The sequence below is a fragment of the Maniola jurtina genome, chromosome 9 (genome assembly GCF_905333055.1).
Source record: "Maniola jurtina chromosome 9, ilManJurt1.1, whole genome shotgun sequence".
Lineage (NCBI taxonomy): Eukaryota > Metazoa > Arthropoda > Insecta > Lepidoptera > Nymphalidae > Maniola > Maniola jurtina.
The window spans coordinates 9886431-10136468 of record NC_060037.1 but is presented as its reverse complement, the minus strand read 5'-3'; the positions used below and the strand labels follow the sequence as shown (position 1 = coordinate 10136468).

The 250038-nt window shown below is 35.6% G+C and overlaps 5 protein-coding genes and 2 long non-coding RNA genes across 16 annotated transcripts; 2 read left to right on the top strand and 5 right to left on the bottom strand.

The window, feature by feature from the left end:
• Nucleotides 1-8762: 8762 nt before the first annotated feature.
• On the top strand, nt 8763-214403 carry LOC123868025 (collagen alpha-1(XVIII) chain-like). Of its 10 annotated transcripts, XM_045910354.1 has the most exons (31): nt 8763-9063; nt 100053-100088; nt 139377-139456; nt 141152-141699; nt 179612-179683; nt 180523-180573; nt 187821-187905; nt 189946-189992; nt 191585-191695; nt 194823-194837; nt 195925-196080; nt 196998-197195; nt 197827-197856; nt 199562-199729; nt 200798-200915; nt 201151-201237; nt 201315-201352; nt 201764-201976; nt 202512-202646; nt 202761-202769; nt 202847-202945; nt 203363-203621; nt 203837-203920; nt 204604-204704; nt 205157-205249; nt 205563-205700; nt 206803-206933; nt 208867-209046; nt 209363-209506; nt 212907-212977; nt 213898-214403. In XM_045910354.1, exons 1-30 carry the CDS (start codon nt 9050-9052, stop codon nt 212974-212976), a joined length of 3510 nt encoding a protein of 1169 aa, XP_045766310.1. In that variant the 5' UTR covers nt 8763-9049; the 3' UTR covers nt 212977; nt 213898-214403. The 10 variants fall into 10 exon arrangements, with proteins under 10 accessions (XP_045766310.1, XP_045766314.1, XP_045766316.1 ...); XM_045910358.1 differs by lacking the exon at nt 100053-100088; XM_045910360.1 differs by lacking the exon at nt 180523-180573.
• On the bottom strand, nt 15811-30623 carry LOC123868031. Its single transcript, XR_006796565.1, has 3 exons — nt 30278-30623; nt 29931-29936; nt 15811-15822 (listed from the first exon to the last, which is right to left on the bottom strand). It is a non-coding gene; the product is annotated as an uncharacterized LOC123868031 (long non-coding RNA).
• Nucleotides 191366-213146, bottom strand: LOC123868029. The gene is made up of 3 exons (XR_006796559.1): nt 213008-213146; nt 195074-195079; nt 191366-191382 (listed from the first exon to the last, which is right to left on the bottom strand). It is a non-coding gene; the product is annotated as an uncharacterized LOC123868029 (long non-coding RNA).
• A 4395-nt stretch (nt 214404-218798) lies between the features above and the next one.
• On the bottom strand, nt 218799-221463 carry LOC123868027 (cytochrome P450 6B7-like). Its single transcript, XM_045910364.1, has 2 exons — nt 219975-221463; nt 218799-219253 (listed from the first exon to the last, which is right to left on the bottom strand). The coding sequence occupies exons 1-2, from the start codon at nt 221326-221328 to the stop codon at nt 219066-219068; spliced, it is 1542 nt and encodes a 513-aa protein (XP_045766320.1). The 5' UTR covers nt 221329-221463; the 3' UTR covers nt 218799-219065.
• A 1749-nt stretch (nt 221464-223212) lies between these two features.
• LOC123868028 (cytochrome P450 6B7-like) lies at nt 223213-225162 on the bottom strand. The gene is made up of 2 exons (XM_045910365.1): nt 223738-225162; nt 223213-223497 (listed from the first exon to the last, which is right to left on the bottom strand). Exons 1-2 carry the CDS (start codon nt 225089-225091, stop codon nt 223319-223321), a joined length of 1533 nt encoding a protein of 510 aa, XP_045766321.1. The 5' UTR covers nt 225092-225162; the 3' UTR covers nt 223213-223318.
• Nucleotides 225163-236271: 11109 nt separating this feature from the next.
• On the top strand, nt 236272-241338 carry LOC123867936 (multiple C2 and transmembrane domain-containing protein-like). The gene is made up of 14 exons (XM_045910257.1): nt 236272-236786; nt 236886-237045; nt 237158-237303; nt 237480-237623; nt 237713-237902; nt 238212-238390; nt 238609-238810; nt 238882-239027; nt 239227-239378; nt 239454-239512; nt 239613-239722; nt 239819-239928; nt 240035-240132; nt 240620-241338. The coding sequence occupies exons 1-14, from the start codon at nt 236347-236349 to the stop codon at nt 240668-240670; spliced, it is 2187 nt and encodes a 728-aa protein (XP_045766213.1). The 5' UTR covers nt 236272-236346; the 3' UTR covers nt 240671-241338.
• Nucleotides 241339-241434: 96 nt separating this feature from the next.
• LOC123867939 (cysteine sulfinic acid decarboxylase) lies at nt 241435-246887 on the bottom strand. Its single transcript, XM_045910262.1, has 4 exons — nt 246529-246887; nt 244395-244688; nt 242707-243074; nt 241435-242225 (listed from the first exon to the last, which is right to left on the bottom strand). The coding sequence occupies exons 1-4, from the start codon at nt 246787-246789 to the stop codon at nt 241622-241624; spliced, it is 1527 nt and encodes a 508-aa protein (XP_045766218.1). The 5' UTR covers nt 246790-246887; the 3' UTR covers nt 241435-241621.
• Nucleotides 246888-250038: the final 3151 nt, after the last annotated feature.

Here is a 250038-nt window from a genome sequence, read left to right as displayed (position 1 = left end):
AACGGCTACAAGGGAAATATTTAAAGCCAACGGCCACATACCTCCGTGTTATCATAGTTTATTTCGCACGGTTTCCAAACTGTGCAAGCTCTGACCAGCAATTTTTGACCTCCTTAGCCCCGTGTGGTTGCGTTCAGGACATACAAAACGGAGCCTAATAGGGCATGCTTGGTGCCAAGTTATGTTGGACACTACTTGGCTTGTAGGGTAAGGAAGTACATCTTTACGATCCTTGAGGCGACCGCAGCGTCCGTAAACATATTTCATGCTCGATTTTACGTCCTCCCATACAATATAGTTTGGTTAATAATTTAATTTCAATCTCGTCTCAAGGGTTTTACATAGTATTATTACGATTAAACTTATTTAGTGTTTAAACTATCGTGAGTTATATCCTTTATAATAATAATAATGTACAGGGTGTTTGATAATTAGTATATAATGACGACACGTACCCATGCTTCTTTGATCTGGTAAACACAATGCTGAAGTAAAATGACGAAATAAAATTATAAAAATTTCCATACAAAATTTTATATTTTTTTTATGACCAAGTTTTCATGGCCCTAATGTGCCCTAACTCACTGAGATCGTTGGCCTCGGCCTATCTAAAGATGGCCAACGATCTCAGTGAGTTAGGGCACGTTAGGGTCATGAAAATCAGTCAGTGGATCTCCACAGGCTTACGTGGTTAGTCAGAGTATGCCCGACTAGTTTCAAACCCCGAATGGGTTCGAAAGCATAGAAAACTTAAGTAAGTAATACACAAACAAACGCGGTTTGCGTTATTGTTTTAAACTATAGAAATGTAATTTCGTTGGTATATAGCAATGATGTTGCAACATTGTTTTCTGGCACGTATAAACTGTCTTTGTTAAAATTTAACTAGCATCAAGATTGTCAAAATGTCATGTCGTTGGGTTTGGGTCTATAGCGCCTTAAATATTCCGCGTACCAACATTACACAACACATTCTTCAAAAGCTATCAAAACCAATCTACTATGTTTGTTGCAAGTTGTACCAATATTGCGATAGTGTTTATTAAACTATTGTTTTGGTTAAGCAACGTAGGCAGCACTGATTACATATGTGATATGAGGACACACAAAACACACTTATCAAATCAATAAACAATTGACGAATTCGTTAATGACGAAGTTACGTGGAAGTAACTGAGCATTCAGTTTCTCACAAGATGGTGAAGTGAATTATATTTAGACTAGATGATCCCGTAGGAACTCTTTGCTTTTTCGGGATAAAAAGTTGCCTATGTCAATTTCCAGGACGCAAACTACCTCTGTACCATTTCATATAAATCGGATAAACGGATGAGTCTTGGAGAATCCCGTGGGAACTCTTTGATTTTCCGGGATAAAAGTAAGAATTCATTATAACTATAGAAAGACTCCTCGACAAGCTAGCTTTTCATTTTTCTTTAAAAATGTTAAAACTCTGATAACGTTCTCGTTCGTCCTGGAATTTAGACTTTGTGTATATCCAGACTCTTATACTGCAGCAACCACGTTAATTTAACGCAACTAAATTCCGAAGTTAATTCGAAATAATAAACCACCTCGTAAAACACCAAGTTGTTTTATGCGGCCCTAGAATTTTATACCATATTTATAACCTCCAGAATAATTTCCTCCCTACATTTATGTTCGCAAGAAAAGTTTACGAACACGCTCCCATAACGTTGATTGCCGAGAGCGATCCTCTGAGAACTCCTAACTTCTACGGGATCATGGTAAGGATTACAACAAAGTAATAAATTAGGAATATGGTGAGTTTTAGCACTAAGGCTTGACACAGTATAAAATGTTATAGTTTAATATCTTTGTACAGTACACAACTTCCCAAGTTCAATGGTGAACGCTGAGGTTTTTTATGCTGGAGGTCCCAGTATTGGCTCCTAACAAGTGCAGTTTGAGAATTACTAATGCGAGTATGTATCTGGTCCGGTCCAAAAGGAGACTTTGATCGGAAAAGACGTGCCGCCAAGTGATATAACGTTCCGGCACGTTGTGGCAAAGAAACCAATTAGGAGTATGACTTTTTAAAACTAGGCTAGGTGCACCAACCACATTATCGCCTATTGAACTGACTTGAATAGACCTTTCTAAAAATGAGGGATAGTCATGTATTCAATTCATAATTAGGTACATGACCAATAAGATAATTATATTATAGTATAGATACCTAATAACATAAGCCATAAATTCAAAATAAATCTCACCGCATTTCTATACAATATCATATTATTATTTAAATAACATGAAATTCACTCTTTTCATTTTTTGCTCGTTATCTTATCCCGTGCTAGGAAAAGCACATCTTTCAACATTTTTCATATTTTTTAACATAAAATTTCATATTCCTATACAATTTAAAAGCTTGATACATTTTGTATTTAAAATAAGGCATTAAATGTTATTTTTACGCAAAAACCTCATGCGCTCCGTGGTCTCGTGCAAACAAATTTTGCTAATTTTCCCATGTAGCGTGCTGTAATTGCATGTAGTTTTATTATGCGAAAAGTTACGCTGCAGATCTCGTGGCTGGAAACTCCGTTAAGTATTTCCCTAAGGCTTATTGAAAAAACCGGCCAAGTACGAGTCAGACTCGCGCACCGAGGGTTCCGTACTCGGGTATTTTTTCCGACAGTTTGCTCGATAAATCAAAAACTATTATGCACAAAAATAAATAAAAATCAGTTTTAGAATGTACTAGTAAAGCCCTTTCATATGATACCCCACTTGGTATAGTTAGCTTACTTTAAAAATTGAAACATATTTTAATTTTTTTTAATGATGTGACCACTAATTCACTGTTTTCAGATTTATTCCTTTACTTGTGCTATTAAGACCTACCTACCTGCCAAATTTCATGATTCTAGGTCAACGGGAAGTACCCTATAGGTTTCTTGACAGACACGACGAACGGACGGACAACAAAGTGATCCCATAAGGGTTCCGTTTTTCCTTTTGAGGTACGGAACCCATCAACTTGAAAATATAAAATCACCAGCATATCGCCGCTATTTACCGCTATTTAGTTATACTAAACATCAAACAAACTAGCAAACGTAATTACAGACGCCGCCACAAAAGACGTCCGTAACGCGAATTCGTATAAACAAACCGCACACGGCGCGCTCGCTGTGACACGTTCCAACGCAGTCGCTGCAATCTAAATTGTAATTACGAAGCTGCTGATGAAAAGGCAAATTAAATCCTTTTGTGTGCCGTATTTTCCTGAGACTAATTTGCGTATATTATTAAACTAGCTGACGCCCGCGACTTCGTCCGCGTTGATTTAGGTTTTCCGAAATCCCGAGGGAACTCTTTGGTTTTCCGGGATAAAAGTAGCCTATGTGCTAATCCAGGATATTATCTATCTCCATTCCGAATTCCAGCCAAATCCGTCCAGTAGTTTTTGCGTGAAGGAGTAACAAACATACACACACACACACACACACACACACACACACACACACACACACACACACACACACACACATACAAACTTTCGCCTTTATAATATTAGTGTGACTAGAAGCCGCACTGTTGGTGGAGCAGTAAACGGAGAGATCTGGGAACGCGTCGTACTTAATAAAAAAAAAAAAAAGATAAGTAAAAGAACTGACTTGGAAGTACAAACCTTAACTTTTGACAAGCGTAAATTAAAAATTTATAACACCCCCGACAAGTGAAGGTTACAGGAACTAGAAAAGAGCTAATAACATTCAAACGGCTGAACCGATTTTCTTGGATTATAACTAAGAACACTCTCGATCAAGCCACCTTTCAAAAAAAAACTAAATTAAAATCGGTTCATTAGATTAGGAGCTACGATGCCATAGACAGATACACAGTTACACACGTCAAACTTATAACACCCCTCTTTTTGGATCTAGGGTTAAAAAATGACGCCTTAAGGTGGAAGCGACGGGCCTGCCAGCGAAATACAAATTTAATTTAGTTTTTCGCTATTTGTAAACTAATACGACAACGTAGGCTTATGGTATTTTAATTGCGACAATGGCAGTATCATCCTCACAGGTTTATATAAAAATCTTTACTTGAAAGGGTCCAGTGTGCCTAGTGGGAGATTTTTAACCTATTCGATCGCGTAAAAGTTAACTGCGTTTTGTATGGAATTGAAACAGCGCCATCTTCTGTCACTAGATGGCGCTGTTTCAATTCCATACAAAACGCAGTTAACTTTTACGCGATCGAATAGGTTAAAAATCTCCCACTAGGCACACAGTTTAAGAAATTAATTCTAGTATCGACTAATCTGTGAGAATAGTCGTTAATTCGTTGGTCATTAATTTCACAAGTCTCATTTCACAATAGATCATTTAGTAACAGTATCATTTACAAAATAGCACCGAAATTCAGAAGGGGCTGACATTTTGTCACCTAAAGGACGTTCGTTTGCTGTGCCACTAGCCGCCAATTACAAGTCTGATTGCTGTGGCTAGGTTAAAACTGACTTCGGATATCGTACGGGTTCATGTGAATATTCGCATGCAAGGTCTTTTGTGATCGTCCTATGATTTCCCCAAACTCTGTTGCGATAGTCTGACAATGTATTTGGGTATATTGATATCACATGAACGGCCTGCGCAGACAATATTATAATGAGTGATGAAAACTGCATTGAAATTCACTCAGAAGTTAAGCAGTTATAAGCGGATTATAGATATACATGTACATACAAACAAGAGTTGTGATAAGTTCCCATGTATTTCGTTTGAAAATAAATATAAGTAACTATACCAGAATTAAATGTATGGAGCGGTTCAATCCGAACATAACTCAAAATTTAAAAACCCCCGACACAAAAACCTCCATAAGAAAACTAGAAAAGAGCTGATAACTTTCAAACGGCTGAACCGATTTTCTTGTATTATAGCTAAGAACACTCTCGATCAAGCCACCTTTCAAACAAAAAAAAACTAAATTTAAATCGGTTCATTAGTTTAGGAGCTACGATACCACAGACAGATACACAGATACACACGTCAAACTTATAACACCCCTCTTTTCGGGTCGGGGGTTAACAAATTTTTGTTCGGTGACCGTATGAACCGCTTATTGCGTAGTCCTACATATAGGACGTTATTGTTGACCGATTCTATGTCATTTATGAAAACGCAACAACTTCTAATTGCGTCAGAGATCAAAACAGCCTGGGCGGGGCATAATCACGAGTGCAGTCACAAAAGACGTTACGGACGCAAATTCGCATAAACGAAGCCCATTTGGCGAGCTCGCCCGTGACGCGTTTCAACGTGGCCGCAGCAATCAAAGTTGTAATTAGCAGCTAGTGAAACAGCAAATTAAACGTCCTTTCATGTGACAAATTTACGTGAGACTCGTTCCGAGGCGGGGGTGCTATTTGGTAACTGGACCCAATTGGGCGACGAAACTAATTACAGTCTAACTGATCTAGAATTTTAACGAGTGGAATGAGTGGAATTTTAAAGGCGACATGGGAATTACGAAATAGGGCATAATTTCGTTTAGCCAGATTTCTTTTATACACCGCATTAAGGAGTACCTTCAAGCGAAGTGAGCTGAGAAGTGGACATGGGCAGAGTGATACTGAAACTCGTCCGAGGTGGGGGGCTATTTGGTAACTGGATCCAATTGGACGATGAAACTAATTACAGTCTAAGGGATCTAGAATTTTAACAAGTGGAATGAGTGGAATTTTAAAGGTGACATGGGAATTACGAAATAGAGCATAATTTCGTTTAGTCTGAGTTCTGTTATATTCTAGTGAAGTAAGTTGGAAAATTGACATAGGCAAAGTGATACTAGACTCATTCCGAAGTGAGGTTGGTTGGTAACTGGACCCAATTGGGCGATGAAACTAATTACAGTCTAACTGATCTAGAATTTTAACGTGTGGAATGAGTGAAATATTAAAGGCAATATTGGAAGAAATTTTGAGAATAATTATTATTATTTCGTGTGTACATAAATGCGGTCATGTGGCAATATCGTTCCTGGAACACCAAAATTCGGAAATTAGAAACCAATTTCGTATATCGCTTTGTTTCGTGTTGACGAGTATCGGTTTTATGTTTTGCAGGCTGTAATTAAAGCAGATAATTAAGCAATCATTTGTGAAACGAGCGGCGGTTATTCTGTGGTACATTGGGACAAACAGTTAATACGATTCGGTTGATGGTGACACGGGGAACAAATTACTTTCGTATAAATTAGCATTGGCTTGTTTACTCTATCGTCATTATTATCAACCAATAGGTACACACACAGCTGGACATTAAATCTCTTGTAAGGTCTCTTGTAGGGACTTACTTCCACACGCCACGGTCTTGCACCACCTGAATCCAGTAGCTCTCTGAGACTGATGTGATGTTATTTGCCAACTTAGTTGGGGGGGATAATATGTCGTAATATATCGAGCACTTTAATAATCAGGGGACATGCTGAAGAAACCCGGAGAATTCACTCAAATTTTACGAAACGCCTGATGCTGCTGAAGACATGTGCATTTTCAAAAATGAAAAAGGCGTCTCTTGTTGCTCAAGCGATTCTTGCATTTGCTACCCGACTGCCGCGTATGAACTCCTTTTGCTACTACACACAGGTATGAGCTAGTATTTCACAAAGAAACCCGTTAAGTGAATACGATTTTATCGACGCTCTTACACAGTAGCTATTTATAGAAAAAAAATCAAACATTATGCATCGGTGGCCTTTATAGCGTCTGGCTTACTGACCCACGGGTCGCTCCGAGTCCTACTCCACATTCAAGTAACTATTGCATACATTCTATGCTGTACAAACACGACTCGCTAAGACAAAGTTTACTCTTCTATTTCAATAAACTCGCACTATAAAGCGGAATTCACATTACGAAATTAGTGGCACGAAATGAGTTTCACGATATTAATTTCACAATAATTGCACGTGTAAACGTCTAATTTCGTAATGCATACATTAGGGCGAAAAAGTGAAAAGTGTTGGATTAAAATCATAGCACACCTGAAAATTATAATCCTGCTGATTAAAGCAATCCCTCAATCATGATTAGATTGGTAATCTAAAACTAAGTTCTGAAGTGCGCATTTTTTTGACGTTTGAGTTTTGTTACACCGAAAAAATTCCCTGTCAAGCCGAAAGAAGGTTCGCTTCTTTCAACTGGCTTATTGACCTACGGGTCCCTCCGAGTTCTACTCCGTATTCACGTATTGCATACATTCTATGCTATACAAACACGACTCATTAACTCTTCGCTTTCAATAAACTTCTCTGTAATGTAACAGAAACTTTATTGTACAATATTTTATTGACATAATAAAACTATAGATGTACGGATGGCCTCAGAATTTGAGTGGCAATTCCGCAAAACTATTGCATCAAAAACCTGTCCAAATATGACCTGTTTCACACCTAATGCATGTGCATAAACGTGCCTCGCGAATATGATCATCAAGGTACTAAATGAATTACGACCATTGACTGTAGGTACATGTCTCAAATCGCTTCGCACAACGACCTGAGCCATTACCAAACAGTCGAAAAAGTGGAATTTCTTGGATTGAAATCAAAGCAAACCTGCAAATTATGATCCTGTAACTCAATCATAATTAAATTGATTGGTAATTGTGCAGTGCGGCGCCGTATTTTTACTAAGCTCTGAAGTATGCATGTTTCTGACGTTCCCTTTTAGTTACACCGAAAAAAAAATCCTGCCGTGCTCGAAGTAGGTTCACATCTAAAATCAACCATCACTTCGGTGGCCTTTATAGCGTCTGGCTTACTGACCCGCAGGTCGCTCCAAGCCACCCCGTATTCACGTAATGCATACATTCTATGCTGTGACTGTCCAAACATGACTCGCTACGAAGATGTTTACTCGTCTCCTTCATGCCTTCAATAGACTCTTCCTTTGAGGTAACAGACATATGATTGTAAGTAACCATTGATATGTAATACCTACATAATAACAAGTTTTTAAGTTTTAAATCAACACTTGTGTGGCGTAAAGTATTAGAAAAAAAGTGCTATAAAATTAAAAATGAAAGCTTTAAAATATCTTGAGTACCTATCTCATTTTACTTTTAGATAAGATTGATAAATAATCTGATAAAGAAAATGATAATAATACAAGAATTAATGGTTATTTTTCGAGTTAGAATTATAGTATTGAAGGATCTAAATTTCATATCTTTAAGTTTAGTGTATCAATGTTTCCAATACAACAATTCAAAGCACAAGTCACCTCGCCACAAAGCGCCTTCAATGGAGCACATTTCAAAATCCCCTCAAATAAAACAAAAGGCAGCCGAAAGAGGAGATAAACTTTTTCAATATCCCCTCATAACAATGGCCTTACTTTTTTATTCCTATCCAATCCTTAGCCGCACCCGCTATAACAAAGATATACAGGCTGATTAAAAAATGTACCCGTAATATATGGGCCGCATTCAAAAATGGAATTGGGCGAAAATAAAACCACAATGCACTTTTCATTTCCTCGGTCCGTACACGCACGCATTTACGCACACTAAACGACAGTACGAAAATACTCTGTGTGTATCGTCCCATATTCTAGCTCATCTCGCTGGGTTCACTATGCCGACTCCAGGGGAAATTGCGTCCTAATCGTGCCCAGTGAAAGTCGCTTTTCCGATATGGTTACAGGGCGTTGGAAGGGCGTCGCGTAAGCTACGGGCCACGTGCACCTCCACAACTTGCGCTTAGTTCTTCACGAACAGTGTGGGAGGTTAGTACGCTACATGAATAATATGTTCCGTCAATGTCATGCGCTTTAGCGCTCGCGAAAAAGCGTTTTCGCTGACGGCCTGCGGGTGTGTGCCGACCACGTGATTTTGACAGACGAAAAGCCGGTCTTTTCCATTTGTTGTGAAGCGCTGTGAGAGTGATTCTTCCCCGATAAGGCTATAAACGACGATGTTTTGAGCGATGTCCGAGTCCGTGTGAGATCAAAGGAGCTTGCATCAAGGGTGTCAATTAAATATTACTAGGGCAATCTACGTTCAAGATGGAGTGTGCTCGGTGAGTACGAAATGTTTATTAAATAATGGGCTAAAGCTTTTAGATTTTATTGGCTGTTTATAGCGTTTATTAGACGATTTATCGTTTGTTGAAATGTTGCGCCTTATATGTAGTGTTGATGAAACAATATTATGTGAGTGTAAGTCATAAATCCTTTCAAAGATGTTTTGAAACGATATTAGGCACTCTTCACTGTAACATCCACAAATTGAAATCGGCAATCGACTTTCTTCTAAGGACTCTACATTGTATGAAAATTTTATTCGCAAGTCTGCGGATTCCTTAATGTTTCTTCTATGTATTTATTTAAGTTGAAGTTTTCAGGTAAGTATCACAAGGTAACCAAAAATATTAACCCTATGCACGCCCTATACTACTCTACATACCTATAGATAACTATACCTAGATATATTTAACGTTACATTGTTTGCTTTACGTATATATCATTTACAATATCCATATTATGTACATAAATAGATTAGCGTTGAATATTTTAGCTATTTGCAAATGAAAAATTTTCACGTATGTACATATTTATTTTAGTAAAAATCAGTTGTTTAAGTAATATTTACTCAACAAAACTAAAATCGATTTCGGCAAACTTTTGAACATTCGATAAGGGGTATTACACAACTATAATAGTATAGATAAGTTATCAATATGTGATACAAAGAGTGTAATGAGCCATTCCGCATTGTTTATGTATAGATAGTGCACAGTGCGCATGCTCGGTTACATGTCAACAAACTCAAGACATAGGTTGCTATCGTTGCTATGCATTGATATTAATTATTACCAAGGTGCTACTGAACTTAGCCGGTTCGATTTTAGTTTTGCTCTAACTCCAAACTAAAGGCTCTAAAACATTGACCCAATGCATTCGGCCAGTACCTACCGAATATACTTTGATGTTTGTGATGATTTCATTGACGAGGACGACATCAACTACTGGATCTCTGTTCATAATTATTACGAATTTCGCTTATGTGACCTGATGTAGCTGAATATTAGGTACTTACTCTATTTTTTTGCAAAGCAAACGCGAAACGTGAAGTTATGATAGAGTCATGATTCACATAATTTTCAGTTATTGATTGAAGGATAGTTTACTTTTGAGTTGGTCGCGGTAAACGTCCAGTTTAACCCGCCTTTTGTCTTGATACACTTTCTGTCTAAAGAATATATATTAGCAATAAAGATGTTTACTTAAATAAATGAATATAATAAACTGACTGACATATCATTGTAAATACAGTATGCGACAGGTTGAAATGGCAATTGGGGTTTTAGAGGGGGGGGGGGGGGGGCTCCACCAGGCTGTCCGGGTGTGCGGGGTGTCCCCACCCGGATTGCTATCTCGACCTGTCGCATACAAAACGTGACGTAATAGAGTTAAGCTTCTGGGTCTAGAAATTTGATATTTTGCATGTAGATTTCTTTAACTGAGTAGATCCCCACAAAGAAAGGATTTTCAGAAATGCTCCTGTGACGACATCCTTGGCGTTATAGTGGTGAGCACTGTGGTCGGTCTTTAAGTGAGAGAACCCATGTTCGATTTCCGGCAATTGAGAATTTGAGAATTTGAATTCCGGATTTCAGAATTTATAATTTCTAAATTTTCACTGGTCTGGTCTGGTGGGCTATGGCCCTGGCTTGTAACGAAAACTGTGCCACCAAGCGATTAAGCGTTTCAGTACGATACCATTTAAAAATCGGAGATATAATAATATGGGGCATAAGTTTAATAAAAACGCTTACACCCCTTCCAAGTTTCCACCTCCACCTTAGACTGCACCATCACTTATTATCAGGTGAAATTGCAGTCACGGCTAACGTATAGGTACTTAATGGAATAAAAAAATGCAACCCGAGTGAAGCCTGGGCGGTTCCGCTAGCTAGTTCTATTTTGTTAATAAGGTGTTGTAACTTTCGGCACCTATCCTATTACCAACTGCCTACATATCCCGCCTTCTTAAAGTAAAATACAACAATCATAAATCTACGTCTCAACTCTCACATCATAAAGGGAGGTTACTTTTCATAATAAAGAGATAGCAATGAATACAAATAGCTTTATTGTAATGCTAAGTGCTGGTACTGGATTCGCCTATTGATTTTATAGCTACCGAGAACAGTGCCTATGATGTAATAATAATTGAGTGATGAGTAAGTGTATGCAAATTCTTTGTAAATTATGTTTATTTTATCTAGTATTAAGTATTTGTTCCGCGAATTTTTCGTACTTATAACAATTTTCTATTTTGTTCACTGAACCTGAGTTTACATTACGAATTTAGTGACACGTTTTCACGTGTAAACGCCTAATTTCGTGAGTATTGAAATTAGTTGCGTGACATCAATCTCAACATGCATGAAAGTTATTTCGTAATGTAAATTCCGCTTTACAATTCCGAAGAAGGCTGTGTCCACAGCTGGACAAAGATCTCTTGTAGGGGTTTACAATCTTGTACCGCTCGTGCCCAGCAGATAATGTACAAATACTTTTTCTTATTCGCTATAACTATGGAATATAGAAATTCAAAAATATATTATGATTTAATTACCTATTTTACGCATTCTTATACGAATAATAATTCTAAACTTAAATATATATAAATAGGTAATACCTAATAAGACATGCACAAAGGATTTTTATGTCTACTGAAAAGATTGGCCCTAAAATGTGGGGATTTTTTTTAATAATGCTGAGGAAGTATTAAAATTTTAGATAGACCGTATCCTAATAATAGATAATAAAATCAATCAACTATGGTGTTGAAAATTAATAACTATGAATATAACATTAACTTCAAATTTTGTAGTAAAATGAGTTAACTATAAAATTCTAATTTAACGGCTATTTTACATCAAATAATTAGATGCAACTTGATAAAGGTAAAGATAGCATCGAATCGCTTTTATCTTTCGACCACCCGGAAAATCTCAACGTACAAGATTCCATAGAGTAGGTAATTCATACAAACAGCAGTCCGACTTTATACGTGACTCACAAACCACCAACATTGCCACAGTGTAATTAATACAACCGGTATAATAGTCAGCGCTAAAAATTCCCTCTAGTCTTAATACATACTTCTATACTAATATATTATAATACTACAAATGCGAAAGTGTGTCTGTCTGGCTGGCTGTTAGCTTTTCTCTACCCATCCGTATAATCGATTTTGGCGTTTGGTGAAGGGAAAGCTTGCAATTAGTGAGGGTGGGCATACCTACACTGCACTATTTTTATCTCGTAAAATTTAAGTTCCCAATAGAATAATGTTCTCCCACAGTATTTCGGCCACAGTGGCCAATCTTCCTAGAAATTAGCCAACTTGGCAGGAGAGACGGAAATACGACACGACCGGAGAAAGATCAGGAGCAGGACCGACGGCATTACGTGCTCTCCGAAGCACGGAGGTTACACACCGCCAATTTTCTAACTCCGAGCTTGTAACGAGAATTTATTACCAGAAAAACCAAATATCTATTTTGCCAGAGCCTCCTCATTCGCAGTGGAACATACTAATCACTAGAGTCTAGACCAATTTAGAGCACCATTAGTATACAAAAAGGTAGTAGTGATCACTATTCTACTAACCGATATGAAAATATTTATATACATTATACATAGGTAATACCCATTATACATAGGTAATACCGTTTTGTGGAGCAATGACATGCTATAATGATATTATATAAGTCAATAAACTATGTGACTGCCGCATTATTGTAAGCAAATAAGATTCACTTTTGTCAGTGCAAAGTCAAGATCCGCGAGATAAAAAAAAACAGCGTCCTTAATTTTACAACAAACATGCGCACTCTTAATAATTATCTTAATAATAAATAAATAAATACGATAAATCATGGCTCCAATTATTATAATTATTTATTAATTGTTAGTCGTGGGTAAAACCAAATGGCGCTATAAAAAGTGAACTAGAGTATTGTTTATTTTTAACCCCCGACCTAAAAAGAGGGGTGTTATAAGTTTGACGTGTGTATCTGTGTATCTGTGTATCTGTGTATCTGTGTATCTGTCTGTGGCATCGTAGCGCCTAAACGAATGAACCGATTTTAATTTAGTTTTTTTTGTTTGAAAGGTGGCTTGATCGAGAGTGTTCTTAGCTATCATCCAAGAAAATCGGTTCAGCCGTTTGAAAGTTATCAGCTTTTTTCTAGTTACTGTAACCTTCACTTGTCGGGGGTGTTATAAATTTTTAATTTACACTTGTATTATTTCCATCCACACGGTGTTTAACTGACAAACAAAAGCTGTCAGCTTTGCTTATATATGTCTAAGTTTATTGGAGATACGTCCAACGTTTTAAGACTGACGTGAATGGTGATACGCCCCAGCCGCAGACCAAATTTTATAACTAACCAAAAAGTACTAAAATGCGTGAAACGCAAAACTCTGTAATAAGAAGTTTCAATTAATACCTAAATGATTAGTAGTACGACTTATGTTTATGTTAATGCATGCTGTGACTGCCCATAAGTGGAGTTGCATAAGAGCCCTAGAATTTAAGGAACAAAATGTATTTTATCTAAATGTGTAACTCTGTGGGCGGTACCATATTAAATAAATAAATAAATAAATAAGTAGACCGTTGGGTGTGGGATCGGCCATTATACCAAAATAATCGAAAGATATACGTATTGGTTTTCGAAAAAAAATTGAATATTATGATTTTATTTAACGTCAAGTACACTGAAAATGCAAATCAAAAATTTTTTTATGTGCTTAGTTTTATTTTAGTATGAAATATTTTACGGCTAAATACATCAATAAGCATTTTGTTTATAATAAGCAATTTACATATTTGATACCAGTATGAACTATGAACAACTTCCTAGTAACAAGTAGAAGGAATATCTGCAACAGTTTTTGAATTTACGACGAACTGTTCTATCTTTCTAGGTCTCTAATTAGTGAAATAGTGAGATTCTGGCTATTTTCGACGAAGCTCCTGTCACAAGTATAATTGCCAGAATCGGAAGCAAAAATTCTTGCCAATTAAAAAATAACAAGAACACGAACGTGTTAGAAACAAGGCTTTCGTTTGACACTACCTACTTGCGTAAAATGAAAGCCTGGATAACAAGCCTTTATCTAGCGTCAAAAAATATTAAAAAAATATTGTTATGTATAGCCATAATGTGGGCTCAAATAGAAGCTAAAAATATCACAAAAGAATTTCCTAATTTTACTTTTTTTATGTTACTAAAACACGGAAGGGTGGGAATTTAGCTTTTTAAGCAACAGAAAAAGAATTTTAAATAACACATATAACGGTAATCCCGTGCGGACGATTACGTGAAATATTTATCAAACGACTTAGATTATGCTTGAGCACGCAAACCAAAACTATTTTTTTACAATAATTCAGACATTTTTTTAAACTATGTATTTTATATATTTATTTTTATAAAAGGTAAGTCAGTCATTGCTTTCCCTAATTATTATTATACAAAATGCGTTGCAATTTTCTAGGTGCAAGCGTTTAAAGCGTCTGTTTAGCAATTTGTCATTCATTCAATTTCCCACGAGCAATTAATACCTAGTTTAATAAGTTTAATAATAAGTTTAATTATTCTATTACAGAAAATGGAGCTTTCTATTGAAAAATAATCATGATTTCTTTTGAGTATCTCTGCATTATGAAAGTCAATGGTCGATGGTCGAAGGTTCGAATTTTCAGGATTACTCGGTAACGAAACACACTCAGATCCTATTTCTTTTTGTTGTTCTACATACTGATATTATCATGTTGTTACAGGCTTTTCCCAGACAAATAATAAATTATGTAAAGGGATAAAGAGTGAAGCTACAACTGCATGCAAACGAGTCGTTATTTATAAAACTTTTGTTTAGCATTTTGTCATCTGTTCTATTTCACACGGTGAAATTGCTGTGGCTTAAATTAGAACTCCTGGAAAAACGGAGCGTTTCCATTTGAGCAATTTAATTAGGTTACATTTAGGTTATGAAATATTTCTCTTCTCAAAAATAATTATACTTATTACCTACTTATTTTAGGTTGACAAATAGGTATATTTAAATAATGTTATTAATCATTTGAGCCACACTTTGATAAACATTTTTTTTTAAAGAATATTAGCCATTTTAATCATGACTAACATTCCCCTTTCCCCTCCAACTAAGCGTAAAGCTTGTGCTAGGAGTGGGTACGACAATAATGCTACGGCTGGGGTTACATTACAACATTAGTGCAAAGGTTCTCTTTATTATGTAGACAAGGAATAACACATCAATTTTTTGTTATTCTCACGGGAACAAAGCCGTGGGCGGTCGCTAGTGTACATACTTAATTATCGATGCAAATTAATCATTAATTCGCTTTCATTTGTCTGTTTATGTTATGAAGTCAAGGTGGGTTGATGAACTCGGAAGAATTATTACTCAGAGTTATTTATAATCCATCACTCTCGAGTCTTGAATTCTTTCGTAAAACTTTAAATAAATACTAGAAAGGAAGTTGTATGTAATTAATTTAATTTATAATCATTATTTTTATTAATTGGAACCGAAATATATTTTAAGTCCAAGAATTCTTAAATAAAATTGATAGCGTCTCAAAAGTGAATAGACATTTACTAGGCGGGACGTGCTCTTCTAGATCAGGTTGCTTCGTCAAACCGCAAGCGTACATAAAATTAAAACAAATATAACTGAAGTGTTATATGAAGTGTTATTAATATCTTAGTGACATTTTCATGAAAATGTCACTAAGATATTAATAAAAGTGAAAATGATGTGCCATTTCACTTAGCAGGAAAAACGCGCGTGTGTGTGTGAAAAATAAAAAAGTTTTGAGAAAATATTTTTCCAACCTCTTACCTACTTAATTGAAAAGGCATGCAATATTATGATTATTTTTAATCCACAAGCGGGAGTGATTGAAAAGTGGTGTTCTTCGGAAATAGGATAAAACAAAAGTGTGTCTATTTTTAATATCCCTACAACTTGAGACGATCCATGTCTGTTTGGACACCTGCTATTAATTTTACATACCATTCTGATGATCTTTAAATGTTTACGAAAGGTCAGAGCACTGTATTGTTGATAATGATGAGACATATCAGCTGTAAGGAACGTGGCATCTACCTATCTTTACAAATATTATAAACAGGAAAGATTTGCTTATTTGTGTGTAATCGATAAACTCTATTACTATTAAACCAATTTTAATAACTCTTATTAGAAAGCTAAGTTTACTTTATCTAAAGTAAAAAAAAACCGGTCAAGTGCGAGTCAGACTCGCGCACTGAGGGTTCCGTACTCGGGTATTTTTTCCAACATTTTGCACGATAAATCAATATGCATAAAAATAAATAAAAATCTGATTCAGAATGTACAGGTAAAGCCCTTTCATAATATGATACCCGACTTGGTATAGTTATCTTACTTTGAAAATTGAAACTTTTTTAATTTTTTAAAATGATGTGACCACAAATTCGCGGTTTTCAGATTTATTCCTGTACTTGTGCTATAAGACCTACCTACCTGCCAAATTTCATGATTCTAGGTCAACGGGAAGTACCCTATATAGGTTTCTTGACAGACACGACGGACGGACAGACGGACGGACGGACGGACGGACAGACAGACACACAGACAACAAAGTGAAATAAGGGTTCCGTTTTTCCTTTTGAGGTACGGAACCCTAAAAATACTCGCGAATATTCGCAAAACCTGCCTAATCTATATCATAAGATAATTCTTCGACACGTCATTTTGAGGTTGGCGTTCAAGGTCAATGTTAGGTTAGTGTATCTCCACTTTTTATCGGAATGCTGAGATTGAAGGTTTCGTTGAGAACCCTAAACTGATTAAGCTGATAAAAAAACGATGGCACACGGCAAAATGGAATCTAATTTTAATGAGTTAAGGTATATTATTATCTGAAGCACGTATGTGTAATGATGTTGTTACTCGACGAGGGTTAATTAGTTTTAGTTTTTACTTATTATGTTAACGTTAATAATTTTGATAATATAATATTATATAAACAAAAAATAATAGGTGTTTTAATGATACCTATAGTATAGTGATGGCTTATTACTTCGATTATGCTGATTAAGTTGATCACGTAAGGATCTACGAGTAAGCCAGACGGACTGCATTTGGAGTAAAAGCCTACTGAAAAAATTGCAGTTTGGGTGCATTTTTATTTCAGTCGACACAAATCTGTATATACACTAAAGGCCGATTCACACCAAGCACGTACACGTGACCACGCGCGTAGTGACGCGCGTGAATCCATAGACATGACAGCACGCATTACGTCTACGCGAACGTTCACGTCACGCAAGCGGTATGTCATATCTCATACAGTTCCATACATTACAACGTCATGGTACGCGCTACGTCTACGCTTACGTGCTGCATACGCGTTTGGTGTGTCCCAGCTTTAAGGCCTCATTCATTCGCACGAGAGCTTTTTTAACGTCCGGTAAAAAAGCGTTCAAAACAGAACAAATGCATTCCCAAGTATCTTTTCTCACGTCAACGCTTTTTTAACGCTCTGTTTGTATTGTCAGCGTAACGCCGGGTTTTAACGCAACGTTTTTTAAACGCGCGCTCGTGCGAATAAGGGCTTTTCCCGCAAGAAGTGCAATCTTGCAATGGCATTTAAGATTTCCAAAATTTACGTTACTTATTATTTTCAAATGGTGACTCTCACGCCTCCTGCTTGACTTGCAGTACAGGTCGTCTTTGCATTACCTTATAGGGCAAACCTACATCTTTTATTATTATTATTTTAGTATTATTTACATAAACAAAACTCTCGGATTACTATGGATCAAGGTGATAGAATTAACCTTAACAGATAAATAGTATATCTATGGTCTACATCTATGCTCTAATCGATACAACAGTTACACATTACATTAGGCGTTCCGGGTTCGATTCCCGTCGAAACGTGTCACGCGTACACTAACGATACATTTTAAATGCAAGACACAGGAAGACCGTTAAGCTATTACCATATACGTGTAGGTACTACATTCGACATAAATCTTAGTCATTTCCTGAAAATAGTGACAAGAAAGTATCAAAATGGTGCCAAGTAGGAACACATTATAATAATTAAATTATTAAGTACAATAAATGAAGAAAAAATTAAATAAATCAATGGTTAAAAATCAAAATTTTCATCTAAAGATACATAATAATAATAATTGTATTACGTTATAAAAGATTAAATAATATTAGAGACTAGATTAGATTAAAGATAATTTAATGGATAATTAAAGGTAGGGTAAGAGAATAAGCAAGAAGATACGAGTATTATATAGGAGATACAATAGAATAAGAGGAGAAGCACGGGGTTCAGTAGTGGGCCGGCGATGGGTTGAGATGATGATAATAAAGAGGATAATATGATTAAAACAGTAAGAAAGATTCAGATCGAGCAGAATCTACGCTGTTGAAACGTCCTGTAAAAATAAATTAAAAGGTGTAAAAATATGTAAAACATCTAAAAGAGAAGCGCCCTACTTGAATTGAAGGCTTTAACGGCGATTTCTCCATACAAACGCAGTGTGGTTTTCATTTGAAAAACTCGATGTAATTTTGTAGACACATCGAAAACTAATATCTATGGCCGTGGTTTGCCAGACTTCCGTAAAAATAAGTACATAATTTTAAAGTTAGGTATACGGGTTTGAAAAATTGTAGGTAAATTCTTGAATATTTTAATGGAAATTCGGAAAACCACAGTAACTAACTAAACTAGTTCATAGAACGTATCTACAAAATTTCATTGAGTTTCATTGATTAGTATACAAATGAGAGCCAAATTACGTTCGTTTGGAGCCCACTACAAATAACTCTCTTAAATATCTGGACATCTTCTACGTCATTAACTGTCTGTCAGTGTAATTTCTTCCACCGCCAAGCACGTGATCAATTTTAAGAAGCCGAAGAAAAAATCGTTTGTCAATCCCGCTTCTTTATGTAACAGTAATTTCCCTTCAAGAAAATTCCGGGGAACGAATAATATCAAAGGCTGGTGCTTCTTTTATGTCGCTGTTAAAATGTCGGAACTTGGCCTAGACGATGATTTATTACATTGTGCTTTCGATATTCTAATAAAAACATTCTTATGATGTAATTCTTATGGAGCTCTTGTAGAGGATAGGCATTATTGCTACTTTTCAATAATTTGTTGAAATTATTATTTTTCTTCACAGGATTTCACAGGTGATTTTTACGAATTATAATTATATTTTACGATTATAATTGTCATACTTACAATTTTTTATGATTAAGATGGTTTTTCACGGAAAATGAACTTTCGCACTTATGACCATAAGAGTGAAAATTCGCTGTCCTTGTTAACTTAACTAGATGTTTTATTTTTCTAACACGTAGCGATGCGAGTGTTCTTGCTCGCGCGCTCTTTAGTGTCTTAGTTCAGTTCAATGACCGTGAATGCGGAAAATTTCAACAATAAAGCGGGATTTAATGTAATCAAACTTTGTGGGATTTTGTTTCGGGATTTTTAAACAGGCTAGGTAAGTTAATAAGATAGCAAGTAGGTATATGAAAAGGTTTTCACGTGACACTTTGCATGTGATTTTTCACATGTTACCTGTGAAATGGTCATCTCTAGTTTCTTGTATCAGAAATCACAGAAGCCGCTACATTTTGTCATGGGGATTAGATACGATGAAATAAGTTATGAAGATTATAATATGAGCATTTGTATGAGGCAACAATCAACAAAAGAATCGATGAAATATGCTCATACATTTTATTGCACTTTCCTAATCAATAGATGGGTAAAATAGATTGTTGAAAAGATGTAAACGAAATACGAGGAATGTGGAAATTAAAAATAAATAAATCTTATAAGATGTTAATCAGGGTCAGGGCCATAAGAATTATTTATCATCGTCATCGTCCCCGACAAGCGATAGACGTCCACTACACAAACTTTTTTAGTTTTTGAATGTAGTAACAGTGACTATCTTACTCACAATGCAGTTTTCATCAGATCGTGGCATCGCACTAAATATAATCTTGCGTCACTGCGAAGATGATACATTTCACGCTATTAAGAGATTAGTCATAGACAATGTTATGAGTGGACAACTGGGGACGTTTAATTTTATAGTGCATTAGACACTTTAGAAAATGGAAAAGTAGGTTAATGTTGTACAACAAATCTTAGTGTTTAATGTTTATTTTGCTAAATTATATACACATTATTACTAAAGTGATGCTCCGTTTATTAGTCTAGATACCCGTGACTTCATCCGCGTGGGGTTTTTTAATCTCTTTGTTTTTCCAAGATAAAAAGTAGCTTATTATCCGTACCCAAGATGTGTATGATCTTTGTAACATGTCAAAATCTGTAAACAGACCAGCCGCGAAAAGCTAGGAGACAGACAGACAGACAGATAGTCATATTTTGCGTTTATAATATTATTGTGAATTACTTAAGTAATATTAGAATATTGCACATTGGTGTACATCACCTAATTTCTTTGTAAGTTTTGAAGGCCATGGTAATAATCTCAATAGTTATATACGTCTTGCTGAAATTGGTTTAAATCTTAAGTTTGGGTTTCAAATATTTCGTAGGAAACCTTTGTTTTCTTGGGTTAAAAAGTGTCGTGTCCGTTTCATATTATTACATCTGTCTCTAAGATCTTATTTATATCTGTCCCAAATTTTGATAAAATGGATTGAGAGGTTTAGGCGAAAAGAAGTAACAAATAAACCAACAAGCACATCGACACAGTTTCGGATTTATGATATTTCAAACACCAGCGGAAACTTAAGGCGGAATTTATAATACGAAATCAGTTTCACGATATTAATTTAATTAGAGCCTCAATAGCTCAACCGGTAAAGGAGTGGACTGAAAACCGAAAGGTCGACGGTTCAAACCCCGCCCGTTGCACTATTGTCGTACCTACTCCTAGCACAAGCCTGACGCTTAGTTGGAGAGGAAAAGGGAATATTAGTCATTTAACATGGCTAATATTCTTATTTAAAAAAAAAAAAAAAAAAAATTATCAATCGCTCGTGTAAACGTCTAATTTCGTAATGCATGCATTAATTTCGTAATGCACACACACACGTGTAATTAATAATGAAATTAATGTCGTGAAACTAATTTCGTGCCACTAATTTCGTAATGTAAATTCCGCGTTCACGAGTCATTGCAATATTTGTAGGCAGGTGTTAATATTAAGCGTGAACCCGTGAACTAAGTGTGCTTAACATTATTGTATGAAGTAATAATTGTATGTATATTGCATTAACATAAATTAATTATTATTGATGGTGCGAAACAAGCTTGTAATCTCTGTTGGACTGTTGTTGGTTTAATGCGATAGCTTTTCAGATTCTTTCACATACGACTCGACTAAGAATTAGGTAAAATCAAGTACAATTTCAAATCTTAAGTTTTATATTACGTGGTCTCGGAAACTCCAAAAAATCGAAAAGCCACCCACCCGTTCACTGAGTAATCTTGCCCAGCTCTATCGACAATGGTCTGTTGCTACTTGGCCACACATTTCCATAAATAGTTATTATAACCTAGATGATGCCCGCGACTCCATCCATCTTGATTAAGGTTTTTAAAATCCCATAGGAATCCATAAAATCGCCTATGTCCGTGGCCAGAATGCAAGTTGTCTCTTCACCTAATTTAATCAAAATGAGTTAGTCAGATAGGCCATGAAAAGCTAAGAGAAAACAGACACATTTTCAAATTTATAATGTTGCGTGCTGGCTAATTGGTAAATTAAAGACCATGGCACTTGGGTACAGGTATAATGCTAAACTCTACAGATGAATCAACTATGAACTACAAAAAATGATAGCGTAGGTGTCCTTTTGCTATTACAGATCGAGAGAGAAGAGCTTACAAAAATCAATCAATCAGCCTGTTTGCGTCCACTGCTGGACATAAGCCTTCCCAAGAGCGCGCCACCACACACGATCTTCCGCCTTCCGCATCCACCCACTTCCCGCTATCCTCTTAATGTCATCAGTCCAGCGGGTCGGAGGTCGTCTTACACTGCGCTTGCTGATACGCGGTCTCTACTCCAGAACACGTCTGCCCCAGCGGCCATCATTTCTGCGGCAGACGTGGCCTGTCCACTGCCCCTTCAGCTGGCTAATTCGTTGAGCTATGTCCGTCACTGTTCTCCTACGGACACAAAATTAACGAATCGTAATTTTCAGTTCATTCAATGGGCAATTTTATGTTGTGTGTTGGTAACACCGTATGGAATAGTATGGAAGTATGGCTATGGATAGTGGCCTCAAAAAGTCATCAGCCAACCCATTGTTACAATATGAACTAGACGACGTAAAGAATTCAAATATCCTCGCGTGAGGCGTCCCACCGAGATGAGTCAGGTGGTTTGCCATGGACGTGACCTGAATGCGGCGCCTTTAGCATTCAAGGAGCAACCTATAAAAACCAGTTTTTAGTAGAGGACCGTAATGAATTTTACTTTTATATGACCCACTTTGAATATAGTCCCGTTTAAGTTATTTTACGGTTTGTTTAAGGGTGAACTACAATCTTTCGAGCCACGAGGATACTTAGCTTGATGAACACAACATCGTTGTTTTTAACCCCCGACCCAAAAAGAGGGGTGTTATAAGTTTGACGTGTGTATCTGTGTGTCTGTGTATCTGTGTATCTGTCTGTGGCACCGTAGCGCCTAAACTAATGAACCGATTTTAATTTAGTTTTTTTTTTTGAAAGGTGGCTTAATCGAGAGTGTTCTTAGCTATAATCCAAGAAAATCGGTTCAGCCGTTTGAAAGTTATCAGCTCTTTTCTAATTACTGTAACCTTCACTTGTCGGGGGTGTTATAAATTTTTAATTTACACTTGTTATTGTATAGTAGTGTATTGTAGATTTATAGACCAAATAGGTATATTATGCTCACTATTTGTGCCCATCGTAAAAGAAAGTAAAGAATGTTACACCTGCAATGACGCTAACAGAAAAATACTTAAATGGTACAACGCAATACCATGTTTTCTAGTGTACCATTTAGATAAGTATTTCACTAAACTACTATCGTTAACGTATTGCTTTCGATAAAAACAGAAGTAAAAGACTACGATTTAGATAAAGCGAAAAATATTTTCAATCGTTAGTTCGCCGTTAGTTGTTAATTTCGTATCTTTATTTCTACGCCTAATGGTTGTTCTGCGTTGCTTAAGATAAATAATTACTTTCTCTACACAAATTTTAATGGAATTCTTAATAAATTTTAAGCTGTAATTTCATTTAATTGGAAATAGGAATCGTTTGTTTTGACTGAAATTAATAAAGCTTTGTGACACCTAATTAAAGAAATTCTAATTACTTAATTATGAGTTTCGATTATTTCGGATTTTGTTGACTTTGATCATTTTCTCAAAAACTTGTTTGATATTTCGTTGTAATTTTTAATTCAAACCTTATGTTTGACTTATTCTAATTAAAGTCATTGGAATACAGAAAATATTTAATTAAATACACAACAGTAGATATTATTAAATTAAAATGACGTCTTGTTAATATGTGACTCTGAAAATAGAATTTAATCTGTTATTAAAATATTATTGCAATTAAAGAAGAGAAATTTATATATAAGTATAGAAATAATTTATTTTGGGGCGTAATTGATATTCTAAGTATGACCAAGTCACATTTACATTTACATTGAAAACACATTTCACTTCAAGCTGCATGGACAGGAATATAATTATCAAGAATAAAAAATTAAAAAAAATTGGAATAAAAGCTGAATTTAATAACGCATTAAAAATTCACACAACATCTAGAGTAACAATAGTTTCCACAATCTGTGCATTGTCCCAGGATCAAAAGAACTTGGCGCACAACATCCACATACAAAACATACAAAATGCTATATTGCAGGCAATTCGCTTCTACGTGACCTGTGTGCATAGTGGGAGCAAGCTCATTAGTTCCCACGGAAAAATGTTTGGTCCAGGACCATTCAGACAACATGTGTCATATTCAACCATAATGTATTTATTTGTACATAGGCAGAATCATTACTATACAAGGAATCAAAAGCTTAATTTGCTATAATCCGCCAAACCAAAGAAATCTGTATGGTGCAACATGCAGCATGCGACATGCACTGCCCGCCCTCCTACTGATAAACATGCAGGAAAAGCCAAGCAAGCCACACGCACCACGCAGCACCACACAAATCCCAACACCACTCGAATTATTACTTTCTACATCCATGCAAGGTTGAATATGACATTAATTCGTCTATGAATTTCAGTGTAAGAGCTCCGTTTTTTTCCCTTATCATGCTCCTAGTATTTTAACCACGTTTTGTCTTTTGTTAATTTGAGGAACTGACAAACAAAACGGTGTAGTTACACTTCGGATCAATATACTTCCTTTTGTTTTCTTTAATCCAGACGTATTTGGCCTGGCTATTTTCAAATTTGTATTTAGTACAAATCTGAACTGATTTCCAAGCAAAATGGCCTAAAATTGTACTGGAATTTAGTCTAAAGTTTATCATTTAGATCACTGAATAAAAATTTGCACATATTTTTTGAACAAAACAACCTAAAATTGTGCTAATATTGAGTCCAAAGTTCGTAATTTTGATCAAAAACAGTGTTTACTACTATAGTTACTGACAGAACAGAACAGAAGTTACTATTTTGACATTTAATGATAATTAATGTGTTATTGATAATTAATAGGGACAAGGCATGGAGGAAAGATTCAAAATCTAGAGGTCAGTCACGCATCCCGAGTTTGCTAATAACCGCATGAAATGTTTATTTGAAAAATAGCGCACAAGTCTTCTCGGGAAAATACTTGGTTATACAAATATTTTACGAATACAGGTGGTAGACGTTTACAAAATTCATTAATAATACAGTACCTACACAACTGCTTAGACATATTGGATTTTGTCGGTTCGCAGAATATTATATGAAAATAAATACAAGCTAGGTGGAAATAAATGCGAAAATAATAATATGTCTGTCGCCGCGGAGGCTTGGCGGGCTTTTATTTCATCACTCCATTAAACTACTTTTATTATAAATCTATTAAGTTAAGGTTAAACCGTATAGTTTTTAATCAAATCATGCAATTTTGGTGTTAATTTTAATAAAAAAATGATGCACGTTGATTACTATTTATTTTTATGTAAAATAATGTTTTTGTATGCTCAGAAGTAAGTAAGTACTCGTTATGTTTCCTATTTATTTTTGTGTAATGATTTTGCTGTTCAAATTGCTGGAGAATCTATGTTAAATAGTTAAGATAATTTTAGAAGCTTATTTTCATTATAATTTTAACCTTAGTTTATTTAAATAGTTTGTTACTATCCAAACTCTGGATAGCAACAAGAATTTCCGAGCGCGTACGACGCCGGCAGCCAATAGAAGTTGTTGATATGCAAAGCGAAACAGTAGAACCAATGGGAGCCAAGTATTGCTGTCGCTATGATGTAAAAGTGGGGGCGCTGCCGGCTTGGACTTGTTCGGAATTACGAGAATTTATTATTAATTTTTCAACACGCGCTAGAGAAAGGTTGTAGGGGTAAACTCTGCCCAATTTTAGTGCTAAAATAGAAGGCTAGGTTGGCTAGGTCTTATTATTAGCTTTAAAATAATATTTACAGAGTGGTTTCGAGTTGTGGTTAATATTAGTGAATTCTTATAATCGTTTAAGCTAAATTCACAAGTGATGTTTCGTTTGAATAATCGTTATGGTAGTGAAATGTTTGTGAAAAGTAAATAACGCACAGAATTGCAATAGCAATTGCAATTCATGCCGAAATATTGTAAAACGAGTCTTTTCCTTAAATAACCAATTAATAACGTAATAAAGTGATTGTGATAAAGTGATAAATAACGCAAGGGATTTCAGTTATTTGTATTCATGGCATAATATTGTAAATCGAATATTTGAAAAGAGCGACCGCCGAGTTTCTTGCTGGTTCTTCTCAGTTTAAGGAAAGGCATTCCGAACCAGTGGTAGATGCATTTGACGATTCAAAAATACCTCTTAAAAGTTTAGTTGAATAAAAATAATTCTGCTCTATTCTATTCTAAATCTACCTACAGTTTAGTAATAAAATAAATTCAATTAGAACGTGTTTGTTTGCAAAATCCCCTTATAGATTAGACCCAGAGTTTAAAGTGGGTAGGTAGTGAAGTTATTGCAGGAATTGGTAATTCCTGACAATTATTATAAATCAAGATCTAAAATTAAATGTTTCGTTTTCTTGATTAGTTAATTAAAATATTACAAACAACAATCTTAGTTCATTGTTTGGTTTTCTTGAGCAAGTACCTCCAGTACCTTCCAATACCTTCAGTATTAAAATTATTTTACTATCTACATCAGTGTTGTTTTAAAAATAATTTATGGTGAAATTTAATCGTAACAAAATGCTTTGATTCTACCTACGGTGTTAAATAAGTTGACTACCTACCTACCTTTTCAATCCAGTGTTTCTTTCAATTAATTTAGTTCTTTCTTTTAGTTTCTTTAGTTGTTCCGTTAAGCTTTGTGGGTAGAGATTTCATAACAACAATTTATGAGTAAAATTGATGGTAACGTAAAGTTAAATTAGTTAGTAGATATTCAGATCAGGTTTTGTTTAGCTTTTGCTCCTGGCTTCTATTGTGGATAGTGATAGCAGAACCGGTGACCCAAGTGAGATCAACGGTTCTGCTCTTTTAAAAAATTAATAACGAGACCGCTTTTCCGATATCAGAAGTGGGATCGCTCCAGCGATCCCTTTCTGCCGCTCAGTATGTTACAGATCCTGGCCTTAACGGTGTGAATCCAGAGGTACTGCTTGGTGGTGCACATGGCCGGAGTTCGCCTGCGCCTGTTATGCAGAGTACGAATAGCCCAGCTGTCCTGCTACCGCAGCCGCTCCAGACAAGCCACAACTAGGTGACAAAGTGAAGATAACCGATGTCTTACGACTCGGACGGTAACGTGGGAGTACGTGAGTGTGTGATTATATTCCTACAGCTAACAAAATTTTCACCACTGTGACTACGAGTCTTTGCTCAAGTCGTGCTAAGATTTGGATAGACAACCGGCTATTTACTACGTTCGAGCCTAATTACCGTAAACTCACAACATACTTAGGTTTAGAGAGTAGTGTGTTAGTAGTTATTTTACAGATTTAGCACAAACACGTTCGTAGCTCATAATGACATTGCATCACTGAGCAAAAATTGGTAATATTGATGCCGTCCAGCCAGGCATCGAAACAGTAAGTGATGAACACTAATTGTTATCTTCTCTACTTGACTACTCACACTAAACTCTCTAGTAAATCAGATGTTTTAAACCAGCTCCCAAATTTTAAATTTTTATAAAATAATTCAAAATTTTTATTTTTGACAATCATCAGAATAAATTTTTCTATGCAATTTAATAAAATAAATTTAAACAAAAAAAAAGTCTGGGACACGATACCTATAAAACTTTTACTGGACACATCAAAGATGCTTTAAATATTAATTTGAATGATTAGTGGGAACGCCAATAAATTGACAAAAGTAATGAATTTTTAATATTTTATTTTTAATTATTATTCAAAACCTGGTACCTTCTTTGGAAGCGTGCATTTATCATGAAGTCCTGATTATCATGAGTACTCTTACTTTAATTTGAGTTGCAAACGTTTCTGATGTAAAACCGATTTGTGTAACAATTTCGTCTCTATTACGCGTCTCTTCCTTTCATTGGAGATCAGAGCAAATCAAATCAAATCAAATCAAATTTCTTTATTGCGAATTTGGGTAAACAGTGGAGATGTTACAAAGACAAAAAGGTACAGCCAAATTCTGCTTATATGCATGCAATATGTTATCTTAAATTAAATTACATAAATTTACATTAAATAAAAACAATTTAGCAACCAAATTAACCATCAATATTCTACAACGTTTAACTCAATTCCTGTCAGCTTCTTCCTCCAGTCGCGAGGAAATCGACTTATCTCTATCAACATCTCTATTGGCTCTTATATCTCTACTTCCTTCCTAGAACTTCTCCTTTCAGCAAAGGTTGCCTGGTAGAGATTGCTCCAAGCAATAAGGCCGCCTTTGCACACAATTGTTTTTTTCTGTTTTCTTCTTACTGTGTTGTTATCCTTATATGTGTTTTTGTGTGCAATAAAGAGTTTCTATCTATCTATCTATCTCTATCGGCTCTAGCATCTCTATCAGCTCTAGCATCTCTACCGGCTCTTGTATCTCTATCGACTCTAGCATCTCTATCGGCTCTAGCATCTCTATCGGCTCTAGCATCTTTATCGGCTCTAACATCTCTATCGACTCAGAACCTCTATCAACTCTTGAATCTCTAATGACTCTAGAGTCTCTATCGACTTAAGTATCTCTATAAACTCTAGAAACTAGCATCTCTATAAGTTATCTCATCCAATTTTTACTTAGAAAGTCATAATTTATTTTAAACAACCTTTCATACTCGTATAACGGGTTGGTATTATTTAATACCAATAGTTATCTTTCTTCTGATCACTGCTGAAATATCGTGATAATTTAATAGATGATTTCGTCTAACTTAGTTCCAAAAGATTGAAGCTCTCATATCCTTTCGATCGATGCCTCATTTGATAGCCTAGCCAGATATTTTCTATTCTTTATTGCTCTCCCTTTTAACTTATTTAAGAAGAGATTATTCCACCCTTATACCAGCGTTTACAATACCAAATTCAAAAAGGTAAGCTATTGGATTTTACATTCGTGCCAGAAGCGCAAGTCTTAGCTTTGACTGACCCAAAGACAACAATGGTTATCAGCACGTGATTACGGATGCTAAACATCAGCTGTACCTTTGGTTTAGCACTTTTTGTTCTTGGGCGTAAGTTCACGGTAATAGGTAATTGGTAACTGACTGTAAAGCGCTGAAGGAGTCCAAGCAAGTTCCACTACGCTGGGCGTATCTTCAAAACTTCGAGTATACAATTACAGGATGGGCGAGCGTACCAACATGCTAAATTTTTAAGCACAAATTTAGAGCAATGATTACAGTTAACGTCAATATTAAGCAGCAGAAATGTCTTATTTATTCTCTTGTCATGAATATCTCCGTGCTATCCTAAAGTGTAAAAAAAAAAAGAGAAAAGAAAAGAAAATTAATTCAATCGTGGGCACTTGGCACTAGAAGGCTTCTAACTGACCTTCAAATCGTCGGAACTGTGTACCTAGTACCGGGACCCCTGAAACTCGTCAAGTTGTGTAACTTATCGGTAAATAGTCTGCCAAAGGTTTGATAGAGCGGGCAAAAAAATTTATAATTTAAAACAATTGGACTATATTAGTACCAAAATAGCTGTTGTTACTAAACAACTGCAAAAACCAGGCTTCGCTTGGTTTCAGATTTAGTTTATTAATTATTCTTGCTTAATAATAACCACAGAAACAAGGCCTCGCTTGGCCTCGGGTTTAATGAGTTTTGTAAAGTTTTACAGAGTTTTCTCATGTGCTGTACCCAATCAAGATTTAATCGATTGTCATGGGCGGCTAACCAAGGGCAACCCTCCAGGCGGCCGTGTCGCCTCAAGATGATCAGCAGCAACTGGCTTCGCAACCCTCAGCTGTGTCATCAATCGTTGTGCTGGGTAGATGACCTACGCGATGACCAAAGCAAGCTTGGATTTTATGCCCGGTGACTGTATAATTTACTGTCTTTCTCAAACTCTTTTTCTTACTCATATCACATGGCAAATTTAAAATAATAAGTAATAATAAAATAAAATAAGTTATGATGATATTGACATTCCATTTTGATGTTGACTTAGACTTTGACCTTGACTGAAAAATAAAACAAAAATGTTTAAAAAAAAAAAACATAAAGAGGTACGTTGACGTGTGGAGCCGATCAACGACCAATCTATTTAAAATAACTATTGACGTGTGGAGCCGATCAATGGTTAATCCTATCCGAAAAGAAATATGGTCCCCTGTGATACACGGCGCTCAGGACCGCTCAGAGGCACAGCATCGACCTTTCCAACTTCCTATCCATTCTTCCTTCTTTTAGAGCCTTCTTCGTGGACCTGTCCCCCTCACATCCTGCCCCTTAACACTTCATATAACTGTATTCATATCAATTATGAGCAGTGTTTTGAGTGTTAAAAAAAAAATCACTGTTGTCATGTGGAATGAGCAGCTACGCATTATGAAATAATTTATTTACTTAACTGTTGTCATGTGGAATGAGCGGTTACACATTATTACATAATTTATTTACTTAGCTGTTGTCATGTGGAATGAGCAGTTACATTTTATGAAATAATTTATTAACTTAACTGTTGTCATGTGGAATGACCAGTTTAGACATTACATAAAAATAATTTATTAACTCAACAAATGCCATGTGCTATGTGTAAGATTATTTATTTCACTGTTGTCATATGAGTATGAACAGTTAAACACAACTTAATTTACTTTGATCTATTTTCGCGTAGAGCGAGCAATGTTAATATGATGCAATAATAACTTCTTTCAAAAATATGAATTAAGTTTCTTAGGGTTTCCCTTGGTCTAAGGGAATCCTACATTGCAAAAATCTTGCTTCTAAATAAATAATAAATGAGAATTTATAGGTATAGGTTAACTGTGGAAGTGCCTAGCCTCAAAGCTAATTTCTTTGCCTACAGAACTGAACCTCAAAAGTAAAGCGCTGCAGAGCACGCATCGCGCGCAGAATGGCCGTGTCGCCGCGGAGGCTTGGCGGGCTTTTATTTCATCACTCCATTAAACTACTTTTATTATAAATCTATTAAGTTAAGGTTAAACCGTATAGTTTTTAATCAAATCATGCAATTTTGGTGTTAATTTTAATAAAAAAATGATGCACGTTGATTACTATTTATTTTTATGTAAAATAATGTTTTTGTATGCTCAGAAGTAAGTAAGTACTCGTTATGTTTCCTATTTATTTTTGTGTAATGATTTTGCTGTTCAAATTGCTGGAGAATCTATGTTAAATAGTTAAGATAATTTTAGAAGCTTATTTTCATTATAATTTTAACCTTAGTTTATTTAAATAGTTTGTTACTATCCAAACTCTGGATAGCAACAAGAATTTCCGAGCGCGTACGACGCCGGCAGCCAATAGAAGTTGTTGATATGCAAAGCGAAACAGTAGAACCAATGGGAGCCAAGTATTGCTGTCGCTATGATGTAAAAGTGGGGGCGCTGCCGGCTTGGACTTGTTCGGAATTACGAGAATTTATTATTAATTTTTCAACACGCGCTAGAGAAAGGTTGTAGGGGTAAACTCTGCCCAATTTTAGTGCTAAAATAGAAGGCTAGGTTGGCTAGGTCTTATTATTAGCTTTAAAATAATATTTACAGAGTAGTTTCGAGTTGTGGTTAATATTAGTGAATTCTTATAATCGTTTAAGCTAAATTCACAAGTGATGTTTCGTTTGAATAATCGTTATGGTAGTGAAATGTTTGTGAAAAGTAAATAACGCACAGAATTGCAATAGCAATTGCAATTCATGCCGAAATATTGTAAAACGAGTCTTTTCCTTAAATAACCAATTAATAACGTAATAAAGTGATTGTGATAAAGTGATAAATAACGCAAGGGATTTCAGTTATTTGTATTCATGGCATAATATTGTAAATCGAATATTTGAAAAGAGCGACCGCCGAGTTTCTTGCTGGTTCTTCTCGGTTTAAGGAAAGGCATTCCGAACCAGTGGTAGATGCATTTGACGATTCAAAAATACCTCTTAAAAGTTTAGTTGAATAAAAATAATTCTGCTCTATTCTATTCTAAATCTACCTACAGTTTAGTAATAAAATAAATTCAATTAGAACGTGTTTGTTTGCAAAATCCCCTTATAGATTAGACCCAGAGTTTAAAGTGGGTAGGTAGTGAAGTTATTGCAGGAATTGGTAATTCCTGACAATTATTATAAATCAAGATCTAAAATTAAATGTTTCGTTTTCTTGATTAGTTAATTAAAATATTACAAACAACAATCTTAGTTCATTGTTTGGTTTTCTTGAGCAAGTACCTCCAGTACCTTCCAATACCTTCAGTATTAAAATTATTTTACTATCTACATCAGTGTTGTTTTAAAAATAATTTATGGTGAAATTTAATCGTAACAAAATGCTTTGATTCTACCTACGGTGTTAAATAAGTTGACTACCTACCTACCTTTTCAATCCAGTGTTTCTTTCAATTAATTTAGTTCTTTCTTTTAGTTTCTTTAGTTGTTCCGTTAAGCTTTGTGGGTAGAGATTTCATAACAACAATTTATGAGTAAAATTGATGGTAACGTAAAGTTAAATTAGTTAGTAGATATTCAGATCAGGTTTTGTTTAGCTTTTGCTCCTGGCTTCTATTGTGGATAGTGATAGCAGAACCGGTGACCCAAGTGAGATCAACGGTTCTGCTCTTTTAAAAAATTAATAACGAGACCGCTTTTCCGATATGTCTGTTGTTTTTACAGCTCCACCACTGAATCAATCTACCCAAAAGTACAAAGGTATCTTACTCACTGAAGATGGACGTAGAAATTAGAACTCTTTTAACCCCCGACCCAAAAAGAGGGGTGATAAAAGTTTGACGTGTGTATCTGTGTATCTGTCTGTGGCATCGTAATCTGTTAGTGCCTAAACTAATGAACCGATTTTATTTTAGTAGTTTTTTTTTGTATGGAAGGTGGCTTGATCGAGAGTGTTCTTAGCTATAATCCAAGAAAATCGGTTCAGCCGTTTAAAAGTTATCAGCTCTTTTCTAGTTACTGTAACCTTCACTTGTCGGGGATGTTATAAATTTTTTACACTTGTTATGTAAGAAAAGGTAGGAGTTCCCTCAGAATTTAAAAAAAAAATCCTCTCGGAAATACTGCGGACTAAAAGCTAGTTTACAGTTACACATACGAGTAGGTACCTGTTTTGGTTTCAACACCTAATCAAAATCATTAAGCTTCAAGCAAGATTTTCAAGTGATTTATTTATGAGTTTGACTCATGTACTTACCTATTACCAAACATCCATTTACATTTCGAAGTTAGTGCCATGTTAAAACGCATACTGCACGATTCACACCAATGTTTGAATTGCCAAGTATGTGCAGGGTGCAGGTATACTTAATTATTACTTGGACAGGATGTATCTAGGTCGAGAATGTATAATCCTAGTTATTACCTTGGCATCACTGGCTTAGTAGGTGCTAGTAGGAACGGGTATGTGTCAGAAACCTAGTTAGATACTTGAACTAGTTAGTAAATGTAACGTGAGTGATATCTCTGCATGGTATAAAATAAAGTCACTTCCCGCCGTCTGTCCATATGTACGCTTAGATCTTTTAAACTACGCAAATGATTTTAATGTGGTTTTCATTAATAGATAGAGTAATTCAAGAGGAAGGTTTATACGTATAGTTTAACATTGTTTTGTGTTAATTTGTTGAAATATTATGACGATAATTGTTCAAAATAACCCACACTGACTGACTAGTTTCAAACCCGTTCGGGGTCCTCTGCTGGTTATCTCTAAAATAGTTCATCTTGGAACAATTTTGTGCAATGCACAGTTTAAATCTTCTGAGACGATTCTCAAATGATTTAAAAACTATAATACAATTTTTTATATTAATAATTTTATTGTTTCTTTTGAAAGCAGGCCAATAATAAATAATTACCGGAAAACCCGGATTCGCACGGACAGTTTATTACAATTTTCGGATCTCTAATTTTTTTGAAAATAAAATGCTACCTATCTTACCCAGCAACAATGTACTGTACCTACTTGTGTACTTTTTACTGGTCAAAGACTTTTCAAAATTGGTTCAGTAGTTCCCGAGATTAACCCCTACAAACATTCTTAGAAACTTTACCTCTTTATACAATTTAGTAAGTGGAGATAGACGTAGATAAATATATTTTGAATGATTTAATGCCCACCTTGTTACATAAAAATTAATAATATAACTAACATAGACTATAACATATTATTCTATTTTGATTAGATTGAATTTCAGTGAATATTATAATTAATATTAAAATGTATTAATATGAATTTAACAACTTTGAAGAGTACAAAGACCGCTTATTTCTCAGAAGTGGCATAAAGCTGCCAAACGTTTAAAAATCTTTCAAGAGCACTTTCAAAGGACTTTACATTTAAGTTCATTTAACTCCAAAATAATACAGCTTAAAATTTTATGAAAAGTGTGAATTAAAATTTATAACACCCCCGACAAGTGAAGGTTACAGTAACTAGAAAAGAGCTGATAACTTTCAAACGGCTGAACCGATTTTTTTGGATTATAGATAGCTAAGAACACTTCAAACAAAAAAAAAACTAAATGAAAATCGGTTCATTAGTTTAGGAGCTACGATGCCACAAACAGATACACAGTACTATCTGATACACACGTCAAACTTATAACACCCCTCTTTTTGGGTCAGGGGTTAAAATAACTTTGATTATTCTAAACTTGCTCAATACAGAACACATCTTGTAGTAGTAGCTTACATGATTGCTAGCATTTAAAGGATTAAATAGCATTCAAATGTATATATTACTAGTTGTTGCCCGCGACTACGCCGCGTACCGCGGCAATGATTGGTTGGTGACTCAAAATCTTTAACACGAACTTAGATATTCGTCTCTGTGATTTGTATGCGATTACGTAACAGAGGGAGCCCTATATTAACTTCTCTCCGTGGATAAAGTAGATATAGTTGTCTATTCTAGGCGTCTTATTAGTGCGTGCAATGTGAAACAGGGCGTACGGTACCCCGCCCGCGTAGACAAACGGGCAAAGTGCGTGATGTTATTAATGGCCACATTTTCTCATATAATGTGTTAATAGGGCATTACATAAGAACACATTTTGAGCGCTGCGTGCCCTAATTGTACAGTGTAATAATCATTAATTATAACGCATAAATGAGGTATCTAATAACAGACAGACAGGCTCTTCTCAGACTTGGGTGCGTTTGGAACCCTCGTAGCTTTAGTTTTAAGTTACTTAATTAATTATCACCACTATATCGTACAAATTTAACAATTTCGACCATCAAAAGGAGTACAATGGTACCTACTTTGGATAAATGATTTTGACTTTGACTTTGACTTTTTGACGTATTTGTAATTCTGAGCTACTAATAGAGTAGACAAAGTAGTCTGTGCAAGACCGTGCTGAGCCATTGTTTCATCCGGACCCAAAAAGTATTATTGCACTGATGCTGAGATCTATAAAGCGGATTTTACATTACGAAATAAGACCTTTGCACGTGCAATTGATTGATTAAAGTCGTGAAACTAATTTCGTGCCACTAATTTCGTAATGTAAATTCCGCTTAAAGCGTACTTAAGTACCTACCTACTACCTTGACTTGGCTCATGCTTTGCTTAGACTTAAGTTTTAATTAAAACAAGACAGATTTATGTCAACAATATAGCGCTGTTTCATTTTAAATAACTGTGCCTTAAATCTGAAGAAAGTAAAAGTACACTCTACATATTTTTATATTATTATTAATAGATCTCAATACCTATTGTGCTTGGGCTCCTAATTGCCTTACTCTGAGCTAATTTGTATGACATTATTTTTCCCAATCAACTCATACAGGGACAAAATCCTAGGACATGTTAACAAAGCAAGCATCTGCATTACTGAACTTGTTTGGCTGTATCAAAATAATCTAGCTAATTGGCCTTAAACGTACGTTGCATGTCTCGTTAGTGGCGTAATGAATAATCAAATTCTCGTTAGAGACAATAATGAACGTTGGCCCGAGCTTGAAAGCTCTGTGGGTTTATTTATCATATTATCTCAAATATACGCACCGCGCGTAGGAGTTTACCTTTAACGTATAACTTTAGGCGTACTGAAAATAATTACACTAGACGGGTGTTTGTTAATAGTGTGAATACATAATGCACTTTGAATATTATTAAATTAGCGGATTTATCGTGAGAACGGGTAAAGGGTAATTATAGTAGTATTATTAACAAGAGATTTGGCAACATTGGCTTATAAGGTGATGAAGGGTGACACAATTTGTAAAATGGCATTGATGGATGGCTATAATAGAGTATAATAGAATAGATTTTTATTCAAATAAACTTTTACAAGTGCTTCTGAATCGTCAAATAATTTTACCACTGGTTCGGCATGCCGTTCCTACCGAGAAGAACCAGCAAGAAACTCGGCGGTTGCTCTTGTCAATTGAGAGAGCGCCAGCAAGGGGCCAGACCTTCATAGTCGCTGATTGTTTCTCCCGGTGTTGGGGACAATACACAGAGAATCTTTCAGGTTTTTTATAAAATAAAGAAGGTCTGGCCCTCGCGGGCTCTTAGCCCATATCATTCTCCCTACAAAATTATATATCGAAGAGATTCATGCTTAGTGCAGTCTAGAAAACAGGAAAAGACTATCATTGTAGGTTCTAACAATATTAGTACTCTTTCTAATACCTTATCCGTACTGTTTTGTTGGGATTTTGTGGCATCTACTCAGATTGGTCCCAGTCCTTATAAAGCATGATGAAGTACCCCAGACCCCTAAAAAGCAAGCTACGGTGCTACCAAAGACGAAGGCGAAAAACGATGCTATCGTTATTCGCTTGCAAGTTAAATCAGTTAAGTTAATGTTAATTATACGTATTTATTTCTTTCTGATAAATATAAGTTATAGTAATTACAATAATCACTGTCTCGTTTGCTGCAATGCAATCTTATCTGTACTTACTGTCTCCCTTATCGTCTATAGAGAACACACGCGATGTGTTAAGGAAGATTCACACGACAAAAACAATAATAAGATTTCGTGTAACTTAAAAACTTAACATGGAATGAAACGGTTCTCTAGGAAATAAGTTTCAGTCGAATGCACGTCAGTAATTATTATCATTAACAGGGCTCTCTCCGTCACTCGTTTCATACAATCGTAGTTCCAATTTCATTTGAATATTAAGCAACCAAAGTCCATGAAATTTTGCAGACATATTCTAGAAACTAATATCTGTGTCTGTGGTGTTTTAGATTTTTATAAAAATATGTAGTTTTAAAATTACAGGGGCTCAAAGATTTGTATGAAATTTTTTAAAACCGCGTAACTTTGAAACCGAATATTTTAACAGAAATCTGGAAAACCACAGACATAGATATTAGTTTCTAGAATATGTCTGCAAAATTTCATGGACTTTGGCTGCTTAATATCCAAATGAAATTGGAACTACGTTTGTATGAAACGAGTGACGGAGAGAGCCCTCTTAAAGCGGCAATGAAAGTCATCATGCTCAAGTGCATGGGTCTCCCTTCAGAATGAAATGGGAGGTGATCACCATCCTCACACATAATGAGGCACCAACTGGAGAGAGAGATATATAATATGTATAACTAGAGGATGCCCGCAACTTTGTCCGCGTGGATTTAGATTTTTAAGGATCCCGTGGGAACTGTTTGATTTTCCGGGATAAAATGCCTTTGTCAATTACAGGGATGCAAGCTACCTCGGTGCCAAATATACAAATCGGTTAAGCGGATGGGTTTTTAGGAATCCCGTGGGAACTCTTTGATTTTCCGGGATAAAAGTAGCCTATGTCCGTCCCTGGGATATAAGCTAACCCTGTACCTTTCGTCAGAATCGGTTAAACTTTTGGGCCGTGAAAAGGTAGCAGACAGACAGACAGACAGGCAGACTGACACTTTTTTGCATTTATAATATTAGTATGGATTAGTATGGATAAAGGTTTCTCATTCCTTTATCTATCCCACTGCTACTCGACCGTGTGCGCTATTTCGCTAGGGCACTCGATAGTGTAAACATCGTCAAAGAAGCGTGTATACATAGCCTAATGAAAGGTCGCGATGTAAGCGTATGATGTAAACTTCGTACAATTTTAATGACCGTAAAGTTCATCGACTTTCCAGTTTATTGCCGGTCGTTTTGCAGATGGATTTTTTTATGGGATCTAATTTAGAAGTTTGCTATTTTAGCGGTGGACGGAAAGTTTCTCGTTTGATGGAAAACCGCGTCCGTATCGAAAAGTTTCGAAAAGATTTATTAAATTTCGTAGAAATTGCTAAAAAGGCCTAGGTAATAAAGTTATAGATCGTTCAATCAAACAAATTACATTTTTCTTTGATATTAAGATCAGTTGAGATGATATTATTTATGGATCGTATCTATAAAATTTTAACGTATAGTTGTGTCATAGTTATCAACAACAAAGATCTAATAGATCATGCCACATTCAAAATCTCTCATCATATTATTCCTACCTACTTTTATTTTTAATTGAACCTACTTCTATTTTTATAGTTTTAGTTTACTTTATTGTTTGAATTTCTCTTTTGATGTACTATATAGCATATTTCATTCATTCCTCTTTCAATATTCCATTCAAAAGCAGTTCAAAGCTTTGAATAACATATCTCACAAAATAATTAGAAATGAATGATTTCAGAATTGACACTCCCACGTTCACAGTGAAGTTCAAAACGAGTTGAATGATACTCGATAATTATAATATACAAATGGGAATTCCACCCACGCGTTTTGTACTTTCATTAAGGGCCATAGCAGATACGATGCTATTAGCATCAGCGATCGGCGATTTGGTTGCTTTTTGGGAGCTCAATGCTGCATTCCGCACACATACAATCTTTAGTTACTGTAGTATACTCTAGCTACCCGCGACTTCGTTTTAGTGGTTTTAGGTTTCAAAAACCCGTAGGAACCTTTTAATTTTCCGGAATAAAAGTAAAATATGACACTCTCTAGGTCTTTAACTAAAAATCACTTCAATTCGTTGCTTTGCTTTGGCGTAATTGAATGATAAAGCAACAAATCAACAAACAAACACACGTTTGCATTTATGATATACTAGCTGATGCCCGCGACTTCGTTCGCGTGAATGTAGTTTTTTAAAAATCCCGTGGGAACTCTTTGATTTTCCGGGATAAAAAGTAGCCTATGTGCTAATCCAGGATATTATCTATCTCCATTCTAAATTTCAGCCATAGCCGTCCAGTAGTTTTTGCGTGAAGGAGTAACAAATACACACACACACACACACACACACACACACACACACACACACACACACACACACACACACTCATACAAACTTTTGCCTTTATAATATTAGTGTGATGAGTAGGAAGTGATTTCCATAAAGGGATCGAACGCAGGAAGTCGTCAAAACGCAATGTAGCATTGAGACAATCGCTACAACACTCAATTTCAATACAGCAATCGAAAAGACGTAAACGCGATGATGCTCGATGCAGTCGCAAGATAGCCGATCGTTGATGCTAAAAGTACCGTGTCTGCTATGGCCCTAAAGATATTCGATTATTGAATTATTACTCTATTAATCTTCCTAAACCAATTTCTCGTTTGTAGCACGTGGGTTGTTTAAGCATTTCATTGATAAATTGGTAAAGATTATCGTGCAATGAATGGTTTAGTACGCTCGGACATAAAGATGAAACATGACGATATTTTAAAGAAAAATGAAGTTAAGAAATGTTCACGACACGGGTAACATTTTCTTTTCTCCTTTCAACAAAATTTTTATGGTTTAAAGAAATTCTGATCATGGATATTCGAGAATTCTTTACTTGTCACAATGAATAATTCAAAGGTAAAAAGATTCAACGGGGGAATAGAATCAGTAAGGAGTAGAGTAAATAGAATAGCAAATGTAGATTTTATCTAACCACTTTTTAAAGTTCGGCTTGATTATAAAGAACTCCCTTCCCGTCAAGTTTTTGTGTTTTTCTTTAAATCTCTGACACTAATCTTCAAAATCCATGTAGAAAATAGATGCTTAGAAATGCCGCCATATTATATGAGCTTTCATGTAGTATACTATCTTCAGTCGACTCGGCTTCACACGGGTAGCTTATTACAATTTTCATAGGGATCTTTAATTTATTTGAAAATAGCGTATGTCACTCATGAATAATGTAGTTTTACTTACATACATACAAAAAACTTACATACCTCTTAATAATATTAAATATGTTTATATAGATTTGTTTACTAAACAGTCAACAAATTTATTACTTCTAATCTATACTAAACAGTGTTTAGTCATAAAATAACATTGTTCTGTTAATAACTTCGAAATTGAATATTATAGTGTAAACAAGAGTGTTTTAAAATTACACTTTAACCCAATATTTAGACATGTATGATAAAATATTGCTTGTTTAGCTAAACCACGTGTTTGTTAACACAACTTTCCGCTGAATCAATATATTTTATAACTTAATAAACTTATTATAAAGCTGGTCGTTTTTTTATGCATGCATTTGCAATACTTGCATGCTATATGCATATCCTGACAAAATAAAAGATTTCAAGCAAAATAGTGCTCCTATTTCTTAATTCTCCATAAACGTTTACAAACAAAATTAACTTAGATGTAGGGTATCATTTTTAGGAATCAAAAGCTCTGTAGGTAATTATTTTAATTTCAATCAAGTACCTTTTCAATATTTTTGACTAAAGCACAATGCATTATAATATCTCACGTTATAAAATACTTTTACTATTATCATTCACGTCAAAACAGTGAGTTGTCCATTCCAATAAGGATTCTAGCATATTATGGGTGTCGTAAAGACTTGTCAAAAGGTAATAGAGAGTGACAGTTAGAAATGCTACAAACGAGAAATAACGTTCCACATCACTATTGGATGTTAGTGGATCGATTACACAATCTATTTTCGAATAAAGATATAGTTGAAAACTAAAACCCGACTCCGATCGTCTTAATAAACGCTGAAATATAATAGTAAAATTTGTTTTTTCGTATAAAATGTAGCCTATATCACCCGGACCTCTACAACGAATCAATTGGCACCTTTCATCAAAATCGGCCCAGTAGTTTAGGCGCTACGGTGGAACACACAGAATCTGGATACAAACATACATACATACATACCGACATACATACATGCATACATACATAGATACATAGACTGCTAAAATCATAAGCCTTCCTTTAGGCTTTGCCGCAGTCGGGTAAAAAGATACTCATGCAAGTAAACATACACTGTTTAAAGAATTGCATAATAGGTAAGTGTTATTTAATTTTAATTCTTCTTTCTCTCTTCTCTAAATACTTAGTACAATAAAAACCTCATTCAAATCGGTCATCGGAAAATCTACATACATACATCAGACAGGTCGAATTGTTAACTTCTTTTTTGACTATGTCTGTATGTGATTTATATACCTACTTTGATTGCGACCATCATAATTTTGTTTTTTTTTTTCTTAGTAAAAGTATAATATTGAATATACATTCATATAATATTTAGATACAGTCTTTGTGTTACAAAAATTTTCATGGCCATGTGCGTAATATTTAAGACTGGTTGTCTACTGTCAAACCCGCCTGTACAAAGTTGGGCAAGCTAGTAAAAAACAAATAAAGGAAATAACCTATAGGTATTTTTTTAAACTACATCTATTGTAACGAAGCGTTACATGTTATACCTACCATATTTATAGTAGGTATTTTTTATCTATTTATTACTAGAGGATGCTCGCGGCTTCGCCCGCCTGGATTTCGGTGTTTTAAATCCCGCAAGAACTCTTTGATTTTCCGGGATAAAAAGTAGCCTATGTCCTTCCCCGGGATGTAGCCCATGTCTGAACCAAATTTCATCAAAATCGGTTCAGCGGTTGGGCCGTGAAAACGTAGCAGACAGACAGACAAACAGACAGATAGACAGACAGACAGACACACTTTCGCATTTATAATATTAGTATGGATGGATTATAAATCACTATACGGTACCTACATTAATACCTAACTATTAACTTCCATACACCCAAGGTAGTTGTCATCCCATCACCAAGCAGCATCCCATAGATCCCATAGATCCATCCCATGATAAGCGGGAATGGTTGATGCTAGTTAATTATCCAGGTAATGTGTGCTCGTAAGCATTAACGTTTTGAGGTAAAACGATAATCTGAGGTGATTATGGCCTTATCGAGCTCGTATCAAATATCGGGTTAAAGAGTACTGTATGCGTCGCGCCAGTTAGCATTTGGGTTACCAACTAGTTGCGGGTTACGTATTGGTTTTCATAGAGTTAACAGTACATTATCAACAAATTACTTGAATAGTGGACTACTACAACATAACAACGACTTGTGGTTTATACGTACATCATTTTCAATAGGTAATTAAGGCAGACCTACATATAGGTAACATATCACACTATAATATTATAAAGGCGAAAGTTTGTATGTGTGTGCGTGTGTGTGTGTCTGTGTGTGTGTTTGTTACCCCTTCACGCAAAAACCACTAGAGGGATTTGGCTGAAATTTGGAATGGAGATAGATAATATCCTGGATTAGCACATAGGCTCCTTTTTATCCCGGAAAATCAAAGAGTTCCCACGGGATTTCGAAAAACCCAAATCCACGCGAGCGAAGTCGCGGGCATCGGCTAGTATTATATAGGTAGGTCTCATAGCACAAGTAAAGGTAGAAATCCGAAAACCGCGAATTTGTGGTTATATCACAAAAAAAATTAAAATATGTGTTAAAACTTAAAATTCAAAGTAAGGTAACTATGCCAAGTGAGGTTTCATATGAAAAGGCTTTACTTGTAAATTCTGAAACAGATTTTTATTTATTTTTATGCTTAACAGTTTTTGATTTATCGTGCAAAATGTCGGAAAAATGCCTGAGTACGGACCCTCGGCGCGCGAGTCTGACTCTCATTTGGCCGGTTTTTAAATGTCAGATTAATTTAATGTAATGTAATGAATGAAATTGTGGACTATGTAAACCTTGTACTTAATGAACTTGTTGAATCAGTGTACGCAAAGTAAAACTTATAACAAAGCGCCTCTCTAATGAGTATGCAGAGTTGGTAAATCCATCGCTAATTACATAAAACTTAACAGAGGAAAAATGTTACTGCCCGTTTACATGGAGACGGTAATTAGGTGCCAGTGAGAAAAGCATTGTTATCTTTGAATTATCGTTACCTTGAATTTTTTTGGTGTGAAGTGTGAAATAGTTAAGAATGTTTTCGGATTCCATAGTAAAACAAAGAAACCTTATAGTTTCGTCCAGTCTGTCTGTCCGTTCGGTTCGTGTGTCTTATTTTAAGACTATTTTAGAAATTATACGACTTCTAAAGCTGAAATTTAGTGTAGTCAAAGAAACCTATAACCACTGCGCAGAGGCATATTTAAATTTGAAAAAAAAATCAGGATGAAACAACATGAAAGCGTGAGTTGGAAAAATGAAAACCGGTCAAGTACGCGTCGAATTCGTACACGAAGGGTTCAGTACCATCGCACAAGATTCAATTATTTTTATTTAGATCACGTGATTTAGTAAATTAATATTTTTGTGACCATATTTTTTTTGTGATGTAACCACAAATGCACGGTTTTCGGATTTTTTCTTTTACTTGGGCCATAAGATCTCCCTACCTGCCAAATTTCATGATTCTAGGTCCTAGGAAGTAACCTATAAACTTTCTTGACAGACATGACAGACAGACAACAAAGTGGCCCTATAAGGGTTCCTGTTTTCCTTTTGAGATACGGAACCCTAATAATTGCAGTAACGATAATCCCCGGTGAGTCCAGGACTGTTTCAAGGAATGGAAACTAAACTACTTAATTGAGCTATTGGATGGAGTGCTTTGGAATCGATATCTCGACTACGTAGTGAGATAACGAGCGCTTGCCGTTACAATACCTCGCATAGTGCAATAATACGGCATGTACGGTGTCTAGTCGCCTACTAGATGGACCATCTCAACTAGCCGACGATAGTGCCTAATGTACTAGCAAGGGGTGCAAAAACGGTGGAAAGGGGTGTAGATTTCATCGATTTCAATCATAGGCAGAATGCTACAAGCAGGCCCACCTAATTATTTTAAACCCCGAACGGAGCAGATACCTATAGGTTTGCCATACTATTAGACTAGAGGATGCCTGTGACTTCGCCCGCGTGAATTTCGGGTTTTTTTTAAATCCCGTAGGAACTTTTTGATTTTCCGGTATAAAAAATAGCCTATGTCCTTCTCCGGAATGTATCCCAAGTCTGTACCAAACATTAAAATCGGTTCAGTGGTTGGGTCGTGAAAACGTAGCAGACAGACAGACAGACAGACACACTTTCGCATTTATAATATTAGTAATAAGACATAGGTACTTTTCTACTGTTTTAATGCACCAAAGAAATACTTTATTAGTATTAGTTATTAGTATCTTTCAACTTTTTTGATTTTCGGGAAAAATGAGTCATTTTAATCCTTATTTTACGAACGACCTACGGCGATGTATGTCCAAACGTATATTAAGAACTATTCTGTACAAAAATGACAAGTTTTTTTTTCACAATTTCAGGGTCGCTCCTCGGTTGGTGGTACTATTAAGTAGTTAGCTAAATGGTTTAAAACAATGAATAGGTGTATAGCAACCGCTTTTTGGGCAAAGAACTAAGCTTGTTAACTAATTATGTAGAATGTAGATACTATAATTATTATCGACATAATATATTATATTATGTATGTTTGTAATGTAACTAATTGTACCATGAAAGTTATCCTAAACATTTACCGCAGAGCAAAATTTGTGATAAGCTTGTTAATTAAATATAAACAAGGTAAAGTTTTCGTAACCACAGCACAGATCCTCGCGTTTTGCTAAAGCTTACGTACAAATACAGGCTAAATATAATTTTACGAAATATTTGCAATAGTAGAGTCGATGTAACTTGTACTTAATTAGTTTATACCTACTTGTTATAATCGAATAACAAGAATAATCTATCTACCACAGAAAATGATATCATTTTTATACTCCGTTGGTTGAACTGGTATTTTCTTTTCTATTTTTGTAGAATAAAAATAAATGTTGGTTTAAAAGTTGAAAATTGTTTAATTTTCGAATCCTTTATTATTTTTCCTCAAGATACTAAAATTATTTCAAAGAACACAAGAACAAAGTGTCTTTCAATGAAAACTAACTGTAAACTAAGATAAGTTAATGGACCGATTCTTAGATATAAGTACTTTTATTAGTTTAGGTTAATATAATATTGCTTATTAGCGCTATTCGTAGGCTAGATTGTAATGTTAGTAAAGTACTGTCCTCAGCACTTTATGATATTAAAAAAAAAAAAAAGATACTAAAATTGATAACTTTTTAACCGACTTCCAAAAAAGGAGGAGGTTCTCAATTCGTCGGGATCTTTTTTTTTTTTTTTTATGTATGTTCCCCGATTACTCAAAGACCCCTGGACCGATTTGGAAATTATTTTTTTTTTAATTAATAGAAATAATCAGCTGTTTTTTGATCGAATTTACTAAAAAGTTAAACTACTTATTGCAAAAAATAAACAATATTTTATGTATCAAAAAATAAAATATGTATAAAAACCACGTTAAAAACTGCTTCAATTTACATTCTCTAATAAAAAGACTTCAAAGATGTCGGGATTGTATAAAGAAACAAAACTGGCTTCAACTCAAAGCTGTTCAGCTTATCCAAACATGATCGCTAATTGAATTTCTAGTCGTTGCAATTGCTTGTTTACATCTAGCTAATTAAGAACGTTTACTGGACTCATAAATTAATTAAAATTGATGGATGAACTTTTGTGTGCGGTTGAATTAACGGGTTAGAATAGTTGAGAGTGATACGATAAATCTAGCATTTTTTGAAGACTACGCGCGTCTATTTACGAAAATTGGTTGGGCACATTTTTGCAGATATCCTATCAACGAGTTTGTTGTTGAGTTTTCTTATGAAAATTTTTAGTCAGTTAATTTTTTTAGTTATTATTCGAACTGAGTAAATGCTGACATAACTAATTTTCTTATGAAAATTTTTAAACTAGCGGCACGCTATGATGGCCGGTTTGACGTTTGTCCGCTCATGAAGTTCCGTATTAATTGATAACGACTTTGAAGGAAATAATTGTATTACTTTATTGACGATAGTGATGTGCAGAGATTCATAAATTTTATCGAATGTAGTTTTAGGTTTAGGACTCAAAATTTATTTATTAAATTGATTTCTTAAATGTATACAAGTGTAGAAAAATCAGTTTGCACCATTTAAGGGGTGAATGTACTTGTGAATATGAACAATTTTCACTATGTGGACAAACCTCTGAAATCGCAAAAAAATATCAATAAATTTTTAAAAATGGAATCTAATACGATCGTCACATAGGATCGCTGGCTAGCACAACTACTACCTCCGGCAAACTCGCGTCAATGCTCAATGCAAAACAAAGCAGTTTCGAATTGACGTTGCTTCGAAAAGTATAAACTGTCAGTGCAATGCGATTGTGATATAGTTTTGACCTGGCTTTGGATTTCAAATATTGATACTGCATTACTGTTGACCCTTGCTCGTTAATTTGGACTCTGTTCAAGCCCTTTGTTGTGGATTTCGTCGATATGACCGAACGTACGCAGAGAACTGTTCTAAATAGTCAGACACGTGAGTTCGTAATACGCCTTCGTAACTATTTCGATCGTGAAGCTCAAAATGGAGGGCCAATTTTACCTATAACGTCAGTGGTTGAACGCGTAGCTGATGCGCTTAATATTGGACAACGAACTGTTAGACGGATAACTAAAAAAAAATATGGCGAGACTGGCACAGAAGAAAATAAACTTCACACACCAAAAAAGAGAAAACGAGCAAAACCAGTCGTAGGCATCGATAGCTTTGATGCCGATGCTATCCGAAGACATGTTTACGGCTACTATTTACAGAAGGAGTATCCAACAAGAAAAAAGTTGGTGCATTCACTGAAGGAAGCTGGATTATTCTTCGGTGGGGAAAGTTCTTTAACGAAGATTTTGAAGACCATTGGATTTCGATACAAAAAATGTAACAAACGCAAAATATTGATGGAAAGATTTGATATAGCGATGGCAAGGTATACTTTTTTACGGCAAGTGAAAGAAATCAAAAATTGGCAAAATGTTGTGTTCTTGGATGAAACATGGCTTAATGCTAACCATACTGTAGGCCGCTCTTGGAACGATGACACAGCAGCATCTACTTCCAAAGTTCCTGTAGGAAAAGGATCGCGACTTATAATTTGTCACGCCGGAACCATCAACGGGTTTGTCGAAGGTTCTCTCATGGCTTTTGCGTCAAAAACCACTGGAGACTATCATGAAGACATGAATGGAGAAAAGTTTACTGAATGGTTTACCTCAATGTTGTGTAGCCTCCCTGAACCATCTATTATAATTATGGACAACGCCCCATACCACTCGATGCAAATTGACAAGCCACCTGCCCAATCCCAAAAGAAAGCTGATATCGTCGCATGGCTTCGTAAAAATGGCGTAGATGCAAACATGAATATGTTAAAAGCGGAATTAGTACGTCTTTTAAAAGAAAACAAACCAACCAAGATCCGATACGTCATTGACGAAATAGCATTAGAACATGGGCACAGAGTTATACGGTTACCGCCTTACCATTGTGAGTATAATGCGATTGAGTTGGTGTGGGCTCAAATTAAGGGATATGCTGCAAGACACAATACAGAACCCCCATTTACCACAAAAAAAATGCTAAAATTATTAGAAGAAGCTTGTGAACATGTGACTAAAGGAGACTGGGAAAAGGTTGTGAATAGAACTGTTAAATTAATAAGGGAAGATTATGAAAGAGATGTGAAAATAGATAATATTATAGAAAACGAACATATAATTATTAATGTATGTGATGATAGCAGTGACGACAGTGAAAATAGTAGTATGGACGAATCTGATTAATTATGGCCTTTTGTGGCACCTTTTTTGGTATCTTTTGTATTCATATGTTTCTTGTGTGCATATAAAGTATGTATATTCATTTTCGTTCAAATATTCAGTTCGTTCAAATAAATTAAATAAACATATACATTTTTGTTTTATTAAACCTATTTAATCAGGTACAAAAACAAAACGTAATTGTTTTTTGTTCGAGAATAAATTGACATTCCACATCACTATTGTAATGTGTCAAACCGGCCATCATAGCGTGCCGCTAGTGTAGTCAGTTAAATTTTCTAGTTATTATTCGAACTGAGTAAATGCTGACATAACTAATTTTCTTATGAAAATTTTTAGTCAGTTAATTTTTTTAGTTATTATTCGAACTGAGTAAATGCTGACATAACTAATTTTCTTATGAAAATTTTTAGTCAGTTAAATTTTCTAGTTATTATTCGAACTGAGTAAATGCTGACATAACTAAGTCCACAATTGACGGTTATCAAAAAGAGGGTTGTTATAAGTTTGACGTGTATACCTGTGTATCTGTGTATCTGTTTGTGGCATCGTAGCTCCTAAACTAATGAACCGATTTTAATTTAGTTTTTTTTTTGTTTGGAAGGTGGTTTGATCGAGAGTGTTCTTAGCTATAATCCAAGAAAATCGGTTCAGCCGTTTGAAAGTTATTAGCTCTTTTCTAGTTACTATTATAACCTTCACTTGCCGGGGGTGTTATAAATTTTTAATTTACACTTGTACTACTAGGCGCTTGGTAAATCCTAGGTTTCGCTTGCAAATTCGAACGGATGAACGGATTTGGCTAAAATTCGGAATAGAGATAGTTAGATTATACCCTGGATTAACACATGGACTACTTTTTATCCCGGAAAATTAAAGAGTTTCCACGGAATTTTTAAAAACCTATATCCACACAAACAAAGTCGCGGGCATCAGCTAGTAAGTAATGAAGTATAAAAATCTGTTACTTACGTATTAACCTGATATCGTATTCTGGCAGTTCCATCCCGCATTTGTTCAATTGTATCAATCTACTTAATACTTAGTCTCTAAGTTAAGTTATTTACATAAGTTTTTCTTGTCATAAATGTTACGACACGATTACTTTATTTTCGATTTTTGGCAATTGTTTAGTTCTGTTTTCTAAAATTTTAGTTTTTGGTGTAGGTAGGTATAGTTGTTCTAAGGCGACACGTCCATTATCTTGTTGTCTGAATCTGTATACACTTTGTTTTGAAGAGTGGCTAGTTTTTTTTTTTTCATGGCTTGTAATTACTTGATTGTATACGTGTCATTATCTGTAATGTGTGTTTAATAGACAAAATAAAATACACTAGCGTTTGCCTGTGACTGCGTCCGCTTGATATAATTCCCGCCCGAGTGCAAATACTTTATGCAACGATAAACTGTTATTCTTTGAACGGGCCGATGTAAGATAAAATAAGTATGGATCGGCATAATGGCTAGCTTTTCCAAGTTTTATAGATTCCCTCATTAAAAGTTCAGATAAGGTAGGTACTTTCTGAGAAATTAATACTCAGATAACTCGCTTTTGCAACTTATGTCAATAATAATCTCGTGTAGATAAAATTAATATTGGTGTAGGTAGAAATATTAGCGATTCAGGTTAGCACCTCAGTTTGAAATTACTTTTAAAGACAATGACAAATCGTCTGCCCGTCTGTCATCGCACTATCGGCGAAATTAAATTCCCTTGAAGCCTTAAGTGCCTCTCCATGACTTTTCACGAAACCAGCGAGTGGTTCGCGGGGCGGCATGCGGGGCGGCGCGCGATATACAAGTACTTCGTATTTGACTTTTTTTTAAATATACTAACTACTTCTAGTCTTTCTAACTACTACTAGACTAAAAATCAGAGCTAGTAAGTGATGCAGCCTATGATCGTCCGCGCTTGCCTAGAATATACGCATATTAAAAGTGGAAGGGAAAACTGATGCCGGAAGAGCTTTCCATATCCTAGCCGTTCGGATTAGAAACGAGGACGCAAATCGCTTTGAGAAATTTCAACCACGTACGGATGCAGACCTTGACGATGCCTTGTTAAAAGTCGTTTTTGAATACTACCAATGTTCCCGTAAGGCGTGCTGGCTGTCAATGTATAGACAAACTTTAACTTTAAAACAAAGCAATTAGGTCCATTTTACTTTGAGGTTAAAGTGTTTCGAAGGTCGAATTCTATCAACAATGGTGAGATGTATAAAATCTACTAGCTTTGTTTCAGTCGCTCGCCGCGCCACTCTACGCTTATAGCGAACTTGTGGATGGGCTAAATGCCGATCACGTTTCTTATTGCTAAATTGCTACACTTGATATTTACATAAACATAATTAATTTCTAGAGCTGTCTTAAATGCCGTTTAATGTTTCGTAGCTTAGAATACGTAATTGGTAGGTAAGTAATTGACTTTTGAAATAAATATCATGTATACCTACTTCTACTATCACAACGTAATGATATATTTATTTATTTAAAAAAAAAGAATATTAGCCATTTTAATCATTACTAACATTCCCCTTTCCCCTCCAACTAAGCGTAAAGCTTGTGCTAGGAGTGGGTACGGCAATAGTGCAACGGGTGGGGATTGAACCGCCAACCTTTCGGATTTCAGACCCCTCCTATAACCGCTGAGCTGTTGAGGCTTGATATTTATTTCATTAGTATCTAAGAATTTAAAAAGAAGAATCAATTATCTAAAATACATAAAGTACACTTCTTGTAAGAAAAAATCGATGGTAGTCGCCGATTTATAAATATGATATTATTGTTGCTTTGCCAAATTTCATGATTCCAGGTCAACGGGAAGTACCCTCTAGGTTTCTTAGACAGAAGACAATGAAGTGATCCTACAAGGGTTCCTTTTAAGGTACAGAACCCTAAAAATCCGAAAATTATTATTGTTAATTTATATTTATATAAAAAAAACGCAAACGTAAGTTTGTTTTTTGTTGTTGTTGTTAATGTTAAGTTGGAGATAATGTTATTATGAGCACGAAAATAATTACACTTATTAACTAAGGCACCCTCATTGCGCGTGTCCACCTCGCACTTGGCAATTTTTAACCCCCGACCCAAAAAGAGGGGTGTTATAAGTTTGACGTGTGTATCTGTGTGTCTGTTTATCTGTGTATCTGTGTATCTGTGTATCTGTGTATCCGTGTATCTGTGTATCTGTCTGTGGCATCGTAGCGCCTAAACGAATGAACCGATTTTAATTTAGTTTTTTTTTGTTTGAAAGGTGGCTTGATCGAGAGTGTTCTTAGCTATAATCTAAAAAAATCGGTTCAGCCGTTTAAGAGTTATCAGCTCTTTTCTAGTTTTTTTGTAGAAAAGAAGGTTAGATAACCGTTAGGTTCATAATATTATGTCAATAGACAAATGTCAAGCTGTCAAGATGGACGTTGCTTAGATACATAATTATTTATTTGAAAATGATGTTTTGGAAAACTCAAATACTTTGGATCGTCGGGGGTGTTATAAATTTTTAATTTACACTTGTTTAATGTAAATTATTGCACCTATCATATCATGCGATCACTATTTATTAGAACGTCGCGTTGGCGTTGTTATTTCAAGCTATATTATCTTGATCAATTAAGTTTCAAAAGCCCATAAATCCACAAAATTCCACAGATCGTTATCTAGTAATAAGTTAATTATTATAATAATAAATAAAGCTTACCCATAAATTGTAGAGCGACAGCTAATTCGGTCGATTGAACCTAAAGTTTCCTGCAGTATGTCACGATTATAGTCTCTAATAGCTCGTTCACACAGGCTGCGTAAGCGTAGACGTAGCGCGTACCATTGCGTTGTAATGTATGGAACTGTATGAAACATGGCACACCGCTTGCGTAAAGCGTGGCCGTTTGCGTAACCCGGTGTGTTAGGGGTTTACGCGCGTCACTACGCACGTGTCACGTGTACGTGCTTGGTGTGAATCGGCATAAATCAGCCGCTCTATATCATCTGTTATCGAAATGTCACTGGGTCATCATCTGCAACCCGTCGCTGGTCCTCTGCTGGGTACGGGTCTCTTCTCAGAATGAAAAAGGCCACCTTTCAAACAACAAAAAAAAAACTAAATTAAAATCGCTTCATTCGTTTAGGAGCTACGATGCCACAGACAGATACACATATACACAGATACACACGTCAAACTTATAACACCCCTCTTTTTGGATCGGGGGTTAAAAAGTATTCGTAATAATTAGTTGTTTCAAGAATAAAAATTCTTCTATTCCTATCAAATCCTTATAAAATACTTGTTTAAAGCCAATTAATATCATTAAATTTTTTCACCAAATCTCTTACGCACAACAGCTCATTTACAGTTTCTTTTGTGTGTTCTGTATAATGTAGGTATATGTTTGTGGGTGGAATAAATAATTATAAAAAAAAATGACATAATATAATATTCATAAGAATAAGAATAAGAATAAGAAGTGTTTATTTGCTAGAATATTATAACGAGCATAGTGCTTGGTTATTTACTAAACCAAAGTTTCCTGCAGTATGTCACGATTATTATCGCCGCTAAATAATTAGCTGAGTCCATAAATCAGCCTATCTGTGTCATCAGCTGTTATCGAAGGGTCACTGGGTATTGGTCAGTTACTACTAATAACTCATTCCTTACCTAAGTATTGTTTGTATTGTACGGTCGACTTTCATTCTCGTCATAATATTACACAGTTGTCCCACTAACTGCATCGCTCAACTTTTTTCTTTTTAAAACGAAAATTAGCCAAGTTCATCTTTATGACTAATATTCCCCTTTCCCCTCCAACTAAGCGTAAAGCTGGCAACATAGTAAATAGTGCAACGGGTGGAGTTTGAACCGGCGACCTTCAAACAGTTCCCTCCTTTATCCGTTGAGCTATTGAGGCTCTAAATGATTTTAAATTTATTTTTTATTTATTTATTTAAACAGCTTTATTGCACAAAAAATACAAAGATAATAAATGATACAATTTTAGAAATGCAAAGGGCGACCTTATCACTAAAGTGATCTCTCCCAGGTAACCCGTATGTTCGAAACTACAGAACTATAAGACGAGGAGTCGTCGTGCAGCTATATATTATACAATAATTAGGTATACATAAACATACACTCTAATAGGTACATACTATACAATAAATATATAAATATATATATATATATATATATATATATGTATATATAAATATATATAAAACATTAAATCTGTGTAATATAATTAAATAAATAGTACATAGTTAAATAAATAGCGTCGTGTACATAATATACTATGACAGAAACTAAAGATTTATAGTGATAGATAGTGTTTCTTGACACGATTTTTAAAGATTGCCAGTGATTTGGATCGTCTTATTTATTTATTAAATATTAAAATCCATCGTATCTACCTACTTGCTTGCCATATTTTCACAATTGGATTGTATCCTTAGAATTAGTATGTCAACTGTATAGCATAATTTTGTATTTATCTAGAAAGACTGTATAAACTTTCCATTTTAGCCGGAATACTTATTTATTTTCATTTTATTCAGTAGTTATATTATACTTTCCACAAAAACAGAGAGACGGGTCCGCCGCTGCTGCGTCCATGGCTTTATTTACATAAAAGTGCCGAAGCACACATTAAACTTTTAGCGTCAGAGATCAGCGACTATGTATTATTCCAATCTATGCCATCGACGCTGCATTGCATTTTGGCATCTAATTGCATAGGTACTATCGCGGTATGAAAATAGTCATTTTTAAGAGGGCTCTCTCCGTCACTCGTTTCATACAATCGTAGTTCCAATTTCATTTGAATATTAAGCAACCAAAATCCATGAAATTTTGCAGACATATTCTAGAAACTAATATCTGTGTCTGTGGTGTTTTAGATTTTTCTAAAAATATGTAGTTTTAAAATTACGGGGGCTCAAAGATTTGTATGAAAATTTTTAAGACCGCGTAACTTTGAAACCGAATATTTTAACAGAAATCTGGAAAACCACAGACATCGATATTAGTTTCTAGAATATGTCTGCAAAATGTCATGGACTTTGGTTGCTTAATATTCAAATGAAATTGGAACTACGATTGTATGAAACGAGTGACGGAGAGAGCCCTCTTAACCGACTTCAAAAAGGAGGAGGTTCTCAATTCATCGAAATCTTTTTTTTAATACTGTTTCGATAATGCATTTTAAAAACTTCTAGCGTCTTAGGGACTTGATATAGCGAGCGTCCCGGGTGCGTAGACAATGTGCTGTGAAATCAAAGTGTATGGCGCTTTGATTGGAATGGAACATAACAAGCACCCGCCGCGTTCTACTAGTTTCTTTTTTTATAGTGTTATGCATCTTGTATACCCAGCATCCCGTCTCCGAGCGTCCGGTTTGCTCGCAATATCAAGTTTTGGAATTAAGGCGACAAATACGTTCAAATAAGTACCTATGTGTATAATATACAAATACATGCCTTCAAATACTAACAATTATAGCTTCAAAAGAGTTCAGAGAGAGTTCATCTTTGGGATTCTAAATGGCGATCAAGTTGCGAATCGCCGACGCTAATTGTGGAATGTGTGTGGTGGCACAAAGTAGAATAATTAATTACAACTTTAAAGGCAAAAGAACGGTTGCATCCTATTCATGTAAATTAGGTCTAGAGAAGCTATTTTTAAATAGAGACCTTGTTGCTTTTATCCATGCTTTTTTCCATTAAATACTGCCGCAGTACCTTTTGATGTCTTTATCTACTTTACAAGATTGTCTTCTATTGTACACCTTTTTCTATGACGCTATAAGTAATAACTGAGAGGAACCTTAAGTAAGAAAAACTTAATGATTTTGTGTAAGGTACTCTTTTTATTGTAATTACTCGTAAAAGATAAGTCTTTATTTAGAATTTTACATTTAAACTTGTCTATTATTCACACTAAAATTATAAAGGCGAAAGTTTGTGTGTGTGTGTGTATGTGTGCTGTGTATGTTTGTAACTCTTTCACGCAAAAACTACTGGACGGATTTGGCTGAAATTTGGAATGAAGATAGATAATATCCAGGATTAGCACATAGGCTACTTTTTATCCCGGAAATCAAAGAGTTCCCACGGGATTTCGGAAAACCTAAATCCACGCGGATATCGGATAGATCTAGATACCCATCACTACCCATGTTATAAATGTAAATAATAAAATTAAATAACACTTCTAGCTAAAGATTTTATTAATTGTCTTGATTTCTAACGCTTCCCTCTGGCACTTCTATGTTTTACAGTCTGGGTCTTTCTCTTCCAGATGTAGCTTCTACTGCTTCAGGTCATCTTTTCTTCTAAGGATGATCCATCCCTTCTTCTCTTTCCCTCTCTTAGTTTGGCTTAGTTTTTTTTATGTTTCCAACTTACTTCCATTTAAGTTTTTTATTAAGTAACTCATAGATAACTAATATAAAAATTTTCAACAATTTTGACTCTCTATGTCTTCTGTGCGCCTGGTAGAAAGGTAAATCCCGTCTGCGTCTCCTGGTGTGACGCCATGTCCATCAGTGCTCAGATAATGCATTGCGGTCCACCTCACGTTTTTTGAGACAGTAAAAAATGAAAGTCATATTATAGTGACATATTATACATTATAAATCTTGTGTAAGTAAAAAATTTATAACACCCCCGACAAGTGAAGGTTATAGTAACTAGAAAAGAGCTGATAACTTTCAAACGGCTGAACCAATTTTCTTGAATTTTACCTAAGAACACTCCCGATCAAGCCACCTTTCAAACAAAAAAAAAACTAAATTAAAATCGGTTCATTAGTTTAGGAGCTACAATGCTACAGACAGATACACAGATACACACGTCAAACTTGTAACACTCCTCTTTTTGGGTCAGGGGTAAAAACACCGCGATAAAAGATAACATCATTGATTAAGTTACAGCTGCTGCAGCTTGCGGGTATGAGAAAAAGTTAAAGAAATAATTACAAAATAATTAATTTAGAAAGAATGCTACCGGGATGCACTGGAGGGAACAAATAAAAATCAAAAATACCGGCAAGTGTGAGTTGGACTTGCACATGAAGGGTTCTGTACCATCTTACGAGATGATAATACTTTTTTTTAATTAAGATGGCGGCCATTTAGAATTTTTATAATTTGTACACACAGAAACACACAATCTTGAAATTTTCATTTTTAGCTCTCTACCTATTAAGGTTCATCAGATACATTCCGCTGACAGACAGACAGATGGACGGACAGCGGAGGCTTAGTAATAGGGCCCCGTTAGCACTCTTCGGGTACGGAACCCTAAGAATTATGACACTCAGTGCTGTGCTGTTAAATAACTCAACGTGAGGTGTGAATGTCAATACAATTTATTTCCAGTTTATTTCCAGCTTAGATGAATGATAATATCTCTATGATTTCCAGTTTCTGAAAGGCTTATCAAATCAACGAATCTAAAATAGCTGTCAAAGCTAACAAGCAGTCAATTCTTCGCACATTACACAAGAGTTTTTTATTAAGTTACTTAAGAGTTAATTTTTTCTTAATTAGCTCATGAATGTGATTAAATATTCTTGAACAAAAATTGATTACATTAATTGTAATTGTTGTTAAAAGGAGGCAGAAAAGGCGACAAACTTAATTTTGGTCAGCTAAGATCATTAAGTAAAGCTAAGCCACAGTTAGCTCGCGTAATTTAGCTCTCTACTTAGTTTGCGGGTTGAAATGAATGAAGTATGGGAAGATATCGAAGCTACGTGAGCTAAATTAAGCTAAGTTACGACTAGTTTAGCTCGCAATGGCTTGCGCTTTAAGTACGGAAACGGGAACATAAATAAATCAAAGAAAGAATAAAAGAAGCTGATTTGAAACTCAAGGATCTTCAAGCTTTTATCATAGTTTTATACAACTTAAGGTAGGTACCTACTTTCTTTTTTTCGGTAACAAATTTACAGCGTTTTCTTGATTCCTAATCTGATAAATAAATTAAACAACTATCTACACTATCAACATTCCCACTTTGCATAATAACTTGACTGAATAGGTTTTCCATTGAATAGTAAATTTGACACGGCCAACGAATTGCCCATAAACCAACTTTAACAGTCTCCGTACAGTCTATATCATTAAACGGACCACCCATTATGCAATTTCGAGGAAAAACACTTCCCAAAGACTGAGAAATTAATAGTTTTTAGGCTTCTGTACCTCAAAAGGAAAAAAGGAACCATTATAGAATCACTTCGTTGTCTGTCTGTCGCGTCTGTCAATACGCGTTAAGGGAATCAAAATCTTTAGAGTACTTTCTTTTGACCTAGAATCATGAAAGGCAGGTAGCAATGTCTTATGTCTTATATTTTAAGTAAAGGAATCCTAATTTTAGGATTTCCTCGACAAACGGAATAAATACCTCTGTAACTCTCGATTAGAGAAGCATAACTTGCACCGCTTATCGCGATAAATATAATTGATATAAAAAAAATTATATGCAATCTCAAAAACATTGGTTTTGTTTTTGCTGAACGTTATTATTGTCAGTAAGACGCACAGCAATTTTATATACCACTAGCTGATGCCCGCAGCTTCGCCCGCGTGGATTGGTCAGATCCCCTGCAGCATCAGGATTGAGGAGTTGGACTCCAAATTTTTTATGAAACAATGTCGCAAAGTTCCTCTATCGATTAAAAAAGAAATGACGCAAATCGGTTCAGAAATCTCGGAGATTTCGGTGTACATAGGTAGAAAAACACAACTCCCTTTTTAAAAGTCGGTTAAAAAAGTAGCCTATTTTACGCCCTGGTCAATCCTCTACTTGCCTGTGAAAGTCCCGTCAAAATCGGTTCAGCCGTTCCAAAGATTAGTCTTTTCAAACAGACAGACAGACAGACAGACAGACAGACAAAAATTTTAAAAACGTGTGATTCAGTTATGGTATCGTTCAAATAACCATATGAGCTTAATATGAGGTAGTTATTTCGAAATTACAGACAGACACTCCAATTTTATTTATTAGTATAGATTTGCACGAATAAAAGCACGAAAGTAAATAAAACAACAAAATGAGGAGCGATCCGTTCCGTATATTATTAGGGTGTGTCCACATTCTATCCGCTCGATCGGAGAGTCAATTGCTCTGAGCTATTTGTGTAACCCTTTGAAAGATATACTGCATCTTTGTTTAATAGAATTAAAATGCGATACATTGTATCGTGGTATGTTGTTTCCGGCTCCGGCGCAGCGGTTCTAATTTTACTTCTTCATCATAACGTCCATGGTTCGATTCTGAATTGAATTTAACGAATTGTTCCAAAAATATTTTGCAGGGTTAAACAAAAGTATAGTGCTTCTTTAATGCAATAATAGGTCATAGGATTGCTTCATTTTCTTAATAGCTCATGTTAGCTTAAAAAAAATCAACTTTCATGAGTCATACTTTTTTTTGGCTGCAATAAGCTAAGATGAAGTTAAGATGGTAGTGCATTAACCTGGAAGGTTTGTGCAGTTTTGTAATACGTGCATATTTTCTAGCAGCATTAGGTATAATTATGCTGGAATAGGAAACCGCCGAGTTTCTTGCTGGTTCTTCTCGCTAGGAAAGGCATTCCGAACCAGTGGTAGATGCTTTTGACGATTCAAATGTACTTGTAAATGTCTAATTAACTAAAAATATTTTTAATTTGAATTTGAATGCTTAGTAGCGGCATGGGAAGTACGTCGGTAGACTGTAGAGTGATAAGAAGAGAACCACTACCTGCACAGTCTCTCACCAAACCTGAGCTAGAAATTTCAAATTCTTGACCCTGCTGGAAATCATACTCCTCGGGATCGGGTAAGATCTCCAACTTATACGAGGAAGACCAACAAAAACTGCGCAGGAAAGATCATAAAACTAAAAAAAACTTAATTCTTCTTCCACATACCTTTCGATATCAAGACAAAAGGTACAAAATTAGTACCAACATGCACCGGCTACAAATCACATTATTTAGTCCAGTTCCATTAGCAATATAATGGCATTTGTATGGGATTGACATCACGTGACTCATGGAAAATTGGTTCACAACCGTTGTCGTTTCTATTCTATCATTCGACAATCTCCAAACATTTCGCTGACAAGTTGCTGATAGAGAATCGTCAATGCTTTGTTAAAGCTGAAATAGTTGAAGTTTGCATGTTATCTAAAGTCAATTACACGGCTTAGATCTGTTTTTAACCCCCGACCCAAAAAGAGGGGTGTTATAAGTTTGACGTGTGTATCTGTGTGTCTGTGTATCTGTGTATCTGTGTATCTGTGTATCAGCTGTCTGTGGCATCGTAGCGCCTAAACGAATGAACCGATTTGAATTTACTTTTTTTTGTTTGAAAGGTGGCTTGATCGAGAGTGTTCTTAGCTATAATCCAAAAAAATTGGTTCAGCCGTTTAAAAGTTATCAGCTATTTTCTAGTTTTCTTGTAGAAAAAAAGGTTAGATAACCCTTAGGTTCATAATATTCAAGTGTCAATTGACAAATGTCAAGCTGTCAAGATGGACGTTGCCTAGATATACATAATTATTTATTTGAAAATGATTTGTCGGGGGTGTTGAAAATTTTTAATTTACACTTGTTAAATGATTTTGATTGGTTTGATTTGTATAAAGTACCGACGCAAAATTCCTATTATGTCCTCCATGTCCATGATAACCTAATGGGTCGATTGCAATAAAAAATGCGGCTTTTATTCATATAATATGTGTGCACATTATTAAAATTTAGAGCCTCGATAGCTCAACGGTTGAGGAGCGGACTTAATTCCGAAAGGTCAGCGGTTCAAACCTCAAACGCTTAGTTGGAGGGGAAAGGGGAATGTTAGTCATGATTAAAAATGAATAAAAAAAAAACAATTATACTCCTTCTGATCTCTTATGTTTGTGATTATAATGTTGAAGAGTGGATGATTGTTTGAAATCTGCATAAGTGTAGAATATACATTAGTGAGTGTGCGTCTATCTTTACGTCGTTACTGAATCCTGATCTATTTCGGAGCAATAGCTCAAAGCTATTTTGGGTTGATTGAGCTTTAGTAGACAGCTTATATCCGGGATGTTTGAGAGTAGAGCATTTGTTTTGGGCATTATTTACATACTAGAGAATGCCTGCGCGACTTCTGTGATTTTACTGTGATTCAGCGCTCTTAATCACACTTCACACTATCACACTAATATTATAAAGGCGAAAGTTTGTATGTGTGTGTGTGTGTGTGTGTGTGTGTGTGTATGTTTGTTACTCCTTCACGCAAAAACTACTGGACGGATTTGGCTGAAATTTGGAATGGAGATAGATAATATCCTGGATTAGCACATAGGCTACTTTTTATCCCGGAAAATCAAAGAGTTCCCACGGGATTTCGAAAAACCTAAATCCGCGCGGGCGAAGTCGCGGGCATCGGCTAGTACTCTCTAAAACCCAAACATTATATTAATAGATACAATTCAGTATATTATGCAGAGATGCAATTAAGTTAACCTTTGCAAAATACGTGTTACTGTAAATTATTTGTCGGAATGTGTGGGAGTAAAACACAAACCATTCGCCCGGATGTAACAAATGTTTTGAAATCGATGCCTATTTTAGATTTTCTCACGCAATACGAATATTTGAATCGACACTAATGACTTCATTTTGCCCTTAACTGTTGGTTATTATAATCATATTATAATAGAATATTATTATAACGAAAGTCTGATTGACCTTAATGAACCTATCATCATTACTATGTTTGGCTTTGGCATAATCTTCTAAGTATTATTATTGATTTGGAATAGCGTTGGTTAGCAAACAATACCGTTCAAGTCAAAAGGCGGTTCCTACATTTAAACGTCATTGGACGCAGTTTTTATACGCATTTCGATATATCCATGAGATTCAAGCATTTCCACTAATTAGAATAGCAGCCTCAGCAATGTGGAATACGACGCAGAACCAAAATTTATGGTTAAGCTATTAAGTACATAATGGACTTTTCACAAAATGTTCTCTCTCATAATGTCCTTTTTGTCATTTCTCAGGACGTATTTTCATCAAAATATTCTTTTCTTGTAAAGTTTTTCTCAAAATGCTCTTTCTCATAATGGTCTTTTCTCAAAATGTCCTTTCTCAATATGTCCTTTTCTCAAAAGCTCCTATAATCCCCACGGCTTCGAAATTCAGAACCTAGCAGCATCAGGCGTAAGGAATTGGGTCTTGGAATTCGATAAACTGTTTCTCGGTCTGAAAACAGAATTTTAGACAGTTTAATAAAAAAAAAAACAAACTTATAAACTCAACAAGTTGACACAACATGAAGAGTTAATATTTATTTATTATTTACAAGTTGAACATTCCTTTCACGGAAAGAAAACACACACATAATTTTTATCTTTTTTATTGAATCTTGCGAGTCGTGAGGAATCTCAATATGTACACCATTGATACACAAATCACCCAAGATACCGATGCGAAAAAAGCTCATCCATATATTTATAAATGCAAAAGTGTGTTGATCGGTCTGTTACGTTTTCACGGCCCATCTTTTTAACCGATTTTGACGAAATTTCGTACTTCTGGCACTCCGCACTCCACTCCACTTTGCATTCCGGAGATAGGCATAGGCTAATTTTTATCCTGGAAAATCAAGAGTATCCAGAGGGTTTTCAAAAATCTAAATGAACATGGACGAAGTCGTAGGCACTGTCTAATATAAAAACATACCCATGCTATTTATGAAACCAAATTATCTCTCAAAAATATTGGCTATAAAAAATTATGATCATTAAGAATTTGAAAAAAAAAATACTATCACGCGAAAGTAGAAAATTGCAATAAGACACATCTTCAAAAATTCTTGAATTTATGTTAATAAGACACGGTGGAAGCGATGTATCTTTCGGAATTGTTAGTCATTGAAGGTACTTATCTACAATTAAATGCAGCACGGACCATAATTACACAAGAAAAAGCGGTCATAGCTTCAACTTCGATATAAATTGTAAAACAATCGGGCAAAAGGTGAGACGGGAGATTAAAATTCTTTTCCAAGCAATTGTACCGTAAAGGAGCACCGCAAAAAGTTGGATGGAAGCCAACAGGTTTCCTCAGACGCAAGACAAATGGCTGGCTCGAATTTATTTATCGAGGGCAGTACTGATTTCCTAGTTTTAAATCGGAATCGACTTCAGCTGGTACGGTTGATGAAAAGAAAACGGAGAAATTGGACGGTTTCCTTTCTGAAAAATTCGTATTTCGTAAATTGGCACCTCAACTTAAATAACTTTAGGTACCTACCCCAATTTTTCAAAGTTCAATTGGAGTCACGACGTATTTGGGTCCACTAACCACTTTTTTTTGGGTCATTAAACTTGTTACGATCAGTAAACTTAAAATAGTATATATATCTATTAAGTAATAGATTACATACGTATCATTTAAACCTACTTGAAATGATCACAGCAAGCGTAAAAGAAAAGGTGAAGATAACAAAAGAATTATGCAATAATAATAATTATTGCTAAAATAAATGCATGTATACATACAAAATATATATTATGTACACACACAAAATGATAAAAATTTCGACTAGTTAGTCTAGTAGGGTTTGTTAGTCAAATTATTATTAGGTAAGAATACATTTTTGACAACGAACCTTATTCATGAGTTTGTTGTGGACATAGGTTTTTGTAGAGATTTCCATACGCCATTGGTACCTATCGTGCGTATCGTATCCAAGAGATACTCCTGGGGTCCTTTGATCATTTATGACATCTTTATTAATCCCCGACCCAAAAAGAAGGGTATTATAAGTTTGACGTTTGTGTCTGTATATCTGTCAGTGGCATCGTAGCTCCTAAACTAATGAGCCGATTTTAATTTAGTTTTTTTTTTGTTTGAAAGTCGGCTTGATCGAGAGTGTTCTTAGAATCCAAGAAAATCGGTACAGCCGTTTGAAAGTTATCAGCTCTTTTCTAGTTACTATAACCTTCAATTGTCGGGGGTGTTATAAATTTTTAATTTACACTTGTTCATAACATGCGTTATTTATTCGTTACAATTCAAACACTAAATAGGTTAATTAGAAAGAGCAAATTATTAAATTCAATCTTGGTAATATAAATTATAAGAAAGCTTGACTAGGTTAATTAGAAAGAGCAAATATTCAATTTAATCTTTGATATCATATATTACGACAAAGCTTGACTATAAACATTATTATTGTTCCTCATTTGTAGGTACTAGTAAAGTAATGCATCTTATCATTATAATATATCAGTAATGAATTGAAAACAATAATTGTTTTGTATAACTCATATACAATTGTTGAGGTTTCCGTGGACATATTATAATTATTGCATTGGTTTATCTTAGGTCGAGTTAAACTATTAAATCAACAATATTTATTGTAACTAGCAAACGTATCTGAGACTCTACTTTTAGAAAAACACTTGGTTTGATGTCAAATGAAAGAGGAAAAATTGAAAAAAAATCTGAGTTCATAAATAGGTATAAATGTACTACAACATTAAAATATACCAAGCGATAGAAAAACAATTTTACTAAGACGATCGTTTATTAAGACGATCGCAGTCAGGTTTTAGTTTTCAACTTTACCTTGTTAATTTAACAAAATACCGAGTACGGAACCCTCAGTGCGCGCGTCTGACTCGCACTTGACCGGTTTTTTGACTTATGCTCGGTTAGAACTTCACTGACGCTATGTCGGTTACTCTAGTTCTTCCACGGTCTTCTCATATCTGATTACTTCTACACTATATAATTTACACAAACGCTTCATATTTCTAACGCAACTTTATTAACAGGGCTCTCTCCGTCACTCGTTTTATACAATCGTAGTTCCAATTTCATTTGAATACTAAGCAACCAAAGTCCATGAAATTTTGCAGACATATTCTAGAAACTAATATCTGTGTCTGTGGTGTTTTAGATTTTTCTAAAAATATGTAGTTTTAAAATTACAGGGGCTCAAAGATTTGTATGAAAATTTTTAAGACGCGTAACTTTGAAACCGAATATTTTAACAGAAATCTGGAAAACCACAGACATAGATATTAGTTTCTAGAATATGTCTGCAAAATTTCATGGGCTTTGGTAGCTTAATATTCACATGAAATTTGAACTACGATTGTATGAAACGAGTGACGGAGAGAGCCCTCTTAAACATTCTTCAGTTACTTAATACGTCCTTGCAACAAGTTCTTTTCATGTTTCCATTGTTCTATTAAAGCAGACACAAAGGCTTTGTTTGAGGCATCTGCGCAGTTGAGATAGTTGAGGTTTTGCTCACCTCAATTTACTTGAAGAGTTTATAAGGTGCTTATTTTAAAGGTAGTTTATGTATGCAAGTAGTTAGAACAATATGGATTGAACGAAAAGTAATGGGCTTGAAACCAGGCACATAGTTTGGTAACCTTTTTTAGGGTTCCGTACATCAAAAAGAAAAACGGAACTCTTATAGGATCACTTTGTTGTCTGTCTGTCCGTCTGTCCGTCGTGTCTGTCAAGAAACCTATAGGGTACTTCCGGTTGACCTAGAATCATGAAATTCGGTAGGTAGGTAGGTCTTATAGCACAAGTACAGGAATAAATCTGAAAAAATCGTGCAAAATGTTGGAAAAAATACCCGAGTACGGAACCCTCAGTGCGCGAGTCTGACTCGCACTTGGCCGGTTTTTTTTTTAAATATAGACTATAGCGCTTGGCAGACTTGCTGGCAAGTGATGATGCAGCCTCTCGGAATGAGAAGAGTTTTAGGTCATAGTACACTACGCTGGTGATGCGGATTTTTAAAAACATTATGGGGAAATCAGAAACATAAGTACAGGTTGTTTATCTATAATGTTTTTCAGCGTTAAAAGAAAGTGATAAGTAAGTATATTTCCTATTTTCTCCTATTTTCAAAAAAAAAAATAGACACCTAGGTATTTGCGGCCGTAATTAAAGTTCCCTTACCCTCATTTACTGGAACAGTGTGTGTTAATCATTGTAGGTAAAGGCAGTTAATGTGGTAGCAGATCTAGACTGCAGCAATTTATTAATTCCACCATCATTTAAATTCCAGCGAATTAAGTATTCATTATCCTTAATATCAACTCTATAAAAGTTTCTCCTAATGTTAACACTTACGTAAATATATTTACTAGATGTTAAATATACACACACGTGTTCGAGTGGATTTAGGTTTTTAATCCTGGGAAATTCGACTTTTCGGAATATTTGCCTACAGCCGTATCTAAGGCCCTTCCAACGTTTCCATCCGTTTCCATCCTCCAAAATCAATGTTTCCATCATTCTTCACTTGACGTCTCAAACGACGTTATCATAATATCGTAAAATCCCGGTATAATGAATTCACTCCTTACACTTAATTTACATGAAGTGTTAGCAAAACGGCTTCCTTGAACGAGGTTTTCATATTCCACTTTACGTTCCAAGATAATACTCGTTATAAATGCAGTAAGAGCAACACGTATCCTTACTTACCGTAGATTTTATCTGCGCTGATGTTGAAGACTAATTGACTTCACCAGTAATTTACCAGCATGTAAGTGTATCTGCTCTCACTCGTAAAGACCTTACTTTATATGATCACTAGCGACCCGCCCCGGCTTCGCACGGGTGAATTACTTTTATTCTATGGAAAAGTGGTTATAATGGCTAAAATATAAATGTTTGGTTTATACTATTGCGGACTTTTTTGTAGGCATTATTGAGTTCTACAACTTTTCTATAGAAGTCAACCATACATTTCTAACCATGTAGGCAGCGTTCGCGAGAATCGTTAACGTACGGCAGTTTTTTCGACGCCTTACTCCACAATTTTCACTACCACGAAAAATCCTATCTATTTTCCGGGATAAAATATAGCCTATACGGATTCGGAAGAATCCCTCTAAGTAATGGTAAAAGAAATTTTGAAATCGGTCTAGTAGTTTTTGAGCCTATTCAATACAAACATACAAAAATACAAAAATACAAAGGTTTCCTCTTTATAATATTAGTACAGATTTCTATACTAATATTTAACTTATACTATAGTAAGTTCTTAACAAGACACTTTCACTCGTAAAAGGGTGTGTGCCCTATTTGTGACAACACATATCAATCGATTGCGATTGATAAGCAACGTTGACCCAAGTCGGTAACTGGATGGGTGACCGACTTTGACCTTATCATTTTCTCCGTGCCTCAGAGAGCACGTTAAGCTGTCGGCCCCAGTCACTAACATTTGACAATAACTGTAAAATCTAAGTCGAAATCTTGTAATAGGTACTCTTTTATTTATTTATTTATTTATTTTGACCACTTAAAACTATCATTACAGGCTAACCTAATGCGATAGCTAAGTTAACTTAAATTATTTATATCTACTTATTATTACATACTTTTACTATGTACAACTAACTGACTTAAATTTAAATAACCTACTTTATTTAAAACTTAACAAAAACGTTGTGGCCCTTATGAACTCGCCCAGTGAGCAGCTGAACAGGTAATTGTATGGAAACCCACTGCATTACTATCCCAAGAAAACTCTTACCATTATGTGATTAATGAAAACGGGTCACGATCTTCAGCAATGAGGAATACAATGAAGAGAGAGACAAATATACTCAATGTCTTTTACAGACAACCGATTATAACAATAGCTGGGGGAAGGACACGGAAAAACTAACACATAAGTTTATGGGCCAGCTGTTGCATATGAGCCGGTTAAAGTAAGGTTACCGTTAAAGTTAAAATCAGCAGTAATAAAAGCAACTTTGAGTTTTCTGAATAGCGATAACGGTTTCCACTCCTAAACTGAAAATTACTATTTACTTAGAAATCTCAATAACAACAGTACTTATTTTTATGGAAATGGTTTTAGAATGTTCATATTTTAATATTTCAGGTACCTAAGGATCTCATTTCTTAGCATTAGGTATCTGTGTACCAAACGAAAACAAAATTAATGAAGTTTTTAATATTGTACTTAAGGTTTTACGAACTTTCCCAAGATTGAGGGCTTCGTTATTCGAAAGACATTTTCTTAACAATATGAAATGTCTCTTTAATAGATCAGTACCCTCAGTGCGAGATTTTACTTCTCACCAATTTTGATAGTATTCGACAGTCGAAACAAAATAACGTCAAAGTAAAATGGACTTAATGTTCCTCGATTTAAAGTCAAAAATTCAGTACCATTGATTTTAATTTCGCAACGTTTTCGCTTGGAGCGTTGGCTGTAAATATATGTACAAACTTGAGCATTAAAACAAGGCAATTAAGGGCCATTTTACTTTAACGCTAAAGTGTTTGAACTCTCAAATACTATCAACGTTGGTGAGAAACTTATACTGAAGGCACTGCTGCTAACACTCAATTTACATGAAGTATTTTACAAACCAGGATCCTTTCACGAGATTTTAATATTCTGCTTTTTTTTTCTTTATTATAACAACTTCCTCGAAGTATCGAGGTAATTAAATTACCTACAACTTAACTTGTTATGAATATTTTTTTCGATGAAGCAATTTTACGCTTGCGCGTACATTTTATCCGACTACGGCAAAAAAATGACCGGACGGACTTACAATTGGGAGGTTACTTCAAAAACAGTGGGGGTTTCCAAAAATTTTAAATCCAGAAGAACAATTTTACTATAAGTACCTATCCATCGCTATCAGCTATCGGCAGTTCACGGGTAGTAGTCAGGTTTTAGTGCTGTTTGACTTTTTAACCCCCGACCCAAACAGAGGGGTGTTATAAGTTTGACGTGTGTATCTGTGTATCTGTCTGTGGCATCGTAGCTCCTAAACGAATGAACCGAATTTAATTTAGTTTTTTTTGTTTGTAGGTGGCTTGATCGAGAGTGTTCTTAGCTATAATCTAAGAAAATCGGTTCAGCCGTTTGAAAGTTAGCTCTTTTCTAGTTATTGTAACCTTCACTGGTCGGGGGTGTTATAAATTTTTAATTTACACTTGTCTTATAAAGATCTTAAATAGCAATAGCCAAAATCATAAAGTGAAATTGTCAAAAATTTTAGATAGAGCAACATAAGGTCAGTTCACAGTATGGAACGATTTAGAATTACTGGAAAATAAGTAAAATCCTTCCAGGAATAGGTTTTTTCAAGTCAACGACTGTCAGTTCAGACATAGGACAAGGCCATAAAACTCAATAAGTTTCTAAACATATTTTTTTACCGCTTTTACCCACTGGAATTAGCGAGATGTCCTTTTATTGGAAGAGCTAACTTCAAAATATACACGTTTAAATAAAAAATTTATAACCCCCGACAAGTGAAATTTACAGTAACTAGAAAAGAGCTGATAACTTTCAAACGGCTGAACCGATTTTCTTGGATTATAGCTAAGAACACTCACGATCAAGCCACGTTTCAAACAAAAAAAAAAAACTAAATTAAAATCGGTTCATAAGTTTAGGAGCTACGATGCCACAGACAGATACACAGATACACACGTCAAACTAAATAGAGCCTCAATAGCTCAACCGGTAAAGGAGTGGACCGAAAACCAAAAGGTCTACGGTTCAAACACCGCCCGTTGCACTATTGTCGTACCTACTCCTAGCACAAGGCTGACCCTTAGTTGGAGAGGAAAGGGGAATATTAGTCATTTAACATGGCTAATATTCCCATAAAAAAATAAAAAAACTTATAACTCCCCTCTTTTTGGATCGGGGATTAAAAACAGGGATGTCTTCGAGGTAAAGGAATAAATATTGTTATTAGATAATGTTTTTTTTTTCACGTGTTTGTACCAAATGCATATTTTGCCTATAATATTGGCATTCAAAGTTTGTATCATTATCAGTAGTTTCCCGTAAACTTATCGGTGTTCGGCATTAGAAATTGTTCAATTATTTTATTGCATTTGGACGTTATTAGGCCAACTCTGTCTACGTGATGTCACAACATGGTCAGCATTATTTATTGAAACCCTTGGCACCAGTACAATTTGGCCCGTAAATAATAAACATTACAACGATTACGCAGCTCTACGAAAGGCGGGCGGAATTTATAAACATTCCCGCGGTTTGATAATCTCATTAAACAGTTTACTGGTGTTTTAACTGCCCGTTAAGAATTCACAACGAGCCTCTATTCGTCCTTAAATAAGTATAAAAACGGAGGTTTATTTACAACGAAGTTTACGACTGTCCCTCTCTGTTTTATATTTCAGACATTAATTACAAGTTTTAATATTCGAATTTAATACGCCTATGAATTACAATTACAACATTTTGAACACATAAAGTAGGTAATCAGGCCAGCATATATCACTAGAGTTAGTCACCCCAGAAATAGAAATATGAAGATTTCTATTAACTTTTACAATTAGTGCTTTGGAATCGTAAAGTGAATCTAAGTACTGGCTCTAATAATCTCACTGATACAGGATGTTCTTCCTCTAGAGAAGAACCAGAAATATACTCAGCGATTACTGTTTTCAAAGATTTGAAACGATATAATATAATGATATATAGGATGATTCGATTTTTTATTTCAAATAACAATCTAAATATCGACAAATCTCTATAAATAAATGACACAGTATGACTTCACCGTGATTTTAGGTTTTTAAAAATCCCGTGATCATTCTTTGATTTACCGGGATGAAAAATAGACAAACAAATGGACAAACCTTCGCATTTGTAATATTAGTAAGAATTATGGTATTAAACCACGTAATAAGGCGAAAACACATGCACCTATTAAGATACACCAATTTCATAGACGTGAATAATTTCAAAACCATTGCATAATTTCAGTCGTACAAACGCGGATGTATCTATTCCACTTTTAATTAAAAATGAGACCGGACTCGTCGAATCAGCAAAGAGCAATTAGTTCATGCATTTCCGCTGTAATATTTTTTAAGTTTTATAAAGTAAAAGTGGACTAATTTAAAATTGAGTTGTTAAAACTTTAAAAAAAAACTATAGGGTATACTTAGTATAAAGTAAATTGATAGGTGAAGTTTTGTAAGCTGAACATAAGAAATGGCATAGAATACGACATACCCGTGCTATTTTAGGTCATATTTAGAAAAATTGTAGTATTTTCAGCTAAGTGTCAAAAAAAGTTTTTTTGCGCGTTAAAAAGATAATCATTAGACAGAGCTCGGGCTTACATTAACTTTTTATCAAGTTCAAAATTGACTCAATCAGTAGTCAAACCATAGATTTAACCAGGTTTCAGTATATCAGCTTGGATAACAATTACATCATATTCTATCCATATTTACTATTCAGATCTATTTCTAGTATTAGTAATCTTTAGTGCTTTCTCGATGTGCAGTATATCGACCCGAGGCGTTGTTTGAATTATTTATTGCAATCGTTGAGCCATTTTATCGGCAGCCATTGTATTATCTTGACACGTACAATGACATTAGTTCCAGTCTAAAATACCCATATACCTTTAACGCCTCCTTAGCTATATCAGACATATTGCCCGCCATGAAAATATCAGAGGTATCAGAGAATGACACAACATTGTTAAATTTAGCTCATATTACATGGTGTGTAAAACTCGTATTCACTGATGACTAAGACAGAAGATATAAAGCATATACGAGAGTAAAAGAGATATTGCTTTACAAATATAACCCAAGAGTCGTAGTTTTAAGTCTGTTCATCGTGCTGGAGGACGCCCCATGCTACCCTTATTCAAACGTTTATTTGTTATTGTTGTGTTGTAAGAAACAAGCAAACAAGATATAAAAGCAATTGATAGTACTTAGTACATTTATATTCCCCAAAGCGTAAACCATAGCATTTTTCCGAAAACGCCGGCAATTTTAGTATCACAAAGATCCCTGAGTAAACTGGTCCTTATTTTCCCTGAAAAAAGTAAACAATAGATAGTTACATTTATTCCGCGGTTTATAGCAAAATGGCGGTTAAAAGCGAAAACGTCAGGCCCAAAGTGCCCCAAACGCGCCAATAACCCGCACCTCGCAATAGATAAAATTTTACAACATCGTCTCCTCGTTCCCGATTGCCTTTTTTTTAATTCACGCTCTTTTTTCATGTCGTACCAATTTCCTCTACGGTTTTAACTGAGCCTGTAGGTATTTCCAGTTGTCATAATGGACTAGCATTTTTAAATTTTCAAATATACTTCTTAAAATAAATTAAACTTTTATTTTCTAATTAAGAAATATTTGAATTTGTATTCCTAACTGATGCTTTATGTAATCACCATCATGATCAATATTGATATTACTTTTGAGCACGGGACTCTATTCTTGATGAGTGAGAAGGGTTTGGCCATAATCTACCACGCTGGCTGAGTGCGGATTGGTAGACTTCACAAACTTTTGAGAAAATTTTAGAAAACTCTCAGGCATGCAGGTTTCCTCACGATGGTTTCCTTCACCAGCAAGTAATATTTAACTGAACCGCTAACCCCCGAAAAGCAGGCTCATGTCAAAGCACTATGCTATCACTGTACTAGGCTTTATTGAAAGCTTGATGTTATACTAAAATTTTAAGAGGGCTCTCTCCGTCACTCGTTTCATACAATCGTAGTTCCAATTTCATTTGAATATTAAGCAACCAAAGTCCATGAAATTTTGCAGACATATTCTAGAAACTAATATCTATGTCTGTGGTTTTCCAGATTTCTGTTAAAATATTCGGTTTCAAAGTTACGCGGTCTTAAAAAATTTTCATACAAATCTTTGAGCCCCTGTAATTTTAAAACTACATATTTTTAGAAAAATCTAAAACACCACAGACACAGATATTAGTTTCTAGAATATGTCTGCAAAATTTCATGGACTTTGGTTGCTTAATATTCAAATGAAATTGGAACTACGATTGTATGAAACGAGTGACGGAGAGAGCCCTGTTAAGAGCATAAGTATCAGTAAAAAAAAAAATTTGGTTTTTTTTTTCCATAGTACTCGTAAATAGGTACATTAGTAATCTCACACGAGAGTTAATACTTTAAAAGAACTATAGGTTAATATCACTAACTGAGTGTATTTACTTTAGATAAAAACTTATAGTAAAACTCCTACAAGAAGGAGCGAATGGGAATTTCACGGAAACAAAATTGCAAGTAAAACGTAGCTTCCATACAGTTTTAAGATCATCTCAGCGATTTCCTTACATCACCGTTTATAGCACAACAAACATTGGTTACCTAGCACGCCGTTACGCTGAACGAGATACCCCGAATTCCGGGCGGCGTGCAACTTTATATGGATATTTATGACCATGCCTTTACGACCCAGTTCATGTACTCACCTTGTATGGAGGAAATTTTCGGACCAAATTTTCGTACCAAACTCGTACATTCTTTATGAAATTCTTAATATAGCACGTGATTTTGTATTTTGTAGGGTCACGCGAGGCAGTTTGGTTTATAAAAATTCTTTACTTTAGTATTTATGGAAGTACCTACGGAAGAAATAATTATTATAGATTTTTTTGGGGTAATTTTGACCCGATGCTAGGTAGCGCTAGGTTAAAATGTAATTAAATAATCCAATCTACTAATATTATAAATGCGAAGCTGTGTCTGATATACTTATATTATCTAGAGCACTTTAACAAATAAAAAAGTTTAATAATGTGGCAAGTTTTCCAAGATGATGTTGTACCTGTATATTTTAGTTCTTGTTTTATCATACTTACCTTTGTGAGCCTGAAAAACCGTCACTGAACGTAACTAGGTACACCATTTCTTTAGAGCTTTACCAAAAGCTGGCAACGGAATATACAGCGACACGAGTAGCAAATTAAAATCTAGCTTAGTACCCTGGTTTCAAGTTGTAAAAGTCTTGCCACACAAATATTTTTGACTGTAACGAATTCTAGGCGTGGTACGAGTATATCTTAGGCACCATCATTACTAGTCAGTAGGTCTGATTGCAGCGTTGCGCTAATCTTTAAATTAAAAAAAAATTGTGATCGTTACTTAATATGAGAAGATTTTGTATTTTTTACTTCACATCACACTTCACATCACATCACACTAATATTATAAAGGAGAAAGTTTGTATGTGTGTGTGTGTGTGTGTGTGTGTGTGTGTGTATGTTTGTTACTCCTTCACGCAAAAACTACTGGACGGATTGGGCTGAAATTTTGAATGGAGATAGATTATACCCTGGATTAGCACATAGGCTATTTTTATCCCGGAAAATCAAAGAGTTCCCACGGGAATTTTAAAAAACCTACATCCACGTGAACGAAGTCGCGGGTATCAGCTAGTAATGGTATAATTAAGTATCTATGTACATAACGAGTCACGAGATAAGAGAAAAACATTAGTTTTTTTGTAATGTATGATTTTTTGCGAATTCTATGTAATCTGATTCTAGTTACTGTAACCTTCACTTGTTGGGGCTGTTATAAATTTTTAATTTACACTTGTAAAAGAGGTACAAAGCAACAATACACTTGAGCAGAATATCAGTATGAATTACATTAAAATCTTATATGGCACCTAAGGGGCCTGATTGATGTAGGGCTATAAATAAAACATTATCATACTTGTCTGGCGAAAGTACGAGTATGTCCATATTCTCATTCCTTTAGTACACTTTTGATGCATATGCGGTGAGACCATAATGACTGGGAAAGCCTGTTAGGACCTTGTTTGGTAAAATGAATTCGTAAGCCGCGCCTGAAGCAGTTTCAATGTCGTCTCTCTGCTTAGAGGCTATATTTATTGGGACATAAAAGCCCGCATACGCTTGCTATTTAGCGTACATAATAATCAACTTAAAAAACCTTTGATGTTCGTGTAGGAATATTAAGAGCTAAAAGTACACCCATATTTTCTGATGTTCTACGCCTGATCTTTCTTTTTCAAATGACTATTTGAGTCTTCGTGATTGGTTCATCATCATCATCATTATAATCATCAGCCTGTGGAGGTCCACTGTTGGACATAGGCTTTCCCTAAGGAGCGCCACCACACCCGGTAGTGTAAAAAACAAGTGTAAAATAAGTAAAGAAAAGGAAACTTTCAATTAATTAACAATCTAGAATAGGTAAGTAGGTACCTTCAATGAGTATTTGTTACCTATACATAAAAGATTTCGGAATAAACAGAAATACCTTTTATTAAAGACTGAGTAAAATCGAAAGTGTATGGATCCATAAAATCAAATTGCCTTTCCTTCGAAATTCTATTATAAAACCTTTTATTCGCCTCGTTTACCTTTATTCATTCTTGGTTGGATAAAGTTGATCAAATTATTTTCTTTGTTCTAGATCTATTGAAAAGCCCCGATAGAACATTGGGCTAGATGATCCATGCTATTCTCGAAACCGTTGTTTTCGTGATAAAAGTTATTAAAATATCATCATCACCCATCAGTCGTTGGCCCTTTACACTTAGAAATAGCTTGCTACTTTTGAATGAAGGAGAGAGGGAAAACAACGGGATTTTTAAAAACCTATAAATATCTACTAAAAGTAACAAGTGTAAATTAAAAATTTATAAAACCCCCGACAAGTCAAGGTTACAGTAACTAGAAAAGAGCTGATAACTTTCAAACAGCAGAACCGATTTTTTTTGATTATAGCTAAGAATACTCTCGATCAAGCCACCTTTTAAAACAAAAAAAAAACTAAATTAAAATCGGCTCATTAGTTTAGGAGCTACGATGCCACAGACAGATACACAGATACACAGATACACAGACACACAGATACACACGTCAAGCTTATAACACCCCTCTTTTTGGGTCGGGGGTTAAAAATACAATGCTTCACTTACGTAATAACGCTGTAATTAAAATAGCAGGAAATTACGTGAAGAGATTTCGTTTAACATTTTAACAGCGGCGATCAAACGGTATTAAGAGCTTAAAGTAATTTTCGATAATTTAATTAACTTTTACGCACTTTACGTTGTCATTCAATTAGCTACTAATTTTATGGATCGCCATTAAAGCTTTATTGAATATTTTCGCGTCAATACGAAAATCTTTTATACGTAGAGATACATTCATTGGAAGTTATTCCTGAAAAGCGTCTCTCGTTATTATAGTAACACTAGCTTATGCCTGTGACTTCATATGCGTGAACTATACAAATTTCAAACCCCTATTTTACCGCCTTACGTGTTGAATTTTTAACCCCCGACCCAAAAAGAGGGTTGTTATAAGTTTGACGTGTGTATCTGTGTATCTGTGTATCTGTCTGTGGCATCGTAGCGCCTAAACGAATTAACCGATTTTAATTTAGTTTTTTTTGTTTGAAAGGTGGCTTGATCGAGAGTGTTCTTAACTATAATCCAAGAAAATCGGTTCAGCCGTTTGAAAATTATCAGCTTTTTTCTAGTTACTGTAACCTTCACTTGTCGGGGGTGTTATAAATTTTTAATTTACACTTGTGAAAAATCCTTTCGTAATGGATGCCTACGTCATAATAATCTGCATGTCAAATCCGTCCAGTGTTTTGAGCTGTGCGTTGAAAGATCAGTCAGTCAGTCAGGTTTTTCTTGTTTGTATTTAGATATTATCGAGTCATTCAGATTTTTTTTATGCGTAGGTAGGTACATTTTATTGCAACTCCTGAAAAGCTTCTCTCATAAATCCCCGGTTAATGATCTGTTGTTGTTGTTGTTGTGAGTACTTTATATTTCTGATTGGAGTAAATCCTAGTTAATTATCTCATTATTGAAATGAATCATAAAATTATAAAGTATCACATCCATACATACGTATTATTCGTATTAATATTTTGTATCCAAAAGTGATCTGCAAGCTTTTCACGGCCCATCAAGCGGCCCATCACATCACACTAATATTATAAAGGCGAAAGTTTGTATGTGTGTGTGTGTGTGTGTGTATGTTTGTTACTCCTTTACGCAAAAACTATTGGACGGATGGGCTGAAATTTAGAAAGGAAATAGATTATGCCCTGGATTAGCACATAGGCTACTTTTTATCCCAGAAAATCAATGAGTTCCCACGGGATTTTTAAAAAACCTACATCCACGCGAACGAAGTCGCGGGCATCAGCTAGTCTGAAATATTTTTTCACCAATTTTGATACAGGGATAATTTGCCTCTTAGGGATGGTCTTAGGCTTATTTCTTGTTCCCACTGTATTGCAAGTGTAAATTAAAAATTTCTAACACCCTCGACAAGTGAAGGTTACAGAAAAGAGCTGATAACTCTCAAACGGCTAAACCGATTTTTTTGGATTATGGCTAAGAACACTCTCGATTAAGCCACCTTTCAAACAAAAAAAAAACTAAATTGAAATCGGTTCATTAGTTTAGGAGCTACGATGCCACAGACAGATACATAGATACACACGTCAAACTTATAACACCCCTCTTTTTGGGTCGCAGGCATCATGACGACCTCCCTGGCGTAGTGATAAGCGCTGTAGTCTTATTAGTAGGAGGTACCGTGTTCAGTTCCCGGCAGGGGTTCAAACTTTTATAATCTCTACATTTCTGGTCTGGTCTGGTGAGAGACTTCGGCCGTAACTAGTTATCACCCTACCGCCAAAGCCGTGCCACCAAGCAATTTAGCAAGATGCCGTGTAGAAACCAAAGGGATATGGGTTTAATGAAAACTGCAATACCCCTTCCAAGATAGCTCACTTCCATCTTAGAATGCATCATCACTTACCACCAGGTGAGATTGCAGTCAAGGGCTAACTTGTATCTGAAAAAAAAAGCATCTAGTGGTCACCGTGGTCACTAGTTGACTGACTACGGAATGAGGTGACAATTAAGTTGCTATGGAGCTGGTAGTTTAAACTAGCAACTCATCTAAAATTGTATCGTGACTTTCATTCAAAACAAGCAAGACGAGTACATTACATAACGGCGTGTGATAAAAAAATAACCTAGATATCATGGCGCCAAGGACTCGGTTCGCTGTACTGATTACACGAACGCTCACATCTTGTTTTTTTCACCATTATCATCACCATTCACCATCACATCATCATCACCACCATCATTCACCATCACAGGTTGATCATAGGTTGATCATTGTCACCATGATCAACCTATTGCCGGCCCACTACTGAGTACAGGTCTCCTCTCAGAATGATGATGCTCACATGGTAACATATTATGTACCTATTGCAGTACCTTCAAATGAGTTAGATCAGTCTCCAACTTTACTGTTCTGTCGAAAACTAGTGAAAGTGAAAAAAGTAGAACAAAAATCAGCTCCAATTTACCAAATGGGTGTAGACGAGGTTAGGAGAAGCCAATAACAGTAAAAAGTTCGAAAGCTACCGAATTCCACCGGAACGGAAATATCAACAATTGGCGCGACAACGTGAATAAAATTTTTGTTATCTGTAAACACAAACGCGGATGGCGTTAAATGTCTAACGCAATTTGAACTTGCACCACCTCAAGTGGTTTCGGACCACCTACATACGGACCACGTTTGAAACGTGCTTTACAAAAATATCCTTTACCTTTTTTTTTTTTTTTCTTTAATCTGGCTTTACTCTGATTAGCCAATGTCAAGTTTGTGATATTTTCTAGTTATTGAATTTATACAAGTATGGACTCCGTCTGCGCCGGCGCCCGCCGACATACGCGCGGCGCCCCCTTAGAGCGCTTCCCAGTCAGTTCCACCACCAAAAAACACCAACTAACACAAAAACCAGCCACTCTTAACAAAAAAAACTCTCCAAACAAGCACAGCACGCGCGCCAGCAAACGCCATCGCAGACGAAGTCCTATCCTTTACCTTCATCTTCAAGGCAATGGTGAAAAGGGTTAGTGCGCTCCAAACTTGGATTTTTTTTTCAACATCATTGGACTCCTGCCAGAAAGAAACAGCATTACAAAAACAAAATCAGTTTAACTGTCCTTATGTAAGTAAGCTTATTGCTAAAATGTATATTTCTTTTACAATTATTAGGTATAACAATGCATAAATGTACATTAATATTCTTTCTTTTTTTTCTAGATTTTTTTTTGTAATTACAAAATACTCATAATAATTAATCTCTCACAGTAAAATTGAGGTGGGCCAGCTGATAACAGAACCTACCTCATAGGCAAAAATGGTTTACCAGATTACCATTTTACCAGATATTTGCAATGGAAAACCAATGCACATTGCAATTTAAACGTGGTCCGTGTATAAGCAGCGTTAACAAGCGCGCAGTAAACGGAACAAATATTTGTATAGACGCCCGTTCTCGATCGAACACCCAGCCGCAAGCTCGGTCGGAATAAACCGCATTTTTCACTCTACAACAGACCGTATTGCATTCACAATAGATACCATAATCTCTTGTATAAATGTAATGCTATTTATGCATACGATAGAGTCTGGAAGAAAGTGGCGGTGAGTGTTAACTTTGTCGCTTCCAGTCAAGGAGATTTGATCTGTGACAATATCTTTGTGCGAAGTGTTTCTTATTCTATCTCAAAGGTCTATGGGGAAGACTATAATGTATTGAAATGAAGTGAATGATTGTTTGTATACGTTGGTAATACATGACGACTTTACTTACTTAGAGTGGAAACCAGACAAATTCATAAGAGACACATCTTGTTTGAACTCTTTCTCTCTCTCGTCTGGCTTTACAAAGATTAGCCAATGTCAAGTTTGCAGTTACTTACAAGTCAGTGAAACTATACAAGTATGGACTTCGTCTGTGCCGGCGATCGTCGACACACGCGCGGCACCCCGTTCGAGCGCTTCCCAGTCAATTCCACCACCAAAAAGACGACTTTTAACAAAAAAAAAAAAAACACTCCAAAAAGGCTGAGCAGCCAGCAAACGCCAGCATAGACGAAGTCTCCGTTTAAACTCTAAACGTAAAATCCAAGCGAAGACAAAAGACATTATTACATACGAGTAGGTATGTCTCTTGTAGCGACTTCTACATGCCAAGGTCTTGCATCGCTTGAATTCAGCAGCTCCCTTCGATTCGTCGTAGTGACCCGTCCAGTTCAGCTTCGCAACTCGTCTATGCTAAGTCGGCTACTCTGGTTCTCCTATGGGTCTCCTCGATTCTGATTTGATCACGTAGAGAATTGGAGTTTCTCTACGTAGCTCTCTCCATCGCCCACTGAGTGACTCTGAACTTTCTTGTATGCGCTTTGTATGGATCTTGTTATAAGCAGCATTGGCATATTTATATTTATTTCGTCTGCTGTGTATTTTTAACCCCCGACCCAAAAATAGGGGTGTTATAAGTTTGACGTGTGTATCTGTGTATCTGTGTGTCTGTGTATCTGTGTATCTGTGTATCTGTGTATCTGTCTGTGGCATCGTAGCGCCTAAACGAATGAACCGATTTTAATTTACTTTTTTTTGTTTGAAAGGTGGCTTGATCGAGAGTGTTCTTAGCTATAATCCAAGAAAATCGGCTTAGACGTTTGAAAGTTATCAGCTCTTTTCTATTTACTGTAACCTTCAATTGTCGGGAGTTCATAATATTCAAGTGTCAATTGACAAATGTCAAGCTGTCAAGATGGACGTTGCCTAGATATACATAATTATTTATTTGAAAATGATTTGTCGGGGGTGTTGAAAATTTTTGATTTACACTTGTAAAATAAACAGAACTATAAATAAAAAAGTATGGTTCAAAAGTTAACGTGCATATCTTTATTAACCAATATTTTATACATCGGAAATCCGATTCGATCCGAAAATATAACCTGCTGCATCAGATGAGATATCACTCATCAAAATTGAATGGATATTATAATTGTTGCAGGGAAACGCGAAATCGGCAATGGACATCGTTGAATTTTATACCTGCTGATTTTTTTTCGAAAATCTGTTTTTCGTGAACACGAAAAACCAGCCAAGTGCGAGTCAGACTCTTGCACCGAGGGTTCCGTACTTGGGCATTTTTCCGACATTTTGCACTATAAATCGATAACTAATGAATACCTACCTACCAAATTTCATGGTTATAGCACAGAGGAAAAACGAGAGGTTATAGGTCAACGGGAAGTAACCTGTAGGTTTTATTGACAGACATGACAGACGGGCAGACAGACAGACAGATAAACAGATAGACAGACAACAAAGTGATCCTATAAGGGTTCCGTTTTTCCTTTTGAGTTACGGAACCCAAAAAATCAATGTCGCCGGATAGTAATAAACTTATTGTTTCCCCCAAAATGCAATACCTAATGCTACGGGCTAGATTAAGTAGATGGATAAAACGTTAATCAATATTTAAATTAGCTACCACAATCCAAATCGCTGGTTATTATTATATTATTGTTTTAACATTAACAGCGATAACTTTCGGTTGTTATTATTGAAGGTATTAATGTTAACATTATTTCGACACATATTCAACAGGATTACACTAACCTATGGTGGCAAACAAACCATTGCAAACATTTGCACTGTACAGTACAATACAAAGCTCATTGAGATTGAAATGAGCTATTTATTGCTACACGGAATAGCCTTTACGGGGTTTAGTGTTTTAGGCCATTTTCAGATACAGCGTGTAAACGCTACTTGCTCCATTTTGTCTGGTGGGAGGCTTCGGTCACGGCTAGTTACCACTCTACCGGCAACCGTACCTCCAAGCGATTTAACCATCCAGTACGATGCCGTGTATACGCCTTCCAGGTTAACCGGCTTCCATCTTAGTACATCATCATCACTTACCGGGTAGTTACATTTTTTTTTAATATTTTTATAAAATTAAACTTTTACAAGTGCTTTTGAATCGTCAAAATAATCTACCTCTGGTTCGGAATGCCATTCCTACCGAGAAGAACCAGCAAGAAACTCAGCGGTTGCTCTTTTCAAGTATTCAATTTACAATAATATGCCAAACCATTCCATCGCGGGTAGTGGTCGGGCTTTAGATCTGTTTAACTTTATCTTGTTATCTAGTGTTTTGGTCTAAAAGTGCAGTGTAAAAGGTTCACTTTTCATTAAGTTTAAAAGTAAATAAATAAAAACAAAAAATAGTGGTCATTCAGGACTGCCGTGTCTATTTTCTTCTTCCTTCCTGGATTTCTTTTCACACTTAGACGTAGTCGTTCGTTGTACGTGGGAACCGTAACGTTAGGGCAGTTTTTGTAGAATGCCGAATTTTTTTCAAAACCGCTCGTACCCGAACGCTGCGTACGAATGCAGCTTAAACTGATTTTCCGCATTTGAGCCCGTAACATCCGCAGCAAGCGCGAAATATTTTTACTGCTGTTACGTAATGTTTTCTGTAAGGGTGAAAATGCGAAAACGAAATCGTCTTTACGGTTTTGTTAGTTAGGTACGCAAGCAATTCGTTTTTAGGACCAATTCTCCGCTTGCAAGATAAAAATATCAATCTCCTGTTGTGTTTGATTTTCGAAACTAATACTCACAGAATTCAGAGTAAATATAAAAGTGAGAGTGTCTGACCAGCGCGGCGATGAATTGATGATGATGGAAGTGATAAAGTAATGTGAACTGATCACCTTACAATTATTATCTGTGGAGCTACGATGCCACGGACAGACACACAGATACACAGACACACGTCAAATTCAAATTCAAATTCAAATTCAAAATGTTTTTATTCAATTAGACTTTTACAAGTTCTTTCGAATCGTCAAAAGCATCTACCACTGGTTCGGAATGCCTTTCCTACCGAGAAGAACCAGCAAGAAACTCGGCGGTTGCTCTTTTCAATGATTTGATATACAATATTATGCCATGTATACAAGCAATTGAAGTCCTGCGCATTGCTGGAGCGAATCGAAGTTCAAATCCACGCTTTTTTATCATTTACATAATCTTCGATAGTATAATATGCTTTTCTCAGGAGCATATTTTTAATAGATTTTTTGAACCTGTGTAAAGGCAAGTCCAAAATTGACTGAGGAATTTTGATATAGAAGATTATACCCATTCCCACAAATGACTTTTGGACCTTCCTGAGACGGAGCGTAGGAGTCGCAAGCCTGTTACGGTGTCTAGTCAGCCTGTTGTGTAGATCGCCAACCTTCTTGTAACTAAGAATATTTTGTCTTACAAAAATTATGTTGTTGTAAATATATTGAGAGGCTACGGTAAGGATACCTATTTCCTTAAATTTTTCTCGAAGTGAATCGCGTGGTTTTAAGTTATAAATTGCGCGTATTGCCCTTTTTTGTAATACAAAAATTCTCCCAATATCTGCCGCTCTACCCCATATTAAGATTCCATAAGACATAATACTATGAAAATAAGCAAAATATACTATCTTTGCGGTCAAACTTAAAACACCCCTCTTTTTGGGTCGGGGGTTAAAAATACCGGATAGACTTAAAAACAAAGGGTGATCTCTACAGTAATCTCTTACAGGCATGTCACTATTGTCACTCTAACGTTTTTAAACTTTTATATATAACCGTGTCTCTTTGTTCATTAATTAAGACGTAAATACACAGTAACCAAGTATACCTATCACACTAATATTATAAAGGCGAAAGTTTGTATGTGTGTGTGTATTTGTCTATGTTTGTTACTCCTTCACGCAAAAACTACTAGACGGATTTGGCTGGAATTTGGAATGGAGATAGATAATATCCTGGATTAGCACATAGGCTACTTTTTATCCCGGAAAATCAAAGATTTCCCACGGGATTTATAAAAACCTAAATCCACGCGGGCGAAATCGCGGGCATCGGCTAGTACACTATACAGTTCTTATTTTATACACTCAACACCACCTTAGCCGTATTGTTGTTTAATCCCATCCATAAATACATGCCCTTACTCGAAAAGGATAACTTGAACACCAGTAGTTCCGGCAACCATATAAATGAGGTGTCACTGTTTACCCCACCAGTCTGTACAGGAAATTAAGTGCGTATTAAATGTAACCGCAGCTACCGCTTTAACTTGGTCACATTACATGGTATAACCTACCTAGTCGTACCTACCTCGAAAACAAAAGCTATTATTTATCCAGCAATGCTATTCTCTAAATGCAAGCTCCACAGCCTTGTTTTCAACGCTGACGATGGAATGAGACTTACACTAATATCCATTCTCCAAACTTTGTATTATTACACATTAATGCGTCTGTTTATTGGTCTGCCCTGTATTACTTATTTATATTACTAATGTGATAGTGTAATACCTAACTTAATTTATTACTTATTTATATATTAACTGCGAGTTATGTATGAATATGAAATTGTGTATGTATATTTTTGAACGCTCGTTTGTTTTACTTATCCCAAAACAAATAAACAGCCTGAACTGATCTTAATAAAATTTGATAAAGCTCAATATTTTGTTCGCGGTTTCTTTCTAGATTTGTCCTTTGCCTCTAAAAAATACTAAATTAAACAAATTAGATTCTGTTCTATGAATCAAACATTCGACGGTGAATTCGACGGCGAATATAGTTTTAAAGAATAGCCCTACAAAATTCAAACTACGCTTATCGTGATATGTGCATCATTTAAATATTTGTATTTTGTATTAAATTCATATCATCATATTAAATTCCAACTGGAATTACCATAAAAACAATAACTAATAATTTTACTATTCACATTTATAGTTTAGTAACTAAATGCCAATTAAAATAATTGCATTGCATGCTTATGAATAAAATGAAAGCCAATACAAAATTGTTTACATCATTAAGTACGCATATTATAAAATGCAAAAGTGATTTTGTTTATTGGTTTGGCGGTTTGTTTTTAGTTTTTTTTGCATCGCTGAAGCTGACCAGCCGGGCGATTCAGAACACTCGATTCGGTAAGTTATCGTTCGATAAGATGTAATTCTCAATGAAAAATACATCTTATCGAAGGATAACTTACCGAATCGAATGTTCTGAATCGCCCGGCTGGAGAGTGACGTCCGTATGGATTTAGGTTTTTCAAAATCCCGTACCTACTAACTCTTTGATTTTCTGGGGAAAAAAGTAGCCTAATTCACTCCCCAGGTCTTTAACTACATATATACCTACATACAAAAACATGCCAATCAATTGCTCAATTCCGACCTGATTGAAAGGAAGACCAAAAAACCAATACACCAACAAACACTCTTTTGCATTTAATATGTATTGGTAGAGAAAGTTTTTCAAAAATTGAACTAAGTAAGGCTTTTCACTTATCTTGAATTCCAGGCGTTATTGATTATTATTTTATAACATAGCTTCATAACTATTCGTTTGCCCAATTTTTTATAATATGATCTAATACAAACGACTGAGTAGTTACTTCGTATGTAACCTGTACAACCTGTATTCGACGTGTAATTGAAACCTCAAGCGATTCACTGTTAACTGAATTAATAAGCAGCACAAGGCAAGGGGAGCGCAATTCCTTTGTGAGTTACCATACCTACCGTACCTCTACCACACAAAGGCAGATATGGAGAATTAATAATGCATTATAGGAAACTGACTTTGGTAAACTGCAATCTCTAGGTACTCTGTCGGTTTGATGAAATACGGCAGATTAATACTTAGCTAGTACTGAGAACTGATGTAATGTTATGCTAAAGTAGAACGCACACTTATCCGAGCCGAACACGTCGAACGAAACGGATTTTAGAATTATGTACTTACTAGAGGATGCCCGCGACTTGGTCCGCGTGGATTTACGTTTTTAAAGACCCCGTGGGAATTGTTTGATTTTCTGGGATATAATGCCTATGTCAATTACAGGGACGCAAGCTACCTCGATACCAAATTTCATACAAATCGGTTAAGCGGTTGGGTTTTTAGGAATCCCGTGGGAACTCTTTGATTTTCCGGGATAAAAAGTAGCCTATGTCCGTCCCCGGGATATAAGCTAACCCTGTACCAAATAGTAAGTATGGATATGAAATCTGACGATACCTCGCACACTTCCCCGCGTCGAATCGGCCGAATCGGATGAGATTTCGTATACAGAATTCTAAAATTCGTTTCGTTCAACTCTTTCGACGCGTTCGGTTTGGATAAGACCTGTGCGTTCACCTTTTAACGCCTACCTAAGTTCATAAAATGTAAGTTATCTAAAGGTCGCTGCATACGTAACGTGTTTTTTACGTCCCGGACGGGACGGGAGGATTTCTTGAACTACTATTGGACAACTGAAACGTCTTGCCCCGTCCGTTTTCTAGTTATCCAATAGTAGTTCGAGAAATCCTCCCGTCCCGTCCGGGACGTGAAAAAACACATTAGGTACGTATGCAGCGACCTTAAGAAACAGAAATATTCTCTTTGATTTCAACGTTAAGGCGATTACGCACTGCATCCGATCCGAATCCATGAAAATACGTTCCGAAGTAGTCCTAAAACACTTAACCAAATAAATAAAAGCTATTTTACTGAAGCAATAAATTTCAAATTGGAACATTCAGAGAAATCGGAGTTAACATAACAAAACTTTTAACAATTGACAAAGTTTACTTAACAAATATAAACGGTTCAAAATCACAAAAGTCGGTCAAGCGTATCTAATGGCCGAATAAATCATAATAACGCCATATTTACATAGTTACCATTCGGGCCTACGCGTTTTTCCTACATTTTGAGGCATTAATCGACAATTGTTTGGATTAAGCACGTCTGCATTATCAACTCTCTTTGAAAAGAGCAACCGCCGAGTTTCTTGCTGGTTCTTCTCGGTAGGAAGGGCATTCCGAACCAGTGGTAGATGCTCTTGACTATTCAAAAGTACTTGTAAAAGTCTAATAGAGTAAAATATTTTGAATTTTGAACTAGTAGCTGATGCCCGCGATTTCGTCCGCGTGGATTTAGGTTTTTCAAAACCCCGTGGGAACTCTTTGATTTTCCGGGATAAAACGTAGCCTGTGTGCTAATCCAGGATATTATCTATCTCTATTCCCAGCCAAATCCGTCAAGTAGTAGGTATTTGCGTGAAGAAGTAACAAACATACACTAACATATACACACGTACATACAAACTTTCGCCTTTATAAAACTAGCGACAGTTTTTTGGAGTAAGCACATCTGCATTATCAATTATTAGCTGATGCCTGCGACTTCGTCCGCGTGGATTTAGGTTTTTCAAAATTCCGTGGGAACTCTTTGATTTTCCGAGATAAAAAATAGCCTATGTGCTAATCCAGGGTATATTATTTATCTCCATTCCGTTTCGTCGCGCCCAAGCATAAAATGTTTGAAAAGCACTTGGTCCGGCACATTTACAGAGTATCCAACGCAATTTCTATGTTCGATAAATTCAAATTACAGTGGCGCGCGAGCTGTCAACGCGAGCGCACGGTTTCGTGAACCATTATTATCAGTCGTATTTTATAGAGCGAAATCGTTTCACTGTCTACCTACATTGTATATTTATATTATGGTGATTAACTATGATACAGACTCAAAGACTTGGTGATACGTGTAGTGACATGTCTGAGGAAGAAATAATAATGAGTGAGCAACAAGTTGTGGCGGTGCCTTTACAGGGTGAGAGCGAGCAACGAAGTTTGGAAAAGAGAGGTCGTGAAGAAGATTCAGCGGAGGATGAAGAAGGGTTTATTACAGTACAGCGAGCGTCGAAGCGACATGCTAGGGGTAACTCGAATAGTTGTGGAGATAGTATGGAATTTACCGTCTGCGTTACATCGAAAGAATTGTTACCGAAACAGTTCGGTATGGCTAAGTTATTGAGATCAGAAAATATTAAGGGTATTAGTAGAATTGTGTACAAAAATCCTTATAAAGCTATAATTTCCTTTGAAAATCGAGAGTGTGGCAGCGAGTTGATGCAGTGTGAAAAACTAATAAGCTTGGGATGGAGAGTCCAACCTGCTGATGAGATGGTTTTATCTTATGGGATTGTTAGACAGGTAGATCTAGAAGAAACAGATGAAGAAATATTGAAAAATATAAATTCTGAATTTGAAATAGTATCAGTGAGAAGACTTAAAAGATTAGCGAATACGGGTGTATGGGTAAATTCCGAAACGATACGCCTAGCATTTAAGAGCCCAACTCTACCTGCATATGTATTCGGTTTTGGCTGTAGATTTAAGGTGGATAGATATACATTTCCTGTGACTCAATGTAGTAGGTGCTGGCAATTCGGGCATATTTTTCGGTCTTGCCCTATGAAGAAGATTACCTGCCCAAAATGTGGGAGTAATCACGAGAATTGTGAGATAGTCAATTTTAAGTGCGTGAACTGCAAAGGCAAGCACATGGCAATGTATAAAGAATGTCCAGCTTATCTGAAGGAAAAAGAAGTTAGAGAGATTATGACCGAGAAGAACTGTACTTATCGAAGTGCTTTAAAAATATTTTCGGAGAAGATGGAATCTCAACATATTTATTCTGAATCGGAGGATGAAAATGACGACATGCAGAAGCAAAACAAGACGCAGACGCAAAATTATAGGTCTTACAGAGATGTCGTAGTGCAAGCTGAGGTTCATACAAATATGTCTACAGGAGAAGACGAGGATCTAAGAAATAACCAGCATTCTGAGCCTGAGATAAGAAGAGTAAAACCGAGACAAGACAAACAAAAGACAACAAAGAGGAAAGAAGAACAGTCACATCAGCAACAGTCGAGTGCGTTTGAACAGTCATTCCGGAGAAACGCAGAACAGAGGGAAGAAGAACAGACAGAAGGACACGAGAAGAAGGGATATGAAAAAAGTTTTGGTAAACGTTTAATGGACATTTTTAAAAGTATTTCAAACGTTTTTAAGTCGACAAATAGTTGGGAAATTAAATTAGAGTTAATAGGCAATGTGTTAGTTAAAGAAATTTGGCAATTCATAGTTAATTTTGTACAAAGTGGCGCTGTCTGTAAAAAAGTAATATCTTCGATATTTAATGGCTAGATATTCTCAAGGTCAAAAAGATTTTGTACTAAATTTGTTGCAGTGGAATGCGCAAAGCATTAGAAATAAGCGTACCGAGTTTGAGTTGTTGCTATCGCAAGAAAAAATTCATATTGCCTTAGTCTGTGAGACTTGGTTGGAATCAGAGTCTCATTTTAATATTAGTGGATATAATATATTTAGAAAGGATAGGGAGGATTCATATGGAGGTATTGCTTTTATTATTCACAAGTCAATCAAAACTCAGGAATGCCCTTTAAACATTAATAATGCCGGTATAGAAACAAAATGCATAAAGTTATTAAATTGTCAGGATATTAAGAATCTAATTTTAGTTTATTGTCCTTCATCGATCAACACATCACCATCTGATTGGGAAGATATTTTTTCTTTTTTTCCTAATAATTGTATAATAGCAGGGGATTTTAATGCACACCATACGAATTGGTCTTATAAAACTGATACAAGGGGCAGAAATATCTATGATGCAGCATTAGAGGCTGGCTATATATCTCTTAATAATGGTGATCACACTAGAATTAAATATGTTAATAATAATGTTCAAAAAACATCCCCTGACATAACATTTGTATCAAGTGATATTGCATTAGGCTTTGAATGGAAAGTTTTAAATGAAAGTTTGGGAAGCGATCATCTTTTTATTAAAATTAAGTTTAAGTATAAGGATATAGTCATTATGACACAAAAACGGAACTTTAAACAAGCTGATTGGGATTCGTATACAAAATATTTAGAATATCATTTCACTTCCAGCAATACACACTCTGATATTCAGTTATTATATGACAACTTTATCAATCAGTTAAATAATGCAGCTAATAGGTTCATTCCTATGGTAAAAACTTGCGAGAATCCAAAGCAAGGCTTCCAGCCTAAGGCATACTGGAACCAAGATTTGTCAAAATTGGTAGCTAAGCGTAGATTGGCTCTGAAGCAGTTTCGTAAAAATCCAACACCTGATAATTTGACAAATCTTGAAGAAAAAATAATGAGTGCTAAAATTGCGATTAAAAAAGAAAAAACAGCAGATTGGCAAAATTATTGTGATAGTGTTAATGAAAAAACAACAATCTCTGACATGTGGCAGCGTCTACGTTGGACAAAAGGTTTCCGATCACCAAGGTGCTACGTATCCCAGGATCAAAAAGTTGAGCTTTTATGTAGTCTCGCCCCTGATTATGTAGTTACAAAAGCGCCCGAATATTTTTCTTCAAATGTATCGTTAGAAAGTCCATTTTCTTTGCAAGAGCTATATAATTGCATAAAGGCAAAAGATACAGCACCTGGTAATGATGGAATCACGTATTCTATGATATATCACTTGCCAATGGCTGGAAAGCTCTATCTGCTAGATTTGTACAACTGTATAGTAAACACAGGCAATATACCGATACAATGGCGTGATATTCTGGTGGTTCCAATACCAAAACCAAATTCGAATAATACAACTGGTAATAATAATAAAAAGCTTAGACCTATATCTTTGATATCATGTATTTGCAAGATTTTACATTCGATGATCACTAGACGGATTGAATGGTATATGGAAAAAAATAATCTGTTTTCTCCATTTACCTTAGGGTTTAGAAGAGGACATTCATGTCACGATTGTCTAGCAAAATTAATAACTCATATTCAAATAGGTTTTTCTAAAAACCTTCAAACAGTAGCTTGCTTTTTGGATATTGATGGAGCCTATAATAACGTATTGATAGAAAAACTGACTGTGACTTTAGACGAATTTGGCTTTGGTAAAAAACTATGTCAATATATATGGAATTATTTGAGTGAAAGGCACCTCAAAATTCAGGATAGTGTAGATAAGAGGACCTATTTTTCCCGATCTGCGTATAAAGGTTTAGCTCAAGGTGACCCAATGTCACCGATACTATTTAATATTGTAACAGCTAAAATTTTTCATAGAGTAGTTAATGTTTCATTATGTCAATATGCGGATGACTTTGTTTTATTTAGTACAAATAAAGACATATTTGAAAGTGTTAGCAAGTTACAGGGAGCATTAATTATATTTAATGAGTTGTTAAATGATATGGGATTGGAGCTATCTGTTAAAAAATCAAAATTTTGTATATTTAGTAGGGGTCATAGAAGACAACGAGTAGAATTAAAAGTGGACACTTTTTCTTTAGAGTTGGTAGAAGTTTATAAATATTTAGGTTTATGGTTAGACAAATCCTTACGTTGGGGTAAGCACATCAGCGAGACGGTCATAAAAGTGCAAAAATGTTTTAATTTGCTTAATGTTTTGGCTGGATCATCCTGGGGCGTTCACACTAAACATTTGCGTCAAATTTATTTAGCTTTGATACGAAGTCGTATAGATTATGGATCCTTCATATATGACAATGCCGCAAAATGTCATTTAATTAAATTAGATAGGTTACAAAATCAGGCTTTGAGAATAACAGGGGGCTTTATAAAGACTACTCCAATTCACGTTATGGAGAGTGAGCTGTGTATTCCACCGTTAAAGCAACGGAGGAGGTATTTAGCCATTAAATATTGTTTAAAAGCGTTATCGTGGAAAGACAACGACACTATCAAAGAAATTCAAGTTCTTAGTGGTCTCTGTAGAAGTAATCATTATTGGACGAATAAAAAAGTTCCTTTGCTTGTGTCCGTATATGATGAAGTAAAACTAGAACCTATTTCTTCTTCAGTATGTCTTGAAATGTTTACATTAAGGACTTGGGTTACTAATATTAATGTTCACGATATTGTTAAATGTAATTTAGAAAGTGTCAGCAAGTCCAAAAAGTCATATGAAGTAAATAATTTAAAATATGATGTTATTAAAGAGCTTAGGGACAAGTATGCGGGTTGGTTGGTTATTTATACTGATGGATCAAAAACTGACGAGGGCCGAGGTGCTAGTTTTTTTGTTGCTACAAAAAGGGATAGTAACTTGTTGGGTAATGATTGTTTACGGATAGATGGAGAGATCTGTATTATGACGGTTGAGCTCATTGCAATCTCGGAGGCACTGTCGTATGTAAAGACAACTAATCAAAAAAAGGTTCTCATTTGTACCGATAGCAAAAGCGCACTAGAGCATATAGCTCGATCCGCCTCTGGTATCAGAGGTGTTTCGGTAGCTTATGCAGTGCTATCTTCTATAGATGAGTTGAGTAATTTGGGCGTGGATTTGAGGTTGCAATGGGTTCCATCGCATATTGGACTGTCAGGTAATGAGGAGGCTGACTCTTTGGCAAAATGTGGATGTAAAGAAGGTAGATTAATTAAAGTTGAGGGCGACTATTCTGAATCATTACCAAAATATAGAAAATTATGTTACAGAGATTGGAAAGAATACTTCGACAAAATGTCATTAGAAAAAGGAATATGGTATCGAACGTTGCAGAGTGAGCCTCCTCATATACCTTGGAGCAGCTGTACACAAATGAAAAGGAAATATGTAGTGTTGGCCCACAGGCTTAGATCAGGGCACATTCCAGGCAACAAATTCGGATTTCTTATGGGAAAAACATCTTCTCCAAATTGTGACTCCTGTGGAGTCATAGATGATGTATATCATTGGTTGGTGGAATGTGTCCGATTCCAATCAGGAAGAGACCGTCTGGTAGAATTATTAAACTTGAAGAGTTTGCAAGTTGGTGTCTTTAATAGCTTATTAGCTAATCCAAATTCTGACGGAGCTTGCAATCTCTTTAGATGGTTTATGATAGGATAGGTTTGTAGGATAAGATGGAATTGTATATATAGATAGAATTGTAGGATAAGATAGGGTACAATTAGGCTGACATGCATAAATGTAAAAGCCTATAAATAAAGGATTAAAAAAAAAAAAAAAAAAAAAAAAAAAAAAATTCAAATTAGTAGCTTTTAAAGTAAATTATTATGTTCACTGAATAAATAAAATAATGACGCTAGTTGCACAACCACGCTACTTACAACACGAAATAATATATGTCATTATTATAAGGTATATCTAACCTAACCAGCCTCACTGGCGTAGTGCTAAGGCTGTTCCACACCAGAGCAACATAGTGCGACGTAGTCAGCTCTTATACAGTAACTATAGAAAACTCATTAATTAAGTAAAGTGTTTTACAGTAACAAATGACGCCATCACGGTCAGAGAGCGAAACAACGTAAGTAACAAATGGATTCTAATCAAAACGCCCTCATGTTCATTCAAACGCAATCGCGTATATAGACCGTAATTGACGCGTGTCGATTGAATAGACGGGTACATAAACATTGTAACGCGTCTTAAGGCTGTCATACACAACATGGCATAGTATGCAAATGTAATTTAAACATTATTGAATTTAAAAAATGCAAATAAAAAAATGCTTATTATAATAAATGAATAATTAGAATACAATATAAGTCGCACAAATGTCTAATGCCTGATTCCCACGGTGCGTGATGCTGCGGAATTATCACCACACGGCCACGCACTGCGAGAAATGTTCGGACGACAACTACGCATCTACGCTACCACGGACGATATTCTTTCCACGGTGTGTTGGTACGGGCTGGTCCGCATCCGTCTGCAATATCACGCACCGTGGGAAGCCGATATTTTATCTCACTTAATATACTGTACTTAATATTATCGGATGTTTGACGTAAGGAAATTGGGACAAAGGAAATTCAAGTCAAGTATTTCCACTTTGGTGATCATTAACTATTTCGTACACTTTTCGTTCTAGTCGTTTTTTTTCGTTTTTTTTTTAACTATGAAGAAACCTGATGGTAATTTTAAATACCTATTAAACGAGTTCTGACTCGTTGGGTATGCCAAAAGTTATTTTTAACCCCCGACCCAAAAAGAGGGGTGTTATAAGTTTGACTAGTGTGTCTGTCTTTGGCATCGTAGCTCCTAAACTGATGAACCGAGTTTAATTTAGTTTTTTTTTGTTTGAAAGGTGGCTTAATCGAGAGTGTTTCTTAGCTATAATCCAAGAAAATCGGTTCAGCCGTTTGAAAGTTATCAGCTCTTTTCTTGTTACTGTGACCTTCACTTGTCGGGGGTGTTATAAATTTTTTAATTTACACTTGTCTAAAAGGTAAAACATATTTTTGTTAATGTTTAAGTTCCTAAATAAACTGGTTGTAATAATGCATATAATATAGACTGACAGACGTACTGAAGTAAGCAATAAAAGAAACTTGATTTACAATAAAAACGGCAGTTCACTTTACGTGCCTTGGAAATCATGAAATTCTTGTACTGGTTACTTACTTTATTATCACTAAAATTTGATAATCAGTTGGGTGCAGATGGCAGTTGTTCGATAAAAACTGGTAAACTGTCAATTATGGGTTACAATAATGAGCAGACCCTTGTTAAATATTGGGGGAATACGACGAGATACGATAAGAGTATATTCAGATCCACAACCACATCACGCACAAACGCATAAATGTTAGGCATACAGTGGTACTACTAAATATGTATATATGTATAAATCTATATATTTTTTTAAATATTAGTCATTTTAATCATGACTAACATTCCCCTTACCCCTCCAACTAAGCGTTAAGCTTGTGCTAGGAGTGGGTATGACAATAGTGCAACGGGTGGGGTTCGAACCGCCGACCTTTCGGATTTCAGTCCGCTCCTATAACCGTTGAGCTATTGAGGCTATTGGGCAGAAGTTGCTTGAGAATAGTTTTGCTGCAGCAGCCTGAAGTGGCGCTGTTGCGATTAGAACGGTCGTAATGCGTACTTGTTATAATATATTGCGGCGATATCATTGGTGTTGTATACTTTTTTAGCAATCACACAACGGAACCAAATTTTTTTTTGTGGTCTACATCACCGATATTAAGCTCTGCAAAGGTGTAACAATATGAATGAATGGATCTACCTACACGTAATCCGAATACTTTGTCACAATAGTATTTCGCCACTGTTGTATGTATTGTTATGATTGTGGCATGTCTGGAAGAACCCTAAAGTTCTACATCCTACGTCCCACCTACATTGTATATTAATGGAAGAAAATGTAGCAGATCGATGCACGATCGATTTTTATCACCGTATTTATTACACTTTACAATTCAACTGTCAATTTGATAATATTTTAAATTGTAATATACGTTGGATATTTTGTAAAATTGTTAAACATGTATGTTTTCTCTTTTAGACCTGTTTACATTTCATTATAGTAAGTATCGATTTTATAGCTTCTTCCATTTCATATTTTTATGACAATATCGATAAGTATACTGTGTTTATAAATTAGATATTTTGAAGTCGATAAAAGAAGTTTTATTCCAATGACTTTAATGGTTTGGTAATAAAGTGGGTTCCAGTCCGCATTTTTAAAATCAAGATATCGATCTATAGCATTGACAATGGTCTCAACTAGGTCTCAATGATAATAAAAGTCAAAGTTATATCGTAACAAAATAAAAAGCTGTACTTAATATACCTACCTACCTATCTACTATGTTTGAATTATTCTAAGTCTTTTAATTCGAACTAATAAGTATCTTTGTAATTTTTTTTCCTCGATCTTAATTTCAAATATGTAATAACTATTTAGGTACCTGGGTATTTTGGTAGAGTGCCTCAAAAACATAAATCTTTGAGTACCACTGCACAAATAGGATGGTTTGATGAGCTTGTGCTATAAGACCTATCTACCTGCCAAATTTCATGATTCTAGGTCAACAGGAAATACCCTGTAGGTCTTCTTGACAGACACGACGGACGGACGGACAGACAGACAGACAGACAGACAGATAGACAGAAATACAGACAACAAAGTGACCCTATAAGGGTTCCGTTTTTCCTTTTGAGGTGCGGAACCCTAAAAATGTTGTCAACAGAAAGTCTAGAACATATTTTCCACTACAGAAGTGAAGCAATGTTTTATATACAAATAGACAAGCCGATGAGCGGTGTAATCTTATCTGGGATGCGATTCCGACCCTATTTCCATACTTTCATTTCCTCCATGAAAATAGCATCTAGCGTGAAAGTGACGTATGATTCAGTGGGTCTCCTTCGTAATATATTATAGACCAATTTATTTTATTGAGTTTGTAAAGTGTTATAAATTTTTACACTTGTACACTTAGCCATTAGGTATCATATTAATTAATCAAGTAAGTTTTCCACTTTATAACGGTAGAAGGGAAAGAAACTAAACATTCACATGTTTAGTTTCTTTGACATGTTCCTTTTTTCCCCATTCATTGATACAATAACAAATTTCTAGAAATTTCACCTGCCTGAAGCCAGGGTAGATTAGCTATTTTAAGGAGAGATTAAATAAATAAAATATAAAACAGCTATTTTAGCTTCGAACTAAACCAGTCAAACAAAACCATTCATCAGTAGCATTAAATATAAAATTTAACTTAACTTATTCTGTGATTTCTATTTACCTACATAAACAAGTGTAAATTAAAAATTTATAACACCCCCGACAAGTGAAGGTTACAGTAACTAGAAAAGAGCTGATAACTTTCAAACGGCTGAACCGATTTTCTTGGATTATAGCTAAGAACACTCTCGATCAAGCCATCTTTCAAACCAAAAAAAAAACTAAATTAAAATCGGTGCATTAGTTGAGGAGCTACGATGCCACAGACAGATACACAGATACACATGTCATACTTATAACAACCCTCTTTCTGGGTCGGGGGTTAAAAATAAACGCAATCAAATAATATAAAAGTTATCTCGGTATTACTAAATTAGTACATTTACATCCCAGCTTTAAAACGTAATAGTCAGGCTATTAAATGCACTCATAGATAAACATAATGGCTTTTTAATACAGAAAACTAATTTCACATTTTATTCAATGCCATACGCACATGCATCCCTTTAATAGATCCCACATTAAATGAAGATTGAAAGTTCATAAGATCTGAATGGTAAAAGATAAACAGGGAACGTTAAATAATGACTTCTTCATTACTATCGGAAATAACGCTATTAAACTGCAGTCACTTGTTGATGTTAGGATCCCAGCACACGGTACTGCATCCTATCTTTTTTAAGACAGTCGCAGTTTTCAAAAAAATGTTGCCAAATAGATAAATTCAAGTTAGATCCACTTCTAATAAATAAGTAACACGTATCTTATATTAATGACTTCTATATTGTTAAATTTATGACCAATTTTACGGTATTTAGGATGACGATAATTAGGATAAAGAGGAAACGAAAAAACTACTGTTACTCATAAAAAGTACCATTTTTGAATTTTAGACAGTAGTCCAAAAATAGCATCGTTAATTATTTTTATTCAACTCATTGTTAGGGTTCCGTACCTCAAAAGGAAAAACGGAACCCTTATAGGATCACTTTGTTGTCAGTCTGTCTGTCTGTCTGTCCGTCCATCCGTCCGTCCGTCGTGTCTGTCAAGAAAACCTATACGGTACTTCCCCCGTATACCTATTCCACCTATATTCATGAAATTTGGCAGGTAGCTAGGTCTTATAGCACAAGTAAAGGAATAAATCTGAAAACCGTGAATTTGTGGTTACATCACAGAAAAAAAAAACTTTTAATTTTCAAAGTAAGATAACTATACCTACTAAGTGGGGAATCATATGAAATAGCTTTACTTGTAGGTAAATTCTAAAACAGATTTTTATTTATTTTAAGCATTTATCGTGCAAAATGTCGTAAAAATTCCCGAGTACGGAACCCTTGATGCGCGAATTTGACTCGCACTTGGCCGGTTTTTCAATAACAGAAAACTGTCTTAGTTTCTATAAATTAAGATTAACTAAGACAATCGTTTGTACAGTCAGGACCTTACAGACAATTATACCGGTAGTCGAAGGTTAGCAGCAGAGTCATCAATCAGCCGTTATCAACGGGTGGGTCCATTCAAAGGGTCACGACGAAGCATTGATTTAAAACATTCTCAGGAGCTGAATGAAATTATTTGTACATTATAGAGGGTTCCGCGTAAAATTTATTGCATTGCTAAGGGGCTCCTTCCGCGTAATAATTGCATTACTGAACAACAAACCATTATTTTCCTCCAAGAATTTGCGTGGATATTACGGAACTCTGATGCAATCAATGCGACAGTTGCATTGATAGATTCATAAGTTGGTTGAATTTCGTGCACTGTTTTACAATTAAATTTGGCGATAATAATTGTGGCTAATTATAAATTATTATTATTAACTACCTTATGCTCGCGATTTCGTCCGCGTGGATTATACAAATTTCAAACCCCTATTTTAACCCTAAAATTCAGCCCCTAAGGGGCTGAATTTTAAAAGAATCATTTCTTAGCGGATATTTACGTCATAAAATCTATCTACATGCCAAATTTCAGCCCGATCCGTTTAGTAGAGCTGTGCGTTGATAGATCAGTCAGTCAGTCAGTTTTTCCTTTTACATATTAAGATCAGCTACTATAATATTATTTGTATTCAATACTCTTAGAAATGAATAACTTTTTGTGAACGAACCTTAATTTTTATGAATGAAAATATTATGTTAGCTGCTAAAATCTAAATCTGGGCTTAGGTTTTTAAAAATCTCTTGGGAACTCTAATTTTCTGGAATAAAAAGTAGCGTACTTCCGTCTCTAAGATACAAGATATCTCTATAGTGGTTTTTAACTCCCGACCCAAAAAGAGAGGTGTTATAAGTTTGACGTGTGTACCTGTGTATCTGTCTGTGGCATCGTAGCTCTTAAACTAATGAACCGATTTTAATTTAGTTTTTTTGTTTGAAAGGTGACTTGATCGAGAGTGTTCTTAGCTATAATCCTAGAAAATCGGTTCAGCCGTTTGAAAGTTATCAGCTCTTTTCTAGTTACTGTAACCTTCACTTGTCGGGGGTGTTATAAATTTTAAATTTACACTTGTGAGACTTGAATTTAGAAAACACGACGTCCTGTTTATATTATGAAATATTAAACTTTTGGTTGTGTTAAATGATGGAGAGACGGCGTTGTGGTAGACGTGTTTATTTGGTGCAGGCTTATTATCGACTCTTCTTATATGGACTAACATTAATTATAATAAAATCTTATAAGCCAATACTTACAGATATTTCTTAATCTAACCTAAATAATTTTGTATCGCTTTTTGTTCAAATTCAACGCGTAAGCAACCTACATATTACATATACAGCGTGTATCGTATATTGCTTTATGATTCTTTTAGAAAGGTTATTCAATATAACAGCGAGAAAAACTTTCCTTGACAGGCACGGCTAGTTCACAGACAAAAGTCCCTTATCATCGTTCAGGTACTCGATACCGTGGGTGGTCTACACTTTCCTCAATTTCACCATGAGTTTCTCTATCGACGTGATTGATCTACTGTTATTTCGATTCGTTACATAAATAGAATTTAGCTATAACATGGTCTTATGTCTGAATCATGTTTGGGTGTTTCGTTCAAGACGATTAAACTTTTTTTTTAATACCGAGTCAGAGTTATTCTTGACATCTGGGTTAACGTTAATCTATACTTTTGTATAATGAATCAGAGCCTCTATCCCGCTAGATTTAAAAAACCGGCTAAGTGCGAGTCCGGCTCGCGCACCGAGGGTTTGGTACTCGGGTATTTTTCCGCATTTTACACGATAAATCAAAAACTATTATGCTTAAAAATAAATACAATCTTTTTTAGAATATGCAAGTAAAGCCCTTTCATATGATAACCAACTTGATAATAGTTATCTTACTTTGAAAATTGAAACACATTTTAATTATTTTTTAATGATGTAACTACAAATTTCCGGTTTTCAGATTTATTCCTTTACTTGTGCTATAAGACCTACCTACTTGTCAAATTTCATGATTCTAGGTCAACGGAAAGTACCCTATAGATTTTCTTAACAGACACGACGCGGACGGACGGATGGACGGACAGACAGACAGACAACAAAGTGATCCTATAAGGATTCCGGTTTCCCTTTTGAGGAACGGAACCCTAATAAAAACGGTCTAGTGCGAGTCGGATACGCATACGAAGAGTTCCGCACCTTGGTACAAGAAATCTCAATCCAGTATGCAAATTAATGGTGGACAGCGCCATCATGTGATTTATCAGTTTATCAAACTAATTATTTCGGGAACACAAATCTTAAATTTTTTTGTGATGGAACCACAAATTCATGATTTTTAGGATTCCGTACCTCGAAAGGAAAAACCTCATACCTCATAATTATTAAGCATAGTCGTACAATTTTTCACCTGCCATCTTACACCTTATTTTACTCTTGGTACAATATATTTTACCAGGAGCTTGCTATGAGCAGCTTGTATTTAGCTACTTAGGTTTGTTTATAAAGGCAGATAGATCTTTGCTAACAGTCACTCAAAGTATTCTGTATCTTCGTAAATGGAAGTAAAACAATGCAAGTTGCCGCTTTGGAAATGTTAGCTATGCTACATATTTCTACTGTTACACCAATAACCTGAAACATGGATAAACTTGTCACTAAGTGCGGACTATCAACCATTTATCTTACGGTGACAACGACCAGTGTCACCAGCTGAGAGAGCGTTACAATACCCACGGCTTCATTCACTCCAAATCCGGATTCTCAGAGAATTATAACCTTTATTCTAAAAGAAATAAAGTTTACCCCACAAAAAACCACACGCAAACCGTTGTTGTGGGTTATAAATCTTGGAATATCTCAAGTGGTATACAGTAACCGTGTTGGTAAATTCGTTGTATGGTCACAAATATAAATCTTTTTCTCATAAAGGTGTTATGGACATGTGATAAAATAAATATGAGCGTGTTCTCTATAATACAGTAATAGAGTAGTGATTTATATAAAGCCAGTGGACATCCTCAAATCTGTACAGACCTTGTTGAATGAATTGAATTTGATTCCTTTACTAAATTGAGTCGGATATCAACAAAGCTTTTGACAGAGGTATACAGCGAAGTAGTGTACCTACACCCCTCTTTTTGGGTAGGGGGTTATAAAAGTACACCTTTTTTAACCCCTGATCCAAGGGTGTAAGGGTGTTATAAGTTTGACGTATGTATCTGTCTGTGGTATTGTAGCTCCTAAACTAATGAACCGATTTTAATTTAGTTTTTTGTTTGAAAGGTGGCTTGATCGAGAGTGTACTTAGCTATAATCCAAAAAAATCGGTTCAGCCGTTTGAAAGTTATCAGCTCTTTTCTAGTTACTGTAACCTTCACTTGTCGGTGGAGTTATAAATTTTTAATTGACATTTGTTTTCATGTTTACAATACGTTACTGTTCCTTAGATACTTATTATCTAGTGAGAAACTAAAAAGTCAACGAAAATAAATCTTTATTGACTATTCAAAAAGAATCTGGACTACTTTTGACTTTATTTGTTGATTTCTGTACCTAATCATATTTATTTTCTTTTTCAGATTACATTCCTTCTTACCACGTCGATTGACTTTTGAGTGAGTATTAAACACAGTAATTCTTAAGTTAGTTATGAAGTGATAAGAATAATATTTTTATATACTTCAGATACATTCTAAAATGCAGCAAAATCTTTACTATGCTTTGCTACGCCACCTGCATCTGAGCATACGCTTAGACTAAGGTTGAAATGTATAGAGCGCACTTTGACTTTGCTTAAGACTTAAGTTTCAGTTAAAACGAGACAGATTTATGCAAGCGGTATAGCGCTGTCTCGTTTTAACAATGTCTTAATTCTGAGCAAAGGCAATGTGCGCTCTATAGATTTTAGCCTCAATGTTGTAAATTCAGTTACAACATGGTTACAACATCACTATATATAACTTTTGCTTTGTATATCATACAGTTGTACAAGAACAGTAAAAGTAGATACTTTTCCATCTTCTGTAACTCGATTCATCGCTCACGCGACGTCGTTGGTGACAAATTTTGCTCCAAGATTGTTCATCGGACTCAATTTGCGGTGAAATTAACGGGAAACTCCATTCAGAAAGTTGTTGAGTTCGGCAACGACCTTAGGCTTTATTCATACTAGCGTTATGATGGAACAGAAATAGTTACTTGCCTACACGGTAATTTAAAAAAAAATCTTTTTAAAAAGTATTTTTTCCGGCTCCTTGTAGCTCGTTACAATTTTCATAGGAATCTCTATTTTTTTTTAAATATTGCCTATGTTGATTGTTGCGGTTGATTGCTTCGTTGTTTCCGTGACCCAGTCACCGAGCGACGCGCAGGAGCGCTATTGGGTTTTGTGGGTATTCCGGTCGCCTCTCGACCGGCCAGTCTCACGTGCCCTCCCTCAGCTGGCTGGCCGGCTGGGGCTGGCTGGCTGGCTTCCGGGGGAGAAATACGTAAATGCATTTCCCAGCGATAAAACAAAGGCTCTCACAGCTTATGCGTGCGTTTTGCCAGTGTGCCCCAACCCTAAGATAATGGATTTAACGCCCACGACGTCCTATCTGTAAGACAAAAGATCCATTGTTTCTTAAGTGAAAATTTGTTTGCATCTGCGCAAAACTGACAACTTCCATGTGATTTTAGTGAACACTACGCCGTCGCGTCGCCCGTAAGACGTTTGTGCACAAGCCTTAAATAAACTTCTGTATACTTAATCTCCATTCTAATGACTTCATCTTGCATGCAGAGATTAAACTCCAGATAGGCATTTGTGTTTTAAAAAGTGAAGACTTTTTTTCGCATGTATCTAGTCACGTTTTCAAGGTCTACCACGTCACATACTTAGTCCTTCGCTTTTCCCATTCAGCCTTTTTTAGGGTTTCGTACACGGGGACCCTATGATTAAACCTCCACTGTCCATCCGCCCATCTGTCAATTGGCGGCTATTTATCTCGAAACCGAAATGTTCTATTGCTGCTATTAGATATATCTAATAAAAACTTCAACATGAAAATTAAAAAATTGAAAAGTATGTACGTATTTTTTCTCATTAGATGTAACGGAACCCTTCGTTTGCAAGTCCGACTCACATTTGACCGATTTTTTTCTATTAGCGCCACCTTCCTCGGTCTTCGGTCTTGCAGGTTGGAGTTAATTCCCACAGCTGCACTTAATACACCTGGTGCATGCGGCCTCTAACGAATATAATTACATAATATAAGTAATAAGTATGCCTTATAACTTACTTGATAGTCCCAAAGATTTCTGTCTAGTACGCATGTCGAAGTGACGTCAAAGTTCGAAGATTCGACAGACTTAATTTGCGAGGAAATCACCGGGAAAATCTATTCAGAAAGTTCTAGAGTTCAGGAATTCCTAACATAATGGACTGAACTTGCTTGACACGTTTTGCTTCTAAGATATTAATTTGATAAGTTCTATCGTTGGGTAAAATCTGTCTATGCATGATAACCACGTCTATCTATTTAAAAGTACCTACCTACTAATCTCGAAAACAATGGAATGTTTCTAAGCTATCATTAATAGATAGTATTTTTCAGGAAAGGTTCTTGTTTTTTATGCATACAGAACCTTGTACTGACTGACTGACTGACTGATCTATCAATGCACAGTCTAAACAACTGGATTTAGAAACTTTGAGATAAGATAAGTCCCATCATAACGAAGGCACTCACTAATAAAGGATTTTTAATTCCATCTAGAAACGTAACCCCCTTTCTAGATGGAATTTCTAAAAATCGAATAGGGGATGAAAGTTTCTTTGAAAAAGTCCGTCATTTTTCAAGCTACGAGTACCTAGCTGTTATCTACGAAAATTTGTATTTCGGCTTTTGACTACAAAATGAGGAAATGTACGCGTTTCAGGATTTTTAGAAATTCCACCCACTCACTGATTTTCAAAAATTCCACTCAAACGAAGTCGTGGTGTGTCAGCAAGTTTTATAATATAGTACGTATGTGAATAAGCTATTCATAGCTATGCGTTTCTCTTATTTCTTATTTTAACTCTTTACTAGTAAGTACACTACTAATATGACGCTCAAGAGCCAATAACAAACTACTTCCGCTCTATGATTAACGCCACGTGTTTCCTTTATAAATTACTACATGTAAATAGTAGGTCATTTCTGTAAATACAATTTAGGTTAAGTAAATATATTTACTACTAGAGGATGCCCGCAACTTCGTCCGCGTGGATTTAGGTTTTTAAAGATCCCGTGGGAACTGTTTGATTTTCCGGGATAAAAAGTAGCCTGAGATGCCAGCATCAAACATGAAAATTGGTTAGATGCATGTGCCACGCTAGCACACAAACATTCGCACTAATATTATAAAGGCGAAAGTTTGTGTGCATGTATTTGTGTAGGTATGTATGTATGTTTGTTACTGTTTCACGCAAAAACTACTGAACGGATTTCGCTTAAATTCGGAACAGAGATAGATTATACTCTGGATTAACACGGCTACTTTTTATCCCGGAAAATCATAGAGTTCCTACGGGATTTCGAAAAACATAAAGCCTATAAAACCTATAAAAATACAGATAAAATGACAATTTTTAAGTTGATTTATTAAATCATAAGTAAATATATTGGAACGCAATATTTTAAAACACATAGGTAATAGATACAGTACAAAAATAGAGAATACTCCGAACTACGAACGCTAATTTAACCGCTCCATTAGCATTAGATCTCATCTTGAACTGCAGGAAGCGCTGTCTAATTTATTACTATTGCATTGATAAAACTCAAGCCGGTCACTTCGATGCACTGGTGACCTGAAAATTGCACTTAGTACTCTATTATTAGGTACATTAACATACACACTTTATTTTTTTTCTATTTATTGTTAAATGTATATACATACATATTAATGCTTTTGTTTTTTAAATCTTACTGATAGGAAAAAGAGAAATACAAGAAAGGATGTATATTTATAAATTATGCCACACGTCAGTATTCAGTGGGTATATCTAAGGTATAGGTCAGAAGGTAAGAATAGATTAACTTTGTCATGTGTGGCATAACCCGAAAAAGGTCCCAGCTCAGCGTAATGCTGCATACCTTGTAAAAACTAAAACCATAAGTGCTGAAAAAAAGGAAAATCAAAGAGTTTTTACGGGATGTCAAAAGTCCAAATAAAAAAATTCGTGGGCAAATTTATATTATTACTACAAACTCAATTTACTCCACAATCTATTTGTGCTGTACAGAATGCAATTTATTTTCTCTTTATATTCACACAATACAAACCAATTTTGCTAACATTGGTACCTTGCAAGCGAAAAGACATTCTGAATATAACATTAGGTCAAAGCGTACATTAATCTAAGCGTCATCGTCGACAAGGATGATTTGACATGAGGTATAGCTACTTTAACAGGGCTCTCTCCGTCACTTGCTCCTTACAATCGTAGTTCCAATTTCATTTGAATATTAAGCAACCAAAGTCCATGAAATTTTGCAGACATATTCTAGAAACTAATATCTGTGTCTGTGGTGTTTTATATTTTTCTAAAAATATGTAGTTTTAAAATTATAGGGGCTCAAAGATTTGTATGTAAATTTTTAAGACCGCGTAACTTTGAAACCGAATATTTTAACAGAAATCTGGAAAACCACAGACATAGATATTAGTTTCTAGAATATTTCTGCAAAATTTCATGGACTTTGGTTGCTTAATTTTCAAATGAAATTGGAACTACGTTTGTATGAAGCGAGTGACGGAGAGACCCGTCTTTTTCATTGCAGGATAAATTTTCAAGAATAAATCTCTGTCAGATGGGAATATATTGCACGAATACGCAAAGATACTTGAAGCACATCCTGTAGAAAAAGTAAATGATATAGAGTTAAAAGCTTACAGACTAAGTTGCAATGAAGATACAATCAGAAAACTTGTTTCTCTATCTTATTTTATTAGTAAACTAGAGGATGCCCGCGACTTCATCCGAGTGGATTTAGGTTTTTGAAGATTCCGTGGGAACTGTTTGGTTTTCCGGGATAAAAAGTTGTCTATACTCGTATCAATAACATGGACGCAAGCTACCTCGGTACCAAATTTCATACAAATCAGTTGAGCGGATGGGTCTTTAGAAATCCCGTGGGAACTCTTTGATTTTCCGGGATAAAAAGTAGCCTATGTCCGTCCCCGGAATATATCCCGTTATTGGTATCCCGTATTTGGTACGGAGTTAGCTTACCTTTTGTCATAATCGGTCAAACTGTTGGCCGTGCAAAGGTAGCAGTCAAACAGACAGACAGACATACAGACACACTTTCGCATTTTTAACATTAGTATGGTTAAGATTCAAGTGTAAGTATGTGTGTGATTTCGAAATAACTGCCTTATCAAACTTATAAATGGTTATTTTCAGGCGACATCAAATGCCAAGTAAACGTTCTAAATTCTTCTTTTGATGACCTCCCTGGCGCAGTGGTGATCGCTGTGATCTTATTAGTGGTAGGTCCCAAGTTCGATTCCTGGTAGGGGTAATTAAGGAATTTTTCATTTTCTAAATAATTGTCTCTTTACCTCCGACCCAAAAAGAGGGGCGTTATAAGTTTGACGTGTGTGTATCTGTGTATCTGTCTGTAGCATCATAGCTCCTAAACGAATGAACCGATTTTAATTTAGTTTTTTTTGTTTGAAAGGTGGCTTGATCGAGAGTATTCTTAGCTATAATTGAAGAAAATCGGTTCAGCCGTTTGAAAGTTATCAGCTCTTTTCTAGTTTTCTTATAGAGGTTCTTGTGTCGGGGTTTTTTTTTATTTTGAGTTATGCTGTTGATGATGATCAAAGAAATAAATCGTATTCGGTGTCCTCATCGAGTCCAAGATCTCAGTTTTCATAAATGGCTAGAAAAAGGATATTACTCCCACCAGGATAATATAAGAAACGAATGGCCTATAAATAAGAGCAATTTCTCTACATTTAATGTCGAATAAAAGGTTCTACTGCAAATTGTACGAGACTTGGTATTAAGCCGCTTAAAGGTACGGGCCGGCAATAATATCAGTGTACCTTAGGTAATGCTTATATAGAACATACAAGTGTAAATTAAAAATTTTCAACACCCCCGACAAATCATTTTCAAATAAATAATTATGTATATCTAGACAACGTCCATCTTGACAGCTTGACATTTGTATATTGAAACTTGAATATTATGAACCTAAGGGTTATCTAACCTTCTTTTTTACAAGAAAACTAGAAAATAGCTGATAACTTTTAAACGGCTGAACCAATTTTTTTGGATTATAGCTAAGAACACTCTCGATCAAGCCACCTTTCAAACAAAAAAAAGTAAATTAAAATCGGTTCATTCGTTTAGGCGCTACGATGCCACAGACAGATACACAGATACACAGATACACAGATACACAGATACACAGACACACAGATACACAGACACACAGATACACACGTCAAACTTATAACACCCCTCTTTTTGGGTCGGGGGTTAAAAATAACCAGACTTAAGTATCTTATTGTTGCGAGTATTTTTACTCAAGACAGTTTTCTATGATCTTTCTTTAATAAGTCACGGAGGAATTTTTTTAACCTATTATCTGGAGGCCATCGGTAAAACTTTCGTTTCCAACCAAGGATTTGCGGTCATATGCGACGCGGTCGTGACATTGACCATCCGAAAAGCAACTAACCCTAAAACACCGTGTCTGCTAATAATGATGCTAAAAAAATTAGGGTCATAGCAGACATGCTATTCCATGATAAATCCATGGCATCTACGACAGGCATAGCCTGCCCACTGCCAGTACAGCTCGCTAATAGTTTGGGCTATATCAGTGACCTTGGTTATCTTGCGGAACTCCTAATTTCGGATTGGATGGACTCAGTGGATTGGATTATCCACATAAAAGTCAACGTTCTGTGTTCTGTGATACAATATCAATCTAATATAACTATCAGCCTTAATTATTGCTGGACAGTTCATATCTTACAAGTTAGTACCTACAGTATTAAAATCTCTTAAACGTATTCAAAGTAGTTTACGTCTTTTACACTCGCTCTGAAGAATAATGTCTCTGTTAAGTTAACTTCACAGAAACTAATCATGTCTGAATTTCTCCAAGGCAGCTTTAGTCTCAGAAGCATTTATCTAAATGAGCAGGGGCATACATCATGTCGAGCGTGAGACTATAGAATTAAATCAAAGAGAGCTTATGAAGGGGGCATGCTAATTAGATGAGTTCAAAAGCTTAGGCATGCGAGATGAAAGCTCGCCCTGAATAGCTATGCGTGTTACGTCTCCTCGCGTAATTTTCTATAGAAATTCGGAATAGGGTCTCTTCTTGAAGCCTATTCAAAAAGGGCAAAATATACTGATTCCCGTAGAGAAAGCATGTAGGTTTTACTTATTTTGTATTTGGGAAAGAAATAATAAAGTAATAGCCGAGAAAACTGGTAAGTACTATGAGATTTAATACCTCCACGATATTTTTAACTGAAATTGCCTGCTTTTAGGTATAAATTGCATATAAATATTTCACGGTATTAGAAATAGTTAACGTATTTTTTCGCTAAGAGTATTTGTTAAGTTCGCGTGAACTAATCATGTATGAGTTTTAGTTTCAAAAGCATTTATATATAAATGATCAGAGACATACAGAACTGTCAAGCGTGAGACTATAGAATTAAATCAAAGAGAGCTTATGAAGGGGGCATGCTAATTAGATGAGTTCAAAAGCTTAGGCATGCGAGATGAAAGCTCGTCCTGAATAGCAATGCGTGTTACGTCTCCTCGCGTAATTTTCTATAGAAATTCGGAATAGGGTCTCTTCTTGAAGCCTATTCAAAAAGGGCAAAATATACTGATTCCCGTAGAGAAAGCATGTAGGTTTTACTTATTTTGTATTTGGGAAAGAAATAATAAAGAAATAGCCGAGAAAACTGGTAAGTACTATGAGATATAATACCTCCACGATATTTTTAACTGAAATTGGCTGCTTTTGGGTATGAATTGCATTTAAATATTTCTCTGTATTAGAAATAGGTAACGTATTTTTTCGCTCAAGAGTATTTGTAAGTTCGCATGAACTAATCATGTGTGAGCTTCAGAGAGTCTCAGAAGCATTTATATAAATGATCAGAGGCATACAGAACTGTCAAGCGTGAGACTATAGAATTAAATCAAAGAGAGCTTATGAAGGCGGCATGCTAATTAGATGAGTTCAAAAGGCATGCGAGATAAAAGGTCGTCTTGAATAGCTTGTGTATTACGTCTCTTCGCGTAATTTTCTATAGAAATGCTTCTACTTGAAGCCAATTCAAAAACTACAAAATATACCAACTGGTTCTTAACTTAACAAGTGTAAATTAAAAATTTAAAACACCCCCGACAAGTGAAGGTTACAGTAACTAGAAAAGAGCTGATAACTTTCAAACGACTGAACCGATTTTCTTGGATTATAACATCTAAGAACACTCTCGATCAAGCCACCTTTCAAACAAAAAAACTAAATTAAAATCGTTTCATTAGTTTAGGAGCTACAATGCCACAGACAGATACACACGTCAAGCTTATAACACCCCTCTTTTTGGGTCGGGGGTTAAAATATATAACATTTAACGATGACGATAGTGATTCGATAAACGAAACAATGTTGTCAAGATGGGTCTTCGAACTCGTGCTAAGCCTAGAGAACATTAAAAATGTATTAGCACACGAGAAACTGTATGATTAATATTTCTGTATGTGTTCAGAGCGCAGGTAATTATTAACATAATTATTCTCACATGCTCGCGTTATTCCAAAAACAATAGAGGCATGTGTCTGACAGTCCATTAAGCAGCTGCTATCAAACCCCGCCCGATACCGGTTTATTAATGACCCACGGTCGAAAATATATAGTGCATCATTTTGCACCTCTGTTTTCATAACGACTCATTAAACTTTAATTACCTATGTCAATAATCATTTGGGATTATTTTGGGATTTACAATAAAACATTATATTTAAAGTTTAACATTAACGTTGTCTACAGATTTGCTCATTCATCAACATTGTATTTGGTTGTCGATCGCCACTGTAGATCGTTTTTGTCGATCGATAAATCAACGAGCATGCGATAGTAACAATTTGATCAAATCTGTAGGCCATGAATTACTGTGAAGTTAGTTGTAAAGTCGCGTAAACAAATATTTAACAAGTGTAAATTAAAAATTTATAACACCCCCGACAAGTGAAGGTTACAGTAACTAGAAAAGAGCTGATAACTTTCAAACAGCTGAACCTATTTTCTTGGATTATAGCTAAGAACACTCTCGATCAAGCCACCTTTCAAACAAAAATAACTAAATTAAAATCGGTTCATTAGTTTAGGAGCTACGATGCCACAGACAGATACACAGATACATCGATTAGATTGGGTCGGGGGTTAAAAAACAAATCTTCCATACGCAACTTCCAATTTCAGAGAGACCAAAAATTTTGTAGCGACCTAACTTTGAACCTAAAGTCACTTGAAACTGAAATACGTAACCTTCCCCTTTACACATTCAGCACAGATAAAACTTTATAACGGACGTTATTCATGTACACAAAACAAATATTTTAGCAATAAACTAGAGGCAAACTAAAACAGTCAATGCTTGGGTTACCCATTCAACCGGTTACAATATTCTATTTGCAATATATCCCGAGCACATTTCAGTACAAAATACGATTTCAATACCGTTTGAATTGAGGATTTCTCTTCAACAAAACCCACAGTGAATCTCTTGGGGTGCAAAGAAAATTTTTATATTACGCTCTTGGATTGTAGGTATCCGAAATAGCTGGATTGAAATAGTAATGCGTTGTTGAATGTACTGTATGCCTTTTAGTGGAATTGACTTATTCTTGAATTATTGAATTATTTTCGTATTCAATTTTTTTGAAGCCTTGTTTTGTATATCTAGTATCTGCGTATTTTTAGAAGCTTTAGAGTTTCAATTCAGTCGAAATTATTAAAAAATAGAGCCTCAATAGCTCAACCGGTAAAGAAGTGGACTGAAAACCGAAAGGTCGATGGTTCAAACCCCGCCCGTTGCACTATAACATTGTCGTACCTACTCCTAGCACAAGCCTGACGCTTAGTTGGAGAGGAAAGGGGAATATTAGTCATTTAACATGGCTAATATTCTTAAAAAAAAAATTGGTAACTCAATATTCGGCTACATCTAATTGCTTGATTGTATTGAAATTTTGCAGACACTCGTGGTTTGTAATTTGGATGACAATAAATAACATTAATTGGTACTATTGATCTGATGATAGAGGTGGATGGTGGATATTGTAGCCATAGATTTTATTGAACAACTAGCTGATGCCCGCGACTTCGTTCGCGTGGATGTAGTTTTTTTTAATATCCCGTGGGAACTCTTTGATTATCCGTGATAAAAAGTAGCCTATGTGCTAATCCGGGGTATAATCTATCTCAATACTAAATTTCAGCCCAATCCGTCCAGTAGTTTTTACGTGAAGGGGTAACAAACATACACACACACACACACACTCACATAAACACATACACACAAACTTTCGCCTTTATAATATTAGTGTGATAATTTCACCAAATCTATGTTGTACTATTTTTAAACGTAAATAATCACAGCACAAATTATAATTATCTAGCCACTAGCGCCAGGCTATTCATTCGTAGAAATTTTTCTTCCATCTTCCAATATTCAAACTCTCTGATGGCGTTATATACAAAGCGTGGTCCACGTTTTTTAGGCTGGAAAAACTATGGAATTCATTAAAAGCTTCAATCCTCGCGATCCAAGTCATAACAAAAGTTAGTACCAATAAAATTAGTAAGTGTAGAACCCGGATCATTAATAAACCGCTATCGGGTCGCATGTGATAGCACCTGCTTAATCGACTGTCATACACACGACTGTATTGTTTATGGAATAGGTACTCTACATTTATGCGAAGATAATATTATGTTAGGATATAATCACTCTTGCGTTTAAAATACTCTCTATAATACATAATTATTATGTAATGTAATGTACACCGCAATCGTCATTAGCCGCTTTGCGTCCACAGCTTGATTTTTTAAGCTATTTCCTAGCTGTCACTAGGGCACATGGTCCTACGCCTTCTACATCCACTCGCTTGCCAGTTTCCATCACCTTCTTAAAAGGGGTTGATATAAACCCACACACACATCACACTCCAATCAAACGTAGTTTCGATTTCATTTAAATACCGGCCAATCATACTCAATGAAATGTAGACACATTCTTAAAATTAATATCTATGTCTGTGATTTACCTGATTTCTATTAAAATATTCATTTCCCAAGTTACACGGCCTCAAAAATTTACCTACAAATCTTTAAACCCGTGTCCATGCTCAAGTCAATATTAAACAATATATTTTTAACTAGAGGATGCCAGCGGCTTCGCCCGCGTGGATTTCGGTTTTTTAAAATCCCGTTGGAACTCTTTGATTTTCCGGGATAAAAAGTAGCCTATATCCTTCCCCGGGATGTATCCCATGTCTGTACCAAATTTCATTCAAATCGGTTCAGCGGTTGGGCCGTGAAAACGTAGCAGACAGACAGACAGACAGACAGACAGACAGACAGACAGACAGACACACTTTCGCATTTATAATATTAGTATGGATTAAAAAGAGACGCAAAAGTGCGCGTCGTACATTTGTTACCGTTGTCTTGAATTTATTTTGTTCTGTCATAATATTTATAATTACGCAATAGAGAATCTCTATTACTAAGTAAACTAAACTTTATCTGATAAAGTTCAGTTTACTGTCCAATGTTTTATAAAAAACACGTCGCGTCGGTGCATCTCCCGCAATGTGCCTTAGGCCTAATAGCATTAAGAGTGTAATTAAAACAACATCCACTACCTACTATAAATCTTTGAGCTATTAAGAGTGTCTTCATACTTGACAATTCTAACAAGCAATGATAATAATGGCTTAAGTTGTCCTCATGATGTACGACGTCTCAGACAACTGACTTAAGAGGGGTCTCTCCGTCACTCGCTTCATACAAACGTAGTTCCAATTTCATTTGAATATTAAGCAACCAAAGTCCATGAAATTTTGCAGACATATTCTAGAAACTAATATCTATGTCTGTGGTTTTCCAGATTTCTGTTAAAATATTCGGTTTCAAAGTTACGCGGTCTTAAAAATGTACATATAAATCTTTGAGCCCCTGTAATTTTAAAACTACATATTTTTAGAAAAATCTAAAACACCACAGACACAGATATTAGTTTTTAGAATATGTCTGCAAAATTTCATAGACTTTGGTGGCTTAATATTCAAATGAAATTGGAACTACGATTGTATGAAGCGAGTGACGGAGAGAGCCCTGTTAAGTGTTGAAACTGATATTAGTCATATAACTTTATTTATTCCTCGCAAGACGTAATTCTTAACTGATTTGAAATGTTTTCTACTGTAACTGAGCTGGATAGTATCCTATTAGTGTCATTGTATAGATTGTATGATCTATTTAGCGACTGCATATACTAGTCAATTGAGCTTAAATTGCAATCGTAGATTGCTGCGATTTTTTAACCCCCAACCCAAAAAGAGGGGTGTTATAAGTTTGACGTGTGTATCTGTGTATCTGTGTATCTGTCTGTGGCATCGTAGCTCCTAAACTAATGAACCGATTTGAATTTAGTTTTTTTTTGTTTGAAAGGTGGTTTGATCGGAAGTGTTCTGAGCTATAATCCAAGAAAATCGGTTCAGCCGTTTGAAAGTTATCAGCTTTTTTCTAGTTACTGTAACCTACACTTGTCGGGGGTGCTATAAATTTTTAATTTACACTTGTCTATCGAAATGCCATCAACGATAATGAAAGATGGTAACCGGTTGGCGCTATACCTTCCAGTTCCATCCGCACCGCCAGGATCATTTGAATAGGTGACGTACAAATTGCATTTCCGGCCATTAGCCAGTTCTTGATAAGAATAGCCAAAAATTTTAAACCTGAATTCTTTTATGAAGTTGCGGGTATCAGGTGGCAGTCACTCCTTACAAAATAAGTTTAAAACAAGTGTAAATTAAAAATTTATAACACCCCCGACAAGTGAAGGTTACAGTAACTAGAAAAGAGTTGATAAGTTTCAAACGGCTGAACCGATTTTCTTGGATTATAGCTAAGAACATTCTCGATCAAGCCACCTTTCAAACAAAAAATAACTAAATTAAAATCGGTTCATTAGTTTAGGAGCTACCATGCCACAGACAAATACACAGATACACACTCAAACTTATAACACCTCTCTTTTTGAAAGAGGTCCAGCAACATGCCAGTTGATAATATATAAATATTGTTTTGGATACCTACCCTTTCATTAACGTCCGCAGGAATTACATCCTAATAATAATTATACTCTGGTGCTAAACGAGCAACGTATTAGTCGGTAACAATAACAATAAGCATCTTTTCACACAATCATTGCCATGAAACAACGCTTTTTCGCAACTTTTCATCGACAAAACATTGCAATAGCCGCGAGAAAAATGTGTCGCACTGAATGTGCTTGGACTACAGGAATACCAAGAACGTGTTAGAGCGAAGAGAGTTTCGTAATAGAAATTACGAAACACACATAAAACGGCACATCCGTAAGTTTTAAGCTTGTTATCATCAAATTCACAAAATCTGTGATTCATTAACCTATTAAATGAACATGGAAACTAAAAACATTAACATAAATCCAACTAAATAATAATTTGACAAAATAAAACCATTCCATCAAAAATGATAGCGTGATCTCATATCATACCTTATTTATGCCCGGTTTAGTAATTTAGTAAGATCTTTCAAACGCTAAATTGTAACGGACGGCATTATTTGCAATTCTCGCCACTTCCAGGACACCTACTGAAGCCAGAAGTACTTTGGTCAGATTTTTTTATTTTTAAAAAAGAATATTAGCCATGTTAAATGACTAATATTCCCCTTTCCTCTCCAACTAAGCGTCAGGCTTGTGCTAGGAGTAGGTACGACAATAGTGCAACGGGCGTCGTTTGAACCGTCGACCTTTCGGTTTTCAGTCCACTCCTTTACCGGTTGAGCTATTGAGGCTCTGATGAGATTAGGGTTCGACCTATATTGAGCGACAAATATTTTTACAGCTTTTGTGTAATTTCATCTTGCTCCAACTTACCAAAAAGTATAAGAACAAAACAAGACACCGTAATAAGCTTGTATTTGATGACGGTCATGTCCGACAGAAAGCAATTTTTAACCCCCGACCCAAAAAGAGGGGTGTTATAAATTTGACGTGTGTATCTGTGTACCTGTCTGTGGCATCGTAGAGCCTAAACTAATGAACCGATTTTAATTTAGTTTTTTTTTTGTTCGAAAGGTGGTTTGATCGAGAGTGTAATCCAAGATTATAATCCAAGAAAATCGGTTCAGCCGATTGAAAGTTATCAGCTCTTTTCTAGTTACTGTAACCTTCACTTGTCGGGGGTGTTATAAATGTTTTATTTACACTTGTAAGGTCTAAGTTTGAATGCACTTGCTTAACTGTCATTTGACTAAATTACTCACTAAATTCAACTACTTTCCTGGAATCAAGACACTGTTAACATTATTTCAATAAATATCCCGCGCTGGACTGGATCACTATACTAAAATGTTACTGTGGTAATGTGAACGAGGCTTAGCTAAGACAGTGTTCACATCAGTCTAAATTAAGAACCGTCTATTGCCCTTTGATCTTAGAAAAGGAAATAAAAATCCTCAGAGAGTAGAAACGTTATTACCGCTTAATCATAAATCTAAATGTGCTCGCGCTAATCATTCTCGTACTACGCAGCTGGTATTAATTTGTCCGAACATTCAGAGTTCACACTGCGCGCTGCACTCGCATAAAGGAGCCTCTTGACTGGACTTTTTCTTTTTAATTTTACGAGAAGTCTTAGTTTCATGCCCCTTTTGCTTCGGGTGCGTTGATTTGAGATGTAATTGGAACTGATAGGGGGTTATGCGAGCGTCAAGTATAGAATTACTGAAGACGTTTACGTATTTGAAATATGTTACTCTAGGAGATTGTTGAACTTTTTGAGCTTTTGCAATTAGATAGGTATGGTTTGTTGCGTTATTTAATTATTATTAGATGACATCATCCCGCTTGACAAATTAAGACACAAAACTAGCTCGCATCCTGGAGAGAAGCTTAGAATACTTTTTTCTAATCCGAACTCCTAGGATATGGAACGCCCTTCTGGCATTAGTTTTCCCTTCCACTTTTAATAACCTTCAAGTCAAGAGTGAATGGGCAACTTCTAAACAAGCGCCCTCGATCATAGGGTGCATCATCACTTGCTAGCAGGTCTGATTGCAGCCAAGCACTAGTCTTTAAATTTGAAAAAAAATGTATGGTTTATACAACCGATAATCGTTGGGGTCCCAACTGAGATAGTAACCTTGTATTGATAAACATAGCCTTGGCAGACCTCTCAGTAGGTGTACAGGCGATATCAAACAAGTTGCAGGGAGCCACTGGATTCAGGCGGCACTAGACCATGGTATGTGAAAGACCCTACAAAAGACCTGGACATAGGTCTCTTGTGGGGTCTTTCACATCAGCAGTGGACAATGGACATCTATCAGTTGACAATGATAATGATGTTAATGTTCAACTAGGCCTTAGTAGTAACAGTAAAGTAACAAAATTAACACAAAGAAGCATTTAGGTCAATATTTCCAGCGCGAACAAACTTCATTAACGCCTCATTGTAAACTTTATCCAGGAGTTGACGAACCGTGAATTGTTCTGATAACGGTAATTAAATAGTAGGGGACAAGGTAAACAATTGTACACCTGTGTCTATTGTGCCCCATTTTGATGCTATTGTTCTATCACATGACGTACAGATAGCTGTACGCGACAGGTCAAGATGGCAAGCGGGGTGGGGACGCCCCGAACACCCGCACATCCCCCGCGCTAACCCGGTGTGGGTTAATGCAACAGCTTTTCTTTACTGAAATCTATAAAAAACTGGATTTAAGGCCGCGCAAGACCGTGGCACATTGAAATTTCTAAAAGAGACCTATATCCAGCAGTGTACTTCTATCAATTGACGATTATGATGATGCGATCAGGTCTAAAAGTACTGCTATCCCTATCATAAAGCTCCCTACAGACAAGGACAGCACTAGATTTAGATTTTTGAATTTAGAATTATCTTTGTAAAAAGATTGAAGATGAAATTACGGTAGCAACAGTTAAATGGAGGCGTTAACGTTGATAGTGAATCTGTTCAATTATATTATTATTACCGATTCACGCCTAAGCAATTACTGAGATCAAAGGGTTTACCTAACTCCTGACAGCTACCTCAATTTAACTACACAGTTAGATACTAATTTCAAGGCAATTAAACATGATCATCACATTAACACTAACTTTAATAGCTACTCATGGGCCACTAGGCTAGTAATTTTTAGGGTTCCGGACCCAAAAGGTCAATACGGAGCCCTATTAATGTCACTCTGCAGTCTGTCTGTCTGTCTGCGTGTCACAGGTCTCTAGCTCGTAGACAAAATGAGCTCCAAACCTGAAGTATTGGTATTTGGTACTGTAAGCATAAATTTTAGGTACTGTAGGTACTACTAAACGAGTTTTATTTACTCCAATAAATAATTACAGTTAAGGCAAAGCTGGGGTCAGAATTATTACCTTCGTCCGGAGTACCTTCCCGAAGAGGACATTAGTAGGTGCCAAAGAGGAAGTGGTCGCCAGGCCGCAAAATTCCTTTAAAATGGATAACATTATGGCCCCGGTAAGGAAGTGCAACCACATTTTATGTATTCGAGGTACGCTAGGTTTACACTAGTTTTGCATAAGTGTTTATTCCAAGTTAGTACCTACTTATTTGATTGACTTGAATTTTTTAACCCCCGACCCTAGAAGAGGGGTGTTATTAGTTTGACGTGTGTATCTGTGAACCGAATTTAATTTAGTTTTTTTTTTTGTTTGAAAGGTGGTGGAGTGTTCTTAGCTATAATCCAAGAAAATCGGTTCAGCCGTTTGAAAGTTATCAGCTCTTTTCTAGTTACTGTAACCTTTACTTGTCGGGGGTATTATAAATTTTTAATTTACACTTGTCATTGATTAGAATAATTTGGACACTTAGTGATAAAATATTTCAAAAGTATATGTATTTATGTATCTATATACTTTATTGCACCACAAAACCCAAATGACAGGTTACAAAAAAGAAAAATTAAAATGCAGGTACGGAAAGTATGTACTTATTTGATTTAAAATACTTAAACAATACAATTCTTTTAGCTAATGTTTCTTTTAAATCAAAATTGCATCAGGATTAAGGAGTTTTTAACATCAAATTCAATGACTAAACATGCTAGGTACCCATAATTTCAATTCAAAATCGGCAGCTCCTCAGCTGTGGTCTAGGAGTACTACAGTACCTCTACCTACTAAAACAGCATTAGTTTTAGGACTTGGGATCAAAATTCATGCGCAACGACCTTTAGAAGTGCCTAATTCAAAATAAAAATTCGTTTATTTCAAACCTAGCTTATATTACTTAAAGCTTGTTTTTTTTTAATTTTGTTTACTTAATTTCTTAATAAACAAAATTTAAAAAAAAATCAAAGACTTTCCGTTAAAATCTACGAGTTGCGCTCTACGTTCTAGAATAGAATAGAATAGAAATAGATTTTTATTCAAGTAGACTTTTATAAGAGCTTTTGAATCGTCAAAATAATTTACCACTGGTTCGCAATGCCATTCATACCAATAAGAACCAGCAAGAAACTCGGCGGTTGTTCAACTATTCAATTTACAATAATATGCCATAGAAGTTGTTAAAAATCCATCACATAATTTGAAACTAATGATTGTGTGAAACTGCATGCAAGTAGGTACAACTGTTAATTGAATAGAATAGAATATAAGCCGAGTGTAAAGTCTCCTTAGCGTTCCTAATAGCTATCTTTGCTCTTTGCCCCTTTTGTCAATTATTAATAACAGAAGATTGTTCTAGTCTGGAGATTTTTCAATGAGTCATTTAGCTGAGACTTTAGAGCTTATGAGAGAAACGTAATATCTTCAGCTGCTCAGTACTTAAGGTTTATTAAGGTTTTAACTTTTAACATGAAATGAAGAAATGAATCTCGACACTGGACTCTAGTTTGAAAATTGCAATTTCTCAATATGAAAATAAAATTTAAAAAACTGACTTCAATAATCGAAATAAAATTTATCTGATCCATACTTTAAAATTATAAATGCGAAAGCGTGTCTGTCTGTCTGTCTGTCTGCTACCTTTTCACGACCCAACAGTTTAACCGATTTTGACGAAATTTGGTACAGAGTTAGCTTATTTCCCGGGGATGGGCATAGGCTACTTTTAATCCCGTTAAATCAGAGTTCCCACGGGATTCCTAAATACCCATCCGCTTAACCGATTTGCATGAAATTTGGAACCGAGGTAGTTTGCGTCCCTGCAATTGACATAGGCAACTTTTTATCCCGGAAAATCAAATAGTTCCCATGGGATCTTTAAAAACCGAAATCCACGCAGATGAAGTCGCGGGCATCCTCTAGTTTAAAAATAAAAGCCTAAGAATAGACTGCATTGTCAGTAACCACCAGGCACCAGGTAAGATTACAGCTAAGAGCTAACTTGTCTCCGTTTGGTAGATTAGTGACTTAAAAAAAAAATTTAATCCCCGACCCAAAAAGAGGGGTGTTATAAGTTTGACGTGTGTCTGTGTATCTGTCTGTGGCATCGCAGCTCCTAAACGAATGAACCGATTTTAATTTAGTTTTTTTTGTTTGAAAGGTGGCTTGATCGAGTGTGTTCTTAGCTATAATCCAAGAAAATTGGTTCAGCCGTTTGAATGTTATCAGGCTCTTTTCTAGTTACTGTAACCTTCACTTGTCGGGGGTGTTATAAATTTTTAATTTACACTTGTCAACAACTTTCAATGTACGAGTAGGTAGCATTTTTTATTTTAAATGAAAGGTGCATTCGACGTTTAGTAATTGTTCGTTTGTTTGTAATCTGATGAATATACGATGAATCCCATGCGTCTCTAACATTTATCGTGACAAAGTTTCTACTCCGTGAGTGGTAAGGGTCAGGTTGGGCCAAACATTGGCCTTTGATCTGTACTGTGCGAAAGCTGTGGCAATTAATTACGAGCAAAATATTAAGATTAGCATTACATAAGACTGTACCTACCTTCGGTTTGGTCTGTGGAGAACCGATTTATCGAGTTAATACCGGTATCTAATCAACTATTTTTAACCCCCGACCCAAAAAGAGGGGTGTTATAAGTTTGACGTGTGTATCTGTGTATCTTTGTGTCTGTGTATCTGTGTATCTGTGTATCTGTGTATCTGTCTGTGGCATCGTAGCGCCTAAACTAATGAACCGATTTTAATTTAGTTTTTTTTGTTTGAAAGGTAATTGATCGAGAGTGTTCTTAGCTATAATCCAAGAAAATCGGTTCAGCCGTTTGAAAATTATCAGCTCTTTTCTAGTTACTGTAACCTTCACTTGTCGGGGGTGTTATAAATTTTTAATTTACACTTGTAAATCTTGATGATATATCAAATACTTGGAATACCATATTTTACTCTAGGAATATTTACTATTTTCACATTTTACAGTTTCAGTATTATGTTTAACCTAGAAACAAGTAAAAAGAGGAAATAAAATTATGTCCTAGAAATCAGAACATATCAATTATCATCTGTTTTATTAGGAATCATGTTTTGAAGTTCAGTCTCAGTTCCATAGTTAGTATTTTAGTATACTAACTATTTTTGGACTCTACCAGAAACGAAAGAGATGTTTTAGGGATTGTGATGATTTGTTAATCGCTAACTATACAAACAATAAAAAGAAGATTGTTTATTACAAATATTATGTTTCTAATAAATATTAGTACAAAAACCACGTATCGTTAAGCACAATTTAGAGTTAGGGGCTTCAGGCTCCAGCGCAATGGACCAACGCCATGAAATGCCGAGAAGCAGGAGGATAAGAAAGGCGGAGTACCATGTTTGCGCTATCGAAAATGCATATTGGATAGGTATGTATCAGTAAACGCATATCGGGACAGATGAAGGCTACAATCATGTGAAAATCAGCAATCCAAAGTCAAAATTTCGATCGCATTTCCATTTGAAGATTTGCAGATGAAGATAACAATCAAGGACAAAATCAGCAATCCAAATATCGCCAAAACTTGGATCACATACCCATTTCCAGATTCGGGTCATCATTGTAAACCAATGCTGTCACCAGACCACACAATCCTAATAGATAGTAAAGACATCGATAGACCATAAATCAGACTTAAACTGCAGGTCGACAAATCAAGTCGTAATCTCGTCCGCCCCAATAGACTGGATTCCCTATTCTGTAATCGGTATTCGTGTCACGACTAATAGGTTCGTACGATAACCGGGATCGCTTGCATAGTACATGATGATAAAATTATATTGTTATCACTTGTTGTTACTTTGTAGATTGCTTGTGAAGTTCTAACGGAGCTAGTGCTGTTTATAGCCAAGTGTTCTGGGAAAAGAAGAAAATATTTACAAGTAGCTTCAACCATTTATTACTATCATGTTTAAGTACTTATGATTACTTAGGTACGAAGCAAGAGTGAATAGGTTTCTTCTAGGTAAATGCCACACCACGCCACATCATCACTTTCCATCAGGTGTGATTGTGGTAAGCGCTTGCCTATAATGAATAAAAAAAGCAGTATTTATTTTGCGAAATTCTTTTAAAAAGAAACTGAAAGCGGTTCTAAGGATAGTTAGGATAGATTCTACTTGCGAAAGTTTTACTTCTAAAGTCCCGCCCGGATCAGTCCAGTTTTAACCATGGGTCCAATTGAGTAATATATTGAAAATTTCACATACACAAATATTAATAACTACCGTGATAATTATGTACCTACTTACCCGTAGTTTTATAGATTATTATGTTATAAAACCACCAAATAAGTCTAAAATCATCTTCGAGAGAACCTTCGTAACGTACCTAATAAAAATACGTTAGACTTTTGAAATCGATGTGCAGATAATGATCAACTAGAATTCGAATACTATCGAAAAACTTCTCTGAAGATCCCAAAAGAATCACAAAATGAGACTTGTAAAATTAATGGAGGAGCTCGCAAGCACCATACATCTATGATTAGAATTCCCCTTAAATTCCAAGCGTTTGATATCCCCATCAAAATCGCATAAATACGTCGTTTCACGTGCTAAAGCCTAATTTTGGACTACTTCTACTTAAATACGCGCCTGAGAGTGGTATTTAAAGTATGTTATTTTAATTTTATAGCATTGTTTTGTAAATGTTAAGAACCTATTATTACCATTGTAAAATTTTAAAATTCTTCTGATTTTCGGAAAGGGTTATGAGGTTATATTATTAGTTTTCTAACTATAAATTTTGGAATTCTACATGTGAGAATATATTAAACAAGAATTTAAAAGATTTTCAACAAAACTTGATTGTGATTTGCACTGCATCATGTCTAGTTAATTGAAAGAATCTGAAATACGAGTAGGAGATCCACCCCAGTAATATTATTATAAAGGTTATTAAAGTTTCTTTGTTTGTAATCGATAAACTCTGAAACTACTGACGCGTTTTAATCATTCTTTCACCATTAGAAAGCAAAATTATTCTATACTATATGCTATGCTATATGCTATGTATATGCTATGTATTATGCATAGTACGCGACAGGTCGAGATGGCAATCGGGGTATTAAGCGGGGGAACGCCGCGGGTAGGCGCGGGGGTTGTTACGGGGGTAGGTAATGATTTGCGTACTATATTAGGTCGATACCTATATCAAATTTCACCTAAGCGAAGCCAGGCGGATCAGCTAGTTTTTAATAACATAATTATTATGTAATTGTGCTACTTTATCCCCGTGCAAAACGAAACGATAAAATTTTACTGGAACTCGTGTCAAATGTTTCATTATTCACATTCACTGTTGCATTGCAAAACACAGTCACCAACTAACGTAACAACCACAAGCAATGCAAATTATTTATTAGTTCGTCTACCCTAACTAACACCAATTAGCGGTTTTCGAGAGGAAACCCGTGCTCTGTAGTACGCTGGCGATGGGTTGATAGAGATTATGATGGTGATGATGACGGGATTGTTCGTGCGTGTTCGTACGAATTCGCTCGACTCAAATTCGTACGAAAACGCATCCAAAGTGTGGTTAGCCGTATCATCGCACTTTATCACTACAAAATTAACAGTGCATTATATTGGAACTCGTGTCAAACGTTTTTGTATCGGTTATGCTAGCGCTGTTGCATTGCAAAACACAGTCACCAACTAACGTAACAACCACAAGCAATGCAAATTATTTATTAGTTCGTCTACCCTAACTAAACACCAATTAGCGCTACTTTCTTAGCGCGAAACGTGCCAACTGCCGTGTTCTCGTGTCAAACAACGATCAATCTCAAACTTTTCCTTATCTTGTAGCTAAATAGCTCCACAGCTGAGTCACTGGCTTCAGCTTATTTTACTTTATTTCTCTATAGCAGTGATAAGGAGCCTTGATAGCCTAATGGTTAAGACGTTCGCCTTCTGTTCAGGAGGTTGGAAGTCAATCCCAAACACGCACCTCTTTTACGGAGCTACTATATGCATTTTAAGCAATTAAAAATCATTTGCTTTACTAATGCCGAAGGAAAACTGAGTGCCTGAAAGTTTTTTTTAAAATGTTTTTTTTAAAATAATATTAACGCCATTAATATTACCGTGGCCATGCTAATCATGACTAATACCCCCCTTTCCCCTCCAATTAAGCGTAAAGCTTGTGCCAGGAGTGGGTACGACAAAAGTGCAACGGGTGGGCTTTGAACCATCGACCTTTCAGAATTCAGTCCGCTCCTCAAGCGTTGAGCTATCGAGGTTCTCGTATTTATACAAGATAAGTGTAAGTGTGTGTATATACGATTTAAGATTCACAAAAAGAGGCAAACAAATTAAGTTGAGTTTGACCTTCTTCAGTTGTTTGAGAATGAATCAGAAACAATGACTAAACATGTTTTGAGAACTCAAAAATATTTGGGTTAATCTGAACTAAAAATTTTCTCCAAGTCTATTTAACTCGTTTATGTCAAATAGCTAATCTCAGAAATGAGTGTTATCAGCTAATCTGGTTAAACTCGATAACCATAATGGATTGCCGCGATTTACATATTGATTGACAGTGGGCATACTGCAACTTTCGTAAGAGTATTTTGTGATGTTCTACTTCGATAAACAATATCACATGCCAAGTGAGATGGATAAACATTGATAGCGGCTTTTACACAGGTGACTCTTCAGATTTTGCTCAGTAGGTACACTACCAACTAATATTCTATGTGTTAAGAGCCTTTAGTTGTACTTTAGTTGAAAATTAAATAACTCAAAATTTAAAAAACCACCGACAAAAAAACCTCTATAAGAAAACTAGAAAAGAGCTGATAACTTTCAAACGGTTGAACCGATTTTCTTCGATTATAGCTAAGAAACACTCTCGATCAAGTCACTTTTCAAACAAAAAAACTAAATTAAAATCGGTTCATTCGTTTAGGAGCTACGATGCCACAGACAGATACACAGACACACTGATACACGTGTCAAACTTATAACACCCCTCTTTTTGGGTCGGGGGTTAAAAATACAACTGACCTGCCATATCAAACTTTTTCAGAACATTATAGCTAGTGTAACTCAGGATGATGTAAGGGTTCTAACGATACCCCATCAGGTATTAAAAAGTTATGGTGGTATAAAGAAACTAACATACTTACAGGCTACATACATACTTACATGAACCCTGAAATCAATGTACACTGCTTTTTTGTCTTATAACAAGACATGACACCTTACCAGATACACACTTCAAACTTATAACAGCCCTCTTTTTGGGTCTGACAGATCTAAATATACGATAATTAATAACAAGCGTAAATTAAAAATTTATAACACCCCCAACGAGTGAAGGTTACAGTAAATAGAAAAGAGCTGATAACTTTCAAACGGTTGATCCGATTTTCTTAGATTATAGCTAAGAACACTCTCGAACAAGCCACCTTTCAAACAAAAACAAACAAAATTAAAATCGGTTCATTAGTTTAGGAGCTACGATGCCACAGACAGATACACATGTCAAACTTATAACACCCCTCTTTTTGGGTCGGGGGTTAAAAAGAAAATGGTCGTGTTGATTTGACATACTAAACTTTAACTAACCTTTAGAAAAATATTGTTAATCCGCTAATTTATTACTGAAATTATTCGTCACATCATTATGAATGTGCTGGGCTTAAGCTCTCGGCAATATATCTTGTAACTACATATATTCCAGTAAGTATAGTCAGTTATTCGCTTCTATATTGTGTTACATAGGCTCACGCTGAATTATTATGCTAATGCTGAGATTGAGATAAACGGCTCGTTATACCGTTTAAATTCTGTTATGCTTTGCTTTCTGTGTTATGATAGAGCCACCGAACTACGGGTAAGTTTCTATTATAATTATTGGAAAAACAAAGTACCTATAGGTAAAGTGATACTATTATAGTCAAAGTCAAAGTCAAAATCATTTATTCAAAGTAGGTACAATAGGTATAGGTAGGGTATATCGATGGCATAGTGTCTTAGGACCTACTGATTCTGATGGCAACAAAATTTTAGACTGAGATCGATAGAACGTAGTTTGACTTTGCTCAGACAGCTTTTTAGGGTTCCGTACCTCAAAAGGAAAAACGGAACCCTTATAGGATCACTTTGTTGTCTTTCTGTCTGTCTGTCCGTCGTCGTGTCGGTCAAGAAAACCTATAGGGTACTTCCCGTTAACCTAGAATCATTAAATTTGGCAGGTAGGTAGGTTTTATAGCCCAAGTACAGGAATAAATCTGAAAAGCGCGAATTTGTGGTTACATCATTAAAAAAAAATAAAATGTGTTTCAATTTTCAAAGTAAGATAACTATACCAAGTGGAGTATCATATGAAAGGGCTTTATATGTACATTCTAAAACAGATTCTTAAGCCTATAGTGTTAAAAGTAGAGTAGCTTTGTAAAAGTTTGAATTTAAATTTCATTTGCCCTCCTGCTTTAGCAATTAAAAAAAATGCGGATTTAACATTATTCTCAAAACTTTGTTTAGAGGAAGGATCAACCAATGACTTTACATGCCGAAATCAACATAATGTATGGTTTAGTTAGAAGGTATTTTATTTCTTAATTTTGGTGTACCTAAGCTGTTGCAATTAAAAATGCACTTTAGAGGTTGTAGGAAGTTTTTAAATGAGTTTGCCGAGTAAGCTAGTACTTATACTAATAAAAGTAAATTTAAAGTTATGGTATACTATCACTGAGTTAGCAAATCACGCCGGAGCTGTGGTCGCAGTCAAAGGTTAACTTGTTATCAAATTAAACAAGTGTAAATTAAAAACTTATAACACCCCCGACAAGTGCAGATTACAGTAACTAGAAAAGAGCTAACTTTCAAACGGCTGAACCGATTTTCTTGGATTATAGCTAAAAACACTCTCGATCAAGCCACCTTTCAAACAAAAAAAACTAAATTAAAATCGGTTCATTAGTTTAGGAGCTACGATGCCACAGACAGATACACAGATACACCGATGCACAGATACACACGCCAAACTTATAACACCCCTCATTTTGGGTCGGGGGTTACAAAGATGTGTATCTAGTACCTACTAAAATGACACATTGTATTAAAGAAATGATTATGCTTGTACATATTTTAATTTCAATTAATTATGTATTACATTTTACAAGTTTCCATGTTTGTATTGCAGCAATTATACTCTGAGATTTGTACCAGATACCGTATTTGGTGCGTTCAGTAAAGCTCGGGATATTTTAATAACATATTATGATTTATCTCGCGATTTATTTCACGATCTAATTTATGATTGTCGTGCAACGATAGTTTCATAATGCCTTATACGTGGAAGCAATAAATAAGCTTATTATTCCCTGATAATGCTTTTGTACAGCTTTAATGTAGACATTCGAATAAAATTAGCCTAAAGCTTTTGAGCAAAGGCTATTTCAAAACCATATATGAATACCATTATCTTAATGACAGAGTTACAAAGTATAAATCAGTCAGAATAGTATTTCAGACAGAGAAGCCCGCGAGAGCTAGAAGTTCGTCATTTTATTAACCCCCGACCCAAAAAGAGGGGTGTTATAAGTTTGACGTGTGTATCTGTGTATCTGTTATTATCCCACAGGCATCGTAGCTCCTAAACTAATGAACCGATTTTGTTCGAGTGTTCTTAGCTATAATCCAAGAAAATCGGTTCAGCCGTTTGAAAGTTATCAGCTCTTTTCTAGTTACTGTAACTTTCACTTTTCGGGGGTGTTATACACTTTTAATTTACACTTATAAAAGCTGAAACTTTCTCTGCATATAAGTAAACTTTAACAATTTAAGGGCGTCTAGCAGGTGCTTGCCACAACAGTGTCTGGCAATGCATGACGTAATTTCTAATACTATTCTGATGAAAATATAAAAAAAAATTGGACTTTATCCTATGACTTACACTTTTTCACTTGCCTACAATTTCAGTTTTCTATATTTCTGTCCTTTTCTTGCCAACTATAAAATATTTAAAACTACATTAGGTAAGTAGGTTTTGGAGCTCTGTGCGTTTTAAACAATTGTAATAATATATAACTACGTATATCGTGATGAAACCTGCATGTCTGAGAGTTCGTCATAATGTTTTCAAAGGTGTGTGAAGTCTGCCAATCCGCACTTGACAAGCCTGATGGTGGACTAAGTCTAAAAAAAATCTAAACCCTTCTCATTCTGACAGGAGACCCGTACTCAGTAGTGGGCTGGCAATGAGCTGAGATGACATAGATACAATTTAATCTTGCAATTGGAAATTAACTATCGCAATTAACTTTCGTTTCATCATTGAAATACAGGGAAGGTTTTACTCGGACTTAAAACTCAATTAGTATTCCATACAATGTTTTAGACAGCCTTGTTTTGTAAGCGATACACGACGATACGATTATTATTATCGGTGCAAGTGAAATGGTGCATTGTGTAATATAAACAATGACCCTGCTGCGGCACTTTTGATCATTTTTTAGGGTTCTGTACCTCAAAAGGAAAAACGGAACCCTTATTGGATCACTGTGTTGTCTGTCTCGCGAACCCTCGGTTCGCGAATCTGACTCGCACTTGGCCGGTTTTTTCTTTTAGCCTTTCAAACCCTCAGGGTTCCTGTCCTCTTAAACAAAACAGAGATGGATTGTAATAGTTTATTCATGTGACGAGTAACGATATTGTAATAATTTTATCACGTCATCTTTTAATTGATTGTCTACATGCCTCCAATTTAGTGGGCAAAATTCATGAAGTTTGATTGCATATATTGAAACAGGAATCAAACTTCATTGTGTCTAGCGAGCTCCGAATACTAGGTACTCGTACCACTCTTTTTCACTTCTGTTGTGTGGTCCGAACTCATTATGACAATTTGTATGCAACTGCGACGTGTATAACATATGAGGCCATATTCTGGAAACAATGATGCATTTAGATATTTTGTTGTTCGTGTACCGCTTGACGAGTGTCCCCTTGTTTTATTATTGACTAGCTTGTCCATGCCGGTTTTGTTCGTGTAGAATTTCTGAAAATCGTTTCATGGGATCTACGGTAAAAAACCTAAATCAAACTCTCAAGTTACAAAACCCCGTGGTTTGAACTGAAATCAAACAGTTTTTCCTTTATATACCTGATGATGCGATGCATTGATATTATTTAAAAATTCCACAGAAAGTCTTAGATTTTTCGCGATAAAATATGGTGATATCCATCTCCAAGATACACGCTATCTCTGTACCTACCTAACTTTATCAAAATCAGTTAAACGGATGGGTCGTGAAAATGTAACAGACAGACACATTTTTAATATTATAATTAGTATAATCAGAAGGTATGGATATAGAGTACAGGAGTACAGTATATACTATTAAAATATTTTCATGTCTCACCGCATCATTTAGGGTGCCGTCTAGCATGATGACCCTACTATGTGTTTTATAGTGTGGTTAGAAGTAAATGTAGGGACTAGGCGCCAGATATGACCAACGATAATATTTTATGAAAAATCTACTACAGCAGTGGACGTCCACGGGCTGATGATCTGGCTGTTACTGACAGTAGGTTTATGGAAAACTAGCCTTTCCCATACAATTCCGTCCGCAAAAATACGCTTGAATCTTACGTCATCGTCATTGACTAAGTCAAGAGACTTGCAATTAATTTCTCTTGACTTTTTGAGCGCGTTTTTTATCTTCGAAGGGCCCATCCATATACATCGATGTTTTCCATAAAAATGTCACAAAAATTTGAAATACCGAAAAGCCCTTGAATAGTTTATTTTCAATTGAAAAACATTCCGAATTGAATTCCGATTGCGTATTTTTTGTTCGAAAAGCGCAATTAAAACGTGCAGCCTTCATTGACCTGGATTAAGCATAAATTAAACATGAATATCAAGACCGCATGTAAAATGCCATTGGGTAGCTTAATGTTTTAATATTTCAATCCGGATGTATTCCGTAATGATAGTGCTGGACGTTGCGTTGGTCGGGCATTTCGCTTGATTTGCATGAAAATAGCTTGAATTGTAAGCTAACGGCGGCTCAGATGACCAAAGCGGCCGTGATACTGTCAGTGATATGAAATTGCCGTTTTTCTGGTAAAAATGAAATCAAGGGTGCACTATGAGTTATAGTAGTTATATTATTAACTAGTCCATAAGCTAACAAAAAATTGATGATTTCTCTCACGGCTCACCCCATAATAACTCAGTAGGGTATTTGAAGGGTTCAGACCTTGGTTCAGACATGATTTTTAGCAATCCAAAGTTATATTATTTTAAGCACTAGTTTGCACTTACTTATTCGAAATAACACATCGATTTTACGACGGATCATTTTGACAAAAAATAAACCAGAAATATCAGAAGAACTCGGAAGGAAATCGAGTGCATGGATCTTTGCTTGGCACCATTCCACGCGGGCATGATTTGTATAGTAATTAGATAAGGCAAGCATTAAGTTTTATTGTAATATTTTCGATGGAAATCTGATATCGAGCATAATATGTGCTAGATAGTCTAGGGTAAAAGTTGTGTAAAATGCACGATCTGGTTTTTGTACGTTTCTCCTCATTCATCATACGCTTCTATGAAATCTCTTTAGTTACTCGCTTAGTAAGGTCCAACCGCATCTATTCAATAAACTCTTGTGCGCAAGAATACTTATTTAAAAATATCTTATTTAAAACCATGGCCTTAAACGGTGCCAAGTGTTGCAAATCAAACCCTACGGACTACATATACGTGAAATAATTTGATAGAGTAGACATACTCGTACAATATGGAGTGCTATTCAGAGACAAGATTAGGTCAAGAACTGTCCGAACAATCCTTTATAACTATTCATTAATAAATACATTTGAGCCTATGAGTAACGATATAGTGGGTTGCCAAGAAATCTGATGAATGTTTAATGTAGTAATGATAATCTGGTTGCATTCAAGGTGTTTGCTAGATTTGGTTTTAACAATACAATTAAAAAACAGCACATTAGGTTATTATGGACAACAGGTTGATTTTAATTCTACACAATCTATATTACTAATAAATAAAATTGGAGTGTCTGTCTGTAATTTCGAAATAACTACCGCATATTAAGGTCATATGGTTATTTGAACGATACTATAACTGAATCACACGTTTTTAAAATTTTTGTCTGTCTGTCTGTCTGTCTGTCCTTCTGTCTGTCTGTCTGTCTGTTTGAAAAGGCTAATCTTGAGAACGGCTGAACCGCTTTTGACGGGATTTTCACAGACAAGTAGAGAATTGACCAGGGAGTAACATAGGCTACTTTTTTAACCGACTTTCAAAAAGGGAGTTGTGTTTTTCTACCTATGTACACCAAAATCTCCGAGATTTCTGAACCGATTTGCGTCATTTCTTTTTTAATCGATAGAGGAACTTTGAGACATTGTTTCATAAAAAATTTGGAACCCAACTCCTCAATCTTGATGCTGCAGGGGATCTGACCAATCCACGCGGGCGAAGCTGCGGGCATCAGCTAGTAAGTTAATATTGTAAGTGCAAAAGCGTGTCTGTTTGTCTATTTGTAAGGCACCTTTTCATTTCTCAACCGCTGGACTGATGTTGATAGAAATTTGGCTACAGCCGCACCCAATTCAACTCCTCTTTATGGGATTCCTAAAACATTTCTATGCTGTTTTAAACCTACTTACTTAAAGGTTAAAAGAATTAAGGTCATACAGCAACGTAACGGTTGGAAACCTAATAATATCATAAATAACTTAATACAAAGGTACGCTGTTGAAAAGTTAACTTTCACCTTCTCACATTAATTTTTGTTAACGTATGATATATACTATTATGTAATGTGAGAGGCGAAATAAGTTATCCTAAACACTCAGCCAATAAATTTTAGTAAGCCTTTTTTTGCTGCGGAAAATGTATACGCATCCCACACAGATACACAAAATATTTATCCAGTGGCGGTCTTAGGGGGTGGCGAACGGGGCAATCGCCCGGGGCCTCGCTCTTACAGGGGCCTCGCGCGACAACCCAAGCAAATTATAAAAAATATACATTTTTTAACTATATTTTTTATTTAAAACTTTAGATTCTGATCTTTAATTACTTATTAAGATTAAAACATAACGGTAAATTAAAATAAAGTTAGTTAACTAATTCATCGCTCGGGGAATCCCCGTGTTTTATTTCGTTCGTCAGTTCTTGTCACCTTAGAATTATTTTGCTTGTAGTATGAGTTACAAAATTGTTACCTAATGGTAAGTTTTGGGGGTTCAAACTCCCAGACAAAGAAAGTGTAAAATAGACTAGGTAGTTCTCGAATGCCTTCAGGCTCAAAATGTCGAATTCCTAAAATGTTGAATTTGCAAAATGTTGAATTTCGGAGTTGCTAATAAATGTTAGATCCCAAAATGTTGGATTCGCAAAATGTTTAATTTCAATTCCCAAAATGTTGGATCTTAAAAGTAAGCTTTTAATTCGCATATGCTTAAACGTAATTCACAAAAAAAAATTCAAAAGAAAAATAAAACCGACTTCAAAAACCACAAACACTAAAAAGTAAAAAATAACTTTTGTTTAGCTACACGTGTAATGTACCTAGGTATGAAGTCGAGCGAGCATATTAAAACAAAATTAGAAATACAAGAAAAAGCTCGCCCGACTTCATACTTAGGTACATTACACGTGTAGCTAAACAAAAGTAATTTTTTACTTTTTAGTGTTTGTGGTTTTTGAAGTCGGTTTTATTTTTCTTTTGAAAATTTTTTATTTCACAGTTTTTAGTGGCCCCCCTGTACTATAATATGCTATGCCCAGTTAAAACCCTAATGTTTACTAAGCTATTACACTGATCGCGAGCAATTTGCTCCTATCCATTGAGGAGTTCTGTTGTCCATCTCCGAAGATATTCATCGAATCTTCACCAAATTTATATGAGACCACCTGCACAGTATACCCTTTCAAACAAAAAAAAATAATTCCAAATTGGTCCAGGGGTCTTTGAGTAATTAGGGAATATACATAAAAACAAAAAAAAAAAAAGATTCCGACGAATTGAGAACCTCCTCCTTTTTTGGAAGTCGGTTAAAAAAAACCGGGCAAGTGCGAGTCGGACGCGCGCACCGAGGGTTCCGTACTCGGGTATTTTTTCTGACATTTTGCACGATAAATCAAATACTTCAACATTCACACAACACATTCACACAACAAATTCAACATTATAAGAATTCAACATTAGCATTTTTGGAATTCAACATTTTGGACTTGAAGGCTCGAATTTACCAATCTCTTATGTAAATATATCGAAAATTTTGCGCTCGCTTCGCTCGCGCTTTTATGTTGTATTAATTGAACCTCGAAACTTCGTTCCCATCGATTCGGGTTTTAAAAACGCCGTGGGAACTCTGATTTTTCGGGATAAAGCATCTGTGCGCAAGCTATCTCTGAATAATACCAAATTTTAGCTAAGAAAATGGGCCCTGAAAAGGACTTTGGCTAATATTAATATGGTTTTTTTCGTAAATATATCAAAAATTTCGCGCTCGCTTCGCTCGCGCTTGTATTGTATAAGTTGATACCCAAACTTAAACCACATGGATTTAAGTTTTTGAAAATCCCCCTGGGAACTCTTTGTTTTTCCGGGATAAAAAACCTTGAGAAACGTAGAATGAGGTGCTTTGAAACATAAAATTTTGTTACGGCTGAGCTCGTTTATATTTCTCTTATTTATCTGTATTAAACAAAAAAATTGCGCTCGGTACCAGATCTTTCAATTTTACTGAATCCTATTTGACCGGCCCCGGCTTCGCACTGGGAGCCTATCTATTCCATAGACAAAATATGGGTATGAATGTGGTATACTTGTGTTATATTATGGAACAGGTAGGCTCCACGTGCGAAGCCGGGGCGGGTCAACTAGTTATGACTAAGAGTCTACTTTCTACTAAGCTTATTATACTGATCGCGATCGTTTTGCTGATATCCGTTGAGGAGTTCCAGCCTCTGTTACCGAAACTGTTCATCAGATCTTCACCAAACTTACATGGTACCAAGTACCAACCTCACAGTACACCTTTGTAAAAATAGAAAAATGTGAAAATCGGTTTAAAGACGGAGTTATGGAGTAAAATCGATAAAAAGTTTGATCCCGTATCTCGAAGAATCCCTAATTTTTAGGGTTCCGTACCTCAAAAGGGAAAACGGAACCCTTATAGGATCACTTCGTTGTCTGTCTATCTATCGGTCGTGTCTGTCGAGAAACCTATAGGCTATTTCCCTTTGACATAGAATCATGAAATTTGGCAGGTGCTAGCACAAGTACGAGTACAGGAATAAATCTGAAAACCGCGAATTTGTGGTCACACCATTTAAAAAAAAATTAAAATATGTTTTAATTTTCAAAGTAAGATTTACGAAATGAGTTCGCGTGATCGTGATGCCGGTAGAAAAATTGAGTCAGGTAGTTCAAAAAGGAAACGAGCTATCAAAAGAAAGCAGGTATAAGGAAATCTACGTGGATCTTTACCCTTTGGTCTTATCATTCGTTAGATTATTGTGCTTTAATTAAAGATTTTAGTCTTAGGAAAAGCCGCTTATATCAATTTTAAAATTTATTATCTCTATATTTGTTAATTTCTTCTCTTGAAATCTTTCAATGTAAAATATTTTAAAACTCTATTTATTTGTATAACTTTAGCATTTCTCTTTAAACATGAAAAATACCTAAACTAAACAACCAGACCTACTTTCGCATCACTAAGGACAAACTAGGGCCTCGCAAGACCTGCTGCCCGGAGCCTCGCAATGGGTAAGACCGCCTCTGTATTTATCTTTCTGTTTGAATCATTTGATTAATTATATATACCTAATTAGCTGCTTTAAGGAATAGCATATGCTGAACTAATATAAGTGAAATATCTTATGCACTCTAGCATAAGATTTTTGCAGTGGATTGAATTTGCCATTAGAGAATGCACTGTATCAAAGCAATCCTATCCGTGAATGTATTAAATGATCAGAGCAACCACCGCTTGCAACCACAAAGCAAATCGACACTAAAATGTGAAGCACCAGGTTTTGCATCGACAAAGCATTGCAAAAGCTATGAGGAATCGTTATCAATAGACATAATATTATAACGTAGCGTTGACTTTGGCTGCAAAGTCTCGTTTAATTTATGATATCGGCAAAAAATTGCTAGGCTATCCTTGGCTAAAAGGTTCATAATTATTTTAGTCCACGGACGTCCACTGCTGACTATACCTAAGCCTTTACCATAGAGCGACACCACGTCAGGCGGTGCTCAGTTTTCCTCATACAGCCACATTCCACCACCTCTTTATATCGTTGGTCCATATTAATGGAGGGCGTCCCACCCTGCCTTATTTGGTCGTGCCCTTCACACTAAAACTTTTTGGTTCCAATACCCATCACTTCTACAGCAAGTATGGCTAAAGATACGCAGTATCTTTGATCAAACATACACAGCAGTTTTTAACCTAAAACGATCTATCTTTTCAATTATGTACTAGAAAACACAATTGCAGTTCAACAACCACTTGGTCAATAAATTAATTAGGATCGTCTCTGATCTGGATAATTGATACTGTCTAGGTTTATTGTCTGTGTCTGATCTCAGTTAACTGGCCAAGTAATTGGAATTTGCATCTGAAAAGGTCATTAACACTGGATTGAGGAAACGGTATGTTAAACAGGGGATTTGTGTAATGGTATTGACCGTGGGCAATATAATTAGTAACACTTGAGTGGATAAACAAATCTGTTCTAGGGACAGGTACATATTATGAAGCTTCATATCAATGTAAGAGATTGAAGTAGCTTTCATATCAGCATTACATTCCCAAAGCCTCAATAACTCAACGGTCGAGGAGCCGACTGAATTCCGAAAGGTCGGGCGGTTCAAACCCCACCCGTTGCACTATTGTCGTACCTACTCGTAACACAGCTTTGCGCTTAGTTGGAGGGGAAAGGGGATAATTAGTCATGATTAGCATAGCTAATAATCATTTTTTTTTAAAGATCCAAAAGAGTATTTTTACATTTATGCATATACATATAATGCTTGCCCCACAACTTCATCGCGACAAGCTAGAGGGCAAAAGACTACTTGGCTAATCACATAACCGCTTCTTCTTTATCTCCTTAGAATTTGAAACGCCGTAAACTGAAAAAATAAAAAACCGGCCATGTGCGAGTCAGACTCGCGCACCGAGGGTTCCGTACTCGGGTATTTTTCCCAACATTTTGCACGATAAATCAAAAATTATTATACATTATAAAAATGTTTTAGAATGAACAAGTAAAGCTCTTTCATATGATACCCCATTTGGTATAGTTATCTTACTTTGGAAATTTAAACGCTTTTGAATTTTTTTTAATGATGTAACGCCAAATCAATCGTGGTAATTATGTATCCGTTATTGTAGACAATATAAAATGTCTTTAAACCACGAAATAAGTTTAAAATCATTAGGTAATGTAATAATATTATGTATTATGTAACATATTCCTTCCTCAATGTATGTGAGTAGGTAGCTACAAGCTACCAGAAGATTCTCCAACAAAACAGGCCGCTGTCAAACCTACTTCAACACTTGTTCAGATGAATTTGTACTTACAACTTTTGTTTCCTTTCCCCGATTAATTCTAAATGATTCTGAGTTTAATCAAAACTTTTATACAATGCCAGACTAACTTATCAGGTGCTCACTAAAATAATATATTACGGTATATGCCTAAGTCAAAAATAAATTATTTCTTAGGAATTATCAAATGGAAATTCTTCCAAAATACGTGAAATCTACGTCCTTTGTTAGTTTTTAGTGTAATAACCATTTCAAGTTATCAATTAAACTAAAAAAGCACGACAAATCCTTGTAACGTCACATTCCAGTATTTCATAGAAGCTCGCATACTAAGCGCGTGTTTTGATGTTTGATAAAAAGATACTGATTTGACTAGTTGTCAATCACCGGATTACAGCAAATTAACCAGAATCGGTGACAACCGGTTAAGACGATCGGGCAACTTTTTGGGGGACCCAAGGTTCGATTGCGAGCACGCACCTCTAACTTTTCGAAGTTATATAAACAGTTGAATATCACTTGCTTTAACGGTAAAGAAAAACATCGTGAGGAAAGCTGCATCCCTGAGGGTTCTCCATATTATTCAGCAGTACGCCGACTATGGGTTGATCATGATGATGATAATGATATTAAACTATTGGAGTAAACAAATTACTAATGAAAAAAAATAACGTCTGTTGGTTACTTAACGGGTCGTATATCACGATACGAACCCTTTTTAACGAAACGTTAACGAAGATGGATTACATAATACATTTCTCCATACACACGGTGAATGCCATTCACAAGATGCTTCCAAAACACACAGACTGTAACCGGAGATCCTCCTATGTAATATACCGCTGTCAAACCCCCTTCAATGTTTGCTTTGATGGATTCGTACTCAAAAGTTTAGTTTTGCCTCTACAATAATTGAAATGTAGAGATATCTCTTTCACAAATATATAGAGATGTTAGATACAGATATCTCTATCTTAAATTAAAATTTATAACACTCCCGACAAGTGAAGGTTACAGTAACTAGAAAAAAATCTGATAACTTTCAAACGGCTGAATCGATTTTTTTTGGATTATAGCTAAGAACACTCTCGATCAAGCCACCTTTCAAAGAAAAAAAACTAAAATTAAAATCTGTTCATTAGTTTAGGAGCTACGATGCCACAGGCAGATACACACGTCAAACTTATAACACCCCTCTTTTTGGATCGGGGGTTATTAACCACAGTAAAATTCTTACTGTAACTGTTCAAGTCAATAGTTGGCCTCAAAAAGTCATGATCAGCCACTGTACATTATTCTCAAACGACACAAGGAACTGTCAAACCTTCTTCAGCATCATACAGTGATGGATTAGTACGTACGACTTTTGTTCCCTCCCCTCGATTAATTCCGCCCTTGTCTAGGGATGTTCCCTTTAATTAATTGTCAGACTGAACGATGTCACTTCCGCATTATTGAATGGCGAAGTCGAATGTAAAAAGGAAAAACGCCCAAACAACTTTGAAATTATGAATCGTATGCTGAAAAATCTCTTAGCAACTCAATATCATCATCAACTCATTGCCGGTCCACTACTAAGTACGGGTCTGCTCTCGGAATAAGACAGGCTTACGCGCCAAGCCAAGTGCGTATTGGCAGATTTCAAACACCTTTGAGTGCATAGTGGAGAACTGTCAGACATCCAGGTTTCTTCACGATAAATTTTAGGGTTCCGTACCTCAAAAGGAAAAACGGAACCCTTATAGGATCACTTTGTTGTCTGTCTGTCTGTCCGTCGTGTCTGTCAAGAAACCTATAGGGTACTTCCCGTTGACCTAGAATCATGAAATTTCGCAGGTAGGTAGGTCTTATAGTACAAATACAGGAATAAATCTGAAAAGCGCAAATTTGTGGTTATAATATGTAAAAAAAAAATAGAATGGGTTTTAATTTTCAAAGTAAGATAACTATACCAAGTGGGGTATTATATGAAAGGGCTTTACCTGTAGGTACATTCTAAAACTAAATTTTTTATTTTTATGCGTAATAGTTTTTGATTTATCGTGCAAAATGTTGGAAAAAATACCCGAGTACGGAACCCTCAGTGCGCGAGTCTGGCACCCATTTTGAAATTTTTATTATTAGTTGTTATAACAGCAATATATAATAGACATTCTGTGAAAATTTCAATTCTCTACCTATTACGGTTCACGAGATATACCCCAATGACAGACAGACAAACGGACGGACAGACAGCGGAGTCTAATAGAGTCCCGTTGGCACCGTTCGTGTACGGAACCCTAAGAAGTCTGCGCTGGTAATAAGGCACTAATTCTAACACTACATAAAAACCATAATCGTTATGCGACAAGTGATTTTCCAGCAAATTGGTCTACAAACATTAAGCCTAGTCATGAAAGCAAAGGTCGGGGGCGCTGAACTGCTATTATATGAAAGGAAATTAAGCAATAGCAACGTAATAGCCATGAATGAAGCCTTAATTTGAACGAAAATAAGCGTGAAATGAAATATTATATAATACCAGTTTTACCTTCGGCTAACTAGCTTCGTAATGATCAAATGATTGATTTATGAGTGTTTTAAATTGGGTTATGGCAATATTCGTACTTTCATTTTATTTTCTGTTTACTAGCTTTTGCCTGTGACTTCGCCCACGTAGGTATCTATAGGTCATTAGAAATATGTTTTTCGGGATAGCAGGATAAACCAACATACACATCATACAATTTCCTGATGAATTATAAATTAGTTGAGTATGGATAATTTTATCGTAAGTGATTATACCTACCTATAGGTATATAAAACTCACTGTTGTCGGAATGTGCCTGATTAGGCCCATGAATTTTGAATTTTGACAGGTTTCAAAACCAGTCGGGCCCTATTCTAACAAAAAAGTTTTAGTTGCCTTATACCTACATGTTTATAGTATGGAATAGTGTTTATTTATTTATTCACATAAAAGCTAGCCTTGTGTAAAGATGATAGCAGGCTTGATTTCTACGACGGAACGCCGGCCACCGCCTGAATCGTTTGACGGCACGGCTTTTGCTGGTAAAGTGGTAGGTACAAAGTGGTGAAACCGAAGCCTTCTACCAGACGCAAAGTACAAATTTGGACCCAAGATATCCCCTTATAAGACCACTGCACCAAAGAGTCTTCCATGTGTTCATTTTTTTTTAAATTTCAGTGATTAGTTTTTTTTTTTCATTGAAAACATTACAATAAAACTTAAAGCTAGCCTTATCTAATTACTATACAAATCATGCCCGCGTAGAATGATGCCAAGAATACTGGCTGCATTTCCGCGCTGGATAGCTAACTGTAAATTGAATGTATGTACTATATTCTTTCCTTCAGGTCCAATTTGTGCTTTATTCAAATTTTATTAGTGCGAATTTTCAGTTAAATTTCTGCCTAGAATAAAGGGGTGGCTCTTTCAAAATCAATGCATTTCTGGATGTCAAATATTTTTTCCTCGGCCAGTATTTTATTGAATCATAAGTCTATAGTCCACCAGGATTCATTCACCTATCAATTAAAGCTCACTTCATCCCGCTGTTCCTGGATATAATCTGAATTGCAAATCGACACTTCTTTCAACTCGCTTCACGAAATAAATGGACTTGATTGAGATTCATCATTTCAATTGGCCAGTTTCATGGTAACTCTTTTACCTTCAAAATTTCTACTTACTGGCTCGCTCCGTCTTTGCAGATGAGATACCTAATGACTGCCCATTAGTAATCACTATCCATATTATAAATACGAAATTGTATTATTGTTTGTTGATTTGTCGATCTGTTTGTTGGTAACTCCCGACCCAAAAAGAGGGGTGTTATAAGTTTGACGTGTGTATCTGTGTATCTGTCTGTGGCGTCGTAGCTCCTAAACTAATGAACCGATTTTAATTTAGTTTTTTTGTTTGAAAGGTGACTTGATCGAGAGTATTCTTAGCTATAATCCAAGAAAATTTGTTCAGCCGTTTGAAAGTTGTCAGCTCTTTTCTAGTTACTGTAACCTTCACTTGTCGGGGATGTTATAAATTTTAATTTTACGCCTGTTTCTTTTTAAATTATGATTATTTTCATGGATTTAAAGACTTGGAAAGCAGCAAAAACTAATATTCTGTGTCCAGATTAGTACCTATTTATTATGTAATTTTCATAGCGCCATCTCATGTGGTGCAATAGCAAGCGCTATCTTCGTCATATTCGTCAACCGATTGAGGTCTACAGGTCTTCAGAACCCGTAGCAGCTAAGCAACTCTTGCGTTTGCGTTCATGAGAAGTCCAACTTTATACGTACGAGAATTTCAAATCTAAATGTATAAAAGGAAAAGGTGACTGACTGACTGATTGATCTATTAACGCGCACCTCAAACTTCTAGATGGATCAGGCTAAAAGGCACAGAGATAGCTATTATGACGTAGATATCCGCTAAGAAAGGATTTTTGAAAATTCAACCCCTAAGGTGGTAAAATAGGGGTTTGAATGTAATCCACGCTGACGAAGATAAGTTTTTTTATAAAATTGGTTTTGTCTTGTTTCAGGTACATATGGCTAGCACTTGTAATAAGTTTGACGACGTGTACAGCCAATGACGGCCTTTTTGGATCAAAATATCCGAATGGTAAGTTTATTTATGCGACTGTTTTGCAAGGCTATGCTAGCAATCGCCTGGGTTTTATTAGTGGTGTATTGATTTTGTTATACCTATTTTAATATTGACCTCTGGACTGATGACCTTAAGAAGGTAGCAGGAAGGGGGTGAATGAGGAAGGCGAAGGATCGTGTGTGATGGCGCGCTCTTGGGAAGGCGTATGTCCAGCAGTGGACGCAAACAGGCTGATTGATTGATGGATTGATAATATTGACAATTATTATAATTACATACTAACTTAACATAAGTACATCATTAAGTTAGTAAAGTAAAAAAAATCCATGGCCATTCGGTCTTCGAAATTTGTACTGTAACGGGTTATTGCCTCTCGCGCACTCGTTGGCAATAAAAATGTACCTCGTAAAACGAAAGGGTTGCGACAAATTTTAAGTCTGTAAAAATGAACGGCGAAATTTCCTGGTGAAAATTGCGAAAACTGTATGGAAAAATTATTTCGCCACTCTTGCAATAAAGCTTTAAGTTGCCTATTTGGGTATATATTCAGTAACTGAAGTTTGAGTTTTTAACCCCCGACCCAAAAAGAGGGGTGTTATAAGTTTGACGTGTGTATCTGTGTATCTGTCTGTGGCATCGAAGCTCCTAAACTAATGAACCGATTTTAATTTAAATTTTTTTGTTTGAAAGGTGGCTTGATCTTTTATTAGCTATAATCCAAGAAAATCGGTTCAACCGTTTGAAAGTTATCAACTCTTTTCTAGTTACTGTAACCTTCACTTGTCGTGGGTGTTATAAATTTTTAATTTACAGTTGTACATGAGAAAGACAATCCCGCAGTCATTCAGTTTCCTTCCTAAACAGCTGTATTTAATTAAACATGTTCGGTTTCTTCAGTTCTTAGCGAAACATAAAAACTTTATCTCTAACAGCGTATTTACTCGTACAATAAATCTTTTGAAGTATACAACGAATCACAATAAAACAAACTTGCAGCGTAACCTAGTTTAAACGATAAATTTCCCTGAACTAGTTAAGAAATTAACACTTACCACAAACAATGCCTAAAGGTATGAACATACAGAAAATACAATTGCGACGGCAACATGTGACTGAAAAAATGACAGAGCGAAGTGAATTGTCCGAGTCTTCTCGGATAGATTTGGATTTGTTCATCCATCCTTTAGTTTGTCAGAGCCTTTTAAGTCCTAAATCATCATCATCATCATCATCATCGCCGGCTCACTACTGAGCGAGGGTCTCCTCTCAGAATGAGAACACCATTGTCCAGGACGCTGGTGGGATTGGCAGACGTCACATACCGTTAAGAACGTTATGGATAACTCTCATGGAGATCGAACCCTTGACCTCGCGAATAGGAGCCGCCGTTTAACACTAAGCTATGAGGGCTTCCACTCAAGCTCTTACTTCAAATACTATATTATATGTATGGATAGATACTATGGCTAGAGGTTCGGGCGAACCACTAATTATACAAAAAAACTTTATAAAGGCAATCACACTGCCGTATCGTTCTGTATTTTTCTCCTTGTATTACAAATCTTACACGCATACGCGCGCGTTTTATGTGGCATTCCAATATACATTTACCATCGTGCATTGCTGCTTAGCGCTTTGTTTCCAAGCCTTAAAACTAAAAGAAGAGCTGCAAAGTGCCCATAAAATAAAGATACGTTTATCGCTTTCCAGATATCCCGGAATACGACTTGCTGCACGCGATCGGAGTTCCTTTCAGCAATCCAAAGACCCAGTACTTCGACGAAGGCCTCGACGGGTTCCCGGCGTATGGACTTAAGCCTGGCTCCGATATTAAATCACCCTACAGGCTGTTCATGCCCGAGAAACTGTATGCGGAATTTTCAATAACCGCCACTGTGAGGCCGGCGAACAAAGATGGCGGGTTTCTCTTCTCTGTAGTCAATCCATTAGAAACTGTGGTCCAATTGGGCGTTCAATTAATACCTTCTGGCCCCGGACTGACCAACATCTCTCTTCTATACACCGATGCGAATATATACGCCCTAAGTCAAACTATTGCATCCTTTGTCGTCCCGTCATTTTCTAAGAAATGGAGTCGATTTGCGTTAAAGGTCACAAGTGATAATGTGACTTTGTTTCTGAATTGTCATGAGTTCGATACATTAACAGTGAAGAGGAACCCGCAAGAATTGGTCTTTGACTCGGCATCGACGTTGTATGTGGGCCAAGCTGGACCACTGATTCGAGGTGCTTTTCATGTAAGTACTATATTATTTTTACAATTCTGCCGTTCTTTTTTTAAAAAAGTGGCCAACTGTAAAAAGTATTTTTGAGTTATCGCCAAAACTTGGGATTTTTCAATTTGCTTGATATTTCTAAAGAAGAATGCAGGTTTTAATTTGATCTTTCGTAGCATATTTTTTTAAATGTCAGTTTTCCTAAATTCCGGCGTTTTAAAAAAAACTTTTGTTTCAAATCAAACAAATCACCAACCTTCTTTTTGCAGTAGCCACTTTATAATTGTTTTTCTTGGAATTTAAGACTATCTGTTTTTTTTTTTTTTATTTAACTATTGGTTTTTAGTTTCCTATCTGTTTATAAATGAACATTGTTGTAAACTTTTAATTAGTATGTAAATGTATAAACCGCCTTGCCACTTCACTAGAAAACAGTTAATAGAATTGCAAATTCTCGCGCTTTACTTAAAACTAACTGCACTCGAATTGCAGAGTAGAAATTAAAACTACATTTATGTATAGTGAAAATAATATCAGCTACTTTTATATGAATGTTTAAAAGTATTTGATAACGCACATACTATATCAAATAACAAAATGCCAGTGATAGTTAAATTTTTACTATCGTTCAAATTACATTGTGGCAATGCGGCTTAATTAATCTAAACAAAATATTTACCTACGCTCACAAACCGTTTTGACAATTTATCGATCGTTAACTGGAAAGCTTTTTATTATTTGGTACGTTTACTAAATTATCGCTAAAACTTGGATGTCCTATCAGTAATCGTTATAATTTTTCAATCGGAAACGTTTAATAAACCTATTCACCAGTTTCCTGAAAAACTCCTAGAAATATTGCAATATACTCTATACCGCAATATAAGTTGTTTAACGAAAACTGTAATACTTATCTTAAGTGGCGAGAAAATTCTGACAAAAACTATAGTTGTACTTCCGAAAAGTTTCTAAAATGAGGACGAAGATTTACCTATTCGTATGTTTCACATGAAAAATGGCTTATTTTGTGCCTTTGTGTATATCTCCACAAGTGTCGGCTAATGTTTTTTTGTTGACGTTAATTTGTACAACGATTCGAGTTAACGGCAGAAAAAAGTTTCAGAGAAAACTGCAAAAGGCACTAATTTCTGTCCTGTCCTATAACGTTCAGTCCATTTAGCTTCTGTAAGTAGGCAGTAATCGTTATAAAAAGACATTGTGTCAACACGACTTAATTTACACGGCTATTTAACACAAACGTAACTTAAACAAGTATTAAGATTTTATAAAACAAATCGTCTGGCAGTGGATGATAAGAAATGGAATTATATAAACATTCAAAAACCGGCCAAGTGCGAGTCAGACTCGCGCACTGAGGGTTCCGTACTCGGGTATTTTTTACAACATTTTGAACGATAATTCAAAAACTAAAAAATAAATATACTGAAATTTCAACGGTCTACTTATAGATTCTATTCATTCATATGACTACAGTTCAATATTCATCAAGGTTTTCATCAAATTTATTTAGTTTTGAATTTCATTAGTTTTAGTAGATACTTTTTTTAACTAAGATAGTCTCTTAACCGCTTTGCTACCGCGTAGAACACGGTTAATAGGTTTACAACAAACTGTACCGCAATCTAATCTAACCGCACCCAGATTGCATAGAGGGAATTAAAACCACGCACGTGCATGCAGACGAATCTTTTTTTAAAAACCAAAAATACCAATAAATTCATTGATAAATACAATTCGTCACTATGCAACATACAACCAAGAAAGTTTTGTTTATTCCCGAAACAAAACAAAATGAGAAAACCATATTTTTATGGGCTTACTAGATGATGATATAGGTTTTTTTTTAAAGATTCAATTCAGGGTATAAGCTATCTCCATTCCAAATTTTAGCCAAATCCTTCCTTCAAGTTTTTGCGTGAAAGAGTAACAAATACACAAACACACCCGCCCCTTGATCCGCCCCTTGAATAACCCTATGTTGAAATCAGCCGAACAGAGTAGATTCAACGTTTGCATGTGCGTGGAAAAAAAGATTTGGCACAACGGGCGACCGAGGTGCATCAGGCACCTAAGTGGTGAGGATGGAATTGTTTAGGGTAACGTGCGGTGCAGATGTAGAATAAGAAGCGTTCAATCAAGTCAAACAACTCATCTGATCACTTAAACCTACCTCAGAAATGCCTGTTCCCATTTGGTTACAGTTCGCCTCGCCTCGCCTGTAAGACTTGCATTGATTGGTTCATTTGTAAACGACTAAGTATTTTAATCAATCCAAGTAACACACAATAATAAAAGCCAAGGATATCTTTCATTGGCTTTAGCTGAGGTTTTATATTTTTTAATTCCTGATAAAATCGCAACGCCAGTCTTCTCAAACAATCGTGATAAGTATTAATCATTTTACTACTACTTTTCTATCTACTTTTGGCATAACACTATCCTATAATTAACGAAGTGTCGAAAGACAACAACCGTAATAATTTATTTTTACGATTGATCAAAGCAACACCGACGCGGAGTAATTTCAATATTGAAATTCACTTCCACAAATCAAAGGTCCGATTTATTGATCGTAAAAGAGTATCGTCAATTAAATAGATTGACGGTTTAATTCATTATTACAAATCTTTAATTTTTATGAAGGCTATAAAGAACATTGTCACAGAAGGAATAAAATCTTTGGTTTAAGTTACCAAATAGGCTCGGAGACGGTGGCAAAGATCTTAAGATTCTAATCTTTTGAGTATTGTTCTAATTACTATACTTAACTACTGTTCCGGGATGCTAAACCAAAAATAAAATCATTTTTATCTAATTTATAATAACAGGTAGTTATAAAAGTAGTAATATTCTTTTACGCGGGAGACAGTGTGAAAAAGATAGTTTTAAACTTATGTATTTACTTAAATATTGATCTTTTTTCTTCTTTGTTTACTAATAGGTACTTGGAAAAATTTCAATTGTAGGACTTATAATACATAAATAAACCTACCTATTTAAAACAATATTTGACTTCGTCTGTGTTGGTGTTAGCTGGCGGGCGTGCTCTGCCTTTTTGGTGTGTTTTTTTTTTTTTTTGTTAAAATTGACTGGAAAGCGCTCTAAGAGGGTGCCGTGCGTATGTCGGCGAGCACCGGCACAGACGGGGTCCATACTTGTATAGTTTAATTAACTTGTTACAAATTACTACAAACTTGACATTGGCTAATCTTTGTAAAGCCAGACGAGAGAGAGAAAAAAAAGAAACAATATTTTACAAAAGCATATTTATGTACAACGGAATTAGTATTATCATATCAATTAACATCAGAATAAAATGTATCAATCTTAAAGAAACAGTAGATACAGGATTTAAAAATGAGGAACTCTCTTAGACTATATCATTCACTTATCGATCGGATATCCATTACAAGTTGAGAACTTTTCTATTAGGACCGAGTTGGAACTAGGAAAGTAACTTTTTCGTTTGCACCAACTACTTTATGTAATTACCCGACATCTAGGTGTTTGTGACAAGAGTTCGTTAGTTGTTTCCAAACTGTCGTCGATCACTTTTTCACTTAACTTATAGAAAAAGTGTTGCTTGCAAAAAATATTCTAGGACGAATAAAGAGACTAAAGTTAGATAGAGACCTACTTGCTTCAATATCTTGAAATTAATAGTACTTATGATAGTACAGTTTAAGGTGACTACAAACGCTGGCAATAGGTTATTATTAAATTAAATTATTGGAACCTAGGGACTGAATTTATAATTTGCAATACACTTATCTTCTCACACAGTAAGTTTTGTACAAAAAACTATTGTTTATTTAGAGCTTCGGACAAAGCAAACGGGATGTTTATACAATTTATTTTATTTTAGGGTGAAGACAATTATTCATGCATATTTTAAACTACAATGTACATTATACTAGTGAACAAAAATACTCTGTCAAAATTATGAATTAAGTGTAGACGATACAAGTATAAATTAAAAATTTATAACACCCCCGACAAGTGAAGGTTACAGTAACTAGAAAAAAGCTCATAACTTCCAAACGGCTGAACCGATTTTCTTGGATTATAGCTAAGAACCCTCCCAATCAAGCCACCTTTCAAATAAAAAGAAACTAAATTAAAATCGGTTCATTAGTTTAGGAGCCACGATGCTACAGACAGATACACAGATACACGTCAAACTTGTAACACCCCTCTTTTTGGATCGGGGGTTAAAAAGTAGAAATGTTTATTTTTTGTCTTCTATTTAGGAAAAAGATGACGTCTTTACTAAGTCACGAGTGTATGAATATATTATTATGACCACTAAGCACAATTTATGTAATGACAAGCTTAATCTCTAAAACGGAAGCTATAGTATTTTCACAGTGTACATTGTAGCAAACAATGGACCTTACGAGGTTAAGTGCATGTAAAATGTGGTGCTACTGAAGTAAACTTCAAGCAGTACTTCAAAGCGAAACATCCCCTGGGGTCCCTAATTACGTATTTGCACAACAACCAAGCAACACGGCCTTTAAACTGTTTTGTGTAATAAACTACGAGATAACGACACCATCAATCACGGTGGTTAGAACAGAAATAATCCTTCGCTTTATTCCTTGTGTGCAAGCTTGTAACGCAATGGGTTTGGCTACGGTAGCCCGGGGTTTGGCTTTGGCACAGATGGGATTTAAAAAATACAGTGGGAATCCTCTGGGATAAAAAGAAGCCTATGCCCCTTTCCAGGTCTTTAACTATACCCATGCAAAAAAAATACGTCGATCCGTTGCTCAGTTGCGACGTGATTTAAAACCTACAAACAAACACACTTTCGCATTTATGATATGGATAGTGATCAGATTATATTACATTAAATTACATATAGATTTTAAGCAATTAAAACAACGATGTATCTAGATTTATTCACTCGTTCAGGAAAAGTTCTAGTTCAAGCAAAGAATATAAATTTTAAAAGTGTGAACAGTCTACCTTTAACAGGCATATAAAATTTATCTGTTTACGTTACTTTATGTTACGCTACAATTTTGAATAATTTTTGTTAAGAATTTAAATAACGATGTAGAGATCTTCAAAACGTTTTATTCACAAGCTCTTAGACTATAACAAAAACGAAGTAACAATCCATATGAACTGAATATTCACTGGTTCAGCGTCAAGCGAAGCATATTAATTTAAAAGCGTCGCTTTTAAAATCTTCCCACTGTGTTAAATCTAGGACAGAGAGAGAAAAATTTTACTTTGTAAGTTTCTGAATGGAAATTTTTCTCCAGTTCTCTAGCTGGTAAAAGATTATCCCATAATATTAGCAATCTAGGACTTAAAGAATGAGCTCTATATAACTTAATAATACTTACTCTAAGATAATGTGATTTTTCTTTTTACACCTTTAGGCCGCGATTATACCTTTCAGTTGCACTCACGTAAGTAGCACTCTATGAGCACATTTTTAACTCCTGAACCAAAAAGAGGGGTGTTATAAGTTTGACGTGTGTATCTGTGTATCTATGTATCTGTCTGTGCAAGAAAAGAGGTGGTAACTTTCAAACAGCTGAACCGATTTTCTTCTCGATCAAGCCAGCCACCTTTTAAAAAAAACTAAATTAAAATCGATCCATTCGTTTAGGAGCTACGATTCCACAGGCAGATACACACATCAAACTTATAACACCCCTCTTTTTGTGTCGGGGGGGTTTAAAAAAATAATGCTTTTTTGTCGAATTACTTTATCGGCTGATACTTAGGTAAATTGTACAGTCAGCAACAAAGCTAGGTTAGCACCCGTCCATAGAGTCGCTTGTACTGGCGGGTGCGAACCTAACTTTGTTGCTGACTGTACCTACTACTAATAAGATTTCAGTTTTACCTCGTTAAAGCTAAGTTACACGAAATTGAGTGGTATCGAACTTATCCGATGCAAATTGGGAGTGTCCCCATAAACTTGAAGATGTGATGATGCAACGCGATCTTGTTGAAGTTCGCGAACTTTACCTCAACTTGGACAGCTAGTGAGAACTCAACTTGGATAGCTAGTGAGAAGTGAGAACTAAGAAAAACAAACTAAGCGCTTCGTTACAAAGTTAAGACGTGATTACTTTATAGAGATTCAGATTTGAGACGTTCGATGAAGTATTAATTTTGTAATGAATACTCGTATTACCTTCCTTTAAAATAAAAGTAGGTACATTTACCTAGGTAGGTAGAGTTTGGGAGGCTTCGGCCGTGGCCAGTTACCTTACCGGCAAAGCCGAGCCGCCAAGCGATTAAGCGTTCCGGTACGATGCCGTGTAGAAACCAAAGGGTTTAAAAGCGTGAATCCGTAGACATAACTGCACGCATTACGTTCACGCCACGCAAGGGGTATGCCATGTCTCATACAATTCCATACATTACAACGCAAGACGCTTACGCGACGCTGGACGCATGCGCGACCTGTGTGGCCGGCACTTTAATAAAACTGCCATACCCCTTCCCCCAGGTTAACCTGCTTCCATCTTAGACTGCATCATCACTTACCACCAGGTGAGATTGCAGTCAAGGGCTATAACTTGTAGGTATCTGAACTTAAATAAATTGATTTCAATTTAGAAAACGTAGGCCTCATATTTTTGTCTCTCGCGCTATGCCAGATTAAAACCTCTAGAAAATAAAATTGCCAGTGGATACTAAACCTACAGGTAATTCAAAAAAAATCGTAAGTGCAACTCGCTTTTAACCGGTTCTCCTGTTCTCATACAAACAACGCAATCTTTAACTAGATGAGATTACAACGCCCAGCGATAATGTCTGTATTTTCACTGCAGCTAACTTCCTCTACAATTTGCACCTGAGGCTATACGCGGTAAAGTCTAGATTATAATTTTGACTTCTGTTTTTTTTTATAAACCTGCATCTTGTGGGAGAGGTAGCTTTAACAGGGCTCTCTCCGTCACTCGTTTCATACAATCGTAGTTCCAATTTCATTTGAATATTAAGCAACCAAAGTCCATGAAATTTCGCAGACATATTCTAGAAACTAATATCTGTGTCTGTGGTGTTTAAGATTTTTCTAAAAATATGTAGTTTTAAAATTACAGGGGCTCAAAGATTTGTATGAAAATTTTTAAGACCGCGTAACTTTGAAACCGAATATTTTAACAGAAATCTGGAAAACCACAGACATAGATATTAGTTTCTAGAATATGCCTGCAAAATTTCATGGACTTTGGTTGCTTATCTATACTAATAAATAAAATTGGAGTGTCTGTCTGTAATTTCGAAATAACTACCTCATATTAAGCTCAAATGGTTATTTGAACGATACCAACACTGAATCACACGTTTTTAAAATTTTTGTCTGTCTGTCTGTCTGTCTGTCTGTCTGTCTGTCTGTTTGAAAAGGCTAATCTTCGGAACGGCTGGACCGATTTTGACGGGGTTTTCACAGACAAGTAGAGGATTGATCAGGGAGTAAAATAGGCTACTTTTTTAACCGACTTTCAAAAAGGGAGTTGTGTTTTTCTTCCTATGTACACCGAAATCTCCGAGATTTCTGAACCGATTTGCGTAATTTTTTTTTTAATCGATAGAGAAACTTTGTGACAACTTTCCCACGGGATTTCAGACCCTAAATCCACGCGGGCGAAGCTGCGGGCATCAGCTAGTATTCAAATGAAATTGGAACTACGATTGTATGAAACGAGTGACGAAGAGAGCCCTCTTAAGGCATCCACTAGGCCATCAAACGATTTATTAAAAAGTAGATATGTCTGCGACTCTGTTTGAGTGGATTTCGTTTTTAACAATCCCGTGGGAACACTTTGTTTTTCGGGTCAAAATGCCTAAGTTAGTCTCCGGGATGCAGGCTATTTCTGTATACCAAATTTCATAAAAAAACGGTTAAATGCATGATATAAATTGGTTTGTAATAAGTAAAGCACTACATAAATTGTTCAATTACAAAAGCATACATTTATTGCATCACTCAGACATACTCACTATCAATACGTAACTTATTTTCTGTTACAAAATTGAATGTTATTCTAAAATAATCTCTATTGCAAGTTACTAAGGTATTTGCTTAACTTAGTCAATGTTAAAATTGATTGGGTTGTTGGAGAGTGATGAGAGGCGTGTTGTAAACTCTTCAGAATGAATAGTAGGGTTGGTGTTACACTTCGTTTTATTATGTACTTAACTCCCACACTTCAATGTTATTTTCTATTATGCACAGCCTACCTTTGACGACTAACGCTGACAGAGCGATGAATTGAAAAAATATTGTTATATTATCTATTATAACTAGAATATAGAATATTATTATAAAAAAAATAAACTGACTAGTTTGTATATCAATATGCAGCTTGCCCTTGTTCCACCGCCGATGATTAGCAAGACGTGAATTTGACTGAAAAAATAGAAACGAATTGGCGAGCAGCGAGAAACGAGTGACTATTTGAGATCGTTTTGACGCTGGCCTATGAGCGAGTGTACGAGTGCAATGGGCGATTATTCGCGCCGGCTGCCGAGGTTTTGACTTGCAAGAGAGCGTCGCTGAGCGGGTATTTTTCTCTGATAGAGTTCTCGCCAACAGTATGAACAGTCAAGGATCAACTGTCAATATATTTATCTTTTTATTGACACGGAATGTATGTTTGAGCGAGAAAATAGTCGATAGCTTGTCGCTTCCTCGTCGGCAGTCCGACAAGTGCCAGGATCTACTCATGATTCACAACTGAATAAGTTAGCCATAAGACCAACAAAGCAGCTAGGTAACGAATAAACAATGTCACTTATCACCTCAACTTTATAAGGAAGCTCAAACTTAGTTTGTTTTTCCTACTTCCACTAGAAACTGGCTATCTTAGTAGCTCAGTTAAACTTTTGCGAACTTCAATAACCAGGTCGCCTTTTGCATAGCACATCTTTCAGTTTATGTTTCACTAGGGCTACCAATCTCTTCAACCTAAGTGACTTTGTTTTCGCATGGTTTACTTTTATTATCCAAAACTAATATATTTTTATGGAGAAATTGTCATTTAAGAATAAACGGATATTAGTAATTTAGTTTTAAATAATTCTGCTAAAATAATAATTAAAAAAAAAACAAACTTCATAAAATAAATTGTAATATTTTGTATAAAGTTATTTTTTGTTCGTAAACTTTGACAACCCTAAAGCTGCATCCTAAGTTGCATTGGATAAGTTATAGGTAAATAGATATAGGTCCCGTAACTTTACTTCGGATAACATAATATTATGCATGATTTAATGATATTAACTTGCAGTTTGTAAACTTACAGCCAAGTCCCACAGATGGGTAAATCCACCTTTATCCAGGAAAGAAGGATTTGTACTTTCAACTTTCGAAATTTCTTTACTTACACGTAGATTTATTTACCCCCGACCCAAAAAGAGGGGTATTATAAGTGTTTTTACGTGTGTATCTGTGTACTGTCTGTGGCATCGTAGCTCCTAAACGAATGAACCGATTTTAATTTAGTTTGTTTTTGTTTTAAAGGTGGCTTGATCGTGATTCGTGAGTGTTCGTGAATCGAAGAAAATCGGTTCAGCCGTTTGAAATTTATCAGCTCTTTTCTAGTTTCTTATAGAGGTTTTTGTGTCGGGGATTTTTTATATTTTAAGTTATCATGCAAGAGTTTTGTTTACAAATATGTAAAAAAAGGTTGATACTCTAAAGGCAGTCGTGATGAGCTATAATTTTTCAGTAGGTATTTTTAACAGTTTCAAAAGATATGGTAGGTAGGAACGGACCGTAGGTTTGTGGAGAGAGAATGAACAAAAGTAAAGGAAAGATTAACACATCGAAGTTTTTGAAAGAGATAATAATAGACTACAGGCCCATGTTTAAAAATGGGTGGGTCATATGAACCACCAGGTGACGTATACAGGACGATATAAGAGCATAAAATAATAAGTTTCAGCACTATGCCGTCACTTGTAAGCTGTCCAACAGAGTGCTGGTGAGAATTGAAAAGTGCAGGTAGAGTGAGTACATTTTGGTCATATATTTTTGTACGGCATTTTTACCATCGATAGATCCATGAAAAATAATAAGAAAGCGCGCAGTGCCGTAAAAAAATGGTGCGCCACAAAGTCAGTAAATGTTTTGATTTTCTGACAATTTCCGGGGTAAATTTGGTCATTTAATTCTGTACGGCACTAGTTTCATACTGTTTCAATACAGCCTCTAATCCATTATTCCGCAACGCCGTACAAAAATCATGCGACAAGGGGAAAAAATTGAGGGTAGCAACCCCCTCTCTTTCCGTGGTCCGGGGGGTGATTTGAAACAACATAAAATTAATTTATTTTGAAAGTGTTTTATGCATAGATAATATTTTTTTACATGCCGTACATTTTCGTTGGTCCAAAGGTTTGTAGGGGATGTGGATATTATATACACACCCGTTCACTTCAGTTAGACGGCATAGTGATTTTATCATATTATCAATTGTTCTCTTCAAAAATATGTTAATGCCGTACAGTATCAGATGGTCATAAAGTACTACACCCTTAAAATGGTAGCGTCATTTTCATCAGCCTAAAAGATATGGTCTGCATTAAAATGTACGGCATAATTTTTTCCTAATTTATTTATCTTAATACTATTTAAAACAAGGGAAAAGCGTAGAAAATTGCTATATTTTATTAATCTATGAATATTTAAACTTTTGCAATAATTTGAAAAATTTCAGTTTTTGTATTTATCTATAAATTTTTTTAGAACAGTTTCTTTTGAACGGCAATACTATATAACAATAGTATTTTACACTATCATGTTAAAAAAAAAGTTGCCGTACAGAGTCAAATGATTTTACAGCTTTAAAAATTAAGTATACCATGAAATTAAGATAATTATTGATACACATTCAAATGAACACTAATTTTTTTACGGCATTATTTTTAATAGTACTTTTGAGTGCTAGATAATGTTTTGGAACCAAAGCCGTACTTTCTCAAATCACCCCCCGGACCACGGAAAGAGAGGGGGTTGCTACCCTCAATTTTTTCCCCTTGTCGCATGATTTTTGTACGGCGTTGCGGAATAATGGATTAGAGGCTGTATTGAAACAGTATGAAACTAGTGCCGTACAGAATTAAATGACCAAATTTACCCCGGAAATTGTCAGAAAATCAAAACATTTACTGACTTTGTGGCGCACCATTTTTTTACGGCACTGCGCGCTTTCTTATTATTTTTCATGGATCTATCGATGGTAAAAATGCCGTACAAAAATATATGACCAAAATGTACTCACTCTACCTGCACTTTTCAATTCTCACCAGCACTCTGTTGGACAGCTTACAAGTGACGGCATAGTGCTGAAACTTATTATTTTATGCTCTTATATCGTCCTGTATACGTCACCTGGTGGTTCATATGACCCACCCATTTTTAAACATGGGCCTGTAGTCTATAATCGACAGTTTCGGTTTCGTGGAGCATCGCCTTTGTAACTCATACCTACTCTTTTTAAAGTTCTTACTGACTACTGTCAGTCTCGATGACAGAGACAATGCTCTACAAAATCAAAACGGCCGATTATCTCTTTCTAATGATGTTTAATCTTGCTTGTCCGTTACTGTCATGTATCTTTCTGATAAGAACCCCGACCACAAACAATAAAACTTGAAAAATTCAGCTAGAAGCAAAAAATGTCGATTTCTGCAATTTTCAGTATACAAAACTTGTAGAACTTGACTGTTAGCTCAATGCTAGTGACTTGCTAAGGCTACGTGCTGCAATATTTATTGCATAGTAGAGACTTAGCGTTCGCTTCAGGTCGAGGCTACTGAAGCTTTTATTTAAAAAAAAAATACATTTTTAAACAACGCAAGTACTACAGTACAAGTGGCGTAATGGTAGAGGCAATGGACTGAACACATACCATTAATGTACACACCATCAAGTTTTCAAGGAAATTTCCACTCCTGTGGTTGCATTACATACTCTAAATGTTGCTTCAGGCATTTTTAAACGAGCTCGTTCTACATTCTGTTCCTTTTGAATGCATATTTGACTACGAAAATGGATCAATGGTATCTTTTTGAAAAACTTTTTGAATTAATAAAGAAACCGGCCAAGTGCGAGTTAGACTCGCGCACTGAGGTACTCGGGTATTTTTTCCGAAATTTCGCACGATAAATAAAAAATTATTACGCATAAATGTAAATAAAAATCTCTTTTAGAGGGACAGACAGACAGACAACAAAGTGATCCTGTAAGGGTTCTGTTTTTCCTTTTAAAGTATGGAACCCTAAAACGAATAGTAGGTGTATCATTTTACTATGCGGATAGTTACATTTTTTTGTTTATGATATTAGATAGATTTTTTATACATTAAAAGCAGTGTTTAGTTAAATTACAAAATATTATTATACATTTTCGAGAAATCCGAATGGAATTTCCAATAATTTAGAACGTAATTCTCCTAAATATGTTATTTATGTAACTCCAAGTTCGGAATTGGCAAAGTTTTGATCGAAATTGCTGTGTTGATCAAGTCTTAACAATTTAATCAGTTGTGATGAATAAACAAGGAAGTGCCAAAAAGTCAAGACTTATTGACTTTATAGACTAAGAGCCAGCAAGGGCCAGACCTTCGTTATTTTATAATAGCTGAAAGTGTTTGGCGTATTGTCGTCAACACAGGGAAGAATGATCAGCGACTACGAAGTTTGGATCATAGTGCCTTTGGGAGATATCAGGTAACAAAGGTGTAAAAAATCTTACGTCAAAGTACAAAGTGTAATTTTTTATTTACCTTTTCTTTTAGTTACCTGTTATCTCCCAAAGCCACCATGATCCAAACTTCATAGACGCTGATCGTTCTTCCCTATGCTATGCTGGGGAGAAAAAGGAGAGAAACTTTCAGCTTTTATAAAATAATGAAGGTCTGGCCCCTTCTGGCTCTCTCTCTGTTGACTTCACATTTCAAAAGAAACTTCTCGTCAAAGGAAATTCTAATCCTACGAAATACGAATTGAAGTTAATTATGTAGGAAACATTTATTATTCGTATAATTAGCTCAATCACGTGCCATCGAATGTAATGTGTGTTTATCGATATTATCACACGATAGATACGCGTTCCTGAAATGTTATCGTCAATACCTCAACAATGTGAACTTAGCGTAAGCTGCAATCACCTCTGATTCACTGACACTCTCTTGCTATTGGCTAAAATGCATTGTTGCAACAAAAACTCAGTAAATTCAGCCAATCAAAACAATTGAGATTGTACCTATGATTGTTGCGGCCTTTCCGTAATCGATAAGCCGGATGAGGCTTACCGATGTAGTTTGGCAAGTACCTAGGTACAGTATCAGGATTGCTATTACTTCTAGTAGTCACTCTCTGGCACACTCCTCCCAATATTAGCTAATATGCACCGTTTTATAGCAAGAATACCTACCACAAAAACACGATTCATGGTCTTCATAGTCTTACACCTCGCTATTGATGTATGACCTCCCACGCGTGTGCTTATTTAAGACCATGTGGAAGTAAGAAGTACTAATGGGAGACATCTCACCCACGTTAACTCCATACCTTTTTGACTTCTAAGGAGGCGTCAATTCAATTTACGATGTAGAGAGATTGGCAGCTTTTGTTTTATTCCAGACGCCCTCTTACGTCCGAAATAAATCTTTTTAACAGTTTTTTTGTAACTCATTATAAAAATATACCGTTTTGTATGACAAAATAACCTACCTAATACCTATCTAATTTCCGTCGTATTTTTTATATCTTCATGGATCTTAATTATTAGGCATAAATTTTGTAATCTAATAAAACGGTTAGTCACGTTTCATTTTTATTGTGACGTAGATAATAATTAGGGACGAAAATTACGTGGGGGAAACTTCTTGTTTTCGTTTAATTTTCGGATAGATGCTTTATGTTGTTGGCAGAATTTTTATCCTTGTATATTTGCCAAATTTGAGGTTTGGGTATCATCTCAGTCTAGATCGGCCGGTTGTGCCGCGAGCACGTGGTTCCGTAGATAATAATTAGAATTACTTATACGTACTTTTGCGAAAGTCACCGCGTCGTCTAGTGACGTACTCATACCTAATCTGTGACGCCGCGCTGTACCGATGTAAACAAACGCACGTGGCCGTACCGTTATAGATACTTACCGGTTATTTAAGGAATTTAAAAATATTTAATTAAAGTTAATATAATATATAATAATAATACTTATTTAGTGAATGATAATCACATTATTATACTGATTTTACATCATTAAGTATTGATCCCATTTAGAAATAAATATTGTTTGTTGACAAGATTTCCAATACTATTTATAGCGATAAAAGTGACTAATTCCAATTTTTCCTATTGATATTCTATTAGTATCACTGTTTAACTATATTATTTTTATTTTATAAAAGGCAGTTACATTTAAGTTGACACACAATCACTAGCGCGGTGTGCGGTTCCACCTTACGTTATGAAAACTTGGAATATTTTTTGAAGTAGTTTTTAATTAATTAAGTAACTACCTACCGTATTTTATCAGTTGTTCTCTGTAAAATAAATGTATTTATGATACTGTGACGTACTTCGTCACAGTATCATAAATACATTAGTATTTTCTACCAAAAAAATAACATTTTCGGTGTCTAATCAACAATATTTTTGGCGGCAAAAATGAGAGATTAACTGACTGGATATAATATACATAAAACTCAATCCCTTGAGTCTAGAAACTTGATATATTCCATGTATGCTCTTCTAAGTATAACGGGACCCGCACTATAAAGAATTTTCGGAACCACCCGAGCGAAGCCAGCGCAGGTCCACTAGTATTTTTATAATTACTACCTCATTACGTATTCTTCGCGCCACCTTTCAAAAGTAAACTAAAATTCTTATTTAAAATATAAAATTGGAGTATCGTTCTGACCAAAAGCTTTGCTGATACTGTGTCAGTGGTCCGTTACATTTTTATGACTATCCAAAGTCTCAAAGCATTGTTACATAACTGACAGTTGCTGGTTTCTTCTGACATAATATTTTGCGCTGGAAAGAACTGCAGACTTAGCATAGGTTAGTTTGTATGACTCGACAACGCTACTAAATTTCGAGTGTGGAAATACTCCCTTTACAACCTCTCGCACTGCCAAGGGTCACTGGTAGAGATCTCTTTTAAGTGCTTCCCTGTTCACTTTTTCTTTATTTTTCTCTTTATTGTTATAACTTTCTAGCACAAATTAAAAAAAATCAGCGAAGAGCAATTGAGCCTAGGCCAATTGGCCTATAGGTTTCGAGTAATCAATTTCGCCTACAAGTACATCTATATAATAAGCCCCCCAAATGAGAGCTTTGTAAAATAAAACCCACAATATTTAGGATCTTTAATCATCCGTATTTTAACCTGATGTAAAATAATCGTAATGTAAAAATCATAGTATAAAATATAATAGGTTTAAATGCTAGAAATCTATTAACGTTTTCGAATTGTACAAACTCGTGCTAAGGGTACTGAATAGTGCTTGGCAAGCGCGGGCAATTGCGACCTATCTTATGAATTTATTATTCGACCAAAAGAGATGAAAAAGGTCAAATACTGGCACACTATGTTTGAGCGATTATATTGTAAAGTAGGTCAGCTAGAACAGCTTTTTTTATTATTTTACTAGCTGATGACCGTAACTTTGTCCGCGTAGATTTAGATTTCATATAAATCTACTACTACTTCATATAATTAATATTTTTGTTTGAGGCACCAAAACTAGTATTATTCTCTTTAGAGTTCCGTAAATAACCATTGAATAAGTCGTTTTAAAAATTTAAACCCATTTTGGAACAACATTACGTCTATCATGTAGCCGCAATAAATATTTATCGTAACGTTATTCAGACCGAGCTGTCACATGTACCGAATACCGATAAATATTCGTTTTGAATAGTAACGTATGTACCTATTTGTAACTTTTTTTTTGCTTTTGACTCACACTCACCTTCGCCTTTATAATATTAGTATAATGTGATTTTCGTTACACATCAAGCCTCAATTTAAAAAATCACGCTCTTTTACTTTCACATAATCTTTGAATTGTGTGATATGCTTTGCCGGACATTGTGAAGTAAATAATTGATATACCTAATTGATCGAAACACAGGCTTTCGCACTCTAATCTTTGCACTTAGCCTCAGTTAAAACGCACCCTAAGGCTAGAGCTGCCAAAAAACGTCGATCGGAGCTGAAAGTCACGAATTATATTCCAATTACTATCCTCTTTTAAAAATCGCTTACAGCAACACTTTCGCGATAATTAACGTATTTTAACGTAATAAATTCAATGGAGGCGGACCAAACGGTTATCTGTAAGTAGGGTGACCAAATGAATGATTTTAAGGGATTTAGTGTAAAACGATATGTGCTAATCCAGGATATCATCTATCTTTATTCCGAATTGCAGCCAAATCCGTCTAGTAGTTTTGCGTGAAGAAGTAACAAACATACACACACACATACACACGTACATAGACACAAATTTTCGCCTTTATGATATTACTGTGATATACAATACAGTGTCCTCGATTTCCCCCAATGAGGAACTTTCCAGCAAACGTTCCATAAAATTATCATAGAATAGAATAGATTTTTATTCAAATAGACTTTTACAAGTGCTTTTGAATCGTTAAATAATTTGCCATAGATGTCTCTGAACGCATAGCTTGCCGCGAAAGGCAGAAGAAAAAAATTGGTTGTCTGTAAAGTCGGTTTACTGACGATAGTTGAACGTGACAACAAAGGCCAATTGTGCTTCTTTGTCGCTCGTTCCGCGCTCTCGCTTGCACTTCAAGCCTTACATGGAACGCCTCAGAGCGAGGTAACGCCGCATGAGTCATGTTTTTTCGTGCGTGCAGCTGGCTCTATCGAATTATAAGACGTTGTCACGTCAAAAATACTGTCTTTCGCGGCGAGCTATGTATTCAGAGACATCTATGATAATTTCATGGAACGCTCGCTGGAAAGTTCCTCATTAGTTTTCGGAACATAATGGTGGCCCTACTAGTAACTGGCTCAGTGCGGCGCTTGAGATAACGAGGTCGGGTCCGCAGACTGGGCGACGCCGGTATATTGACAGTGGAACGCGTAACAGCTACCATTGGTAATCGATTCGAACACGATAATACTAATACTTCTCGAGTCATTGTCGAACAGATTAAACTAGAGCCTCACTATTACGGAACATGGCACTCACTTTGAAAATTCACCAGCTTACACTCTAAATCACTTTCAGACCTGGGCGTTTAGAAACCTCGTAACTTTAATTTTTTTTATTTTTTCCGTTTGAAATTTATTTATAAATCACTTAATAGGTAATTTACACAAAAAAAAACAAAAACGTAATTAAATATGCGCAAAAAATAATAATAAGCGATACTTTAAAGTTAACGTAATTAATTATCACCATAAGGCCGTGGATACACCTGTGAGTTTTAATGATTAACTTACGAAAAAACTAATGTAAACACTCTTATATCTAAAGTGCATTTACCTTAATAATGTTGTCAATTAATTACGTAAGCTACTCACGTAAGTAAAACTTACAGGTGTAATTGCGGCCTTGCATCATTATCTTACAATTCCAACAATTGACAATCAAAAAATGTACAATGGTATCTAGTACCTATTTTGAGTAAATGATTTGGCTTTGACTTTGATATTCAGCTTACTTCGAGAACTCAGTTCAAAGATGCATTTTTTCGCAACAAACAATCATCATCACCATCAGAATTGCATGCCAGCTTGGCGTGATAGAGCTGGACTATTTCGATAATTAAACCTGTAAAACCTGTATCAGCAAATAAATAAATTGATTGATTGATTGATTGATTGAGCCTGTGAATGTCCACTGTTGGACATAGGCCTTCCCTATAGAGCGCCACCACACCCGGTCCTCAGGCCTTACTCATCCAGCAACTTCCCGGCAGTATTATGTATTTGAGTTGATTTGAGTAATAATAAGTAAATAAAATATTGAGACGTCATATCCACTTTCTCGGTACCTCTGTGAGCCGCTCATATTCTTCAAGCCCTTTCCATTAATCACATACCTAACAGTACAAGTTTTCTTGAGATTATAATGCGTTGGGTTCCCAGATCCTTCAGGCCTATCTACCATCTGAAAAACATTTACTACCAAGAACCAGTATCAAACGGACGAACTCACCAAGTATGAGAGTAGCTTTATAATGAGTCGATATATGTCATGTATCGTATAATTGTGTATAACAAAAGCCATTGCCAGGGATTAAGCTCCCCTAAGGAAAATAAAAGCCTTCGCAGTTCCTCCGAGTCTGTAGCCACTCGGATAACGAGGTCAGCATCGCAGACTAGACGTCGCCGGAGTTATCGACTCCCCTACAGCTGATGCTGCCAGATTCCAGTAACTTGTAACTAGTAGCTACTCTGTGAGCGGACGAAGTGTAGCGCCGAAATCTTTCTCACTGGTTTTCCGCGATTATATAGTACGTGTTGTGTTGTGTTGTGCTGAAAAAAAAAGTGGACAGTTTGAATGGATAAATATTAATAGACCTTAAAATTTAGAATGCTATAGGTACAATTTAAAAAGTTACTCAGAATAATAAGCCAGTACAGTGTGGTTCCTTTCTCACTGTTTTCGCGCGTACGCGTTAGGTAGGATTTGACTGTTTATTACGTCGTGTTAGCTAGTGTAAAAAGTGATAAGTACATTACTAAATAGGGGTATAGTAAGGCTTCGGGTAACTTATACGAATAATTGTCGAAATCTCATTTAGAAAAATAGTATGCTTAGTTCTTAAAACTATTAGTTTTTATTCGGTCGAAAAATTCTCTTTAATAATATACACGTCCATAATAATGCATCTGTACGATATTCTAGCAAATGAATATTTACTTTACGTTACCTTCCTAACTATTGGGTCATAATAAGTAAGCTGTAGACAATCTTGAGTCGTAGATGTATTTTCGCGCTCAAAGTGAAATAAAGTTCATACTAACCACACATTTCAAACTCCATTAAAATATTGTTGATGTTTTACATTGTACAATTATTATATTAATAATTGAATATTTATATAAAACTATAATTAATTACAAATCTAGCGGGCATTAATTTAAATCGGTAAATAGAATTAATAGTTTAAATTAGATCGGTAATCTAATATTAGCATTCGAGTTAAATTCTAACTCGTTAGCCGCAATAAAACCAAACTAATGCAAATATCAAATTCATCTGTTTTGTTTAAATAATTAATTAATTTATAACATTAAGTTGGTGAGTTCTAATGTTTTAAATGCCTGACTAATTGCAATTAGATATAAAGGTATCGATTTTATTCAGATGATCAAATTCAAAATAATTTGAATCTACTTTGGGTTTCCTGCTAATTATTTCATAAAATATGTTAAAATTATTATTTATGTATGTAAAATGTTATTATATATATATGTAAAAATACAGTTCAGCCTGTTGATCTATTGGCTAGCTTAACCGATTGCAGATCATGAGGCTTTTGGGCCTTTTTGTCAAAATAATTCTCAGTAGCAGCCCGAGGTAATGAAGTCGGTAATGTTACACCCTGCCTCGTAAACCACCTGATCTCTCTTTGGTCGTGTCGGATTGCCGTCCTACATCTGTGTTTATGCACACAATTGGGTAATATAACTAATATCTCCAGTGTTTTTGGTCGTTGATATTGACCGCCGTGGTCTAACTTAGGTCAGGGGGAGGTATGTTTTCAAAGCTTCAAAGGCGAGATAGATTGATCCATTTCAATTTGACGTTACAGTTTGACGTATATAGATGTGTGATCTCGTACTAAACTACTCATTTTCTCGCTAATTTGTTACTGAATAAAAAAGTTATGAGACTAATATTGAGACTACGTAATTCCATCGTTAAATCTAAAGTTCAAGATCATCCAAGTGTTTGTGGGTCTCTCAACACAAATTCCACTTAACACAATGGAGCTGCGCCAAATCCACCTCCAACTTTGGAAAGTTGTGCTAAGCTACTTGACACGCTTTAAAAGACTTCATTCCCGCAATCTCTTCCGATACCAGATTTAGATCTTCACTGTACAATTTGACTTCGCGCTGACCTAGGCCTGCTTGGATTCTAGAGCGAGCTCGGCTGGGCCATGGGTGGAGAGATCCACGAATCTCTCTACTGGTGTAGCTTCCGATCATGACGTGGCGTATGTCTAAGAGTGGAAAAGAAAGAAGGAAACAGAAGAAGATAAATAAATAAATAAATAAATAAATATACTTTTATTCGGGACTATAAAGTTAGGCGCAAACACAGTACATAGAATGAAAACAGATAAAACATAAAAACTAATAAATTAAACTTAAAAACCTAAATATTTATCTAAAACATAACTTACTGAGCTTTCCATGCATTTCGGCCGAGACGACCACCGCTATTTCGTAGTTCTAATAAATAATACATTACATTATACAATTTGTCATCGTTGTCAATTATTGATATACTGGCTGACTGCGCATAGTTTAAGTTAAGTTAGTTACAGGACTGAAGAAGAAGATAGAATTTATCGTCGTTGTCAACCGATAGACTACTTGGCACTAGGTATCTTTCAGGAACTTTCATACGCCTTAGTGGTTTCCTGCGACTGTTTAATGTCATCGTTCACCTCATTGATGCTTGGAGAGCCACTACTATTTATTATTCTGAGGTTCACTTAGTGGATGATCTTTCAATGCTGCGCTTTCCGTTGCGAGGTCGCTTATCGGTTCTCCGAGCTACGTGGCCCAGCCATTGCCAATTTTCCGTAACTCGTTGGACTACGTCAGTTGATCTAGCTATGCTCTTTATTTTGCACTATGCTCTTCACTATACACTTCTTCGTAACTCGTTGAACTATGATGGGCGTCTCTACTTAACGCATGATAAAAGGGATTAGAAAATATAGTCTCGTGCCAATTTGCAACATTTGAGGTTACCCTATTCAATTGTTTCGATACTGGAATGCATATATTATTACTACGCTACTTACCTCTTAAAAGTTACCTAAACTAAACCCAGGTAACCCGAAGGCAACATTACTAAAACTCTATAGAAATAAAACCCAAAAGTAACTTAACGATTTTTGAATTAATAAATTTAAGAAACAGTGATTGTAACCTAATCGTTATTATTTTATAAAAATTGCCATAAAATCTTTTAAGGAAATCGTTGGAAAAATATAATCCCCCTCTGAATTTCACCTTTACGCAAATGCTCAAATTAACCGAAACCTTTTAAGCTTAAGCAACTTAATTCCCCGTTAAATTAACCCATTTGAATTATCAAACTCGGATAAGGCCGGCCGTAAACGAAATTAATTCTACGACAACCAATTTCAGTGTGATTAGTATGAGATTTTACGTTTCACCGACATTGATAGAGTTCGAACATTGAAACCTGAAACACAATAACGTTAGAATAAAATGGACCTTAAAGTGCTCTCATTTAAAGTTAAAAATTTACTAGCATCGATTTTAATTTCCCAAAGTGTCAGTTTAGAGCGCTACTTGTAGATGTATGGGCGAACTTGAGCTTTAAAAACAAGGCAGTTAAGGTCCTTTTTACTTTGATGCTAAAGTGCTTTAACACTCGAATTCTATCAACGTTGGTTGGTAGGTTGGTTAGATGTGAAAAGTTTGTAACAGTGCCACCAACTTTTCTAATCAGGTGGACAAAATTGTAATTAGGTCTGCGTCAGTTGACATTTCATAGTCTACGCGGACGACGTCACGGGCATCAGCTAGTATTGCAATATAATTTAGTTATATTGAATTGAATCTTCGCTGTGTTATTTCTCCTCCACTTTTATGGGTGTCATCATTTGCTAGCAGGTTTTATTGCAGCCAAGCGCTAGTCTATAAATTCTAATCCGATTTTTCCAACATTCCCTATTTTGTGCCTCTTTTGGCCATGTAACTGTAAATTTATTTAATTCATCACGCCATCTTCGCCTCTGCCTACCACGCTGGCATTGGTGATTCTGGGAAGTCCAGAAAGAAGCAGATTTTGCCCATAAGTCATCTGGCATACAGCATATATGACCTGCCCAGCCCCATTTATGTAAAGCGGTTGCAAAGCCAACGTCGGCAACTCGCGTTTTGGGACTATAGCAGAATTCCTTATGCGTAAGGAATCTATAAATTTAAAAAAATATATATAATTCAATTTTTTCTTAGATAGCAATACCTACCAAATTCTCCGCTAGCGATGCTAACACCTGAGCAGATAACTCAGTGGCCCTGTACTAAGGCCACAGGCAGAGTGTGCCACAGGCGTCCAGCCATTGTGACCGGCTTAATTGCCTTATTGCCTTATCTGTGTCGGGGTGTTGTGATTTGAATAACTACACACTTGTAATGACCTGTGGTCTCTGGTTCTCTCTGCTTCGTGGTTCCCATTACTAGTCGTGTCGTGATTCCATCCAAAAACAATTCCACTTGTCTGGTGACAAGCTTCCGCTTCGGCAGGATTCAGTATGAAAAAAAATTCTAGTTCGGATCGGGTCCCCTTTTGATGATTCCAGCTAAGTACGTAATTAACAACTGCACTGTGTTAAAGTAAAAACCCTATCTCTTTCTCTCTCTCCCGTTCTGTTTCTCTCCCGTTTTCTTTCTCACCTTTCTCTTTCCCTGTCTCTCTCTCTCTCTCTCTCTCTCTCTCTCTCTCTCTCTCTCTTTCACTCTTTGTCTCTCTCTGTCTACTAGCATTCATGATCCATCTATTTTACTGTATTTTGACGTGCTAAAGAGATAGCTTGCATCTCAGGAGAGGACACCATACTAGATACTTTTTGTTTCGGAACAACAAGACAAAGTTGTGGGCATAATCTATTTCGTACGGATATAGCTTGCATTGCAACTTTTTGCACCGGAAAATCAAAGACAACCAAAGAGAGATAAAAAAAACCTTATTCTCCGCAGACGAAGATGAGTGCCGGATGATGTCCGCCTCTTCGTCGGTCCACATCGATTCACGAAGTCGCGGGTAATATCTAGTTTGAAAATAAATTGATCAATTCACCAATCACCAAAGTTGTAAAAGTGACCACAAAAACCTAATCCGGAGAATTTCCAAAATTCGAAACTCGTGCGTGGTAAAATGACTTTGGATTGCCGTATCTTGCCGGGAACTTTATAATTACCTACCCAAAACAGTTTTGATTTGAGATACGCCTGTGTCAAACTTTATTAATATCTGACTAGACGAATACCTATCCACTCAAGCGATGTGGCTAATTCTGTTACACACAGTCTCTAATTTAAATTGGCAGGTCTAACAAAGGGATAGAATTAGCCACACTGAGGTAAATAATAGATTATTATAGCAAGCACGACGTGGTGTCTTCATACTCACTGCTAACCTTAGCTTATTCTATCTGTGATCGATTATAATTGTATTATCAATGCTAAAAGAATAATCTTTATTATATTTCTAAGTATTTAAATACCTAATAGAAGAAAGTGATTAAAATTAGATTACGTTAATGGACTTTAATGTGTTTGCTTTTTATAGAGAAAATACATTGAAATAAAATTTTGCTATAACATTTTATGCAGGCGATAATTTAAGTGTTTCTTATGCTAAGTACCTAATACCTACATTTTCCTGAATGCATTTTATATTATGTTGCGTTAATGGATTTTCTTAATAATATATTTTATATTTAAAAGTAATAAAAATGAGTGATTTTAGATTAGGTGTTTACTTCCCTATGATGTTGAAAATAGCTTAACTAGTAAGTAATTCACTAAGAAGTTTTGTAGATTTTTAATTTAAAAACAAAGAAGTGTGGAAAACCGTAAAAGCTATCTACTCGTATCGTTTCCTATCAACTTTTCAAGTTCTGGAATCTTTATAAAAATGATTGTGATTTGTCCAATGGTTTGTGTACAATTCGATGGTGCATCTCACAACTTTTTGTTTTGTTAAAAATAGGTCGGAATTACTGTATACGAAATTAGGAAGGACGTTTTTTGTACACGATAAGGCTAAGGCTAAATCAAAAACCACACCAATTTCATAGATATAATTTTAACAAGTGTAAATTAAAAATTTATAACACCCCCGACAAGTGAAGGTTACAGTTACTAGAAAACACCGAAAAGACCTGATAACTTTCAAACGGCTGAACTGATTTTCTTGGACTACTCCGCGCCTACTATCTAAAGTATCTGAGTTTTCCAAAACATCATTTTCAAATAAATAATTATGTATGTAGGCAACGTCCATCTTGACAGCTCGACATTTGTCAGTTGACATAATATTAAGAACTTAACGGTTATCTTACCTTCTTTTCTACAAGAAAACTAGAAAAGAGCTGATAACTCTTAAACGGCTGAACCAATTTTTTTGGATTATAGCTAAGAACACTCTCGATCAAGCCACCTTTCAAACAAAAAAAAAGTAAATTAAAATCGGTTCATTCGTTTAGGCGCTACGATGCCACAGACAGATACACAGATACACAGATACACACGTCAAACTTATAACACCCCTCTTTTTGGGTCGGGGGTTAAAAATGACGAGCTTCATACAAAACTTCATCGCCTCGATACCTCCTTGTGGTTTAAATTTTTTTAAATCCTGAAACTATTTTCAACCGAAACCAATTTTCATAGATACAAAAATGACGCGCTCTCATACAAAGTTTCATGCCTTATGTAACTCCCTTTAGGGGTGCAATTTCCAAACATCCTTTCTTAGTTAACACCTTCGTCAAAAAGGAAATCTAGGGTCAAGTAAAATTTCAAACGCACAACCAACGCCTCAATGGTTTAGTCTGTGCGTTGATAAATCAGTCAGTCAAGACAGGTTATATCTACAGATTATTTATTATCCATATTCAGTTCAGCACAAAACAGCTAAAATAACCAGTGCATCAACTTAATAAAAGTAACAAATTAAGAACCAACGCGAAAATAGTGGACTGCATTCAAAATGGCGATGGTGGTGTCAAGCAAAACTAAACTGTGCCTGTTATCGTTATTTATATTAGTGTTTGTTGGCGTTGGACTTGCTGTAGTATCTACAGTGCGACTGTTAAACCAGGAGAATGGAGAGATCCACATACTTGGCTCTACTGAGCAGTTAATCCAGCCGGCACCGCAAACTTTGAACAGTCTAGTAAGTATTAGCGATGTTCCTAGTATTTTTAATATTGGCGCCGCGCCGATTCTGTTGTCTTTCTCTAAGCTTTTAGAGTATTTGCGTCCTCCTCCTTTTAATATTGTTGAAAAGGGACGGAGCATGAATTTTACATTTAAAGACTCTTAGTGCATGCTATAAATTTAAACAATAGGCTCGCGACTGGCCGCTAAAGTCACGAGGTTTGACAGCTCTAAATTAAATTTAGAACTGTCAAGATGTGTCCGTCCTTTTCATATTACATTGGTAAGAGGAGGATGGGAATACTCTAAAATTTAATCGCCAACGGAATCGGTACCATTGATTTCTATGTGCGATACCATAGACCTATATCTACTTCTGGATTCACAATCTATAGCACAATCTACAAACTGGAAAAAATTACAATTTATACATCTACCTACAAGGATTTTTGTATTCATTCCTTGGTAGTATAAGCTTAATAATATAATGCGTACAAAATTAGTTCTCATGCGCTATTTTAACTTAGTGTCAACTGTCATGTGAAAAGTACGATTTTAAAGGTGAGCCGTACTTTTGATATGACAGTTGACACAGAGAGTGGCGCATGAGAACTCATTTTGGACGGACTATATTAGTATTACAAAGGTATTACATAAGTAATTTCACAAAAGGCTATTTAAGAAAATATATTACCTCCATTGACGGCCATTTTATTGTATTCAAACACACATTGTACAAGATTTGGGGGTTGGCAATCTACAAAAATGCAATAACCTCGGTCCGAAACACGTTCCAAACCTTCCCCAAATCACTATTGTACGGAACAAATGACCGGGGATCCTAATATATTGGTACAATCGAAAGCGAATAAAACCAGAAGTCTTTGAGGCGAAACGATAACTCTGATAGCGAAATAACCACCCTTTAACAGGGCTCTCTCCGTCACTTACTCCATACAATCGTAGTTCCAATTTCATTTGAATACTAAGCAACCAAAGTTCATGTACCAGATTAGTACACAGATTAGTTTCTAGAATATGTTTATATTCTAGAAACTAATCTGTGCCTGTGGTGTTTTAGATTTGTATGTGAATTTTTAAGACCGCGTAACTTTGAAACCGAATATTTTAACAGAAATCTGGAAAACCACAGGCATAGATATTAGTTTCTAGAATATGTCTGCAAAATTTCATGGACTTTGGTTGCTGAATATTCAAATGAAATTGGAACTACGTTTGTATAGAGCAAGTGACGGAGAGACCCCTCTTAAGCTAGTACATATTATTTTATTATCTCTTGGGTACAGTGTCAAGTATGCAACTGTACTACAAATGCTAAGCAAAAGTACTTGAAACCGTAAACGGTACGTGCGGAAGCTTGAATACTTTGGTGTAATTTCTATGTGCTCTATGTAAAATTGTTTTACCGAAATAAATATTTTTGTGTTTTTTGTATTTTTGTATTTGGTCATGTTATGAGAAACAGCAAATACGACCTCCTTCAGCTCATAACTCAGGAAAAATAGCCGGCAGAAGACCACCTGGCCGAAGAAGAATATCGTGACTCAAGAATTTACACCAAAAATGGTACAAGAAGAGTACCCGATTTTTATTCCACGCAGCGGCGTCCATGGTGCATAACCTAATGGTTGCCAACCTCCGAGAGGATATTTAAGAAGACACATTATTTCAGTCAATTTAGTAAGTTCGTTCCACAGTATGGTTAGACTGACTGAAATGATATTATTACAGTAGTAATACACGTAAAGAGCTGGAGTAATGTGTACCAGCCCTTATCATTTGGGCGCCTCAAGGGCATATTTATTAAATAAGATGTTTCGAATTTTCCATTCAGCCCTCCTATTTACAGTGTTTACAGATTCAAAGGCTACTGAACTTTTATTTTGTATTTTGTTATCTTTGTGTAATAAATTGGTAGGTAATCCGAAAATTATTTATAGTTGAGATTAAGTTTTTGTAGCAACTTTTAATTATCTCTGTTACTGCCGAATAGTTATTATTTAGACAAATGGGTAATATGAAGCCATGTATATTATTTTGGTTATCTATGTGAAAAATGCGTGACTATAATCTGTACCTAAGTATATGGTATTTGTATAGGTATAACCTATCACGCAGACTTCTGATATACTTAGGTAAGGTCCGATCCTCAGTAATCTATCACGCGCCGCCTTGTCAGCGTTCATTTGTATTGCTCACGTCGATTCTACTAAAGGCTTCAGTACCTCAGGTCTATGACAAGATGAGTAATTACTATATTGGTTTACATGCGTGTTTGGGATAAATTCATACACTAGATAATATGTCTGGTAACTGTTTCATTTGATTCATATAGTCCAAGTATAATGATTTTATTTTACTTACTAGCTGATGCCCGCAGCTTCGCCCGCGTGGATTGGTCAGATCCGCTGCAGCATCAGGATTGAGGAGTTGGAATCCAAATTTTTATGAAATAATGTTGCAAAGTTCCTCTATCGATTAAAAAAGAAATGACGCAAATCGGTTCACAAATCTCGGAGATTTTGGTGTACATAGGTAAAAAAAACACAACTCCCTTCTTGAAAGTCGTTTAAAAAAGTAGCCTATGTTACACCCTGGTCAATCCTCTACTTGTATGTGAAAATCCCGTTAAAATCGGTTCAGCCGTTCCGAAGATTAGCCTTTTCAAACAGACAGACAGACAGACAGACAGACAGACAAAAATTTTAAAAACGTGTGATTCAGTTATGGTATCGTTCAAATAACCATATGACCTTAATATGTGGTAGTTATTTCGAAATTACAGACAGACACTCCAATTTTATTTATTAAAAAAAAAATATATAGATTAGGTATTAAGAAGAGTAAATAAATATCTCTGTGTTTTTGTTCACTCCGACTGTACCGTAAAAGTTATGTTTCAGAGCGAACTGTGCTAACGTCATAAGTTAGATCTACTAAGAACTCGTTCACACAGGCTGCGTAAGCGTACTATTGCGTTGTAATGTATGGAACTGTAAGACATGGCATACCGCTTGCGTGGCGTGAACGTTCACGTAGACGTAATGCGTGCAGTTACGTCTACGGGTTCACGCGCGTCACTATGCACGTGTCACGTGTACGTGCTGCATACGCAATTGGTGTGAATCGGCTTTTAAGGTTACTGTTTACGCGCTTCTCCATACAAACGTATTACGCCTGTTATTTTATTCTTTATTGTTCTAGATCTTTAACTATGCCATATTATGTTGATTTATCTCTCCATTATTATGCCCCTAAAACAATTGTTATAGTAAAATTGTATTTATTTTAAAAATTATGGCCCTTGAAAGATCTCTATTTTAGGCCAAATTTTGAGGCTAAACTTATGCTTGATTTGCAATTTTCACTTTGCCGTTTTTGACTAAAAATCTTGAATCTCAAGCAAAATTCATTCACCTGGTCTCTCTCGGGATGAGGTGTGGGTAAAGGAAAAGGGTGACATGTACAAATAACGTTGTTTCCGTCATCTGAGGAAACAGCACTATGTTAGGTTCCACCCACCAAGGAGATATCTCTTCGATTTATACGTCATACAATAATTTTACCGTCAAACCCCAGAGGGGTGCAAGCCAGTGCAAGCATTGTCTGCCTATGTGATTTCGGATACTCGCGTTAGATACACTTGGTTTCTGTTAACAACATTGAAAAACCTGCCAAGTGCGAGTCAGACTTGCCCACCCAGGGTTCCGTTGCTTGGACGAAAACCTATACTTAGTTATTTGGTTAACTTTAACCCTTTAGACTAGGACAGAACAAAAACACGAAGACTAAACTACTCGATAAGTACTCGAAAGTTGGTCTAGACGGCGGTAATTAGTTGAACCTCCTCTGCAATTGAACTATGCTGTGTCAAAGCGAGCTGACGCGGACAGACCGCTTAATTACTGCAGATCGAATGTACTGAGTTTTAGCACTTCCAACTACCAGCTTAGATTACTTGCTTTTGAATTAAAGACACGACTTTACATTTTGAATTAGGTTTGGAAACCTAAACTAATTAGTAAAGGTTAACGAACATTAGTGGTGCCAATTTTGACAATTAGTCAGAGCGCAAAGATTTTGACAAAGACTTTGAGATTAACTTTTCAAGTTAACGTTAACATTGTTTTCTCAAAATGTATGGACATGTCAAATCACTAAGCAACGGTAAACTATTACCAACTACTACTGATATAAGTTATAGGTACACAGTGATTATTTTGTCGCATAGAACAGAGTTATAATGACAAAATAACAGAGAAATTCTGTCGTATAAGAATATACATGGTACATGGTACGGTATGGTGCCTGTTCACTGGAGCGAAGTGAAGAGGCAATATGCTCAGGAGTGATCAGATTATTAAGAGATGACGTGATAAAATTATCAGTACATTTATATCCCGAATCTGATGGTCTACCGTCCACCGAAGAGGATCAGGGCGGATATCTGTATAGAAAATTATACAGTTTATTGGTTAAATTATGGCGTTTTAATTTTATCATGTAATCTCTTGGTGTAGTCTGGTTGGTCTACTAAACACGTCTCCGCATCGTTCTACATCAGTGGACAGGCACCCTAAAACCACAGAGGGATATGATTTTACATAAATAGGTTCGATGCAGCCGTGTAGACAGAGCAATCGTGCTGTAAGTGCGAAACGAGGGAGCGACCCGAACTGACCTACGTAGTTAGGGTCCAATGTTGAAGGTTTATTGAATTGAAAGGTTGTCGTGGTCGTAATTTATCATGGATTCGATGGATGGGTGTTGGGCTACTGCGTCTCTCTTTATACAATGATTATACGTAGTTGGTTTGAAAAAAACTCTTAAAGTAGGTATCCGGTAGTAATTAAGAAGATAGCGAAAACTTCTAAGATTTAATAATGTATTAATAAACGCAGTCAGAACCCAGCTCAAGTTACACAAAGTTAAAACTGAAGCCAGGAGTAGGAGTTTATACTTTGCTGGCTGTTGCATCGACTTCAATAAGGTGTAGCAAACTTATAAACTGAAACTGATACCTAGGTATGTAGTAATTGATGTTTCTTGGCACCTTTCTAGTTAATTAATCGAACGGGTTTTATACAAATGACTAACTTATGCCCGGGACTTCGTTCGCGTGGATTACACAAATTTCAACCCTCTATTTTACCCACTTAGGAGTTGAATTTTCAATAATTCTTCATTAGTGAATGTTTACTTTACAATAGCTATCTGCGTGCCAAATTTCAGCCCGACACGTCCAGTAGTTTGGGCTGTGCGTTGTCACATCAGTCAGTCAGTCGACATTTCCAATTAGTTAGATAAAAAAATTGTTTTGCCTGTGTGTATGTCTGGACAAATCTTCGTAATAGCTGAATCGATTTCTGTGGAACGTTAATAACCATGTATAGAGGACTATGGAAGGAATAACCTAGACGTCTTTTTACCCAAGAAAACAACGAATCCAAAAACTATTATTTTTTTGGAAAAGGTTTTTTGGAAAAAATGATCTCGCCGCCGTTAAGTAACTATCAACTTGAGTGAATCTTACCGGAAATACTTTCAGCAGACCAATCGGATTATTGATAGATGATTATCGAAAGAAAAACAGATTATTGAAAGATGACGAGAAAAAATTACCACGTCATCGATCAAAAATCTGATTGGTCTGCTAAACACGTCTCCGCTTTGGCGAAAACTGGTCCTTAGAAAATTGACATTATTATATGTAAAGCAGAATTTAAAGGTATTTTCAATATAAATTATTTTACTAGATAGAGCCTTTTTTGGAACCGGCGGCGCAGGTTTAACCCTTTTATCGACGTATTCGTTCTGTTATGAAATATTTCTAGCGGGGTCCCTTCGACCCGCGATAAAATAAAAAGCCCGTAAAATGATTGTGCAAAAATAATACTAATTTTACCACGTACATGATTTATTAAGGGTCCGAACGGTGAGATATTCATGCCTTTCACAATGGGTTTGACATGTAAATAAAATTGATGGCCTGCCGGTTTTTGTAGATTATTCTAAAATTGAAGAGTTATTGGGAATTTATAGGCGATATGCAATTTATTGACATGGATTTAGTCAATAAATTACGATTTGTAACAGCAAAACTTAAGCTGGAAGGTGAAACTTTGATTTTTATTAGATACTAGTAGGTACGAAGCTTTACAAAAATTAACAAGTGCTACAATATGAGTTTTTAAAGGTACCTTTCTTTCATTATCATCATCATCATCACACCTGAATCCAGAAAAACGGAACCCTTAAGGATCACTTAGTTGTCTGTCTGTCCGTCGTGTGTGTCAAGAAACCTATAGGGTACTTCCCGTTGACCTAGAATCATGAAATTTGGCAGGTACAGGTATAAATCTGAAAACATTACAATTCATCATTAAAAAAAATTAAAATGTGTTTAGATATTCAAAGTAAGATAACTATACCAAGTGGGGTATCATATGAAAGGGTTTTACCTGTACATTCTGAAACAGTTTTTTTTTTTATGCATAATAGTTTTTAATTTATCGTGCAAAATGTTGGAAAAAATACCCGAGCATGAAACCCTTAGTGCGCGAATCTGACTCGCACTTGGCCGTTTTTTTATTAAAAGTGTTATTTTTTGTCCGACGGTACCCTTGTATGCGAGTATAAGATTTTGTCCTCAATTAATATATTATCTACCTCGTCTTTTTACGATAAGACATTTGGAAACGCTTTGTTCCTGAAACAATGTCGGATAATATTTGAACGGATTTATGATTAAAAATTCTACCTGAGTGAATGTTTCATTTCCAAATTCTTGATCAAATTACACTTTACACGGCTTAAAAGGTGAACTACCTTTGTGACTTTTGTGAAACGAGAATATAATTAGGTATAAAGCATAAACAAGCCCATTCAGAAAGGTCAAGTTGTTAATGTTTTTGAATACTTTCTAAAAATAAATTATTATATTAGTATATTCAAGATGAAAAAGACGTCGACCTCTTATTTCGGGAGATTGGGGGTTCGATTCCGGGCACGCATTTCTAACTATTCGGAGTTATGGAGTTATAGGCGTTTTAAGCAATTCAGTATCACTTGCTTTGAGTGTGAAGGCGGTGGTGACGGAAAACATCGTGAGGAAACCTGCATGCCTGAGAGTTCTCCATAGCGTTCTCAAAGGTGTGCAGAGACTGCCAATTCGCACTTGGCCAGTGCAGCGTGGTAAATTACTAAGGTCAATACCCTGCTAATCACGTCAATGTATCAAATAGATTTCTTCTATTGGAGTCATTTTAGAGTCAGAAACCATGTCCATTGTCGAATTTTTGGTACGACTTGAATGAATCTCGGAAGGTATCAATGCCAAATACTTGTATATTTCAAACTAAATATTTATATCTACATACCATAGTGTTGTTTCAAAACTCATTAGATACTGTTTAAAATGAACATCCATTATATCATTTCTTAATCTTGGAATGCTATCAATCCTCCGATTTGACAGTAAGTAATACCGAACAGGAATGGGATTCACGGCCAGTTTTAAAAAACCCTTAAGGCTATCCTTGCCAACGATCCCCCGTCGATTTCCTACGTATGATATTATTGTTCTCATCTCTATCTGCCCTGGTTCGTGCATTCTCGGTTCCTAGATCGGTACATTTGTGATAACCAAATTTCAAATTGCTGTGATTGGCTGAATTTACCATGTTCTTGCTGCGACAGTGAGTTTGAGCCACTAGCGGAACAATGTTAGCCGGTCAGAAATGATTGCAATTAGTCAACCTGTTTGACGTCCGTGTTCTGTTTTCGATTACAAAAAAGAAAAATTGTTGTTGCAATCATCAATTTTAGCAAATAGTGAAAGAGAGTCGGCCAATCAGAGGTCACAACTACCGTCACACTTTCTGTCACACTATGGCAGTAGGCATACCGAGTAATGAAAACAATTTTTCATTCTGTCTAGGTCGAAGTAGGGTTGCCACCTGGCTCTTTTTGATTTACAGGCTACCACCATCAAAAATACGGGGTTTAGATTTGAAGAAATTTGAAATTTTGAAGTATTTGAAGAATATATATATAGGCGGTGGTTCTCTCTGAAATGCATGGAAAGCCTATTTAGATATTTCAGTTTATTTATAAGTTTTGTATTTTTTCTCTGTATGTTGCCGTATCTTGATTGGTGAACTGTGTTTGCAATGTGGTTTTAAATAAAAGATTTATTTATTTAAATAGCTTTTAAAAACTCTTAGTGTTGTAAAGCAAAATGTTATACATTTCATGCATACAATCTTCTCATTTCAACTTAAAATTACATTTAATTTGTAATTCCATCTTCACAGTATCAATACTATGGCCGTAGCCAGGAATCGATTGCGGGAGAGGTTTTATTAGGGCCGGAACTGAATCCTGTCATGAGGAAAAAAACATTCGCCCAACTTTATGGGCTAATTACCTGGTTAGTGGAATTTCGCCTTTCAATTTGACAGTGAGATAAAATACAACAATAAAAAAGCGCGAGCGCAGTGAGCGTAAGTGTTTTTGGTTCAATACAGAAAAAATTAAAGTGAAAGGGAAACGAGTGTAGCCATAGCAAGATTTTATTTTTAAAGCTTCCTATCCATACTAATATTACGAATACGACAGTATATCTATTTGCTTATCTATTTGTTACCCTTTCACGGCCCATCTTCTTTACCAAAATTTTGGTACTTACTATTCAGAGGTAACTTGCATCCCAGACATTTTTTTTAGGCGGCTTTTTAGCCCGGAAAATCCCCCACGGAATTTTTAAAAATCTAAATTCATGCAAACGAAATTGCGGGGTTTACACCAAGTAATAGAAATTCAAAGCGCGAGTGAAGTGAGCGCGAAATGTTTGATATATTTCCAAAAAAAAATTGGTAAGCAAATGCAAGAAATAGTGTAAGTATTATTTTAGGCTTAGGTTTTTGACGGCTTCCCAGGCGCAGTCGCCATTTCGAAATTTCTGGTCTGGTGGGAGGCTTCGGTCATGGCTAGTTATATGGTTAGTATGGCCCTAACGGCCAAGAAATTAGACTGCATCATCACTTACCACTAGAAAAGATTAAAGTCACGGGCTAACTTGTATAAAAAAAGGCTTACATCCTCAAACCAAGCCCCGCCGCCTTGGCTACGACCATGATCAATATCGAGTGGGTTTCGGCTACGCATTGCCGCAAAAGGAAAATATTCTTTCTACTGGACATAACGTCAGTGTTGGATTTCGCCAGCCAGCTCCTGCTGAATTTGTAAAAAACCGGCCAAGTGCGAGTCAGACCCACGCACCGAGGGTTCCGTATTCGGGTATTTTTTCCGACATTTTACTCGAGAAATCAAAAACTGTTATGCATTAAAAAAATATGCATAAAAATAAATAAAAATCTGTTTTAGAATGAACAGGTAAAGCCCTTTCATATGATAACCCACTTGATATATGTAGTTATCTTACTTTGAAAATTGAAAATACTAATATTTGTTCATGAACACATGACAGACAGATAGAAGGACAAATGGACAGACGAACAGACGGAAAGACTGACAGACTGACAGACAACGAAGTGATCCTATAAGAGTTCTTTTTTGCTTTTGAGTTACGGAACCCTAAAAATATTTAGTTTTATTTGCCCCGTATTTTATTTTCATAATTACAGGTTTCTGTATCCTGAAATACGGGGTAACCAGTAAAATACAGGGCCTCTGGCAACCCTATTCGGAAAACACTGTCACATTCAAGTTAATGTCAAATATTTTGTTTTCAATTACAGAAAGCTGCATCAATCATTATTACAATATTTTCTTTGTTGTGATTGGCTGAATTTTAGAGTTTCAGCCAATAAAGAGACTATTTGCCAACTAAACGTCATAACAATATAAATGCCAGAAAGTTTAACCAAATAAAACAAACTTAATGAGAACCTAGTGAGAATGCAAACGGCACACAATTTATAATACATATTATGTTAGTCGTATATAATAGATATTATAGTAGTCGTTCACTTTGGTAATAGTCAGATTGTTATCAGTTAAATTGATATTGGTTGATGTATCGTAAATTATTGTTTCGGTGACAAATATTTTTATTATCTATTTATCTTTGAACAGAATGGAATAGAATGAAATGGAATGGAATACAATGATAAATTTTTATTCCTGTAAACTTTTAGGTAAACTTCAAAGTGTTTTTGGATGGTCAGAAAAATTTACCACTGGTTCGGAATGCCGATCCTACGTTTTCTAGGGTTTCGTACCTCAAAATGAAAAACGGAACTCTTATAGGATCACTTTGTTGTCTATCTCTCTGTCTGTCGTGTGTGTCAAGAAAACCTCTAGGGTACTTCCCGTTGACTCAAAACCATGAAATTTGGCAGGTAACCTAACTGCGTAATTTTGGGTAGTTTTTTTAATCGATAAAGAAAGTTTGCGACATTGTTCAATAAAAAATTTGGATTCCAACTCCTCAACCCTGATGTTGCAGGGGACCTGACTACTAAAGCTAATGGGATTTAAAAAGTGTCGATTATTAATTGATATTGAAGGTATCTATACCAAGTAAACACTTTGTCGTTGACCTCAACCCTGATGCTGTAAGAAATTGCATTCCTAAATCCTGGTGATCCCTCGGGATTTGAAAAGGATCATCCGTTTAAATATTCTTACGTGATACAGAAACAAGTTGCATCCCGGGGACGGGCTATTACGGAGAGGCAACTTTTGTTCTGGGAAATGAAAGGATCGGGATTTTTAAAAACCTAAATCCACGCGAGCGAAGCTGCGGGCATTAGCTAGTTGTAAATATATTTAGAAGCTACTATAAGATAATAGATAAGGTACTTATTTCCTTATATTTTTATTGTATGGCAGCGCGCGGTTTTAAATTATAAATTGCACGTCCTGTCCTTTTCTGTAATACATTTTTTTCTCAATATCTACCGCTTTATCTCATAGCAAGAGTCCGTAAGACATAATACAGTGAAAATAAGCAAAATATACAATTTTTGCAGTTTCCACGTCAGTACCTGTCGAATTTTTCTAACAGTGTAAGCAGCAGAGCTGAGTTTACCATCAAGTGTTGATATGTGGGTGTTCCATAGAAGCTTTGCATCTAACATTATACCGAGAAACACGGGGTTCTCCTTTATTTTCAACATATGATTATTTATCAATGAATTTATGTCATTTAAGGTCCTGGTATTGGGCAGTGTGAATTGAACACACTTAGATTTCTTTGCATTTGGAATTGATTTGGAAGTAAATTGTTAGCAATAAATCAGAGAGTGACCTGTGATATGGCATTACATATAGTATACATTGTCAAAAATTATAATATTAAAGCTGTGCGTATTGCGTGAGGAATAGGTTGCAAGAGAGTTGCAACTTGCAGGGTTTGATGCATGCGCTATTGCCAGCAAACATGAGACATATTTTTATCTACAGGCAACGTCTACGCATAACGGTAGGTAACGCATACGTCTAACGCAAGTTGAAATGTACCAGTGTATTTAGTTAGACCTATCGACAAGTTTGGAGTTGGGTGCAGTCTAAATGTGGCCCGTGTGTTTAGACTGTCAGTTTCTGTCAGTTTCACGTGTCGTCCCCCGCACTTCACCACCCCGCTTGCACGAATCGAGACAGCACGAAATTTTCAAGATTTCTGGGTGTAATTTCTGGTTTTCGTAGTTCCCACATAATTATAACAATATAAAATATATAACGATAATTTTTTTACTACATAATATTCATTAAATTTTCTAGGTCTGTGGTTTTTCCAAATTTCATTAAATTGCTTCGTTGTCTAGAAAAACGAGCACAAAGTTGGGCCTTTTTTTAAAGAAAAATACAAATCTTTGAGCCCCTGTAATTTTAAAACTACATATTTTTAGAAAAATCTAAAACACCACAGACACAGATATTAGTTTCTAGACTATGTCTGCAAAATTTCATGGACTTTGGTTGCTTAATATTCAAATGAAATGGGAACTACGATTGTATGGAGTAAGTGACGGAGAGAGCTCTGTTAAGCTTGGATTGTTTATCAAGACTTAAACGGTGTCCAGGTAGCAAATAACACTGGTCGTTAATGCGTTCCCTTAACTTAGGTCGGTTTAAAGTTAGTGCATCGCCGCGTATGCGTTGATTGACACGCATCCTCTTGCATGCGTGTAATTTTTAATGTGCTTGACTGAGCGTTAAAGAAATTAATTATTTTTAGTACTAAGTAAATATTTAAATATACATAATAAATACTTATATAAAGTAAAATAAAATATTAATCGTTGCAAATAGGAAAATACTAATAAATAAACAACATTAATAAAATTTATGATGAAATATAAATTTAAGCGACATTTTTTATATAATTTTACGCTAACGTTAGTTTAAGCGTCTTTTATAAGTTTCTTTGACCTATTTTACGAATTTAAATTATTTTTTTGTTTATTAGTTCATTGCTATTTTATACCTTAGGAAAATTAGTGCTAAATTGTAGGCCAAACAACAACAATATTTTCTCAAAAATAAATAATTATACCTCTCTAGGTATATCAAAATACTCGTACCTACCTTTTTAAATCAAACGACTCTACCAAATGTTAAAACTTCAAAACGTTTAAATGCTACATTAAGTACAATCGAATCCAAAAGCTTTTAGAGAAATCTTTGAAAGTTTTCCAAAGTGTATGGAACATTACGATCGATGAATTGTCAGACGGTATGGAGTGGATTTGGGTACGTGTTTTAACCCTCCTTGTGGTACAGGGTGCTTTTCAAGAGTTGAAGTTGTACGGGTCGCCTTCTCAAGCTGAGGTGCAATGTGTGAATACCTATGAGGTAAGTCGCTGTTTATTATACTTATGCCATATTTAAATAAGTTATACTTATCTAAAACTAGGATGCCCGCGACTTCGTCCGCGTGGATTTAGGTTTTTAAAGATCCCGTGGGATCTGTTTGATTTTCCGGGATGAAAAGTTGCCCACTTCGATAACAGAGACGCAAGCTACTTCGGTACCAAATTTCATACAAATCGGTTAAGTGGATGGGTCTTTAGGAATCCCGTGGGAACTCTTTGATTTTCCGGGATAAAAAGTAGACTATGTCCGTCCCCGGGATATAAGCTAACCCCGTACCAAATTTTATCAGAATCAGTTACACTATTGGGCCGTGAAAAGGTAGCAGACAGACAGACAGACAGATAGACAGACAGATAGACAGACAGACAGACTGACACACTTTCGCATTTATAATATCGTTATAATAATTATCGTTATATAATCGTTATATATAGTGTGGATAATATCGTTTTGGTTTTTTGCTATCCGTACTTCAGAAAGCTATTGCTTGAGCGATCACTAAACTTGTTCTAAGCAGCTATGTCTGAACTTTTCATTGTGATCCTCTGGCTTGGAGTTTGGACGTCTAAATGAAGCATTTGAGTATTTCATAGATCCTATGGCTGTAAGAGAGGCTAGATGCTCAGGCGATAGCTAACCAATGTGCCCTTCAATATACGAACTAGTATGACTAAAAAAAATTAAGTATAATTTTTTTACATTACGTTTTTTTACTTCAAACGAGGTCACTTTATCGCTCTATTAAAAAATGTCTCATAGTTAGTTTTTTTTTTATATTTTTAAAACATAAGATTTAAATGTTTTCGCCATTTTAACAGGAAGTAATCCAAGGCGGCGATAACGAAGAGATTGATATTGACAATTTTTTGGTGATTATTTTAAAATTATTTTGTTTATGTTAGCATTATTTCACTAATTTTAGCGTTATTCTTGAACACATTTTTGACAGGTAACTAAAGTCTCTTGTAAGTAACAAGAGAACTCTACAAAACGAGAATTAGAATATAATTTATTTGGCTTATTTTTTAAATTACTTACAAGTGCAATAAAAGATCAATAGATATTAAATGATTTCAGTAAGCACTTAACCCTTCCTCAGGACTATAATTTGCGATAGGCACTTACTGACACTGAGGTGGGTCCAAAATACCTTTAATTTCAAACCCCTTATTTCATTTTCGTTGTAACATTTAGACTTGTCTAATATGTGTTTTAGATTAATGCCAGTTACTCTAGACTGTGGCGTCGCTACTAACACAATGCGTATGTGGATGTCTAAAATTAACCTGGGGCTTAACGGTTTGTGTGGTTACCTATGTTTTGTTTTCATTTCCGTTGTGTTTACTTTGTGTTGGTTAATTAACTCAAAATCTGTTATTAGTTATTACTAACGCAATGCCGATCAAATAATTAATTTTGATGGGCTAATATTGTTATTTATTTTTGGTTATTAGAGTTAAAATAATACTGATATTTCAAACCTCTTATAACGGAATTCATAGTCAAGTCTTCTTTAGATGACGATTCAAACGACATGACTGTGTCATATTCAACCTTTATGCAATGTATTAAGGTTGCCTATGACACAATATGTCGTCTGAATCGTTCTCTTAAGAAACCCGTATGTTAACTATGAATTTCAGTGTTACTCTATGGTTACTCTTATATTAAGTACCTATCTAAACATCTATTTTACGGGTTTGACTGACATAAAAACGTTAACAGGGCTCTCTCCGTCACTCGCTTCATACAATCGTAGTTCCAATTTCATTTGAATATTAAGCAACCAAAGTCCATGAAATTTTGCAGACATATTCTAAAAACTAATATCTGTGTCTGTGGTGTTTTAGATTTTTCTAAAAATATGTAGTTTTAAAATTACAGGGGCTCAAAGATTTATATGAAAATTTTTAAGACCGCGTAACTTTGAAACCGAATATTTTAACAGAAATCTGGAAAACCACAGACATAAATATTAGTTTCTAGAATATATCTGCAAAATTTCATGGACTTAGGTTGCTTAATATTCAAATGAAATTGGAACTACGATTGTATGAAACGAGTGACGGAGAGAGCCCTGTTAAGAACATCAAAAGATCCTATCTCTTTTGAAATAACGGTCTTATTAATAAAAATTGTTATGCTACGTTGTCCATGTCTACGTCCATGTGCTACGAATATATAAATCAATTCTAAGCAGTGTCTACACTTGTACAAGTTTATTTGAATAAATATGTTTCTACTTTATTTTTAATCCCCGACCCCCTAAACTAGTGAACCGATTTTAATTTAGTTTTTTTTTTTTTTGTTTGAAAGGTGGCTTGATCGAGAGTGTTCTTAGCTATAATTCAAGAAAATCGGTTTAGCCGTTTGAAAGTTATCAGCTCTTTTCTAGTTACTGTAACCTCCACTTGTCGGGGGTGTTATTTAATTTACACTTGGCGAACCGAGCATGGGCGAAGCATATAACGAACAAAATTCGCATGGACGAACTTAAGAGCCTTGGACGAAAATCTATGACTTGTCAACTGATTTGTGATATATTAACATATAAAAAATCTACTTTATCTTTATTTGATTTACAAGGTAAGTTCTAAGTAAACCCAGGTAGTAACACGCAAAATTCCTGGACCCTAAACTAGTTTTCCTTGTGCTATGGGAGGGCAGCCATCATCATGATCAACCCATCGCCAGCTTACTACTCAGCACGGGTCCCCCCTCAGAATGAGAGGGTTTTTTGGGCATAGTCCACCACGCTGGCCAAATGTGGATTGACAAACTTTACACACCTTTTTACTAAAGTTACATTGCGATGCTATACGTTACAAATTAGTCAGGCACCATCTTTAGAGCATGTCTTGAAGTTTCAGCATGCGCTCACCGTGTTCCCAATTTTGGGTTTTTTGACAAAGACAAAGAAATATTATACGATTATACGTTCAAAGGAGGTTCGATGACAGTCTTTATCTTAGACGCGTTGTACATCCACACTGCAAACAGAGAGGCTCCTCTCCTGCTCGGCTCATCAAGTGTAGACGCTGTTTAACAATAAGTTAAGACTACAACTAAATAAACAATACCTAATTCAAATAACCATTATAAATCGTTAAATTTTAGAGATAGTACCTTAAAAAATTAATATTAAAATTCGAAATATGCTCGCGACTTCGTTGGTGTGAACTGCAAAAATTCAAACCCCTATTTCACCCCTTCGGATTTGAACTTTCAAAAATCCTTTCGTAGCGGATATTTACGTCATAATATGTAGCTAACACACAACAACAACAACAACAACAAGCGAAGCTTACAGTAACTAGAAAAGAGCTGATAACTTTAAAACGGCTGAACCGATTTTCTTGGATTATAGCTAAGAACACTCTCGATCAAGCCACCTTTCAAACAAAAAAAACTAAATTAGAATCGGTTCATTAGTTTAGGAGATACGATGCCATAGACAGATACACAGATACACACGTCAAACTTATAACACCCCTCTTTTTGGGTCGGGGGTTAAAAACAAAACTTTTGCACTGTCTATTTACAAAACCTGAACTAGTTATGTTTTCATGGTTGATATTTGCATAGTTTTGTATACCCAGTCTATTCCCAAAACAATTTATTTGAATCGAGTCAATAACCTCATGAACTCTTGTTTTTCATAAAAGCAATCCCAACGTATCTAACGTGGTAGGTAAATGTACAAAATAAATTGTTGTTTAGGGAATCCACGGAATATTTTCAATAGCTATTAATATTGACTCTGGCACGGAAAGCAAATAGACAAGGTCGTATTCCAAACAAATTCTTATTTCTTTGCTCGAAGGAGGACAGACATAAAGGCCTGTTCACACTAAATTCGGACGGGGACGTAAAAACTGAGTGCATCACTATAAAATTATCTGGCGGGCGTGCTCTGCTTTTTTGGAGTGTTTTTTTTTTTGTTAAAACTGACTGGAAAGCGCTCTAAGGGGGTGCCGTCGGCGAGCGCCGGCACAGACGGGGTCCATACTTGTATAGTTTAACTAACTTGTTACAAACATCTACAAACTTGACATTGGCTAATCTTTGTAAAGCCAGACGAAAGAAAAAAATATTTATATTTTTTTTACTAAATAATTACAAATGTGTGGTATTCGAATCACATAATGGGTATTTAAACAACATCTTTGTCCATATTTATTTTAAGAGTTGAATATAGAACCAAAACTTAACTATACCTACTTATCTATAGTAGGTATATTATAAAGAGGTAAAGTTTGTAAGTTTGATTGTAAGGGGTAATCTCTGGAACTACTGAACCGATTTTGAAAATGTTTTCACCTGCATGAATGCTACATAATTCCCGATTAATAGGGCTGTCTCCGTCACTCGTCTTAAAAAATTTCATACAAATCTTTGATCCCCTGTAATTTTAAAACTACATATTTTTAGAAAAATCTAAAACACCACAGACATAGATATTAGTTTCTAGAATATGTCTGCAAAATTTCATGGACTTTGGTTGCTTAATATTCAAATGAAATTGGAACTACGATTGTATGAAACGAGTGACGGAGAGAGCCCTGTTAACATAGGCTACATTTTATATTCGAAACAATTAGAGATCCCTATGAAAATAAGGTACTATTATTTCAGTAAAATCGGAGCCGTAATGTAGCCGGTGCCTCATGTTTGTGATATCTACATCCTGTGCCATATCGTTGTTGACTCTTGTACTAGATAGCGAACCTTATCTACTTGAGGTTCCCCTTACATTTTCAGTCTATTGACCGACAAAATTCGCGAATTCACTTGAACCGATAATAGTCTGACTGTTATGTAGTCTGAAACACATTTTTCTTTAGGTATCTACTCATACTTTATAATCTCTATATCAAAGTTGTAAATGGAACTAGATAATATTGCAAGATTGTTTTCAAGCCATGTGACAGACATATTATAACCTAAATAAAAGCTTTAATTAATTATTATTAATACATACACAACTAACTTGCTAAATAGATGAACTGGATAAAAACATAAAATACACACAAAGGTAGCTGTTAGCAGGGCTCTCTCCGTCACTCGTTTCATACAATCGTAGTTCCAATTTCATTTGAATACTAAGCAACCAAAGTCCATGAAATTTTGCAGACATATTTTAGAAACTAACTGCGTCTGTGGTGTTTTAGATTTTTCTAAAAATATGTAGTTTTAAAATTACAGGGGCTCAAAGATTTGTATGAAATTTTTTAAGACCGCGTAACTTTGAAACCGAATATTTTAACAGAAATCTGGAAAACCACAGACATAGATATTAGTTTCTAGAATATGTCTGCAAAATTTCATGGACTTTGGTTGCTTAATATTCAAATGAAATTGGAACTACGATTGTATGAAACGAGTGACGGAGAGAGCCCTCTTAACTACATTCTTAACCTACCTTAGGCATTAGGTAGTCTAGAAATAAAAGATGAAAAAAATACTAATGTCTAAAATACCTACCTACGAACCAGGTGTGAAAAGGTACTAAAATATAATATCTAGCAAACATAATATCGAAATTATAATTTAAAAGTACCTTTTAGAAACTGACTAACGACTCAGACAGGTTCTGGTTGTAGAAACAATTTTTTAATTCATAAATCAAAAAATTGTGGAACTGGCCGGAATTGAATTTATTAAATTAACTATATTTAAATGGTAATTGGTAATTGATAAATAATTGGTTTTAGAGTTTCTTTACATTCCAACTGGAAGGAATATAATATACTAATGATGCCCGCGACTTCGTCCGCGTGGAATTAGGTTTTTTTTAAAATTCCGTAGGAACTCTTTGATTTTCCGGGATAAAAAGTCTATGTGCTTCTCCGGGATATAAGCTAACTCTGTACCAAATTTCATCAAAATCTGTAAAATAGTTGGGCCGTGAAAAGCTAGCAGACAGATATACAGACACACTTTTGCATATTAGTATGGATTATTCATGAAGCTGGGTCTGGTTAGCTAGCCATATAAAAAGGTACATATAAAAATATAACGAATTCAACCCACATGCAGCTTATAAATATTACAGTACAAGTGTAAATTAAAAATTTATAACACCCCTGACAAGTGAAGGTTACAGTAACTAGAAAAGAGCTGATAACTTTCAAACGGCTGAACTAATTTTCTTGGACTATAGCTAAGAACACTCTTGATCAAACCACCTTTCAAACAAAAAAACTAAATTAAAATCGGTTCATTAGTTTAGGAACTACGATGCCACAGACAGATACACAGATACGCACGTCAAACTTATAACACCTCTCTTTTTGGGTCGGGGGTTAAAAACGAGCCGCACCGTATCATACATGAAAACAAACTTCACTTACAAACACTTCATTAGATAGGCGTGAAGACAGAATTGGGTGCTTCAAGTTATTCATATTCATACATATCCAAATAATCCCGGGGCAGAATTACGTATTCCACGCGTACACGGCTTCCGATCCTGTAATCAGACGTCTCAAGTCGCTACATTTCAAAATTCAACAGGGTGTAGGATAAATATTGCTTTCACTTTAAATTACTATGTTAGTCGTCGAAATCGAAAGCTTTCAACTGGAGAGTGGAGGCCGCACCTTAAAAAAAATATAGACTAATAATAATTAAGTTTTTTCTTTTATAGATACTATTAAAAATAAATACCTACAGTAGGTATAAATAATATGTACTTTGTTTAGCTTTTCACAAATTACGCTTATGCACAAACCTCAGAATGTGACAATTGTCATAAACCAAGATATCTAGCTATTGAAGGCGGAAGGCAGACAGGGCGGGGGCGTCTATGAAATGTATGAATTTCAGTTTAATAATTTCCTTTTATATAATAAACTAGAGGATGCCCGCGACTTCGCCTGCGTGGATTTAGACTTTTATAGATCCCGTGGGAGCTGTTTGATTTTCCGGGATAAAAAGTTGCCTATTTCAATTACAGGAACGCAAGCTACTTTGGTACCCATACAAATTGGTTAAGTGAATGGTTTTAGGTATCCTGCGGGAACTCTTTAATTTTCTGGGATAAAATGTAGCCTATGTCCGTCCCCGGAATATAAGCTAACCCTGTAACAAATTTCGTCAGAATCGGTTATACTGTTGGGCCGTAAAAAGGTAGCAGACAGAAAGATAGACAGACAGACAGACACACTTTCGCATTTATAATATTAGTATGGATAATTAATGTACATTTTGTAATACATATTATACCCCTACAACAATAGCTACACGAGTTAATATCGTGCTACCTACCAACTCTCAAGTTTCAACAGTGTAATTACGTAGAAATTCTGAACAGCCTATACAAGTGACGTCGACAACCTTTGTTCGATGTTGACACTGGTACTGTTTCTACTCTCTAATGACTCCTTCTCAGATGAATGGTATTGTATAGCCCTTCTCGTGAGTACGTGATTGTTGTCTATCTCGTAAGCGTTGTAACTAAGACTGATATCTGTAGAGCGGACTTTAACTTTGCTCCGGCTAAAGATTCAGTTAAAATGAGACAAATGTATGACTTTTACGTAAATCTGTCTCGTTCTAACTCTACGGAAAGTCAAGATATCAGCCTCACTCGTTATATTTTGTTAGAATTATCGAACAACAAATAAAGAAATATACGTGGATAAAAACACGTTCTTACGTAAATTCTAACCAAAAGTTATTTTTATTGCTAGTTATTCTACACAGTTTTAAAGTTAAATTTTGGTATTTTAAAAAGTAGCAATTTTTATTAATAAGACGGATATTATGTTGATGAAACCCAATAAAATATATCTAGTAGACATATAACTATTTTGAACAAATAAAGAAAAATAACTATTTATATGTACTTTTTTTCTTGATTTTGTTTTAAAAAATATTATGATTTTTATAGATCCCAAGGAAGGTTTTCCGATTATCAAAAGCCCCTTATATAAATAACCATTTCTAATAATATCTGTGTGTGTAGAGCTCACAAATACCTAACCCCAAAAAACGCTTGCAAATTCTAATTTACCTAACCCGCATTAACGCAAAACCGGGATAATACCGCTTGGTTACAAAAAAAAACACATAATATGCTCAACATTACTGTATAATTAATTGTTGGACACAGGTGGACCAAGAAGAAGGTGACTCTGAAGGCTCGGGAAGGTATGGGACCATACCTCCCTTCCCTCCTCCGCCACCCGGCCTGGATGGTAAAAAAACTTGTTTTATATTAAAAACCATATTTAAAACGAAATCAAAAAAAAATACCTAATAATTGAATTCATCTTCCCAAGGGCAGAATCTTTTGAAAATTGGCTCGTTGATGTACTGGTGCTTGTAATAATAAGGATCAAAACGTTTTTGAATTTTAAAATCATAATTAGCAATCAGTTTTGCGCCTATTTTGTAAAAGTCATTTTTGAGTTTACACTGATACCTATAAATCTAGGTTACAGGTTTTGATTTTAAAATTATGAACCACCAAGTAGGTACTTTTAGCATCTGTGATCGGTGTTTTGATCTGTTTTCATAAGCTTAAGAGGGCTCTCTCCGTCACTCGTTTCCACTCGTTTCATACAATCGTAGTTCCAATTTCATTTGAATACTAAGCAACCTAAGTCCATGAAATTTTGCAGACATATTCTAGAAACTAATATCTATGTCTGTGGTTTCCAGATTTCTGTTAAAATATTCGGTTTCAAAGTTACGCGGTCTTAAAATTTTCATACAAATCTTGGAGCCCCTGTAATTTTAAAACTACATATTTTTAGAAAAATCTAAAACACCACAGACACATATTAGTTTCTAGTATATGTCTGCAAAATTTCATGGACTTAGGTTGCTTAGTATTCAAATGAAATTGGAACTACGATTGTATGAAACGAGTGGAAACGAGTGACGGAGAGAGCCCTGTTAAGTAGCCATTTCACACAACTTTAAACTTGACACAATAGATTCTTATTCTATCCTTCCAAATATTGTTCGAAGTTTAAAGTTCAATGGCAACGAACTTCACACGATATTTTGAAGGATAGAATAGCAAACTATGCAGCGATTGCACGTTTTCCTCTGCCGTCTGGACTCATTCAAATGCAAGATAAATAAAAGTCACAGCGATTCAGTAGACTCTGGCATCTGCCATCAAACCATATCAAACGCCAATAAGTCACCAAAATACGATGAATTCGCAAAATCGCTGGTACCGATGCTAAAAGTATAATTTTCAAGTGTTTAACTTTAGTATTTTGACCCCAAAATGTTTATTTCCGGCCTGTAGACACAATAAACTACTGTAAGCATTACACAGCACTATAAGTTATATCAAAAACCTATTACGAGGGAGGGTTTCAGAGAAGAGACCGTGCGGTTACAGTGTTTGGCCGGATTAACGACTGTTTGCTTTACGATACGTAATTACGGCGTGACTTATGAACCCAACTGCGCTATTAACAACTTTCTGTTTACATCTTAACAGGGCTCTCTCCGTCACTCGTTTCCACTCGTTTCATACAATCGTAGTTCCAATTTCATTTGAATATCAAGCAACCAAAGTCCATGAAATTTTGCAGACATATTCTAGAAACTAATATCTGTGTCTGTGGTGTTTTAGATTTTTCTAAAAATATGTAGTTTTAAAATTACAGGGGCTCAAAGATTTGTATGAAAATTTTAAGACCGCGAACTTTGAAACCGAATATTTTAACAGAAATCTGGAAAACCACAGACATAGATATTAGTTTCTAGAATATATGTGCAAAATTTCATGGACTTTGGTTGCTTAGTATTCAAATGAAATTGGAACTACGATTGTATGAAACAAGTGGAAACGAGTGACGGAGAGAGCCCTCTTAAGGGTGTCTTAGGTACTATATTACGTTTACGTTTAATGGGAACTAGCTTGAAACTGTAATAAAGGACTATATGGACTTCGTCTGTGTTGGTGTTAGCTGGCGGTCGTGCTCTGCCTTTTTGGAGTGTTTTTTTTTTTTGTTAAAACTGACTGGAAAGCGCTTTAAGGGGGTGCCGTGCGTATGTCGGCGAGCGCCGGCACAGACGGGGTCCACTTTTATATAGTTTAACTAACTTGTTACAAATAACTACAAACTAAACATTGGCTAATCTTTGTAAAGCCAGACGAGAGAGGAACTGTAATAAAGTACCACAGTGGGTATGACGAGTTAGAAATCACAAAAACGTTTACGCGAGGGGTAAGTGCTAGGTAATTTTTAATTATTCATTTTTATTTTCAGGATACCCGCTGCGGCTTAGAGGTGAAAAAGGAGAACGGGGACCAAGGGCAAGATATCATCAATTTACATTTCATTTTAATTCCATACTAATGAAAATTAATACGTACAGATTTCGAAAGCGTGCCGGAAAAAATTTCATTTGTTATTTCGAAATGTGTGAAGATTTTTAGATGTAAAAAAACGCTTTATAAATCTGGCGTGAATGTGAATTAATCCGGGAGCAAATAAAAAGCTTACAAATGAAAAAAGAGACGTGTTCGTTCGCCGGTTAACAAACATGTGGGACTGGAACGCAAAATTCGCAGTTTTCACACAAAGGGCGGGCTCCATTGTTTTGCTACTCGATTTATTGTCTGTAGCGCCCGCCCCGTAAGCTCTTTAGTCATTACGGGTTCGATACGACATTTATCATTGACACAATTATGCCCCGAACAGGGTATGGTCGTTGCAACTACATGGTCTTGCACTAAGACTGGAAACCTTCCCCAAACCAACAAAACACATTTTATGATACTGAAAAATATCTACATTGCCAAATTCAATGTGTTTCAAGTAGTATGAGGTTTTATATCTCGCTACGGTGGTAAAATTCGAGCGTCGAAACGTTAATAAATAAAAGTTCATATAAAACTCCCCTTTTTAACGCTCAAGTTATTCCATACATCTACATTCTACAGCCATCTTCGGAAATCTTGCGAAATTACAATTACAACGCAAACCACAGTGGGGTTTTTTTGAAAACTTTTGGAATTACTTGTGTTCTTTGATTGGTCAGTGGTAAACTTGACTTGGTGAACGGTGAACAGAATTCTGAACTCGAAGTTTTCCCATTGGCAGTGGGATCTAATACCTATATTTTGGATAGCAATTCGTACCATTTTAAAAGGACGTGAACAAGTCGTACTTGTTTGGATAAGAAAAAATATCGTGGCGGATACGTGTCGCATGGTTAACAACACGCTCCCAACGCCCGTACCATGATATAGAGTCATTATACAGCACTTAACACTGTTTTGATGATCCGTGCCTGATGGTACTCGTGCGAAGCCTACTCGAATTGGTTTGTAGCATGATTGAGTTTACCATTGCCGATATTATCTAGCAGGCGCTTTATGTAATAAACTTATGATTACAGGTGATATTCGTTTGATTTCATTTTTGATAAGGTGTTTTTATTACACGCACCAAATGTTATTAACATTTTTATCGAGATGTGAAATACAAAATATCTAAACTTACTAATATTATAAAGAGGTAACATGTGTTACTTTGTGAGTTTGTATGTAGGGGAAATCTCTAGAACTATGATCCAATTCTGAAAATTATTTTACTGATGGATAGCTAGGTAGAGTACGCGACAGGTTGAGATGGCAATCGCGGTGGGGACGCCCCGCTCACCCGCACTACCCCCGCACTATGCACTCGACCTGTCGCGAACTTATACATTATCCCCGAGTGCCATAGAAGAATGCCGACGAATGAAATAATCAAACTCTCGACTCGACTGAGCTCACAAATATAATTATATATTTTCTTTGACTGACCCAATCATACTTTATCTAAGTACCTACCAGTGCCTACCTCAATTTATTGAAGAAAATAATATTAATGATGCTTCCAATGACCTCTTTTTTTATAGGGTCCACCGGGAGAGTCGATACGGGGGCCTCCCGGACCGCCAGGCCCACCAGGGGCTCCAGGCCAACCAGGCACCACGGCTCTTGCAGAAATGTCAGGATCTGGTGATGATGTAAGAAATTTTTGGTATTTAAAGTATTATATTGCAGTTCTGCCCTCGTAACTCTATTTGCAGTTATCGACACTTTTGAGTTTTTCACTTTTTTGCAAAAATGGACTCCATAAGAGCTTTCCGACACGACAAAAAATAATTTTCAGGAAATTTTTTCTTACTAATATTTTAAAGATTTATTTGTTTGTTTGTTTATTACGTAAGTGATAAACTCTGACATTACTAAACCAGTTTTAATCATTCTTTCACTATTTAAAAGCTTCTTTATACAGAAGTTCATAGGAATTACTTACATAGTATCGCAGACAAAGACCCGGGCAAAAGCCTAGCCTAGCTAGTAAGGAACTACCTAATAAGAATAATAATCAATCTTTCAAAAATGCTAGTTTAGGTAGCGAGTGCACTTTCTTGTATTGACCAAAGTTTGGAAAGTGGTGGCCACAAATTTTCCACGCAATATAGGTACTTACCTATTTGCGTATTTGACCTTTTCCCGAATATACGTACCAATTTCCTGAGTGTTACTTCCAAACCAAGCAAGGAAACTGCGGTTCAGTAAATTGGTGCGATCATAACTTAGTTTACTATGCGCTTGGCACCACTCCAATGCTAGAACTGAGGCAATCGATTCATTTGCTCTTCGATGGTTTTTGTCATAACGGAATGACGGCAGTTAGCATGTTCTACACGTTATGGTTTCATTTCCCATTCATGGAGATAGATCTCATTTAAATACTGTATGAAACTAGGTTATTAGCAAGGATTTCTCTGGAATCACACTAATATTATAAAGGAGAAAGTTTGTATGTGTGTGTGTGTGTGTGTGTCTGTGTATGTTTGTTACTCCTTCACGCAAAAACTACTGGACGGATTTGGCTGAAATTCGGAATGAAGATAGATACTATCCTGGATTAGCACATAGGCTACTTTTTATCCCGGAAAACCAAAGAGTTCCCACGGGATTTCGAAAAACCTAAATCCACGCGGACGAAGTCGCGGGCGTCAGCTAGTACTGTATGAAACTAGGTTATTAACAAGGATTTCTCTGGAATTTAAGATGATCATTGTCATCAACTGATAGGCGTCCACTTCTGAGCATAGGTCTCTTATAAGGACCTCCACACACCACGGTTTTGCGTTGTCTCAAGCCAGACGGCTCTCTCTGATTCGCTTGATGTCGTCCGTCCACCTAGTGGAGGTTTTTCCAACGCCACGCTTTCCGGCGCAAGGTCACCATTCCGGCACCTGTGGACCCCACGGTGTGTTGAAGCCGCTAAACTATGCCTGTTACTCTGGTTCTCCTGTGGAACTCCTCATTTCAGATTTAATCACGTAGAGGAGACCAAGCTCTCTGGAGCTAAGTGCTTTTGAACTTTCAGAGGCCCATACTTGATAAAAATGATTTGAATTTTGAATTTGAATTTGAATAGTAATCCTGAAATTCCTATTTCTTTTTTAACCGACTTCCAAAAAAGGAGGAGGTTCTCAATTCGTCGGGATCTTTTTTTTTTTTTATGTATGTTCCCCGATTACTCAAAGACCCCTGGACCGATTTGGAATTTTTTTTTTGTTTGAAAGGGTATACTGTGCAGGCGGTCCCATATAAATTTGGTGAAGATCTGATGAATATCTTCGGAGATGGAGAACAGAACAGAACTCCTCAATGGATAAGAGCAAATTGCTCGCGATCACTGTAATAGCTTAGTAAACAGTAGGGTTTTAACTGGGCATAGCATATTATAGTACAGTGGGGCCACTAAAAATTGTGAAATAAAAAATTTTCAAAAGAAAAACAAAACCGACTTCAAAAACCAAAAACACTAAAAAGTAGAAAATAATTTTTGTTTAGCTACACATGTAATGTACCTAGGTATGAAGTCGGGCGAGCTTCACTCTTGGATTTCTAATTTTGTTTTAATATGCTTTTGTTTTATATGTTTGTTATAATATGTTTTGTTTTATTATGTTATATCAAAATAATTACTGTCCGGGCGTTAGAATCAGGTAGCATACCGTAAGAATTGGTTGTATTGAAATGAAAACAATTTTCTGTAATCTCGTTTCTGAAAAAAAAATCCTTCGCTGCCGTCAGCAATCTGTTTGAGCCAAAATCCCTTAACCTCTTATTGAGGTACGTAAATCAACCCTTATTGGAATTCAAACTGTGTACATACTGCAGATGTCTTTTTATTGTCTTCCACTTTGGACTGATAGGCAATCTGCTTAGATTTCGGGTATGAATTATTACTCGTACCTATTATGAAAATGCTCTTCAAAGTATTGGCTCAGAATAGATACATCTTGGTTCATCGTAGAGTCTGGTGGTGAAACATAATTATAATTATTTGACACTAGTCTTTGCCTGCGTCTTTGATCATTATGGATTAATATTTATGAAAAAACGCATGAAATTCTTGGTTTTTCTGCATAAAAATCTAGATTAATACTTGCGTAGTCCGCAGCGTAGTGGCACGTCTATTTTCTATACTAAACGCGCGACTACGCCTTGATAACGTAATCCCAGGATTTGGAGAAATCCCTACCGGATCCATAAAAACTTAAATCCACACAGACCAAGTCGCGGGAAAAGATACTCGTAGTTAAGTACTTTACAAAATGCTACTAACTACAACCGAGATAAAAATTAATTACTTAATCAATTATTTATTTTTACTTATTTAAAACTAGAGGATGCCCGCGACTTCATCCACGGGGATTTAGGTTTTTAAAGATCCCGTAGGAACTGTTTGATTTTCCAGGATAAAAATTTGCCTATGTCAATTACATGGACGCAAGCTACCTCGGTACTAAATTTCATACAAATTGGTTAAGCGGATGGGTCTTTAGGACTCCCTTGGGAACTCCTTGATTTTCCGGGATAAAAACTAGCCTATGTCCGTCCACGGATATAAGCTAACTTGGTACCTTTCGTCAGAATCGGTTAAACTGTTGGGCCGTGTCTGTCTGGACAGACAGACAGATAGACACACTTTCGCATTTATAATATTAAGTATAGATTGAATAATAATATAGTAGTACGTATTTTCCATTGTTTTTATTTCGATAATCTAGGTGGGTACCTACCTACTTATTTAAAGTTTTATTCTTTGCATGCAATCTGAACCAGAGGAATGTGGTAAAGGTTCGTATAAGTACGGCAAGCGTCAAAGGAACATTTGACGCCTGCCAGTGACGTCGAAACCTCGACGTTTTGTTGGAAGTTCCCTTTACTGTCGTGAACTGTATGAACAGCTAGACCAATCATACTAAAGGAAATCATTTGTTTACAAAGCGCCGTATTTTGTAACTTTTCGTCATTATAAATGACCGTACACCTACCGTGGTAAAAATCCCTGTGCACGTGTTTCTGATTAGTACCTATACCTTACTATGTGTATAATTAATTACGGTGAATTATCACTTCTTATCTTATTCATTACCGGTTGTTTGATAAAAATATAATATTGTTTTGTAGCATGTACTTACTAAAAGCAGTCGTGCAGAATATACCTACTTATGATATGAAAGGAGTATTTATTTGGTTGCCATAGTCTGCCAAAACTTGCTAACCTTGAATCCTAGGAATCTCCAAGGTGCCTGCTAGGTTTTACTTATTCCGGTTTTGCTTGCAAAACTAAAAAACTTCTAAAAATAATTTAAGAAATAACCAATCCAAACAAGCCTTGATTGTATGAAAGTTTACTTTTTCTTATACCTAATAGGTACCTATCCCCTTAATATTTTGCCTAGTAGGTAGGTACTTATAGGATTCTAATACTAGGTCTCAACGTGCGGACATGTTTGTCGTTTTACGATTACATTCACTCACACAAATCCATTATTATGTGAACAGTATCAAGCATTTCTGTGAACCTGAAGTTTATTCTTCGACTAGTTGATACCCGCGACTTCGTTCGCGTGGAGTTATAGATTCTTAAAAATCCCGTGGGAACTCTTTGGGTTTCTGTGATAAAAAATAGCCTATGTCACTCTCCAGGCCTTTAACCTACCCATATACCTAGCCATGCAAAAAATCACGTCGATCCGTTGTTGCTCCGTCGCAGCGTGATTGAAGGACAAACCAACAAGTAAATACTTTTGCATTTATTATAATAGTTAGTGATAAAAGCCTATAATTTTATAGCGCAAGGCTACAGGACATGGATAGGGCCTTCCTACCTGCAGCTCAAATTAGAGTAGCTTAAAACATTTCTCCTATCTTCTTGCAGCAAATCTTCGGTGAGAACTACTCATCGGGTGGTCAGTGCAGCTGCAACTCTAGCGTCATACTATCACTACTCCAGACCCATCCAGAGCTACAAGGTCCACCTGGACCACCGGGCATGGTTGGAGCTGATGGCCGAACTGGGGCACCAGGTATCGCTGTAAGTATTTCTTACTAGCCGATGCCCGCGACTTCGCCCGCGTGGATTTAGCTTTTTTGAAATCCCGTGGGAACACGTGATCACATCACACTAATATTATAAAGGCGAAAGTTTGTATGTGTGTGTGTGTGTGTATGTTTGTTACTCCTTCACGCAAAAACTACTGGACGGTTTTGGCTGAAATTCGGAATGGAGATAGATAATATCCCGGATTAGCACATAGGCTACTTTTTATCCCGGAAAACCAAAGAGTTCCCACGGGATTTCGAAAAACCTAAATCCACGCGGACGAAGTCGCGGGCGTCAGCTAGTTAATGATAAAGGAACACCTCGCTTCGGTTCGGTGATAACTGTGGTTGCCCAGTGGTTAAGGCGTCGTACTTCTTTTCGAGGTCGGGGGTTCGATCGCACCCATCTCTAATTTGTTCAAGTTATGTGCGTTTTAAGCAAATCACACTTAACGGTGAAGGAAAACGTCGTAAAGTACCTACACGCCTGAGAATTTTCCATAATTTTCTCAAAAGTGTATGAAGTCCACCAATTTGCACTGGTTCAGCATGGCAGACCCTGCAGTACATTTGTGATACAAAAGGAACCACCCCAGGGTGTTTCCGCTTTTTGAGGAGTTACTTCAATCGCCCCTTGAGTTACGTCATAAAGATTAAAACTTAGTGGGGACATCACAGAAGCGAGCTGTTATTGGAGCTCAATTCTGAAGATTATAATATTCTACGAGTGAAAGACCCTAAAGCAATGTCTGAATATGAGAATATGTGCATACTGAAACATTATTCATATCAGTAATATTTGGCACACCCATTAACTTCATTAAAATTCTCAAAGCTAAGACTAAATAGAGGCAAAATCATACTCGTATTTATGGAACTAAATTACGTAATTAACCTTAACTGTAACAGGGTCAGCCAGGAATGCCTGGAGAGCGTGGACCTATGGGGCTGAGAGGTGAAACAGGTGACCGAGGAGATGATGGCCCTCGAGGACCGGAAGGTCACTCTGGTCCCAAAGGTGAACCGGGTGTTGATGGACGACCAGGCAGTACTGGTCCTCCCGGGCCCCCCGGACCTCCAGGAACATCTGATTATAGTAATTTTGAGGTAAGTACGACTTTCTATGATTTTTAAATCTAGCGTTGAAATCATTGAAATGATCTTAATGCCATCAAAAAAACCATCAAAAAATCAAACAAAGCCATCTGGCGCGGACCAGACTTAGCCTACGCGGGTTTTTCCGCGCCTCTGCGACATAGTATATTATGTATGTTTGGTGTGGAATTTTAGCAACTTGTTATAAGGACACGGCACCTCTTTACCAACGTCACTGCGGCAGAAGCGTTTCACAGAAAATTTCCGCTTGGATTTGTAAAATGGTGATTGAAGCAGAATTGCTAGGGCTCCGTCTCTCTCATTGAAGAATTTGTTTTGCATAGGGAAAATGTATTATGTCGTTTTCGATACTTACTAATTTGTTTCATTTTATAAAAAAACTCATGCCTATCTATTTTATGGAAACTATGATATTTACCTATCATGAAAATTATCTGTAATCAAAGCCGATTAAAATATAATATCTACGATTTATTTGATCGTTGATCGATCACAATGTATCTCAGATTACCACTATCACCTGTTTTATCTTACCACCAAGAATTCTGATGAAGTGCATAAAACAAAATATGTATCTATTCTTGTCTAAGATTTTTAAAATTACTTTTTTGTCCTCGTGCAGTCGAATTGGAAGCCAAGACAAATATACAAGGTAAGATGTTCGTTCTGGATTTTCTGCAGTGGCTTATATTCTCTCTAGCATGTACCTTGAATAAAACCATAATCTAACCTATATTTTAAACCCATATTTAACACAAGACATTATCTACGAGTTTTTTTTTCGTTTTTTACCAAATTACTAAAATACAAACAACATCGTGGACAGTTTTTGGGCCGTTCATTCTTGAGTAACTTTTGTATGTACAAGTGTAAATTAAAAATTTATAACACAGTGAAAGTTACAGTAACTAGAAAAGAGCTGATAACTTTCAAACTGCTGAACCGATTTTCTTGGATTATAGCTAAGAACACTCGATCAAGCCACCTTTCAAAACAAAAATTAAAATCGGTTCATTAGCTACGATGCTACAGACAGATACACACGTCAAACTTATAACATCCCTCTTTTTGGGTCGGGGGTTAAAAATATGAAGCAGCAAACGTAATGTTGCATGTTGCAACGAACTTTGGGACGATGATTGGGATAATATCGACCAAGTATTATAAGGGCATAATTCGATGCATGCCACAAAAAAATTGTATGCATGTATGATGTACCCACATAAAATGGCTCTGAAGGCCTGTCACCCCATCGCGCAACACAGTGTCTGCAACTTTATGTAAAGAAATATTTGTCTTCTGCAAACAAACCACTTCAACAAACTTCGGAACGACTTTCGTTCTTGATAGATACACATCGGGGGACGAGGAGATAAGGAAATTTATTATAGCCTTCGTCGCCAAAAGTTTGCGCATATCTGAAAATAATTTCTGTTTTGTCGAGTAAATCATTATAAATTTTGGAAGGGAAATTTGTTGTTTCACTTAAAGTTCCATTGTTTCTACGATAATAAACTTGGAAATTCTAAAACAAATTAATTAAGTTCATTATGTATATACCTACTACAAGCTACTGCTACTGTAAATCTAGGTAAAGTAAAATTTAGAATATAATAAACAAGTAAACGTAACATACTTACACCTTTAAAGCTAAGCAGTTTTATTTTACTTAAAATCCGAGAAAACAATTCAAAATTGATAAGATAAGATGTATTCTCACAGTTTTTCTGCAGCGACAATATTAGGAGTAGTAACCCAGAATTTAGTGCGATCTATATTTGACTACCAAAATATTGAAAATTCCATTGGAATTCGGCTAATTAATTCCTACGATTTTGCCAGCCAGTCCTTTTGTTAAGAGTTAAAACCTAGGATCTACGTCATAAGTTGTAGTTTGTAGCATCATGTTGAGTTGAAGTAATAGAAAAATTTATCGTAAGATGTAGAGCTAAATAGCATTGATTAATAATAAGATTTTCGTTGTCATCATTTTACGAACCGTGATGCATGCTCAAAGATAGAGTATTAAGAGATCATATTTTATAATATATATTACAAGATATTAACCTAAATAACAATGGACACCATACGAGCACTAGTTATGTGGTCATTACTGCATCTTAGTGGATCTGCAACTAAGCTACCTGCTAAAGTGACCCTATTGTACCAATATCTGAATAATTTGATGCATGTATCAGACCTTTAACGTATATTAGATCGATCAAAAGACTGGATCACAGAAATCAAAATAATTAGATTTTAAAGGTAGCGAGAAGTATATCAGGCCTTTATGCCAGCCAGTTATGATTACATATATGAAGATACATTAGGTAGTAAGTACAAATATTTAATTCTAGGAATCATTATTGGGATCCTACGGTGGTGCTATTGGAAGACCAGGGGCTCCAGGACCTAAGGGTGACGCAGGCCAACCAGGACCCATCGGGTTACAAGGAGAGAGAGGATTCCCTGGCCAAAAGGGGGAGAGAGGTTATCTAGGCCAAACCGGACCTAAAGGAGACCGTGTAAGTCAAAAACCGGCCAAGTGCGAGTCAGACTCGCACACCGAGGGTTCCGTTCTCGAATATTTTTCCGACATTTTCCACGATAAATAAAAAACTATTGTTATTATAAATAAATAAAAATCTTTTTTAGAAATTACAAGTAAAGCCCTTTCATATACCTATACCAATTTATAGTTTAAGTGTTTTAATTTTCAAAGTAAGATAACTATACCTACTTACTTGGTATAGTTCTCTTACTTTGAAAATTAAAACACATTTTGATTTTTTTTTCTGTGATGTAACCACAAATTCACGGTTTTCAGGTTTATTCCTTTACTTGTGCTTTAAGGCCTACCAAATTTCATAATATTCTAGGTCAACGGGAAGTAACCTATAGGTTTTCTTGACAGACACGACGGACGGATGGACGGACAGACAGACAGACAACAAAGTGATCATATAAGGGTTCCGTTTTTCCTTTTGAGGTACGGAACACTAATAACATTAAAAGAATATTAACTTAATGGGTTTTTGATGACTACAAACACCTTGCCTGATTTCGAATTGGGATAGTTATTGAAAAACGCTTTTTGATGTTTAAATGGACATTAGAACAACATCAAAGTGCTATTTATTGCAAAAGTTTATTTATTGCGGTTTTAAAATTTTTGAAGTTTGACCAAGTATCCACTGACAGTAAAACTCGCAGAAGTTTGCTTTAGCAAGTCACTTGTGCATCACTTGTACCGTATGAAACTCGAAGAAAGTCAATTTTAGCTTTTTTTAGCACGTGAAACTTGCAGAAATTGACATTGACGGGACAACGAGAGCAATTTTTGCAAGTTTTATTGCTAGTGGGCACTTAGCATCGTACAGGAATTGGTTAGGTACTTAATGCTTAACATAAAAGCTTCACAAAAACCATTAAAATTAATCATTTAATCAAAAATTTGATTTCAGCATGGAAATAAAAGTTCTATTTTAAATAAAGGGAAACTTTCAATTTTAGTTAAAGCTCTGGCAGTTTTAAAACAAAGTAAGCAAACTTGTCAATATGTCTACATAGTTTTTTCATTTGTTTAACTTTAGGGTTATACGGGGACCAAAGGTGACCGAGGAATAAAAGGCGATCGTGGTACTCCAGGATTGGATGGCCGACCTGGTCTTCCAGGAGCCAATGGACGATTCGGCGAGAAAGGGGAAAAGGGTATATAAATCAACTAAATATTTGAAACCTTTAGGCCTCATTCGCACGAGAGCTTTTTAACGTCCGTTAAAAAAGCGTTCAAATAGAACAATCGCATTCCCAAGTATCTGTTCACACGTCAACGCTTTACATTTACGGATTCACGCGCGGCACTACGCACGTGTCATGTGTACGTGCTGCATACGCAATTGGTGTGAATCGGCCATTATTTTGACACGGTAATATTACTCTTCAGGTGAACAAGGAATACCCGGTCCACCAGGCCCTCCAGCTTTGCCAGTAGGCGTCCTCGCTTCAGAAGAATCAGAGTTCCTATCAGCTGGTAGGTACGATCTTGACAATTACCTCATAATGGTTAAATCGAACTTATAAGCCAGTTAAACGGTAAAACTGTTTCAGGTCGACTACAAGTGACCAAAGGCGATAAGGGCGAAAAGGTTAGTGAACGATAAAATTTAACTAGAATTTCAGTTCATTTTGTTGACTGAATTTCTGACTGAAATTCACAAGTAGGTACAGTTGAAACATTTTCTATTCGTTGAAGAATGTTGCTATATTATATGACGATAAAGTAAAATACAGACATAATATTATGTGCTAACTGGAAGGAGTAATAGTTAACTAAATCTATTCATAATATCACACCAAAACCACTATATCGTTTGAAATTATAATGGTTTGGCCTTAGAGCAACCAGCCACGGCTAAAGTTACGCACCGAACTTTTCAAACATTAACCGTTTGAAAATTCTAGATTTCTAAATGTTCTGAAATATTGAAAATCTCGTATCAATTTGATACGTAAATATAAATAGTTAAGTATGTCATAGTTTTTTTTATTTTGTTCAGGGCGAAAAAGGAAGCAACGGCAACGATGGTACTCCAGGATTTCCTGGTAAAGATGGAAAGAATGGTGAACGTGGTGATATTGGACCTTCGGGAATGCCCGGTATCGCAGGACCGCCTGGTTCACCAGGCTTGAAAGGAGACAGAGGTGAACGTGGCCCTCCCGGTCCTGTCAGTATCACATCAGCTACCGGCTCTGATATTATGACTATCAAGGTAATTATGCCCCTTCTCCTTCTTTCTTCTACTACGTATATTAACACAAGAGGATGCAAGCGACTTCGTCCGCGTGAATTTAGGTTTTTGAAAATCCCACGGGAACTGTTTGGTTTTCCGGGATAAAAAGTAACCTATGTCCGTCCCCAGGAAGCTAACTCTGTACTAAATTTTGTATGAATCGGTTAAACTGTTGGGCCTTGAATAGGTAGCAGACAGACAGAGAGACAGACACACTTTCGCATTTATAATATTAGTATGGGTTAAAGTTGATAAAAACTGTGTGTTTAGTTATTTTCTTCGCGAAACCTACAAAGATTAGTGTACTGTGCGGGGTTAATCAAGACGTAATTTTTCGAAAAAAAATAATTCCAATCACACTTAAACACTGCTTCAACTTTGATCAAAATCAGGCCTGTTTAAATCAAGATACCTTCAGCTTTAGCTATAAATATTTAACTACTTGGAAAACTTATCTTCTAAATATGGAGATGTTTAGGAATAAACCAAGAGTTAAACAGAAATAAATTTTTAGGGCGAAAAAGGAGAACCTGGCTTAAGAGGTAGAAGAGGAAGGCCAGGTCCACCAGGTCCACGTGGACCACAGGGTCTGCAGGGTATACCTGGTAAACCTGGTGAGAAAGGTGATATTGGCTTGCCCGGATGGGTGGTAAGTGTACATTATATATTGTTCACAAATGATATTCATATAAAATGGAATGATTGATAAACTAGATATGTTCTATCAATGTTGATTGAGTTTACTTTGTTACATGCTGATCAGAATATGAAGGTACTTATAAATAACATTATGAGCCCCAATAGCTTTTCTTTTTAGTTTACCCTTTATAAACCAATATAATATTATAGGGTCGACCTGGAACATTAGGACCTCCTGGAGTTCCAGGACTCATAGGACCGAAAGGCGAAAAAGGCGATCCAGGAATAAACATTCTAGATGCTTCTATGGTAAGTTTCGTTTCCATAATCTTAATTACAATAATAATACGTTAGCCTTATCTTATTGTGGGGGTACTTAACTTTAAGCGTTGGTTTCATCCTATCAACACAAGCTTGAAGCCTTATAGAATCAACTATTTGTACAAAACTACTGGCATAAATTCAAACATTGAAAACTTAACCTTTCATTAATTTAAACGATATTATAGGACGTATAGATAGACAAAAAAATTATTGCAACAAAACACAAAAAGACATATTGTGCACTAACTATTAGAGTTAGTTGTCTTACGCGGAAACAGAAGGTAGTTTTTTGCTTTGCAAAGCAAAAAAATTAAAATCAATTACATTATTGATTGAGAAAATATTATGATCAAACTTAATTATTTTTAGAAAGTTGTTTTTTTAAATTCCCTTACAATGCAGTTCAAAGGTGAAAAGGGAGATCGAGGCTACGATGGAACGCCTGGTCCAAAAGGGGCCCAGGGTCCACCAGGTCCCGTTGGACCACCTGGCCCTAAATCTGATCCAGTCCAGTTTGTACCCGGGCCACCTGGACCTCCTGGTCCTCCAGGACCACCAGGAACTCCTGGAATATCAATCGTCGGACCGAAAGGTGAACCCGGCGTCAGCTTCGTTGAAGAATATCCGGTACATGGAAGTACAAAGTTCTATGGCAAACCAGGTGAGATGGGTAAAACTTTAAAAAAAAAATCTCCTCAACCTTTCTTCTTGGTATCAGCTAATTGCCAACTGAAAATACTACTTAAGTCTCTAGATTTTTTCAAAAATAATGGCTTTACCCAGTAGTTTATTTTAATCTTTAGAATTTATCAGAGTACCCTACCTATAATTAATTTGTCTAACCTTCTCTTCTTTAACGCACGCTGCTGGATTTAGTTGTAAAAAGTCCTTTAGACCAACTGAAAGAAAAGGCTCTGAAAGAATTACATGATCTGAAAGATAGAAATAAAGAAAATCCACGTAAGTATTCATTACAATAAAGTCTTATCCCATTGACTAACCAAAAGGTGGACCCGGTTGATACATTTTGTTTTAAATAAATTTGCGAAGTATGTAAATCCTTTTTAACCCCCGACCCAAAAAGAGGGGTGTTATAAGTTTGACGTGTGTATCTGTATATCTGTGTGTCTGTGTATCTGTGTATCTGTCTGTGGCATCGTAGCGCCTAAACGAATGAACCGATTTTAATTTAGTTTTTTTTGTTTGAAAGGTGGCTTGATCGAGAGTGTTCTTAGCTATAATCCAAAAAAATTGGTGCAGCCGTTTAAGAGTTATCAGCTCTTTTCTAGTTTTCTTGTAGAAAAGAAGGTTACATAACCGTTAGGTTCATAATATTATGTCAATTGACAAGTGTCAAGCTGTCAAGATGGACGTTGCCTTGATACATATTTATTTATTTGAAAATGATGTTTTGGAAGACTCTGATACTTTGGATCGTAGGCGCGGAATAGTCCAAGAAAATCGGTTCAGCCGTTTGAAAGTTATCAGGTATTTTCGGTCTTTTCTAGTTACTGTAACTTTACTTGTCGGGGGTGTTATAAATTTTTAATTTACACTTGTCATTCATTTTGACATCTGTATACCCTAGTATTTTATTAAGTCTTCCTGTTATAGAGTGTTAATAATAAGTAACATGTTTGCAGCTTCATCCAGTTCGGAGTCCAGAGCTCATCATGATGAATCGAACAGTAATAAAAATGTATTAGGTGCTGCAGTATTCCCTACGACTTCAGATTTGATGAAGGTATGCCAACTTTTATTCATAACCTTGCTTCCATACCAAATATTATAAAAACAGTTTTTCTTCCTATTTTTTTGTTTGTTACTGGGGAAATAAAAGCATAAATGTTAAGTGTGTACCACTGTATCTACTTACTTAGCTATCTAGTAAAGCACAAAATAGTGTGATAAAAGGTTCATACAGATTTTCTAAAAACTTATCTACTCTAATGAATTACGAAACAATAGCACTAAGAAAGATCGATTAAAAGAGTGAGTTAAGTTCTTATGGATGATGGCATAGTTATATTTCATCGATATTAATGATGGATCTACCATAGATAATAAAAATACTCAAATACATACAGGTAAACATAGATTAACCTTAAAAGTAAACTGTAGGTACTAGGGACTTTATGCTCAAATAATAAAGTTGATACCTACATAATAAATGTCTTAAATTTTTTGTCTATTTAGCTAGCCTCAACAAGTCCTGTGGGTGCACTTGCGTATGTCGTAGAAGAACAGGCTTTATTCGTCAAAGTCAACTCAGGCTGGCAGTATGTTATGGTAAGTTACCTTTATTGATATTATGCAGATTTTAGTAAATACTAAGCTATATCTAAGAGAGAGCGTAGGAGTACTTACATCAAAATTGACTCCGAGTGGCCTACTTACATAACGGTCGTTGACCTCTAGCGTCAGTCAGATGTTTTATATGCAACATATTGTGATCTTTTAAAATATACAGGGTTTCTTGATTTATTTATTTTCGAATTTTATTTGTGATTTCTTATCAGTAATCATCAGTATTATCACCCGTCATCGTTTATACTAGCGTTTTGGTTGCACCCTGTATAACCTAATATAATTTATATTAAAGCTGGGATCACTGGTCACTCAAAACATACCAGTAACCGCTGCCCCGACTCCAGCTACCCCGCCGATGCCCGCAGCCAGTCTGGTGCATATGCCACCAATATCGAACATGATCGACAACTCCATACCAATGGGACCAAGCGTAAGTAAACTTCTGGCAAAATATTATAATCTTAGTAGCTTTAGAGGGCAAGTTAAGAATGGGGAGACTTAAAATAGATTTCAAGGGCCTAATGACGTAACTCCATCCATAGTTACAACAACTGAAGTCTCAGAATCTGGAGAATTATCCTGCCCAAAGGCAATTTTAAGACCTTGTACCTACTTACTCATCAAGAGAGATGACCGTCGCTATATTTGAAACGTCATTTTCAATTCGGGCAGGCAGGCAAACAACCTTGAGATCATCAGGGACTTTTATCTTCTTTGTTTTATCTTTTACTAGCTGATGCCCGCGACTTCGTTTCCGTGGATATAGGTTTCTAAAATCCCGTGGAAACTCATTGATTAATTATCCGGGATATAAAGTAGCTCATGTGTGAGCCCAGGGTATAATCTATCTCTATTTCAAATTTCAGCCAAATCCGTCCAGTAGTTTTTGCGTGAAAGAGTAACAAACATCTATATCTACATACAAACTTTCGCGGTTATAATATAGTAGGATGTGGCTAAGTGAAAGAAGAGTCAAAAGGCAACTTCTATGCAAGCATAGAAAGTGCCTATCCACCTTAAAGCCGATTCACACAAATTGCGTACACGTGACACGTGCGTAGTGACGCGCGTAAACCCTTAAGGCCGATTCACACCAAGCACGTACACGTGACCACGCGCGTAGTGACGCGCGTGAATCCATAGACATGACAGCACACATTACGTCTACGCAAACGTTCACGTCACGCAAGCGGTATGTCATATCTCATACAGTTCCATACATTACAACATCATGGTACGCGCTACGTCTACGCTTACGTGCTGCATACGCGTTTGGTGTGTCCCAGCTTTTAACATACGGGTTACGCATACGTCCACGCTTTACGCAAGCGGTGTGCCATGTTACATACATTACAACGCAATGGTACGCCCTACGTCTACGCTTACGCAACGCTTACACAGTCTGTGTGAACAAGCTATTAGGCTACATCATCACCTACTTTGGGGTGATAGCAGTCAAACCCATGTCAAACCCTAGTTTATTAAGTTAAAAAAAAAGTATTCTTCTTCTAATATACTCTTTATTTGTACAGCTTCGTCTGATAGCTCTAAACGAGCCGCTATCGGGCAACATGCACGGCGTACGTCGAGCGGACTATGCTTGCTACAGACAAGCGCGGCGAGCTGGATTGAAAGGAACATTCAGGGCTTTCCTTACTAGCAGGTGTTCCTTTTGACTTTTGTGTTCTACACTGGGTATTTTTACTCAAATACAAGTTAGTTCTTGAGTGCAATCTCACCTGGTGGTAAGTGATGATGCAGTCTCAGATGGAAGCGGGCTCACCTGTAAGGGGTATGGCAGTTATTATTAAACCCATACCTTTTTGGTTTCTTCAGAGCATCGTACTGGAACGTTAAATCGCTTGGCAGCACGGCTTTGCCAGTAGGGTGGTAACTAGCCACGGCCAAAGCCTCCCACCAGACTAGATCAGAAATTTAGAAATTATTAAATTCCACAACCCTGCCGGGAATCGAACCCGGGACTTTCCACTAATAAGACCACAGCGCTTACCACTGCGTCAGGAAGGCCGTCGGCTTTCACTCCTGCATTCAATATTAAAATTATAATATTTTACTAGCTGATACCCGCGACTTCGTTCGTGTGGATGTAGGTTTTTTAAAATTCCCGTGGGAACTGTTTGATTTTCCCCGATAAAAAGTAGCCTATGTGCTAATCCAGGGAATAATCTATGTCCATTCTAAATTTCAGCCCAATCCATCCAGTAGTTTTTGCGTGAAGGAGTAACAAACATACACACACACACACACACACACACACACACACACACACACACACACACACACACACACACACACACACACACACACACACACACACACACACACACACACACACACACACACACACACACACACACACACACACACACACACACACACACACACACACACACACACACACACACACACACACACACACACACACACACACACACACACACACACACACACACACACACACACACACACACACACACACACACACACACACACACACACACACACACACACACACACACACACACACACACACACACACACACACACACACACACACACACACACACACACACACACACACACACACACACACACACACACACACACACACACACACACACACACACACACACACACACACACACACACACACACACACACACACACACACACACACACACACACACACACACACACACACACACACACACACACACACACACACACACACACACACACACACACACACACACACACACACACACACACACACACACACACACACACACACACACACACACACACACACACACACACACACACACACACACACACACACACACACACACACACACACACACACACACACACACACACACACACACACACACACACACACACACACACACACACACACACACACACACACACACACACACACACACACACACACACACACACACACACACACACACACACACACACACACACACACACACACACACACACACACACACACACACACACACACACACACACACACACACACACACACACACACACACACACACACACACACACACACACACACACACACACACACACACACACACACACACACACACACACACACACACACACACACACACACACACACACACACACACACACACACACACACACACACACACACACACACACACACACACACACACACACACTTTCTCCTTTATAATATTACTGTGATTTCATTTAAGCCTATGTTTTAATAGATCAAGACTCTACCACCTTTTCGAAAGCAGATGTTTCTTCTCAGTAAATTACTTTCCAGCAAGAAACTATACTGTGACTCTTTTATAAAGCAACATGTTAGAATATCTATGACAATGTAACCAACCTTTCTTCTACCTTCGGGACAACTGAATGGAAAGGCCATTACTTCTAAGCAAATTCAACAATTCTACACTTATCTTTCTTGTAATCATTGATTCTTATGGCAGAAGTAACTTTTCCTTCTGAAATATAAATACCATTTTCTAAAGTTATCTAAGCTCAAATTCTATTTTTTTTTTCAGAATTCAAAACCTCGATGCAACTGTTAGATATGCGGATAGACACTTGCCTGTCATAAATATACAAGGTGATACTCTCTTCAAATCGTTCTCAGACATATTCGACGGCAACGGTGGAACCATGGTGGGACCTTTAAGAATTTACAGTTTCAGTGGAAAAAATATTATGATGGACTCAAATTGGTAAGCTACTTAACTGTAAGTATATTAGTAGAACCCAAAATCATTAGTTTTAAATAGATTCTTGTATTGGCACATCGCAGAGGCAAAGCAAGAGATTACTGCTTGTATTGATATTGAATAGTGCTTTGGAAAATAAAAAAGGTCTCGCGGTAACTGTTGAGCGGCCAGCATTTCTTTTAAAATAGCATCTCGAAGCTTAAACAAGGTGTTCTTGAATTATCTACACGTCAAATTAGTTTTAAGTAAGCGGATTTAATTTTTGAGCTTTGGTTTGTATATTTTTATTAGATGGCTTTGTTAAATTTGATAATTTCAGGCCTCAAAAGTTAATCTGGCACGGCTCGCATGCAAGCGGTGAGAGAGCGCTCGACACCTTTTGCGAAGAGTGGCAAAATGGGGACCCAACGAGTAGGGGCATGGCTGCCTCGCTTTACTCCCATAAGCTGCTCTCGCAAGAGAGGTAATGTCCAGACTAACCCATACTTCTACATCAATATATTAAATGACATGAGAATTACCGGTGGGGTTTATAGCATAATATAAACACTATAACAATATTATACTTCGTGTCGTGGCAACCCCATGCCCGAAGCCCGTAAAGTTTAGTAAATTCTTAAACAAGTGTAAATTAAAACACCCCCGACAAATAAAGGTTACAGTAACTAGAAAAGAGCTGATATCTTTCAAACGGCTGAACCGATTTTCTTGGATTACAGCTAAGAACACTCTCGATCAAGCCACCTTTCAAACAAATCAAACTAAATTAAAATCGGTTTGTTAGTTTAGGAGCTACGATGCCACAGACAGATACACAGATACACACGTCAAACTTATAACACCCCTCTTTTTGGGTCGAGGGTTATAAGAGTGTCTGGCAGGTGGTTGCCACGATACTCACAGTTTACAACAATCCTTACTGTCGTGAATTGTGGTATTGTGTTCGAACCACTTGTGTAGTGGTCGAGCACTGGCAGGCGTCAAATGTTGGTACCAACATTTGACGCCTGCCAGTGATGTCGATACCTAATGTACATTTGACGCAGGTAGCCCTAAAGTAGCCCTATTTTTCTTTAATTCTACGTCAACATAGCATAACATTTTTGACGTATCGTCGATTCACTATCAAACCGAGAGTCTTCACTCTCTTATTCACTCTGATGATACTTTTGCACTTCTTTAGTGGCTGGCAATGCATGACGTGGTTTCTAACACTATTCCAAAGAAAATATAAAAAAATTAGATTTTATAGTTGACGTAGGAGATTTTTACATCTTTGCTACCTGTTATCTCCCAAAGCCACTATGATCCAAACTTCGTGGTCGCTGATCGTTCCTCCCTGTGTTGGGGACAATACGCAGAGAGACTTTCAGCTTATATAAAATAACGAAGGTCTGGCCCTATTGGGCTACTAGTCCATTATTATTAATATTCATTAATATTTTTTTTTTCTTCTTTATAAAAGAAGTTTAGCCATGCTAATCATGACTAAACTCCCCTTTCCCCTCCAATTAAACGTAAAGCTTGTGCCAGGAGTGGGTACGACAATAGTGCAACGGGTGGGGTTTGAACGGCCGACCTTTCGGAATTCAGTCCGCTCCTCAACCGTTGAGCTATCGAGGCTCTGAGGCTCGATTATGAATACTATATCTTCCGATTTTTGTAGGACCGTTTTTGTGGGATGTCCTGTGTTGTAATTTTGTTAACTATTATCTATTTATTTATCACCTACTAACTAATGCCCACGCCTTCGTCCGCGTGGATATCCGTTTTTAAATATCCCGTGGGAACTCTTCAATTTTCCAGTATAAAAAGTAGCTTAGTCACTCTATAGGTAAGTAACTATACCATGCAAAAATCACGTGGACCCGTTGCTCCATGATTGAAGGACAAACCAACACATCAATAAACAAACAAACAAACACACTTTTGCATTTATTAATTATGGATATTGGGTATTGATTACTTTATGTACTTCTGCTTATTGCATGCGAAAGTAGGTACTTTTTATACATAAGTACACATTTCCCATAGACAGTTAAGTATAACATATACCTACAAGTTGTATAAAAAATAAATTACCTATATCTCCGCAGTATGAATAAAAACAATAGAATTTATTCTAATATAATATGATTAGATGATGTCCGTGGCTTCATTCGCGAGATTTAGGGTTTTTAATAAAATCCTGTGGGTGCTTTTTAATTTTTCGGGTCAAAAAGTCTATGTCCGATCCCGGATTGCAAGTTATGTCTATGTTGGTACCTACCTACCAAATTCCGTCAAAATCGATATAGCGGACTTAACGGGCCGTGAAAGCTAACAGGCAGGCAAACAGACAGACATACTTTTGCATTTTTAACCGACTTCCAAAAAAGGAGGAGGTTCTCAATTCGTCGGGATCTTTTTTTTTTATTTTTTTTTTATATTTTTTATGTATGTTCCCCGATTACTCAAAGACCCCTGGACCGATTTGGAAAATTTTTTTTTTGTTTGAAAGGGTATACTGTGCAGGTGGTCCCATATAAATTTGGTGAAGATCCGATGAATATCTTCGGAGATGGAGAACAGAACTCCTCAATGGATAAGAGCAAATTGCTCGCGATCACTGTAATAGCTTAGTAAACAGTAGGGTTTTAACTGGGCATAGCATATTATAGTACAGTGGGGCCACTAAAAATTGTGAAATAAAAAATTTTCAAAAGAAAAATAAAACCGACTTCAAAAACCAAAAACACTAAAAAGTAGAAAATAATTTTTGTTTAGCTACACATGTAATGTACCTAGGTATGAAGTCGGGCGAGCTTCACTCTTGGATTTCTAATTTTGTTTTAATATGCTCGCTCGACTTCATGCCTAGGTACATTACATGTGTAGCTAAACAAAAATTATTTTCTACTTTTTAGTGTTTTTGGTTTTTGAAGTCGGTTTTATTTTTCTTTTGAAAATTTTTTTTAATACTAGTATAGATAGTAGAAGCTTTCAGCTTATATCAGTTAATGATATGTGAATTACATACAGTACGAATGTTGGATGTTGTTTGTTAACAATTATATTATTACAATATAATACTTTATTCTTTATTAATTAAAACATTAAGAGTTATAGTTACAGAAAATATTTGAGTAACTTAATAAAATTAAGAGGATAACTTTTATTGGTAACTCATAAGAAGCTTTCAGCTTATATCAGTTAATGATATGTGTATTACATACAGTACGAATGTTGGATGTTGTTTGTTAACAATTATATTATTACAATATAATACTTTATTCTTTATTAATTAAAACATTAAGAGTTATAGTTAAAGAAAATATTTGAGTAACTTAATAAAATTAAGAGGATAACTTTTATTGTTAACTCATAAGTATCAAGTGTGGGTAAGAGCAAGGGCAAATAACGAGTCTTTGTTTTAAACGTTATCAATAATTATGCATCTATAATTATATTATTATTACTACTTACTAATACCTAATTGGTTTATAAATAAAAGACAATGCTCGTAAAAAACGTGAGAGTGGAAATCTATTTCCAATCTCATGTTTTTTACTCCCTTTTCTCATCTTTTTACTTCCATAATAATTAATTAATAGTGATATTAACAATAATTATATATTACTAGCTGACGCCCGCGACTTCGTCCGCGTGGATTTAGGTTTTTCAAAATCCCGTGGGAACTCTTTGATTTTCCGGGTTAAAAAGTAGCCTATGTGCTAATCCAGGATATAACCTATCTCCATTCCTAATTTCAGCCAAATCCGTCCAGTGGTTTTTGCGTGAAGGAGTAACAAACATACACACACACATACACACAAACTTTCGCCTTTATAATATTAGTGTGACTACTATTGATTTTTGTGCAGGTACCCGTGCAACAACCATTTCGCAGTGCTATGCATAGAAGCCACATCACACATGAAAGAAATACGTTAAGGTAATTTTAGTATGAGCCTGGCCTACCTACACGTTCGCCATTTTTTTTTTCAAAATAGCGGTCACGCATGAAACCTACATTAATCAATAGCTGGCATCAATACAAACACGTATTGTATGAGACAAAATCTTCTGAAATGTCCGTTTGCGAAATATAAACTATCAAAGTTGTACTGGTAACTGGACTGTTTGTACTGATGACTCCACACCGGTACAACTTTGATACTTGAAGAGGAAGAAGAAGGAAGATTTTGTCTCATACAATACTCGTTTGTATTGATGCCAGCTATTGATTAATACAGGTTTTATCCGTGGCCGCTATTTTGGAAAAAAAGAAAAATTGCGAACTACCTACTAGGTAAGTTACTTCAAAGCTAAGTGAATAGGTAGGTAGGTACATGTACTAGTAAAGTGGAGCGGTAGCAATAACTTGTTCCACAAATTCCATACTATCTACTGAGACAATCAGTTAAAACTTTAAAACATATATATTATTTGTCTTCAAGGTTACGACTGCATTATGCATTTTTTACTCCCGCTCTTAAATAACACTACTCTACCTGCAGTTTTAATTTTCTTCTTACTTTTTTTTCTTGTCTCTCGTCTGGCTTTACACTGATTAGCCAATGTCAAGTTTGTAGTTATTTACAAGTTAGAGAAACTATATATAATTATAAGTATGAACTCCGTCTGTGCCGGCGCCCGCCGACATACACGCGGCGCCCCTTTAGAGCGCTTCCCAGTCAGTTCCACCACCAATAAACACCAGCAGAACACAAAAACCGGCCACTTCTAACAAAAAAACACTCCAAAAAGGCACAACACGCGCGCCAACAAGCGCCACCACAGACGAAGTCCTTTTTTCTTACTTGTAGGTTACAGTTTTTCTACCAACTTCACTCTAGGATTTTATCTTTCCAGGTATAATTTAACATCTGATCTAGATGAAGAAGACTACTTATACAACGCGGAGGAATACCAACAACTACTCAACGATATATTTGCTCAACCTTTTAGGGAAAATTAAGATTACCTTTTCCTATTGTAATTTAATTTATTAACCAATGTAACAAAAATGCCTCCATACTTTTAGTTACCACAACTGAGAAATACTTACGAGTATAAACTATGCATAATGTCAAAGGTGTTTGAAGTATGATAAACCGCACTTGACCAGCGTGGTAGTTTTTGGCCAATCCTTCACATTTTGAGACGAGATCCTTGCACAGTAGTGAGCCGGCAAGGGGTTAATGGAGATGGAATATGCTATTCATTAAACGCTGTTTTATTCTACAGAAGCGGCAAATTCACAAATTTGCGGCACGGCTTTTCCGATAGGGAGGTAACTAGCCACGACCAGAGCCTCCCACCAGACCAGACCAGGAAAATCTGAAAATTATAAAATACCAATTTTCCTCTGCCGGGAATTGAACCCGGGACCTCCCAATAATAAGACCAGCGCTCACCACTGTGCCAGTGAGGTCAAAATTAATAATAATAATCAATCCTATCTATAATCTGTCGATAAGTTTCAAACTTTGTATGATCTTTTTGCATTACTTTTGACAAGTTACAATGACAATCTATCTGTAATGTATAGTTACTTCAATACATTAGAGATAAATAAATTATTAAGTAATTTTGGCCGTAAGAAAGTACGTAATCAAGGTCCGAATATGAAAATGAGTGGAGGCATTATTACAATAAACTTAGGTACTCAATTTTTGTATGAGATTTTTAACAAGTAAAGCTTGGTGTTCATATGAGATTCCTATTAAAGTAGCTCGTATTGCGAAAGTTATCACAATTTGCATTAGTACAACACAATATTTATATGATATGAGGCTTATTAACTTAGTGTCGTACAGTAAGTCCCTCGATTTTTCAATTATACACTGTGTGCTAACTTTTAAGGCCTACAAAGTTGACCTTGCCTGCGAGTATGTATGTAACCAATTTAATAATTTACCGCCATGTATTGTATTTTTTGCGTGAACTTTGATCATCTGTATGGAGCCATAAACTCGGATTTCTGATAGCTGTTTTTCCAAATAATATGTGAATTTCTTTGAAAGTGACATCGGCATTTATCTATTTCCATCTATTTGGATATTATTCATAATTATCTAAATAGATGGATATTATTTATCCATCTATTTGGATTTTGGTCTTGCAGCAAAATTGCAAAACTTTAAATGTACTCCAAAACACAATCATTAAAAAAAACTGCACTGAGTCCTGTAAATTACACCATAAGTCCCCAAGTAAAAGTCTTATGATGAAAATTCCACGTACCATGTCAATAGTAAGTCGATGAACAGTTCAATTGCGGAAAAGATGCATATATTTGTGATTGGTGTTGGTGTAGATTACTATAAAAATAGTAATCCTGCTGCATTTCAATGAATACCTAGTAAGTGAGTACTAGGTACCAGTCAAACAGAGATGATTGCGATAGTCAAACTGGAGCCCACTAGACGCTGGAGACTTATCTGTAAACTTTCAGACAAGCCATTTATTGTGTGTTATGGCGGTACGGTTGGCCTCAGAATTCGAGTAGCAATTCTGCAAAACTATTGCATCAAAAACCTGCCGCATTTATGACCTTTTTCTATAAACATGCCACACATGCCACGCGAATATGATCATTAAGGTGCTAAACGACTTATGGGCTTTGATTGTACCTACTCAGTTCTGTTTTAAGTAGGAATGGACCATTTTACAAGTGCCATGGGGAAAAAATCACTTGAACAGTCCTTTCATTATGGCGTAACACTTGCCATCTAAAAACAAACTTATGTCCAAAAAAAATTAACTTACTATTTCCATCTTATGTTTCATGAGTGACGTAATCGGGGCCAAGAGTCAAACCTGGTTTACCGACTTTCCATTCGCAACATGTTAAATCATTTTACCCAATTACTGATAAGTTGGCTTGATTGTTATCGTACTTATGGACAGTACACCTCCAAAATAACTAAGTAATTAAATTCTTTCCATGTGAAGTCATTTGGCTTGTGTCTTGTCATTTGTCAACCATCCCGGATTCTAACAGTATTTACAGTTACACCTATAAAGAAACTTGGCATTTAGCCGAGTTTGTGGCTCTTCTTCCTCAAACAATCCTTCTGAGTTTTCTCAATAGAAGATACACCTATCTACTTTGTAAATACGCAGTTGCCGAATTTAGATTCTTTTACAAATAATACGCCAAAATATATCTATGAATATTTAAATCTGGTAAATTCGTTATTATACTATGTATATACTACTACTCAATTTTATATGTATTTAACAATGTAATGTATAACATTAACTTATTCGTCTTTTGTGGCGATAGTCTATATTCGGCGTTATATAATTTGTAATATTCAATAATTTTAAAAACTTGTATTAAATTTTTGTGATAATATTAGCTTATCCAATGTTTATTTGAGACTGTAAATATTAATTTGTAATGTGCTTAAATTAATTTACCACTGTAGCATAATTTATTGGTATATTTATTTGATATAAATACAGTAAATATTTAATTTAATTAATAATTATGTAGAAACCATATATATCGAAGAAATATTAAGTATCTTAAGATTATTCTGCTTTTAATGCTGATAATTTTTTTATTTTGAACTGTCGTTAATAATGAATACTAAACACAAAACGTCCGTAGTCCGTATTCACATGAAATTATATTGCAGCTTTATTATGCATAATTTTATCAAATACCTAAATTACCTTGTCTATTTATTTCAAGTGCAATTTATTTTCACTAACTTAAATGGTTTTCATTTTGTTTCATTAAGTTTTATCCTTAACTAAATATGCATAATATTATTATGTGAATAATGTAAACATAACTTATTATTTCAATTTTCGATATTTTTAAACATAAATAAATGTTAATGCTTAATTAAACTTTTTTACAAGTATGCTGCCGTCTTTTATCTAAAGAGCCGTTAACTTCAAAAATATTTTTTTTAGTTATCGCCAAAAAGCGTGGAAATTTTCAAAAAAAAATCATTCAAAATTATTAATACTAAGTAAATAGGATCCAGATTTTAGTTAGTTTTTAGTTCCGATCCTATGTAGCAAACTTTTTAGAGGCGCTTTTTCTTTTAAATTTCCATATTTATTGCATTTTTTGGAGTTAACAGCGTTTTAGATACATGTCGGTAGTATGATATTGTTCACCATTTGGTAGTGTTACTCGTATAATATGCTAGGCACTAGTCGACTTTAGCTGTGTTACTGTTTTTATACAAAAACTCAGAAGATGATCTACAAAATTAAAATCACTCATCTTTTTTTGCGTCATATTTCTTATTACTGGGGGTCGTGAACTCTTCCATCAGTCACATAATTATGGAGACATTTTGTAATAGCAATTCATTAAACTCGTTTTTTTTCATATTATATAATATTCTCTTTACATTATTCCAATCCTATACCTAATGCAGTAATTTTATTCCAGTTTGACCGGATCGGACGATGTAGGTTACATACTTACCTACCTACTTGATTTTTTTCTTTAAAAAATATTAATGCTAATTCATGAATTGTTGGATTTTAATTAAACTATAAAAAAGACAGTAAGTATAGAAACCTATTTACATTTATTATAATTTAATAAATCGCAGTTCTATCGCCCATCCCTGAGCGTTGAAACTTTACACGTATGTATTTGTTGATTAATATATGATTTATACTACAATTTACAATAAAACAAGTGTAAATCAAAAATTTATAACACCCCGGACAAGTGAAGGTTACAGTAACTAGAAAAGAGCTGTTAACTTTCAATGAACCGATTTTCTTGGATTATAGCTAAGAACACTCTCGATCAAGCCACCTTTCAAACAAAAAAAAACTAAATTAAAATCGGTTCATTAGTTACAAGCTATGATGCCACAGACAGATACACACGTCAAACTTATAACACCCCTTGTTTTGGGTCGGGGGTTAATAAATCAAAGTGAGTTAAACATTGATAATACATGTAAAGTTACATGCAACAACAAATACCTAGATGGGTAAGTTGAAACCAAAGAAAATAAAAATAAAGAAATGTACTATATCGTATAAAAATAGTAATACCGCCAGTAATATTATATTAATATACATTATAAGACATGACATACCAACAAGCATTTATGTACGTATTTTAGTTTTAAGCTTTTCGACATCGAGTAAGCATGTAATATACATACAAGTGACTGTATTTATATTTACTATAAGAGTAAAAGTTTTCACGAAAAATTTGTGTGTTTTATTTTTCCTTAAACAATAAAAAAATATTTTCATAAAACCAACTTCTAAGGCCACTAGAATGAAAAAAAAAACTTTGTAGTAGCTTGGAAGTCTGTGGTTTTAGGATTTTTAAAATCCCGTGGAAACTCTTCGATTTTCCAGGATTTCTTTGAGGGCAGGCTGTCTCGGTATCTACCTTTTGCTATCATCACATAAACGGATGAGCATTTGAAAAACCCGTGAGAACTCTGAATTTTCGGAATAAAAAGTAACCTATGCTGTTCTCTGAAAGCAAGTTATCTTTGTACCAAGTTTCGTCAAAAACGGACGAGCATTGAAAACCTAGCATAGAACTGCTAGCTGCTACAAGCTAAAAGTTTCTCTGCCTATTGTTCCCGGGAGGAATGATCAGCAACTACTTATGAAGTTTGGATCATGGTGGCTTTGGGAGATAATCCAACCAAACCTCCTGTCGAAATTGTTAAATTTTAAGGCTTACTTGCAGGGGTTGCTATGATAGTATCTGGCAATGCATGACGTAATTTCTAAAACTATTCCAAAAAATTATACTTTGGCGAAAGATTTTTTATACCTGTTATCACCCAAAGCCAACATGATCCAAACTCGATAGTCACTGATCGTTCCTTCCTGTGTTGGGGACAATACGCAGAGAAACTTTCAGGTTTTATAAAATAACGAAGGTCTGGCCTTCGCGGGCTCTTAGTCCATTATATGCAATGCGGGCACCTTTTTCGGCTCCTGCCTCATCTTCCTGCTGATATTGCGTCATCTCTTGCTACGTAGTAGGTATAATTTTATCGTAAGTATTGATTTATCATCCATCAGTTCAGGGTACCAATCAATTCTCTTTTCCTCAGTTTAAGTGGTAATCCACCGATAAAACCTTCCGAAACTATCGCCATGGGATCCGGTATGGGTTCCAATTTACTTTTTTCGCATGGTTCTACGCTGAACTTTTGAAGAATAGCAGCTATACCGGCCATAGCTAAGAGCTTTCCTAGTCTGGCAGCTGTAAACATTAACAAATAGCCTACATAAAGTAACAATATGAGACACACAACAAAAAAATTTTTTGAGACCCCCACTTTTTTGGATGTAACATCCGTCAGCTCGATTCTGTTCTTATAAAATGTAGCCTTTATCGCCCGGATCATAACAACGCATCAATTGACACCTTATTCATCAAAATCGATCCAGTAGTTTTGGCGCTACGATGGAACACACATAAATACGAGCATACACACATAGACTGCCAAAATCATAACCCTTCCTTTTGGCTTTGCCGTTGTCGGAAAAAAAACATCGTCGCCGTTGTAGGAAGCGATCTGATTCATTCGATTTTGAACAAAAACTGTTATATGCCTACTTAATATTATTAACATAGAATGTCTGCAAATCCGCACTTGGCCAGCAAGATGGACCCAAACCCTTCTCACTACCCGGTTTACTACTGAGCACGGGTCTCCTCTCAGTAGAGAGGTTGTTGGTGATCACGATGGAACAGCTTAGCTTTAGTGTTATACTAATGTTACATAAAAAAAAAAATTCTAAGGGCCGACGCATATTTACGGAGTGGAGTGGAGTATTTTTGAAACCATTTAATCTTAGCTTTATACACCGTGATATACTCGTAAATTGAAATTGGTATATTGATAACAAAACACGAGGACACACGGTGCGTCATTGTATCAAAGTAAACAAAGCTTATTTCAAGTAGTTATTAAACTTACCGATGCAAGCTCTTGGACCATCTCCAAAGGGCAAGAAGTAATTAGTTTTCATGTCTTGGGCACTAGTGAACCTGTCAGGATTGTATACATTTGGGTCGTGGAAATATTTTTCATCTCTGTGAAAGGCTTGAATTGGTATAATGACTTTCACGCCCTCATCTATAGTCAATCCTATTTCAGGAAAAGTGTATTTAGGCGTAGTACATTGGCGCATCAAAAATCCAACTGGTGGATACATCCTCATGGCTTCGTAAAACGATTTTTCTAGATAATGCATTTCGTTTACAGCATCGTATGTAATTTTATTATCATGCTTTAGAAGGACTCTATCAATTTCTTCTTGTACTTTCTTTTGATGATCGGAGTTGAATGCCAGCTGATGTAATGTAAAACTAGAAGACGTTGAAGAGGTTTCAAAACCAGCGCCAAAAAATAAAAAAATCTGCGCAGTTAGTAACAAGTCGTCAAGTTTGAGCTCAACTTGTTTAGCTCTCCCATTCTCGTCTTTTTGTTCTAAAGATTCCACTGAAATATTTCCTTCCTTTTTTAATTCCAACATCAAATCTATGAAGTCATTATTACCACACGGACTGTAGTTTCTTGCTTGTAAAATCTGTTTGACTAATGCACAGACTGATTCCTCTAAATCTGGCGCCAAAAAATGAATATTTTTGCATAATTCGGGGAAAATGAATTTTAAAGCAGCTGCAGCAGCATCTCTGGGTGTTCTATGGAATATTCTTTTTCCAAGTCTCCTAAATTCCGAATTCTCGTTATTCAAAGAATCCATATTTATACCAAAACCACAAGCTCCAATAAAATCTGTAGTATACCTTGCCATTAGCTCTCTCACATCATAATGTTCTAAATATTCAACTTCTTCTGCTAGTAATTGCAGCTTTTCTGCCCTCTCAGCTATTATATGAAACATAGCCTTAATTTTACCTGTACTGAAAGCTGAGCCGAAACGTTTTCTTATTAATCGCCATAAATCTCCATCAGCGAAAAATAAATTTTTCAGTAAAGGTTCGATCACAGTTTTATGTGTATTAAATCCTCTGGCATAAAAGTGCTGGAAATCCGTAACTAGAATTCTTTTCGCTAAATCAGGATCCCGTATTACGAGCTCAGGTGCAGTACTTCTAAAGAAACCGACGACTTTTTCTTCTGGATATTTTTTGTACATTTCTGTTGCAGTCATAGCGTAGCTGCTTTTTTGAAAGAATTGTTTAAAATTATTCCCAAAGTATGGTAAAGGATGATCATTTTTTATTCCACGTTTCTTCCAGTAACCGAAAGTTCTTACACCATACAAATAAAAGATAATCACTAACAAAACTAAAATGTAAAGCATTTTTATTTTATAATAAAGGACTGCACTCTTTGAATTTTAAAATACACTGATGCACTGGAACATGTATTGCAAAAAGCCGACCACAAAACAATATGCGAGCTCGAGCAGGCAATCACTGTCTGAGTTCCGTATAAGGATGATTTTCACTACCTGATAAAAACCCGTAAGGAGTTAGAAGGACATGAAATCTTTAGTCATCTATCTCATAGTAAAGGAATAAATAATGTTTTGTGAACACGCTCGGCTCGCATACATTCGCATACACTACCGCTATACGAAACATCACATCATGTTATTACTTTTTTTTAATATTACAAGCTAGCAATCAATTACAATCTAATTTCTATACAAATCATGCCCACGTCGAATAGTGCCAAGAAATACTGGCTGGATTTCCACGCTGGACAGCTGGGCTGATCCTGTATCTAATAACTACAGTCCAAGACCCTATTTAAGCTAAAACCTATCAAAAGCTAATTAATATTGAATTCATTCAAATAAATATTTTAATTTATTGAAAATATTATCCATCCTAATAATAAATGCGAAAGTGTTACATTATAATTATTCATTCTTAGCATTTAGTGCTGGTCTTTATTCAGTGATCGGGTTTTTATACTTGAATTTTTTAAAGTCCAAAATTATGCGTTGGTCGTCTACTTTTACATGGTATGGACAGTCCCTAAAAAGTTGTATCATTATCAACTTGATCGGTGCCTACAATTGTCGTTCCTTTCTCGCAAACAATTTGAATTTACCGTAGTTATAAAGTTCATAATAACGTATGTACACAATGAGATCATTTTCTGCGGCCGTATCGCTAATAGTACATTTACATCTATTTTTTTATATTTGTTTTACGATGTAAAACTTTTAGGGTTCCGTTCTTCAAAAGGAAAATAAGGAGCCCTTATAGGATCACTTTGTTGTCGGTCTGTATTTCTGTCTGCCAAGCAAACCTAAAGAGTACTTCCTGTTGACCTCCGAAAACCTTGAATTTGTGGTTAGATGACACAAAAAAAAAATACTAATTCACATATAGATGGCGCAGTCATAAAAATGTTAGGTACATCTTATACAATGGTACGGAGCCATTCGTATGTCAGCCCGACTCGCACTTGACTGGTTTTTAATTTAACAGGGCTCTCTCCGTCACTTGCTTCATACAATCGTAGTTCCAATTTCATTTGAATATTAAGCAACCATAGTCCCTTCCAGAGTCCATGAAATTTTGCAGACATATTCTAGAAACTAATATCTGTGTCTCTGGTGTTTTAGATTTTTTTTAATATGTAGTTTTAAACTTACAGGGGCTCAAAGATTTGTATGTAAATTTTTAAGACCGCGTAACTTTGAAACCGAATATTTTAACAGAAATCTGGAAAACAACAGACATAGATATTAGTTTCTAGAATATGTCTGCAAATTTTCATGGACTTTGGTTGCTTAATATTCAAATGAAATTGGAACTACGTTTGTATGAAGCGAGTGACGCAGAGACCCCTCTTTTCTTAAATATAGTATTTTTATGAAAATAAAATGTAATTTAAACTTTAACAAACATAAACATTATAAAATAAAACTACTATTCAGTTTAACCCGTATTATTCTCATAATCCGCAAAATATAAACACCTCTAAATAAATTGAACACGTCATTTTAGACGACAATTAATTCAGCAGATAATAATTATACATCTTGTAACACATGTATGTGTAATATATTTATAATAAGTAACGTTTCAATTTCCACAATTCTCTCTTAATCTCTCCTTCAAACAATTTTCTCATCAAAATAATAAATCTAAACTAATTACTATGAAAGTAGTAGTAAACTATTGTTTATTTCATAATCAGATAAATCCCAAATCAGGGATACTTCTGCTAATAGAACAGCTAACTACAGACTAATAACAGTTATAATTATTACGCTATTTTACCCATAAAAGTCTATTCTGTAATCTTTTTTGTCATCCGGATCCATAATTTCCTCAGGATATAAGCTCCCGTTTTCTCAATTTAAGTGGTAGTCCACCGATAAAACCTTCAGCAACTATAGCCTTAGGATCTGGTACAGGTTCTAATTTACTTATTTCACAGGGTTCAACATTGAACTTTTGTAGAACAGCAGCTATTCCTGCCATGGCTAAGACTTTTCCTAGCCTAGCACCTGTGAACAAGATAGGAATTTAAATTATTACAAATTCTCGTAGTCAAAATAATAATTAATCCACAGTTATTTTCACTTTGTAAAGTTAAGACATCTCTAAACTCGACACTTTTTCTCTTATACAAAACAAAATTATCTCACATTACGCAATTATGTTGGCATTGCACCTGTTTTTTTTTCTAGAAAAGCATACTTCACATTTTCAATTCAATTAGTAAAAGTCATAATAATTAAACTTACCAATACAAGCTCGGGGACCTTCTCCAAATGGCAAGAAATAATTAGTTTTTAAGTCTTGAGCATTAGTGAATCTATCGGGGTTATAGACATTTGGCTCATGAAAATATTTTTCATCTCGATGAAAGGCTTGAATTGGTATTATTACATTCACGCCTTCATCTATAGTAAGTCCTATTTCAGGAAACGTGTAGTTTTTTGTAGTACATTTACGCATCAAGAATCCTACTGCTGGATACATCCTCATAGCTTCATAAAACGCTTTTTCTAAATAGTGCATTTCGTTTATAGCATCGTATGTAATTTTATTATCATGCTTGAGAAGAACTCGATCAATTTCTTCTTGTACTTTCTTTTGATGATCGGAGTTGAATGCCAGCTGATGTAATGTGAAACTAGAAGTTGACGAGGATGTTTCATAACCCGCACCAAAAAATACAAAAACTTGCGCAGTTAGTAATAAATCATCAAGCTTTAACTCAACTAATTTTGCCGTACCATTTTCATCTCTATACTCTAAAGATTCGACAACATTTCCTTTCTCTTTTAATTCCAACAATAAATCTATGAAATCATTAGTACCACAAGGACTATAATTTCGTGCTTTCAAAACATGTTGCACTAATCCACAGACCGATTCCTCTAAATCTGGTGCCAAAAAGTGTATATGTTTGCATAGTTCGGGGAATATAAATTTCAAAGCAGCTGCAACAGCATCTCTGGGAGTTCTATGAAATATTCTTTTTCCAAGTCTTCTGAATTCCGAATTTTCATTATTCAAGGTATCCATATTTATACCAAAACCACAAGCTCCGATAAAATCCGTAGTATACCTTGCCATTAGCTCTCTCATATCGTAATATTCTAAATGTTCAATTTCGTTTGCCAATAATTGAAGCTTTTCTGCTCTCTCAGAAATGAAAGGAAACATTGCTTTGATTTTAGCTGTACTGAAAGCTGAACCGAATCGCTGTCTTATCAATCGCCACAAGTCTCCATCAGCAAAAAATAAATTTTTCAGTAAAGGTTCAATCACTGTTTTATGTGTATTAAATCCTCTGGCATAAAAGTGCTGGAAATCAGTAACCAAAATTCTTTTTACTAAATCAGGATCTCTTATTACGAGCTCAGGTGCGGTACTTCGAAAGAAACCGACTACTTTTTCTTTTGGGTATTTTCTGTACATTTCTGTTGCAGTCATAGCATAGCTGCTTTTTTGAAAGAATTGCTTATAATTATTCCCAAAGTATGGTAAAGGATAGTCATTTTTTATTCCACGTTTCTTCCAATAACCGAAAGTTCTTACACCATACCAATAAAAGATAATTATTATTAACAAAAGTATAATGTAAAACATTTTTACTTTAAATTACACTGTTCATTCAAGCACTGAATACAACGAACAAAAATCCGAATACGTGTACGCGAGCACGAATTAAAATAATAATTTACGTGAATTCCGTACAGGTATAAGTAATAATTTCTTTTGAAATCTAAAAAGTATTTAACCCGTGCATAGCATCGGTCACTCTCTATACAAGTACCCTTGATTAATAGTCGAAATTATTATCTAGAATAATTTTTTTTATCGGATAATGAATATTATCTTTTTAGGTAGATTTTTTGCGATAGTGTTATTATAGTGATAATAGCAAAATCGCAGTGTAGTAGTTAGTGGATTTTTGAATTGCTCTACCTTACAAGTGTAAATTAAAAACTTATAACACCCCCGACAAGTGAAGGTTACAGTAACTAGAAAAGAGCTGATAACTTTCAAACAGCTGAACCTATTTTCTTGGATTATAGCTAAGAACACTCTCGATCAAGCCACCTTTATAACAAAAAAAACTAAATTAAAATCGGTTCATTAGTTTAGGAGCTACGATGCCATAGACACAGATACACAAGTCAAACTTATAACACCCCTCTTTTTGGGTCGGGGGTTAAAAAGCCGCGTATTCAAGCTCAAATCTCAATTAACGCTCATTTTATCCTTATGTCATCTATCGTCATCCTTGATTTCAAGAATTTTGCGTTATTTTACACATTATATAACATTGATAACATCAAGTACTTATTGAATAATCTCGTTTTGCATATTACTTATATGATAATATACCTACGGCTTACCTAATTAAGTTTGATAACACACAAAATATTTTTTAAATAACAATGTATGCTGATACGGAAAGTGTATGACGTAATTTTTTTAGTATACTCTGAACTTGGACGAATAAATACTCACTCTGAACCACAATTCTTCTAATTTTTTGTAAATTTCCAATTTTAATGACGCAGGAAACCAAAAATGACCTTAGCTGATTCCCAACTCCATGTATCTGGTTTAGTTATGGATATACGAGTATCTAGAGTTAAGTATAATATACTAAATAACTTGTCATTTGGTTTAGTCCGTCATTGCCTTCGTGTCAACATGACAAACGTTACTTAGAATATGAAGTAATATAACAATAATAAGCAAAGCAATAATTACAGTCTTTACTCAAATAGGTAGGTATCCCACTAATGGTCCCACTAGGTATAAACTTAGCTCGTTCTCATCTTGCAAAAATAATCTCAAAAAACGTGATTCTTTTATTCAATTACAGCAATGACTTTGCGTAAATTTGTCTTCTACTCAAGGACTTTTTCATCTTGATTACAGCATTTTACTACGGTTTAATATTACGAGTATGTCGCAATTTAGTTGTTACGACTAACGATACGATGGTTAGTGACGAGTGACGATGCAGTTTGATGGAAAAGATATAGATGGATAGAAGACTTCATTGCACACAAAACAAGAAAAATACCAAGACAAGAAACTATAAACTAAAAACAATTGTATGCAAAGGCGGCCTTATAGCTTAGAGCAATCTTCACCAGGCAACCTTTGGTGAAAGAGATAAGTAAGATTAGTGCATAGTGCTGGTATTCTAAACTTCTTGGCTTTAAATATGACGGCTTTATCAGTGTACCATCATACCAGTCTTATATCATCATATCATCCTTCCTTAGTATGACAAATCGTATCATCTTCTCCAGTACACATTGCATTCAGTATGTACAAAATCTGCTAACAATGTACCAAGATCTGTCGATATTCTTATGAAAATCAACAAAAGTCGTCAAGTCGAGTTGCGCTGGCCATATGCGGACAATATGGACACAAAGTGGATGCACGTTCGCCGAATGCATATATGCAGTCAAATTTAGTGAATTGGGCCATAGTTAACTAGGCTTTGAAAGATGATCAATTGACCTGGTTCCTCCTTCACCTTTCTACTATCGTACACCCGTACGTAGTCGAAATTCCACGGACACGTACGAAGCGATGCCTCCTCGTTTCTAATTTAAACCCCTAGGATGTGGAACGTCCTTCTGGTATCAGTTTTCCCCTCCAATTTTAATATAAGTACTTTCAAGACAAGAGTGAATCTTCTAAGCAAGTGAGCTCCCATCTTAGGCTGCATCATCACTTGCCAGCAAGTGTGCAAATCGTATATATATCGTATAAAAAAACGTACATCGCAACTTTTTCAACACTTGCCAGAACTAACGTCTGTGCTACCTGTTTTCAACTTGCTAGTAATTACGTAGAACCTTTCCAATTTAGTTTTCACTTCTCAAAAGAATAGTTTCAAACCGGACTCTCGGACTCCTAATTTCAAAGGATTTGAAGTTTCAATTAAGTTGAAAACGGCAGCGGTCTAGAGATACCGCCCGAGTTAATTACTTTTGCAATCCATGCTAAGACTGCTCACTTAGACGCTAAAATTTTATTTTACTTCATAGATAATAATAGTGTTAGTAGGTGTTTTTTTGGTTTATTTCATTTTTTCTCTCTCTGCGTCCTGTTCCTATTATTGAGAATCGTGCTCGTTACATCACACTAATATTATAAAAGCGAAAGTTTGTATGTGTGTGTGTGTGTGTGTGTGTGTGTGTGTGTATGTTTGTTACTCCTTCACGCAAAAACTACTGGACGGATTTGGCTGAAATTTGGAATGGAAATAGATAATATCCAGGATTACCACATAGGCTACTTTTTATCCCGGAAAATCAAAGAGTTCCCGCGGGATTTCGAAAAACCTAAATCTACGCGGACGAAGTCGCGGGTATCATCTAGTCTTTCAATAATAATCACATAGACACTTGATAGGAAGGGCATTCTTGGCATAGTTATAAAGCGAGCTTCGACTGAGTACTAATATGCTGTTACTCTAGTGAGCTACAATCTAGCCTAATTTTTGACTAATTAACAATTTTACTTTAACCCAAAATAAATTATCTTATATACAGAAATTGTGTATTGACGCACCTCTATTGTCTATTGTCCTGTAATAACATGGGATAAAGTAGCATGCCATAAATGGAAACATTAGTTTACGATTCGTTGTAAGAGACAACATTGTGCAGTAGATTTGGTATATTGTGGTAGACATGAACAAGGTAACAGACAGACAGACACACTTTCGCATTACATTTATTTCGTACTAGAGGATGCCCGCGACTTCGGCCGCGTGGATTTAGGTTTTTAAAGATCCCGTGGGAACTGTTTGATTTTCCGGGATAAAATGCCTACGTCAATTACAGGGACGCAAGGTACCTCGGTAACAAATTTCATACAAATCGATTAAGCTGATGGGTTTTAGGAACCCCGTGGGAACTCTTTGATTTTCCGGGATAAAAAGTAGCCTATATCCGTCCCCGGGATATAAGCGTGGCTAAACCTGTACCCGTCAGAATCGCTTAAGTTGTTGGGCCGTGAAAGGTAGCAGACAGACAGCCAGACAGACAGACACACTTTCGCATTTATAATATTAGTATGGATTAGTATGGTTTAGTAAAAATATTACGATAAATAATACTTAATCTACACTGAACCCTACAAAACGAGAATTTTCTGACTATCCAGAAGTACTTAGAAGGCAACGGAAATGGACCGTGACAGCCACACGCAACCAGTCATACACGCATCCAGGTAGAAAATTTAGCGATCGGCATTATTGCTATTTTAAATCATTTATTTGGTGAAATCATAATTTTTCTTCACAGTGATTTCACAGATAGTTTTGCACGGAAAGCCATTTTTCAATTTTCGCGCTACAGACGTTTTTTTGAACTAGTTAGAATAATTATGATCCTTCATCACGATAATAGTGCTTATCATGTTTAGAAAAAACAGTTTTTTAAAACAAAACATTTTTAAACTGCTTTTTTTACAGAAAAAACGTTTAAAATAACTATTTCGTTGTTTAAAATCATGCCAATTCTGGTGCTAAAATTTCACAGGTAACTATATCACAAATATTACACGGAAAGTGAATTTTGGCAAATATATTGTTTGTGCGAAAATTCGCTATTTGTGAAACGTAGCAGATGATTAATTGCTACATTAAATAATTTTACCATAGGTATTTTAAGGCTATAATTATTAAGTAATATTTTATTTATATTATTTAATAGCGTTGTAGAACGATGACAAAGCAAAATCTGTCAAAGCATGAAAATTATTAAATTTTAATCCCCCTATAATGTTTAAGAGGGTCTCTCCGTCACGTACTCCATACAATCGTAGTTCCAATTTCATTTGAATATTAACCAACCAAAGTCCATGAAATTTTGCAGACATATTTTAGAAACTAATATCTGTGCCTGTGGTGCTTTAGATTTTTCTAAAAATATGTAGTTTTAAAATTACAGGGGCTCAAAGATTTGTATGTGAATTTTTAAGACCGCGAACTTTGAAACCGAATAGTAGCAATGAAATTGTTACGTGATGCTTTTCAAGTGATTATTGTTCTGTGTCCATCTCTAGTAGAAACACAGTTGCCAGCCTCACAGGCGCAGCTGTCTTGTCGTGAAGTAGGTAAATCTTATACAGCGTGTTTGTTAATCATAGGTATAAAATGATAAATGAGGTAGTATTATATAACAGACTCTCTCTGTCTCTACTACTTGACTAATTTTCAAACGGTCTTTTGGTTTACTAGTTTACTTCCGCGATCAGCTGTGTGTAGGGTTGTTACTTTGGAATTTTAAACATTGTTTTGACTTCTCTTTAGGTCACACATCGCTTTCCTTTCAGTTCTAGTAAGAAAAGTCACTGGTATATTGAAAAATCACGTGACGTAACAAACACATCAACGTTAAAATTAATACAATATAATATATTATGCGTATATCACTATGTCAGTCTTTGCTACTCAGTTATTGCATTCTATTCTGGGGAAGTACAGCTAAAGCAATTTTGATAAAATTAGTGAGAGCGCTACGATCAGTATTAAAAGTAACGCCAAAAAACCGGCCAAGTGCGAGTCAGACTCGCGCACTTAGGGTTCCGTACTCGGGTATTTTTTCCAACATTTTGCACGATAAATCAAAAACTATCATGCGTAAAAATAAATAAAAATCTGTTTTAGAATTTACAGGTAAAGCCCTTTCATATGACACCCTTATAGTTATCTTACTTTGAAAATTGAAACATATTTAAATTTTTTCTTAAATGATACAACCACAAATTTGCGGTATTCAGATTTATTCCTGTATACTTGTGTTAAATGACCTGCCTACTTACCAAATTTCATGATTCTAGGTCAACGGGAAATACTCTATAGGTTTCTTGACAGACAAACAAACAGACGGACGGACAGACAGAGAGACAACAATGTGATCCTAGGAATAAGCGTTCCGTTTTTCCTTTTGAGGAACCCTAAAAAGCTTCAGGTAGGTACTCAACTGCACTACTTTTCAAACACAGTGAAGTGCTTACATTCCGTAAGCTCTTCGTACTGAAACAGCTTTACTGAGACATATACAGATACTCAAATGTTCAAATGTGGACGAAATGTTTAAAAGTAAGGAGGGTAGTTAAAGTCGTGAAAACAGCTTTTGCTAGACATTTTGCACCCTGTATTGACGCTAAAATCTCCAACATTGTTGCAAATTCTTATAACATGAAACATCTCATACCATCACAAACTGGTTGAAATCATTAACATTATATAAGGACACCGGGAAATACGGCAAATATGGTTATCACGTAAAATATGTAAGTATACTCAACCTGATATTTATACTCAACATAATGATTATAATTTTAATGGCCTGGTGGTGTAGAGATCACTAGCAAACGATTTTTGTACTTAATCTTTTTTGAAACAAAGATATTTTTTTTATTATTACATTTTAGAATACTCTTAGATATACAGATTCCCTCAGGATGTTTTCCTTCGCCGAATAGTAGGTACCTAGGTAATATTTAATTTCTTAATACATGCTTGGAAAAGTAAAAGGGTATGGACCCTTGGCAAACCTTGGAGCTCTCAAATAATGGTCCGAAGTCTTAAACAATATGCTATCACCGCTTCATCATCATCATCATCAGCCTGTGAACGTCCATGACTGTTGGGCATTAAGCCTTCCATAAGGAGCGCAACCACCCCCAGTCCTCAGCCTTCCTCATCTAGCCGCTTCCTGCCAGCCTCTTTATATTGTCAGCCATCGTACTGGAGCCACTTAGCAGTACTTAAGTAAGGTTAAGTTTGATCAAGTTGTAGCAACTTTAGAAAAATATGTACTTATAACATAGCTCCTTGGTTGAAAGAATAAAGTGCACCTCTTTACTTCCAAAGGCGCTCGCGCTGTGGACTGTGACAAACGCCTTGTCCATCAATCATGGAACTAGGAATCGGCTTAGCTTAGCTCATATTAATAATTTAAACAAGTGTAAATTAAAAATTTATAACACCCCCGACAAAGTATCTGAGTTTTCCAAAACATCATTTTCAAATAAATAATTATGTATCAAGGCAACGTCCATCTTGACAGCTTGACATTTGTCAATTGACATAATATTATGAACCTAACGGTTATCTAACCTTCTTTTCTACAAGAAAACTAGAAAAGAGCTGATAACTCTTAAACGGCTGAACCAATTTTTTTGGATTATAGCTAAGAACACTCTCGATCAAGCCACCTTTCAAACAAAAAAAAGTACATTAAAATCGGTTCATTCGTTTAGGCGCTACGATGCCACAGACAGATACACAGATACACAGATACACAGACACACAGATACACAGATACACACGTCAAACTTATAACACCCCTCTTTTTGGGTCGGGGGTTAAAAAAATATAATGTCTTGATGAGTATGTCTAAAAAAATGGATATGTCTTATTAATCTACGCTGTGGTACGAGGGGCGACATCTAGCGGCTAACTATAACATTAACTATTAAATAGGCGTGCTCGATTGTGCTGCTGTCTAAACTGCAGTGGTTTTTAAAACTACGGCATACTATCATAATATTCTGTGGCTACGGTAGTAGCAGTGCATAACGACTTTATATTACAGAAAAAAAAAACATTTTGAAACAGTAATATATGTATACATATTACATATACACATTCCGTGAAAATTTCAACTCTCTGCTTATTACGGTTTACGAGGTGCAGCCCACTGGCAGACATACGGACAGACGGATAGACGGACGGACAGCGGAGGCTTAGTAACAAGGTCCCGTTAGTACTCTTTGGGTGCGAAACCCTAAAAATGTGTGTAAAGTCTTCATTGTAGCCTCTCGGTTTGAAGCATAAAGTGCAGCTCATTATTTTCTCAGGCGCTCATGGCGCTGTGACAAACGCTTGGGTCGCCTGCACGCGACGGCTATAAATTCACCTGAACGTTGATGGTCCAGTGCATTTGGAACTTTTTCCGCTACTATAAGCGTTTTCGAGATTGCGTCCTTGTAGAGTACCTCGTGAGCATGCCGTGTCGAGTTCCCGCTTGATTTATTACGATTTTGGAGTGTGATAGGTTGGTTATTATGGTGCAAAATTACAATACTGATGAAGCAATTCTCCCTTTCTGGAGAGGAGTATGAAGGAGTACGCCCTTCCGGCATCAGGTTTCCCTTCCACTTTTAATATGGGTACCTTCAAGTTAAGAGTGAATAGGCAAGTTCTAGGCCAGTGCGCCCTGTCTTAGGCTGCATCATCACTTGCTAGCAAGTCTGATTGCAGCCAAGCGCTTGTCTGTAAATTAAAAAAAACTCTCCCCCTCTGTATCTTATTCAAGGATTAATTATTATTATAAATAAATTATTTATAGATAAATTTATTATAGATAAATGAATAAGTACTTACTTATTCATTAATCATATACTTTAATGCTAAGGGTTTTCTTAGTATTCTTGTAATAATAATGCAATGGACTCCCAAATCCTTCCCACATCCTCATCCTGTCCAAATACCTTATTGCAAAAAAAAAACTATGAAAAGTTCCGCTTGATAACGAAGAATTTTACTACTCGAAACTTCGGAAGATATTTTGATTTACTTAAATCAAATAGCATTTTATATGAAGTGATAATTTATGTTTCCAATTCTACAGGCACTATTTTTAGTAAGGCAAAGACGTAGGCCATCTATTTCTTGTTGCTCTTATGCCATGTCAAGAATCTAAATAACACCAGTATGTATGAAAGTTAGTCACAGTTAGTTTCAATACACAGTTACTCAGCAAAACCAAAGTTAATTAGCTCTCGGTTTGATCCTGAATCGACGATATGTCAAATATGGTGACGTAAAATCAAGGAAAAATAGGGCTACTTTAGGGCTACTTGAATTATGGCTTTTGACGATATTGCCAAGTTTGCAGGGAAAACTTGGAAGAGGCCGCCCAACACCGAAAACATTGGGATACACGTGAGGACCGAGGAGGCCTATGTCCAACAATGGATTAATAAAGACTAATTACCTGCGTCAAATGGCACACATGTAAACCTTCGAGGTTTTTCGCTCTGTTAAACTTGACAGACTTGTTAAACATTTCATAAGATGATAATTAAAAAAATTACTATTTTCATACAGATAACGTCCATAATTGTTTTGTAGGGTTCCGTACCTCAAAAGGAAAAACGGAACCCTTATAGGAGCACTTTGTTGTCTGTCTGTCTGTCTGTCCGTCGTGTCTGTCAAGAAACCTATAGGGTACTTCCCGTTGACCCAGAATCATGAAATTTGGTATGTAGGTAGGTCTTATAGTACAAGCACAGGAATAAATCTGAAAACCGCGAATTTGTGGTTACATCATTTAAAAAAAAATTAAAATGTGTTTCAATTTTCAAAATAAGATAACTATACCAAGTGGGGTATCATATGAAAGGGCTTTACCTGTACATCCTAAAACAGATTTTTATTAATTTTATGTATAATAGTTTTTGATTTATCGTGCAAAATGTTGGAAAAAGTACCCGAGTATGGAACCCTCAGTGCGCGAGTCTGACTCGCACTTGGCCGGTTTTTAATTCGTATGTAGACGCTAAGGCGTTTTCATTTAAAGTCCGCCAAACTTAGAGCAGTGGTTAAGTAGTTCTTACCAACTTTACATTTTGATTCCACAAACTCCGACATCTGAGTGAACGAGCTGTCGGAAGTTTAAAGTTAATGGAAAAGTTTTATTTTAAAAAAAACTTTAGCCGATTGCATTGGTCTTTTATACTGAAGAGTTATGATGTTAGGTTTGCTTTTTGAAATGAAATGAAACGATACGAAAAACATTTATTTCAGGTAAATGAAGAGTCTACTAGTCACTGGTTCTGAAAGAAGCCGGCAAGGAACCCATACACTTTTAAACTTGTGTCTGGCAATGCATGATGTCTAGTACTATTTCGAAGAAAACATTAAAAAAATTGATTTTATACTTTGACTTCAGATTTTTTACACCTTTTTTACCTGTAAAGCCACCCAAAGCCACTATGATCTAAATTTCATATGCGCTGATCGTTCCTCCCTGTGTTGGGGACAATACGCAGATAAACTTACAGCTTTTATAAAATAACGAAGGTCTGGCACGCACTTGCTCTCTCTCTATTTCCTTGTTGTGTGTTTAAACCTTAAACCACACAACGAAACACTAGAATAATGATCCTTATCATTTATCAGGTAGGTACTTGTAGGGAGTCAAGAAGGCGCCATCGAGCAAACAGGTACCGAACGGGCGCCCTCCCGCGTTTCAGTCCATATAACCGCAAGGTTAGTCGGGTCTGGGAGATGGTGGGTTATCAGGTACTAGCTTCCATCCGCGACTTCGTCCGCGTAGACTACTCAAACTGAAATTTTTCAAAATTCAACCCCTAAGGGGACCCCTAGGTTTTACCCTTAGGCGTTGAATTTTCAAAAATCCTTTCTTAGTGGATGTCTAAGTCAAATAGCCTATCTATCTGCCTGCCGTCCTGCAGTTGTTTGAGCGGTGCGTTGATAAATCTGTCTGTCAGTGTTACTTCTTCCTTTTATTAACCCCCGATCCAAAAAGAGAATAAGTTTGACATGTGTATCTGTGTATCTGTCTGTCGATCGTAGCTCCTAAACTAATGTACCAATTTTAATTTAGTTTGTTTTTGTTTGAAAGGTGGCTTGATCGAGAGTGTTCTTAGCTATAATCCAAGAAAATCGGTTCAGCCGTTCAGGTTGAAAGTTATCAGTTCTTTTCTAGTTACTGTAACCTTCACTTGTCGGGGGTGTTATAAATTTTTAATTTATACTTGTTTTAGAAGAATATAATCAAAGAACGTGTTACTTGTAGTACTTGAGAGTAGTGGTACCTGTATAATATGCACTATAAAGTTCCGGTGCTTGTGTATCTATTTCTTATCTATTTCTAATAGGTACCTAGACTACTTGTTAGACATTCATACACTTCACCTTACCGTTAAAACACTTCAAAAAATTAGTCCTTTAACACTTTTAAAAGTGTTTAGGGCAAGTTTAGACCCGAAATGTAGGTGAGAGCGAAAAACTATAGCAGTACCTACACCAATTTCAGTATCAATCTTTCGAAAACATAATGCATGATTGATGAACTTGTTTGGTTATCAACCAGGTTAAGTTCAGCAGGACTTTACTGGCCTAATAATTTTCTGATATAAGTAAATAATCCATACTGATATTATTATAAATGTGAAAGTATGTTTGTTTGTCCTTTAATAGGGCTCTCTCCTTCACTTACTTTATACAATCGTAGTCCCAATTTCATTTGAATATTAAGCAACCAAAGTCCATGAAATTTTGCAGACATATTCTAGAAACTAATATCTGTGCCTTCTAAAAATATGTAGTTTAAAAATTACAGGGGCTCAAAGATGTGTATGTAAATTTTTAAGACCGCGTAACTTTGAAACCGAGTATTTTAACGGAAATCTGGAAAACTAAAGGCATAGATATTAGTTCCTGGAACGTTTCTACAAAATTCCATTGAGTATTATTGGTTAGTATTCCAATCAGAGACGAACTACGTTTGTATGGAGCGAGTGACGGGGAGACCCCTCTTAAATCGTGGGCGTCGTGTAATTTTTTTATAATAAAATTTATTATTAGTACTTGTCGTCTTTATTTTTGCAAACTTTGCAAAATTCCCCTTTCTGATACTTATTCGTTATAATATGATAACATTTTAATTTTAAATAATCAATAACCAAACACATCCTGATAAGATAATGTTGGCTGCGATAAAACAAATCAATAATCAGTGTCCAACAGTGCTTACATTTCCTTCATATAATCGCGATGTATAGACGCATATAGATAATCCGGGTACAAATGATAAATGGATACAAAATCAACTTTACATCCGTTTTATCACAAACAGTTCGCTAAATTCAATGAAAAAGTTCAAAATAAATATAATGAAATGCTAAAGAAACTTGAGAAATCTAGATCCATTGATGCGTTAACAACTTTAAACGGTGATTATGAATACAAAGAAAAAAATTATGGCAGTGTGTGTGATTTAAGTAATGTGGTTGAAAATTTGTATACAAATGAAATCGGATCAAAGCGTAATCTTCAAACTATAGATTTTAAAGATAAACACAAGGATGCTACTTTTCAAGAAATAATTCCCAAGGAAGCGTTTGTTACCGAAACTGATTCATTATTAAGTATTAGTGATAAATTTGATAGTGAAAATGAAGGTGATAGTCCATTTGATAATAATCAAAGCACTAATTTCTTTGGAAACAATGATTTCAAAACGAGTCTTGAATCGTAAGTTAAAAAGAACTATTCTAATGTTTACTATTTAAATATGTACTATGTAATTACAATGTTTTCTGAATAAACATAACAACATAAATATATTTTTAGATTAAATGAGACCAAAGAGAGTGATGGATCATCCGAGCCTTACACGCCGAAAACTAAATCAATTCGAAGTAAAATAAAATCAAAACTAAAAAAGAGACAAAATGAAAAGGAACTTAAAGAAAAACTGAAAAGAAAAGAATCCCGGGACAAATTAGAAAACGTACGTGCAAACAATTCGAATTAATATTTTCCAATTTACCCTTCAATAGGTACTAAGTGCTGCAAGGTACTTACAAGTTTAACACTAACCATTAAGTTATTTTGTTTCACAGTACGTTTTATCTAATACAACCAAACACAATATAATCAAATCAAACAAGAGAATCAAAATAGCAACAGTTACCATCGCATTAATTGAAGTCACAGGATTAGAAGAGACAGTTGAAGAAAAATCACGTGTCTTATTATTTCGATTTAGGTAAATAAATCAAATGCTACCCACTTTATGCAATTTGACTTTATGTATTGCACTTTATGTATTTTGATCAAAAATATGACAATTATTGAAATAAACATTTATTTATTTATTTATTATTTAAATGAACTTGTCGGGGGTGTTATAAATTTTTAATTAACATTTTGTTTACTTTTAAGGCTAGGTGCTGATAAACGCAAGTCCAAGATAGTTAAATCCGACACTGCCCGAGCAAAGTTTCAAGAATTATTTAATTTTAATTTATACGAAGATGAACACTTATTAGAAATTACTCTGTGGGATAAAGAAGCCCTCATTGGCAGGTATTGAACATAATCCCAAAACTGATTGCTTTTTACTATTTAAATAGCCGGAAATTATGCTGCTTCCAACTAAGTTATATTTTTTTTAGAAGCGTGTTAGATTTGTCGGAGTTGAAAAAGGAAAAAACCCATAAGATGGACATAAACTTAGAAGGAGAAGTTAAAAACTGCGAAACCTTAATTCTTTTAACAATAAGCGGAACAACCTTGTTTGACACCCTTTATAACGACAGTGAATCAGAAAAAATAAGGAGAGAATATTTACTACAAAAGAAATATGTAAGGAAATTTTAAAATTATGACAATATAATTAAAATACATCATCACATTTCTACAAAAGCAACTGCCCACGGATTCGCTCCTGGAAAATATAAATCTGCTTTATTTTTAATTCAGTCGAAACTTCAAAAATTCGACCTTACTCCTTGTCGACATGATAAGTAAAATCTCTTTGTGATTTTCAGCTTTCTTGGTCCTCCGCCCGCCCAAGGCTGGATGTTGCTGGATCAGATAGTCACAGAGTCAGAGATTTTCTTCTTATATGTATTGATAGCAGTTAAAAACTCTCAAATGTCTTATTCTTTTCAGACTTGGTATCGTCTTTGTGATGACTTTTCAAATGTAGGTTTCCTTCAAGTGATAGTCTACGGCGCAAAAGGTCTACCAGGAAATGACTACTTCTGCGTTGTCAAGCTCGACTACCAAAGAGTGCAGACACAAACTGATTACAAAACAAATGAGCCAAGCTGGATGAAGATATTCTCATTGTAAATATAAATATTACTATATTTTATTATTTCTCTTTTCAGACTATTTTCATAATGCAGTAAAAAACATAACATGAAAAGTCTATTGATGGAATTCCTTATCAACCATATTGCGTTAGATCTGATAAGTACAAGTACCCAGTATTTATTATTAACAACCCATTTTAACAATTAACTGTATATATGATATATTCTAATGAATCATATTTATATTTCAGTACTATAACTGATATTACTTCTATTTTAGAAGTTATAGTTGTAGACGAAAAGAAATGCGAAGAAGTTGGAAGAATTTCCAAACCATTACTCCAAATACAACACGGTCAAAAGTGGTATGCACTTAAAGATAGTACACTCAAAGATAGAGCTAAAGGCAATAATCCAAGGATTTTACTAGAATTGAATGTAGCTTGGAACCTTGTAAGTATTTTTAAGATAGGTTCAGTAATATTTCAATAACTTAATTTTTGGTAAGACTTTATTGTTCATAGATAAAAGGTGCAGTCCGCATAATGAATCCAAAAGAACCAAATTATTTAGAGACTGATGAAAAATTAAACAGGCACGTCTTTTCAAAGAATCTGTCAAGAGCTAAAGCTGTAACAAAGTGGATTACCGGCACGTTTAAAATTTACAAGTACGAGATGAATTTTATTACTTTGTAAAATTTAAATTAAAAAATGGATATTTGTTTAAAGTTTTAACTGATAATGATTAATTATGTTTTGCTAACCAGTTTCATAGTAAACTAGTACTTACTCTCATTTAACGGCCATTGCTCTGCAAGTTTTTAGTATTGTAATTTGACCTCCTTAACAGATTGTAAATATTTTCAGAACCTGCTTTGAATGGGAATCAATGAAATTGAATGTTGTGTCCTTAATCATTTGGCTGATATTCTGTTATTATGCAAAAATGTGGATGATGCCTCTTTTGTTACTGATACCGTTTTTTTGGTACAAGCCAAATGAGTATACTTTAATAGATTGTAAGTTGTCGTCATTATTTTTGTATGTGTTTTTTCTCTCTGTCTTATATTTTATTGAAGGATTTTATTCCACAGGGAAAACGAAACTAATGCATGAAATAGTTCCGGGGAACTCAGATGCCAAAAATGAAAAGGTAATAACTAAACAGTTACAAACTGATTTTGGAAAATGTTAATGATTTCTTTTTATTTATGCTATGTATTTCTATGCTGAAATATTGAAATTGTTTTAAGGAGGACAAAAACTCATCCATAATGCAAAAAATAAACAGCATCCAAGAAATAATACAATCAATACAAAACATAATAGGAAAATTAGCAAGTACTGGTGAAAGTATTAAAAAGTGAGTTTAGGCATAGGTTTTCAGTTTATTATTACAATTTAAAACAATTTGAATGACAATACCTACTTATTAAACGCAAAAAATATTCTTTTTCAGCTTATTCAATTTTACAGTTCCTTTCGTTAGTTTTTTGGCCATATTTTTGATCTTAGTGATTGCATTCGTGATGTACTTGATACCTTTTAACTACATTTGCATGATTTGGGGTATGTATTCCATTAAGTGCATATCAATTAAAATGTAATTCGGTGAATTTTAAATTACTTGTATAAAATTATGAAATATGTATATTAAATCTACAATTTTTTACAGCTGTTAATAAATTCGTGAAACAAATATTTCGCCCAAACAGAATACGAAACAATGAAATTATGGATTTGCTCTCTAGAGTCCCTGATGATGAAATTTTGGTGAGTACCTAGTTTTAGGTTCATACTGTGATGTGATCGGCAGATCTATATTGCAGAGCTCCATAGATCGATGAACTGCCCCACCTAGTAGTAAAACGTAACTTTTTACCGAGAGATTAACCCACATAATTTACGCATTTGTTATATTATGTTACAATGCCCGCCGATTTTGTTTTGGCGTGCAATAAATTAATTACAATTGTAAATTAAGAATTTATAACACCCCGACAAGTGAAGGTTACAGTAACTAGAAAAGAGCTGATAACTTTCAAACGGCTGAAGTGATTTTCTTGGTTTATAACTAAGAACACTCTCAATTAAGCCATCTTTCAAGCAAAAAAAACTAAATTAAAATCGGTTCATTAGTTTAGGAGCTACAATGCCACAGACAGATACTCAAATACATACGTCAAACTCATAACTCCCCTCTTTTTGGGTGGGGGGTTAATAAAGTAAAACAGAAAATTCATTAAACTTTTCTTTTCAGAACGAATGTGAAGAATTGCCTCTCGGTCAAATATCAGACGACGAAAATTGACAAAAAGAGATCTGAATTTTAAAAAAGAATCTGTTGTGTATGTGCAGTGTAAATTCGAGTTTAATTTATAATTTTCTTTTGTTTTACTATTTTGTATTGTTTTTATAAAAAATGTATTCAACAAAATTTGAATAAAGCATGTGTTGCTTATGGAATGTTAGTTATTATGAGATCGGAGATTTGTCATGGATCAAAAATCAAGCCTTTAATATTTAGTAGTTGTTACTTTAATTAGCTCCTCAGTTAAAAACATGATTAAGCATACACTGATATACATGAGATTTATTTAACAATTTTTCTAAAAGAATAATCTTGGGATTAATCGGTTCTAACATCAGGTTTTAATTTATTAAGAAGCATTATGATAGATTTTCTTAGTATCTACTTTAGAGTTGTTCGGTTGTCCGTAAACATCATGTTCAACACTTTCTCATGTTGCCGAATATATCTCACAATTCCTTTCAACAATCTTTGATAATCTACATGAAATAATAAGAACAATAGCTTATAACAGCACATTAGTTATTAGTACTAATTACTGATTTATATATAATAATAATATCATCTATCGAGTGCCAATGGCGATGTCAGGCTACGATCACAATGCATTGATTTCTGATTTTAAACGTGCCCTTCTCATCAATTTCTATATCTAGCATAATCAGTTTTCTTTGTAACTTACACTATTAGAATCATTCATTGATAAAAATATTTAATTACCTATGGATACTATAATTGTAAGTATAAATGATACCACAAACTACAAATGTCTATACATCATTTAATTTATAGACTTATCATAATAATTTATCTAGGTAAACTCATAACATCCAATAAATGTAATGAATATAAAGCTATTTAATAAATAAAAATCACAGGTTAGGTATATTATGATGAAATATCAATTAAAATCCCTACAAGGTTATGCACATTTCCTATTAAAGTATTCATCTAAATAATTATATCTGATCCGAGCCTTTCAAACTCGTTCGCGAAGTAGATCATATCTTTCCGATCAAGTGCGGAGTTCTGAAAAACAATGCGGAAAAAGTTGACGAGATTTCCTTGTGGCTGATACGTGACCATCATGCTCCCTTCCTTTATCATTCGTTCCTTTATTTTAGGCGCTACTTTGTGTAACCTTTCATTGTAATCCGGCTCATTCTCACAACCTCGGAGACACTTGGGAATATACCAGAACATGATATTAGTACACTCTGGTTTCTGGATTACCAGACGAAAGCCTTCTCTCTGCTTAATGTGTTCGAGGAAGTATTCGGCGTTATCGAAGAGTTTATCAACATGTTTTTCGAATCCTTCATTTCCTTTCGCCTTCCACATAAACCAAAATTTTAGTACATCAGCCCTACGCCCGCATTGAATATGTTTATCACCAGTGTCGTATGATGTGTCGTAGAATTTATCTTTTTGGAAGAGATACTGTGCATCTGATGAATGCGCTGCTTTAAGAACATTCTTGTGCTTGAGTAGGAAGGTAGAGCATTGTTGTGGTGCAGCCAACAGCTTGTGAGGATTCCACGTCACTGAATCTGCACTGGAAAATATAATTACGTTCGATCAATGACGAATCTATTTAACAAGTGTAAATTAAAAATTTATATCACCCTCGACAAGTAAAGGTTACAGTAACTAGAAAAGAGCTGATAACTTTCAAACGTCTGAACCGATTTTCTTGGATTATAGCAAAGAACACTCTCGATCAAGCCATCTTTCAAACAAAAAAGAACTAAATTAAAATCGGTTCAGTAGTTTAGGAGCTACGATGCCACAGACAGATACACAGATACACACGTCAAACTTATAACACCCCTCTTTTTGGGTTGGGGGTTAAAAATATGCCTGAAAAATATGCATATCAAGATAGATTACTTTGTACTAAAAGTTGAATTACACTTAAAAGTACCTAAGCAATGCGATGCTACTAAGCTTATATTTATCAACACCTTATCAAAGACACCTATAATAGGTATGATTAATTAAAATCGGTTAGCTAAGTATTAATCGCTTCCACTTACAGCTCAATTCCGTTTAATAAATTCCTGTGTTTCCTCGACATTAATGCACCACCTCCCCACGCTGCGTCTACGTGTAACCACAGATTATATTTCTTGCACAAATTGGCTATGGGTACTATAGGATCAAAGGCCCCGAAGACAGTTGTACCAGAAGTAGAAGTCACCAGAAACGGCGTGGCTCCGTCCTCTAATGCTTCATTGATCTTTCTCTCTAAATCATGAACATCCATTCTACCATTTTCGTCAGCTTTTACTAAAATACAATTGTCACTACCAATACCCATAAAGACGGCCATCTTTTTAGTGGAATAGTGAGCTAATTCTGAGGTGAAGAGCACTAGCTTTGGCACTGCATAAACGCCTCTGTTCTGAAACATATTTATATTTATATTACTAAAGGTTAAAAAAACCTGTTTGTGGTAGTGTTAAAGCTTAATTGCAACAAAACTCAGTACATAATATTGAAAAAGATCCCGACGAATTGAGAACCTCCTCCTTTTTTGGAAGTCGGTTAAAAATACAAACAAAAGAAAAACGCATAGTTGTAATTGATACTAGTCACTGAATTTTTTGTAGTGGGTGTTTATTTAAGGAAATTGCATAGTCGACCATGAGTGGACCATAAAATTGCTGTACAATTTTTGACAACTTCCAGTAAATCAAAATCATTTTGATCTCATAGCTCAGATTTATCTGAAGGTATGTACTATGTATAGGTCTCGTAAGCGAGAAATAGACCTTATATTTTATGAAGCGCAAAAAATAATAAACTTAAATGGCAAAGCAATTTTATGGTCGATTTTAATTAAATCACCAGTTTGTTAAAAGTTACATCTTTAATGACATTTTATTAATCCAAGGTTTATAAGACACGCGATGTAATAATGACCAGATAACGAGGTGAAGGTGATCACCGAACGCTTCCAAAACAATGGCAATTTTCTGGGATTTAATAACGACTTTACAATAAAATTAGAAGTTTATTACATGCATAAAAACCCAACAGACCATATTGTATCGTTGCGAAGGACAATCGTAATTGCTTATTGCGCATTTTTTTGCTATGAATGTATCTCAATAGATGTTAACTTCCAAGTTTTTTATAATGTTTACGTATATTTCTGCGTATGGAATCACCTATATTGGTTTACCTGTTTCTAAGGAAACTTTACGTTTTTCTTTTGCAATCTTTTTTACAATTACACTACCACTGTTAACTAGAATTCAGTTTTTTGCTATTTTGAGCCAATCAAGTATCAATAATCACTACATACCGTAATCAAGTCTATGACATTTAAAGTTCACGTACCTATTTCTCCCATGAAATTAATAAAGGTTCCTCCCTTATTAATCCCAGATCTTTTTTAACCCCCGCCCCAAAAAGAGGGGTGTTAAAAGTTTGACGTGTGTATCTGTGTATCTGTCTGTGGCATCGTAGCTCCTAAACTAATGAACCGATTTTAATTTAGTTTTTTTTTTGTTTGAAAGGTGGCTTGATCGAGAGTGTATTTAGCTATAATCCAAGAAAATCGGTTTAGCCGTTTGCAAGTTATCAGTTGTTTTCTAGTTACTGTAACCTTTACTTGTCGGGGGTGTTATAAATTTTTAAGTAACATTTTAAATGACAATATAACAGTGATGTCACATACACACATTATTGTTAAATATCATAAATTAAACCTACTAACCTTTATTTCTGGATAAAAGTAGAACCGTGCGCAACTTATAGCATATCCGTTAGCTATTGATCCTCCAGGACAAAATATTCCATCGCCGTCTCCTTGAGGCCAGCCTACAATCGACCTCATTTCGCGAAGAACCTCTTCTTCCATCAGAGTGAACACAGGAGCTACCTCAAAGGTGTAAACACTAGGATTCAGGGCATCGGTAAGCCATTGCCCGACGAGACCATATGGATCGACCGATGAAAAAAGCTGGTTCACAAAGTAAGGGTGCGCCGTGTTGACAGAGTATCGTGCAACCTAGAAAGAAATTAAACATAAATGGATTTAAAACTTAATTTACCGTTTATGGATAATGCAAGCCATGTAATTCAAAATGCTATTTACACCGACATCTCCGAGATTTCTGTACCGATTTCCGAAATTTTTCTTCCCCATAAAAGTTTGGATTCCAACTCCTCAATCCTGATGCGGCAGGGACCTGACCACAAAAACTAATAGGATTTAGAAGGAAACTGTCGGTTATAAATTGGAGGCACCTACAAAGTAAAAACTTAATCGTTGAACTGGAGGGCTCAATTCCTCAACCCTGATGCTGTAAGGAATTGCATTCCTAAATCGTGGTGATCCCACGGGATTTTTAAAGAATCATGCGTTTAAATGTTTCACGAAATTTTGTACAGAGTTAGATACCTTGCATCCCGGGGATGGGCTACTACGGGGTAGGCTTTGTCCTGGAAAATCAAAAGTTTGTACGGGATTTTTAAAAATCGAAATCTACACGGTCGAAGCACGGGCATCTAGTGTTTCATCGAAATTTAGTTAAGTATACTTAATTAGCCTAATCTAAATACTGTTCAAAATATGCCCCCGTGGAATGATGCCAATAATACTGGCTGCATTTCCGTGTTGAAATCAGGCTGATCTGACGCAAAAAATTAGGCCGCCCTTCAATCTGTCATCGGAAGAGGTAATTAATTAACCTAAAATACATATCTATGCCTAAAACTATTTATCTGCTCAAAAAATAATAAGTATGTTTAACTGTAATAAAATTCATCGACGTGATATTTAAATAAATTAAAGCAATGTAATTTTAAAGTTAGAGCTAAACAATTAGTTTATTATTTAATTAGGCCTAATTGATTTCCTCCTTTGTGTTGCATCTAACACAAAGGAGGAAATCAGTGTTATTTGGTTTTAATCTTAAAATGTCTTAAAATGATGTTTCGCATGTTATTTTTTTTTGATTAATCTAAGTGTTTTGTTTTTTTTTCGTCTCAGTAAACTTAATTATTAAGTTGCATAAATATAAAAGATTTGATTGAATGATCCCTTGATTGATGATTCACAAAGAGCTATGTTATATCTAGTAGAAGAGATCGCTTTACTTAAATATTCGTATAAGGCCGTCTTTGCGCGATTTATTTTTCTGTGGCAATAAAAATATTATCTAAGAATCTCGGTACCTGCACCATTCTTATTTTACATCATCATGTCCACGACATCGACCGCGTAGATTTAGGTGTTTAAACATCCCAAGGGAACTTTTCGATTTTCCGGGATAAAAAGTAGCCTATATCCAATATCCATACTATAAGGGATGCAAGCTCTCTCTGTAGCCAATTGATGATGAACTTTGTCCACGTGGAATCAGCTTTGCAAAAACCCCGTGGGAACTCTTTGATTTTCCGGGACAAAATTCATCCATGTCCAACCCTGGGTTGTAAGTTATCCCTGTACCAACCTTCATCAATATCGGTTAAACGGATGCGCGGTGAAACGCTAGCAGACAGACATACACACTTTAGCATTTATTTATAACATTAATTTATGGATTATAGAATCTTATTATGTTTCATTGAATAGAATAGAATAGAGTAGTAATATATTTTTATTCAAATAAACTTTTACGATTGATTTTGAATCGTTAACTTTTGAAACACTGGTTTATTTAATACCCACTCCAAAAATTTAAGATTGTTGACGCTAATCTTTTAAACCATTATTATACTCTCAAACCCTAAACCGTTCCATATCAACCAAACCGTACCCTATTGGGTACAATTACCCACAACTTCGTGGTTTGGAATGCAGTTCCTACCGAGATTGAGGATTTGAGGGTTTTGAGAATACTTACATCAGCCATAAAAGCCAGCAGTTCCTCGTGAGAAGCAGGCCCATCCCGAGGCTTCAGGTCTATCGCCTTCTTGATATCCTCAGGAGCTGACCACTCAACAACTTTCGAACTTCTCGAAGCTCGACCAAAAACCACCCTTTCCACTAGCAAATCAACCGCCCGCCTAATAAAATCTTCATGCTTCGATCTCTCGGAGAGACTTTGAAACAGGATTTCTTCCTTCCTTTCTTCCCCTGCTACTATACTTGAATCAGCTGGCATGTTTATTTGTTTATCAAACTATACAAAAGCTATTTTATTTGCGTGTTGGTTGCGGGCGGCCGCTGCCATTAGTTATGCGGTTTTGGTCCACAACCGTAGAGGTAGCCTTCTTAAATACTAACGTCAGCATCAATTCACTTTGTAAGGTTATTATTATGCTTTAGTTAGTGCGGCCAGCAAATCAAATTATTGTTTATAACAATTTGGAATAGGGCATCAATGAATAAGTTTTGAGTTCATTTAGTTTGTAACAAAATGTGCGCTTCAATTTAAATCCCATTAATTATCATAATAATAGTTTTTTTTACTTACAAGCTAAAATGTTCAATCTTCTATAACTTTGCAAACTATCCGAGATACTTAGCTATCCATAACAATACATATTTTTAAATCTTTGGCGATATATGTATTTTATTTATACGACAGTTAAGTATGACTTATCTACGTTACTTCTTAGAAGGCTTTTCTAAAACACGCAAAAAACACCTTTTTGAAATCAGTTCGTCCTATTTAAGTAGAGTATTTTTCAAATAAATACATAAAAATATAGTTTAATAACAATCAAAGTCAATTTTAATTAGTGTTTTAATATTTAATAGAGCTATGATTGAAAATATACCTACTTACCTATATTCTAGTACTAATTACACTTATTTTTGGCGTTATGCAAGCCGCAGAAGCAAAAAGTAATAGAAGCCATTTTATTGCGGTTTTGTAAAATTTAATGAGAATAGTTCATTTATTTCAAAATTATAGTTTTATGAGTTCTGGAAATATTGGAAGATAATAAGCAGCTCTACCTGATTTCGATATTGTGGGATTATCTATTAGCTAGAAAATTAAATTGCTACTTTTTTGTATCAAACCCGGAAATTTTCTTTGACCAGTCAGATCCGAGAAACGAAATATAATTTCTTGCCTTGACAACTACTGGTGTAACGGTAAATTAGTTGCACTGTGGGCCCAAATTGACCTTTGATACATGGTTAGTCAACTGAGAACGGCCATCTATTAATTAATTAGATTCAGAATTTAGTAAAACAAAGCATTATTATCTATTTAGCTTTTTTGGGCATTGCTCTTTCGTATTTGGATTATAGGTATGGGAAATAGACATAACACCGAGGTCAACAATGGCAAAATATAGGAAGGAAGCTACAAACACGATAAATGTAATCTGTTTAAAAATAAAGATGGCAAAAAATGACATTGAATCAGGTACTTATGGTTGAAATATTAAATATTATATGTAGTATTCTCGCTTGTAACTCAGACCCAGATGTGGATAGGTTTGAAAAACTGGCAAACTCCTTCCGCGATATGATAAGTAAGTATCTACCTAAGTAAAATATTATTTATTGTACACCAAATTTACATAAAGAAATATATAACAAAATAGATGTTTGTACAATAGGCGGTCTTATCGCCTTAACATGAAAAAAGTGGGGGTCTCCAAAATAATTTTTTTTGCTATTGTATCGAGTGGGGTGTCAAATGAAAGAGGAGAAAATTCTGAGTTCATAAACGTAAGTAAATGTACTATAACATTAAAATATACCAAGCGACAGAAAAACAATTTTACTATAATATTTCAGTGAAATATATAATATATAATTTAGTAATAGTGTGAGTGTTATATATTAAGACGATCACAGTCGGGTTTTAGTTTTCAACTTTATCTTGTTATCTCTAAAGCTGGCCTTTAACAGTCCTGCAAGCAGAACGCCCGCCGCGCTGCTGGCCTGTCTAAGCAGTAACTCCAATACACAGCCCTACACAGCATCCGATTACATTGTATGAAAGGAAACAAATGCAACCATCTATGCCATGCGTAAAGGAAATAATTGTTTGCTTTGTTTGAAAACTAAATTAAACTAACGAAGATCTATATGCGATAACATAGATTAGCAGTTTTAGATAGAGAACGAGGTAGAAAATTATAACAGTTATAATTGTAATAATTCAATAGTAAATAGTTAAGGCTATTAGAATTTCTTTTTCCATTAAAGGCGGATATTCAAATATTTTGTCGACCGCCAACGCACTCCGTACAGTTGGCAGCCTTGTTTTCACGGCTTGCGGGACGTACCGAGTAGTTATCATGCAATCTCTTGTAGCTGGCAGTATTATCCTCACAGGTTTATATAAAAAAATTTACTTGAAAGGGTCCAGTTTTAAAAGTTAGTTCTAGTATCGACTATAACTCACAAACTAGTCTAACTAGTAATGCCTAATACGACAACTTAGGCTTCTACGTTGTCGTATTAGTTTACAAATTGCAAAAACCAAGTAAAATTTGAATTTCGCGGGCAGACCCGTCGTTTCCACCTTAAGTCCCGTTCTTCCGATTCCGGCGCAAAAGCACGTGTAAACCCCGTGAACGATGGGAAACTCCCTCCCACATGGTTGTTTCGGCCATTCACGCGGTTTCTTGAGCAATCGAAGGTGATTGTGGTAGACCTCCGACTCATGGCATGCTCATGCGCTTGAACTCTCCATGTTGTAGGTACCAGTCAAACTTGTCTATGACATAGGTACATCCGGTCAAGTGGGAGTAGGACTCGCACACAAAGGGTTCCGTACCATCATACAAGTTATAACACTATGTAGTTTTTAATTTTTATTATTTACTTATTTGTTGTTATAGCGGCAATAAAAATACACGCTACTTATTTGAAAATTTTTACTCTCTACTTATAGCGATAAAGACTGAGATACAGCCCGCTAACAGACAGACATACGAACGAACAGCGGAGGATCAGTAATAGGGTTCAGAATTCGGGTACGGAACTCTAGAAACGAAAATCCCGTCTAACTAGGTACCTACACTACCTGTATTTAATTTTTTCCGCAGACATTAAATTTTATATAACAGTAAATTTTACTATAACCGGGAACCAAACCTACCTATACCTATTTGTCAGTCAATGCAGACGGGGCTTCCATGTTTCCAATAGTAAATAATAGGAATATTGAGAATTCATCAATACCAACTTTTCCTGTAACATTTCCGTTTAACCAGTTAAGTCATGATGATTAATAAATAATTAAAATTACTAATGGTAAGTAAGTAAGTACCTATAGTAGATACGCGACAAGTCGAGATGGCAATCTGAGGCGAGAGGACGCCTGCACCGCACGTCACCCGCGCTATCCTGCCAGCCCGGCTAGCATGGGCAGTACCTAGATAAAAATTATATCTCCGATTATATCCACTGATTTGTATGACATCAGTGGATATAATCGGGG

Coding starts and splice junctions, on each gene's coding strand:
- LOC123868025 (XM_045910354.1), top strand. Junction 200,916..201,150: donor CGGCGAGAAAGGGGAAAAGG/GTATATAAATCA, acceptor ATTACTCTTCAG/GTGAACAAGGAATACCCGGT. Junction 205,250..205,562: donor CAGGCTGGCAGTATGTTATG/GTAAGTTACCTT, acceptor TTTATATTAAAG/CTGGGATCACTGGTCACTCA.
- LOC123868027 (XM_045910364.1), bottom strand. CDS start 221,328: ATGCTTTACATTTTAGTTTTGTTAGTGATTATCTTTTATTTGTATGGT. Junction 219,254..219,974: donor TGGTCCAAGAGCTTGCATCG/GTAAGTTTAATA, acceptor TAATGTTTACAG/CTGCCAGACTAGGAAAGCTC.
- LOC123868028 (XM_045910365.1), bottom strand. CDS start 225,091: ATGTTTTACATTATACTTTTGTTAATAATAATTATCTTTTATTGGTAT. Junction 223,498..223,737: donor AGGTCCCCGAGCTTGTATTG/GTAAGTTTAATT, acceptor TCTTGTTCACAG/GTGCTAGGCTAGGAAAAGTC.
- LOC123867936 (XM_045910257.1), top strand. CDS start 236,347: ATGGATACAAAATCAACTTTACATCCGTTTTATCACAAACAGTTCGCT. Junction 239,028..239,226: donor GGCACGTTTAAAATTTACAA/GTACGAGATGAA, acceptor AAATATTTTCAG/AACCTGCTTTGAATGGGAAT. Junction 239,723..239,818: donor ACTGGTGAAAGTATTAAAAA/GTGAGTTTAGGC, acceptor ATTCTTTTTCAG/CTTATTCAATTTTACAGTTC.
- LOC123867939 (XM_045910262.1), bottom strand. CDS start 246,789: ATGCCAGCTGATTCAAGTATAGTAGCAGGGGAAGAAAGGAAGGAAGAA. Junction 244,689..246,528: donor TGCTGGCTTTTATGGCTGAT/GTAAGTATTCTC, acceptor ATTTCTTTCTAG/GTTGCACGATACTCTGTCAA. Junction 242,226..242,706: donor TTATTAAACGGAATTGAGCT/GTAAGTGGAAGC, acceptor TATATTTTCCAG/TGCAGATTCAGTGACGTGGA.